This window comes from Pomacea canaliculata, linkage group LG3 (genome assembly GCF_003073045.1).
Source record: "Pomacea canaliculata isolate SZHN2017 linkage group LG3, ASM307304v1, whole genome shotgun sequence".
Lineage (NCBI taxonomy): Eukaryota > Metazoa > Mollusca > Gastropoda > Architaenioglossa > Ampullariidae > Pomacea > Pomacea canaliculata.
This window is the reverse complement of record NC_037592.1, coordinates 33,685,861-33,974,218: the sequence shown is the minus strand read 5'-3', so window position 1 is coordinate 33,974,218 and position 288,358 is coordinate 33,685,861. Positions and strand designations below refer to the sequence as shown.

At 39.1% G+C, this 288,358-nt stretch overlaps 16 protein-coding genes, 1 long non-coding RNA gene and 1 other non-coding gene across 40 annotated transcripts in view; 8 read left to right on the top strand and 10 right to left on the bottom strand.

Annotated features, from left to right (window-relative positions):
- Positions 1-3,773, bottom strand: part of LOC112559014 (pleiotropic regulator 1-like) — a 12,621-nt gene extending 8,848 nt beyond the window's left edge. The window contains exons 1-3 of the mRNA XM_025229830.1: positions 3,644-3,773; positions 3,284-3,390; positions 1,270-1,358 (exon numbers count right to left, since the gene is read on the bottom strand). Coding sequence (XP_025085615.1) covers positions 1,270-1,358; positions 3,284-3,390; positions 3,644-3,652 — 205 coding nt within the window. The 5' untranslated portion in view covers positions 3,653-3,773. The remainder of the gene's footprint in view (positions 1-1,269; positions 1,359-3,283; positions 3,391-3,643) is intronic.
- A 94-nt stretch (positions 3,774-3,867) lies between these two features.
- Positions 3,868-5,241, top strand: LOC112559015 (anaphase-promoting complex subunit 10-like). Its single transcript, XM_025229832.1, is given in 5 exon segments — positions 3,868-3,937; positions 4,243-4,286; positions 4,288-4,329; positions 4,331-4,407; positions 4,601-5,241. Coding segments are annotated over 5 exon segments (519 nt in total). The 3' UTR covers positions 4,887-5,241.
- On the bottom strand, positions 5,093-15,041 carry LOC112559012. Of its 3 annotated transcripts, none has more exons than XM_025229827.1 (7): positions 14,933-15,041; positions 13,920-13,986; positions 13,268-13,351; positions 11,099-11,121; positions 9,947-10,001; positions 9,377-9,499; positions 5,093-9,205 (listed from the first exon to the last, which is right to left on the bottom strand). In XM_025229827.1, exons 1-7 carry the CDS (start codon positions 15,026-15,028, stop codon positions 6,393-6,395), a joined length of 3,261 nt encoding a protein of 1,086 aa, XP_025085612.1. In that variant the 5' UTR covers positions 15,029-15,041; the 3' UTR covers positions 5,093-6,392. The 3 variants fall into 3 exon arrangements, with proteins under 3 accessions (XP_025085612.1, XP_025085613.1, XP_025085614.1); XM_025229828.1 differs by lacking the exon at positions 14,933-15,041 and adding an exon at positions 14,563-14,912; XM_025229829.1 differs by lacking the exons at positions 5,093-9,205; positions 9,377-9,499 and adding an exon at positions 9,511-9,818.
- Positions 15,042-15,066: 25 nt separating this feature from the next.
- LOC112559260 (methionine adenosyltransferase 2 subunit beta-like) lies at positions 15,067-22,028 on the top strand. The gene is given in 8 exon segments (XM_025230361.1): positions 15,067-15,118; positions 15,347-15,414; positions 16,054-16,258; positions 16,799-16,913; positions 18,362-18,514; positions 19,066-19,214; positions 19,216-19,260; positions 19,555-22,028. Coding segments are annotated over 6 exon segments (897 nt in total). The 5' UTR covers positions 15,067-15,118; positions 15,347-15,414; positions 16,054-16,075; the 3' UTR covers positions 19,807-22,028.
- On the bottom strand, positions 21,915-33,898 carry LOC112559641 (beta-alanine-activating enzyme-like). Its single transcript, XM_025230977.1, is given in 20 exon segments — positions 21,915-22,819; positions 23,178-23,312; positions 23,808-23,933; positions 24,709-24,872; positions 25,295-25,446; positions 25,573-25,583; positions 25,823-26,659; positions 27,335-27,438; positions 27,727-27,934; positions 28,268-28,327; positions 28,329-28,453; positions 28,648-28,757; positions 29,437-29,663; positions 29,869-30,061; positions 30,245-30,471; positions 31,852-31,969; positions 32,116-32,207; positions 32,929-32,975; positions 32,977-33,104; positions 33,813-33,898. Coding segments are annotated over 20 exon segments (3,924 nt in total). The 5' UTR covers positions 33,884-33,898; the 3' UTR covers positions 21,915-22,030.
- Positions 33,899-34,057: 159 nt separating this feature from the next.
- Trnad-guc lies at positions 34,058-34,129 on the top strand. Its single transcript has one exon. It is a non-coding gene; the product is annotated as a tRNA-Asp (tRNA).
- Positions 34,130-36,092: 1,963 nt separating this feature from the next.
- On the bottom strand, positions 36,093-58,467 carry LOC112559259 (low affinity vacuolar monovalent cation/H(+) antiporter-like). 3 transcript variants are annotated; one of them, XM_025230357.1, is made up of 21 exons: positions 57,844-58,467; positions 55,831-56,146; positions 52,053-52,161; positions 50,424-50,540; positions 49,638-49,699; positions 49,271-49,441; positions 48,856-48,969; positions 48,236-48,316; positions 47,390-47,492; positions 46,794-46,870; positions 46,584-46,645; positions 45,614-45,768; positions 45,231-45,262; positions 44,926-45,025; positions 44,315-44,448; positions 43,060-43,240; positions 42,109-42,242; positions 41,663-41,757; positions 41,191-41,269; positions 40,863-40,971; positions 36,093-40,412 (listed from the first exon to the last, which is right to left on the bottom strand). In XM_025230357.1, the coding sequence occupies exons 2-21, from the start codon at positions 56,053-56,055 to the stop codon at positions 40,276-40,278; spliced, it is 2,277 nt and encodes a 758-aa protein (XP_025086142.1). In that variant the 5' UTR covers positions 56,056-56,146; positions 57,844-58,467; the 3' UTR covers positions 36,093-40,275. The 3 variants fall into 3 exon arrangements, with proteins under 3 accessions (XP_025086142.1, XP_025086143.1, XP_025086144.1); XM_025230358.1 differs by lacking the exon at positions 57,844-58,467 and adding an exon at positions 57,362-57,399; XM_025230359.1 differs by lacking the exon at positions 57,844-58,467 and adding an exon at positions 56,304-56,449.
- LOC112559261 lies at positions 56,064-60,681 on the top strand. Of its 2 annotated transcripts, none has more exons than XR_003098305.1 (3): positions 56,064-56,240; positions 58,586-58,704; positions 59,032-60,681. It is a non-coding gene; the product is annotated as an uncharacterized LOC112559261 (long non-coding RNA). The 2 variants fall into 2 exon arrangements; XR_003098306.1 differs by lacking the exon at positions 56,064-56,240 and adding an exon at positions 57,810-57,920.
- Positions 60,682-91,173: 30,492 nt separating this feature from the next.
- On the bottom strand, positions 91,174-96,371 carry LOC112560469. Its single transcript, XM_025232351.1, has 4 exons — positions 96,189-96,371; positions 95,080-95,414; positions 94,442-94,714; positions 91,174-93,826 (listed from the first exon to the last, which is right to left on the bottom strand). The coding sequence occupies exons 1-4, from the start codon at positions 96,291-96,293 to the stop codon at positions 92,146-92,148; spliced, it is 2,394 nt and encodes a 797-aa protein (XP_025088136.1). The 5' UTR covers positions 96,294-96,371; the 3' UTR covers positions 91,174-92,145.
- A 3,703-nt stretch (positions 96,372-100,074) lies between these two features.
- Positions 100,075-111,552, bottom strand: LOC112559640 (SH3 domain-containing RING finger protein 3-like). Its single transcript, XM_025230975.1, has 14 exons — positions 109,116-111,552; positions 107,864-107,916; positions 107,336-107,450; positions 106,763-106,858; positions 106,115-106,210; positions 105,373-105,701; positions 105,272-105,338; positions 104,151-104,257; positions 103,519-103,686; positions 101,986-102,706; positions 101,707-101,750; positions 101,336-101,443; positions 100,587-100,724; positions 100,075-100,231 (listed from the first exon to the last, which is right to left on the bottom strand). The coding sequence occupies exons 1-14, from the start codon at positions 109,443-109,445 to the stop codon at positions 100,075-100,077; spliced, it is 2,529 nt and encodes an 842-aa protein (XP_025086760.1). The 5' UTR covers positions 109,446-111,552.
- Positions 111,553-113,436: 1,884 nt separating this feature from the next.
- Positions 113,437-133,579, top strand: LOC112559639 (FTS and Hook-interacting protein-like). The gene is given in 17 exon segments (XM_025230974.1): positions 113,437-113,879; positions 116,669-116,915; positions 117,335-117,523; positions 117,731-118,192; positions 118,933-119,091; positions 119,454-119,540; positions 120,770-120,817; positions 124,471-124,638; positions 124,818-124,897; positions 126,620-126,844; positions 127,216-127,356; positions 128,185-128,610; positions 128,612-128,978; positions 128,980-129,337; positions 131,088-131,266; positions 131,609-131,812; positions 132,143-133,579. Coding segments are annotated over 16 exon segments (3,501 nt in total). The 5' UTR covers positions 113,437-113,879; positions 116,669-116,786; the 3' UTR covers positions 132,422-133,579.
- A 4,303-nt stretch (positions 133,580-137,882) lies between these two features.
- LOC112560335 (40S ribosomal protein S3a) lies at positions 137,883-141,548 on the bottom strand. The gene is made up of 7 exons (XM_025232131.1): positions 141,416-141,548; positions 141,070-141,173; positions 140,395-140,582; positions 139,965-140,090; positions 139,537-139,619; positions 139,091-139,200; positions 137,883-138,069 (listed from the first exon to the last, which is right to left on the bottom strand). The coding sequence occupies exons 1-7, from the start codon at positions 141,475-141,477 to the stop codon at positions 137,945-137,947; spliced, it is 798 nt and encodes a 265-aa protein (XP_025087916.1). The 5' UTR covers positions 141,478-141,548; the 3' UTR covers positions 137,883-137,944.
- Positions 141,549-141,608: 60 nt separating this feature from the next.
- LOC112560338 (NADH dehydrogenase [ubiquinone] 1 subunit C2-like) lies at positions 141,609-146,443 on the top strand. Its single transcript, XM_025232138.1, has 3 exons — positions 141,609-141,887; positions 144,890-145,033; positions 146,269-146,443. Exons 1-3 carry the CDS (start codon positions 141,788-141,790, stop codon positions 146,316-146,318), a joined length of 294 nt encoding a protein of 97 aa, XP_025087923.1. The 5' UTR covers positions 141,609-141,787; the 3' UTR covers positions 146,319-146,443.
- Positions 146,444-146,655: 212 nt separating this feature from the next.
- Positions 146,656-164,385, bottom strand: LOC112560336 (folate receptor gamma-like). Of its 5 annotated transcripts, XM_025232136.1 has the most exons (6): positions 156,630-157,773; positions 153,459-153,677; positions 152,863-153,035; positions 151,870-152,055; positions 151,342-151,477; positions 146,656-149,637 (listed from the first exon to the last, which is right to left on the bottom strand). In XM_025232136.1, the coding sequence occupies exons 3-6, from the start codon at positions 153,010-153,012 to the stop codon at positions 149,354-149,356; spliced, it is 756 nt and encodes a 251-aa protein (XP_025087921.1). In that variant the 5' UTR covers positions 153,013-153,035; positions 153,459-153,677; positions 156,630-157,773; the 3' UTR covers positions 146,656-149,353. The 5 variants fall into 5 exon arrangements, with proteins under 5 accessions (XP_025087921.1, XP_025087917.1, XP_025087920.1 ...); XM_025232132.1 differs by lacking the exons at positions 153,459-153,677; positions 156,630-157,773 and adding an exon at positions 164,156-164,385; XM_025232135.1 differs by lacking the exons at positions 153,459-153,677; positions 156,630-157,773 and adding an exon at positions 158,964-159,189.
- Positions 164,386-166,732: 2,347 nt separating this feature from the next.
- LOC112559243 (protein furry homolog) lies at positions 166,733-218,407 on the top strand. Of its 10 annotated transcripts, none has more exons than XM_025230323.1 (65): positions 166,733-166,984; positions 167,229-167,410; positions 168,542-168,595; positions 168,785-168,927; positions 169,182-169,212; positions 169,483-169,533; positions 169,843-169,922; positions 170,058-170,141; positions 170,526-170,649; positions 171,006-171,143; positions 172,645-172,743; positions 173,116-173,273; positions 173,773-173,929; positions 175,540-175,623; positions 176,137-176,441; positions 176,580-176,720; positions 177,003-177,070; positions 177,280-177,437; positions 177,702-177,884; positions 177,999-178,088; positions 178,174-178,436; positions 178,741-178,911; positions 179,501-179,662; positions 180,779-180,928; positions 181,269-181,441; positions 182,427-182,523; positions 183,435-183,594; positions 183,961-183,972; positions 185,430-185,584; positions 186,977-187,260; positions 187,829-188,082; positions 188,448-188,582; positions 188,876-188,950; positions 189,884-190,083; positions 191,154-191,236; positions 191,528-191,708; positions 192,096-192,196; positions 192,415-192,594; positions 192,879-193,044; positions 193,308-193,518; positions 193,655-193,988; positions 196,499-196,582; positions 198,031-198,239; positions 198,755-198,865; positions 199,246-199,345; positions 199,677-199,774; positions 200,547-200,714; positions 200,865-201,014; positions 201,273-201,453; positions 201,945-202,141; positions 202,503-202,577; positions 204,777-204,794; positions 207,009-207,102; positions 207,919-208,010; positions 210,891-211,085; positions 211,198-211,316; positions 212,481-212,697; positions 212,914-213,004; positions 213,318-213,382; positions 213,686-213,784; positions 214,306-214,386; positions 214,702-214,812; positions 215,002-215,198; positions 215,998-216,095; positions 216,374-218,407. In XM_025230323.1, the coding sequence occupies exons 1-65, from the start codon at positions 166,948-166,950 to the stop codon at positions 216,607-216,609; spliced, it is 9,000 nt and encodes a 2,999-aa protein (XP_025086108.1). In that variant the 5' UTR covers positions 166,733-166,947; the 3' UTR covers positions 216,610-218,407. The 10 variants fall into 10 exon arrangements, with proteins under 10 accessions (XP_025086108.1, XP_025086107.1, XP_025086106.1 ...); XM_025230322.1 differs by having other exon boundaries at positions 179,498-179,662; positions 191,157-191,236; XM_025230321.1 differs by having other exon boundaries at positions 179,498-179,662.
- A 3,577-nt stretch (positions 218,408-221,984) lies between these two features.
- Positions 221,985-244,682, top strand: LOC112559417 (protein inturned-like). Of its 4 annotated transcripts, none has more exons than XM_025230665.1 (20): positions 221,985-222,373; positions 227,931-228,101; positions 230,232-231,025; positions 231,196-231,275; positions 231,991-232,206; positions 232,483-232,595; positions 233,426-233,515; positions 233,825-233,902; positions 234,727-234,922; positions 235,344-235,400; positions 235,682-235,744; positions 235,865-236,092; positions 236,744-236,901; positions 237,087-237,199; positions 237,558-237,629; positions 237,950-238,083; positions 238,413-238,522; positions 238,954-239,149; positions 239,373-239,524; positions 239,731-244,682. In XM_025230665.1, the coding sequence occupies exons 2-20, from the start codon at positions 228,013-228,015 to the stop codon at positions 239,837-239,839; spliced, it is 3,048 nt and encodes a 1,015-aa protein (XP_025086450.1). In that variant the 5' UTR covers positions 221,985-222,373; positions 227,931-228,012; the 3' UTR covers positions 239,840-244,682. The 4 variants fall into 4 exon arrangements, with proteins under 4 accessions (XP_025086450.1, XP_025086448.1, XP_025086449.1 ...); XM_025230663.1 differs by lacking the exon at positions 221,985-222,373 and adding an exon at positions 226,778-227,147; XM_025230664.1 differs by lacking the exon at positions 221,985-222,373 and having other exon boundaries at positions 227,837-228,101.
- Positions 244,166-264,179, bottom strand: LOC112559416. Its single transcript, XM_025230661.1, is given in 16 exon segments — positions 244,166-246,464; positions 246,770-246,849; positions 246,852-247,014; positions 247,670-247,819; positions 248,682-248,912; positions 249,392-249,911; positions 250,472-250,712; positions 251,469-251,667; positions 251,769-251,965; positions 251,968-252,028; positions 252,242-252,312; positions 252,315-252,378; positions 253,389-253,688; positions 254,299-254,502; positions 254,836-255,044; positions 263,553-264,179. Coding segments are annotated over 15 exon segments (3,132 nt in total). The 5' UTR covers positions 254,977-255,044; positions 263,553-264,179; the 3' UTR covers positions 244,166-245,954.
- Positions 264,180-284,435: 20,256 nt separating this feature from the next.
- Positions 284,436-288,358, bottom strand: part of LOC112560617 — a 39,844-nt gene continuing 35,921 nt past the window's right edge. Inside the window, exons 1-2 of one of the 2 annotated variants that reach the window (XM_025232557.1) lie at positions 285,820-286,301; positions 284,436-285,155 (exon numbers count right to left, since the gene is read on the bottom strand). In XM_025232557.1, coding sequence (XP_025088342.1) covers positions 284,651-285,155; positions 285,820-285,926 — 612 coding nt within the window. In that variant the 5' untranslated portion in view covers positions 285,927-286,301 and the 3' untranslated portion in view covers positions 284,436-284,650. Of the gene's footprint in view, positions 285,156-285,819; positions 286,302-288,358 lie in introns of those variants that run through there. The other variant, XM_025232555.1, reaches the window with a different exon arrangement.

Sequence of the window (288,358 nt, the reverse complement as noted above, 5' to 3'; positions counted from 1 at the left end):
AAAAGCAGAAGTAAACAGAAAAAAACATTCAATCATATTAATCCCACTAGATAGTTCGGATTTTGTTAGAGATCTACGATGATTGCAAAATTGTGCAAGCACAAAAATGAATATAAAGTTTTTCCACATAGGCCTAAGCAATTTTTTTAACTTCAATTTCAGCGAAAAAAATTAGACAGATCTAGATGCACTTTTTTAAGCATGTAAAATTCTGTATGTGTTCTTGATAACATTTAAGGTAAACATTATTATACTACAAAGTCCATATACTTGTCTGTAACATAATTACATGTATCACAAGCCACCAGTTTTTCAGAAAATAAACTAGTTCCCTGATACTATCTGTTCATCTCTTTCTCACAAACACGCGCCCTACTTTCATTTTTCCTTTAGCATATATATATTAAAACATTATAATCATCCAGAAAAAATTTAATATTATAATTTATAAACTATACTTCTTTTACAAACCTTTAGACATTGCCATATCAGATTTTACACTCACCTTTTGTATAACTTTCACATCACATGACCTTAGCATAGACTATGACAATCCAAAACTTTAATGTAAGCACCCATATTTTATTAAAAACTGAAACTACTCGTGTTATTGTCAGTCGTATTCATAGTTTAATTGCAACCTTAAGTTCATGATCATCATGAAAATGTCAACTGACTGATGTCACTTAACTCTGATCACTTTTAATATTGCCAAATCCCTTAGTACGAATATGGTATAGTCACACATTTAGTTTATTGTTTGCTACTCCCCGAGGAGCATAGGGCAACACACAGTCACACAATGACTACTTTATTTTGAACTACACTCTCATGCAGACTCATTAAACTCCCAATCCTTACTGTTTGTTATCTAAGTCCTCTTTGCATTTTCTATATTTATCTTTATTCGTTATCAATACTGGTATTTGTCCTTCCATCCATGTCTCATTTTTGTCTTAAGTGCTGAGGGGATGCATCTTCATGAACACGAACATGTTTATTATTATTATGTTCACATCTTTTAAAAAACCAGTTGCTCTTTCTCTCATTGCGCATGATTGCTAGATACAACATTCAGTATCATCTGCTCACTGCACAAACTGTCCGCTCACGGAATGCATATCATGAAAACAATAAATTTGTCTTAAGCAGGCTTCTTCCCCCATGAATACTTTCATTCATCATATTCACTCTGCATGCATGTATGCCTATGAGAAAGAGAGAGAGAGCTTCCATGCAAAAGAAGTGTGTTATTCTGCTGATACTTACCATGTCCATTTTGCTGTGCAGCTCCCTTAACCCGATCTTTGACTGGACCATACTCATCTGTCGTTTTCACCATGCGCTTCAGTTCTTCACTGAGACAAAATGATAACACTCTGCATTTAGAACTAGCAATGGGACACTCTAATCTGTTCAAATATAATAAAAGATTGACCATATATTCTCACACACAAATAGATTACTTGCGATTTGCATGAACATCTTTTCCAGGTGAATTCCCTCAGTTTGTGCTGTGTTCTTTTTGTTAAATACTAATACAGCTTTAGGTGAAAAAAATTGCTACCTGTTGCTCTCTTCTGTGATTCAAAACAAAATAAAAGACTAAAACATGTTTTGATGGACCAGCTAAGATGTTATTTTCTAATGTTTGCATCATATGATCTAGCTGTTCACATTATTATCCATTGATCTCCCATTTTTAACACAAAAATTAAATCTGAGCACGTTAGCTTTTTGCAATTTGTGTAGCTAATTGGTAAGAAGCTTAAGACGTTTTGTTTTATAGCAGACACTGAGGCCACAACAAATTTATGTTGATAACATTTATTAAAAGCTTTGCTATAATAAACAAATATTTATAAACCTAAAAGAATTTTTCATTTAAAAAGGATTTAAACAAGCAAAAGTAATTCTCTTGTTGTGTTTTTGTATGGCTGGTTATTAAAGTAAGAGTATATAGACCATTTTATTCACAAATTTGAATCCGCAGAACATGTTTTGCATTCGATCATATACTCTGGTGTAGAAATCAAGAGATACCAAACAAATATATTTTCTACTCTGCTTCAAGCTGTTTAGGCAATGTTGTTTCAGTTATCATAAAAACAGATCAAAGTTTGTCAGATTTATAAGTTATATGCTCATCCATTTTGTTTTAGTTTATTCCTTGTTGCTCCCTTAAGGAGCATGGGGCTGCAACAACACCTCGCCAATGGACCCAGTTTGGGCACCACCCCTCAGTTGGGCCCTTGTGGTTCTGACGTCCTTTGCCTCGCTCTCTATTGTTCTTTTCCAAGTCTGCTTTGGTCTCCCAACTCTCCTCTTTACCTGAGGGTTCCAGTCAAGTGCCTGCCTGGCAATGGTGTCAGCTGGTTTGTCAGGGTGTGTCCTATCCAGCCCATTCGCACATTTTGATGTCTTGGGCTAGGGCCATTCTGTGGTTTCTTTTCCACAGGCTGCTGTTGAGATTTTTCAGGCCATCTTATTCCAGAATATGGCGTAGGCATCAGTTGTAAAGTCTGGAGCTTGTTGTTGATGGCATTTGTCACTCTCCAGGTTTCAAACCATACAGTAGGACTCACTAGCAGAATATTCTAGGGATATCTTGACTGTGGCAAGACAGTCTAACCTAGTGGTTAGCTACATAATCATCTTACACCCATCCCTGTCTTACACCAGTCTTCACTAAAAAAGGTTCAGTAAGTTTACCATTGTGAATAACTTAGCTGGACGAGTCTTTGTACAACCCTTGAATGTTTATGAGCTTAGATGGAATGCCATAGTGAATCATCAGCCTCCAGATGACATCCCTGTCTAGCTCAAGCATTTTATTCTCATGAAATAATTGACAAAAATGCCAGAACATACCCTGTATTTTTACACAATATTGCTTATTTCAGTTATAGTCCTGCTTCTAATATGACACCCTGGACAATCAAGATGGGGAAAGAACTCTTTTTAGAGCTGCTTCTAGTTCAAAACAATGAAAGCTGAAGTTCCCTGTGATAAGCTCAAGCTTTTTATAAACCAAATATGCAGACTGTCACTGCTTGTTCCTCCTACACACATATTCATAGTTTTTTGTAATCCATCTGATTTACTGTCTTTGAATTGTTACATAAAGTGCTGTTCAGGTGCTTTTATCTGATATTTCTGAATTCATTATACAGACGCTCTTTAAAGAGGTGGAGTGGGCTATAAAACTCTCCCGGCCATACGACCTTACCCGTCTAAATAAATGCATAAATTTGTTTATAAGCCAGCTCAAACAAATAATTACCTCTTCTCGTCTCTCAGTGGAAGATTTCCTTGGTCACCCAAGAACATATCATGCGTCCGCTTTAATGACCGGAACACCAATGTGTGCACTGAAATGTTTCTGCGCTCCTGGAGCGAAAAAAGTGTGTTTGAGAGGATGAACAGCACTGCAACCCCTCACAAGCATTAATAATTTATTCAGTGTTTTCATAATTTATAGTAAATTTGTGTATCTTATGATCTGTCAGCTTACAAAACTGAACACTGACAATGGGCTTTATAAAAAATGTCCAGAGACTAACGAAAGGAATGCTATCAGTAAAAAAAATAAATGTGCTTTTGAAAATTTTCTCAAGATCATATGATAAAAAAAAATTCATACTTCTGTCATTTTTTTCTGTAAAGTTTCCACAAAACGTCTGCCTTGTGTCTAACAACACTTCGCTTAATAGTGGTAGCTTAGATCTATTTCCGTTTCCTTTGTGCGATACACAGATACAAGCCAAATAGGAATAATGATCAACTTCGAATATCACCAGCGGAAGAAATTCGAAAATAAATGGCTACAAAATTAACGGGAAACCAAGATATTGACATTTTCAAAAGATGAAAAAGAGGGAAAAGCTGAGAGAAGTAGGAAATCAAGCTGTTTGGTCGCTGTCTTCTTGCAAACCAGGTTTTTCATTCTAATTGATTTTAATGAATGCGATATCCGTCTCACAGTTGTCTGCTATTGTCAGTACTGACAATCTTGCGCTGCCAGCACTATAGTCACTGCATTGGACGTCATTTTTTGTAAAGTAGCTGCATAGTATAATCCCAATTTTGGGATTAATTATAATTGTTGGCCTCATTAGTTGAGTGGTTGGTCGCAGTAGACTCGTAGATTCTTTGACATTACTAGATATTTAGTATGTTTGGCTATTATGCAATCGATCGTGTGGTGTTTGTTATTTTGTTTTGGTTTTTTTTTTTTTTTAGGATTTGGAGTAGACCAGCTTCTAGATGAGTCCAATGATACATATTTGGCAGTCGGATGGTCCACAACCCATCTGGTAAAACATCCAGTTTCAATCGAAAAACAACCATCCATGATATATGCATCTATGCTGACTACAAATCTGATGAGAGTTATACTCCAAACAGGTTGGTGTGCTGATGGAGGGAACTTAAACTTTGTAAATTATCCATTTAATGTCGGTCATAGAATTCTTATTGTTTTAAAGTGGTCTTGCACTTTTTAGTAGATATTTCATCTGTCCAGTAGTTTTTCTATCATAGTTGCACTGCGCAGATTATTGCAGTAATTTATACTGTTAAATTTATATTTATATTGCAGAATATCAATAAGAGTTGGCAACCATGCCAATGACTTGTCAGAAGTTGAGCAAATTGAGCTGTCAGAGCCCTCAGGATGGGTATGTGTGCCACTGAGAGATGCCAGTGACAGACTCATCCGCACATTTATGCTGCAGTTGGCAGTTTTGTCCAATCACCAGAATGGACGCGACACTCACATTCGACGTATCAAGGTTCGATCCCCAGCTCAGTCCTCAGATGTTGGTTCTGCACGATTACCTGTCTTCACTAGCAAAGAGTTCCAACAATATGCATTTGTCAGATAAAAAATTGTATTTGAATACCTGTGTGTTTGAATGAGTCAGTGTTTGCATGTTGGTTAATGACAAAGTATAGATACAGAAGGCTATTTAACAGGAAAGCAACATCCAGGTGGCTCAAATTCTAGCCCCAGCTATGAGATTTGCATAAACACTTGTGAGATTGTCTTAATTATATTTGCAGGTTCTGTTTTCTCTGTCAGTAGAAACTCTTTTTTTCTTTTTAAGAATAATAACTTGTACGCTTCCATAAGATCTTGCCATCATACTGCTTTGTACTTGTGCTATTCATACACAGAGAAATAGGAAAAAACTGTAATATCTTTTATTTGTATTTAACAATTAAAAACTCAAAGCTCCATTTTGGCATGTGGTCTACTGAGTTTTCTTTCTTACATTACCTGTTAAATATGCACAGAGAATTAGTAAAAATACATGCCTAATTTGCATTAAATGCTTTATAACATTAACATACTGACAATTCACCCACACAATCCTAGTAAGCGAAGCAAGCTATGGTTCATTTCCAATATTAGTTCTTTACTTGTCTTTTATGAACAAGAACAGAATTTCTCCCTTTCTTTTTCATCATGTGTGTACACACACACACAAGCATGCGCACATAAATCTCTATCAAAATAGCCATTTTCACATTGTAAGTGGTGCGCATGCATGTTTTTACTTTTATGAGCTCCCTGGAGTGTAAGCTGTATTACAAAAATACAATGTTGTCTAACTCTATATCATAGTGAACCATATGCCACTCAAGCCAAGAAATTCCACCACTCTAGTTTGAGGGAATCAGTTTTTATCTGTTCTATCCCATGTTAATCACAGATCTGGAACTACATCACATGGCTGTTCTTTGTAAATCATTTATCAATAGCTTTCTCATGTTCCTTAAAGATAAGTTTATTTGAAAGTGAAGTGAAAGTTTGTCTGTTACGACTGATCACAAATATTCAAATAATTTTTAAAAGTCGTGTGTATAATCATGTTGAATCTTCTATTTGTGGTCAGTAGCTTTTAAACTTTTATATTTTGTCTCACAAGAAATTGCATTAATACACATACTTCATGAAAAACCCTTAGGCAATAATATAGACAATAAAAATCTCTCACCAAAAATGACAACCCAAAGCCGAATCATAAAGCGAAAGACAAAGACTCCTAAGTGCACTTTTGGTAGATTTTCCAATGCATTTGCATGCATAAATGTCAGTGAACGTTTTTTTTATGTAACTGATCATACAAAATCTTGCATTCCAAAGTAAAGATTATTCTGGTACTAAAGTGACTGTATCTGCTGTAACAGTATATGGGAGATACTAAGAAGCTTTGACATTTATATTTTTTGAAATATCCATTTTGTTGTTAAATACATGTTTTTAATGACAAAAGATGGAGTATACTGGACTTTAAAAATGTATCCTCTATAAAAAAAAAAAAAATGATACTTAATGTTAATCCCAAGCAATAAAACAATCGTGTCAGCTTTTTGCCAAATCTTTCCTAAGAGACAAGTATAACAGTGTCTTCTTCACTGCTTTCACTATCTGAATGGTGAACATTAGTCATAGTTACATGAAAATCTCCAGCTATTGTAGATAATGTATCATCCATACAAAAACTTTTTCCTGATTCCTTTGGTGAACTTTTTACAGGAGTGCTGGTGGTAAATGTTCTATTTGTTCTTTGTCTTTTGCATGATGAGACTTTTCCTCTTTCCATTAAGACATGAGCAGGAAGATATGGGTGAGACTCAGCAGCATCCAGCCTGCGCTTTCTTGATAAGGGACTGATACTGAAAGTCTCTGAAAGCAGCAGACGCTCAGACTGGGATGATTGTTTTGGACTGCTAGAAATGTGTACCATATTATGAAATAGTCTGGGAGAGTTGTTTGTTGTGGGCACTTGGAGAGGGACCTTTGGCAGATCATTAATATCTGAATTATTGGAGCTACAGGATATACTTTTTCCTCTGTACAAGGTTCTGATTTGGCTTGAGGGATCTGCACTACTATTGGACATCCATTCAGATTTTATGGATGGTAAAACGTTTTTGCCCTCCTTTATGTTTGAAGATGATTTACACACAGAAAATTCACCAGTTTCAGCAATTCCTGCACATGACAGAAACTCCTTCGAAGGGAAAGCACATTTCAATGTATGCTTGGAAGACGACTTCTTGCTGAAGGGCGCAGAATTTGTGATTAAACCTTGCGCTGTCCCCTGTCTATCTGAACACATATAATTTTCATACTTTTTAAGGTTTTTTTGCACAAAACCATGCTTTTTGCCTCTTGTTTGGTCCTTATGTTTTGAAAGTTTGGTATCTAAGATTTCATTGTACTTTTTTATCTTTTTTTCAATGCTTGCTAGTTTCAGATTTGTGAAAGCTTCATATACATCTATGCCTGAAACTTTGGCATGAAGCCCTTCTGCTGAACACGTTGAAGATGGTGAACCAGGAAAGTAGAGACCTGATGATGTTGATGTATTTGATGGCAACTGAGTGACTGCTCTACAGTCACGTCTTGGACTAGAAGGATTTGATAGTGTCATTCTATTGAGCATCTTCGTACAAGATACAGCTATATCTCTGCATGTATTAAAGTTGTGCATGTCTGATATTTTTCCTTTGTTATATGCTAGTAAATTATGTCCAGTTACCAAAGGTGAAAAACTAGATTCTTCTGCTGGTAAAGGACTGTGACAAGGTGTTGACTGAGGAGTCGAGCACAAACTTTCCATCTTTTTGGGGGTCTGAAATTGTTCCCACCTCTTTGAAAAAGACACTGGACTGTGAAGCCTAACATCGTTTGTCCTATCGCTGTTTGACTCTTTAACTTGGATCGTTCGTGTTTCATTCATATGCCTGAAACGGTCTGTTAGATGTCCTAGTTTTTCCTGGTGCAAATTACTTTTTATTATTGTACAGAGCTCTGGTCTAACACACAATACTTCCTTTTTAAGGGTACAGTCCAGGTTGTTTGCTTTCCTGTATTCTTTTGGTGCATGGGGCAGTTTTGCTGCCCTTTCCATTGAGGGTTCTGTGCAAAGCTTAACAAACATGTCCATGTTCGTTTCGCTAAAGAGCTGATGAACTTCCTCTGTAGTCAAGGATGGAAAAGGTGCTGGAACAAACCTTTTTCTTGCTTGTTCTAGAAGTTTTGGAGACTCTGTTTTAATCAATTTTAGAGGATTTGTGCTGGATTCAACTAAGCTAGTAACTGTTTGGGGCTTGGCCTTAGAAATTTCATAGCTACTTGGTAGCTGTGGATCAAATTCATGTTGTGAAGCTAAAGCACCTGAAGAAACTGCACATCTGACCTTGTTTGAAGTATGCAGCTTTTCCTCTATGATATCATGGGGTAACTTTGTTTCATTTTCAGAACATTTTGTAATCATTTTACTGGAAACCAATACCTGATCTTTATGACATAGATGCGAGTTAAACGTAGTGTTTGCTGGCCAACAACATTCCTCACTTTTTACAGAAATAGTTGACTTGATCACAGATGGACGACAGATGTTCAATACTTCCCTTGAGCATGCTAGGCTCTCACTGGATGTAAGCATGTCTCTACTACTTCTGTTTTCTGCAAGCATATCTTTTTGGTAATGTTCAGTCACACGTTGTCCACCTGTAGCTTCCCTTCTGTGTGCCTGGCGTAAATTTGTGTCGTGTAAGTACTTGACAAGAAAAGACAAAGATGGTTTTTGCAACATCGGCAGGCTACATTCTTCTTTCGTTTTTTTCACTGGAGCCTTCTCTGCCAAAAACTGAACAGGCACAGTTTTATTCTGAGATAATATGCAGGTATACCGTTGTTTCAATTCTGTTTGATCAGCTGCATGATGATTTGAGACAGAATAAGTGTCTTTTAAGTACTTGGCATTTAAAGACAAAGATGATTGTTGTTGAAATGATAAAATAGATTGCTTATCTTTCCTTTTGCTTGTTTTCTGCAACTGATTTGTTTCAGGGAACAATTGAATAGGCACAATTTTCCTTGTGGGTGCATTTGCTTTATGTTGGTGCCGTCTTGCTAAGAAGTTTCTGTCATCTGTGGGCACACAGTCAGAAGAGTAATGATCAGGACCTGCAATGCATGTGTCCAATGTTGTAGACGAGTGCTGAACAGAAGAACCAGAATTAATAAAGAAATTTTTGCTCTGAGAATCCACGTGGTGAGAAGAGATTCTTTTGTTCTTGTTGCTCTTGTGAGTTGTTTTCTGCCTTGCCTTTCTAGACTCCAGTGTCAGCCACTTGTTAGTATCTTCATCACTTTCGGTAACCAGCATGTCCCTTGAAGATTTATCTGCACAAAAACCAGACAAATGAGTCATAAGTCAAAAAAAAAAAAATATATCAAAAGCAAAACAAAATGACCTAATAAAGTTAAGCATATTACATGAATGGATGATTTAATATTTTTATGATGTATACAGATACATCTTGTGTCTTCATATATCAATCTGATATGTCTCACCACTATTGCTGCTATAACTTTCATAATCATCCCAATCATCACTGCTGCTGTCAGAACTGATGGTTTCTGCATCACTAGGTTCACTCTCAACTTGTGACATTTCTGCCCACCGAACACAGCTTTCTGTGCACATAACAATATAAAAGGTGTTTAAACCAATGCACAGCCTATTTTGCTAATAACAGTAGAACACACACAAATATGAATAAGAGGCACTATCAATACTATAAAATCTAGACAACCCAAAAGGACAGTGTAATATGGTCACCTCAATGAAAAGCATCTAACATGCCAAGACTGAAATCAAATGTGGACAGTTTTCGCTTTTTCAATACCAGTATTAATCTTGATTGACATCTGATGAACAAAATTTTGGAGTATTCATGAAGTTATGCATCATCGGTTAGGGAGCTGCCTGTCCAGAAAGATATGAAGTGATTTCCTATGTTGAAAAAAAAATGTAAACACATTTGTTAAAGCGAAAGAAAAATAGGCATAAAGATAGTTTTACAGTGCTACTTCCATCTGAAAACAAATTAAAATACTCTGAGGGGAAATAAATATTCTTACCAGATATAACTGATAAGTCAACCATATCTTGAGGCTCTGTTTTTATTGCTACATCCTGTAACAAAGAAAACAAAAACTGGGTCCAAAAAATTTAACCAATCACAATTGTTTCACACGTCCAAGACTTAATGGTAGCATACTTTTTAAAGAAGCAGATCCAAAAAAAATAAATAAATAAAAGCGAGAAGCAATATCACATGGTCACCATGCCTTTAAACTTTCCACTTTAGTTTTAGGACAGTTAATGGTGAAGTGGCTAAAGTGCCTCTCACCACAAGAAAGAATTGAACATCATGATATTGGATCTCAGATGGGACACAACTCTTTATGATGCAGCATGTGTTTATAGGGCTGATGATTGGTGGTTTTCTCCATACTGTAAAGGCATATTTCATGTCTACGTGCTTGTGCATTTTTGCATGTATTTGTATACACAAAGCACTTTAAGCCTGCCTTTAGTGGTGGGAGGTGTTGCAATATTAAAACAATGTAAACAATGTAGTTTCTTTGCTGGAATTGACAAAGTATCAATGATAGATTACAGTGCAGTCAGCTTCTATGCGCTACCACCAAATTTTATGGGAACATCATTTTATTGCTTGTTAGGGGATTAATTTTGAAGTTTAATCAAACTGAGCACACAGACGCAGCATGCTATTATATCCTTTCAGCATTTGTTGTCTTGAGCAGCTAAGACATAACACCATGTCTGCTGCCAGGCAGCCAAGACTACAGGCACATCCATAACACTGATGTATGTTAGTTTGACAAGTACATCCATATCACATATGCCTGCGAGTGCTACAGGCACATCCATATCAATCAAACATGTTAGTGTTACAAGAATGCTTAATTAGACAGCAGGTGGTCCTGCCCCTAGACTTAAATGAAATCATCTAATACAAGAGCTCTGGGCCTTAGCTGGTTCATCTTGTATCATCTAAAATCTAAATAAAACTAAAATTTTTTATTGACTTAAAGTCATTCTTGCACTATCACCAGTTTAGCCTGGGATATATTTCCTTGTACATTTTTTCTAAAATATAAGAAATCATCTTCGCAACTTTCTTTTAAATAAAAGTGATGTCTTGTCACAGGCAATAAAATAATCATGATTTTTGCTGCACTAAAGTTTGATTTAATGTATCTCACCTGTATGGATTCAGGAGAATAATCTGAAAATAGAAGTGTAGATGAAATGCTAAAATAATGCTACTTCAACAAATACTAAGTAGAATACATTTACTGGTTTCCAAAAGAGTTTCAGAAGATGAAGCATTAGATATTTGTGCAAGAAAATAATCTAAAATTACAAACTCATGTAAACTCAATTAAAAAATGAATAGTGTAAGCAAAGGTCACAAAAAGATATGCTAACAACACTTATTTTCTATGTGCATTATCAATGTTGTAAGCTCATAAACATTATCCAAGGGTTGTAAGAAGACTCGTCCTGCCAAGTTATCCACAATGGCAAACTCATTAAATCTTTCATAATGAAGACCGGTGTAAGACAGGGTTGCATATTATCACCAACAATCTTTCTGATGATCAGACTAGATTATGCACAAGACAACCCAAGACAACAACACTGGTATCCAGTGGACCTTTACCAAACAGCTAGAAGACCTGGACTTTTCAGATGACATTGGTCTATCTCATCGGCAGCAACATGCACAAACCAAACTGAGTAAGCTAGCAAAGGAAGCAGAGAAGACTGGCTTAAAGGTCAACAGAAAGAAGACCAAAGTGATGAGATTGAACAACAAGCAGGAACTCCAAATCCAACTTCAAGAAGAGAACATCCTGGAAACAGACCGCTTCACGTATCTGGGGAGCATTGCCATCAAGGACGGTGGAGCAGACAATGGCATCAAAAGTTGCATCAACAATGCCAAGCATACTTTCAACAGCCTATGTCCCATCTGGAACTCCCGAGCATTATCCTTCTGCAGTAAGACCCACATCTTCAACACCAATGTGAAAGCTGTCCTACTGTATGATTCTGAAACCTGAAGAGTGACAAATGCCATCAACAACAAGCTCCAGAACTTTACCAACTGAAGTGAAGACTGGTGTAAGACAGGGATGGGTGTAAGATTTTTTTTTTTTTTTTTTGTCGTTCGCCTCTTTCACACTTGGAGACCAGCTCTTGATATGTAATTGGTGGTCTTCTGTAGAGACTCCACTGGCCCGTACAGCTTGTTGTGCAGGGTCTCCGACTGTGGCCACGTCTCTTTCCTCAGGGTACGGAGATTCCTACAGTCCTGTAGGATGTGTTCTACAGTCTGGTCTGCCTCTCCACATGAGCATCTCGGGGACGGCACGAGGTGCAACTTCCTGTGTAGGTGGTGAAGCAGCCTGTTGTGCCCAGTCCTGAGGCGGAAGATAGCGACCTGGTCCGGTCTGGACACTGATGGTAACTGTCCAGTGGTTGCTGTGGCCTGTACAGAGACTTAATGATGGTTTTCATCTCTGACATGTTGACTGCATTGTCTTCTTGTTCGTCCTCTGCACCCAACTTAGCCATCCTGTCAGCTTCCTCATTCCCATCTATCCCGCAGTGTGATGGGATCCACTGCAGAGCCGTTCTGAGGCACTCGATGTTTAGCAGCGCGGCTTCCAGGTCTGGCAGTTTGTTATTGTTGACTGCCTGCAGCACCGACAGAGCATGTAGCTAGTTAGAACTAGGTTAGACTGTCTTGCCACAGTCAAGATATCCCTAGAATATTCTGCTAGTGAGTCCTACTGTATGGTTTTGAAACCTGGACAGTGACAAACACCATCAACAACAAGCTCCAGACCTTTACCAACTGATGCCTACGCCATATTCTGGGAATAAGATGGCCTGAAAAGATCTCCAACAGCAGTCTGTGGAAAAGAACCAACCAGAATGGCCCTAGCCAAGACATCAAAAAGCGCAAGTGGGGCTGGATAGGACACATCCTGCACAAACCAGATGACACCTTTGCCAGGCAGGCACTTGACTGGAACCCTCAGGTAAAGAGGAGAGTTGGGAGACCAAAGCAGACTTGGAAAAGAACAATAGAGAGCGAGGCAAAGGATGTCGGAACCACATGGGCCCAACCAAGGGGTGCTGCCCAAAATAGGTCTGCTGGCGAGGTGTTGTTGCGGCCCTATGCTCCTCAAGGAGTAACAAGGAATGATAAACTACTATAAATGTTGCATGAACGCATTGTAATGGCATCTTATAAACTTTAAAAAGCTTTATTTAAAAAGCCACAAGCATGATTTGTAATTTTTTCCCATTTTCTATAGAATGTATTTTAAAGCTTGCCAGATTTTCACAAAAGAAAATACCTGCACTTGAATGATCTTCCCTGTGTCTGGATTTTGAGGACTGAGTACATCCAACTCGTCTTGAATCTGAATTTCTGAGTTTTCCTGAAAGCCATTAAAAGATGGTTGCTACAAAATGGAATCTTCTTCGCCAAAGCAGTCAGCTATTATGTAGAAGTGCAATAAAAGTATAAACACTTAAAATTTGCATCTAGATCTTGACAGTGGAATACTAATGAAGGCAGAAAGCAACTAGCTTTGCTGTCAGCAATTTCAATATAAAAAGTGAGCACTGTGACAAAGTTCTGTCCCACACAGCATTCCAGATACTTGAAAATGCAGAAATATTAACCAAGTACAGTAATGTGCATCACAGATATCTGCTTTACAAGGCTAGCACACAAAACAAGGCTGTTTATACAAAAATTATGAAATATTGAAATTTTAAAAGAATAATGGCTTGTTCAATTCCATTTTATAATTTCAGTACACTAGTATGACCAGTCTAGTTTATTGTCATCATAAGCAGGCAACAGACAAAAGAATGGATGCCTTTTCATAATCACTAAACAATCAAAATTTTTTAAGGTTTCAATGAAACTCCATGGACAAGAAAAGTTGTTTTAGTAAAAGATTAAAGAAAGAAGTTTGTACACCCCATTATTATCTTTACCTCTGTCCTTGTAAATGTACAAACTGCACAATTCCAAAACATCATCATCGTGGAATTCCCTGTCATACTAAAATATAAAATGAATTACATTAGAATGATTCAGTTCCAAGACAATTAAAAAGGTTAAAGGTGAGAATGGTTAATGAAGAGATGTAGTAAAAATGTAGACTTGTTTACAAAAAATATTAAGCAAATAACAAAATTGAAAATGAAATGCTGCCTTAATTCACTGTTTTGCCATCATCCATCTATTCAGCACAATTACTGGGGTTTATAATTCGTAACTAAATGACAATCCACTCCATCACAATGTGCACTGAGAGATGGGTTGATAAGAAAAATAGAGTGGGTGGCAAAATCACACAATGAGATTGTATACAGAATATTATTTAGAGTATTTAGGAACCGGTGCAGAAATCGGGGAAAGCACTCATCCTGATTGAGGCAGTGTTGATTATTTGCTGGTGTATATCAGTTACTACATTCTGATTTTAATGTCAGTTGACAGTTTATTTCATATAAACAAACATAAAATCACAGATTTTACTAACATTAGTCTTACTGCATTGTGGAGTGCACTCGATGCCATAAGCTTTACCTGCAGGGCCTAATTTTAACCGATGCAAAAAATATATAACATCACCTGGTTCATCAAAGGAAGTCCATTAATGGCATACAACACAACGCTCGTCGTTTGATCTGCTCCATAACCCTGAACTCGTGGATCGTATCTGATACCTCTATTCAAGCACTTTTACATGGCATAGCGCGTGCTCTCGAGTAATATATTTATACATTTACACCTACAGACTATACTCACTATAGCAATGATTCATGCTTAAGTATCAGCTTTGTGTGCGAGTGAAATTTTTACAACCGATCTTTGATTGTTCAATGCGAAATGGTTGATACATAGCTGCAACCACTAATTCGTAGTCGATAGATATTAACTATGATCATACAACGACTTAACTCAGGCCTCGTGTAACTCAATAGACAGAACAATTCTATACCTTCTCAATGATTTTCTCAATATCAGTCTGAATCTGCTTTGCATTTGTAGCAAATCCTCGAGCCAAAGACATAACATCAAGCAAATCGCCCGCCATTTACAAGTTGTATGGATTGCTCTCCCCTCTTAAAGGGAAGCAACTGGACATTTTTTGTTTCTGGGACGCGAGCAGACGGTAAAACCTCCGGTAAGTGCGAAGTCGACTGAACTCATTAACAGCGTTTTTTTTCTCCTGTGCTTTAATACGACCATGAGCAGAATGCTGTGGCGTTACTATTGTAAATGAGTCCCAGGACTACTGCTTTTTGCGATTCTGAAGCAGTTTACTTGGAGTCAATAATATCAGAGTTGTCGGACTGTACGTACTAGTAGACGTGGACGTGGACTTTCAAATTCATGTTTGTTGACTGTCCAGGCAAAGACACTAAAGCCAGCGCGGGCCCCGGAGCAGACGATTTCTTCGGGGTCATTGTAATTGTAATCGTAAGTTATTTTCCAAGTATATAACAATATGCTTACAATTTGATTGACCAAGGCTGGGCCCCCTTTACAGCCGTGGACCCGGGCATAGCATTCCCCCCGTCCCCTCACCTCTCGGCAGGCATTGAAGGGACGGAGCCAGGACTTGAGACTTTAGCGCTCCTTCTGTAACAGTTTACTTATATAGATTTAAGAACTGTCTTGGAGACACTAAAAAAATTATGTCTTTTCTACAGCTTTGACAAAAAATAAAGGCTCAGATCGAAAATACCCCAAATACATGGAGAGTTTTAAATGAGAGGACATCAAAAGGTCAGGAGGCCTAGGCAATCTAGCCAGTTCCTACGACTACTACATATGCTTATATAGGGCCATAGTTAGTACTTTGCAATGTTTCACTTGGAAATAGTTAATGTAGTTGAGGAGGCTCTGTTGAAAACTTATTGAAGTTGTAAGACACATTTTCATGGTACATATTTATCATTAATGTTGTGAACTTAAAAAGAAAAGCTGGTACCAGACACTTATCAAAGGCTATCACCAATCAACACCTAATATATTGTATGAATGAGGATGTTCATTCAAATTTTTATGTGTGGCTGAGTTTTAAAGCTAAATGGTATTGCTTTGTTGACTGTGCAGTAATCCTACATGCTGGGCAAACATGTCTACAAAAGTTTTGATTACTGGAGCCTCGGGTCTTTTGGGACGTGCTGTCCTACATGAATTTGAAAGTGACAGAAAATGGAGCACTTTGGGCCTTGCATTTAGCCGTGCTTCAGGAAACCTCAGAAAAGTTGATATCACAGACCAGCAGGCAGTGAAGGATATCATGCAAGAATTCAAAGTATGTAAAACAAATGGTAGTCTATTGAATGTTAGCACTGCATTATAAACATATATTTTACAAACTCCAGACCGTTGTTTTGCAATGCTCTTCATAGGAGTATAGCATATTTTTCATGCACCTAATTACCAAAAGGCGTATTGTGATGACTCAGAGGACTGCAGTACCAATCAGGCTGGGATCGTACACATTGCAAAAGTGTTAACACACACTGTAGCAAAACTACAGCTTGACCAGATATAGCAGGCTAATTTTTTAGGTAGATAATTTTGTATGGCCCATGAATGATGTTATAAATATCAAAATGACCCTTGGAGGAAAAAAGGTTTCACACCCCAGTATCATACAATTGTAAGAAAGATGACACTTTAAAACTGTGTTTGTAGTCACACATGGATTATTGTGTCCATGCATGCATTTATTTTTTTCTTGCACAGCCAGCTATTGTGATCATAAGAGAGATAACACTTTCATTTCAAAGTATATGTCTTTACAGCCACACATGTAAGAATTTTTTTTTCTTGTTCATATGTTTGACAGCCTGATATTGTCATACACAGTGCAGCTGAGAGGCGTCCAGATGTGGTTGACAAACAAGAAGAAGCAACTTATCGGCTAAATGTGGAATCTACACGGTCCATTTGTCAAGTTGCAAGTCAGTATAGAGTGCTTTGCTAACTACCAAACATTTACCTTTTTTTCACATCTTTACAATGTTAGACTTAACGTCAGCCATTCTCCACAAGCAACTGTTTATTTGATAAATATTCTGTTTGGTCTACAGCTGTTTCCCATACACATAATATGGCATCTCGTATTCATGTTGAGTTCTTTCTATTGAGTTATTGGAAAAGTCATGATGCATTTTTGCAGGAGATGGCGCTAATTCCTTTTTGGAAGTGCTAGAGCCATTCACATCTTGATATTGCATGCTGTTTGACAGTTTGCAGTTCTAGCTTCATTCTAAAACAAAAACTGAGCACTTTGGTTAAGTTTTGGAGATTTTACAGCAAGTTGAAGATGCGAGACCATATTTTACTGTTTTACTTCCGTAAAGGGAAGAACACACATCAAACTTGTGAAAACTTGCATGAAGTTAACTGTCATGATGCTCTACTACAACATATCAACATATATCTACTATCAACATATCATGAAATTCCATGCTGGTGATTTTGATCTCAAGAACATTCCTCAGTCTTAGAGACTCATTGAGTTTGAGGACGTATAATAAAGGCATTGGTCAAGTCAAACCGTTGTTAGACGACACGAGAGATTGCAGACACATTGAACATTCATCATTCAAGTGTTTATGACCAAGTGGGATATGTAAGCCTATTTGGGTTTCTCGTGAACTGAAAGACATTTGAAAGGGCTTATAAACATCTGCAATATGCTCATTAAACACAAGGAAAACTTTTTTTTTTTTAAGTGACTGATAACTTGTGGTGAGGAGTGGATTGTTTACAGCAATGCGTGGCACAAACAGTCTTGGTCGCAATGTGATGATTCACCTCAAATGATATCAAAAGCAGACATTCCTCAGACAATGGTTATGCTCTCAGTGTGGTGGACTTTTAAAGTTGCCATGTTTTTTCCAAGCTCCTACCAGGGAACCAAGGAATTTTAATGTGTACTGTCGACAATTGGACAGTTTGAACGAATCCATCATCCAGAAATGTCCAGCATTTGTTAATAGTAAAGAGATCCAGTTCCATCACGATGTGAGACCACACACAAGTTTTATCACCTGTCAAAAGTTATTGAAGCTTGGATGTGTTGCCACACCTGGCCTTGCACTGTCAGACTTCGACTTGTTTCACCCTCTTCAAAACTCCTTGTATGGTATAATATTGAATTCAAATGAGGCTGTATATCAACCCTTTGTTCAGTTTTTTGCTGATAAAGACAGGTCCTTTATGAACAAGGAATTATGAAAGTCACTGAAGATGACAAAAAGTTGTTGAACAGAATGGGAAATATATTATTGATTGAACTTTGTTCTTTATATAAATAAATGCCCTGAGAAAAACACGAAAACAGATTGAAAACTTGTAAGACTGTTTATTCGACATTTTTTTGGTTTTGTTTTGTTTTATGCAGAATCTATTGGAGCCACCATTTTCTATATCAGTACAGACTATGTATTTGATGGCAAAAATCCCCCATATAGGGAAACAGATGCTCCAAATCCTCTCAACAGGTATGGAGTGAGCAAGCTTGAAGGAGAAAAGGTGACGCTAGCAGAGAGCAAAGGTGAGAATACATATGTTTATATGTTAAAACCTTCAAAAGTTACATGTCCCTTCATATTGGCAAGCATAAGCATCAGTTGATTTTTATTTTCTAAATTGATATTAACTAAGGTGACCAGAAGTTTCGGGGGCGAAAGCGGGACACGTGCCGATGATGATGTCATCACCGTCAAAGAATGCTGAAAAAAGTGATTTTTAAAGACAACCGGGACATTTGATGTACTTGCCAGAAAGTGGGACATTGGGCATCCAGCCCGATGAGCAGGCGGGACACGAGGTCAAAAGCGGGACTGTCCCGCCTAAAGCGGGACGTCTGGTCACCTTATATTAACGAATACAGTCTAATATCTTTTCTTCATGTTTGTAATATCTTTCAGGAATACCTATTTCAAAGAGAGTCTCGAAACCAACATATAAGCAAGCACCCCTAAGGTAGTTCATGTATGTAGATATTGATAGTATTTCTGAAATCATTATGTAAATTTTTATTCCATTTATTTCAGTTTATTTCAGCTACAAAGACTAAGACTTCTTTGCTTTCATTTCTACCAGATAATAGCATTTTACGAGTGCCGATTCTTTATGGCAACATCGAGCGCCTTGATGAAAGTGCTGTCACAGTTTTGTTTTCTAAAGTGAAGGACACCACAAACACTTGCATCATGTCTGACTATGAGCAGCGATATCCAACACATTGCAAGTGACATTGCTGTTGTACTTAAACAGCTGGCTGAGAAGAAGATTCAGGTGAGAAATATCTTAAATAGATCAGGACAGATTCTGTAAATACCATGGGTTATATCAGCATCTTAGGTTATCCTTATGCTATGGCAGTATTCTCATCGTAAATTGTTTTAGCCTCTCACCCACCCCCACACATTTATATAGTTGTGACCCTACACATAATTGCATTCCTAAAAATCATTTAACTTTTATGGTTACTTAAGTATTAATTTTCTGTGACAAAAATCATTGGAAACCAGAAAATAATCATCAGAGCAGTTTGTACAAGTGTGCAGAACAGAGGCTATGTTCTTTCAGGGACAAGATACTGCTGGGATTTTTCACTGGAGTGGAGATGAAAAGATGACAAAGTACAGCATGGCAATGGCAATGGCAGAGGCCTTCAGTCTGCCAACAAATCACATACAAGCTGACAGAAACCCATCTGGTGGTGCAACCCGTCCTTATGATGCTCATCTAGATTGTTCAAGAGCACAGAGTCTTGGAATTGGTCAAAGAACACCTTTCAAAAGCACCATTAGAGAAATACTAGAACCTTTTTACCCTTAGAGTTCTAACAAGGTACTTGAGTATTTAGAAAATATTTTGCATGCATGGATACCTTTGTACACAGAGAAATAATAATTATTATTATTAAAGCAGATTTATAGTAGAGCTATTTTCAACTGCAGAATTGACTCAATGTGTTTTCCAAAACCAAAAATACTTCAAAACTGATCGATGTAAAAATGGTGTTCAAACAAAGACCAAACTTATTAACAATCATACAGAGAGATCGCAACAAACAAAAAAGAGTTGTGGTGAGGTGGATCTACAGCTGTAAGCTGGACCATTGGATGAATGTGAGTGGACTTAGTCACAGTGCACACAACTCAAGACGCCCAGAGCATGCACAAAATGCGTGTCCACACGGCGACGAAGACAAGCAGACATATGAACCCATGTCCTGTGTGCACACAGATTGCTGGCAGACGTCGCCTCAACACCAAGGCCATGTACAACAATTCACAAGACATCAGAAAGTTTTAGTCCATGCTGCTGATCCATGGCGTGAAGAAACAGTTATGAAGAGGCTAGCTATTGATGGGACAACAGAAGGCTGCAGACTAGCAGATCACTGAACAGAAAGACAAAGGAGCACGCGTTAAATCATAGGGAAAAAACTCACAACAAGTCATCTGAGACAACAAATACAGAGAACTAGTCCTCTCCAGCCAATTTGGAATGCTGTAAGTAACCTGTAGTCATTATACACCAAATTATTCTTTTCATGTTAGCATCTGTGTTTCTCAATGTATCACTTTGTAACACTTGTTAACACTTAAATGGGGTTTAAGAAAGTTAAAGCAGACCTGTGTACTGCAAAGGATTTTTCATAGCAGCTACGGATTTAGACCCCTGATTAATGAACTTTGGTGGTGTAAAAATCTACAGGTTATCGGTTTTCCAAATTAATATTTGAGGAATGCTTTTTTACCTTGGGTTTTGTTTGTTTAAAGTTTCAATTATGCTTAAGAACATGGTAGATTGCTACACACTTGCATTCATAAGCATTTCACACTTTCCTTCTGATGAGATTTTTCTCCACTTCTTGTTCAAATGGGCCAAGGCACATGAGAAGGTGGAAGTATCTGCTGCGTTATAGTGAAAAGCAAGTTGGTAAAACAAATGAATCAAGTTGTTTAGTCAATTGAAGCAGATGAATGTTGTGGAATTTTTTTATTAATATGAATAATGCAGTTTCTAATCGAAAGAGTTATTTTATTTACATATGTATATCATGTCATTTGTGTCAGTGCATTGAAAACTACAGTGACAGTGCTTGATAAAAAAAATTGCAATTCGTATTGCTTGAAAGGCCAGACCCTATGGAAAATTGGCATTTAGAAATGCTACAGACAAGAAATTATTGGGGTGAGCAGGTCTGGTAAAAGTCTCATGGTCATTAGGTTAGAGGGTAAAAGATCTATAAATGATCAGAGGGATTTAGATCATGTTACATGACAACTTGTTTCAGAACATAACATTCTCACCATTTTACTCCATCCTCTTGCACACAAGTTTTTTCACAAGCACACTTTGTAAATTTGACAGAATATTTTGTCTTCCATTTTATATGATTACTAGTCCACAAAAGAGAATCTGTATTTCTCTTTCAGGATTTCTTTTCATTTTAGTTTTATTTGCTGGCAACAGCACTGTTTGGGGCATCGTGAGTTATTATTTATTCATGTGGGATATATTTTGCATGGATCTAAAGTGTTTTGATTGCTATTAATTAAACAACATTCAAGTGAACGTATGCAGCATAGCTGAGACCATATAGTTTTTGATTTTGCATAACAGTTTAGTCGCAGCTTGCATTTAGAGAAGGGCATTAAGGCACTTTGCCACTTTAACAAAAACTGGTTAAAAACAATGATACCCTCTAAAATAATGTTTCTAATTACCTGTCACAATCTATCATGAGGACAGCATCTGACAGAAAGAGTGCAAATGGCTTGATAGTATAAGTTCCTCCCCTCCCGCTCCCAAAATAACATCTCAGCACTTAAACAAGTCTTTTTTTTAGAACGTAAAATCTTACATATGATTTGATCTGAACTAGGTTACACTCCCAAAGTTCATCCTCGTACTACACACTCAAAAAAAGCTTGTTTTTGTCTTCTAGACATGTACAGTGAACTATTTTATTGACTGTAATAAATCAGAGTATTCATATTAAATGTGTACATGATAGTTCTCTTTAAATAAACAAACTGACATCCAAACTCTACTCTGTTAGATCTTGTTTGCTTGTTTCAAAGGTCAGTGTGTAGCAGTACACACAATTGTCCCTACAACCTACGACTAAATGGTTACCCACAACAACAGGTGAAGAAAACACTTCCCCAGGCAACTTGACATGGCCAAGCTTTGCACCAGTTCTGGTGTTAACAATGAACACAACACCATTTGTAGCTACACAGGCTGTCAGAGAAATACAACTTTTCAGCTCAGCCAATTTGCATTCACTGTGTAATTGTCCTGCTGAACTATGCAATGTACAGTTACATTCACAGGATAAAAATGCTGAGTTTGAATCCCCTACATTCTCATAGAATCCCGCATCTGTAATTGCAGTCTCACTGCAAATATTTTTACAGGTGCACCTCTGATCTTCAGATGATCTTTCACTAAGTATAGATTGGCCATGCCCTCCACCCTGGGTTCCCTCATGCTGTGACAAGTCAGTTTTCTCCACATCATTTTTCAGTGTACTTTTTCTCCTCCTAACATTAATCTTGCAGTCTCTTTCAAGTTGTTTGCTCGAAGGAATGTCTTGAGAGAATGCTTCAGATGCTTTCTGACCATTACCAATGCATGCTGCACATAGCTGAAAGACAAAGGGTGTAGCATACACTGTAGCTTCACAAATGTGTTGCCACAGGAACTGACCATCGTCAGTAATGCAGTAAAGATTTCTGTCATGTGACCCAAATAGTAGTTTAGTTTGTTCTCCTGGCTGGCTATACACTGTAGGGGATGAAAAGATTGGTGCTTTGGCAAGGAAAGTCCACATCTGCAAATGCATTTATAACATATTCAGCCACAGCTTAGTGCATGAAATATACAATTATGCAATATTTAAAAAATCCATGAACAGAAAAACTGAATCACTTTATAGCAATTTCTTGGATGATGATGTGAAAATAGTGTAAGATAAAGATAAAGACAGTCTAAGCATTTCATGTGTTTGCTAATTTCTTTCTCCTCTGCCATTTGCTTGCTTTCATGTTAACTTTCCTGGACCTCTGAAGTTGTAACAATGCTAAGTGAGTGTTAAAACAGTTTTGAAAATAATAAGATTGTATCTATAGTTCTATACATCAGGTCTTAAGATTGTAGTTCTGGTGCTATATGTCCTAGCTGCCACCTACCATTTTCCCAGACAAGGCGTCCAAACAATTCATGGCACCATCCACACATCCTATATAGATATAATTCTTATATACTGTGGGAGAGCTGAATAATGGTTTCTTCAAATCAATCTTCCAAATCTGCTCACCATCCACCTGCAAAATAAAGCAGACATGTTTTCATCTCCCCCGTTACTCCCCTGCAATGCTGTTCATCAAACAACTGATATAGTGGGGGTGAAGTCCTATGCTGTCAGCTGATTTGCTTATCCTCCTAGCTGAAAATAAAGATGACTTGCAGAAATGGCACACAACAAACTGAACCCTGCATTATTCACAAATACCATGGTTGCATTAACATTGACTACCAAGGACAAAATATGCAAAATTCATTTCTGGGGTTAAGATTAAATGGCAGGTACAGTTTCTTGTCACGTACAATTTACAACAGCTGACCTGGGCACCAGTTTAGAATGGATGTCAAGGGAGGCAAGTGGGTGGGGGTGTGTGTGATTCACATCTGCAATGTGTCACTGCTGAAACGACTAATCTTCGTTCCTCCTGCTCCAAACTTAAAATTACAATTTTGCCAAAGGTAGCTGTCGCAAATACATTCATGCAAAAATTACTGTAGTTGGGCTAATTGTTTACCAGTGCCATTGCAGTAACTTGGCCAGACAAAGTAGCTGCATACACAGTTCTCGGGTTCAAGGTTATGGTTGGTGATGCAAACACTCCTCCTCCTCCAGCATCCTTTTGCCACAAAACATTTCTATCCTGGGAAAAGTCAACAGAAAAGAATGTAGACAACTTGCATCACAAACTTTTTTGCTAACTCATTTTATCATTTTGCATTTTAAAAGATCTAGCACATTGCATAAAGTCTTTAAAATCACCAACAGCGCTCAAAACAAGGTACCAAGAACAGACAAAATATACATAAATAATCCTAATTAAAAATAGTCCCAGCTCTCCAACATGATCAAGAGTTGACAACATGAACATCTCCATGTATCATCGTGATTGTGTTTTTGACCTCCAGTGCATTTTGACATTTATAGACCTGTATCTAAGGAATGATAGAAATTTGGGGAAAGAGTAATCTATCCTCTGCACAGTCTTTAGAAATTTTGCACTGTACAGATCTTTGAGCTAATCCTCTGCAAAAGGTTCTGAACCTTCCCATCCATGGTTAAAGAACAGTGATCTTGTGGAATAAGATCACAAGATGAAACTATAACACTTTCACTATATAATACTTGGACTGTACAAGCCATTAACACAAATAGGTTTTGAGTTTTATTAATCAGACAGTAAATTTGACCAAATTTTCTTTCTAAAATACAAGTTTATAGAGGCAGTCCCAAAAATATTAATATCACATTCAAATATGGAGTACTTGGACAGATGCACATAGTTGCTGTCTCCATCCCATGCACCCATTCACATGTCCAGACGTGTACACTTCTCAGTATTAATGTGCTCTAAAGGAGTTGTCAATAAGGTTCAGGTGAATACAACTTGTTATTGATCAAAGATGCTTATTGCATACCTTAATGTTAAGAGCATAGATACAACCATCATGAGACCCACAGACTATAACACCAGATGCAGGATCAGTGGCTGGCATACACTTCACCACATCTTTTGTCTGCACTTTCCACCATTCCTTTCCCGTAAGTACATCGAAGACATAAATATTGTGGTCATAAGAACCTGTACAGGAGAGAAAAATCAGACCCGTTATGCTTATGTGCACTTTTAAAGGCAACAAATATCCAACAATAGGAACGGTACTCAATCATAGTGTAGTTCTTCTATAGTAGCCTTGGTTAACCCCAAATATTACTTTAAATCTTATATTAAAAAAGGATTAACTCTGAGCACTATTTTCAGCTTAAACTACATCTGGAGTATAAATCATGTTACCTTCAAGTAATGCTTGTGATTAACTGTTTTTTCATAACATTCTGAGCCCAAGTAATGCTTGGGTTAATACTGAAGAAGTTAACATATTTTTAAAATTAATGGGTAAAACTACCTTAGAGAGGGAAAGATATTATACAAATTGGTTCTCAGTGCAGGTATATACTTTACTCAACAAGAAGCACTGAAAAAGTCCTACAGTTTTGTCTTACCAACAATCACCCACTGTCCACAGGCTGATAAACAAGCTGTACCCTCAATGCGGTCTCCAGTCTCTGAGCACCATTTTTCAAGGCCCGTTGCCATATCAATGGCAAACAGTTTATGAGAGTGAGACCCAATGAAGACAGTTTGCTGGCCATTTCTATGTACACAGAAACATATGCATACATAAACATGCATGCATGTATAGAAACATGCATAGACCCAACAAGATTCAACCAAAGATGTGAAGTGAATGACACCTTCCATATCAATCCAGTCTTTTTACATTATGTAGGGCTACAGCCAATGCAAAATCTGTAAAGCACATGTGAATATGACATTGCTCTAAAAGCCTACTCTAGTATTTCACAGGAACTGAAGTTTTGATCACTAAAAAATAGTTTTAGTTTGCATCTTTAAAAAAAACTTACAATCAACTAGTCACTCATATGCACTTGAGTAGGTTCTCTAAGATCTCCATGTCTCACCTTTTGACACCTACCACAGGTGAAGCATCCACACACTTTCCTGTATCAATAAACCATTTTTGTGTCAGGGTGACATAAATCTCTGTCTTTTGTGAAATGCACTTCCCTTCCAGCTGGTACATGGATGATTATGCTTGCACTAACATCCTGGCCACCTTTCTCTGGTAAACAACAGTCTCTGCATTTCTGATAACTTATTACACAAGACCCTGTGTTAATCAACTGCAGTTGACTACCTCTACTCACAGCCGCAGCAAACCCGTCAGGATTAACATCATGTAAGTTTTCTAAATAGGGTTCTACTGTCTCTTTGGAATATCTGCTAGCAACTTTGTGAGAAATGGTGCTTTTGCTTTCAGCACAACACTTTTTGTACAGACTTGAAGGTTTCACTGAAGCTGAAAAGTTACCCATATCTGGCTCTGCACACTTTTGTCTGTGACAGCACTTGCAGGGTCTCTCATATAAACTTAAGGAACTCTCAATCTTACTTCCTTCTTGCTTTAACTTCTTAGCAGCATCAAACTCTGATACACTGGAGTGATTTATCTTTTTTTCATCGTGTCTGTCAGCTGCTGTTAATGAGCTTTCCGGAAAGCATTGCAATATTTTTTCACCATTGCTGCCTGATTTATGCCTCCTCTTTAGTCTCTTTAGTCTCCGCTTTTCTGGTGGTGTGCTGGTCAAAGTGGACATATGATTTTTGACACAAGAAACAAAGTTCATATATGTGCCCCTCAGAATGATATCAAGTAACTGAGGAATCTGACATCCAAGTTTGTTTTCAACATTGTTTGCCAGCTGCACAGCCTTTAAAGAATCACCACCACTTTGTAGGAAATTTTCTTCTGAAGTAACCACATCGTCTGGTTTTATCAAGCTTTCCTGTTCAATGAAAACAGCTATGTATCATGAATCAGCACTTATGAAAACAGATTATGTAATAATTTACATATTTCAGAAACATGTTTTCCAACAGACACTGATGTTGGAAGTGGGTAGGGTGGAACTGAAATTTGACACTAAGCCAGAAAGCTCGTGCTGTGTCTCACGATGAAGCCACAATGTACTGAGGATAAAGTCTAATATCCCAATTTTCTCTGTATCTGTGACAAGTACTTGTTCTGCCCATCGATGTTGGGAGATAAAATTTATTCTGATCTTTTTGGAAGCTGATAGTTGACTGTCAGCAAACATTGTTTCAGATAGTCGACAGTCAACAAACACCGTTTCAGACATAAAAAATGATAAAGATAGTCTGTCATCATTATAGTCCTAGGAGAATGAGGTGTTAAAGCCATCAATTATCTTAGGGCCAGCATTTGTGGAGGCAGTGCCCATATCCTCTCCCTTTCTGTTCTACTTTCCCCACTCCTCTAAAGAGACAGGTACCCATTTCACAGCTGGTCACACTGGAAAGTGTTACATGGGTATCAAAAGGCTATTGTGTGGACCTTCAGGTTTAGACACTGTTGACCTAACTACGAAGCTACTGCTCCTCGAAGTTAACAAGTTAACCATCAAACATGACCTGCATTAAAAAACAAAAACCCATCACACCTTCCACAAATACTGTAGCAAACTCTCCACATTGGAGCATCCAGCAATGTCCTGATGACCACCCAGCTTTTGTTTGGCAATGAGAGCAGCCACATCCAACTTACCTGAAAGTCACATAATGGCAAAGGGAATGGTAATTTTATGCAAAGGCAAGGATATCACATAAAACATAAAAGCTAAAAAAAAAATCATAAAATGTGAGAAAGCAGGCAGTCTACACATGCTTTCTTGAACTGAATTCAATTCATCATATTCAATTCAATATTTTTATTGCTTACTCAAGTGTATGTAGACAAATATCTCATACGAGTGTTAAAAGAAAAGAAAGGACTGGGATTGAACAGAAGTTTTACTACAAAAAAAATAAATAAATAAATAAATAAAAAGGTTACCATGAGCATTGACAGGCAAATTGCAAACCACTGTCACTGTGTCAGGATGGTAATGAGAAGGCAGAGTTAGTTTTAAATAACTTCTTACTTCCCTGCACATTTGTTCATCAATTTCAGCCTCTTTGTTACTATTTACAACAAAGAGATGCAGCTGGTTTTCTGAAAACACAGCACAACTGTGCTCTACTTCCTTCACCTTTCTTGAAACCTAGAAATTAGAAAGATATAGAAGGAAAAAGTTCATAACCTAGACGAAAAGATTCAAATATGAAAACAGTCTTTTACAAAAATTAACATTTCTTTAATCCTGAGATACTGGAAAAAGCTATTACATTACAATAAAATTTCAAGTAACTTTCAGGGATAGATGTACATATTTCAGAGTACAAGGTCAAAATGATTTAAGCCTTTGTGTTAAAAAAAAAAATACATATATCCCATATGAAGCTAGTTATTGAGCAAATAAATAATTTTCTTTAAAACAATATATTTTTTCTTCTATATTACTATACTGACAGCTTTCAAGAAGAGAGAAACAAACCTGTTCCAGGGTGTCAAGGTTTAAGCGCTTCCCATGTCGCTTGATCTGCCGGTCAGTTCGGACCAAGACAGAAAATCTGTCCACTATTATCGACTCGTCCGATATCTCCTGTTGACCTCCATACCATTCCACTGGTCAGTAGTTCTCCTAGCTCATTGTTTAGTAGGCACACTCTTTCAGAGCTTCCTAGAGTGTAGAATGAAATACATCAAAGAGATGTGTCAGAAGAGACTATGGCAAAGTATGTGCAAAGGATTATTAAGAATGGGATCCAGTAATGAAAAACAAAAATGAAAAAGCAGATGGGATTAAACTCTAATAAATGAGAATCAAGTAACATAGGAAGTTCTAAAGACAGAGTATATTCAAAAATATAATACCAATTAAAATAAGTCCCTTTCCACTCGAAATATCACCACCCATTTCATCTGTGACCTTGACACTTGTTCCTGTTAATGGGCTGCCAATAGGAACAGACTCTTTGAATGGCCTGCAACAACACCAAAACACATTAAGAAATGTAGCCTTTAAAAATTAATGAAGAAAAGATTTTATGCTGCTTCAGTCTGTCAGGTCATAAATCCACAATGCTTCAATGGTGTCCATACATATCCTAAGCTTTAAAAAAATTCCACCCTAGGGATATGTCTCAAAGGGTGAAAGTGCATATGAATGATGTTTACTAAAGGAATGTGCCACAAACAGCCCAGATAATGATGATACAGTATAAAAAATAGATGGCATTTTGAGAAGAGGATGACTTGAAAAGCAGAAGTCATTCACTAAAACAATAATTACTGCACAACAGGTAAAATAATGGCTGAAGATTAAGCAATGATTTGTCAACACTCTACCATAACCAGCATCATCATCCCCTTGACTGGCATTCTGAATGAAGCAAGCCCATGAGTACCAATCATCTGGGGGATACAACAGAATAAAAGGCATGCCAATGGGCCCAGTTCTGAGCATCTCAGCTGGCCTGTCTATCTTTGATGTTTGTTAACCAGTCTACAAGATCCAAATAAATCTGTACCAATTTCAGAAGCTCGAATATATTGTATTGGTACCAGCTGCTGCTCACACACACACACATGAGCACGCAAATAAACACATATTGTTTTTATGCATTATCTTCTACGCAAAGATAAGCTACTGTTTTGTCTTACCCTGTGGGACCTCTGACACAGTACAAAGATGCCCAGCAGGAAACTTCTGTGATACCATAAATGTTGTACACTGTTGTTGCATTTGTTGGGGCACACCATCTATCAAAAACTGTGCTACTTGGAAATTTCTCTCCTCCAAGAACAAGAATTCGAAGTGAGGTATCAGTGCCAAGTAGAGTTTTCTTTAAAGTTTCAGCATCAAACCTCTTTAAAACAGTAGGTGTGGTCTGTATCAAAAAAAAATAAATCTTGTTGAAAATATTTTTAATATAAAAAGGAAAAAGGAAAATACAAAAATATGACTTTTTTTTGTGTTAAGGGAAAGGGTTATATATTCATTCTCTCTCTCTCTCTTTTCTCTGCATGAATGCAATGTGTTTATATGCATCATTTCTTTTTAAACAGTTTTAAAAAAGTTTAGTTTATGCTGACCTGTAAAATTGTAACTCTATGTCGCATATGCAACATTATAAGGAGGTGGTCAGGTGACATTTTCACCTCATTAGGAACTATCAGCAAAGCAGCACCAGAAGAAAGGGTGACAAAAATGTCAACCAGGCTTGGATCAAAAGTCAAAGGTGAAGCAAGAAAGGTAATGTCTCCAACAGATGGCATGAATTCTTTTCTGAAATAAAAATCAGCTAGCATCAAAACATTTATAACTGATATGTTAAAGAATGTCTGAATATTAAACAGAAGTAGAATAAATTTATGTCTAATGCGCTATTTCCATAGTTAATGATTGAGCAACAAATTTGTATAAAAATCAGTGCGCATGCTTTCTAAAACCACAAGAGATCAAGCATACCTTAAATCATGTATATTTGGAACTATACATGAGTGTGGTACCCTGACAATCTTAGGACTCCCTGTTGTCCCTGAGGTAGTGATGCAGTATGCCAAACTTGGGAAATATTGCAAGTGAGTCCTGTGCAGGGATTCCCATTTCAAATGCACAAGATGCAACCCAAAAGACAAAAGACTAGAACTATGCAAAAGTCTGGCATTCAGGTGGAACAGTAATGGCTGCAATGTCTGAAACAAAATAATGCAAGAGCAAGAGAAAATGAATGGTTAAGAAATGGGCAGATTTCTAGAGGATATAAGGTGACCAGACCCAATTTAGGAGGGACAGTCCCACCTTTGACCATGTTGCGCTTTCATCTAAAAAGTCGTTCAATGTCCCACTTGTATTAAAAAATCTGATTACTGTACATTGATTTGCATCTGTACCTTGGTTTTGGGTCTTGCCTATTGCCGTTTGATTAATAATTTCAAATTTGTCTCCTAGTTTAATGCCTTTCAATGTGCACACTTTTATAAAAGTTTGTTTTTTAAAAAAAACATGAAAGAATAAAAAAGAAAAAATCCATAACAGGAGAAATGAAAAAGTTATATTCAGAATATTTATATAATAAAGAGACTAAGCATTTATCATAAGACTTCATTTGTTGAGCAGCATCCTACTTTCATGGAAACGAGATTGCTTTCCTTGGAGCAGAAATTACATTCCTGACATTTTCAAAAAAAGGTAATCAATCAGATCTAGAAAGAAATGAAATCACCCTGGAGTACATCCAACAAGCTTACCCACATGAGTTATGGGCACCTACATACACAGATGGATCAGTGGAAATGGCCACCAGAAATGGAGAAGAAGTCACAATCACACTCACTGCCCTTACATCAGCCCTCAGCAGCCTTGCAATAATCCACTGAACAAACAGTTTTACAGTGGATTCTCTCACAAAACAATATCCCTGGAAATAAGGCAGCTGACAGACTGACAAAGGAGGAAGGGAGGCTAGTCCAAGAGACCCCACAGGTTAGCTTTACTGAGGCTAAGACAATAATCAAAGTCAACCAGAAGGAAAGATGACTCCAAAGGTATCCCAACCACAGCAGTCAAGACTCCCTTTACAGGCTAGAATAAAAAGAAAAGTGACTACCATAAGACTGACAATAAGTCACTTCAGACACAGACATCATGTCTTGTTTACAAAGTTCTGCATTGCAGAGTCCCCAGAGTGCCCCTACAACATGACCCCAATATCCGTAGGCTACTTCCTGCAAGACTGTCCAACCCACCAGAAACAAGGAGAAGAGACAAGGCCTGCTGACACATCGATGAAAGAAAAGATCTTCAGATCCATGCAGTGTCTTCAGCACACAGCAGATTTTGTCAGGGCCTAGAGTCCTCTGACCATTCAAAAAAAATTTGTACTGAGGTTTTGTAGTAATAGAAAATTTAACTTACTAGTATCAGGAATCGGCCCTATGCTCCACTGGGGGGTGAAAAGAAATAAGAAGTATCAAGAATATGATTTAAAATTCTTTTTTGCAAGAAAGAAAAATCATTTAAAACTAATTAAAATTTATGATCAATAACTAAGAAATAAATTTGAAGACTCTTACTTCAAATGTAGTGAAATCAACAATGATGTGGTGTACAGAGAGATGATGAAGTGAATGCTCCACAAATCCTTGGCCATCAGTTCCAAAGGGATAGAAAGCAGATGACGTTTGCAAAATTCTACCAAAAAAAAAAAAAATCAGTATATTTCTAAATATTTGAATAAGCCACATGTTTTAGCACTATCTCTTCACAGCAAAGATTATCATGATTTAACTAGTTTTCAAACAGTGAAAAAGAAGCTATTAGCAGAAAATTTTGATTACCCAAGTAGAACAGAAGGCAAATTAAGGGCTGGTTGGATGCATACGCCAACCACTTCATTACTGACAGCATTATCTCTAAGACACTCACTTATCTGCAATGAATATTAAAAAAAATATATAAATAATTTTAGATTTCTGGCACAGAGGTACATCACTTATCTTTATGTAAAATATTTTAAAAAGTAAGAATTTAAATAATCATATACACATTTTCTGCATTACTTGTGTTTTTTGTTTTAATTTGTATTTTTTTAAATTTTGTTTTTGTCTACCCATGCACGAGAAGAGTACAAAGATAATTTTATGTAGAAATGGTTTTAACCATTAAAGCTTTCTCTTCAACAGTTTTAGAATGCACAACTTATTTAATCTCAGCGTTTCCCATCCATAAAATGTAAGGTATTTCAAGACCCCCAGTAGCTGGAGGTTTTATTTCTTAGTTGTCAGGAAGGAAAATTGTGAATGTCACAATATTATTGGGATCCTGATCCCTGATATCAAGAAGCTGCTTTTACTTATTTTATGTTTGTGAGACCATGTCATTGATATAAGATGACAAAAAATTATGAAATCGTAGTTTTCATAGGTCTTGATTATTGCAAAAGATTTTTCATGATGAGACCTCTTATCTAATTTCTTATATTTTCTGACACCCTATGCCAAATCATTACATTTTTCAGACACCCACCCCTACCCTTGGCAATTTTCTTTTGGTTTGGATTTCTCAGTTTGAGACTAACACCTGTTATACCTGGGAAACACTGTTATATTTTGTATCTTTCTTTAAAAATTAATGTCATGTTGATTACATACAATGTGTCCTCTCTCCCACATTTCCCTTATATGTGAGAGAAACATAGCATCTCTTGCTACCATCATCAAATATCACAGCAAGGGCATCTGGAGTGTGCTTTATTTGCTCCAAAACTGTTTCCTGAAGTGTCTTCATTCTTAACCCATTCCAGACTTTGTCTGCGTGCCACAGCCAACTTAAACAATTAAAGCATCACCATAAATGATTTGAAATAATTAACATAAAACTCTGATCAAAATCATTCACTATGCATATATTATCTTTCATATTTAAGCACTATTAACTGTTGTGTAACAGAGTACTACTACAAGAATTTATAACAATAAAACTGTTAATATTATACATGCTGAGCATAAATCATAATAAAGTGTACATCAAAGTTTGAAACGTGAAAAGACAAGAAAATTAACTTTCGCTAAGCAGTGAAATTAATTTGGAAATCTTCACTACGAAGTTAAAAAGATATTTTCGCTGAACAATTTGGATAAAGCAAAAGGATTTTATAAATTGTGCATTTAATATTATAAGGAATTCTATGACTAATATGCAGCAAATTATCTTACCAAAACAAAACTATAATTTTTTTAAAAAAAAAAACGAAAAGCTAAAAAGTGGACCTATATGTTACATAACCTGATGCTAAGACTGAGAGAAGACAATAAAAGTGGACCTATTTGCTACATAACCTGATGATAAGACTGAGAGAAGACAATAGTTGTTGAAAAGACAAAGACGGTATATAATCAAATAAACTTCAATTTATCCTTTGACGCTCCTTCGTCAACAACACTATTGTTATATGTTCTTTACAATTAATTTGCATATAATATAAATGATATTGCTTAAAACAATAGAAGCGTAACAAACACTGCGTTTTAAGTACCTTTTGTTGCATCTCGAAACAGCCGTCTGCTCGTCATTGCATGTGATGGAAGAGTGCTGTCCCTTGCGCATTCGGCTTCGTTCAGACTTCTGTCTTCGTTGTTACTATTCCGGTGATCTTATAAGAAAAATCTTCGATACACAAAGTGTAGTATAACTAGAGAAAACTTTATTTTCAATATTTTCATAAAAAGAGCGGAATTTAGAAATAGACAAATAAAATAAAATTGGCCTTAACCAACAGGGTCCTCGGTAGTATAGTGGTTAGTATCCCCGCCTGTCACGCGGGAGACCGGGGTTCAATTCCCCGCCGGGGAGATTTATTTTTCGCTCACTTGCGTGTGTTGTAGGACTATTCTTTTGACATACTCTGATATGCCCCTCCGTTTAATTTACTGTGGACGTTGTAAGGTATTTTAGTAACCACCTGCTGGTCGTTTTATTGTTAGCTCTCTGAAATAAAGTAACGTCAGCACAGCTTTTGTCACATGCTGAGTATGGCCTTTAGACAGCTTATATAAGGTGACCAGACGTCCCGCTTTAGGCGGGACAGTCCCGCTTTTGACCTCGTGTCCCGCCTGAATATCGGGCGGGACGCCCAATGTCCCGCTTTCTGGCTTTCTGGCAAGTCCATCAAATGTCCAGGTTGTCTTTAAAAATCACTTTATTCGGCGTTCTTGGACGGTGACGACACCATCATCGGCACGTGTCCCGCTTTCGCCCCCGAAACGTCTGGTCACCTTAGCTTATACGAATACTCGGTATGATGGGAACCAGGAAGAAAAAAGGTTTTATTCAAGGTCTTTTATATCTTTTTTTTTCCAAAACGATGGAATAATCATACGAATATCTAAAAAACAGATCAGATTAAGAATTGGAGACCTACCAGGCTACCACTATAACAAATGTAAGATTCGAGCAGCATGTACTGCAAATAGAATGAGAAAATTTTGACCATCTATCTTCCACAATTAAAGCAGTCTGGTCACGAACTATAATATCCATATCCAATACACGTCCATGGTCTGGTTTTATCTGAGGGTGATATCTTGGGGATAATATATTAGCAGTGCAAATAGAATGAGAAAAGTTTGACCATCATCCACAATCAGTACCGTTTTATCTGAGGGTGATATCTTAATTTGGGAATAATATTAGGCCGATATGATTTGATTGAATATTTGACAACTAATAAACAACCTGGTTTATTGGTTTGCCTTGATTTTGAAAAATCATTTGATAGCTAGTATTAGGAGCAGCTTTATGCTTAAGATGTTTTGCTTTTTGCAATGTTTTGATGATTTAGTTCCCATTTTTGTAAAACCACTATTCATACAAATATAAAATCTATCCTGTCAGTTAATGGCACATTGTCAGTATGGTTCTACGTACATTAGAAGAGGATGCAGGCAGGGGAATCCCATTTGCCAATTATTTATTCATTTTATGTGCACAAATTTTAGCTGTTATGATTAGGAGAAATACATATATAAAAGGCATAAAAATCCACAATACTGGAAGTAAAATAGTACAATACGCAGACAATACAGAATTAACTTTGGAGGATGAGAGTGCCTTTTGAAGAATCAATGAACACGTACATTCAATCTAATTATGGGAAAAAGTATCTGGTTTAGTTCTAAACACTGACAAATCAATTTTAAATTCTTGGCATTTCGTTCACTAATAGTTTTAAAGCATGCATAAAATTAAACCATGATAGTAATTTATATGAAATTAAAATATTGTATAAATTATGGTTGAAAAGACAGTTTACTCCATTAAATTAGGCAGAGAATTAAGTATATAGTATTCAAGTCATTAATAATTTTGTCAAAGCTAATACACTTGGGGTTAACCATATCGTTTGTCCATTCAGAAGTATATATTTTGATTTGTTTGGGATGGAAACAATTATAAAATTAAGAGAAAAGTACCCATAAAAATATTAGTGATGGGGTCATTGGCATATTTGATGTTAAAACTTATATAAATGCACTGAAACTATATCATGGCTCTGGAAAATAAAGAAAACCAATCATAGTTGGAAAAAGGATCTTATGTCCACATATAAAACATTAAAGAATTTAGATAATTTTGACTTGGCAGTAGGTTTTTTATATATATAAACAGATAATTTCTGAAGATATTTATTTAAAGCATGCTTGGAGAGGGTTGTGTATGATTTTGCAGTGCCTATCTTTTGCAATGAAACATTTGCTCGATGAAAGATAAAATTTCCTATCATCTCAAACTGTTAAAAATAAATAAAATATAAACATCAATTTAGTCTCATTTAATAGTTCTTCAAAGAAACATATATATTTACATAGAACATCACTGAACTATCTCCCCTTACTTATTACACAAATAATAATTCAATTTATACAAAAAGGAACAAGACTATTTTAACAGAATATATATGGTGTCTGACACACATACACCAAACTGTTGTTCATAATGGGATGAAAGATTAAATAGAAATGTTCACTGGCCCATTTTTTAAAAATGCTAATATAAATATCTTTAAGTTGAAATGGCTTCAAATCAGAGTGATGCATAGAATACTGGGGACAAAAATAATGATATCTAACATGAGACTTGAAAATGATGATGTGTGCAGCCTTTGAACATGCGAAAAAGAAAACATTCAACATATTCTTTCACAATGTAAATTTGTTCATACATATATTCATGCAGAGGTAAAATAAAAACCTCCCCATTTACGATTCATGTGAATACTGTAACACAGATATAAAATTTAATGCATACCTCAAAATACAAGAAAATCTAGTAGTAAAACAATGGCTGCACTACATGCAACTTGTCTCTTAGATGTAAATATTGACAAGATTTTTTTTTTTTTGTATTCCATCTATGTTGTTCGGTAATGCCCCTACTGCTGTATAATGCAACTGTCGTGTACTTTATGGGATACACATGCAATGTAAATGTGAATATTTGCACTGATGCATAATGTATTACAATAGATATCATTCATGGCTAAAAAATACGCCCTTACCATCCTTCAGGGTATCTTTGGAACCATGATAAAAAGTATGCACAATCTGAGTTGTTTAGTTGACTTCTTTTGTACACAGTGTGTATTTTAAGAACAGAAGGATATTCACACAACTTTGGGGAAAAAATATTTTAAGAGCTTTCCAGGGGAAGAAAAAACTTGCACTCCACTATGCCTTTAAAGTTGTCATTATATAAATATTATCTTTATAACTTTGAGCCTGCACATGCACACAATAATCCTATATTGAAAGGAATTGATTTTGCCTTTAATAAGCATGAGGAAATAAAAAATGGAAAAAAAGATTGAAATTTTATTTTAACATTTAATATGCAAATAAAAATCGTGATGATCAGATGAAGTAATATATCAAACTTACTGAGTAAATAGTTGTTTACAATTTGCATTTCAACGCTGCATAAATAAGCATTAGATGACTAAAGCCTCATGTCATCATTCACATACACAACTTGCTGATGTTAAAATACATCTGCTATAAAAATAGTTTTATATATAAAATAGAGACATGAAACATGTTTCAACAAAACTATCAAAAAACAACTTCTACAATGTTGCAACTAAATGATCAGTCACATTATCTTACTTTCTGTGACACAACCATACTCTACAAAATTTTGATCTGAAGTCTAAGACTTTATCACATATGCAAACTGTTATTAGTGAAACATAATGAAGGTACCTACTGATATAAGAATCACCCAAATACTAACTCCCCATGAAACATTATATGAAAATAGCATAAGACAAGTCATATATCACTAGCTTAGGAACTCAGCCTTTGCAGGATGTATTAGTTTTAACAATCTAAAAGAACATAAAAAAACTGGTAGGACAATATCCCTCACTTAAAAAGATGTTAGTTTTCCTTCCAGACTACATCTTATACCACAAGGTTGATAAAGAAGTTGCTGCATCCTCAATCTCGAAACAAATGATTCCAAATATTAGAGGTTGATAAACATGATGATTTGGTTTAGTGTATATTTTCCTTTACATTCATTTTTATGATACACATTTAACTTTTTCCATTTCAACCATACTAGTATAAATTAAAACCACCTACACTTGCCATTTGAGCAAAAAATCTGAATTTCTAAGAGTTAAAATGAACCTACATCATCAACAATATCAAGACCTTCACTGAAGCACATAAAGGATGTTTTCATGGATTCTAGAGGCATGTGGGTAAATAAACCTTGCAGTGATAAGCTTATAACAATTGACCATATATAGGAGAATTACAGCTGTGTATATTGTGTAATAATACCTAACCTTTTCTATTGGCAAAATACTCAAAAAGAGATATAACTATCTCAACAATCTTGATAACAGTTTCAGATAATATCAATTAACATTTGTAGACACACTGAAGATAAAATTTCTTTAAATCAACGTGCAGAACACACACACATGAACATACATGCGCACATGCACACATACACACACACACACAATGACAAAAAAAAATCCAGATCTAAAAATGATAAAAAAGTCATTTTAACAACCTTCAAAATCCTGGCACTGCATTGTTAAGCCAGTTTTAGCAGCAACTGATTTGTATCACAGTGAACTGTAGTATCACTATGGAATATCCTTCACATTTCTAGTGGGCAAAACATCAGCGGTTAATTTTATTACTATATATGTAAAAATAATAATAATTGTGGTGACTCTTTAACATCTGCACATCCACGACTGGCCAGACAACATGAAGCCAGCCTGTACATAGGAAATATCATGCCCTGAATACAAACACATACATCTGAGAAAAACAAAGCATATCAATCAACTATATCAATGGCCTGACCCACGTACATTATCTGTGTGATTTTCATTGCTAGAATAAAATCATACTAGACTGGCCCTTTGCTTAGTAAGATACTAGTACAATCAAGGTAGACAAATCAATTCCAAGAAATGAACTAAGCTAAATGAATGCAAAGTTTTATTTTTAAAAAAACTAGCTTTCACAGTCAGTGCTAAGAGAAAAAGTCATTTTTTTCCAGTGAGGGCTTTGTGAAAATGATGCCTGAACTCCTTCGCACATGATCCAGGGATATGCCACCTCATTTGTCAGTTTGCTAAACAAATAAAGATGACAGCAATCCACTGGTAACTTCTAGAGTAGAAAACAAAAATCCAACTCTAGAGTTAACACTAATTACAAAACTGGAGCTATCCCTTAAATGATTTTATCAAGTGAGCCCCATAATTTACTCAGTTAAAAATGGCATGAAAATCAAGAAGCTACAGTGCATAAACACATTATATGGCCATAAAATGTCTTCCTCATTCAATAAGCATGAAAAGATAAACCAAAGTATATACCACTGACTTTCCATAAAAGTGCAAAAACCTAGGTTAACAAAAACTTCTAAATGAAAAGGAGAAAAATAAATTAGACAGAGTTACATACTGATGAATAATGAGATCCAAGACTCAAATGCTTCTAGTAACACAGAAATTTTCACATAAGCACTTGTATGTTTTCAAGCTGATTAATGCCACATTTCACAAATAAACTCATGTAGATCACATAGCTTAAAAGATAAGAACTTTATCCAACATTTGTTAACAACACATACATGGTATGATTAAGCTCCAGACTGTCTAATTTATCATAAATATTAAAATAGTAAATGCTCAAGCAGATAATCAATATCTGCAACAGCACCAATAACACATATTAGGTACATTTTTTTTAAAAGGTAAAAATCTCCAAAGCAAACATACAACAAGATGTCTAAATTCATGCAGGACAGTTGGTGGGGAAATAGGCATTTTACACCGACCCAGCAACTAAGGATATATCACAGCAAGGCAGCCAGTCCTGTAAACAGATGCCACTTGCAGAGAAAGTATGGCATGCCCGAGATGAGAGCTGAACCCAGGACAGCTAATCCTTTATAGGTGACAGGCGCTAACCTTTGCACCATCGGATGCACAAATTCATGAAGGAACAAAGATTGTGCATACACTCATTCTCTCTCACTCCTTCCCTCACAAACATACACACAATTCATCTCTCACCTACTTTTCAACAGCACCGTATATGACAGCAATCGAAAGCCCTAAAGGCTAGACACCTGGGTTGTCCAATTTTCATAAGGTTTTTAAATAAGATGCATTATTTCAAACAAAAGCAAGTTAGGTATACATATATGTATGCATATCTGTTTAATAATGTTTTTACAATAATATATGCATAGTTGTCTAACCAGACAGCTAAATCTCACAGACACCATGAAATGGTAAACACCATCTTATACAATAATACATGTACTTATACAATTTTCTGACTAACTGTGTCTGAACAAAAGACATAACAATAAAAAAAAAAAACTCTCAAGATCATGTGTTAATAAAAGGTAGCATTTATAATATCAGCTTTTTTTTGTTCATGTAGGTCTGAAAAGTGGTATCAAATAAGAAAGGACTGCGATGAATTTATGGTTTCTGACCCATTGCTGTACGGTACTGCACAAACTGCATTGTCTGGTGGCAGAGTGAAGACATACATCACCATAAGCAGAACATAGATGAAAACCACAATTGTTCCTGCAACAGATACAATTTCAGCACAATTTCTGACAAGCAGTTTTGTTTATTTTTTTTTTGTTTTTTGTTTATGCAGTATGTGTAAAAGAAAAAATATATGTAACTAATAAATGGTGGTAAAATGAATAAATGTTACCTAATCCATGATGACTTATACCCATTTTGGACTTTGTATGAAGAGAAGAAATTTCAGATTCTGTTAATATGTGACATTATAATCTGACATTATATAAGCTATAAAAACACATCAGTCACTAGATGTAGCATCCACCTAATGCTCCTAAGTTTAATGGGAGATAGTTCACAAACCCAAAAGATTTACGCCAGCAGCAGCAACATATTTCCATTTTATGTCCATTCCCTCATTTTAAAAAACACACTTTCCATAAACATACTTCAACTGGTGTTTTCATGAAAAAAATATGTACCACTATAACTTTCCAAACTTACCCTGAAAGTAGTCACTCTTCCCATCCTGAAAAATGTAGTTGATGACGATGACAGAGAAGATCACTGCCCAAAAGTGAACTTCAGCAAAGATCAGATGGAATCCCATTGGCTAAAATGCATAAAGAGAAAAAGTAACACTCAGCTGCAGTTTTGTTTCAATATTTATTTATAATCATTAATTTGATCATTTAGAAACAGTTGAACAGCATAAAAAAATGGGACAAATATACTAATCAGCACAGATTGAGAAAAAGTATATAATGACATGAATCTGAAGTTAACAAACCCTTTAAGGATCCTTTGTTAGTTGCTCTGAAACAATACTCACATAAATCACGTCCACTAGAACCAACATAGGCACCTGCACTAGACACACCTGGATGGCTGTGGAACTTCCAATCTCAATTCTGAAAAATGTGATGCATATCTGCATTATCCTAATTTTCCAAATTACCATTTATAGATGAAAGGATCAATTAATGTGCATTATCAGATTACAGGCATCAGTATTTGAACAGAAAGAGTGAAGGCTTCTAGATGATTGAGGGAATATTAGATGTACCTAAACAACATGATGCCCCAACTCAGAAAATATTATCGAAGCAATCAGGTTTTTGATTTCTCTTCTGCCCTGATTTAAAGCCACTGACATGCAATTTGTGACTGCAGAATACACAGAACTTCACCTACTATTACAGGTATTCTACAAAACTTAAAGTAACTTGCAAGTTTGAGCAGCATGCTTTGGAAATATCAAACAAAAAAAAAAAAAAAAAAAAAGATTTGGAATGTCAACATACCCTAGATTTACATTGTTTTGAAGTGCAAACTGAATGCCATTGACCACTTCTGGCAGTTCAGCAACCAGGGACAGCATGGTTACTCCAATGAAATACTAAAAAAAGAGGAGGAGAAGGAGAAGCCATCAGCAACAGCACCATGAAATACTTCACATCATCAAAATAAGTATATTTCTTGGCCAGAGTTGCATATACTACGACATTTCATTTCTTCTAGCAGACTTGAAAATATCAGCTGCATATACTAGTTTCAACCAATGTAATTCACCAATATGATTTCCTCAAATATCACAAAATCACAATGTTGTTCATTTTTATAAAATAAATTAAAATAACTTCTGAAAACACTGGAGTAAGGTAGTGAGATTTTTAAAAAGAAATGAACAATCTAAAATTAATAATAAACTTCAAAAGATTTCAGCAGTCTTCAAAGAGATATTTCCCACCTCAGACATGCCAGACTCCTGTAGAAGAGGCTGGATGTTTTCAGAAATGATATCACCACATAATGCGATGGCAGCAGCACACAGCAGCAGGATGATCACGCTCTTTATGATCGACCAGTGAGCCGACCCATGCTCTGCACACAATACCCAGTGCTTCTCAGTACTCACCAAACCCTCTATTATGTCAAACACAATTCAAATTCAAGATCACCATGCTTTGCTACCACGTTGTTCATGGCCTTTCCCCAATCTATCTGTCTGAGCTTGTGCTGCAATACCAGCCTTGTGGTCAGCTTGGTTGGCCCATGCAAGACTTCTCTCTATTCCATATCAGACAGGAGACATTAAGCTATCATTCTCCTTCTCTGGCCCCAGTATTTGGAATAGCCTGTGTCTCTCTGCAAAGCACAGTCAGTACATGCCTTCCGATCTCTTTTGGAAACACCTACTATAACTTGCCCATCCTGTTGTCCTTTCTCCCCTACATTCCTTTTCCTGCATATTCTTGTATGGCTAAACAGTAAATGTTCATTTACATATGTTGTGTTTGCTTGTACTGGATTGTAAGATCTACATCACACAGCCTCTTTCCCCACTGCCCCTGGTCTCTTGTGAAGAGCATTGAGCTCGCCTCTGTTTGGGGAAATGTGCTAAACAAATCCTATTATTATTATTACTTTCGTCATGTAAAAGTTTGTGTACATATACAGTTTATTTAAAGCCACCTCCATTAAAAGATTCAGCTTAAGACTTTAAAATCAAAATAGTGAATGAATGTCATTCTGTAATCCTGAAAAAGAATAATCATATGAAAGGTATCTATTGGCGCTGACAGGTTTTTAGTAGTCATTCCTTGAAAGCTCTAAAAATGATATGCAGATCCATTAAAACATTAAGCCATTTCACATTAAAACATTTCAGCAAAAAATACTATATTATTAAAATTATTACCTGCTGCTTTGCCAATTTCCTCTTTCAGCTGTGTTTCAAATTCTTCATAAATTTCAGAGGAGTGAGTTCTCATTGTGAATATCAAACCAATAATGTAGGCAATAGGAAGGATGAAGGCACAGGAGTAGGCAAGTGGTGCAACTTTTGAGTCGTACATCACCCTGTTTCCTCCAATGCCAAACTGACAACAGAAACACCTTTGGCTATCCATAACAAAAGTAAAGACTGTGTAATAGTTTTAAAGTGATATGTCTCAAGACAAACATAAATCAACTTTAGATCCTTCCCAGAACCTCAACTGATCACAAATGATTTCATACGTAAGCAACAGTGAATAAATATCCTTGTGTAATTTTAAAAAAACTACAAGTGTAAGCAACAATACAAATCTTTATATCTTAAGCTCAAAATCTGTCCAAAAGAAAGTAATACTGAACTAGATATGAAGAAATGGGATTCGAATTCTGCCAAATTGTGATAATCCTGTAAATAAGGAGCTACTCTTCCTTCTTCTAACACATCCCCAGTAAACATTCTTAAAAATACATAATGCTCAGTAGGTAAGTCACAACGTCCAGAATAAACAAGTCTAGGCTGCAACTGGTTCTTTAATATGTAACCAACACGTCAGTCCCTGATGGCTACGTAGGGGTGGGCTAGTCATACAAGAAAACAGCAAAGATGGAATTTGCCGCATAACCGTAGATTTTATTCAGAGTCTCATTTGGCGGCCGTCCTACCTCTCTCCACTCTCACATCCAAACTCAAAAAGCATTCTTCAAGCCTAAAGCTACACTACTAATTCTATCTCCATCGAACGTTCCAGAACCATCCACCCCTTTTTCCTATGGTCTCGTCACGACCTTTCCCAGCCCCTGTGGCGCCAGTGATCATCCCTACCCTGCCCTATCTGGTCATGGTCTCCATAAGTGGCTCAGGCAACTTCATAACTTCTGGTGCAACAATAGGGCTAGTAGCAAGCAGCCACAGGTGAGCATTTTAGGGCTGGCTATTACGTACGCAGCAGGCGTGAGAAAGGGACAGTCCTGGGAGCTGTTTGACCCCTACCCTCTACAAAACAATAAAGAGATAACTCAGTACACTACTAAAGTGCTACAAATATTTTGTTTACTTTAAGGGTCACAAAAAAAAATCAAGATCAAAATAGGTCATTGAATTAAGAGCCAAACAAAGAGCAACCAACTAAGACAAGCCTGGTAGCATCCTCATCAAACACACAATAACAAACACTCACAACTGATTTAAAACAGCCTTTGCAGTGAAAACCAGTGACATTTGTGAAATTACTGGACACAGATGTCACCGATTGACAATCTTCACACTGCAAATCTCCATACAACAAGGAAAAGACTGTTGGTGCAAAAACTCCTGAAACAGAAACACAAATAGCAAATTTTACACAGCAAGCTTATCAATTAGTGACTTTCCCCATAAGAAATATTGCACAATAGTTAATTTTATCATACAACTATTTTTCAGTAACAAGCTAGCTACAGCTGTGAAAATTAAGGAAGCATTTAAGTATGACAAAACATTAATGGTCTCTATTGGCCCTTGCTCTGTAAATCTGCCAAACCATATTGATCACTTCTTCAATGACAAAAACTAATGAATTTGTGAAAGTTTTTAAGAAGGTAATCTGAGGTTTCAAATATAACGAACACAAATTGGTGCCCTCTGTTGGAATGAGATTAAAGTCCCATTCACAAGGAGAGTGATTCTTAGTACACTATATGCCATAAATTTAAAGCCCATTCCCCCCAAAATGGGCCATTTGAATAAAACTAAACCTGGTATGGAATACGGTGAATATCTATTTATGATCAACATATTCAAGATTCATACCAGCAATGGAAACAAATAAAAGTGCAGAACTGATGTTTGCAGATTTAGGGTTAAAATTTTGCATTCGATATTTGAGACCACCAACAACCATAGACATTCCCTGAAACAAAGAGGAAATACAGTAAAATCTGCAGGAAGAAGGTTATCACCTAACTACAGAATACTCAACATATTGAATAAAAATTCTACATTTAAACAAAATTTGTTGAAATATTTGAATGGAAAACATCTGGGGGAAAATGTAGTAACCATAATAAATGTTCCCACACTCTTTAAAAATAAATAAAAATCTTATTTCTACTCACTGGGATGAACAGTATGCTCACTAAGATGGCTCCTGTTAACACCAAAAGAAAAATTGTAATCACTTATAATGTACAGTAAAAATAAAATATGCACATCATCTTATAAATAAAGTGCAATGTGTGTGTGGCAGCAGCGGGTGATACCAACAATGCAAAGCCCCACTGTTTGTCTGATCCTTACTTAATTTTACATAAATACTCCTTTTACTTATGGAAGGGAAGGTTGCAGTTTATTTATTTTTTTTTTTTTGCTTTATTTTGCTCTGAAATGTTTGTTTTAACCAGTTATATTGCCAATGGCCTCACATGAACATAAGACTATTAGGCTAGTGCTTACTATACTGTGAAAGCTACTTGTGGAAAGTGCAAACATGCCAAGGTACCTGCGAGAGACGACTTGACAAGTTCCTGATAGCACTCCTGTCCTGTGTCCCTGCCCTTCTTTAACATAATGATGAACAAAATGACTTCAACCATGGAGCCAAAAGTTGCATTTAGAATGGCTCCAACAGCAAAGCTGCTTTGTGCAGATACACTGTAACAATAAACAAGCTTTCTTCTGTTGTATCACACAAACAAAACAGAACAACTTATAACCAAGTCATATCTTAAAGACCATTCATTTCACCTACATTATATAAACCACACAAATATTATTGAACTCTTAGAATAATGATCATTTATCAGACCAAAATTAACTTTAGCCTTTTAGATGCAGCATAACCAACATGAATAGTTTTTAAATGGCTCACATGTTCTTACATGTTGACAAATGTGCATATGCTAATAAGGCACTCAATTGCATCCAGTTTGGAAAGCAGGCCAAGCGCCTATCAGACTGAGCTCTGAGCACTTTTTTCCCCCATAAGAAATAGTGTAAATGCGTTTAATTGGTTCTGCCACCTACCAACTGCTAACTACCTTATATTACTCGTATTTTTTAGAACAGAATAAGATGGGTTTGTTTCTGGCTATAAGTTTTTTGTTTATCCCATGATAATAAGTTCTCCACCTTTTCCATTACTTGATATCTTTGTTTTCACTACTTTTACTACACCAGTGCTTTAATGGCCTCTTTATGTTTCAGTATTGTCAATATTGCTGACTTAAGCACACCATACTGAAAAGCTAATTCAGACACAAGTATGCCCTCTCATACTTTGCTCTAAGACTGTTTTTCTCTTTCCTTCACTTTTAGCAAGAGAAAGTTTCTCAAACAGATTTCAGTATGATGGTCAAATGCTAAGCAAATGGCTGAGAAATAAAACAGAATTCTCTTGAAAAGTTGATCAAGTACTGATATGTATGAACATGGAGCACTATGAGGGCCAAGGTACACTGTACTATTCACCTGTGATTGCCATGCCAACATAATAAGTCAGTGGGATGATCGCAAAGACTGCCAAGACGCATTTCTGGAATTAAAAAATTAAAACTATAAGTTTAATGCATCAAACACACTATCAAATTAATATTTTTAATGGATGGCCTTTTTTTTCCATACTCTCACTACGAGTGAAAGGTTAGATTTCTAAAAGTAACAAGGAGATATGTAACACTTACTGCTGTAGCATCAACAATAACATTCTCCTGATCAGCATAACCCAAAACGAGTGACAGGATCACAAACAGCAGCAGATCTAACACTGTCAAGGAATTTACAGTAACTTCCTCTTAAAGCAGACGAAATTACATATTACAGAAAACAACAAAGCATTTGAAACAACAAACAATGTAGAAAAACATGGCTTCATAAAAAGACATGATGTAAAGTTTACACATCAAATGCCTCAATCCTTCATGAAGTTTCTAATAAAGATGCAGAGTATTCAGTTATCCAATGTTTAAAAGCATAATTTAATAATCATGAAGCCTAGTGGGTAACCAAAATATCAGTTCAAGCAAATGCTAGGCCAAACAATTGAAAAAAAAAAAGGATTGTACCTCTCTCTCTGGCATTCCAGGTTCCATATACTTTAGCCATTACGCTTATTAAACTTTGTTTAATAAACCCAGCACCCCCCATTTTCCTTTATCAATTCTGATGTATGAACTGATAAAAACGCAAATAAAAATTTAGTTATTATAGGGTAATGCAAACTCATGCCCCACCACCATCACTATAAACCCACACTCAAAAGATCTTAGTAAAAGGATACTGAATAAAATAACATTGATGCCATCCACAGTAAGTTTGTAATAGTAGACATTGACAGCTTGATGCGTGAACATGATGATCTCACTGTGTCGCTTCTGCTGATTCTGATAAAAAGCAAGCAAACATAATACATGACATGCTGAAAAAAAACTTAATGATACTAAGATTTTTACGGTATCTAACACCTAGTGTAACATGGATCGTTCTCATCAATCCCTCTCCTGCAATGTTTGTTTTCCACTCTTCTTTGTCACTACAAAATTTAGAAAAAATATAAGTCTGTAAAATTCAAAAATAGTAATCATCTTTTTAGTCATGATTTTTTTTTAGTATTTGATTAAAAACCAAAAGCATATTTATTCTTAAGTTCAACAAATATTTTTACATTAACTCCTTCCTGTTAATATATTCTTCATAAACAAACCTATGGCAAAATCAAATGCTCTATCTCCCAAAGTATGCTTACCTTTTCACAAAGTACTATCCCTGCACTACCGTCTGTCATGCTAACCGTCATATAACGACTCTACTGTTTATAGTACCTACATCCTTCAATACTTTCATCCACTGCTTTGTGTTTTACTCTTGTACCCTATCTTTATATTGTGCAGGGTGTCTGTATGTATCTCACTGTCTACTGGCTGTTATCTTTCTTTTATCATTATTGGTCTGCGCAGAGAAGGCGATCTGTCATGATGTTACGTGTTAAAAGTTAACATTATTATTATTACCTATGTATTTCCGCTTACACCAAAAGTTTTCAGTGCTAAAATTTAAGAATCACTGATCAGTCCCGAACAGTTTCACATATAGTTCCTACTTCCACAAATACATATAAGCTTCTCACCAGAACAAGAACTCCATGGTGTTCCACCTTTACTTCTTGAGGCCTCATAAACATGATGCGCAGCATCATTTTGCTGTTGATCTGTACAAAATGGGCCCAGATTTAAAATGCAATAATTTGACTAAATTTTGTTACATATGCTGAAAACATAAATTTCTTTTTTTAAAAATAGACATTTTAAGACATAGAAGCTGCAGCTGTATTTATTACTTAAGTTTACGTTTTTTTTAGTTTAATTTAGAAACAAGAGTATACTACAGTTGTCCCTCAGTATCTGCATGACATTGATTTTAGCACACCAGAATACAACGATGGTCATCTCTTACTGTGTAATATTTGTGTATAACCTACACACATTCTCCTATGTACTTAAATCATCTGTAGATTACTTATAAAACCCAATACGATGTATATTCTATATAAATAGTTGTTATACTCTATTATTTTGTGAATAATGGTGAAAGTATAGTTTTTGGCATATGATAAATTCAAGTTGCAACCTTCTAGAAATTTTGTTCAATTTGTGGTTGGTTGAATCTGCAGGTATGGAACCCATGGATAGGAAAGGTGAACTATGTAGAGTATTCTCTGCATATGAAGTACAAAATCAGAATATTTACCTTGGCCACAGGTATGGTAACCACAAGAAGCCAACATATAAACCAGATAACTGCATGCAGCAGCCACAAGACTGGTACGCCAAACAGCAGCCACAAGTAGGTTTCAGGCAATTTCTGGCCAAAAAAAATTTGAGAGTTTTTAACTTTCAAGTTATCTATAAATTATTGCATATATGCAAAATTGTACTTATCCACATATACATATATAAGAAAAATAATTGTGTAAATGGGTGGGGGTGCATATGAGAGAAAGAAAGAGCTAGAGTCTGTGTGTGCATTTCAAGTAATTGTTATCAGCATAGTATGTTTTGATGGATCAACCAAGCACCTCTATCTGGTAATGCAGCAGAAAGAATATTCTTAATGTTACTCTAAAAAGCAACAGAACCTGTGGAATATAGCCATTTTTATGTACCCAGTAGGATTTACGCTGAAGAGAGCAAGTAGAAACCCTGATCTGTGGTGCATTTGGAGATAAGTTGTTTTCATTTCCCAACAAGTAATCTTTTTCGTGCAGATCACCATTCTCTTTAGCTTTTAAGCCATTGTAGCTTTGTGCCACAACATGTAGAGGAACATGGTGCACCTGAAATTAAATATTAGCATGTAAATAAATTAATCCAATATATATAAGACCTTTCTTAGTGCTTTGTATAAGCATTCACTTGTAAAATTGTAATTTTGTTCACTGTTAAGACAATAAACATTTTTAACTCTAGATATTATTGATTTCTTGTGTTTGCCATTCACAGCTATTGGTAATTTTTATGTTTATGTCTTACTTGGTGTATAAACTTTCCAAACGGCCACAGGAAATAATCAGCCAAACGGAAACAAAGAAAACCTGCAAATTTTATAAAATGATTTGTAGAAAGAAGATCAGATTTGACTTTATTTATTCCAAAGGCCAATTAGTAGCAGCTCTATTAGGAAGCAAGGGTTAAGAACTACACAGTACAACAACAATCAGCTACCTCATCACAATTCATACCTGCCACACCAGACTCCCATACAATCAAGATTCCGACTGGCATAAGACCCCAATTTAATTCACACATGGTAGCATTTAGAAGTCGCATAAGAAACAGAGGACAGCCTCAGTCCCTAATTGGTTGCACACACAGGCACACTCAGAATTGATGACCTTACAGGAGTTGATGTAACTTTCCTGAAAGGACATGCCTATCATCCAGAAGAATTACAGACACTTTTGCTTGCCTGTCTGCCTGTTACACAGTCTGAAGGTCACTCAGGGGCATCCCAACAGTTTTTGGTAACATATCCATTAAAATGTATACATAAAATTATATATAAAATAACTGAATAAATTTGGACAGTTCTAAAATAACACAACTTCATGTAATACTAATAAAAATATTGAAAAATGTTAGATTTAAAAGTTACTGAAAACATTTTAACAGACATTTCATTGTAATTCTTTTTTTAATTCAATCAATAATGAAATTTTCCTGTAATTCACAAAATTAAACCATTTTAAACCACAGTGTACACTTTGTTCACAGACACATATCGTGCATATGCTCCAAGATAATGGTTATTATAAATACCATATTCTTTGCCAAGGATCGTGATGAACATCAAGCATCCAATTAAGCAGTATGCCAAAGCCACCCACCAGCCAAACAACAGAGTGTAGACGATGTTGAAGAATCGTAGAGTTGTGACTGACGAAAGACAACAAAAAAAAGTTATCACAAGGAAGTATTTGAAGCTTATGTCAAACATGACTTGACAAAAGATAGACAAGTTAGTACACAAAGTTGATTCATTTTAGGGATTTTATTAAGTCCATGCTGGTCAAATTCTCTTATTCAAATGTTGATCTAATATTAGACCCTCCTTTTGACAATATACTATCTGGATTTACACTGGTGGTCTACTAGTAATTTATTACCAATTACTGTGTGGTAATTTTTAAATGATGTCACACCTTCCCCAAGCACAAAGTATGAAGCATATACATGCACTCAAAGCACATATGGAAGAGACTTCTCTAGGGACTGGGTGGGAACCTATACGCACTTGACAAAATCTACATCATCTATACTGAAAACATTGAATAGTCAACAGTTTTGGGTTATGTATTATAGACAGCATATGACTACTGCTCTCTGAAAGTTAACTTGCACAACATGGATTTAGTTTTTTTTCAGTCCTTGATAAACAATATCTTTGTGTGAAGAAATCCAAGCTTATCACAAAAATCAAGGACCTCATGTTAATTCACAATCAACATTCTTCATAATGACTTCTCAGCAAGGCTAGGTTCCATTTAACTGAAATTTTAAAACGACTTTATTAATTCTTCTCCAAGTTACAGAACTGACCATTTATTTTTTTAATTATAGAAAATTAAAGTCATTTAAAGGAAGACATGAAATAAATTTTGTTTATTAAGAACAATTTTTTTTTAAAAAATCTTTCTAAAGAATGTTTAACATTTACTGTATAAAGCTACAGTGTATACATACATATCATGTTGAACTTTTCTGACAATCACCTTCGCAGAACTATTATAATACTAAGGAAATATGTATTCAGTTTCTGACCTTAAAACATTACAAAAGTCTGTCATGGTATATATTAGTTACACTGCTGGTAAGCATTTATGTGCATAATATTATGATCTCTAATACAGACATACTTGACTAGATACAGATTGTTTTTATCATCTTTTGTTCTATTAAATGACCCTATTCCAAAACAGTTAAGTGTGACTCATTTTAACATAGTCAAAAACAAGACGTCTGCTACAATTTTTAAACACAAAGCACATAGAATTATGGTTTATTTTACATGCAGACAAACATAAGCTACATGCAAGCTTTTAACAACAGTGATGTCATGATACAATACTTTTGGATAGTCTTTGACCAATCATGCATTTAAGACTGTTTGCTTAACATATGCTTTAAATTGAAGGTGTGATAGATACTTCCAATGTGTTTTTATCTTGCATCTCTGCTGACCCCTTTCCTTTATCCCATGTGTACCTCAACCTAAAATTCTTGCAATATTATATACCTCTCATTTTCAACACTCCTACTCCCACACTTTCTTTCTCATCTACTCATTCCCTCATGCATATATTATTATTACTATTCATAGAATGTTCTACAAATATTAACATTTAGCTTTATTTTCAGAATAATTTTAGTGTTCTGTATCATACAAACCTTTTATTCTGCGGACTTTGCTGACATCTGCATACAGATCCTGTACAATTTCTGATCTTGTGGCAAGCGGTCTTGAGGTGACATGACTTTTCCATTTTTTCAAACCAAACTGTGAACATAGTTGAAAAGGTTTGAAAAGCAAATTAGAAAACTTTTATTGATTTACATTCCTTGAATGACTACTCCACTATCAAAGCAAAGTAAGTATATCATTATATTCAGCAAGCACAAAGAACTGATTATGATTTATGACAGTTACATCTGTAAGCAATATATTCCAATTGTAATTATAATTTTTAACAGCAAGTTAAGTTTAATAATTAATTAAGGGGCTAACTGCACAAAAAATGTGAGCGGAAATGAGAAGTTTTTTCTGAAGTTAATTTCAAATTAAATTTCTTTGTAAAAATGGTCTCCAAATGAAAGGATTTAAAATGAACAAATATTTTACCTTGATTAATAATGTCCTATATTCTAGACTGACTTTCAATACCATGTTATTAGGCAGACGTTCTGGGACTGACTGTCAGAATCAAGGAAAAAGCCAGAGAGACCCACCTAATACTACTGGCTGCCTAACGTAAATACAAACTTCTGAATGGTTGTTGCAAAGAACACAAGTGTACACCACATGTTTAATAATGAACAGTCTGGCCTTAGCTGTGCCCTCAGGTAAAAAGCAATTTTACCAGATTTTCCCACTTGCTTTTGGCAACAGACATAACATAGACTCTTATCAGTTGTGTTAACAAAGCATTGGTACAAAAAATGTTTACTTGTAAAAGCTAAAATCCACCAAGCACTTTTTTCCAACAACGCTTTGAGACAGAAAAAAGATTGGTCAGCATGTCTATTTCTATTTCTATTTTGACAGATGTTTGAAGATATCAACAAAATTTTGGATGAGAAAATAGTGTCTGACTTTTTAAAAAAAAACTTGCTCGTAGCTTACAGCAGTTACCACACAATAAAGAAAGCCATTTCTGAACATCACAGAGAGCAAAGTGTGAAAACTGGGTTGACAGTACACTGCACCCACCAAAATAAAAAGGTCAAAGGAAGGGAACAACCCAATAGGAAGAGCAAGCTTACTGTATCTTAAATTAAAAGGATTTCACAAGCAAGAAGAAAACTCCATATGCAGAAGCACAAAAACCTGAATGAAAGGAGACTTTGTCAATGTCTTCTAGGTTTTCATACATCTTTTTTACATTTTTTTTATACTTTCGATGAACCCTATCTTTAAAAATAGGGCATTCAAAAGGTTATCCAAGGCCTTCTTCTCTTGCTCTAGCTTCAGAATCACTGAAGTGGAAACAGAGAATCTAATTTAGGGCAAAGTACATTCACCGGCACAGAGAAGGAACACGCTGAAAGTATATTTTATATGTCACATGATTTTTACCCATGATTTACTATCCCATGCAAAGGTATGAACAAAACAAGTTTGACTTATCAAAACATTTTAGCCATCTTGGTCCATGCATGGACCCCTTCCCCAAAACACACACACAGATGCATGCACGCACACACACACATAGGTGTGCACATGCACACACATACACAACATATGCATGCATGAAAAAGTTGTTTGCTACATGAATACACGCTCATGTACTTGTTCACACACATGTGCACATATGCACAAACAATTCAGTTTCTCATTAAGCCAGTTTCCAATAAAAATTTGCTCTCTACCACCAGCTCAACCTATTCTGATCCAGTTTAACCCAGTTCACATCTAGCTCCACCACTGTAACCGAATTTCTGCAGACATGTGGGTGTGACTTAGTGCACTGGAGTTTCCAGACAATAGCCATTTCCGCTTCCCTCTATTTCAGTTGTCTGTTCCAGCCCAAATGCTATAGTTGTATGGCCTGCTCCTGGCTCACAGGTGTAACAATGAGATGGAGAAAAAAAAAAACTCTCCCTCTTTAGCAGACTTTCTCCCCTTCACCACCTGCTTCTCTTCCCAGTCTATGCTACCCTACAAGAAGGAAGTGTGCTGGTGTAAGTAAAAATTAAAAAAAAACTCTCAAGGACAAACTCATTAAATCCAACTGGAGTACATGTTTATACTATTTATCATGATAGTCAGATGTGAAGCTACTTGCTGGCCCAAGTGATTTTGTTATGCTCTTTCTGCCAGAATGGTGATACCAAAGATATTATACATTAATTTATTACATACAATCTAATGTCTTTCATAATACTAAAAGGGCTTACATCACTGATACAGCTCCACAGTTATTTTTCTTTTCTATAGTGAATCTCATTTTAAACAGCTAGCACTGGCATGAAAAAAATAAAAGCATTTGAGAAACAATTGTTGTATGTATAAGCAAATAACTAAAAAAGATAATGAGAGATCAGTTTTATGAATGCATGTTTGTACATGTAAAGGTGTGTGCTTGAAAAAAGACTATTGAATTTTGAAAAATGCTGAGAGGCAAACTTGTCACAAACTTTTCTTTTTTGCCAGGATGAATAGAAAACTGTCAACAACTTGAATAAAATACACCACATTATCACTTAGCAGAAATATGTTGGCAGTATTGCTTTATCTTACAAAATATCCACTATGTTTACCTATTCTGCAACATCAGCACAAGATTATTTCTAGATGACTTGGTTTCATTCATTACATCATACTAATTCCCCAAATCCAAGCTAATAACTCAGTTAAAATAGTCACCCTTCTTAATTTTATAAATATAAACAATTGTGAACAATAGGAAAGACAAGCCCTTGCTTTTTGGGAAGTGATTAACCCCTCAACTTAAGAAATGCTACTAACACAGGCTTGCTGTTATGAAAATCTTATTGTGCATGTTGGTCCATGTATGCCTTCCCCCAAACACACACAAGTGCACACATATACAAAACGTGCCTCAATGCACAAGTTGCATGCTTCATACATGCACACTCGATCATGTGCTTGCCCCCACACACAGATATACATCATGCACAAATAATTTAGAGCTGAAACATGGAGAACCACAAATTATACCATAGATCATTCAGTGGCATAGGAACCAGGGGGGCACGGGAAGCAGCTGCCCCCTCAAAAAAGATACTGAGGGGACAAGAATAAGAACGCCATTTACTGTCAGCATTGGAGTTTGACCCCCAGCCCCAAGCCAAATATCTTCCTTCGCCGCTGTCATTGTTCTCATGTCTCTGGAAAAAATGTCTCTTAAAAAACTTTTACTCAGTATCACCAATAACAGGCACCCTGTTGCACCAGAAAAAAATCAGCTCCCAGTTTTTTAAAAGATGAGACAAAGAAAAATGGTCATGCCTCCTGGACTTCTAGTATAACCACACTGTCTCTGACATGAAATCCCCATGGGAAATGACTTCATGGAAGGCTTACAGCAATGACAACAGGTGACAGTGGCACAAAACACACAATGCTCAACTACTCTTGTCTATAACCTATGTTCCAAGAAAAGCAATGGTCTTAACTATCTAACTTGCATTTTTACTCCAACCATTTTTTTAATGTCACAATATACAACTGTGACAACTTATTGACAGTTGTATATTCTATAAAACAGCAAATTTCGCGAATTTCATGGTCATCCTCTTAAGCTCAATTTTTATATTTTTGTAAAGTGTTTCTTTAATGATAAATATAGCTGTGTACCAAGAATCACAGGACTTGATCCCACCTTTTTATAGTTTATCTCTACTCATTTCTGATGAGCATAGATGTTAAAAAAATTATGAACACATCAAAGATGATAAAAACAAAACCTCTGAACTTTATGCATACCTTATAATTGTTTGAGATTCTGTGAGCTTCAATTTCATTTTCTGCGACAAAGATGAAACTTTTATCAAAGCTGGCGGACTCCCCTTGAAGGTTGTGTGTAGGTTTATGTGCACCAGTTCGAGAGCGTGGCTTGTCACCAGCAGATGGGTGAGACTCAGTCTGGTCCTCTATTGTCACCATCACATCCTCCACCACAGAAGCTTTACCAGGATTCTCAGCTGCCATGGTAACTGTGCAGTTGTGCCCCCTCTTGCATCAGTGTGAGAGCTACCAATAGAATGCAGGATTGCTCTTTCTCTCATCACATTCATGCAGCCTGCAAGACAAAGAGAAATGGTAGATCAATAACATCTAAAACATCCTTTAAATCCACTGATGACATTGGCCATAAAAATTATGGCAGGAACAAGGTTAGTCATCACACATAATTAAATGCTCTGCCTGACAGTTTATAATGTATAATGTATAAGCACCTGAGGCTGTTAAGAAGCACCTGATTGAAAAACCCCATGACAATGTGACAAAATTATGCATACTGGAGTTTTTCAAATTAAGGTCTGCTATGTTTGTCATTTACGTGCTGTTTCTTTCTCTTATACAAACATATTATTCTGTCCTCTTTACTGTATATACATGTGTCAGCCTGTTTCACTTCGCATGATTCTGCCTTTTTTTCAGGATTATTTTGATAGATTTTGATCTGACAGCAAATGATGGCAGCTCTAACCAACTTAGTTTTAAAAAATTATTTTTGTAGTTTTACATTTTAACCTTAGCTTTATCTAAACGTTAACCTCTTTATCTTTATGCTCCCATGCGAGCTTTCATTAGAATTATCTTGACAGTGTAGATGTTATATCACATGTATTTATTCATGAACAGTTACTGTTACTGAATGTAGCTGAACTAGTCTGACATCAGCAATTAGAAATAATGTACATTCTGACTCTGCATCTCCTCTTTATCTGCATGCTTGTGCATCACAAGTATAATTATCTCTGCTATGAAGATATGTGTTGATCCACACACATTTTGATTTTTTTTTCTTTTTGGTGGCACCTGGTTATTCATACAGAACATGATCTTGAATTTCAATCATAATGCACTAAACTGCACATAATCAGATAGGATAATTTACATTAATAGCAATTGTATATAGATGTATTTCATGCCACTTTTTTTTCTTCTATTTGGATGAATTTCTGTTTAAGTCTTTGTTAATGCATGAGGGCTTCTCATAAATGTTCAAAAGAGAACTATCAAATCTGTGCTCCCCAAACCAAAGAGACAGCCTCACGATTTCTCATCTCTTGGGAGTCCTGCCACTAATAAGCAGACTATACCATTCAACTTAAGTATGCTTCTCTATAAAATACTAACAGGCAAAATGTCCCTTACACTTTATATGCTATATTTTCAAATAAAATTTTATGAGGGTGCCTCAAACTCAAAGCTCCCATACAAGGAATCAACTTCTTCAAGTGGAGTCTGAAATATTCTGGCAGCGTTTTGAAGAACGTTACAGTCTTACCTTACCCCTCCAGCAAATGGAATCCATACAGTAACCTTCCACCCAACATAAACAACTATTACTAACAATGAACATGTACCACATGTAACTAATTCATTAGTCACACAAATCCCTGTCAAATTTAGACATCGCAATCCCGATTTATATATATATTCTAATTTTCCTTCTTGTTTTACTGTAATGCCTTTGTTTCGGAAAAATGTATTATTTCAATTTCTTTTCTTTAGATCGAGGATCGACTTGATATGTAACAGAAAAAAAAAGTTTTGCTTAGTTGCCTCTCTACCCCCCACCCCAACACACACACTCCTCCCCTCTCTTTCTTCATCCCCACATTTTTCTCACGCTCCTTTTTCACATATGTTGGTCTTTTAAGGAAGTAATTTTGATTGCACAAATGAGGTATACATGTACCACCGGCTGTAAAAGCGCTTCAACTAGTGTAACAGTCCAGGGATAGCTCGACAACATAACAGTCTTACCTGTGCCGTCATGCGAGCTCGCATTGTTCCACTCCTGATAGTTCTTGTGCAGGCGACGAAGGCAAGAAAAATCACGGGTAAAGTTATTACTTTACAAAGATAAAAATTTTCGACCTGTCAGTTTTATTTAGCAATGTTATTTTCTGTTAAACTTTGATGCTCAGTTTGTTGAGGCGGCTGCCTAAGCTCGGATAGCAGCAGGAGTGGGGTTTTTTAAAAAATGTTTTATCATGTGACATCACATGACCACGGTGGTGGGGGTCATGCCAAAAGATTACTTTGTCTTCTAGCTGGTACAATTTTTCTAGTTGATTAATCATCTTTTCTTAATGTGAAAAGGTATATTATATCCAAACCTTGAATTGTATGCTTATATTAGTAGTTTCGGCAGACTGGTGTAGAATGTTCGCCGAGGTGTTAGGACGTAAAGGAGGGAAACGTATAGTTTCATTAGCAGATGGGGACGAGTAAATTAGGGAGCTGAAGGTGGCTGCCACCTGTCATACTTCATGGCACGACGCATTTGCACCCTTTTAGTTCTTACTGCTAGCGAAGAGATTGGTGAATCTGCTAACACAGCTCCCATTGGTTTCATGTGCAGCCTGTGGATAGGTCGAAGGGAGAAAACTTTGAAACCTTGCTTCCCAAGCGTTCCAAGACGTATTGTGTCCCCTTCGTGGTTTGTTTTGTTGTTGTTTTTCATTAGATGAGCATTTTCTGGCTTATTTCTCTCTTTCAAAAGGTTGAACTTCAAAAGAAAGATTGGAGAAACTGTTTGCAACCCGCGGTTACACATACGGTCAGGATTAGGAATCCTTGTATACGTTTGCTACAAATAAAAAAAAAAGGGTTACCTGAAAGGTAATATTCTGCGTGCGTTTACTTAATGTTGTACTCTAAAAAGATTTTTTTTTTATCTCTATAGACAAGTTCATTCCAGTTAAAATAACAAGACCCATTCGGATGTCATATATAGCCCATTTCTATCTTATTCACTTGTAAAATTATGATTGTCCGCCTGTAATAGTAATCAATAGGATAAGTAGAAATATTTTCATGTTTTTTCTATTTTTGTACTGACACTTATCAATATAAATTGTATGACAGTGATAAGAGCCATTGATTTCATTCCCTGCATGTACATGTATACTTCGCTTACGCTAACAGGAAACTTTGATTTTCTTCCAGTGTTGGTGTAATTCCCGAGGTGAAGAGGGAAACAGTAACAGAATATTGAAGAAAGAAAGGTGATGAAAACAAGAAAAAAAAACCAATCCCGAATTTAATCATTTACAGTTTCAAGTTAGAACTTTTTCGTTGTTGTTGCTCTTTCTCCATCTCTTAAACAGTGTTGTTCTGTTGTCCAAAACAAAACAATTACCACACGAGAGCCAAAGTAACAGAGGCGCATATGCAAGCTTTGTACTCCAGCCTCGATGATGTGCATTTGCAGACTACTTTTTAATAATAAAAAATGGTGTGTGTGTGGATAGACGTGCCTGATGATTATAGCTGCCACGGAAGTCCAGATATCGGTCAGAAAATGGTCTGCTAGAAAGAATTCGCTAGATGGAAACATGCTGCTGGTATCAAGACAGAGGACGTAAGAAATAAAGTCTACATACACAAGTACTGGAAAATAAAATAATACTATAGACACTAGCGTGCACTATATATTACTAAGTCGCACTCAAAACTTCGGATAGTTAATACAAATGAAAACGAAATAATAACAAAAACTAGGGGAGCTAACTGCTAGCCGGAGTCCTCGCATTCTCGAGGGTTACGTTTCTCCCCACCTGCTTTTGTTCTGAGCCCAGGATTAGGTGGAGAAAGACGCCTCCTTCAGTCGGTACCGCCCACACCATAGAAGTCTTCACCTCCCACTTGGCCGAGATGAAAACAATTAGCGAAGACTGACCGCTTACAGTATAGTCAGCGCCGTGTGTCCTACCTGCTGTAGTTTCTACTGTTACCTGTGTCAATGATTTGGTTGCTGCTTGTATTTGGTTGCTTTGGGCTGATGTAATTTTATATCACACTTTTATGTGTAGATCATTATGTATAGATTTTGATGTCGAAGAAAATGTTCTTTGTCATTTGCAATTTTTCCCCGGAGAAAGTAGTGTTGTAGAAAACGTTGTCTAAACTATTATATGCAGGTTCACTACTATAGTCCACCTTAGATCAAGTACAGTACAGGTCAAAGCACTAAAAGTTGTTGTGGGAGTATACCTTTGTACACATCAAACCTGTCGGTACTGGCAGAAACAGGAGAGAAACCTATAGAATTGGTACTACACGATTTTCTAAATCCATTCTGTGTTTCCTTGCACTGCTGAGCTTTCGTCAGAGCACGGATCGACTTTAAAGAGGTATTTAATGTAGTTTGTGGTTGGACAACGCATAGAAAATACCAAGGATGCAGAAACAAACATAACAGCCCCTTACCCACACAACAATTTACATGCAAACACCACTGTAGACACTTCCACAACCACAGACTTTGACCTCACAAGGCTTTTTTGGGGTTTGGAAGTGAGAATGGAGAGAAGACAGGTCAGCCGCAGAGTGATCGAAGTTCTGAATAAAAATCTGCAGTTATGCGGCAAATTCCATCTTTGTTGTGTTCGTGTACGACTAGCCCACCCCTACGTAGCCCTTGGGCACTGACTTGTTGGTTACACCAGCTTTATTTGTTGTAATCCTCGTGATCCATTTTCTTCTCACTGACCAGAGACGTTAAATGTTATCTGCACCGACAAAAGCCGCTGATCGATACACTGGGTATCCCTCTCGGCCCCTCCCTCTCGTTAGGCCTGTGAAAAACAAGTAAGACCCTTCAACATCGCATTTCTGGAAAGTTAATTCGTGTCCAGCTTCTTTAGCTTAATTCGTTCTGCGTCGTTCCGCTGCTCAATTATAACCCAAGGCTCGTAAAGGTTTTATAAATAGAACTTCGATCTTTATGGGAATTGGATTAAAACAAGCAATTTAGTAATCTTTATTTGTTTGACATTGTACGCTAAAGGTCGTAGACATTCTGCTAGAGGCAAAAGGTCAAGGGGGAGAAGAGGGCGTACACATGGTGGTAAAGGGGGCGTACGTGTTTCCTCGGGTGACTGCAGCACAGTGACCCCTTGACCTCGGCCATTGATTACACGGCGACCTGATCTTCGCAAGTTTTAGGACAATTGAAAGTTATCAGTGCTGAACCTCTTGTCGATCGTTTTCACAAAAGTAACTGACGATTGCTATGAAGTCAGCCTTCATTCTATGGAAATCCTCTTCGACCTCTTGGACGAGTAGCTCGATCTCATAAAGAATCCCATCTATCCACCCCTCTAAAATAATACGAAAAGCTGTCCCATCGTTAATATCCGTGGGCTTCTTTGGGGAAAACACAAATTTCAATCAGCACCAAGTGTTGTCATAATGAAATCAATAAATCAAGTGGGTGGGGCGTGTAATTAGGTAGTCATTCAGACATGACCGCCTTTAATCGTCCTCAAACGGGAACAGGAGCGTGTTGCTGAGTTTTCCAATGCAGTCTACTAGTCTTCTCTCAGAACTGGAGACTGATACAGATTAGCAGATATAATTGACACCGGTTTTGCACAAGTCCACTCTTTTTCTTTTTATGACATGATGGTGCTAAAACTCTGCGGAGGTTGTGAAATGTGTAGTTGTAAACTTAAATGCAAGTTGTTGATTGATTAATTCGTATCATTCTGTCTTTACTGAGACATTATTATTAACAAAGTAGTTTGCTATTGAAGTCTTCTTATTTTTCAAAACTGTAAAGCTGAAAGTATCGACGTAAAACTATGTAGCCTGTCGCGTAACGCGATCGGGCGCCGCGGGACTCGCTCTCTCACAGACGCACTCACAATCGCACAGACAAACTATCCAGCGCCCGGCGCGAGCAACAAAGCCAATCACTCCTCAGTGAACATAAAACACATACACGAAAATACACTACAAGACTAAAGTTTATTGGCGGCCGCAGAATGCCACCACCAACCCAACAAAAAAAGAAAAAATGCGCATATGTAAAACAAAAACAACAACAAAGAAAAAGAACCCCACAGTGGGGAATCCCACCACTAGCGCACACAACTGAGCGTTTAGCCACACCCCTCTACTGATGGTGTCCGCGTGGTCCGACGCGACTCAAACTTCCCCCACAGCGCACCCACCATTCCCCTCCCGGCCACTGCCTGAGACACAATTACTTCTCACTACCACAGGTCGTCGTCTATTGTCAAGCACACAGTCCTCTCGGCTTGAATATCTGGGTTTCACCAACAGTCCGCTGATACCTCGGCGCAGGTCTGTTCGCACGCAGGTACGCGTAGTTGGCTGGCCGACGGCCAGCGGCGGCGTTAGGGGGTGGCAAATGGGGCGGCCGCCCCAGGCCCCGCTCTCGAAGGGGCCCCGCGCTTCAGCCCCGAGGTAAGGTGACCAGAGCTTTTGACTCGTGTCCGCCTGTCATAAAATGTCCGGGCTGGACGCCCAATGTCCGCTTTGTGGCAAGTCCCAAGGTCCCGCTTGTCTTTAAAAATACCGTACACTGATTCGCATCCGCGCCTTTGGTTTTGGCCGTGTCTTGCTGATCCCTATTTCTTTTTCGTCGCTCTGCGGGCTCCGGTGTTTGACCCGTGACGATAATGACCTGCCGGCCGATATCTTATTGCACGCGCCGCTAGTACATCGCCGGTGGTCGTCTGCTCGTCCCTCTTTAAGGTGTCAGCTTCTTTGGTTACGGTTGTTCCCCTACTTCCCAGTGGTAACCCACTCTCAGGTGACTACACCCCAAACCTAGTGATGTGTGGAATGGACAACAAATGAGTACATAATGGCTTTCACCTGCCGAATTCGTTGTGTACAGTGAAGCTGTTTGAAGTCGCTCACTTTCCTTTGAAGGCAGCCTCTAACAACTCCATCAGACATGTCAGCCTGTTATTATTTTTTTTTATCTTTTTACTTTGTCTATGTTGGAATGATGCGGACTGCTGATTTTAACTTGTTATACTTGATAAAATACATTTTTTAGCAAATTAAGCTAGGCTGTATTAAAAAAAAAAAAAAAAAAAAAAAAAAAGAAAACAAGTGCATTTTACATTTGGCAGATGATGCCGATCCAAAAGGCATCCACAGCCGTACCTGGTATAGAGTTGTAGACTAATGTAGTTTGCTTGTGATGGAGAGACGGGAAGAGAAAGTTTACGTGTCGTGAAGTAATACGAAACAAGTTCCTTTGACATCTCCTCACTTCGGGCTTAGAGGTTGTAGTGCCAAGGCGGGCCCCATCCTTTCCATTCACAGAGTGTCCATACACAGTAACATATCCACCTCTTTACTGTCCATTCCAACTTGCTTGCAAGTCCCCCAAGTGGCACATTAATCCAGCGACGTCAATGCACGAACATTCTTCTAAACGGTTCATGCGCCATAAATCATTGTGTCCAGCGGCCCTCTGACACCTGACCCGTACCCCAACGCCCCCGCCTACCTTAGGTCTGGAAATTGTATACTGCAGACTTCAACCTTAACATCAGCAGGTGTAATACTTGGGTGTTCCTTCTTCAAACCTTTCTGTAAGAGAAAGAAAAAGAAGGAAAACAATCCGATGACCAAGGCCAGCCCGGCCCGGGTACATTCAGATACCCTGCCATCTCATCAAGCCTACGTCAAACGTTTCCCTCACCTCTAAGCATTTCGTCCTCTCGCGTGTTTTCCGCTGCCGGCATTTTATTCACTTCCAGTAATCCTCATACGACATCGCCAGTGAAAAGACAGTTAAAGATGGAAACTTTGAAAGGACTTTAATAGTGAGGTGCAACTTGACAGCGAAAATTCAGGAAATCCTTGTGGAAAAATGTATGACACTATCTTGCAATGGCCCAAACTTTACAAGGAGATTCACGGTCTATGAAGTAAGGTTTCGGAGCAACAGCCTCGCAAAATGACGAAGGTGCCGGACCATTATTGGCATTATTTATACAGCGCCTCACCTGCACGTCCGCAAAGTTGGCTGAGCGGGAGATAAGGTAGGAATATTTTAATTTAAATTTTAAATACCAGTTTTCTATTTTAAATGGAATACTGTAGTGGCGTGGACAGATCTGCCGTTGAAAGCATCACTACTCGGCAAAGTCAGAGGAAAGTCCCCCCCCCACCCTGTTTATCGGCGTTCTTTGTCGGTGACGACACCGTCATCGGCACGCCTCCCGCTTTCGCCCCCGAAACGTCTGGTCACCTTACCCGAGGTCATCTTTCTGACTTACTGCTAGCTGTGTTATACAAGTTGTGACAAAAAAAATTTACGTTCCGAAAACACTTCTAAGTTCTAATTAAGCAAATTATTGAACCCATGTCTTCACGTTAAACCCGACAATAACAACAAGCAGTTTATTAAGTTATCGTCACCATATTATTTCGCCTTCAAGAACAAACCGCTACTGTCACACAACGGTGGGAAAGATTACGAACAATTTTAAAACACTAAATTCGTGTGTTATTTCGAGAACTTGATCCAGCCTATCTACTGTATATAAATCTGTGCTTCTGACATCATATCAATAGGGATGTTGATACACATACTCCATTACCCCGGCCCCGCGCGGATGGTCGGCCCCAGGCCCCGCGTGTTCCTAACGCCGCCTCTGCCGACGGCAGTCCGTTAGTCCTCTGTCCGTCTGTTTGCTGCTTGACCCCACTAGGTTTAGTGAGCGGGTGTTTGAGCCTGCATAAAGTGGTGTGCATGAACATCGTACTCCACGGCCATGCATATAAAATCATAAGCGTCCTTTGGACCAAAACCAACAACAGCGTCGTCCGCTATGACAGACGCGAAACTTTACTTACACAAAGAAAATACCCTAACAAAGTCTCAGATGCTAGCGCAACATAACTACCCAAATAAAGATCCCCCAAAATACAGATACAGCACAAAGTTTATACACAAATCTCTCAGCCTGTCTCTCACGCACTTTGCACACTTGCGCACCGGCCGGCTATAGCGACTAGCTAGAAAAGATGGCGACAGGAAGCTCCAACTACTCACCCACTCGGCTCATGACGCGCTCATTCTGCCGCACGCAGAAAACGCAGGAGAAGGTGGAACTGCTCCAGGACTCGTCCCCACCCCGGGGAGAAAAAAGGCACACAGCCCCGTCCTGAGCGCCACACAGAAGGCTCGAGATGCGGGAGGGACGCACCAACACAGGGAAGCACACAGCAAGCCCTGGGTACATCAACGTCTCCTCGCACCGACGCTCTTCTCTCAACTGCCGGTCTGAACCCAGGCTCTCAACACAAAAACTCAGGCCCGGCTCTGGGGAGAGGAAAACTTCCATCCTCCCCTCGCTAATAGGGTTTTCGCCCTCCTGTCCCGTCAGGCCCCGCAACAAAAGACCCCATCAGGTAAGCGCTTGACTTACGGTGTCTCCCGATGCGGATCCATTACCTGCCTCAGCAGAGCGAAAGGCGACCGCGCCTCCCCCTCGGGCAACCCCCTCTGGGTCCCCATACCTCAACTACCCACCCGCAGCAAGCAACACGCGACATAGCCAACCAAACATCAAGCCACTATATATAACCACTAAGCTATGTAGATATGTGAGCAGGATTTTCATCCCTTTTATTGTGCTCCAAGTCTCATAGGTATAATGCAGATGAGTTCACTATAAACAAATCAGACCTATGAAAAGCATATCAAAGTTATTGATTACACATTACACGAAACAGACAGCAGTTACGACAAAGATTTGAAAATGACCAGTAAAATTGTCATGGACCATACCGTGCCTCCTGTGTTTGGTGGCTAAGGGACTAAACGTTTATGTCGAGTGTATGTTGAATGTATGAAAATATTACACAGGAAAGTGTTAAAGGTGAGAGAAAGTGTTTAGTGAACACTGTTCACTGGTAGGTTTGGCCGAACAGAGTTGTGGAAAGTTACTCAGGCCCATTAAGATACACAGAGAGAGAGAAAGACGTCTGAGTCACGATCGAGTGTACATCTCCCGAGTGAGATTTGTGTGTAGTAGAGGGTATAGTGTCAATCGAAGTTTGATACGGTGCGGTACTGAACCGTTTATAGAGTAACCTCGCCTAGACGATGTATGACATCTTTTTATGTACATGTATTACTTCTGGAATTGTATTAGAACCTACGTAAGTTGGGAGTTCAAAACAAATGAGAGAAAGATGTGCGAATTGAAGAAAATAGTTTAGACATTGCACTATAGTGTAACTTCGAGTTTCAGGCTTTAAATGTATGGACTGAACATTTAGAACTCTACTGGAAAGAAGAATCGCCTCTCAGGACCATTCCGGGATCAACGGTTTTGGTTCAGCACCCAGCAGCACGTGGGCTAGGAGCTCCGTGACGTCACCGCGGATTACCACCCCTGTGACCCCGTGAACCGCCTGACCAACGTGTGTAAGGCCGTCGTGTGTGTATTTGTATTCTTAGATTGTAGTCGGCGGGACTTGTGAAGAGATTGCGAACTACCCTATGAGGGGTGATAAACTGAGTGTGTTTGTGTACTGGATTCTTGTTGACGGGACTGTGGATTGTGAACGACCCTTGGAGGACGAGAAACTGTTAGTAAAGCACTCAACGACTTCTAGTGTGATTATACTAAACTAGATAGCAGAATTGGAACTTTTTGTTGACGAACAGAACTGTCAGGTGCGTTTTCCATACATAGATGATAAGAATTGAGATTAAGAGTTGACACTGAGATTAAGAATGGAGATTAAGATTAAGAGTTGAGATTAGGAGTTATTTGACTAAGTGTGATTGATCGGGGAAGGCCCCGGAGATATAAACATTGGATGTAACATTGTAGCTATCTTTAGCTGTGTGTCGCCGAGAGAAAATAGTGTTGAGGCAAATTATTATTTATGCATATGTCTTTTGTAATCTGTGAAGTCCTGAGCCATTCGACAGCTTAATAACATGATTTAGACAGCCTCAGGCAATCATTTTGTGTGTGCGTGTTTTTTTTGAAAGAACGCGTTTTTGTCTGGTGCGAGTGTGTTGTAGTGCTGTAACAAGGTAGGAAGCGGTTCTCTTCCCCCAATCTTTCTACAACAGCAAAACACAAAATTTTGGTGGGTTCTGGATCGTTTTACTCCAACGCCAGTCGATGGTGCTGGCTATGGCGAAACTCTACACAACACACTGCGCTATCAGTGGAATGTGCTCCCACCTCTGCGCTGTCTCCTGACCACTCGCCTCTTCACCCGATCTTCACGCTCCACTCCCCCTAAACACACCCGCGCACCTTCATCCTGTTGCCAGTCGACCCCCTCCCGCTCTCCTTCGGTCACGGGGTCGTCACCCGGCCAGTCATTACCCCCATCGCCAGCCTGAACCTTCCCTGTGTGCGTGTATGTTCCATCCTACTTACGATGTCCCATACAACAATAGTGCCACCCGAACCGTGACAATAATTTAAATACTAAAATCATACCTGGCATTGATAAATGGCAACATAATTATTTTACCATTGATATGTTCACATCAAAAGGGGCGCTCTCTTAAATTTGTATGAATTTCAATATTTAAAAGATTTATTTTTCTCTGTATCTTAATTGTTATCTTATATACTTAAGAATGTATGCATAGTTAAGTTTGTTATTTTGTGATCTCTCACGAAAATGCAAGAAAGCTGAACTCTTTTTTTTTTTTTGGTAACAATTAAAACAGGTTTTTCTTTTTTTTACTTGTTATGTATCCATGCTTTTTCTGCTAATGGTAAATATCATTTACTAGGCAGCAACATCAGTACTGATTGTTAATAAAACTAGCAAGCACCTAGATTCAACTGAAACTATAATACCGAACTTCGGTGGCCTAGTCACATGGCGGGTGTCAATCAATATCATGGGATGCAATATGAATGGTGAGATGATGGCAGGGACCGCTCAGTCAGCTGACTGTACGCAGGGAGGCCTCGACTGACCACGTGACCAGAAGCCTATGCTGGGATTGGTTAGACTCTGAGTATGAGAACCAATGCGAGACTGACCAATCGGTGAGCTCCAAACTGTGCAGATAAAATTTGAGTGAGAAGGCGCAGACAAGCATTCAGCGTTCGAGGTTCAGCCATCGGCGAGAATGTGTCGTGAAAGCGGAGTTCAATGTTGACGACGTGTAGACTTCGTGCTTTTTGCCTGCCATAGTCGAGGGCTCCCAAGCGCAGTCAGGCGGTGAACAAACCGGTAAGTGATTACTATATTGTTTCCTTTGCTTTAGGAAAATCCAGTCAGTAAACCAGTTATTCGAACAATATAGCTACACAAGACGACAGTGGTGTGCACCACTGTAGTGTGTGCTTCAAGCTGACTATCCGATCAGCGACGTCTGTGCATATAATAATAATAAGCGAAAAATAGTCAAAATACAAATTCACCAGTTAATGATAAATTTTTTATTTAAAAGTTTGTTTCAAGAGAAAAATCCCATATTTGCCATTGTCATATACGCGTTCTGTACGCGTATTGCCGAGGCCATTTTAAAATAAAATGGTGGTTACACTTTTTTATGGTCGTGCTTAAAATAGTCTGTGCATATAATAATAACAAGCTAAAAATAGTCAAAATACAAATTCACAAGTTAATGAGAAGAAGTTTTCATTTAAAAGTTTGTTTCAAGAGAAAAATCCTATATTTGCCATTGTCAGATACGTGTTCTGTACGCGTATTGCCGAGGCACATTTTAAAATAAAATAAAATGGTGGTTACACTTATTCGTATGGTCGTGCTTAAAATAGTCAGCTGAACTTGCGTGTCTTTATTGTTCGAATAATGGATGGGTTTTTGTTATTTTGTAATTATTGACGTTAATAGCTACTTTTTTTTATCAGCAATAGATTTTTTTACGGAGGGGTTGGATAATACAAATAGTCGTCTGCTGTTTTGGAACGCGATAGAAAGTGCAATCGTGCTGTGGAAGGAAGCGAGCGAGTTTGCGTGGTGTTTATCTGGAAGAATTAATTTTGAATGAAAGATCATTTGTTCTTAAAATAGATATGGAATTTCTGATAAGTGCTGACTGTTTATGGGCACGTGTTTTGTGTGAAGGTGGTGATAGGTCGTGGCAAGTTTTGAATGTTTTGTGTCGTGGCCGTCGTGTGTGTGGTCACAGGGTTGCATAGATTCGTTGAACTGAAAGATCACATCTGAAGAACCGGAAACTGTTAAAAGATAATTTGCTTGAGTAGCCGAGCGGGAGTCTGCAAGTTTTCAGCAGAATAGCTACAAAAGTTGTGTAGGATCCCTGTTTCTTTTATTCTATATTATATTTATTTTCAGAGGATTTTATTTCGTTTCTTAAACCAGTTTGGTTAACGGGTAAAATAAAAATACCGCTGTGTTAAAAATAACGAATAAAACTTACTACTTACAGCGAATAAAGGCCACAGAGGCGAAATTGATGAACTTGAGCTAAATTGATGAAAATATGAAGTCATGAAAAATTAATTTATACATTTATTGCTGTCCTTCGTTTGTGTCGTGATCCTCGCGGAGCTGCTAATGTTGCGTGTCATTGTTGAATTTTGTTCGCCCCTATCCTTGCTATACATCAGCTGTGATTTTTTATTTCAGCTGCTGCTTCCTAAGCCCCATATTGTGGTCATCATGGGCTCACCTACAGATACAGAGGTTCGTGCAGCCTGCACGCAGTTCGGAGTGACCTTGCGCGAGCTGTGTGTCTGCTCAGCACTTAAGCAACAGACGAAGCGTACCTGTAGTACATAAAGGCAAGTCGGGGTTTGTTTACAACACCTCGAATGGTCTTTGAGCGGGATGGGTAAAGAGCTGTACCATTTACTGCTCAACATTTTGCAAATTACTGAGATGATCAGCTTCATCTTCCTGTTGGGGTTGGAGTGGAATTGTTCACTTATGTTCAGTACCAACAGGTAGCTAAAGTTTTTTTAAATCTGGCTTATTATAACCTTTCATAGCGAGACCTCCGACATGCCACAATGTATGCAGATCACTTACCCGATTAAAGCTAGTACTTATCTAGTCTGAGTTATAGGAGACATTTCACTTATTGAAATCTTGTATACATTTTTGTTGCAGGAGAGGAAATTCCTACGTTTTGTGTTGAGTTGGACATGAAATTGTAATGAGAGCACAATTGACCATCCATCGCATAGGCAGCACTCTTGTCTCTTAAAAAATTTTTAAGAGTTTTTAAAGGAGATCTCAAAGAGCATGAATGGACTTCAACGGTGACGGCAAATTGTCGGAGAAATTACTGAAATTAGAGTTAGGGTTCTTTCGAGTAATGGTCACTTATTAATTGTCCACCTGTGTCATCTGACTAGGCAGCTCAGGACATTAGTCCTCACTGCATTTGCCATCAGGTCAGTTATATTTATAATAACAGCGATTTCTGTATATTTACAAATGAATTTAATCAATCCTAATTAACTGAATTTAGTATTTTTGGCACCGAAGATAAATTTTTTTTTATAAAGTTCTGTACATGTTTAAGTAAAATTTCTTTGCGTTCTAATTAAAACAACCTGATAAAATAATCAGACTTACTTCCATATTTTCATACTCTGCTGCCAGAAGTACAGGTCTGGATTAAGTTTACAGAAAATTAATTCTTGATACTGGTCTCTCCCTGTAAGGTAAAACTGTATGTATGTGTTTAAAATTTTACGCGACAGTTTTCTATTCTTTCCTACCATATGTGGGTTTCAGGATTCGACTGTGGCAGTGTTCGTTCCCCCGAGGCATCATAGATGCTGCACAGATTTTGTAGCTTTCCATTCATGTCTTTTGGAGCAGGTTGCGGGCAAGTAAGCTGAACACATGGATCAAATTGAAAATGGCAGACAAAAGAGTGTGCAGCGATTGTTTTGAGCTATTGTTTTGAAAATGAAATTGTGTGTATGTAGTATATATATATAATCATGCAGGTGCTCCTTTAACTTGTCGCCAGGTTGCCCCATGTAAAGTGATTAACTCATGTGAGTGACGGCCCATCCGTCTCGGTGGGTGGTCTTCCCCTGCCAAGAGTAATACTCCCCTTACACGAGTGATTTGCCCCTGCCTCATGTCTGTACTTAATATAAAACAGACAAACAAAACAATTATTGAAGCATCAGTTTGTGGCGCAGTCTTAGATCCGTTGCAACAACATTGTTGTCGCGTTGCCGGGCGACCGTTCGCAAGCGCTCAAACAGCCGACACAACCACTCGCTCGGCCAGAGACTTCAGAGGCTATATGTAACAGGGTTAGATGCGGTTCTCTTCCCCAACCACTGTTGGGCAAGTTACTCGGGCAAGTCGGCTAGACTGCAGCTACTTTTTTTTCAAAATGTAGCCGGCTACACTACAGCTAAAATTTTCCAAAAAGTAGCCAGCTTCTTTTGGCTACTTGCGTGATGTTATAAAAAGTTAGCTGTAGCCAGCTGGCTGTAGCAACATACACAAATGTCAAACGTACACACAAATCACTATTACTTGCTAACACAAAAACTGGTTTTTATATACATTGACCTTTATTCTGATCCGAGACCAAAAAAAAAAATCCATATTAACAACAAAATGCAAAGGTATAAAACAACCTTTTGGCTTAAACAAATCTACATGCTTTCAGTCCTTCATGGAATTGAACTTGACCAGAACTTTGGCCTTGAAGTTGCTGTCACCCTAGTGCGCAGCTTTGTCATGATAAAGTCTTGCATTTGAAACTATACCCACTATACCCTTTCTGTTGCTTCATAAAATGTAGAATTTCTCTTTCTACTGCTCTGCCTTATCTTGATCCGGAAAACGAATCCCCTAGGGCACAAGACTGCGCAATGCTTGTGTCACAGCCCTTATGGTCCTATGCTGTTGGTTGGCTTACATTTAACAGCCTGTGGCATGAAACCACTTGTAGCACTGTAGGTAGTGCACCAACTTGGTGAGGATGTATGAGTTTTCAACAGCATCTGTGAGGCTGACAATGGGAAGGTGGGTATATCTAAACTTGCACAACAGTTCAACAGACAACAGTACAGACTGAATTATGCAACCTATGTAGTATATTCCTAATTGGTCAGTTTGCTTATGGAGGCCGAATTTGGCCTGGAATGTTCGCGTGTTCTACAGGATTCTTGAAAGTTGTCTATTATATGTCTAGCAAGTGTCTTGTACATGTTGCTGTAGTCATGCTGTGACAAAATACAGTAGCATGGTTACCCAGTGCCTTGTACATGTTTCTGTAGTCCCTGCTGTGACTATGTAGAAAAGTTGTCCTACGCTCCAATGCCATGCAAAATTTCCGGAGAGACATTTGTCCTTCTAGCTGTAGCATTCTGCACAGCTCCATCACTTTCATGCAAAATGCGGTCTCTGGCTTCTTTGGTGTTGCTGGCCATAACAACACTGGCTTAATCACTTCATTTCATACCAACATAAGCAAAATTATAGAAATTCAAAGCAAAAATCTTATATATATATACAGAAATAAAGAGAGCAATAACTAATAAATCTTGAACATTAATGACTGCAAGATTAAAACTTGTGGCTTCAAAATTCTGTCATAATTATTTATTTCTGATTTAAAGTACCAAAGCGAAGATCACTGCAAATCATAAGCATTAAATTTCTCACCTGACACAGATATTTCCAAGCCACTCCCACAAATAAATTTCAGAAAGGGGCATAGCAAGGATTGTGCTCTCATCGTAGGAGACCCACACTGGTGATGGCACCCACTTGGTTGGTTTCTGCATCTGCGACGGGTGGTTAATTATGCACCCGTTACAGTTTTTACAAATGTGTAAGGACTAGGATGGATTCTCGTTGTGAACCATTGGGTCAAAAGATGTCAATGTCATGCTATTGCTATACAAAAACAATTATCAGGGTTCTTCAGTGTAACTGTAAAGGTTTTGCTGTGGTTGAAGTGGGTCTATCTCGGCCTGCGGTTAGCTTTTATAGCTCTCTTACGACCCTGAAGGATATGGACACATAGAATACTTGACTACAGGATTAAGAGCAAACAATAACTTGATATGGTCCTATCGTTTTTAAACTGACAAATTTGATCAGTTAGGATAAAAAAAAAAACTTTTAAATTCTGCAGAGTATACTCACAAGAACTGAACCATTTCGGAGTATAATATAAATGAAATTCTTTGGTTTTGCCATGTTTAGCATATTTTGCTAAAGATGTTGACATCACCAACTTTGGCTTTGTGAACCTGTGCTCCTCAAGGGAGCGACAACACTGCAAGGCTTGTGCTCTCACAGACTTACATTCTGTCCGCTTCGTGAGAATGCGGTGCTGACTATGTGTCCAGTCGTACCTGAACAAAATTCGCAGTAGAGATTCCAGGTACCACTCGCTTGGCAATAAAAACACCTTCGTCACTCGACCGTTCTACGTGCCCCGTTCTCCCACAGTGCGAAATCGCCTTCAGGTGTCTCCCTTTCCAAACTGAACAACAGAAACAAAGACCATTGTACTTGCCGTAGGGTCTGAGCGATGAGGCTGTAACACTGAACTGTCAGGGTCAGGACTGAATGCCTTCTACACCAACAAACAAAACAAGAATATACAAAGGGGAGAAGAATTAACAGCGCAAATGACACGAACATAAAAACAACTGAATTTTCGAACTCAATATCTACACTTCATTCAGTAACGAAATATAGACTGCAAACATTAGGACAAGTGCACTAGGATCTGCATCATAAAGATGATGTCTGGCATTACACAAATACAACATTGTCCGCTCGAGTAATAGAGGTCCATACAATACCGGGTGCACCCATTGCCTTAAAATTACACGAGTGGTGCTTTGCGGGCTTTACGACTGCAAAAAGTTCGATAATACAATCGAAATCGATTGTTCTTGCGAGCCGAGACTCCACTGCCAGGACTCCTAAGCTGCTTAACCGATCTTGGCACATTGTTGACCGCAACATGTTCTTTACTCTGGCCAGAATGCTGAAAGAACGTTCTGCTTGAGCAACGGTAACTGCAAATGTGCAAAAGATTCTAAGAATCACTGTTATATTTGTGAACATAGTGTCGATCTCTATTTGTGTAATTTATTTAACAGTTCTATAAGGGTGTCAGTGATAAATCTCCGAGGTTAGCATTATGAATTGCTTTTAAGTGTTCAAGTTCTCCCCTGATACATCAACGCTATACTTCTTAGCAAGGATGCTAGCACTTTACACATTTCTTCATCACTCATTTTTGGGTACTTCCACATCACCCCAAACATCGTCTCCAGGTTCTTGGCAGCATCATAACGAGAGGTCATGTTTCAAAAGACACAGTCCAGAACACGGTAAAAAAACGTTGCGCTTGAAATGATTTTGGAGTGCAAATGACTTCTGTATCAACTGTCATGCCATCCCGTCCGTATAGAAGGAGGTGGCCACGTCACAGCTGTCAGTAACATTCTTGCTCTCAACCAAGATAGACATCCCACTTGTTTCGTAAGCAGGTTAAATCTTCAATGAGACCTTTTATGTTTTCAACCTCGGCATCAAGTGTGGCCTCTCTGGCTTGTAGCACAGTTCTTGTAAAATTTATTAGTGTAAGGACTTTCAACCAAATCGATGACATCAAAATGCATTCGAAAGAATTCAAGTAGGTGTGGATGCCATGCACATCAGCACGCGTCTCAGTAACATACCTGCCTGATCTCCACTGTTAATTCCGATTTGCTTGCAGGGATTTTCTGCGATATTTTGCTTTCCTAGGGTCGCACAATTTCTGGTGGCGGCACGCTCTGCTCTTGGTCTGGTTTCCGCTCCTCAACAGCTTTTCTTTGAGGAACGGAAACAATCCCTCTGGTCTTTTACGAAAGGAGGTAAGTTTTGCCGGAGATTGTACAGAAAGTCTGTCACTACTTCGTTAGTGGTTTGGTTGGTGGCAGTGGTGGTTAAAGACAAAGTCGCAAGGGTTTTTATACTCGCAAAAAAATGTGATCAGCACAGGAAATGTAATCCACCTGTGTGCTTGATCTTACAGCGCTCTGGTAACTGCCAATAATGCGGCCAGCCCTTCTTTTGGAGACGCCTGCAAGATCAGCACACGCTTTTTGAAATGCACCCTTTGCATATAACCGAAGGGCAAGACACACTTGCAATGTCGGTGTCACACTGTGCCCCCGATTTGCAAGTCCTCCTGTGTGTTATCGACGATGTCAGGATATCGGTTCGTCGAAATCTTAAACGTTTATATATATTATCTGTTGGCACACCAACAACAAAAATTAAGCTGACAATAACGAAAAGACAATATTTTAAGAAAAAATTAATTGCACTCGCCTGCTCATCAATGTAATGTACATTCTTCCTATTGACATAATCATGTTCGTTTTCGGGTAGACTTTGGATTGGAATGTGAGTTTCATCCACACAGCCAAAGACGCCAGGGAACTGCCTTATCTTTATCCGGAAAACGAATCCCCTAAGGCACAAGACTGCGCAATGCTTGTGTCACAGCCCTTATGGTCCTATGCTGTTGGTTGGCTTCCATTTAACAGTTCCCCGCAAACATCTTGAAAACAGCCTGTGGCGAGAAACCACTTGTAGCACTGTAGGTAGTGCGCCAACTCGGTGAGAATGTACGAGTTTTCAGCAGCATCTGTGAGGCTGACAATGGGAAGGTGGGTATATCTAAACTTGCAGCACAACAGTCAACATCGTCATACTTATCAATAGAATTAATCCTATCGCGAAAAACGTTCAAATGTTGGTCAGGGTCTTGCCGTAAGCACTGGTTCCAAACAGTTTAAACGTTTCGCTCAGAATGTTTTTGGACTGATCGACATCACCTTGGCGTCGCGCGCTGGTTACCATATCGCCAAAAGCCGTGAAACACGATTTGGGTTTGTATTCAACAACGAGACAAACTGCTCCGACCTGTCATAGGAGAAAGTCTGCCGATTAAGAACCCACGCCATTGGCCTCGGTCATCTGCCATTCTGCACAACTCCTGCAGTGAACGACCTGTCCACTTTTTCACGTTACCAAGTCATCTTTTGTCTACCTGCTCTCTTATTTCCCTCATCCAGGCCTTACATTGCAACTTTTGGAATTCTGCCATGCCTGATTATGTGACCAAACCATTTCAGTTTCCGACGTTTAACGACCTTGAGGAGGGGCTCCTGGGTTCCCACCAAGCTACCAACCAGGTTTCGTACAAATTCGTTTGTCTTCTCCTCTCTGTAGGAGATACGTAACATTTTGAGCGACTTGATTTATTGTTCATGGCTTCGATGCAATGTCCATGTCTCACTACCGTACAGGAATACCGACACAACCAGAGACTTATACAATATAAATATGGTTCTGAAGGAAATCCTACTGCTATCCCAAACTCTGTAATCTCATGAGAGTGATACGTGCTCGAATGTCATCAGTACTACGCACGTTCTTGGTGAGGAGAGACCCAAGATATTTGAAGGACTCTACCTCTTCCAAGCTCTGCCCGTCCAAACGGATGTCTGCCTTTTCCTCTCCGATGGTATTCACCATGACCTTGCTCTTCTTCGTGTTGATCTCCATTCCATAAGCCTTCGAGCATGCGTGAAGTTTGTCCGTTAGCTCTTGTAATTCTCCATTGCTGCCTGCCATGAGATCTATGTCGTCAGCGAAGCGGAGGTTGGCGATCGGTGTACCTCCGATCAAAACTGAGGTCTCCATTTCTGAGCAGTAGTAAATCCGTAGGGGGAAGCCAGAGATGAGCGACTTGCAGTTAGTTGGCTGCTCAACAAACGGCAGGGAAAATGATGCTTGTTTACCTTTACTCCAAACAAGTCAGTCGCGTCGTACAGTTTCGCCGTTTTTCAATTTAATTTGAAGCAGCGAAACTGGAAATGAGCGTCCCGAAGAATCATCCGGAAAACATGCTGGTAAATTTGCGGGACCTCGTCGAATAGCTTCTTCAATATGATAGGCAGAAGTCGTTTCTGTCTCTAGTAGTCCGACATCAAAGTCATTACAAGGACGAGTGGATGTCTCCGTTAGGAGAGTTTCCTCTTCTGGTCCCTCGTCTTTGTGCCCCTCTAACGCAGTAGGACAAGTCAATAAGTCATCTTCAATTACTGAACAAGCGAGCTCTGGTAGACAGTCACTGTTTCCAGCTTCCTGCTACAAAAATAAAAAAATAAGTATTAAAAAAAAGGGGGGAGGGGGTGGGCGGTAGCGGCAGAGGGCTAAATTTCGTCGAAGGGTTCATCAAAGATCAAAGTCAGCTCTTCTGGAGCCAACCTGTCGATAGTGTTGTCGTCATCTTCCGAAAAAACAAAAAGGCGACGACACACAAGGGGGTCTCTAGGAGCTGCCGCTACCGCCGTCGACATCGATGGCTTGGGCTCATCATCGGAGGTGTCGTCGTCGCTGTCAGACCACTGCGAAAACGCAAAAGTGACGACACCCACGGGTCCGAAGGAGTTGCCCACTTTGACGTTGAGAGTAGAGGTAAGCCGAAGATGAGCCAGAGGAGATCCACACCGGCGATGAGATGTTTTGCTCTACGGTTGGTGTTGTCGGCTCTTCTAACAGTTTTTCCTTTACCAAGGGAAGCAAATTCTCGACCAAATAATTGTGTTCCTGCGCTTTTAAAACGTCCTCTAAGTACAGCTCTACCGCTTCATCAAAGGCTATGGTGACGCATGGGTGCTGCAACTGTGATGGGTGATCAATTAGACACCCGTTGCAGTTTTTTTTTTCCTGTGCGCTACCAGTTCTTGCCTGAGGATGTCCATGAAGGTTTAAGCCATGTTGCGTGTACAAATGTCGCAATGTCAGTCTACCTAGGCCTGCGGCTAGTCTTTATAGCGCTCTTACGGGGTGAAGGGGTATGGACACGTGGTATAAGGATGAAGAAGGTGAAAGGGGTGGGAGTGGTGTAAATGCAACGTGTACAGACCCACGATCAGATTTTGCTAAAAACCGCCTGTCACGAGATGGTCTGCGACATTGTCTTGTGTCATTGTCTACTTTTGGTCAAGGGGTCATTTAGCCATCAATGGTCAAGGGCAAACGCGATAGTGCTCATTCTCAACAGTCACCTTTTGATACACCTGCCTGGCTAATGAAACACGATAGCGCTTATAGTCAACCATCACCTTGTGATGGATACACCTCATTGACGTGCAAGGATATGTTCTATATGTAAGTGATTTATACTTCTACATGTAAAGAGGAAGAACCGAAGAAGTAAATGCCTAAACAAGTCTTCATTGAGTGTTGTTAATAACCTCATTAAGAAAAAGTGTTTGCTGCTCCGAACAGCAGAGCACATCGGTTATCATTTTTATCAACTTACATAACAAACACGCAGCACCTATCGAAAGTTCCTTCATATATTATTCCTTTAGCAAAACAGCGCGCGCGCACACACACACACACAAAATAACAACACACGCATGCTGTTACACAAACACATATCTGAACTGAACTGTCGCCTTCAGACTCTTTAAAGCAGAAATTTTGAATTCATCCAACTTTTTACGAAGCATAAAAACTTGGTCGACTTCAACCCAATCAGTCACTAGCCGTTAAAATACGTGCTCAGTTTTAGAAGACAAAGCACCTAGTTAGCTAGTAACTGTTAATGCTTTTAATATTTAACGAGATTAGGTTTTCTGACAATGACATAAAAATAGAAATGTTTAGCATATTTTAGCTGAATCGTAATAGTTCATAGAACAAAGTTATACAGTACTAATATTATCATTTTACCTGCTGACTAAAAACTTTGAGCTTTTCTCACAAACTTCATTATTGTCAGTCAATTTGAGGCGCTAGTCACTCTCATTGACACTGATGTTCCTGCCTTGTCAAATGATATTTGCCAATAAACTGAAAATCTTAAAAGCATAAATTAAAAAATAGTGTACTTACAAAGTGCAACGTATCTCGGCTTTTCGAGTCTAGAAGACAGCGTGCGACAGACATGAGAGTGCGGTGTGAAATTAAGTGACTATCGCTATCTCTAAGGTCCAACCGTCCAAGCTTTCTTTGGTCCAATGACTCCGATCGAAAGGGATGGGAAAATTAAGTGTCCTGGTCAAACACATGGCGACTTTACCGCTGACTCGGTCGGTCTACACCTCCAATTGCTCCAAACCCCGACCATTTAATTCCCAGTCCATTCCGTCGAGTCCATCAGAAACTATCAAACCCTTCCCCCTTTCCCTTTTGTCGTGTTGTCAGCAACAATACATTACAGCCGATGGGTGGAAGTTGCTGTCATCACTGGCCTCTAAACTAAAACAGGGCCGACATAATTTGCCTCTACCTTGATTGTGGGGTTCAAGACATGGAGAAATTTAATGAAAACGTGGACTAACTAACACTCATAACACATCTGTAAACTTTCCTTTTCTTCCCTTCGTTACACGAAGCTCCTTTAAAAACACATTCAAATGTATGTGATAATTCGAAAAACAAATGTTGCAGCCACCGCAACCATATATGTCAGCTTCCTTGAAGACAACTGGCGCACAATAAGAAAGATTCCGAGGTGGCTTTGTGGGAAGGACGGTGGGTAGATAGTATCTCCTTTTTACCGGGAGCTTTGTCGGCAAGGAGCAAAAGAAGGTCGGAGGCCGATGTGTTATTACAGGGCGATGCTGGTACATCGCCGGAGGTCGTGCGATCGTCCCACACCTTTAGTTACAGTAATCCCCCCGGTAGTCCTCCCGGTGACATAACTCTCCTCCCTACCTCTCTCCGGGCCATCCGTGCGAACAGTCTCTACACTTAAATTACCTTTCTCATGCTAGCCTCCTCTTTACCATCCTCTCCAGCTCCAAACTTCCCGCGACACCACTGTGATCAATTTATAAGCCTAATATTTGCAGGACAGCAGTTTTTAAAATGTTTTGCAATAATGTGTTCTATTTTGCTGGCTGCGATAGTATTACAGGATAATATAGTCTCATTGTATCAAGGACTAATGTAGTTGTTTGTTTGGTGATGGAGATACGGTTAAAGAAAGTCTCAGTGTTGCTTAGTAACTACGAAAAAAAGCAGCCTTGATGTCTCTCGCTTACAGGCTGCAGGGGCGGGCCCCCACCATCTCGGTTCACAGAGTGGCCACACATCAGTAACATACCTGCCTGATCTCCATTGTTAATTCCGATTTGCTCCACCCCCACCCCCGTAGTGGCACCTGTAACCAGCAATCTCACGGCACGAACGTTCTTCGACTTCTGGGCGGTTCACACGTGATAAAATCTTCAGTGTCCAGCGACCGTCGCCTCTTGGCTTGTCCAGCGAGAATATGATACCCACTGACTACACTTCTCACGACAGGTAATCTAACGTACTTGTAGAAACATCGACTCGCTTGTGTTGGATGGGCCCTCATTGATTTTACCTTTACCTGTCATCAGTTTAAGGCCTTGAGCTATTTTGCCTGTCGCAATTCACTTTATGCCACCCTTCATAGACCGTGTCTATCAATCAAGGTGCCCTGTCGTGTCCCTCCCTCCCCCCTCCCGATCGGCGATCACTCGTCAGCCCGCAACCTTCTTGTGTGCGTGTATGTGCGTGCCATCCTCGATCCCACCTCCTCGGAGTGTACCGGTCTTTCCATCCGTTGTCCTACGCTCCAATGCCATGCAAAATTTCTTCTGCACAGCTCCATCACTTTCATGCAAAATGCGGTTACCCAGTGCCTTGTACATGTTTCTGTAGTCCCTGCTGTGACTATGTAGAAAAGTTGTCCTACGCTCCAATACCCTGCAAAATTTCTGGAGAGACATTTGTCCTTCTAGCTGTAGCATTCTGCACAGCTCCATCACTTTCATGCAAAATGCGGTCTCTGGCTTTTACCTTCCTCTAAAGCAGAAGAGCGCCACTGTCACAAGGAGTCCTTCGCAAACTCCAGCAGCGATCCATCCCTTTGGTGCTGCTGGCCATAAGCCATTTCTTACTGGTGTTACTGTTTTCATGATGTGATCTTTCATGATGTATAGAACGTAAAAGTGCTTTCAGAATTTGATACTGTTCTACCTTTACAAAAAAATATTATGCAACATATTCTCAAATATGCTGAAGGGCATCAGCAGCACACATCTTGGTTCATGCGTTTTTGTGTTTTAGCCCATCGGCCGGCTTCTCATTGATTTCATCATGCGCCTCTGTTCTTGCAGATATATCGCATGTATCTTATCGACCTCTTTTATTGTCACTCTCACCACATCGATCATGTTTTTCGGCAATTATGGCTTTTAATGCTGGCAAGCCATAGCTGAAGGGTTCCTTGAAAGGAACACCCTGTCACAGCCACCTCTGGACAGATCCTATGCTTTTTATATGGGAAAACAAGAAGACAGTGCAACATTTCCTAATGTACGGTACAATAGACTTGTATTAAGTGTTACATACCAGCTGATTCAATTCGAAGCACACCCTCAGGTATGCAGTTTTTTGTCCTTCATCTTGAGGAAGTTGCCCTCTGCAGGACATTGCATCCTTTTTGAATTTTTTTTTTTTTTTTCATCCTCTCTCAAGCGAGCCCACTCGCCTCTCATTCGTGCAAGAGAGACAGCTCTCGCTGGAAATAAACAATGCAACGTATATAGTATTGAACAATACATATTCTTACTAGAGCAATCATTACTACCATTATAACTATTTATTTTAGAACATGCATAGAAACAGTCATTCATGCACACAATAAATATTTCAGCAATTTATTCTGTAGCATAGCTCGAGCTACATATACGCACATCATATTTTCATGAACAAGCTTATGCTATTCTTTCGAGCAGTTGAAATGTCTATATCAACTGGACTAACTCTGAAGTAAACATTTGTCATAACTATGTCATTTGGACCCAGCTCCATTTCACTGCAAAATAAGAGGGCTCCTTTTACACACGAAAGAGCTTCATACCTGAGTAGTAAAAATGCATTTATAAAGGTCTCCAGTAAGGTATTAACTTACGTGTCCCTGTTTTGGTGAAATGGCTTAAGGCCGTTGTTCGCTTTTGTCCAATTATCTGAAAAGAAAAGTCACAAAGCAATGAGGTCAGCGATGCGCTACATCAAATTCCACCTTTATTCGTAATGCATGATCTCTTCCTATAGAAAAGTGCTTTCAGAATTTGATACTGTTCTACTTATACAAAAATATGCAACATATTCCCATTGTTGAAATATGATAACCAAACGCCTAACGAGGTACGGTTTGATGACGTTAATATCGTATTTTCCAGAATTGAACTTTGTCGCCGGTAGTTGACGAAAGTAGTCAAGTCGAGCCCTGAGAGTTTCGGTGGGGATATGTCGGTCGAGTCCTTTTGCCTGGACAATGGAACGTGGTGTACTGTGTGTTGTTGTGTGGTGTTTTGGGTTAGCGTGCTCAAAGTAAACCTCAAAGGTATCGACTGGAAATCCATGCACATCTAAACTTTCCATGACGGATACACACCTTCTTGATACTTTTCTTTATATAAGTAATAAAAACAGGGCATAGCATTGGAAAACTTGAGTTCCGCTTACAGGGTCGGGGTCCAGGGGCCGACGTACCCCTGGTGGGGTGTAGGGGCAAAACCCCTACTGGGGGGTCAGCTGAAAGATTTTCAGTTTTTGAAGCATTAATTTCACCCTTTTCCTGCAACGTTTTGCAAATATTTTCATTCACAATAACATTAACAAGACACACACACACATGTATACCAAACATAAATCCATTGGGACCAATGAAAACACACACACACAAATTATACTTATATAATTATTTACTGGCTGTCAATAAAACTAGCAGGAATTGTCACAATATCAGCTTGCGTTGGTTTTTTTTCTATGCACTGTCAAAACTAAAGAATGAAGACAGCTTTTGTTTGCTTCTTTGGTTTGTCTGCGACAACTGTCACAATGTTCAACTACTTGGTCAGCGTTTTGAATATCCTCCCCAGCACCCTTCTGGCTGCTGACAACATTCACTCCTTGGTTAGCATCTTCATTATCCTTGACACTTTACTAGGCTGTCAATAAAACTAGCAGGAATTGTCACAGTATCAGTTTGCATTGTTTTCTTTTCTATGCACAGTCAAATCTAAAGAATGAAGACAGCTTTGCTTGCTTCTTTGGTTTGTCTGCGACAACTGCCACATCAACTAATTGTCAGATATATCCTCCCCAGCATCCTCCTGGCTGTTGACAACATTATCCTTGACAGCATCTGCTTTTCTGGCCGTTGACAACCCTTCTTGGTCAGGATTGTCATTCTGGCTGTTTGTTTTCTGCTTCTTGCTAGATTTTCTTTCGAGCACTGCTTCATCCAGTATTTTCCTTTTTTCTTTTGCTTTAGACGGCAGTTTCTGATCAGGTTCCAAGCCCATTTCATGGCAAAGTTTGTTCTGGTTTTCCTGGTTTGTGGCTTTTCTTTCTTCATTGTCAATCCAAGCATTCCTCATGTTCTCAACTAGCTGCTTGCTCACAGGTTCTTTGATGGGGTCTGCCTTAGCAAAGTACTCCACTGCTGTTTTCTTGCTGTAGCCAGTCTTGACTTCACAGTCTGCATGGCCATGTATGTGTCAACATCCATGTTGGTCTTTTCCTTGGACAGGATCTTCCCATCTCGCTGAAGGTGGATTCCACAATTGGGCCATGGAAGCAACTGAGCAAGGCTTTTGCTGCTGCACACAGGAGAGGAAACCTGTCCTGCGAAACTCCACCCCACCACACATCCACAGGTGCATCTTCTGAGGCACTGCTTGGACTCACGTCGTAGGTGTACTTGTTCACCTCCCTGTGAAATCTATCCACTGTGTCCTGGTCATTCTGCACTAAGTTTGTCCTTGAAGGAATCTGGCCCAGCAGTTGTCTTGCCTGCGTTGTGTTCCTCATGATAGGATCTAGTACAGAGCAGATCTTCAGCACTTTGTTGTTTACAGGCATTTTCTCTTGAAGGTAAGTGCCACACTTCACAAACGCTTCTCTCATTTTGAGTCTGATAGACTTCTTCACTTCCTTGGGCTGCTTCTTCATCAGAGTGTTGGCTGCTGAGCTGATGGTGAACATAGACTCCATGTGGATGTTGTCTGGATCTGTCAGATCAATGCTGGTAACATCTGAGGCAGCGGACAAAGCCTCTGGTTTGACGAAACAAGCCAAAAAATCTTTCAGCAATTCCGTCTGCTTGTCATGCAACCTGTGCACAACAGGCTCTCTCTTCTGGAAGAAGACGATGTACTCTTTCAGAATGGAAAGAATGGAAACGTACAAGTTCAACAAGATGAGAGTCTGTTCGCCCAAGATGAAAATCTTGTTCACCAGCCTCAACTTCCGATCCTTGCCAGCTACGGTGAATGTAGCACAAGCTTTTTTCTTTGTACTCGCAAATGCCGCGCAGCGTAAGAACTGACTAAAGCCAACACGTGTGGCGCGCAAAGGAAGTAACACAAATGCAAGAATCGGAGACCGTTTGGAACCGGAGACCGTTTTGAGTACAAAATGTGCTACTGACGAGGCGAGCGCGATCGGCGTACGCTACTTCGAAATCGGCGTAAGTCAGAAGTCAAGTCGGCGTAAATGCGCCGAACGGCGTACAATGCTATGCCCTGAAAAAATAAGTAATAAAAAAGTGGCGGCAGCGGGATGGTTAAATCTCGCATCGAACAATACATATTCTTACTAGAGCAATCATTACTACCATTGTAACTATTTATTTTAGTAGAGCATGCACAAAAACAGTCATTCATGTGTAACCAACACGTCAGTGTCTGATGGCTACGTAGAGTCGTGCCAGAAGCAACGCAAAGATCGAATTTCCACACATTTCCATTTCTGTCTTCCAAATTCACAAAAGATCCCACACCACTGTCAGCCCTGCTACTTATTTTCCCTACCCCTTGAACATTCTAGACCTCCCCCGCAACTTTGTACATTATTACATTGCTGAACATTGTAGAATCTAGATGAAAATCTGGAACATCATATCCTCCCCCGCATCAAAGACATTCTACTTTGCTACACGTGCAGCTCGTAAATATTTGAGCCATTTATTTTGTAGTATAGCTCGAGCTACATACACACATCATATTTTATTAACAAGTGTATCCTGTTCTTTCGATCGGTTGAAATGTCTACATCAACTGGACGTCTAATTACAATTTTGTGTCGCGACGCAAAGATACGGTTAAATACCATTTAGGATAATTTAAAGACAAATCTACAAATTTCGATACTGCTATTTTAATATCACAATCGTCAACAACGCCTTGTTGATCAGTTTTAAGACAGTGGACATGCCCAGGTGGCTGACCATACGCACTGGACAGCAGTTGGCACAAGTGAGTGAAGGAAGTTAGCCCTTCAACTGCTTCGCTTACGCGCACAGAATTTCGCTTGGAATGTTTGCTTGAGCAGGTTCACGAGCATGCGTATAAGGTGCATGAACGGGGGTCTGCACGAGCTGCCGCTACCGTCGTCGACGTCGAAGGTTTGGGCTCGTCGTCAGAGGTTAAGGAAGAAAATCCGTTGTTACGCTTAACGATAGATTTAAATGTTATTCGGGGCGTTTTATATTCATCAACACTGCACTCCTCTTCAAAAACATCACAATCAGGATGTTTATTTTGTCGGCTGACTAGGGCTGATAACCAAACGCCTAACGAGGTACAGTTTGATGACGTTAATATCGTATTTTCCAGAATTGTACTTTATCGCCGGTAGTTGACGAAAGTAGTCAAGTCCGAGCCCTGAGGGTTTCGGTGGGGTTTTGTCGGTCGAGTCCTTTTGCCGCTGTTTGATAGCGTCTAAGAGAGTAAACACGTCGCTAAAGCGCTCTCTTAAATCAAGATTTAAAAAAAAACGGTTCGAAATTTTTCGAGGTGGTCGACCATGCGATCGATCAAGCCTTGCGAGTCTCCGTTGGTGAGGAAAATAACGGGCAATTCAAAGTCGGGCACGTTACTGAGAACCGACACAGACAATGGAACGTGGTGTACTGTGTGTTGTTTGGTGTTTTGGATCAGCGTGCTCAAAGTAAACCTCAAAATTTAAAGTAGCTCGATAGGGAAAGACAAACGACATATCGACTGGAAATCCATGCACTTCTAAACTTTCCATGACGGATACACACCTCCTTGATACTTTCTTTATATAAGCTATAAAAGATTATATTTGGACATTGACCTCTGGGTGCTGCCAGCATGACAAACAGCAAAATGCACAGAAATAGTCATGAAATTCGTAACAAGCAAAAAGTACAATTTCTATGTTAATTTCATATTCTAACAACAAAAAGTGAATTACCTTGCCTGAATTGTGTGCATTTTTATTTAATTTCTTTGGGCAATTATGGCTTTCAGTGCCGGCAAGCCATAGCTGAAGGGTTCCTTCAAAGGAACACCCTTTTTACAGCCAGCACTGGACGCGTATCTTTTTTTCATAAACGGTGAAGCAGCTTCGGAAGCGTGACGTCAGCGACCTTGCACACTTCCCTTCTATTCTAAGCCAACCTCCGCTTCACTCTTTGACAGCTATGAAACTTGTTCTGGGGGCTAATTCTACAACTTTTAAATACTGTGTTTCCAAATTTGTACTGGAAGTATGCGGTTCAATGGCGTCTTCTCGATTATCAACAAGAGGCTGGAACCATTCCTCCTGAATATTATCATGTCCAGTTGCTAGCTGGAAGAAATGTCTCCTTGCTTTGATATCCTTAACAGGAAATATATTACATGAAGAAACATTAAAAAATTTTATGACAGCATGCTGGTGCTTGCAAAAAATCTACAGACTGAACCATTTCCCTCTTAATATTTTCTGTACCTTATAAATAACGTCTGCTAACAAAATGCGGTCTCTGGCTTTTACCTTCCTCTAAAGCAGAAGAGCGCCACTGTCACAAGAAGGAGTCCTTCGCAAACTCCAGCAGCGATCCATCCCTTTGGTGCTGCTGGCCATAAGCCATTTCTTACTAGTGTTACTGCTTCTGGCTCACATTCACAGAACTGTACGTTCATGATGTGATCTCTGCTTACAGAAGTGCTTTCAGAATTTGATACTGTTCTACTTATACAAAAATATGCAACATATTCTCATTGTTGAAATATGCTGCCCACTCCTTTTCTTTCCACGCTACATGTTAAACTACAGCGCAAGGTAATTCAATAAAGTAAATATTCTTACCTTTCAGAATTGTAAATTTCTTTGAATCTATTTCATATATTGTCGGTTGGCACGTCAGCCGGGCCGATGTGTTGCCAGCTTGACCGGTTCGCGGTTGGTTTTCCCTACCCTGATTGCTTTAATCAAAAGTTTACTCCAACATTAATAAAATAGAAAATAAGAAGAAAATACGTTTTCTACACGAGGGTTTGTGCTCATCGTCTGAGGAGACCCACACTGGTGATGGCACCCTCTTCTCTTTGGTTGGTTTCAGCATCTGCGACGGGTGGTCAATTATGCACCCGTTACAGTTTTTACAAATGTGTAAGGACTAGGATGGATTCTCGCTGTGAACCACTGGGTCAAAAGATGTCAGTGTCATGCTATTGCTATACAAAAAAGTAATGTTAGGGTTCTTCAGTGTAACTGTAAAGGTTATGCTGTGGGCTCCTGAATATTCGTCCTCACACCTAATTGCACTAGCTGCTTGCAGGGTTCCCAGGTCCTTGCAAGGTCCTTTTAAGTCCTTTTATATTGAATTTTCGCCGAAAGGCCTTTTAAGTCCTTTTATTTGCCATGCGGTCCTTTCAAATTCTCACACAGGTCCTTACATTTTCTCTGTGACCCTTACAAGTCCTTATATCGATAAAATATTACCACAAATTTATTTCCAGAGTCGACTTTGGCGCAAATACCAACGATTTTTCGCCGCATGTTTGGTCTACACATCTGTACAACACTAGTTGCCCTTCCGTATTCGCAAAAACACTCTTTTTTCAAAAGTCTTTAGAAACTTACTCTTTCTTGAACTTTGATCTTCTAGTACTACTGTCATATCTCTATTTCTCTCTCTCTCTTCCCGTTAGAGTGGTGTGCGAGAGAGAGACAGTGAACTGACTTTGTATTACACAAAGAATGGCTTTCAGGTTTTGGAATTATTTTACTTAGATTTCTAGAAAACTTGAACATTAACGGTGTATGTTTATCAGCGCGCTAAAAGATACTTTTTAAGTTATCTAATCTAAATATGGCAGACAGGCATCAAATAACTCTGATTATTTATTACTAGAAATACATGTATTTGAGAACATAGAGAAGACCACAGATTCAATAAATAATACATCTTTCGACCACACAAGAGAAAAACTTAAGCATTGATGACTGTCACTTAGGTCCTTACGAATGCATGAAAGGTACTTTTAAGGTCCTTTTTTGGCACCATCCCTGATCCCTGGGAACCCTGTGCTTGATATATAACTTCTTCTCTCCCACAGTTTCTGGAAGAGCAGAGGCTGCAGCCTCCTTCGCCAGTTTTAAATGGAACCACAAAACACTTTTTTTCATTTCGCATCCCGTAGGTGCCGCAAAGACGCCGGTGAAAAAATGCTTGAAACACGACAATCAACGTCTTTTTAATTTAAAACTTTTCGCTCCACAAATAAACAGGGTAGACTACTCTTGACAGGGGGCAAATCACTTGTACAAGGGGGGGGGGGTGGGGGGCTACTCGTCGAGGCATGAGTGTTATATACTACTAACGCCAAATTTGACACTTCTAGCCATAAAAAATGTTTTTATTTTCCTTGGTCTTAAAAATCATATTGTTTTCCCTTTTTGCAATGTTAAATTTGTAAAAGACATTCTTTAAACAGCTGCCAATCTGCATTTTCTTCTAACTGTGATTTCCATTCTCAAGTGACGTATGTATTTATACCCAACTTAGTGTTGTGAATATGTTTTGGTAGAAGCTGTTTTTCAATTGTTAAATGATCAGCAAGGTCATCCTAGTATTTATGACTTTGTAGTTAGTGCACCTAAAAAACCAATATTGCAATTCTGTTGTACAAATAAGTATTGAATATTACATCTAGTGACCTCTTGTGATTGAAACGATGTCATTAGGAAAAAAACAAGCAAGAAAGATAGTCAAGTGTGAATGTATTAGTACGAATTAATACATGCATGTGTGTCCAGTAGTTTGTATATGTGCCTTCGAAAAGTTCTTAAAGCTTTCCAGATTTTCATTTTTTGTAATAAAGATAAGGTGAAGATGTTCACAAGTTGTGTCAATTTTGTTTTTACAAAATTGTTTTGCTGGCATTTTGTCTGTGTGTGAGGGACATGTGCTGTGTGATGATCTAATGTGAATAAAACTGTATTCTCCCAAAATAGACTGACCATAAAATTTGGATTCATTTAAAGCCTTAAGAATATAGATAATTATAAGCTTGAGCTGGCCCTGAGAAAAGTGAGAGCTCTCTCTTCAACAACCTGAAAAGGTCAGGGGAAAACCTTTACCTGCCCAGTCTGCGATAAAATGGTCAAGACGATGTGAGAGTGGTGTGTCACTGGTGTCCTCGAGTTTCTCAGCGGCACATTTACTGCAAGGACTGTCCGGCCTGCTCCAACATTGCCTGCCTGCCTACCAGCATGTCCTAAAGCCAGAATGTAATCCTTGTTGCGACAAAGCAGAGCTGTGTGAATATTATGAAATATGACCATGAGAGAGTGGTCACACCAAGGTTTTGGAGGGCAAATAGCTGTATGGTTTAAGTAGTTCTAGTCTGGTGAAAGGTTCTTCAGTAGGATCAAGGAGAGGGGCAGCTGTCGATTTGGGGGTCAAATTTTTTCACGTGACTTAACAAGACCACAAAGCTAAATTCATATCTCAAGTTAGGGCAGCTCATTAACAGCACACCACACAACTCCACACCCCATTCCTTTCTGCTCTTCTTCACCCCACTCAATTCAATAGGATCATTTCCATTGTCTCTGTTTAAACACCTAATTTTCCTTCTAGAACTTTTCTGCAATTTTCTTTGGATACCTCACAAATATTATAGTCTGCTGCTTAATGAACAGTCACATACTAACTCTGAATGCTTCATAGCATTGATGAGGTCTGAAGAGTAAACTTTTAGACTAACATGTAGCGGCAGTGTAGCAATAATAATTATTGCTTTTGAAAGAGCATACAGTGGTACCTCGACATACGAGTTTAATTCGTTCTTTAACCTTGCTCGTATGTCAAATTGCTCGTATCTCAAAGCAATTTTCCCCATTGAAATGCCATTAATCGTTCCAGCTCCCAAACACACTCAGTTGTTTTTGAAGTGTTTTTGAATAAGAAAAATGGTGTATTTACAGAAGAACAATTTATTTATGAATAAGAAATACTATTGTATAAAAACATATTAAATTTTCGTTTGTGGGAAGTGTGGGATCATGCTTCAGCAAATCACCGTAAATCGCTCGTGTCTTCTCTCACATGATGCTTTTGTGTTAAGGTTCCTCTTGAAGCTGCCTCTCTGTCACCCACACAGTCAATAGTTCTCACTTTTCATGAGAGAAGTCCGGAGCTTAGAAATTATTGTCAACTCCCTAGCTGGCGTTGTACCTTTATCAACTCCTGTTTAAGCTCAGAACATATCATTGAGTGCACACCCGTACATCCTCGCCAAGTCAATTAATCGCACACCTTGCTCATGTTTTCTACGATTTCGCCTTTAATCAATAGACATCATCTTCTTCTTCAGACCCATGTTACAAAATAAATGGGATAATGTTTTGTAAATGTACAAAAAGAAAAACGTGAACCAACATCAAAATGCTTCGAAAACGAGGGAAACAACACACAGACTGAGGTCTAGTCTGAGGTGGGGAAACTGTTAGACGCCTCACACGTTGGGTCGTGCGCAGCGTGTAGTGTGCGATTCTCGTATCTCAAATCTGCTTATCTCGAAGCAAAATATCGCTCGCTCGCGCTCGTATCTCAAAACACTCGTATGTCAGGGCACTCGTATGTCGAGGTACCACTGTATTTTAAATTTGTGTTCAATTTGAACCCCTCCCAGCCACTGTGAGATTAAGTTTTGGACACGCCTTTACGATGTGATATGTAATTTCCAATGCTAGTATTCAGAAAGGGGTATAGGAAAGTTCATGTTAAACTAAAGGGCTGATGTAATGTAGCGTGGAGATATTTTTAGCATAGCAATGCACCAACTGAAAGGCAAAAGCTACACTAAGCAACAACCTCACTCACTTCCTTTCTAAAAAGTGAAAAAAAAACCACTTTCAAATATATAATACTTTTCTCATATAGGGCTAGATGTGTAAAAAAAACAAAAAAAAACTTTTGCTTATTCTACCCTCATAAATATTTATCGTTTGTCAACAATAAGGCAACAACAGTTTCTGTTCCACCCTGGCTTTTATTCTGTCATTCTTAAAGCCATTTTGAAATATGTATAATCACAGTTCTAAAACATTTACTCAGAACCCTCTGAGGGCATGCAGAACAGTATTATACACAATAATGAAATATGTGATAAATGCACAGTATAAGTATATTCGAAGAACTAAAGTATACAGAGGGTAAATGAAGACAAAGTAATTAAATGCTAACTGTACACAATAACAACTTAATTCTTTTTCACCGAATTTGCTATGATGTTGGCAATTAGATTCTTAGTGCTGCCTGATATTTAAACTTGTAAGAGAGTGGAATATTCCAGTCGAATTCCGCATACAGTTGTACCAAAGCATAAAAAAGTGTCAGTAATACAAAGTAATTATCTATTCACACAGCTGAATCTATTTGAATGGTAGATATTCAAGTACTTATAAACATTTACAACAGACAAAACCATTCTAGAATTACAACAGTGTTACTATAAATTTCAAGCAGCAAAGATAAAATCTTTTGCCTCTGCCTCACACGTGTCCATGAACATGACTCCATCCTTCATTGTTTTATCATTTTAACGACAAGTTTATTAATAGAAAAAAAAATGGCTACAGGCATCCCTGGTGGACACCCTATATAAAATATATCCTATAAGAATATTTCTAAAGCAAGCTTTCACACCCAGACGTTGAATACATTGGATGAGTTTTATATTTATATTCTCGAAAGATGGACTTTATATTTATAAAATCCTATAATTTCTCAGTCTGTAAATGATTCATAAAGTTTGCAATTAAAGTTGAAGAGCTATGGAATTTTGAAACCAGCCTGATATTCTTATGTAGTATTTTTTTTAACCCAATCTTACAGTTACTGTAGGTAATTGTACTACACAGTTTGACACCCGTAACACAGACTATGCTTATATTGTGATTTCAACCCATTATCAAATAACATATTTGAAAAATAGACACTGACTAATCCTGTAAGTTGCTTTGCATTATTTTTCTCTTTTTTGTATTATCAGAAAATTCGGCATTTATTGGTTTCCTGCCACTCTGCAAGCACCGTTTGCCACCAACATATGTTGCTGCTCCTGTGTTTCTTCCAAAATTGGAAAGTGCTGTTGACAGTGCACTTGTGGTTCTTAACTTTTCAAATTGTTTATTAAAACTGTCAACAGCAGGCAAAAGTTCATTCTGATTATTTTCAATTTCTTTTAAAAGTTTGCCTATGTTGTTTTTAAATTGTTGTATTACATCATCAACCTGTCTGTTAGTGGTAAGGATTTCAAACTCGTCCTCGGAGTCATGTTCCAGTATTTCCTCAGTCCTGTTGTTGTCAGCCTCAAGTGGTAAGTCTATAGTTTCCAAATTTGTACTCAAAGTATACAGTTCGGTGGTGTCTTCTCGAGTATCAGCAAGAGGCTGGAACCATTCCTGCTGAGTACTATCGTGTCCAGTCGCTAGCTGAAAGAAATGTCTCTTTGCTTTGACATCCTTAACAGGAACAATATTCGATGGAGAAACATTAAAAAATTTGTTGACAGCATGCTGGTGCTTGCAGGGTGCTCCTGTCATGCCATCTGGGCAAGAACACATGCCTGTGTTCATGTCTAGTTGGTATGACTTACCATGTTCCTTCTCACTTTTAACTTCAAAAAGATCTCCTACAGCCTGAACCATTTCCCTCTTAATATTTTCTGATTCATATAAATAATGTCTGCTAAATGTATCATCTCTCCTACCATTGGCAAGGTCCAGTAGCCATTTTTCATAGTAGGCAGAAAGCCGTGTTAATAAAAAATCAAGCAGTTGCTGAATGTTAAAAGCACGTGTGCGGCAAAAGATTTTATCTTTCAAAACATGCATAGCTACTTCACAATAGTTATTTGTGTCATTTCCATGCACAGGAAGGTCTTTTCTACAAGTGACTGCCCATAGACTTTTTCGTTCAAACTGCTTTTCTAAATACAGTTTGAATTTGGGATTGTCTCTAACAACATCATCTCTACAGGCATTATCATAAATATTAATTATCTCATCATCACTCTGAGCATAAACCATTTTCTTGATGATGCTCAGTAAGTGAGGCCTGCTTTCTTTTTGTACGTTGTTCCGGGCATGCCAGAGGAAGCGCCAAGTGGCTTTAAGTATATGGAACGTACAAAGAAGAAGTGTTGCTTCAGGGAATGCAGCTTGCAGGCTCTGCCTTTCAGAACTACTGTCATCTGTGAGAAACACCTGAGGTCCTCTATTACCTCTTCCAAAAAAGGCATCAGATGGCAAAAGTTCTTTATATAGAGACAAAGCATCTGCAATTACTTCTGTTGCTTCAGAAGAAACAATAAGACACCCTAAAGGGAGTCCACCTGCAACACTGTGAGTGAGAAGCAGGAAAACTCTGAAGTCGTACCTGTCCATCCCTCTTGAGGCATCCATAAAAACGAGTTCACCGCTTGCACGATGAAGTGTGTGCACTCTCATCATGAGGGGAGTGCAGACAGCTATGGCTATCTTCCCTGATGCTGTTGCTTTTACCTTGCAGAACTCCCCATTTTGTTCTGCATTGAATGTCCTGCAGGCTGTCTCTAAGCTCTCAATCAACTGTTCTGAAGAGGTTGATGAGTTTTTCTCTTCAAATACCTTTCTGTGCAGCCTGAAATGTAGGGGAGGAAGGAATTAAATAGTAAAGAGTGTCTTACATTCTTTGTTTTCAATAAATGAAAGTTAATTATCCAAATGGCTCAGTCCTTACATCGACCAAATGCACGTGATATTTGCACATTAACAAAAGACATTACTACAGGAGCTAAAGAATAAAATGAAAACACATAAAATATTACAAAAACTGATATGTTTCATGACTGTTCTGTCCAAACTAAGAATTCTATCCTGAAATTACACACCTACCCCTTATATTAGAAGAAAAATAGCTTAATGTTCAATTCATAGACATTTTAGCCACTATTTACTTCTCATTTGTTCATCAGATCAATATTGCAGTTTCTGATAAAATTCTACAATATAATGAACCTAAAAGCCCTGACTGTAAGGTATAACATTATCAACTATACTGTGCTCTAACACTCAAGGCACATATTTATTTATGTGTACTTATTTTTAGTTGTAAAGTAAATGTATAAGAATACATAAGTAAAGAAACACTAAGGACTTATGGATTATGTAGAACAGGTGAAATTATGGTCAAGTCATGTGTAAAATGCTATGAACATCTAATTCTATTGACAAACCAGCTGCAGATGTTAAGTACCTGTGGCAAAAGGACAGATCAGGACAAAAAGCTCTATCAGCAGCCCGATAAATGTAATCCCCTCCATGTTCCATTTGGAGGTCCATCTTATGCATCTCAAGTGCTGAATATGGAGAGTGGCCCTTTGAAAAAAGTCCCTTGAATTTGGCGATTGTCTCATCATTTACATCCCTATGACGCAGGGAATCAGCACCATACAGATTATGATTGTGATTATGTTCAATCCGAAGGAATGTAGGGAAATCTTTCAAAAGTGGGTCTATGTTCTTTGCTCTGCAAAAAGGATGTAACATCTCACTGACTATTCACTGCCACGAAATGTTACATAACCATACATTCATCACAGCTTCAACAATGATAAAATGTCATCTTCCCCATATTTACCATGTAAGTGTTGAACAAAAGAAGTGTTCCATTTTTTTTATCCACATGGATGCACATACTAAAACAATACATACAAACATTTCTTAATTCAAGAGGAGTGCTTGGTACTATCAAAATTAATGACATTTAGACAGTAGTTACTTTGTTCTTGAATATATTAACAGACAAAATTTGTGTAAACTTAACATACTGCTTCGCCCATATTCATTATCTTTCTTTTAATCATCTGAATATTTACACTTCAAGAGTAGTACCTGCTGCATTTTCCAAGCTGTCTCCGTACAACAATTGTTAGCAGTGCTGGACAGTTTGAATTTTTGGAACCAAGACGGCTGTTGGCTGTAGCAGAAACCGGGTTGGTATTGTGCTGGCATCTGAAGTATTGTTTATAGATATTTTTGCCCCGCTCCTTTGCTGGCACACTAGACCTAGCACGCAATGTAACCTTGCTTCTTTCTTGAAATTTCTGAAGCCACAATTTTACAGCATCTGCATCAAATATTGCCAGCCGGACTTCACATGTGAATTTTCCCTCAGATTTTGGTTCAAATGACGTCACTTGATACCTGTAGCCATGTGGTAAAATCTCCTGGAAATGTAAAATAATGAGATAAGAATTTTGTCTGTAATTTTATGGCATTTGGCTATTCAAGTGTTATAAATAATTGTAACTGATTGTGATAGCTGTTTAAAAATACAAACTTACTCTAATACATATTCAGATGTGCATCACTTTTACAGCAGTGAATAAAAACACCACAGGAAGAATCCCAGTGGTTGTGACTGTGATCTCCACTGTTTTAGTCATGATATTTATACATCTTTTAGATATATAATTAATATTCATATTTTGTTGTACAATTCTAATGAAGATATAAAAAATCATTTTTTATTTTGGTAATGGTGAAACATTTCTGGAAAAACGGGAAATCTGGGTTTGTGTGTCAATGACCTTGAAATCAATTTCTTTATATATTTCTATACTTGTGTGTACACAGTTCTACATTTCCTTATATGTACATTCAGTTCTGACTTTAGAATACTTTTAACACACACATGCACACTGTTTGATTTGACTTACAGCAAATTGGCTTTTGTCAACTCATTGTCTTTACATATATAACATGACTACATCGAGGGCTAAATGGAAAAAAAGTATTTTCTTCCTTATTTTACCTCTCGAAAATAAAGAATTGTCATTGTCACTGTTTGCTTGTGTGAGCATGTGACTATAAATTCAGTGATCGGCAAGTGGTCGAAATGTGTCGTACTTGCGGCCGATTTTCGCGCGCTTTGCTTGCATTTGATCCATTTTTTTTTTTTTTTAATTTAAAAAAAAGTCAGTTGTATAAATCACACTTACTTGCACACACTTAAGTTGGTGCTCGTTGAAGGCGTCTTCATCCTTAACATCTATTGTTTCCCAGCCCTGATCGCATTCTCTTTGATCCATTCTTGTTGATGCCATTGTAAGAGATAAACTCGACTTGATAGTAGATGATGTAGAACACGTGTATTCCAAGTGAGAATTGATCCAGATTAGAAAAGGGCGATTTACGTATAACACGTATTTCCGGATGCGATTTTCTGTCTCAAAAGTTGTCCAACACTATGTATTTAGTAGTGGGTCTATATGAAATGGCTGACATAGAATTGTTCATCTTAGTGAAAGAATAAACAAAACAAATAGCAAAATACATTAAAAAAATTAGCTCCACTTAGATTTTAACTCAATAATCGATCATGTCAAATATGGTGGTGGGTGTAACCACTGCATTATATCGTTTGACTTGGCAATCAATAGGTTTTCGTGAAAGGCTTGACAGAAAATTAATCATATTAGCACGCACTAATATCCCTGGGCTGCTGGTGTAGCAAGACTCGACGTTGAAGAGACGTACATGTATGGCACAAGCGTAAAAACTATGGATCTTCTAGTCAATCTAGTGTTGCTGAATGGATTAGCAGACATTTTGCTATTTTGATTTTTTATCAAAACCAATAATAAAGCGTGAGTTGTGTGTTTGGCTTTTTCATGCTATTTTTATTTAAATTTGACGTGTAGTTACTCTTTAGCAGACGATAAAACACCCACTCGCGCAGGGATATCAAACAAAAATAGCACACTATCCACATCACTTGCAAGCTGTAATGATTTGAACCTAAAAGTTTCATTTGTTTCTCAACTGTTAAATTTAATTTTGTAGTTTTTTTTTTTGTTTTTTTTTCTTGTAAGGTTCAGTACATTCTCTTCGCATACCTCGCTTCAACGTCAGCGGGCAAGGGTACGCCAGTAAGGCATTTATTTGTGCTAAACTTTATCTGTTGGCAAACGATTATTTTTTTGCGTATTTAATCAATTAGCATAAAGTTTATAGGGTCACCTAGAGCGGGTTTCAGCAGATCGACATCGGTGGCGGACTCTGGTTGAGGCCTTATGTGCAACCTGATGCACGAAGAGGAATAGCTAGATAGATAAAGTTTATAATAATCATCTATTTGAGTGCTTTCACTCTCCTTTGCACTATGTATTTTTTATAGATATGTATTTATATGTTAGCACAAATAATTCTTTTCATAAAAGCTAGAGATGGCCTTCTGCTGCTCAGTTTCAATGCTCCCTCGTGACTTGGGTCTTGTGTTTTTTTTTTTTGAGAGGCCTCTTTGAGAGGCCCCACCAGTCGAGGTAGTGAAACGGCTGAGGCCAGTAGTAATTTTTTGTGTTGTATTTGGAGTAGTCCTGCCATTGCCTGGGTCTATATTAACTCAAAACCCAGAACCAGTTTAATGTTTGTTGCGTATATGAATTCTCTTCGATGTAATTTTTTTGGGGGGCGGCGTGGGTGAGGTTGTTTCACTCCTAGCCAGCAACTAAAGATATATCATTGCAAGGCAGCCAGCCACATGAAGAAAAAGAACAGCATGCCCAAGATGAGAGCAGAACCCTGTTCACCACCGCTCAAGGGAAGCCTGAGTGGCTTCCACATCCATCCATGTACTCTGGCACTCTGCCCAGCAACCAGCACCAGTCAAAGGACTAATAAGCAGAGCTTATTTCCCTTCCATATGCTCAACTTGTATCTGGTATCATGTCACAGAGAGGATAAAATTCTAGACCTGTTTTCAAATGCTGCAAATCATAGCATGACAATACCAACACACCAAAATGAAGCATAATGGCTTTCTTGTTTGAGATTTTATTATCACAACTCAAATGGTGTTTACTTTATTCTGATCTAATTGTTTTGTGTTTGTTGTTATCCCCCACTCCTAGAATAACAATGATCTATGGCCATACATCAATAAAGAATTTCTTTCTCACACATTAACTGTTACATAAGGTCTATAAAATTCTGGGGCTAGTTGCACAACGTTTCTAAATCTTAAAATGGTTCTAAATCAGCTTTAGTTCCGTTTAGAAATGACTTCTTAAAAAAAAAAAAAAAAACCGCTCCTTTGTCATTTAAATGCAATGCATGGACACTTTACAAATTTAAAAAACAGCTCAGTACTATTATGAAACTTGATAAAACAGTTTTGACAGTGATGTCTGTGATTATAAGTATCAGCTCCACAGAAGAACTTGAGGTGTTCATGAGCAAATATCGGATCCCACAATGAAATGAAGATGACTTTTTTTTTTTTTAAAAGATATTTCTAGAATTACTGAAGACATTGACCACTGACAAAAGTACAGCTTTAGTTTTCGGTTTAGAAAAAAAGTATGAGGCGCTTTAAATGTTCATTAACAGTCCAAGACTAAAAATTTCAATGGAAACTATAAAACATAATGAACAAAAGAATTTTGTTCTATGGTGTGATCAAGTCATCTCGTCCCTTGGTAATGGTCAAATTGATCTGTGATGATTTTTTCACATTTAATAGTGTTTGTATGCCATTGTGCACACTGTGCTTGCCACCATGCATGCAACTTTATTTGTTATAGCAGTTTAAATTGTGTTGAGCATTGCATTTAGAACCCTTTTAAAAAAAAAAGAAATGCCATAATGAAATAGATTTAAGGCCTAGGCATGTTTAAAATTAGAAATGCACTGTGCAACTGGCCCCTGATTTACAAATAAAATCTATTTGAAGCACAACATATCAGCCAAAGTTAGCTGGAAAAGTTAAAGCTGCCTAGCATCTACTGATCCACCACATATGCTCCAGACACACAAATCTTTCAAGGATCTGGAGAAAAAGACATCCAGTGTATATCATTAACACAATCAACACTTATTCAAAATAAAACCATTTCTCTTATCCCAATTTATATTCCTTGATGAATATCTTGCCTAAGAACCCTGATGCTGACAACCATTGTTTGCATATGTTCTCAGCAGGTGGGGGTGAGAAGGGTACGTATACCCATAAATAAAAATGCCATGACTGTCTCGGGTATTGAACACAAAAAACATATAAATGCAATGTTATAATGAATGTGAGCTAATGTACTGAGTATCACAGGGTTTGCAATTACTAATGAGCCAAAAAGATGTTCTTACACCACCAGATGTTCTAAGACATTCTAGTTTTACTAACCACTGTCCATGTTTTCTTAACCTTTCGTTTCCATCTTTCCTTTTTTTTCTACCAGTCTCCTTCTGTACTGGTGATCCTTCTAGTGAAAGAACTATGTCATGCTTATAAATATCCTACAGTCCACAAAGCAGACTGCTCATGATTCCCCGATAAACCCTTGTAACATATACCAAGCATAATATATTTAGTTATTAGCTCTCATACATTTTAAAAAAAACACACATAACAAAAAAAAGTTCTACCTGATGACATCAGAAACAGCAAGTATGTAAGACAGTTCTAGTCAATCCCCACTCCCATTTACATATTTAATACTGTACTCCACAAACTAGTTAAAAATAAAATCAGATATATCTAAAAGAGTCAAGCTATAGGCGTTTTTCTTTTTGTTAGTAAAAACAGTTATCTTTGTAGCAACTAATCATCCAACAATACTTACTGGAATAATGATTCATAATGACTTTGTTTTCCAAAAAAAAAACATAAAGGTGAAAAGCGTTTATACATTACTCCCTCAACTTCTCTGAATCAAATGTGTTTTAATTTAACTAAAAAGCAAGACAATTTATATGGAAGGAACACATTTCAGGAATTTACCTCGCTGCCTGTTAGAACCACCTGCTCTACGTTTAGATCGTTCAAAAAAGTAAAAAAATCAGTGAATTAATCCCCACTTCCTCCACACATATCGTCAATTTTTTCCATCCCTACAAACTTCCAGGAAATAGTCCCGTCTTGCAGGTGCGTTCCTGTGTACCTTTGTACCAGCCATCTTCACGACGTTTGTGCACATGGACAATGTCCCCCAACTCCAGCTCCAGCTCATGTTCTGTCTGTGGTGGGTATGGAACAATGCAACGATACCTACAAAGAGAAGAACAGCTTGTCAGAACTAACCAAAGATCGATCTTAATTTGCAATGAATGCTGATATTTCTGAACAGTTCTAAATGGAATCAGATTTGTGCTTTGAGGCATTCTTTTCTGATTACTTTCAAATGGTTAAATAATAATAAATATAATAATCTTATAATTTTCCATGATTATATTTAAATATATCCTAAACTCTGCTAAAGTATGATGCCTGAGAAAGACAGGTCAATGATTCTACAGAGACACTACACAAAACATCTGAAAATTGATGGTAAAGTTTTGTTTGAATGCAGCGCTCTTACCATGCAAAGTTTTTAGCATCTCTTTTAGTCCCTAACATCAAATACCTTTCACGTATATGAGGCTTGGACCTTGTCTTGGCTAACGGAGAAGTGGGGCAGGAATCTAAAGAGGCAGCTTTGCGATGTTGGCTAGCTTCCCTTGGAGAACCAGGACGTGTACCATCCGAAGGATAAGAACCTGATCTGATACAATATTATAATGGGAATAAACTGATTACATACAGGTTTATGTAGCTTTACTTTGGATTTTCGACCAGAGTTGATTAAAGTAAAATTTTGTAATACTGTTAAACAAGAGTTTATGGATTCTTTTGTGTACATTTAACAATTTTATACAAAAAAGTTCAATAAAGTAATTAAAATTATTTAACAACTGTTTCAATAACAGAATAGTGACTGTTAACAATATTATTTGCAGCTGCAGCTAAGGCATTCCTGACTTCCTTATGGGAAGACTTTGCAGGATAATTTGCCTATTTTGCTCTTTACTTCATTGTTTAATTGTTTAAAAAAGAAGTACTTTTTTTATTTGAGAATTAAGAATTCATTAAGAACATGATTAATCTATTTTACAATTTACAAAATCTAAAATAATTTTTAACTCTTTTCTTTCAAATTATCACCAAAATTGGACAGACTTCTTCAGCTATCAAGTGTTTGCATTATTATGGCGTCACATAAAGAAATCAATAAAAGTAAATATTTCTGATAAACTGGGCAGTTTGTTTTAAACGAACATCATCTCACATCCTCACCTCTTTTTCTTCCTTTCACAGTTTCTCTATTTCTCTCACCTTGCATGAGCAACAGGTTCGCTGACTAGCAGACTGACACTGCTTTCAGATGCAGAGGATTTAGCCTTTTTGCTTCTCCAGGCCCCATAATTTCCACGCAAGTCTTTTCTTTTGTTGTCTTTCCCCTTTGTTTTTTTTTCCTTCCTTCTGATTTGAAAAATACCAGTCTTATCCACAAGGATGAATGTTGCTATTTGCTAAAAAGTCACTCATTTTACCAAATGGACTGAAATGGAAATAATCAATGCCCAAAAACAGGTTAGCGTAAAAAGTAATAACATTATAGCAATGCATTTCTGTTATTGTTTGACTGCCAGAAGATCATCGATATACCAAAGTAGAGATTGGGGGATGACGACCTGGTGTTTTACACCAAGCCAGCACCTAAGGCCATACCATGGCAAAGCAGCCAGCCCTGTAAACAGATGCCACATGCAGAGAAAGAACAGCATGCCTGAGATGAGAGCTGAACCCAGGACAGCTAACCTTCACCACATTGGTAACAGGTGCTAACCGTTGTGTCGCATACCAAAGTGGTGCTGAAAAAATAACTGTAAGCTCTCTGAATCCTTTATGAAAATGCAACAGACTAATGTGCTAGTAGTTCACTAAATGCTGCATTTGCAATTTTAAGCTACAAAGTGCACTACATTCAAGAATGTGTTCAAACAAACCAGGTCAATGCTAACCTTATCTTTATCTTTGCTCATTGAAGTAACGGGTGTGATATCTGATGCACCCATTACAACATTTGGTGGTGTGATGTTAGTAGATGTTGACATGGAGTGGTGCATAGCCCAGTGTGCACCATGAGGAGATGAAGTTCTGTGTCGATGTGATTCCGAGGTACTTGCTGACATGTTGGTAAGTTTTGGACTAGATGAGGACACGGACTTGGAGGTGATGACTGCCCCTCCAGACACAATACTACTGTGGTGTGTGGATTCAAGTGATGACCCACTGGGTGCCGATATTGACCGCAGTACTGAAGCAGGAGAATGTGAACCAGGTGGATGATTACTTCGTCCCCCTGATACAGTGACAGGTACATGAGTGTTGGCAATGGATTTTGAGCTATGGGGTGAATGAGGAGAATGTCGACCCGTAACTGAAGGTGAGGGGGAAGATGCTGGTGACAGCCTAGCAACACGAGGTAGAAGGGGTGGTGCTGATGAAGATGAGGAAGTCTTGATGTGTGGTGGAATAGGTGGAGATGCATTACTGTTGACTGCTTCTGCTTCTGTAAAGTTGTGGTGGTGATGGTGGTGATGGTGGTGGTGGTGGCTGTGTTGCATTGAAGGCAGACTGGCTGGAACCTTGGCTCTGATGTTCAGAACATCTGGATTAACAGGTTTAAATGCACCGGATTGCCTGAAAAGACAGTTGTCATGCTGATAACACAATATTTTTTTTACTGCATGATTGCATCTTTATCAGATACTTCAACCCCCTTAATTACACTGCACTTACAAAGATAGAGAAGGAAGGGCAAAAACTCATGATGGACACTTTCAACAAGGACGTAAATCTTTTATCTCACAATCGTATTAATTTCTGCATTTCTGGCAAATTGCATTACAACTGATATTGTACAAACTTTATCAATCATCAGAAAACTCTGAAAGGTTGAATTTTATATGATTAACACTAGATTCTTGCTGAAACAGAGCCATTTATTTACATACAGCTAACTCTCATGACTCCTTACACATGACCTGACTATCCCTCTTTAATAATAATAATAAAAAATGCAAAATTTATGAAGTGCATACTCATGCTCCTAAGAAGCATGCTCTTAGCACTTAAGAACAAGAATAAAAATTGGACAGCATACGAGGGCAGGAAAACAAACATATAGCACATGGACTATAAAAAAGAATAAACAACGATACTAAACGCAGAATAAAATCAAATACAGAAAACTTAAGAGGAACCAAATAACAAGAACAAGATCTGAGAGTAACATGATATTGCAAAAGGAAGGGTGTGAAAAAGACTAACATTATAGGAAAGCTTGCTAGACAACAATTTGAAAAGGCTCTTTGGAAATTTATCTTTTTTAAAACTTTATGGTTCATTTATTCATTTAAACCTTATGGAAAACTCTGAATGTCAGCCAAATCCCCCAGAAGTTTAACTCAGAGTAACACACTGCCTTGATTTTAGTAAAAGTAAAAGCTTACCTCACCAAACTGACATAGTTGCCAGGAAAAACTCCTGCAATGCCTGTTCTTAAACACTGACCCTTGAACCAGCCATCTTGGCATTTCTCTGTAACTGTATAGTAGTCCCCTTTCTTGAGTTCAACTTCATCAGTCTTCTGGGGTCGATAATTATACATGGCTACATAACTGCAATTAAAAAGATCATGAAAAGAATGTATGCAACAATCACAGTACAAAGGTATCTGGATGTAGCTTCCTGCGAATGTGACCGAAGAGCTTGAAATGAAGTAAATAAATTGTACATGATTCTAGCTTTTGCCAGTGATAATAATGAAAGATGACTGTTTATAAGCAATCTTCAAAAACAGAACTCATTCTCCTTTGTAATCTGGCAAAAAAAGAAGAGGAAGAGTTCTGCTTTATCAAATTAGACAACTGTTCCTTTTATATAATGCTTCTTGTTAAAGCTATAGAGAGACACCACTAGTTTTCTATAAGGTTGTTTACTATATGTTCTCTGGGATCAATAAAGTTGCATCTTATCTTATAGCCCCTTTAATACTGGCCCATTCCTCAGGTGAAGAAGACATTAATTATAGTAGTTCTGATAGATTTAAGGGAAGGGAAGGGGCTTTTACCAATTTACTTACACTGCTGGTGAGAAATTGCTAGATGAATGAGAACTAGCACTTGACCCTCTACTTGGTGAAAATCCATCATTTCCCTTGGTTCTAGCTGGCTCAGTAAATAATTCAGTCTGCAAAATGAACACACACACATAGATTTGATTATATACTTTTATATTCCACTCAAAAAATGTTTGGTAAGGTGAAGAATTAAAAGGAAGATATGCGTTATATACATCAGTAACGAATTTTAAGCAAATTATATATAATCATCTGACAAAGACATAAATATTTTACGACTTATAAATGGATCTTTCCGACAAAGTAAAAATTACATCCAAGTTGATGATTTGAATTAAAGATTAAAGAGAGGTAAGAAACCCACCTCCCACTATATAGACTACAGAGACTATATATATATATAGAGACTACATTTATTTAGTATTTTAAATTAGAAATGCCAACTAAACAAAGATAAGCAAATGACTTGAAAGCAAAAAAATATAGGTTCTAGACCATTTTACAGCTTTTCTTCTCTTTAAAAGCACAATATTGCAACCAACAAAATATTTTAAAAGAAAAATTTACAGAATTTCATTAATTCATTAATGGCAAAGATTTAATTCTAGAAGTTAATGACAAAAATGACTGAAATTTGATTGAAAAGAAAGGACAAGAAATTTGTTTGCCAAAATATCACCAAATTATACCTTCCCTTAGTTTTTGAACACACTACATATCTTTCAGTGCATTCAAAAATACTGAGGGACTAAGAAATTGTCTGGGGAATTTATTTTTATACCAGCTACATAGATCTACTGAAGACTATACTGACCATGTCCACTTTGGAAAATATTTGAAATTTAAAATCAGCTGCCTAGACAAAAATGATATACTTCATCATAATTCCCAAAAGAATTTATTGCTTTTGGATAGAGGTATATTAAACAAATACCTAACTGTGGTTTTATGATTATAGATTATATTTATTTTGCCCAATAACTTTTCTTTACAGCTACCATATTATCAGTTTTCTGTAAGACCCAGTCTAACTCTCAGGGTTCATTGAGTTAGCTGCTAGTAATAAAATAGCTTAAGCCTTATAAATCAGTACTTGGCATTTCAGAAAAAAATGGAATACTTACATCATTAGCATGAAAAGATCGAGTAGCAGAGGAATGCCTATCTTCAGGTCCAGCCACTGTAGTAGAACTACAAAGTTCCTGGGTTGTTGAAATACCACTACTGGAACATACAGCTGTACTTGCCTGGCCCCCATTGCTGGCTCTCACTGCCTATTTCCAGTGAATGGCGCTGAGACTGCAGAGGAGGTGATGGAGAATCTGATTTGATGGTCAAAGAGTGACGCTTTTGTGGTGAAGTCTTGGATGGAAGCAAAGCTGCGGTGTTGGATGACGTCTGCAGCTGTGTGGTTCCAGCAGAAGGGGCTGAAGTAGTGGTGGTGGTGGTGGTAGTGATGGCTGCTGTAGTAATGCGATTGCTTGTCTGAGGTGGTGTTGACTGAGACAGCGATGGAGATTTGGTGCTGACCAGAGTCTTGGCAGCATGGTTTAGCTGCAAAGAAGAGAAACCAGATTTTTGCTATTAGTATCATTAAAAAGATGTTTTCTTTAAAAACGATTCTCAAAAAAGATAAAAAAAAGAGTCTCAACAAGTAGCAGATAAAGAATCTAGTTTTAATCAACCCATCATAGAGAATAGGGATCATTAAGCCGAAAACCGAGTTACTTTATAAAAATTAAAATGCTTGCTTTTCAAAATAACAAGTCTAACAAAAGAGGAAAGTCTAACATTTTAACATCACAAATTACAACACATAAGGAGGATAACATGTTGGAGATATTATTACTAGACTGGCAAATTTTATAAATTGCATAAGGATACTTAACACAAATAAGATCAATGTGGCCAAACTAAAACTCTAGCTTTAACATAAACACAATAAGGCACAATAAAGGATAGCTTACTTCTACAAAAGCTAGAGGCAAAATTCCAATCTTTTCTCCTTTTCTCCCTTCAATCCAGTTTGCATCTACTCGTCTTATCACAGTGATGACTTCATCCTGCAAATTTATCTTTTAGTTTGATTGATTTTTATTGATTAATTCTTATAAGATTTTTGACACATTAAATTCTGTATTTAATAGCACTTTTAAAAACTTGCTATCTTTAAAAATAATAATAAACATCAGGATAGAGGCAGTGCACAGTCAGTGGGATCAAGTGTAACAAACCTTTTAAAAAAAAAAATACAGTGTGACTTCACAAATTCTAATTGTATTTCTTCTTAGTTCAAGTAAAGAAGAGACTATTGATCAAACTCTGCCTGTGTCCCATTTCCCTCCTGGAGTTCCTATGTTAAATATATCATGATGTACATATGAAATTGGAATAAGTAACAAAAGCACTGGGCTAATTTGAAATCTTTTCATGTTGTCAAAAATACCATTACAGGGTATTAATTTTATGGAAAGGAAAGGACCACTGCTTCCTTTCATCTCTCACTAGTTCTTTAATGGATGAGAAAAAATCCTAAACACATTATGACGAGCACAAATCTTGTATTAATCCCAATGTATAGAAAACTGATTCTCTGATACCAGAAAGAAACATACCTTCTTAAAAGTGAGACAGTCCTTTTCATTTTCATCATCCAGTTGAAAGTCATAGAGGGCTCGGCATTGTGGAATCTGAGGCAGAGGCACAAGTACCTGTAACGAACACGGCGGAACCATAAGATGTCCAAAAGCTCTCACAAAGAGAAGTAAGCATATGAATTCCGCACAGGATAATAAAAGGAACAGATGTTAAAAGATGGATTTTTCTTCAGAAGACAGGAACAGTAATATTAAGCAAAATCTATGTATATCCACATATGCAAACACATAGGTGCACGTGGATGCATCATTAATTGTGCGCGCGCACACACTCTTTCTCTATCAATATACATTTCTTCTTCCTTATACTAACTAGCTTTGCTTTCTGCAGTGGCAATAACACTGTATTTTAAGTATATATATGTATGTGCACTTGAATATTTATCTATGCTATGAAAGAAATGATAAATAACTGGCTGGAAAAAAAAATAAAATAAAAAGAACTTAAGTTGCAACTAAGCCAAAATATATCTTGTCAATAAATGGCTGAATACACAACCATTTCCATCCACTCTTCCTCATTAATTGTACCTGTACATAGCTGGAAGGGAATACACCAATTTGTCCATTTAGCTCACCCTGGTACCAGTTATCATCTATTTGTCGACGAAGGCTTACTATATCCCCCTTTTTAAAGGGCAAGTCACTATAACAGGAAAACATAGAAAAGAAGAAAGATGAAACAGATTGAAGAATACATCTTATATAAAAACTTACACGCAATCTTTTAGTTATATCTGTGTAATAATATCGCCATACAGAAGCAGCACATAAATATTATCAATATAGAGCTTAAGATTTTTAATACTATGTCTGTTATTCCAGCTGAAATTTTCCTTACCCATAAAAATACAACTCAACAGCAATTTATAGCAGTGTTCAAGGCAGTGACAGCAAAGAAAAGAAAAATGGCATAAAATTTATATTTTGTACATATTAAGCTATTTTTGATATATTGAGCATATTCCTTTATATTCCTGGCTAGCTGATGGAAAGGAAGGAAGTTGGCAAAATGAAGAAAAAAAGACATAAGAACATAAACTCTGTGGCAGTACTTACTCCTTTTCACTAGCTTCATATGAGAATAAGGCTCTGGCACAAGGCTGTGGGCCCTAAATAAAGGGGCACAAATATATGATACTGTCATTGATAGTCACAATCTGCCTGCATCACTTTAGTGAGAATAAAAGATAGTACCATGATCACCAGCAAATTTGATATTTCCCTATTCATTTACTGCATATACTGATTTAGATAGCAAAAATACTATGTAGAAGGATTTTTACAGTATAACAGTAGTATAAAAACCAGATTAATATGACAGAACAACAAGCTCCAAAACATTACCATACGTGCTTTTATTAATTTGGAGATGACTATATTTGTTGCCACTTGCCAGACTGATTCAGGGAGTGTGGCAATGACAGTCAAGAATTGACTACTGAACAAATAGTATTGAAATAGTCAGGGTGAAGAGTTCTACAACAGCCTAAATGTTTATCTATGTATATATACATACAAATAAATTTATTTATTGAATAAATTTAATATGTCAAGGGCAGAGCATGTACAAGGAAGAGCCCAATCCTGTACTGCTGTCTTTACCTTTCTTCATAAATCAGATATCCATTCCTGCAGAGCAAATACTAGGGTAGGCAAAGGGCATTTGGCATTGTTAAGCATTTTGGCATTATGAGCTAATTCTTCCTAGGATGAGAAGAAATGTAGAATGAAATTTAATCATTCTATGTGATAAACTCTGGGCTGGGAGATATTTCTGACTAAATTTCAGGTCACTGGATTTGCTACAGGTTATATTAACAAGAGCATATTTTAAACATTTTTTTAAAATTTCACATATGACATTCAATAATCTTATTCTATCCCTGGGTAAAAGGCTTTGTTATTCTAGTTCTTGTTATTTGGCTCCTCTTTGTGTTTTCTGTATATGATTTTAGTCTTTGTTGGTACTGTTATTTACTCTTTTATATTTCATCTGTTATTTGTTTTCCTGTCCTTTGTATGCTGTCCATATTTCGTTCTCGTTCTTATGTGCTAAAAGCATGCTCCTTAGGAGTGTGTATGCACTTTATAAATTTTTGCATTTATTAGTATTATATACCTCTGTATCTATTTGTACAAAAAACTCTTCTTAATTTAAACTACTGAGCAGTTATAACTTTTAAACTGCTTCAGCACTCTTAACGATATCATTAGGAAAATAATTGTACAGAAGTACAGTAGAATCATGTAAATCTATTGATTGAAGAAATTTTATTCATATTTTTAACTTGGAAATAAAAGAGTTTACCTCCCAAACAGGTCTTGAAGACTGTTGCCTATTTTCTGTAGATGTATCGCGCTTCCTTTGGTATGAAGCTGGCTTTGAACTAAGCACGTGCCCATGAGTCTTCAATCCCTCTAGCAGACGAACAAGTAGAATATTTGGTGGAAGATCTTCTACACGAACAGTTACGAGAGTCCGACATTCTGGGCACCTTAGCTCTTGCTGTGTACTTACAATCTCCTCCAAACATCTTCGGCAAAATGTATGTTGGCATGGCAACACTTTACTCGTGTGATCCAGCCGTTCTAGACACACTGAACATTCAAGGATTTCGCTCAGCGCTTGTTCATCCATTCCTTTTTTTCTGCTGGTAGTACTGAAGGCCTTGAGTAATGGTGCTGACTAGCACCGTCTATAAGGTCTTGGCGCTTCTTCACACCCAACGTTTGTCGGGAAAGTGTTGGAGATTTGAAACACATATCAAAGTATATGAAACCGTGTGGATGTCATCCTCACGAAAGCCTCAGCAGATATCTTTATGGATGATGTATGCTCTTTCAAGCGGCTGAATGCGTCAAACCATCTTCTTCCCTAAATATCAACACTAATTAAACTGTTTCTACATCTTATCATAAAATATGGAATATTATTTTGCATTTGATTGTGAAAGAAATGAAGCATATATATTTTTTCAACAAGCAAGATTCTACATCTATAAAGATGCACCACTTATCTATAGAGCCGCCATATTGACCGGAAGTGCTTGCGGAGTAATAATTTGTAAACACGGTTGTTATGATTAGATACCGAGAAGTACCATGATGATGACATACCCAAGCTTTTTTTTCAACCAATGGCTTTATTCTTATGTAGATGTAGCAGACGTCGTAACTAAAGTCGAGATATGTAAACGCTTTCTACAAGTTCCAGTGGAGCTTTTCTTTACCCTTTGACCTTCGACAGTCCAAATCATTCGATGTTGTGAGATTGCGCTGTAGACTGTCCGGCATATTGAGAAAGTGAATAAATTACTCCTGCAGATTGAGGTTCTCACTCACTCATTCCAAGCATCGCGATTAAACGCACGTACTGCATTTTGATTCATAGACGCAGTGAACATCATTTAACGATTGTCTCACGGCAAGTTTAAAAAATCAATGGAGAAATCGTGCAGAGACTGATCCTCTCATTATAAGAGTACATGAGTAACAATTATATGTCAGTCACTGCGTGTTGGTGTGGCTATATCGTGTGCATTTTTGTTGCTCGTAAGAGGCTGCACTGATTTGTGTCACTTATGCGGTCACATATGAAGTGGTGAAAATGACTGGCAAAGGATTTTTTTGGCAATGGGGTTGGGGGAAACGTACTACAATATATCCTAGCACACAGCGGATACGATTGTGTTATATATATATCGATCAGTATCACCACGGACGGATATATGTTCGTGGTATCACCGAGCCGTATACATTCACTTAATTGTCGTTTGGTGGAAAATTTTCCCCAAATCTCTTACTCCACTTATGCAGATAGATTCCACTGCTGCCACCACGTACCACCACCACGTACCACCCACTTATAGTTTACACACGCGCGCGCGCAATACAGTCCAATTAATTGTCAGATCTCGTCATTTCTTTGCTACATATAAATCAAGGAAGGACATAATTTAAAGGACTGCTGTTGTAAGCTGATGGGATGAATATTGCAACGATGATCGAGGTGTAAAACGCTCAGGTGGAGACAGACGTTATATTAACGTCCTTCGATCGAAGCAACCATGCAGAAGGTCTAAAGATCGACCCTGCACCAGCTATGGGATGAGGTCGAGATCACAGTAGACAGTCTGAAGAGAGAAAGTCTTTGTCATTTACAGGCTACAGCATACCAACTGAGCTGTTTGAGCATGGTCGGCAAAAAACAACAATTTAAGGTATTCTTTGCCAAAGATTGATCCCCGAAATGGTCACAATGATTGTAGTCATATCCCGTCCAAAGAAATACCAAACATTATAAAAAAACAAACTACGAGGACCATAAGCCTAATCATACACACAAGAAGAAAAGTGATACATTACAGAATCGCCTCAACACCACCAGCTGCTATCAGAACAAGCTGTCTTCAAACCAGGCAGGAGGATAGCTGATCCAGATCTTCCACTCTCGTATCCTAAACAACACCAGCGAAACCTCTTCTACAACATCATCGAATCTGGCGTACGGGGTTGTGGCATATGTAATGTAAAAATTCAACATCGAAGATCAACATCGTTCAAGTCATCGAAGCGCTCTACAAGAGTTCAGTGAGCACAGTACTGCTGTATAATAGGCGGAGAACATTAGTACTACTTTATAACCACTCAACAACAGGCGGAAATCATGGACGTGTAGAGGTGGATTGCTGCCTGTCTGCCAAGACCAACGCTTAGCCTCTTGCGAAGTGATCCGCGAGCCGTAACAAAAAATGTGACTAAACCGGAAGCTTTGTAGTATCATGCCTCGTTTTAGTAGTTAACTGGAAAAAATCGTCTGCCTGCAGTCCCGTAATACAAGTTCGTGATCATATGAAATGTACGTGACATTAACCTTAGAACTGCAAAAATAGTATCAAGTTTTATGTTCACAGCTTACAAAAAGAACCAAAATCGCGAAAAGTGTGTGTGTGTTTGAGAAGTTTTATTTTTAACAAGCCACAACTTGCACACTTAAAGAAGAATAGGTAGAGGTATTCTACGAAAATACCATACACCGCCAACTGTTGGGCATCGAACATATCTTCCTCTACGCAAACAGGACTTGGAACCAGGAAGTGGACTGCGTGTGTGCTATGGAGATAAGGCCACATATGTAATAATTTAATAGTTTTCTCTCTGAAAAATATCACTTCGCCAACGATCGAACAAGTGCGGAACAAAATGAGACAAATAATAGCTGCTGACAAAAAAAAAAAAAAAAACAACAACAAAAAACTATACGGTTACAGAAAGGTTGGCTGCGTTTTACACCGTGCCAGAAACTAAGGCTATATCACGACGAGAGAAGGTAATGATATATTACAATTAAGGTTGTAAAGCAAAAACCCTCAGGGGATACAAAAATAGCATACTTAACAATAAAAGCCAACATAAGGGAAAACTATAATACAAACAGGCAGGCACTATGTAAAAAGGGTATTGTGGCCTAAACGGCCACCATTAAATCAACTAACAGGACATAAAAACCTTAAATCCGATGTTAAAGCCCTATAGCGTCTTAAAAAAAAAATAGCGGCCAATGAGATAAGACCTAAACAAGAAAAACAAAGAACCTGCTGTAAAAAATTTATGGCGGGAGACAATTAAAACATGTGCAAAAGTAACAATTCCCAATTTCCCTAGCACCAAGGACAAACTGGTGAGGATTCACCTCGTAAAAGGTGAGATTGGGTGGCAAAGGTTAGTCCCAACCTAGGTCTATTGAGTACTGCGCCTCTTAAAGTACAGAACGGAATGGAGACAGGCGTTCAGAAAGACATGGTAGGATGGCATGTAACTTATTCTGGCCAACAGATCGAGTGTCCCAATGACGTTGCCAAAGGGAGCATATATATATATAGCTACAGAAAAGACTGGAGTGGTACAATAATACAATACAATGGTATAATTATCTTGCAGGTCCTAAAAACTGGCAGACCATTTCAGATGTAGATACCGCCGCTTGGCGGTTTTTTTTTTTTAAAAAGAAAAATACACTCAACCAGTCGCTTAGGAAGATGCTCAGCTTTGAAGGTGGGGGCGGGGGTAACAAACTCCACACTGATAGTGAACGACGTTGACTTTAATTCTTGCCTCCTCCTTTTGAGAGGATGGCTGCCCTCTCCTACACCATTGACAACATAATTACATCTGCAGCACGTGGTGGCACAGCGGTAAAGCAAAATAGCATCGATCCTGACCATTTTAAATTGAAACGTTTCAGAAAAATGGTCTCCACCCCTCCCATCTCTATATATACATGCGCCGCTCATTGCCAGGATTAAACTTCAGTTGCCTATTCAGCAAAAAAAAAAAAAAAATAATTACATATCCTTATCAAAAGTACAGTGGTCTGTTCCATGAAGTTAGTTGCTTATTCGGTATAAAGTATGGCATCACATTTGTAAAAGTTTCAAGAGCCATTTTTTTTATAGAGATATGTAATACACTTACTAAAATGCAAAGAACTTATAGGTAGGTATTTTATTAATTATGTGATATACAGATGACAAGAAAATTAATCTCATTTAAGTAACATTTGTAACGAATGCCACGTGGCTTGCACGTACATGGGATAGACACCGCCCTCGGCAGCGCGAGGTGAACAGCGCTGCACCGGAGGCAGCGGGAGCTGCGGGTTGTCTGGACTCCCCGCTGCATCAACCCCTCTGATCTTTGCTATGCTGCCTCATGCCACTGTTTCTTCGTTGTTGTATTGGCTATCAAAATATTTAACCAACAATTTATTATAATAATAATAACGATAGCTCAACGATGTACAATTTAGGAATTATTAAAATAACCACTTTGTCCATGGTGTTTTCCGATCCATAGTTTCAAGGCACTGCTTGCCTCCTACCTTCACCCCGCAGCGTTCACTGGGCAGGTGACACACTTTGCTCACGGCTAGAAGCCTTAACAGTTGGTGCGTTGGAATTTTGTGTTTACCTGAAACATCCACAAAATCTTGTGCAGCGAAGGAGTAAGGCTGTTTTCGCTTGGATCTTGTCTGCAGTGAGGAAAACCTTTTGCTGCTGGTTAAGATTGATCGGTAAGTGAAAGATGCTTTCGTGTATTATTGAGGGATTCTTCTACCGACAGCACAAGACGAACAGTACACGGTGGCAATGAATTGTTACCGACAGTGGGTGTGTATGCGTCATGCAGTCCTTGGCTAGCTTGTGTACCTTTGTGCAGAGCTCATCAGACTAAAAGCTAATACAGCGCTTAAGCAAGTTTGTTGATAGAGTGGTGTACACTGTCAATACTTCGGTGTAGTGTTACTGTCTAATATATATTTAATGAAGCTTTATTAAGTAATGACAAATGAGACATGTTGCTAGGCATTGCGTGCCACTCTCATCTCACCTTGCCCTTTCATGATCTCACTTTCATCTCTCATGCATACACTTACAAAGTTACTCGATTAAAAGTTCTGGCTTACCTACTTAAATGTTGTGAACGGCGTAAAGGACAAGATATTGATTTGTAACTGAGTAATTAACGTGTTACATTATTATGGTAACATCGTTTTCATCATTGTGGTTCTAATTAAACTTAACTTTATATTCTTTTAACAAACTTGAAGTTGCTGTGAAATTTCTCACATTAAAAATATAGTGTCAGAATTACAGCTGGCACTTTCTGAACAAACATTTGAAAGTATATCTCCTTGAAGTCTAGTGGCATATGTAATTTAGTGAATCTTTACTTATCAAAGTTAAGGATTACTGACTAATCACAAATTAAAAGGGGAGCAGGTTTGTCTTTTCACGAAGCAACAGGTAGAGTATCTGCTGTTATTTTCTACATCCTGTTACATGTTATTTTCCAACGAAAAAATAAATTAAAATGCTGGTCATGCAGATGGGAAGTTCCATAGTGTAAATAAAACAATCTTGCATCCAAAATCAAATAGCAGAGAACAAATAAGTACAGAAGTAGTACTTTTTAAAGGTTTGCAACATTGTGTTCTGGTTTTTGACATTTTAATCTCTGGCAATTTTTCTTGCCATGAACACTTTTCAGTTAAGAGATAAAGTTGCTAGGAAGCAGGAGCTAGGATTTTGCAAAATTTTTTTCTTCATCTTCTCATCATTTTTATGATCATTATTATCTTCATCTCCATGAAACTCTTCATCTGCTTTTAGTTGTGAATGGGTCCTCATTGACCTGTGTTGCTTTTCAAGATTTTATTTTTGCATTTCTTTGCAAATTCATGTTTTTATTCCGTGACTGAGCAACAATAGAAGCTACTCTACTAATGAAATAAATTCAGATCAAACCTGTTATATAAATATATATATATATCATTGTGTTGAGTGTATAAGAATTATTCATGACTTCAAAAATTAGTCTTGTTTTTGAGAACATAAACTAAGTAAACATATGTACTACTAGTGCAAGTGTTAATAGCATATGTTGATTTCTTACATTATTACCAATACATTATTAAAAGATTACATTATTACTACTTTACCTATTGAGATAAAAGAAAAGATTTTAAGCATGAATTTATTTACCTGTAATGGAAATTTTAAAAGTTGAGATTTTAGAAAATGTCTTATTTCTTTCTCCATGAGTACTTGAAAAATCTGTCATAAGATTATTCTTATTATTAGGATTATTATAATATCAACAAGGATGAATTTACAGAGCATATTTCCCCATGTAGAGGTGATCTCAGAAGTTGCTTTTCTTCAAGTTAAAATTAATATTGACAGTTGAAAACTCTTGGTAACATCTGACTTAGTTTCTTATGAGCTGACTTTAGTCTACTTTGTTAGAAAAGATCAAGGATTGGCAGATTTCCAGCTGCACTACTTATGACTAGCCCACAGGAGCCAGGTGGTCTGTGGTGTTATTTAACTATTCTCCTTATTGACTGAATCATGGCAAGAGTTGTCTCATCAGCAAAGTGCTGTTCCCTAAAATAAATTTCATGCCAGAAGATATTTGCAGAAGCAAGATGGAGGAAGGGGTGACAGTAGTAATGAGACACGACACACAATTTAAAAATCACATTTCAATAACAGACTGAAGCGCATGTGCGTGTACACACACACCAAGCTGTGAAAATCAAGTGTTGTGTCAGCATGTTATGCATTAAACCTCATAGAGTTACAGGGACAGTCAATGAATGACAACCCAGACAACATGTGAAGCAAATTTTAATTTCTCAATATAACTAAAAAGGTAAAGGTTATCCCCCAACCTTTTCACGTCGTTTGGGGGGTGAGGTTTTAGAGACCGCACTTTTCTTGGGGCTAGCTGTGCATGAGGGCAGTGCCCATCTCTCCCTCACTGCCTTACCCTTCACCAACCCTCTATAGAGTCAGGTACCCACTCCTGCTAGCTGGGTCGACTGGGGGAAGTTTACTGCTCTAATCGGGCATTGAACTACCATGCTCTCAGCTCGGACGCCAACACTCTAACGACTCTTCTATCCAATTCCCCACTCAGTATGACTAAACACAGCAAAAAGTACCATTGAGAACTATTTCATTCTCAAATGTGAAGGTCCAATTCTGAAATGTATACAAGTGTTGCAAAGTACTTTGATTGGCATGTTAGCACTAGTAGCCACTGAAGTCATGCTTCTTAGACTAGTAAAAAAAGATGTGTGCATTGCCTGTTCCCATAGAGTTGTTTGTTAAAGAAGACAAGTTTTTGATAAAATGTTAGGACATAATACTTCTTTGATCATATAAAAATAAAAGAACGGCAGTTTTTTCCAGCTGTTTTTTAGTCAGCTTAATGTGTCTTTTTTAGCTGGAGAGTGAGTGGAGATGATGAGATGACAGCTTCTCAATTTCACTTTGTCCTTGTACTTTCTTGCAGAAAGAGCCAGGGCCCTTCATGTACATCTGAAGACTTTAGGCAGGGGAATGATTTTACCCCTATAAAGAACAAAGAAGGGGAAAATGATTAAGGGTGCATTAGTTTTTATCTTAGTAGGATGAGCTGGTTCAAAAGAACCTCCAGTGTCCGAGAAGATGCTCGGACAGCTGTGAATGGAAGCAGTTCCCTTTCCAGCAATAATGGGAACCTTGACCCCATGAGCACTGACCCTGACCTTTGCTTCGAGGTATATAGAAAACATTTCTTTTTCAGTTTATTTTTATAATTTATGTTTGTTTACAGAAAAAGTGTGTTTATTATTGGGTGGGTGAGGAAGAGACAAAACAGATTTGAAATGGCTAACAAGTAATAATACACAACTCATGAAGAAGCTAAAGTCAACTGGCAAATATGCCAGCGACTGTGAAGAAGAGTACATTTTTTTCATAAATGAAATGGACTTTGCATTAGCAGTTCTCACAGAATGTTATGACTGCAGACAAACCTTTTTATTTCGTTGCAGCAGCTCAGACTGACTTAAAGGTTTTTTCCTTACTTATAAATGTTCTCTAGAAATGTTGGCCATGGTTATCTTTTTCTCACTTCTTTGTAAACATTGTTCATTCGTTCCTGGTCCTGAAATTTATTTCAACGTTTGTTAAACAGGTGTTCAAAAACCACTGGCAGCAGGCATGCAGTGTCATTTCAGGCAACAGAAATAATGGTTCATCTCCTTCAAATGATGACCTTGAGATGGTAGTCCATAACTTTGAGCAGATGATTACTCTGTTGGTAGGAGAAGAGAGCATTGATGGAATGCCTGGCCCCATTGCTAACTTTCTGCTGGAAAAAGAGGTTTGCTTTCTCAGGAACATTAGTATTTTAGTGTGTGTTTAAAGGTTTTCAGCTTTGATATTCCACTATTAAGGCAAATGATTGCATGAAAAGACCTTTAATTGCTGTGGTAATTAGAAGGACACACATACCTTATTTACTTTAACACCCTTGATATTAATCAAAACAATGTGAACATGCTACATTGTCAGTTTATAAACATTGCAGGTGCTGGAGAATTTTTGTAACTGGTGCAGTAGTCAGCAAGACCATCAGGACAAGCTGCGGATGGAACAACTTCGCATGTACGAGCTCCTCATATCTCAAAGCAGACAGCTCTTGCTCATTCACCGCCCTGTTATTCGACCATTGCATCGTCTTCTTATGGCCTGCAAGGAGCCTCAGCTTCCAAGTTCTGGTTCTGAAGAGCTGGAGTTTCGCCTAGTTCTGGTTTTGCATCAGATCTGCACATGCATCTCACAGGAAACTGTGATACTTGAGAGCTTCTTTAGCACAGAAGCTGATCATGGCCCAGCTAAGTTTCTTATATTTTCTTTGCTGATCCCTTATATCCACCGTGAAGGACCCATCGGCCAGAGAGCCAGAGATGCTTTGCTGCTCCTTATGACCCTCTCAGCCAGACATCCCCACATTGGGTACTACATCGCTGATAATTCTGATTTTTGTCCTGTAAGTAGCACCAAAGTCTCTTATTCTGTCTCAGTTTTTCTTTTTATTGTTTATTTTTTGTTTCTTATGATCACTCATTTGCCCAAAAATGTATGTTTGATTTTGTGTATGTTCAGAATTTAATTTTCTACTTATACAGTTTCTAGAAACAAGCATTAGTTACCAATTCAAAAGACTCAGAGCAGATTATATCATTTTAAACTTGGTTTGATATGTTCAACACTTTTCTGAATGAAATTTAGATATTTGTGAGCAGTGACAAATACAAAAATCTCAAGCTCATTCAGCTTATGATTTGTTACTTTTTCTCAGTAAATTTGTCTATTTTGACATAGTCGAGATGCAAGCAGCATCAATCTTGATAAGTAAGAATGAAGACAGCTTGTACTTTTTTAGGGGCTGTATTTGGCAATTGTACATGAGCATTTGTAAAAACTTACACACACACACAATGTAATTCAAGTATGTTATCTTTTATATATCTTGGGGGGGAAAAATCAGGCCATTTAGTCTGCCAGTAGTTTACAATTACATGTTATCATGGATATTAGTTCATCATTTCAAGAGAAGTTATAATGATACCCTTTATTACTTCTGTGCCTTTTGTACAGTACTTTGTACAAAATAGTGAAGTTGAGAAATGCATTTTACACGCTGTTATTCCATAAGGATCTGTAGTGAATGTAGTCATAGCTTTGCATCTGAAGTACTGAATTTTTAGATCACTCTACTGCATGTAGGTGCTGGCTACAGGTTTAAGTGGTCTATATTCGTCACTACCAAGAAAGATAACACCTTCACGTGATGACTGGTGTGCTCTGACTGAAGAGGACTGCCAGCGGATTCCTGACCTTCAGATGTTTCTCAACTCCTTGGAGTTTTGCAATGCTGTTGTTCAGGTACTGTGTTTATTTCTCTCTTTCTTCTCCTTATGCACTTATTGTATACACCATTTCATCCCTTTATAATTCTAACATAACATAAAACTGCTGTGAATGAATAAAGACATATTTTTTTACAAGCATGTATAAGTTATTTTTTGTCGTCATATAATAAAGAATTTTTGTCTTTGTCATCTTCATTCTTTTGTGCTCCTGACAAATAGAACCTTTACTTTTTGCTCTCTGATTTTGTCTTCCTATGTTTCTCCCTTGTCATATGTACTATTTTGTTGCCATTCCAAAAGATTTATTGTTTTGCTTTTATTTCTCCATCTTAAATGCATTTGAACATTTTTTATGTGCTTGATTTGTTATTTCAGGTCGCCCATGAACAAGTACGTGATCAGCTTATTAAATTCATTTACACTGGATTTCTGTTACCAGTTCTTGGACCTGCTTTGCATCAGGTCAGTGGATTTGTGTAATTACCTTACCCTTATCATGGTTATGGGGCTTTTGTCAGTATTTTAAAAAAATCTGTTGTAGCCCTTTCAGGAACAGACAAAGCAGGCAACAAAAAATATGGTGAAGGTTTTTTCTTTGCTTTTAGATTAATGAAACTATAATTTTCTAAACAGTTAAATAAAATTATATTGAAAAACAATATACAATTTTTTCCAGCTATCTAAACACAGAAAATATAAGACAGATTATAGTGTATAGGCTTAGAAAACTGGCACTCAACTTTTCTATACTTTCTGAGTAAAATGCAATTTTTCCTACTCCCATCCAGTTTCTAGAGAATGTGCTTATCAATATATATGTGGGAGTCTGTGTGTGTGTGGGTGTATGTGTGCATGCTCATGTTTATGTATGTGCACATGTGGAGGGTGTTAAAGTGCTCGAAGGTTGACAGGGTGTCCTAATCATTTCATCTCTCGAGAGCACTGCCAATTCAAACAATGAGTGCACAGATTTTAGAAGGAATAAAAGGCATCATTACAATCAGTTACATGATTTAAAAAAAAATTTTTTGTCTCCTTTCATATTACTTTAATTCAGCTTTGACATCTTGCTTTCTTGCTATTTTAATTTGATAAACAGTATGTGATTGAAAAGGGTGTAAAATTTGTGTGTATTATTTGTAATAGAACATTTTAAATGGTAAAGTGTACCCAGCTAATGGTAATGCTTGTTTCGGTAAGAAAGAGTTGACTAGAAAACCCTGTCTCATGTCTGATCCAAAGCTGTGGCCCAAAGCAGTGTTCCTTATATATATATGTTTTTCGAGCTTTGAGTCTCCCTATGAAAAAGTATCCTGATAAATAATATTATTGCTTGAACAAATAAATATAATGTCATTTAATTATGCCTGATCACAGATTTTGAAATATATAAATTTAATTCGGATAATTATATGTGCAAAGTATCATTTTCAATGTCAAGATTTCATGCTATTTGCAAAAGTGACTACTCATGCTTTGCAGAACTTTTAAAAGAGTTTGTTGAGCACTATTTAGACATTTCAACATCCATATAACTTTTTAACCACTTCTTTTTCTGTCTTAGTCTTTTATTAACATTTGGTAGAGACAACTATATATAGCTATATTTGCTGAAAAAATTATAGCTTTTTCCTTTTCAACATACATTATCTGGTATTCTATTACCTCTTTTGTAATGTGAAACACTACAGGACATATGTGGCCTCCCTATAACTCTACTGGATACACCAGTGTTTATGGTTAGTAAGTCTTTGTGACTGATTTAGCTGCGTATACTTGTATTTTTTGGTAACCCATTTTGCTTTTATTTCAGTTAATTTCAGTTTTTAGCATAGCTGTTTTTTTTAAAGATTATTTTACATGTGTGTGATAGTTGTGGTTATTTGTTTTCCACAAGTCAGAGATGTGCAAAAGTCTTGCAAGTTTGGTTTTGATTTTGGTGCATGTATGTCATTATAATTATCAAATCTGATTTGTTTATTATTACTGAATATTGATACAATAAAACTGATAGCACTATTTTGAAAATGGATTTCAAATCAAACTGTTTTTCCTCAGTTGTAAAATGAAGCTTAAATTTCAAATTGGAGTTCTTTGACTTCATGAAATAGGGATATCACTAAATCTTTTGCTAGACTGGCATTTAGAGGGCCGCTGACATGCAAAATCTTCTTTAACTTGTCTTTTAAAGACAAATTATGACATTGATCATCACTTAAAGTATATTTTATGTGCTAAAATCAAGTTGAATTAATAATTTTCCATGCATAGAGGAGCCACCTTAATAGGATTAAAATCCTGCACGACTTACCAGATATCCTTCATGCTGCAACATCAACATAAAATGTACCTTGTGATCATACATGCGAAAGCTGCCTTTCATCACTTCTTGCACAGATGTTGTCTTTCCTTGTGACTTTCACTATTATATTCATCAGCTCAACAGAGAATATGTTAAGTGAAAAAGACAAAAAAATGCAGTATGCAGAAAGATAATTACAGATGATACTGTTGTTTTAACTTTATGCTTACATTATATTTGGAGGTTTTTACGCATATATAGTTCAAATATCAGCTGAACCATTTTCATGTATATTTATATATATATTTTTTGTTTTGCTTCCATTCTGTGAACACTACATACTAACATGCAATTATTTCAGACCAAGAGTTTAGACATTGCCAGTATTATGGTACTTTATAAGTCATGTCAGTGTCCCTTTAAACAATTTAAAACTTACATTTCACTGATGAGTCTTTAACATCATATGACGTTGCTTGATACAAAATGTGTTAATCCTTCAAACCAAGTAATTATCTTTTTGGCCTTGTGTGTTCACATTCAGTCTTGCGCACGTGCACATGCATACCTCTTTTCTTTGATTGTGTTTGTTTTTTAACTCACCGAACACTGGTGATTTACTGTTATTATTTTAACAGCTGTTGCCATTGACAACTATAGTTACACACAGGCTCAGTGTGCTAACAGATCTGTTCTCCAACAAAAATTTAATGGGATACTTGTTTGTGTGTTATTTCTGGACAAACATCAAATGCTAAGCATTGGGTTGCAAACAAAAGTGTAGATTGACATGGAAAGTCCAGTTCAAGTGTTTAGGGGAAGGGCAGCCATCATGCAGCTGTTAAACTGTCAGTTTACAGCAGACGATAGGGAGGGGTTCAAAGAGTAGGCCAGGAAAGGTTTTGCGGTCATCAAAAACCTGTTGTAAGTCATAGCCATAAGGAGTAGCTTGTTTGAGACTTTCTGACTTAAGCAGTGCAGATTATAGAGGAAAAATAATTCTAACATACTTCTGTTCATAATAAAGATAGTTATGCATTACTTATCAACCTTTTAGTCCACAATGGACTGCAGGCACAATGGGGTCAGTGACAGACCACATAGTTATACACTCTATGGTGTTTGCACATTAAAAAAATCACCTAGTGACTCATTGGCACACAGAATTTATTTTCAAATTGAGTGGAATGATAAAAATGTTATTTTGCTTAACTCATTATCTTAAGCATGTAATATAATTTTAATAAATATAAACAAGCTTATTCTACTTACTATCATTGAAGTAATTCTTTATGCAATGTCTTGTATATTTTTTAAACTCTAAGCTTTTTTTGTGGCTGTTAAGCGAATGGTTTACACAAGTATCTTTTTTTAAATGCTTCTTCTATTTCCTGATTTTCCTAATTTTTAATAGCACGTGTCTGTGCATGTGCATACAGGCATGTGCGCATAAAGATAAATGAATTTTTACAGACTTGTGCATGGATTAATCTTTAATGGATGCATTTAGTTTTTTAACTTCTTTTTTGGCATTTTACTGAAACATTTTTATTTTAAGCAGATCCCAGTCATCAATAGTTCACTTTGCTTAGAACGAAAGCCCTCCTGTCTAGTTGTCCAACGTGTTAGACACTGGCTTCCTTTGCTTGGGTTTTTTTTTTCTGATCAAGCTAAACGCTGCAGACGTGGGATTTAATACCATTTTATGATCTAGGATCATTGTATATATGCCTTCTGTTCTTTCTCTTACTTTATGCACAAATTCTGTGATGGCCTAGTTTACAGATGGATTAATTTTGACTGCCTGTCAAAGATTTTAAGGATTCTGTTTGGTTCTGATTTATGCGTCAAGAGCATTTGAATACTTTGCAGTCTGATCAGCTGATCCTAAAGATTTCCTTTAGCTGAGGCCACCACCAGTGGTGGTCTTAGGCATGTGCAAACAATGCACCTGCTCAGGGCCAGCAAATCCCAGGGACCGCCATGCCAATATATATTGAATATAAAGCAAAAATAAAACTAAAAAATAATGTCTGCATTTTGGAAAGTGATCAAGACCACATTTCCCATGACATTACAAAAGTAGGCTTTATGTAGGCTTTAGTCAATACCATGATAAAAAAAAGTAATTAAAAATTTGAAACACTTTTATGAGAAAAACTAATGAAAGCAATGTTCTGTTAATTGGTTGTGAATTTCTTTAGATTTATTTTTCATGTAGCCTTTATGCACAGAACAAAAGTAAGAGCTTACAAAAAGTTTTACTGTTTTCTGTTTTGTTGAGAAATCTATTTTTTAATGCCCTCTTAATATTGTTAGTTATGTCTTAGTTATACTAGAACAAACCTTGATACACTTAAAGAATTAATCAACATTTTTTTCACCCAATTTCTTTATAACTAGAGCAAGTATTTTGCAGAATAGTTTTAATTAATTGAAACAGGCTATTTTGAAACATATACAGGTTTGACAGAATATTATTTATGTGGGCTGTAAATCATTTCTTTCTTTTAAAGTTGGTTGGTTCTGTCTTGAATGTGTTGGGATTAGGAGTAAAAAAACAGGCCTTTGTACTTTGTCATTTCCCCACCATTTTCCATGATGGTCTATGGGTGATAATATCTTCCAGGCAAAGTGGACAAGTTCTAAAAGATATATAGGTGGAGCTCACATTGCCTTTAAATATGTCTCATGCTGCTGTAATGGTAGATTCTGCGCAAAACCATTCTGGGATCATTGTCATAGAACTAACACATTAGTGTTTTTTTAACTAATATGTGTTCTAACAGGTCTTTTATGTGCTGGCAGTGTAAAGTATAAAGTACAAAAGTAATAATTTTAAACTATATGCTTTTGATATGGATGATTTATCAAGAACTGTGTATGTAACAACACTGTTTTGATTACTTAATGTCAGTGCAAACCATTTTGATATGAAGTTAACATTTTGATATGAAGTTTTATCATAAACATGATGTTTCTCATAGTGTACTTAAGAGAAATAAAAACTTTTATGAATATGTTTACATTGTGCACGAACATGTTTATATGCAAGTTTGAGAATTTCCTGACTTTTTGCTTCTTTTATAGACTTCACGAGATGAAGTGATGACAGCTACTGCATATTTAGACCTGTTTCTACGTCGGATCTCAGAGCCACATCTGATCAAGGCATTCCTGCGATTTGTGTTGATGGAGCGCCATGATGAGATGCTGATTCTTGAATCCCTCATTTCTCGTATTGGCTCTAATAGCAAGGTCTGAGTTAGATTGATAAATTTTTTAGCATTTTTATGTTTGCAGCATCATCAGCTTAAACAGTGACATTTTAAACAGTGAAATACTGATAACAGTTAACATTTCTGTACTCTACCCATAATTTTAAGTGAATCATAAACTTGATAAAGTGACATTGTATGTTTTCATCTTTTTTTCAGCTGTCTTTGGTTTCCTTGTCACTTTTCAATACCCTGGTGGAGATGAATTGTGAGGAAGTTATGTTTCAACTTGTTTTCAGGTAAATAGCCAAAAGATATGTAGTATACCTAGTAATAAGTAAAAGACCAAAAAACTTGTGTTTTATTATAAATTAATAGTTATCTTAAGCAGTTAAACTTTCTGCTATATTCCTAGTAGACAAGAAACTTTATGACTATATAACACCTGGAATGGTAAACTATTTCCAGCTGGCAGTAAAATAATCACCAAAATCACCTATTAGCAAATTTCACAAGCAGTAAATTAGATCAATTGTTAAGAAGAACAGACTTGTTTTAGCTGGAGAAGCTCTACAGACCAGAATTTTACCATGTATAACATTATAGAGCACAATGCACTGAATAGCAGAAACAACTTTATATCAAATTTGTTGACTTCGAACAGCCTTTGGAGCATATTGAGGGCATATGGTATGCCTCAGCAGATAGTAGATTTCTACACAAACTTATAATGTGGAGCGCAGTGAATTGTTGATTAAATGTAAACACCAGAATAAGGCAGGGTTGCTTGCTGTTGCAATGCTCTTCAATATAACATTGACTGGCTGATGAAACAGACTGCCAGCAAAATCCCCAGAAGAGTGGCCCATCAACACTGCAAGACGTGCTTGATGGAGACAGTCTTGTATTGTTGTCCTACACTTACTATCATAAGCAAGAATACCATCCACGAATAAATACCAGTCAAGTGAGATAGACAGTCAGCAGGAAGAAAACGGAGATAATGATGTTAAATGCTGAATTTTGTGTCCCATTTATCTCTCTTGGCAGAGTTGTAAGAAGTGATGGAGGGTAGACAATATAGAAAACAGATTCAGGAATGCAAGAAATCCTTTCTACAATATGAACAAAATAAGGAAATCAGCACACTACAACAAACCAACACTGATGATATCAGAGCTGCCTTCTAACAACTTTGTGATTTGGTTCAGAATGTTAGAGATGATAAATTTATCATCTTTCCATTACCACTAGCCTGAGAAGAACACTTATAACATACTGTCCCTGATAGATAACCAAGAGAACTCTTACACACGTACAAAGAGACATAGTCATGGTTATAAAGGTTAAAAGGTGGAGATGAATTGATCATGTGCTCAGAGAAGGAGATAGCCTATTAATAAAAATCAACGCTTTTAAAAAACAAGGCAAAAGGAAGAGAAGACTAAAGATAACTTGGTGCCAAACAGTTGAAGCAGAAACGGAAGCTTTGAATAAGATGTGGGGCAGCTTAAGTAAAATGGCCAAAGATCAACAAAAATGGGAGACCGTGTTGCAACCCTATATGCCAAAGCATGAAAGGAATAAATTAAATTAACAGGGTAGATTGGGGGAGAGATCAAATAATGGGCTTTGTTTTTGTATATTAGATATCTCTTATTTATGAAGCAAATTTTTTTATGTACTTTCTCATAAACTTATTGTTATTAATCATAAGCGTGCATGCTCGACCATGCAGATACACTCATATCTGCGTAAGCAGGCACATGCATGCAACTGCACACAACATATGCATAGTTTGTTTAGTTTGAAATTATATTATGCATGCACACATTATATGGCTAATTTAAAGCACTGGGGAGATAATTATAGCAACACAAAGTAAACATAGAATTGTCAGCTGTTTACATTTACTTTGGTGCATGTTTGTCATCAAATAACTGAGTAAAGTGAAACTTTAGGAAACTTTCAGAGTCTAGATATCTCATCGTTTTTGACAGCTAAAAAATAATTTGTAACAGGTACCTAATTCCATGTACCCATGTGATGGTAAGCCAGCGCAGGTCTGTCCGTGATATAGACTTGTACGGCAAAAGTGCGGAAAAATTCCTCTCGCTTCGTCCAGTCTGCTGCATGACATATCCCACCACTACTTCCGCAGGTCCCACCCCCAGCCCCTCACCCATAGCTGCATTTTCACCACCACAGACGACTGTCACACCTGGTCGTGCCCCACTGCTCAGCAGGTATGGCATCGTGCATTATCACTCAAAGAAGAGCATGTAACCTATATCTAAAAAGATGCAATGAAATGCATGCAAGATGCTTAATTGTATACCATGTACAGAAATGTTGAGAACATATAGAAGAATGAGCATATAGATGAAAAGAAAGCCTGTTTTTGTAATATCTTTGTTTATGCTTGCTGTCTAAAAGCAACACTGATGATCCATTATGCATGGTTGATAATGGTAGAATGTTCCTTTTGCATGGTAACATAATAAAGTGCATTATGTGACATGATGCAAGGCAGCTACTAACAAGACAGTGCTATTACTAATTATAAGACATTCTGAATTGATCATTAGTCTATTCTGGTGTGTGTGTATATGTTTAGAACAAATTTTGGTAGGAGTGCTAGCATAAGTACTCCTGGAGAGCTGATTAGCCCTGCAAGTAGACAAGAACCACGCAGGCGCAGCAGTTTCTTCAAGAACAAAAAGGAGAAGAAAAAAATGGAATCTCTATCTGAGGAACAGTAAGTCCATGCACTAGCGCAAACCACAGAGCGAATGGGATCATTTAACATTTAATTTTTACTAGTGAATTATTTTTTATATTTCTGGCACTTTGGCGGCCCTATGCTCCTCAAAGGAGCAACAAGGAATAAACTACTATTATTTGCACTTATGTACATTTTTCATTTATTAACATTAACTTTTTTCTCACAACAATCCTACCTTCACTTTTTGCTATGTGTGTGTATATTATATGTATATGTATATGTACTTGTGCTATATAATACCAGGTTTTGTTACGGTCAATGCTTAACACTAGTATTCTCTTTCATATAATTTTTGACTGCTGTTTATTCACTGCATGCTTTTATTCATTTGTCTTTTACTGATTGTTAAGGACCTAACCCTTTAGTTTTAGTCATGTATATGTTATTCAAACTGTATTACCATAGAGTGGTATGATTTACCGGTTACTTAAACTGCTGCTTAAAAAGTAAAACCATTAGCGGTTATAAAATAGAGATTACATTAAAGGCTTCAACCCTCTTGCTTTTGTCACATCTGTTTTCTGTCAGTTTTATTTATATGGAACAAATCTTGAATTTTCTTCTGATCTTCTGGATGTTGACCAAATTTATAATGTAGTTCTCTTTCAGATGGTGAAGGTTATTTAAGATTTTTTTTAAAGTATACTTCTTAAGTTTTTGTTTAAGTATCATTGATTGCTTATGAGTGACCTAAGTTTCTGATATTTTGATATTGTCAGCTTATGTAATACTGTTTATTGTGTCAGCTGACAGTATTAAATTAGAAATATCAGAAGTAATATGCAGTCATTTTTTGTGCAGGCGATCTGCTGTCCATACTGCTTTGTCTGCTAGTAATGAATTGGCATCATCCCAGACAGAAGACTTGAATGTATTGATGGAGAGCAGTTATACAGACTACCTGCATGAGGCACAGATCACGCTAAAAAGATGTGCTCAAGCATGCCAGCATTGGTCTGCACCATATGATGGAGAGAATCCAGCACCAGGCAGTGTTTTTGGCCCCAATGTGTCTTCACGGGTTGCTAATGGTGACAGTACTTGGTCAGAACCCACTAAGAACCTTCAGAAGGAGAATGCAAATGCTGAAAAGAACAATAACATCATGCCTCCTTCTGGAAACAAAAGACAGAGTTCCCCACAGAAACTGTTCAGGTCCAGGTTATCTATCATCAGATTCTGTGGCTGTCTCTCAGAAAGAAGGTGTAAGCCAGCAAGTGGCAAATAAAAGTGGAGAGAAGACTGCCACAGACTGGCGTGCTGCTTCTAGTAGTACCGTTGTGAGAATAGACCCCTTGTGCAATAAGGCTCTTTCCTCATCCCCATTGTCCCCAACTCGGCAAAGTCTTTCAAAACTCTCCTTGTGCCTAGACAACCTGGACAGCTTTTTGACCTGCCTAAATGACCTTGATCTGCAGTCCCAAGAAGTGTGCAGCAAGACAGATTCTTTGGAAGAAGTGTTTTCCTCATTTGAACAAGCATTGTTTAGTGTAACTTATGGAGTGAAGTCAGACTTTAATGCAAAGGCTTCCACAGAAAGCAGGTCTTTGTCCTCAATGGGCTCAATTGGCCCAAAACTTGAAGAAAAAGTTGGCCACCTGGAAGACCGGTCGATGTTGGTGTCTGAAAGACAGAGGAGTTCATACAGAAGGTAATTCATCGACTCAAGCCATGCCTATCACCACCACTGATGGTGCTACATCCCAAAAGTTGCTGACAACGAGAAGTTCCCAAGCAGTTCCTCCTAGATCACTGGGCTTGTTGTTTGTGGAAGAACCTAGCAATGGAGGTAAATTGAACATGTTCCCTTCTGGTAGCTCTGATGACTTTTCACGACCCCTGCCAGTGAGTCCAACTAGTCCTGGCATGTCCTTGTCACCAACTTCAACCTCCTCCACAGGCCAGCATCTTCCATTGACCTCAGTCAGGTACTCTAGCAGTCCACCTAATATTGGTAAGCCCCATTCACTAGTGGACTTTCTCTGGCTTTGCGACAAAGATGCTTTTCTGCTGTGTACAAGGTGTTACTGCCTCGTGACACCTGCCAGCCTTTGAGTCTTCATCCTTGCAGCAGTTTACTCTTGTCTGCATGCTTCTTTTGCCTTTTTTTTTTCAGCTCTGATTTTCATAAAGTATCAAGTGCCTTTTAGTGATGCTGATGTGCATTTTTTAATTTGCTTTGTGTATCCTGTAATCATAGAATCATTCTAATTTTTTTTTTATTTCCTTTTTTAAAATTTAACCTAACCATACATATTAGATTTCTCAAGCGACCATAATTTTCTGGTAAATATAAATTATTGGTCAGCTCCTTTTTCCCATTTTGTTTACCTCCATATTTGAATGGAGATTTAAGTAGCTAAACATGTTGGAAATAGTTAACTTACAATTGAAATGTTCAGAATAATGCCCTCTTTCATATTTTATATTTGTTTCTTTTTGCATTTTTCATACAGATATGTATTTTGCTTAAAGAACTGAAGCTGCTAACCCGTTTTATCTTTATTTATACCTCTGTCTCACTGTTTATTGTTAGTGTTTTTATTTGCATCATTGTATAGGCCTGTTGAGTTCTTTCCCTTCGTCAGCTTAGCACTATTATGGTATCATTTTTTTTTCTCCATGCTTTAAATAAACAAAAATTGCTTAGTAAGTGTATATGCATGAAGCATTATTTTGTCATATATTTCTTCCATGAAACTAGTGGAGAAATATGGCAGAATCATTGACACTGCAAATCACCAGTTAACTTCCCTGTTCAAAGACTAACATAAGAGCATATTCATTTTTTGGGACTGAGTTTATTACAAAGTACTTTTTCCCTAATTGTAGCCCTGATATAGTCTTAGTTGCTGGCACAGCGTTAAGCACAAATTTCCCACGATGTACACAAATAGCTCTGTTTCACTCATGAAATACTAGTCTTTGAGGAAAATATTCTCACATGCAGTTTGGAAGAAAAAAAAAACTTTTTTTTTTCATGACCTCACTGAAGTATGCTTGTTTTTACAACCTCATAAACAAATGCACAAAGCTCTCTCACTGACTTCAGCCATCATCAGTGTCAGAAGAGAAAGTATAGGTCATTTTACTTGTACATTTCCGAAAACTGAAATTCAAATAGAATTTTAATTTCTATGTACTTAATGAAATTAATGTCAAGTTTGACTTGGGTTAGCCTAGCTGTTTTTGTTTTGTTTTTGTTTTCTTTTACATTCATATGAACATAAAAAATACTCATTTGGAAAAAAACAAGTTTTGTTCGTTAGTACCAACTTCAGTTTATGGTGTTATGATATAATGGAGAGCTATTGCATCATCATGCTAGTCATTTTCTGACCTTTTAAAATTCTTGATTCTTATCTGTTAACTGTTCAGTTAAATGTACATGTATATAGCTGGAAAACCTTCCTTAATTGCTGGATAGGCAAAAACTTGTGTAAAGAGTTTCAGATTTATAAATATTTTTAAATGACTTTTTTTCACGTATTCATATCTGCATATAAGCGCTGTTTATATATATTTATATATTTAAATGCGCACACCACACACACATGAATAGGATAAAGTTGATGAGAAAGAATAGGGAGCAGAAACTTTTAAAAAAGAGAGAGAGAGCATGTGTGTTGTAAAATCCTCTGACATTTTAGTAGATGTGCATATTTATTCATTTGTTTTTACTGTGGTGTTGTATCCTGTTTCAGGACCCTTCTTGTCTGCTGTTTTTGGGCGACTTGAAGGGATGGTGCAAAACTCCTTGTATGCAAATCTGCTGTTGACAGGGCTTGTCTCACGTTTGGCAGCTTATCCTCATCCTCTTCTTCGATCATTTCTGCTCAATGTTAATCTAGTTTTCCAGCCCACTGTCAAGTCATTAGTGCAGGTAGGAGAGATTGGTGCAGAGAGAGAGAATGTTAAATGTTAAAAAGGGAGGTATCATTACCATGTTTTAATACTTTCAAAAACCTTTTTCACAACCAACACTAAAAAAAGGAAAGAAACATATAAGTGAAAGAGTCAGGTGAAAATGGGGTGTAGGACCTCTTGTCTGTTCTTGTTTCAAGAGCATTTTTTTTTTTTTTTTAAGTTTAGTTGTTTCAGTGTATTCTAGTTCTTCTCACAGAAATAGATCTTTTAACAGTACTGAATGATTTTTGTTTTAGTGACATTTAACATTTAAGAGTTTTTTTTAATTTAAACAGAGTTCTTATTACCGTTTCATCAGGTTCTGTCTTCTGTGCGTCAAAAAGTTGACAGCTATGCTGTGACAACACGTAATTTTAGTGCCCTCCTGAACAAAGCTCGAGGTAACCTCAAGATGCGTGAGGACTACCTCATAAGCAGCATAAGTGGTGGTCACTCTGTATTGCCACCATCAAGTGATTATATGCATGGTCAACCTTCCAAGCCCCTGGTCTGCAACTATAAGTGATCTTCTTCCAGGTAGTATTGTTTTGTACAAAGTTGTAGAACCTCTTTTACTTACTGACAGCTATTAAAGTTTGTTCATTATCAAAGATAGTGAAGACCTGTGTCTTAGTTTAATGCACACATTTGTTTTTTGATACTTCAAGAAGTAGCAAGAGAGTGATACTTAAAAAGAATAAAGCTGCTGCTTTTAGGAAAAAAACTGGGCACATAATGTCATTAATTAATCATTCAGTTATTTTATTAACTAATATGAAAATAAATTAATTTTTTCATTAAGCTGTTGTATATTTTTACACAATCAATCTGAATGTTTTTGTCACACCCAGAGAAAAAGAAAGTGTCTCTGGCCGATCTCTTCCGACCAAAGCGCTCAAGACCACCTGTTCGCAAAAGCCCGCAACTGAAGCAAGTTGAGGTGGCAGGTGGCGTTGGTTACCACTTTATCAATGATTTCCAAAGAGACACTCAGGATAGCCATGAGGAGTTGTTGAAAACATGGAATGCTGTCTACTGTGCTCTCGTCTTAGAGGAATTTCTCAAAGAGTTATCTGCCCTTTCACTAGAGCATTCTCTGTTGACATTTGATGAGGTTCATATTGGAAGCTGACTGGAGATCATGCTGTAGTTAAAATTCTTTAATGTAGGGTCATGGTGAAACAGTTTGCATCTGTTTCAGTGCTTGCATAATCAGAGATGGTTTCTTTTTTCGTTACTTTGAAATGTGCCAGAATAGTCACTATGCAAAAGTTTTTTTTTTTGCATAATGAATGACTGCCAGCATGCACCTAACAAAACTTCTGATTATTCTAATATTTGTTCTCTGTACCCCCCACCCTCTCCCTCTCACACACGTTCTCACTCATGTCTCTCTAATTCTCTCATGTCACACTGTTTTGTGCTTGAACACATTATTTGTGCTTGCTAATCTTCATCTTTGGACACCACTCCTGAAACATTTTATTTTATTGCAAGCTTTGTCTAACTCAGGTAAAATTATGTTATTTCTTGCAAACTTCATCTTAAACTTAGCTTGTCAGTCACCATCTATCAGACAAGAAAAAAAAGAAATTCCAATGAATTTTCTATCAGATGTGAAGGATACCCAATGGTGCTACTGAATGTCTATTTTTGAAGTCACTCTTACATGTTTCAGTACTTTTAAACTTGTAGAATAAATGCATTTTTCAAATGATAGTCACTAAGGCCCTTGCACATATATTTTGTGTGTAATCCTTGTATACCTGATTTTAGTAAATTTAATATTGTTGATTATACTTCTCAAACTTATGTGAATTGAAGCTTATCTGTTATCATCCATTTTCAAACCATTTAATCCCTGTCCTTTGCAATGATTGTTTTAGGGTGGGGTTCTTGGCCTTGATGAATGATTGGTTTGCATCATAATATTATGCAGTGCAGCACTTTTTTTCAATATTTATATGTCAGTCTCATTGAAAATTGTCAAATATTATCTTAAAAATGAATAATGTGATATTTTTTATTCTTGATGGGCAGTGTGTCAAGCAAAAGTGCAACCTTCTTTTTACAAACTAGTGCTGAAAATTTTTTAAAAACCAAACTGGACTTCTAAAAATTGAAAGATTTTCTTATTTTTCTATTGCAGTCTTAGAGGATGTGCAAAGATTAGATGCAGTACTAAATTTTTCCATGTCCAGCTGGGTTTTAATTTTGCAGAAAAATGGATAACTGCATTTTAGCATAAATGATGTGATTTGATTGCTGTCCATTTTGAGGAAAAATGTGCCACCAGAGATCTTGTAAGGAACCACTAATGTTATTTTGTAAGCAAACACTGATAACCTGCATGGACTCAGTTCTTTATATTTTAAGGTTTTCGATCATGTTTATATTTTAAGGTTGCCATGATTTAAAACTCCTAGGTGGGAAGTTTATCATTTAGAAAAAGTGTTTACAAGCTCTTAATATGTCAACAGAATTTGTCACTAAATGAATCTATAGTTATTATAAACATTGTGATATATGGAGGATAATAATTTTTGAGTAGAAATGGTTTGAGATTTCTGTTGGTCCTATGAAACATGAACTGCATAAATTGAACAGTTCTGTAGCTTGATTTGTTTCATATAGCAGTTTGGGTGTATATTTTTTAATTATCATAGATGTCTTGTGGTTTCCCCACTGGGAATTGCCTTTTACATCTTGAGAAAATTGTGCGGGAAATGTTGTTACATCCTCTTGTTTCTTGACCCATTTTATGACTTGCATTATGCTAATCATGTTGATCTCGCAGGTGGCGGTGGAAAACATTGTAATTTTTGCAAAGTATTTGGCATAAGGAAGAGTATATAGCATCTATCTTGGAAAACATTTCAGAATTTGAATAGGCTATTTTCATAACCCATCATAACTTCTTACAAATTTTTACACACATTTGTATCATACTTTTTATCCCCTCTATTGTGAGAAACAAGGAGGCTGAGCAGGAAAGGGTTAACATTTACTGCAGTGAAAGTTGTTTGAAATTCAATGATCAATGCAATAAGTTAAATAAATGCTGCTTGTCTTCCTTGGGACAAATCATGATGTCATATGTTCCAAAGATGTTGGATGATTATGTATGTTGACTTATGTTTAGAAGCCTCAAGGTATTTGCAATTAACTTAATTTTTATGGTACTGGGGCCTAACAAAAATTTTTTTCCAGAAAGTGTACTCTCTCTTTTTTAAAACTACTTTTATAAAGTTGGTAAATTATTGAGCTTCATGTTATAATTTGTCACAAAATTGTAAGTGCAGTCTGTAATTTGCAAGGGTCTGAATAAATGAATCCTACCTTTGCCACAAGTCTTTCTCAAAGTAGTGATGTTTATTTTTACCAAAGTGTGGAAGGAGTGCTATGATCTTTATGCAAAATGAATATCATAGACTTTTTCAACTTCTCTTTATTAAAATGATTTCATCTATACTTTTTTGTTGTTATTTTATGTAATTATATAGCCCTAGAATTTTTTAACATGTTGAAATATTTATATTTTTTAGGGTTCAAGACTGATGACTACACTGTTTTGTAGGGAATAAACAAATGTAACCGATGATTTTGGTTACAAAATTCTTGTAAAGTAATATGTTGGTATTAATTATCTCCATCTGTATTATCAGCTTAATGCAGTATCTAAATCTTTGAAATCTTGGAGCCTTTAGTAGAGCCAAGAAAGGAATTATAATCTTCACTTGCATGGTTAATAAATGGAAATAGTAGTACTGCTGAATGAATTAGTAACAACTACACTGCACTCACACTGGGTGCAGTGACTGATAAAGTGAATGGTTGTGGCACATTCAGCATCAATGCTATGAGAGTGCCTTATCAGTTTTCATGTTTGATTTGATACCATACCATTTTAATTTCAAGGTGCAATTTACCTAGCACTCTACAGCATGCTTCTGCAGGTTAAGGTCTTTAGTCATGCAAAAATGCTTAAAACTGCTGGATTGTTCAGTGAAATATAGTGGGAGAATAACCAATCTCCAGTCTTAACTTACAAGTCTACAAGCAGCACTGTAATATCATCTTAATGTATGGCACATGATAGTGGTCTTTAGCAAAACTGTAGTGACTGGAAACAGCATTTGTGATGGTGCATTGTATTTAGTGCTATTAATATTTTTTTTTTTAAGAACGATTGGTTGAAATCTTTTGTTTTGAACAAGTGTTATTTCCAATTCTCAGTTGATACTTAAATGTTTCCGGATGATGCAGCTTAGGTTCAAATTATAACATCTTTTAAAGATGGCATTCATAATTCTTATATTTAGCAAGAAATGATATCTATGTCCTCAGCTACAAGAAGTTGTTTGCTAAGATTATACATATATAAAAGTGACAAAGCGTGTCGCGGGTTTGCTAAGAAGGCTGCACTGTGGGCAGAAGTTTTGCGGGCCGGATATGGCCCACGGGCCGTAGGTTGTGCATCCCTGATATATACAATGACGTGTTGGGATATTTTGACCCTTGACTGCAACAGCTTTTTCTTTAAACATACACATAATTGGTAATGAAGTGAATTTAGGATTTAAGAACTTTTTTGTATGCATACTATTGTTTATGGTGATAAATATATAACTGAACATTAAAATTTTTTCATTAGTGTGCTTTGAGAACTGTTAAGCCAAGTATGCTGCTAGCTTTAAGTAAAATCTTGATTTTATCACTGAAACATGTTTCTCAGCCTCTGTATTCTGTTGTTTCCCTTTAATACATTGTCATTTTGATGCAAAATGCAGTGCTAGATTGGTTTATACCAAAGTAAAAGTTATAAAGCTATGGAACTGACTATATCCTCTGTGAGTCTGCAACTACCTTTGGCACATTTGATTGGGTAATGAAAGAAACGTTTCTGCTTTAAGCTGTAAAATCTTTCGTCCACTAGGCATTACAACCAGTTCAGGTATAGTTGATATTTTATCGATCAGTATCCAGTTTTGTTCAGGACAATTGTCTAAGATGATACAATTATCAAAAACCACATGTTAAAGCAATATTTTTTCCATTTATGAAAACTAGCAAGAATTGGACGATTTTGCAGTAGTATAGCTTTGTTACTTGTTTAGATATGGTAACTGTGCTCATTGTAGACGAGTAGATTCTAGAGAATTATGCCATTCTAATTTGTATGCCACTCTTTGAGATTTAGCTGCTAGTTAGAAGTCTTGACTACTTAAAACATTCAGTACTTGTCACATATGCACCAAATACTGCAGTCACTTGGACATTATCTCATTCTGACCAAAAACACTATCTGCCTCTTGCTAGCCCTAAGTTTTAATTATAACAAGAAGTGTTACAGTACTCGATGCATAAGATATATGTAGTATACTAAAAGAATGTTAAGTCTGAAGAATAATATGGAATTAGTTTGGTCTGTCCCTTGCTATGACATAGTGGCTCTAATTAAGGTCCTTTTTTTTGTTTTCCACTTGTCAACATCCTAGGCCATCCCATCAGCCTTTGATCTCGATACCTCTGATCAATATAGAACTTATATTTTCACTGCCCCTCATTTTTAATTTGACAACATAAGAAATAAATGACTGATGTCAAGAACAGAAAACAATTCCCATGTTTTCATGAACAGCTCTGTAGATGTGGTAGAGTTGTAGACCTATTCAGTGTGAATGTTTGTTGGGCTTTGCTTGTGAAAACCTAATGAACACCGCAGTGACACAAGGCTCCAAACATCCAACACCATGCTTTCTCTCAACTACCAAAAGCGAGCCTACTACCCAGCAAAAAAAACAAAAAACCCCAAAACAAACTGTCTTCAGTTTTTAGCTCTTTGTAGTACTTATATGGTAAGTGCATTTTTCATGTTATGGCTGGTAGAATTAACCATGAAAAAGTTAGCTTACTCCATGAACTAATATTGCTTACAATGAAGCTACTAGAGGCTAATTTTGTACGAACTGTATTTTTTTTTTTTTTTACCGAATTTTACTTTTGCCTGCAAGGTGCCGAAAATTCTGATCCTTGGAACACAGATGCTCCTCCAATAAAGCATGAACTGTTTTGTGGTCTTTACATTCAGAACGTTTGCTTGTATAGATGTTGCAAGAAGTGTGTGATTATGCTAGAAAGTTTAAAGGTTTCTCCTGCTCATGTAAGGCCTGATTCTCAGATGCACACAGAAAAGGATAAAAAATATATCAGAAAGGTTTATATTGTCAAGACACCTATGTGGACGTTACGTCTACAGGCCAGACTTTTCTCCAGATGATCATATTCGTCGGTATGGATCTTAAAATATTAACTTGGGATTTGGAGCAGTATTATACTAAACTCAGTTTTGCTCTAGTTAAGAAAAGGAAAAAAAACCCTCCATATTTATCACAAGCAGTGTAGGCTTTCATGACCTCGAAATTCAAGCTTGTATTCACCCTGCCTGTTCTTGACAAATAGCAGTCTGCACGGACCTAAAGGGAGTAGCGGTTACATTCCTTGCGAGTGTGACAGCACAAGCATACAGAATGTAACAATGCGTACAACTATTTCAATAAACAAATTCCCACAGCACAAAACAATGCAGAAACTAAAGGCAATCGTCTTCTCTTTATTGTGCACCAAACAGCATGTTTTTTGACTGTCCGTAAGCCTACACACTGTCCACCACTGGTGGCTCATAACCTTCAGGCCTGTCAACCTTCTCGCCAGCTTCGGACACTGCAGCCTTTGTCCCTGTGGTGCCACCATCACCATGTAGCTCCATAAGTTTTCCAACTGAAAATAAAAGAACCTTTACATCATAAAATGTGTAATTTGGGTGGATAAAATTAAAAGCACATGAACACTTGTTAAGCAGAAACTATGGCTTGCACAACACTGTTATTAGTACAATCATCAATGACTACCTAATGTTAATGTAGGTCACTATAATGTGATTTTGCAGCTTCTGGGGATTCCTCAAAGATAAACACTTCTATGAAAAATTCAGACTACAGTAAAACCTTATTAGAAATGCTAAAATCCACTAAAATCAGCTCGCAACTTAAGAGGGATTGTAGCAGGGAGATCTACCAGTCTGCTTTCATTCCACGGAACTGACTTCAGACACCCATAAACTAACCACGTTGCACAGGCTCTACCGACCTTCTGTTTCGACATGACTATACATCGTAATATCTAAGACATCTTTCCAACACCGAAAGTCAAATCAACCAGGTCATTAGGCTAACTAATACCTGTTTCATATGAACCAAATGTCTTGAAATACACTTACAGCCTACACATTAAAGACTTGACAAACTTAAAAAAAACAAACAAAACTACCAAAATAAGTTTCAAAAGAAAATGGCGGTATTGTGCGATTTGTTATCTGAGTGTGAATCACAGGGGCCATTTTTGTTTTGTACAAGGTAGCTGAACTATTTTGAACAATGCTTGGCTTTGTTGCTACTTGACGTTATTAGGTACTCATGTCGGAGACTGATTTGAAGTCCGGCTGGAGCTATTTTTAGTGTTGGTAAGCATGACTGAAGACATTATCTGGCTTTAAATGACAGGTGACCCATAAAACAAAGTCTAGTTCAAAAAGTACTTTTTTTTAAAACAAAAATGACACAGCTAGTTAAATAAATAAAAAAAGGGAATTCTAATGATGCACAAACTAAGGCAACTTGCACAACCATACCGGATCAACCAGTCATTTTTGGTATCAGCTTTTCTCACACTACCTCTGACCCCAGCATATGCCAGACATGAAATTGCACAATATCATTAAAAATTCCAGATAAGTACTCACCGTCAAACTTCGGCTTCTTTAGCACCTTGACCTTTCTTACGTACACATCATGCAGTGGGTAGATACCCTGGCAAGCTTTCTCGATGTCCTTGCCAATGGAATCAGGAATACTGAAAGCATAAGCATTCAAGTAAATTGCTGCCATTTTCATTAAGTCCACAGTTGAAGTTCCAGCCACGTCGCAAAGAATGATTCACACCAGCAGAATAATGCAAAACAGATGCATAACACACCAGCGTTACCCATGGCATGTGAAGGAATATGTGGGTGGAGAGGGGAACTGAAGTGGTGAGAGGAAAGCATTTGGGTGGCGCCAGAAATGTGTGAGGAGGCATGTGCATGGTTTCTTTCTTGTTTCCTTTAGGTAGTATAAAAGTTTTTATGGAAAATTCCCATAAACACAAAAATATTGACACTTGAGGCAAATAACTGAAATGAAAACTTACAGTTTGTTGACAACTTCCTTCATGTCATTAGATGTAACTTCACGGGTTATGATCTCCAACATCTTCTTTCTAATAGCTTTCACCTGAGGATCAACAATGCAAGATGAACTCAGAAGCTAAGTCATCATGCAAACACCATTCTATCAAGGAGGTGGGAATTCCCAACCAAGCTGGCTTTTTTCTAGTAGCTTTCGATTCCTTCCAAATTCTTATTCGATGTTTTTATCGTAAAATATAACGTAGAAACATAACTCTTCACTACAGCTTAAAACAAAATTTATCTTTCTCATTTTTAAAGAACTGGTCGTTATCCGAAATGTTTGCCATCGGAGGCGTTTGCTAGCCAAGGTTCCACTGTATTCTCTCAATTTACATTTTAAGAATCTGTTTATGATTATAGTGCAACGAAAAGTACTTAAGACACATACCTGTGTGTGTTTGGCGTAACAAGTTTTCTTGACCTGGTTGTTTCTTTTCTTGGTGAACCCAATGCAAAACACGCGGAGCAGATACCCATCTGTTGTCCTAACATCAACGTGGGCTTCAATTAGAGTCTGAAACAATCACAACATTAGACAATGAACTATAAGCATATACAAGGTTATTTCTGAGCCTATGTAGCTTGAACAGCATGCCCCAAAGAACTCGATTTTTATGAACTCGCAAAGGTTTCATCCATTAAAGTTTATTATGATGCCTGTTAGCAGGACTGCTTGTTTAATCATGTACCCTCAATATCTGACTTGGTAAAAAGCAAATACGCTACACAACTACTGGTTAGACATGCAGCATTGGAGGCATCTCAATGTTTAAAGCATTAAGCGCTGAAATCTGGAAGACTAACCCAAGGACTCTTACCTGCCACTTTTTGACCATGGAGCACAACTTATCACGAGTAAGGTCCATGCCGTGGAAATTTGTCAGCACATTGCGGCCCTGAACTTCTTCGGCAACCAGCTTGAACTTGCGAAAGGTTACTTCATCATTTTGCAGGTCAGCAAGAGAAATCTCAAAGACTCGACCTTTCAGGCCTTCGGAAGCGATCTCTGTTGAGGATAACAACAAACTGCTAAAAACTGTCATCAAAACCAGAAGAGGGATATATTTAACATTCAAACACTACACTTGGTTAACAATTCACACTTAGTGCAACCGTAAGACGTCTACCATGCACGATAATAAAGAGTAAGGCAAGCATTTAACATGGGCTCCTCTCCCAAAAGCTCTTTCTACTTATAGGACTGAACTTATTTACGCAGATAACAATCGATTTGCCAATAAATCTCAACCAATCTATCCATCCTGACGCTAGTTATCAGCGTGAACGGTATTAACCATTTATAGTAGCTACAAGCACAACGTTTTATACGTACACATGGCACGTTCAACATGGCAACAAATTTGATCAGTTTTAAGAAGTTAATGTAAACATCTAGACAGACAAAACTAATCATGTCTTACGCGCTTTTTTCCTTAAATATCTACCCACGCAACAGCATCAGAAGAGTGGCATATAATAAACTTTAAACTTACTTGTTCCTTGGGTCCTTGTAACCAAAGTTTTTCCGATCTGGCGGACGGCAAACATAGACGGTGCTTTGACATCATACCAATCCTTTTTGCTGAAGGGATCCACTCTGCAAGCACAAGCAAAGTTATGTGCATTACTAAATGGTCAAAAATACTTGATGTTTTCAAAGTCTGAAATATTCTGATCATAAAACAATCAATTCTCTACAGAGAGAACTCCAAACAGACGAAGCTATAACGTTCCAAATCTTAAGTACTTACTCATTAAATTAAGGCATCCGACAACGTAATAGTTGACAAATAAAAATTTTACAGTATAAAAATGCAATCATAACATACAAATACTTACACCTTTTTTTTGGCACCCTTTTTGCCACCTTTTGTCAGTCTCTTATTCTTGCCAACAGCCATGTTGGATCCTTGTGAAGGAAAAAGGAAGCGGAAAAGTAGACAGTGCGGGAACTCTGGGAACGTTTAGTATGGGAGGTCATTCTTGGTCAGATGATTCAATAACATTTAATCACAAACATTTTTATGTACATGAAAATTAAAATAAATGTTCAGTTGTCGAGGAAAATTCTTAATATTTTTTATGGTCACTCACAGAATAAAACGATCCATCTATGTCCATAAGTATATTAAATATTTTAAGCTAAGGCTCGTACAAGGGACTGTACCACACATCTGAAAACTTAGGTCCCTGTAAGGTTGCAAGGACGATATGGCTCCAATTATTTCACTTAATGAATCCGGTGGAGTAGCAAGTGGTGTAATCCTTGGTGTTCTGTTGAACCTAGCAAGAAAACGGCCAGCGTATTCTGGTAGGATTTTATTTGCCATTTTAACTCCATCGCCAAACTAAATAAAAGAGTGCTACATTTGGTTGTCCTTGGATAAATATAAATAAGAACAATCACAGAACCTGCATGGAATAAAACTAGGTAGGACGATGTGGCGTTGGGACAAAATGATCAGTCTCCGAATACTGAACGAAAATGCATGCAGATGTTAGAAATGTTCACCACAATGCTGCTTTTACGAATTAAAAATGTTTTTCATTCCCGTTTTCATCTGATTGCCTGTAATTGTTTTCCTTCTCACTTTGCCGGTAGTTTTAGAAAATTCCATAATATCTTAGTTATTAGTTTAAAAAAAGAAAGCATTTTATCAGTTGTGTATCATTTCTGTCTTAGTTTTTCTGAAGGAAAACGTCCACAACATAGCTTATTAGAAAAAATAAGTGTCTGTGTGTGCGTTGGCACCCTAGAGCTCAATTGATTAATTGGTAAAATATTAACTGCCTAGTAAATGGGGTACACTTGCTGCCATAACGGCATTCAGTTAGGAAAAAAATCCGAAAAAATTTTATAGTAATTGGATAAGTATTTTTTTAAAGCATTCATTATTCTAATAATAACACAGGATCTTATCCAGATCCAGACTGCATGTGGTTTAAATAACCATGGATACTTTTTTAGCTAGACTATATTTAGAAATGATCAAAATAGATTTTTAACAGATTTGTCTGTTAGAAATCACCAAACCTGCAGAAAAACCAACATACTGACCAACCATGGCATTTAAGCTATATACTGCTATCATTTCAGCGGTACTAGGTTTTTCTGTTATGTTTTAATTTTGAGAGGTTTGCTTCAGATCACAATATGTAATGCCAGAAGACTTTTTTTTGGTCAGTTAAAGACTCACACCAAGTAATGATAATAGATGACTTTTAGTACAGAATATTTTATATTTGTAGATAATTTAATATTTAACACCTGGTTAATGATAAGTCTTTAGTTAGGTTCAAGTTTTTCTCTGTAATACACCAGTATTCACAAGTCCTGTGCAAGGTTTCCTTGTAGCATGCACAAAATGGTTTGTGACCGTGTCAGTTTTTGGTTTGAGATGCATAGATAACACATTTCTACTAGAGTTGAACATTCCTGTTTTATTATTGTGCACAGTGAGTTGACTGTTTCATTATGTATATTTTTACACACACACACAGATATATGTAGTTACATGTAAATGCATTGTGGGGAAGTAAATAATAAAGGGGTTAGATCAAAGGTATCCAAACTGAAAAGTACGCTCACTAGCCAGTTTGATACCCATGTGATGTAATTTACTTTCTCCTGACCCAACTGTGGAGTGGGAACCTGACTGCATAGAGGTTAGGTAACAGGTCCCAGTCCTTACAATCTTATAAGTTCCTACATATTGGATTCGCCGTAGGCCTATATATTTGCCATGCGGTCCTTACAAATTCTCACACAGGTCCTTACATTTCTCTGTGACCCTTACAAGTCTTATATCGATAAAATATTACCACAAATTTATTTTCGGAGTCGACTTTGCGCAATACGACAATTTTCGCCGCATGTTGGTCTACACATCTGTACAACACTAGTTGCCCTTCTGTATTCGCAAAAACACTCTTTTTTCAAAAGGTCTTTTAGAAACTTACTCTTTCTTGAACCTTGATCTTCTACTACTGCATAGCTTTATTTTCTCTCTCTCTTCCCTTGAGTGTGTGCGAGAGAGAGACATGAACTGACTTTGTATACACCAAGAAGCTTTCAGGTTTTGCAATTATTATTACTTAGATTTCTAGAAAACTTGGAACATTAACGGTGTATGTTATCAGCGTGCTAAGGAGACTTTTTAATTATCTAATCTAAATATGGCAGACAGGCATCAAATTAACTCTTATTGATTATTACTAGAAATAATATTTGAGAACATAGAGAAGACCACAGATTCATAAATAATACATCTTTCCGACATACAAGAGAAAAACTTAAGCATTGATGACTGTCACTTAGGTCCTTATAAGGTTCTTACTTGGCACCATCCCTGGGAACCCTGAAGTAAGTCTGAGGGAGAGGAGCATTTCTTTCACAGAATGATGGCTCAAACACATCAGTTACATATGGCCATAAGGTTACAGGGCTATCTTTACCTTTCATATTCATTTTGGGTTTCCTTGTCTTTTTCTAAAAGTGCACAAGTATGATTTTCAACTTCTGGTTCTCAATAAGTTCAGACTGGGACCTAAGTGAAAGAGGCAACTTGCAATAAAGATAGTAACAACAATATAATTTGTTAAGTTCATTTCCCTGTGTAGAGGTTAATGTGCTGTGCACTAAAGACAATTAATAAACTGACAATTTACATTAGAATAAATAAATACAGGCAGCATCATTACAGATGACAGAATAGCAAGCATGAACATAATATCTTTGCAAATTCTCACTTGTGTTTGGAAAGAATATGGGTGCCACCAAGTTTAGAAACCCACAGATGCTACCACAGCAAAGGTGCTTCTGACAAAGTTTGCTGCATCCATCTGACCCTTCCCCTTTCTTCCTCCTGCATCCCCACCTTCTGACTGTTTCATATTTTTATGTAAATGGAATATATCTACTACATTAGGAAGAGTGTGCAAAGCATAACTGCTTATTTTGAAGAAAAATATTGATAGTTGTGCTTTCACAATTCAAAGCAGTGAAAATTTTTAGGACAACCCAGTAATTCTTATTTTCTCCACCAATTGTTAAAATGAAAGTCTAGATAATTTTTGACATTTGCTAAAATCTCATACATCTGTAGCCTTTATGTTAAATGGGATCAAGATATGCAAGCATGAATAGGAAAAAGTGAAGACATGAAGATATTATATTTTACTAGAAGTAGCCTAGTATTATTAGTAATTATTGCGTTTACTCATGACTAAAGATATCCATTTTTTTATGATATTCCAGTTTTGTTTATGTTTCTCAGTGTCAATTTATTTTCAGTTTTTTTGTATTCCTTTCAGGGATCTACAAGCATGCATCTTTCGCAGTGATTGGTTACTTCACTGGCAAAAGCATTGACAAGATGCTTGAAGTAAAACAGAGACAGCGATTACAGATTCTTGAAGATTACATACGACTTCACCCAGAAGACTTCCAAGAGGAAGGTAAATTATTGCAAACTTGTGAGGTTTTCTTTTAATCGGTTTCTTCTTTGTAAGTTGCATTTGTGAAAATAAATTGATGTGGCTGCTTACCACAGTACGATATACTTTTTTATTCTGTATATAAAATTTGTAATTTGCCAGTAGTAATGTGACATAAATTTGTTTTCAAACTGAATCTCTCAGAAGTTGATGTGTTTGCTTTAAGGCTTGAATTTAAGAGGGAAGGGAAACATGACCCAATGCTCAGCCACCTTTGCTTTACAAAAATAACTCTTATCATCATACCATGATCAAATCTTTTTGGGAATTTAGTTGTGGCCAGGTGATCTTGAAACTTAGTTTTCAACTAGCAATAACCATGCCTGGAACAAACCTCATTATATTTACTCCAACTGCACAAAACTTTAAATTTGAGTAACTTTCAAAATTGTCATAGTTTGAAATGTTTCATTTTCCCTCACGATAACTTGAAAAGCTCAATGTAGTAATCCACAAGATCCAGTGGTGGTCATTACGCACATAAAGCCAGTCTGTTTACATACTGAGTCATTTTGATTTAAATCAGTCTTTAGCAGATGATGTCTGTATGTCTTTTGTCATCCCTTTACATTTAATAATAGCTTTTATAAATCTAAATATGTAGTATATATTCTTGTTCCTCCTTTTTACCTATCAGGGCTTGATCTGTTCAAATTGGATATGTTGACATTCTTGTTACATTCAGCATATAATACAGAATACTACACAGCAAATTTGTTGTTACTTGAGATTCATGTTTTACATCTGTCACTCAGCATTGTCAGCCATCAGTTACTGAAGATCTTACCCCAGAATTTTATGAGAAATAAAAACTTTAGTTATTATCCTTGTTTACTCTCTATTATGTAGGCTCCATGCTCAGTGGAAAACCTAAAAACTTCCGAAAAATAAATTTCAGAATCAGAGGCTATAAAATTTGGCTGCCAAAGTCTTGTAAATGTTAGGAAACATGCTGGAAGTTTTTGCAAATGATGTTTGTACTATCCTTCTCGTGTCTATGGGATACCAGTGTGTTTAATAAGTGTTGGAGGGGAAGGAGGTAGGAGAAGGGGAGTGTATGAAGCTTGGTGCATGTGTTGTTTATTTTAGAGAAAATGTCATTTGATCTTCGTAAAATGCAGTGAACCTGAGCTTGACAGTTCTGATTATAATATTACAGTTACTTATTGATTTAAGCTGTTCTATATTATTTGCAGCTCCCAAAACTTATGGAGATATCCTGTTGAAGTGGTATCCAGTACGATAAAAAACTGACGATAAAAGACTGCAGTTCTTCTGACTTCAATTTTGTGTTTGTTAAATCAACAGAGCATAAAGAGATGTGTTTTTAGTAAAAGGCATGAATAAATTATACTTTGTGAAATGTGAAAATAGTTCAAATCTGTGCGAAAGGTTACCATCAGTAAGCAAGCTAGTGTGCAGCTATAGTTTACATTTAAACATTTCCCATCTATACATGTTTATAGATTTTCAAGCATCTTTGAGCAAGCTGTTAAGCTACATATTTTGCTATTTTCATGCATTTAGGAGGAAATAAAATGATCACCATAAAAACATTCTCCCACAACACAAGTTGCAAAAAATAATGAAAATACTCTGATGTTTATTATGACTGTATAGTACAGTTCAGTTTTGTTTATTGCTCTTAATTTGTTAGCAGATGTCATGAGCTCTTATGTTGTGGGGCCTTTAGGGTGCTAACCTCTATCTACTTTCAACAGTCAAGTCAACAACAGGTGCCGGTGAAGGGACAACTGATTGATTTTAGGGTGGTCAGTTACTTTGTTTTGGGTTGGGTTACAAAAACTCGCTTATCTAATGCAAATGTATTAGAAAAGTATGCCGGTTCTATACCAAACTAAAAGAATATGAAGGAAAACATCTCCTGTCTTAAATCAAAGAATTTCTAATATTTTAAATGAGTATTAAATTTTTTTTACAGAATAGTTAAATTTTGTTCCTTTATTAACTTTTAAAAATTAACCTTCTCTACATAATAATGCTGCACAAAGGATGCATTTGAAAATCAAGATGACACGCAAAACATTCCAACAAAATACACTAAAAAAAAAAATCCAAATTTAATAACAATTATAGAAAAGCAACCACAATAGAAATGATGTGTTCTTTGTAAAAGTACTCTGAGACGTTCTAAATAATCGCTGTACCGATCATAAAGTTCGGCTTACGTTTCTTAGTCATGACAAGTGATTGCATGGTTTAGACAATTTCATTATCTCCATCTTCCTAGTTATCTCTTCCATTGGAAACAAGGAAGGACTTAAAACATTCAGCTTCATATTCAAAATAGATTTATCCAGTAAAGAAAGAAAACAGCTGCTCACAATCCATGTGTATAATGGCAAAAAGGAAGGAAGCCACACAATTTTTTTTGTCTCATCTTTCTCTAAGTTAACTTAAATATTTTAAAATACAATTATATAAACTTTTAAGTACCCTTAAAGCAATAAAATAATTTTAATGTAAAGTTTTAAAATAAACTAAGTGGTATTTTATAGTGGGCGAGGAAAGAATTTTGAAATTGAGGGAGCCATATAGTGTGAGTTAATGAACCATTCTTGTATACTAACAAAAGAAAAAGAATCTTTCCTCTTTCCAGCATCATCTTCAAAAAGATAATGAAAAAAAAAACTAAATTTTTACATCACACTTATGCTTGGAAGTTTAACCACAACCACATCAAACAATTCTTTGTCCAGATTAAATGTTACAGTAAATACCATGCAATTATACTTTGTTGTGAAAATCCATATTGTCCAATAAAATTACATGCACTCTAATAACCATTTTTTAAGTTTGAAATTAAGTTGAAGAGAAAAAAAATCACGTTTCAAAAATCTTCAATATTTACGTTTATTTAGCAATGATTGGGAAGTCTTGAGATATACAGGTCCTGCAATGCTACATGGCAAATTTGCTTACACTTTGTTGTATTGTTGCCTACCTATTAAGCATATATGATTGACCATTCTAAAGACAATCATATTCACCTGTGTCGCTGCACATCAAGGGAAAGTGAAAATAATGTGAATTTTCAAATGCATAGGATAACTCTGCAATGCCAAAATATAAATCTGTTGTTGATATGTTGAGAACAAACGAAAGCAGTAAAAATACTGACAAACCATGCACAAACTACAAACCTCGTGAACTTCTAAAACCAACATTTCCCTATTAACTCAATAAGACAAACCACTCAAGCACCTATGAAAATATGGATGTGCATATATACAGCATACAGTGCAAATTGTCTCCAATAAGCAATTTTTAAACTGGTGTTTCAGAGAATCTACAAGTTAATTTGAAGTTTAACCAAAGTGTGAGCAAAATGCACCCATCACTTTTATTGACTTTTTTGGGGAGTAGAGTCGATCATATGCATATTTACTGCTACAAGAAATAAAATCCCACTGACAGCAGTTTGCATTTTCACAGTTGATTCATATAAAGTGCAAAGATTATTAACATCTGGGATAGAGCCTGCTCCTCTTCAAAACCAAGAAATCAGAAAAGATCAACATTCAAAATCCTCCTTGAAACAAAAATTTAATCATGATATATAACATTAACGTTAAAGTTTTTTTACAATTTCAACATCATGAAGTGAAGGATCTCTGACATTGTGAGTCGAGTTCATTTGTGACAAAATTTACACAGAAAATGGAATGTGGCCATAATATACCAATGGCCTGAGCATTTATCTGTACATTAAACTTAAGCATGAATGAAAAAAAAAACCCATAAGATCTTACTGATCTGTTACAATAAGCATGTTTCTTATGCTGTGCACACAAGTCTGAACTTATCTTGCCAACCCTTCCTCTGACCAGTTTGTGGCAGAACAGATTTCCCTAAAAAATACCCCTAGTTCTGGATTATATAACCTCTTTATGTAGTCATTCTTGATTCTCGCCAAGCACTTGATGCTGGCAAGATAATACAACTATAGTTTGAAATTGATATTGTAAAAGTGAGTGTTCAAACAAATGCTGAAAATAATTATGTCAGATCTTCCACAAACACCAACCCTTTCATTTTAACCTGATTTTATTCACAAACGGTGTAATACTGCATCTTGAATCAAGTTAGATTACCTTGAGTGATGCTTTGAGTCAACCATTTTTATAAACAATTCCAAGCCCGAGAAACACTCGTAGTTAACTGTTTTTACATAAAATTCCCAGTCTGAGTAGTGCTTGGAGTTAATGCTACATTAAAAAAAAAACACTAAAAAGAAAACAGACTGATCCCTGTTAATTATCACCAATCTAGGAACCAACATAAAAACAATGCAAACAAAATTAGATTTCCCCCACTCCTGAAGTGGGCACTGTGACTTGTACCTAACAGTTGTTCTGCATACTTTCTTGCAACAGCATCATTTGGATTGGGCTCATCTGCTGAAAACCAAAGTCTGAAGCAATCATCTCCATCTGGAACCACTTTAAAGCTGTCGTTCCACACTCCTTGGCAGAACCGTTCTGCTGTTCCAAAAATATTTGTAAATTTTTGACACGTTCTTCCAGTTGGACAGGTGTTGATTCCTGCACATGAAATGGGTGGAAAGACAACCTACATCATTCAGTCATTTACAACCTTAAATGAAATTTTTTGCATAAAAAGCTATTCAGTTCAACAGAACCATAAATGGGCAGCTCTACCTACATTCATAAAGACTAAGCTTTATTAATCAACATTTAAAGTGCAGTGAAGCCTTCTTTCAGTGTAAGGCAGGGGTGTCAAACTCAATTACCCAGGGGGCCAAATGTCACATCCTACACAAGATGGCGGGCGGAAGGTTATTATTTAAGTCCGATAAATTTTTATTCAACAGTAGAAAACTAAACTTTTTGTTATTAAATTTGTGTAAACAAAATCATACATTTAAACAAAATTAAAGTAATAACAAAACCAAGGCTAAGCAGTTTTTCTTCTTAATTTACTTTGTCAGAAGTGGACGTTTGACATCTTTTCTTGGCAACAAGTTCGTTTATGTTTGGAGTAAGTTTCTGTGTGTGGAGATTCTCAGGATGGACTGCAAGTGTATATCAGTAAGACAACTCCTGCGTGATGTTTGTTGATCTTCATCACAGAGAAAAGTTGCTCACACAAATATGTACTGCCAAACATGCTCAAGATTCGAGCCTAGTCACCCTTTGATCTCGGACCGATTCAGGGAAGTTAACAGGTACTAAAAATCTTCGACCTGCGGCCCGTTTTCAGGACAGGGTGTCGAGTGTCAAAGGTCAGATTTATGGGCCCCGCCTTCACCCTCCCTTCTGGTCATCAACAGGAGCAGGGGTAATTTGATTGTTGGTGGTCTGTACAAACTTCACTAAACTCATCCCATATCTTGCTGTCCTCGACGGGAACTTTTCTGTTGTTTGCCTTTTACTTGTCGCCGGGCCATTAACAACGATTAACTAAACTTCTTTCGCGGGCCAGGTAAAATTTCATGGCGGGCCGGATGTGGCCCGCGGGCCGGGTGTTTGACACCCCTGGTGTAAGGAATCTATAAATCTAAATTATTTATAAGCATGTTACTCAGAGATGAGTGAGAAGAATACATTGTTTAGGTTTAATGTATTCTTCACGCTGATCTCCACCTGGCTTGATCTTACTGTATTCTTCCTAAGAGAAACTATCGCCACTTTGTGTGCTGTTGTGTTAACTCACCACTTCATCCTCATGTTTTGTTTCTTAATTGGATTGTTTATCCTGTGCAATGCACTGAGCTTGTCTTTATGAAAGCAAGGGTTAGCTGTCATGGGTTCAGCTCTCGTCTCAGGCCTGCTTCTTTGCATGTGGCATCTGTTTACAGGGCTGAACGCCTAGACCTGACATAATTTTTGTTGCTGGCTAAGCGTAAAACAATCCCTCCCTCCCCTTTATGAAAATGAAGCAGGCTAAACCAATGCACTCTTATTTCTGTAAAGCTCTCTGAGTTCTACTGTTGCTGAAAAAAACAGATGCATAAATGTGCTTATTATTTATTGTCAAAAAAAAAACCCCACCAGGCAGTGTGATGTAGCTGTATCTAACCAGTCTTCCCACTGAAGCACCTTAAAAATGTATTCATCCCAATTCTCTTGCATGTGCATGACCTTTATACCTTAAAATTTCAAGTTCACAGACTGCTTGAGGCAGCACAAAAATCTGATTTATTAGGAGAGACATAAAAAGAAAAAGTAGCAAAGGGAAACAGTTTTCTTCGTATGACCCCAAAAGAGATAATCACAGATGTTTACCTGTGCTCCAATTAAAGTTGTTTGCCCAGTTGTCCAAACATGTATAATCATTTTTACAGGCACTCCACCAGTTGTTGCATTCAGTCTGACACAAAGGCACACCAACAAATCGCTCACTGCGAATTTTACGGCGGTCCTTGGGAGGAAAGAGAGAAAACTCATCATTGCAAAATAACCACCCCAGAATGTTTTGACTAAATAATCTTATTTAATTAGATTCTGAATAAAAGGTTGATCTAGATGCTACAAACCTATATGCATACCTTAGAATATTAAATAATAATAAAGCAGTGAAAACAATACAACCCAAATCATCTACTTAAAATAGCCAAAAGTCAAATCCACCATAAAATAAAAGCTAATATACTTTATCAAATCTCAGGCACAGAAATCAATATCGCAGTTTAATCTGCAATGTTGTAAATCTACAAAAGAAGTGAATACCACAACAAACAAGATTAATTAAAGGACAAAACATATGACTGCATGTCTTGAGAAATAACAATGTTATTTGTTATAAATGCTTACAGGTACAATCCAAGGTCCCAGATTTGGTGAGCACTCATAGAAGCAGAGGTCTTTAACGAAGAACTCCCGGCATGATGGTGACAGCTCACCACAGTGATTCCAGTCAAAGTTAAGCCAGTTTCTATCAAGATGCATTCTTTCTGCTATTTCTTGAGTACAGCATGATCTCTTCTTCCATGGGGAGCACTTGAAGAAGAGATAAAAGAAAAATCCAGATGCCCACCAAGCTGAGAAATGATGTTATCTTAAGTGATTTAAAAGCACAGATTTAAATTTACCACGGCAAATTACCCGACTGAGCAATGTTGCTGCTGTACTTCAACATTTTGGTGGCACACTTCATGTACATGTTATTCCTATTATAATTGCCTGCCAGGGTGAATAAAGTTGATCATTTGTCTTTCATTTGTATGGCTGTTAAGGTACTGTTGTCTGTTCATGTCTATTTTCTAAAATGCTTTGGTTTTCCTCTATGTTTGCAATGTACATTATGTAATTGCACTTCTAAATGTAAAGCACTGCATTTTTTTAGGAACACTATAAAAAATGCTTTATTATTACTATTACTGTTTAGCCATTGCTTCTGTTACTCATTTGTTTAATCTTCAAAATTAAAGAAAACATAAATAAATATTATTTCCAACTACTTTATTTCTAACAAAAAATTGCTAGAGCGAAAGATAAAGAATGTGACTGCTTATTTTAACTCTGGTAGACCCCTTTAAAATGAAACATAAATGAAAAAGGATGTGGTTGATATCCTGCTACCTGCAGGGAGTGACTTCTGTTTAAACTTAAAATTTCATTGACCTCAGCACTGACAGATCAGCAGCATGCACACACACATTCTCATCCCCTTAACAGCCTCATAGAATCTTTTCAAAAATATGATGATGATGATGATGATGATGATGATGATGATGATGACGACGATGATAACAGTAGTGGTAGTGAATGAGACAATAGAAATACAGTATTTAAAAACAAACTTACAAATGACATCAAGGATGATTCTTCTCCTGGCTGAGATTTGTGATTTCGACCATCTATGCACATGTTTAACAGTTCAACAACAGTTCTGGCCTGGTCTACGCGGCTGGTGGTGTCTTGTGTTGTGCCCAACTCAAGCGTCAAGAACAACATCAAGCTTGGAAATGTATAATGAACTGCACCACAAACACAAAATATGCACAACATAATGATATCTATTTAACAAGAATTTAACACATTTAGCAATAATCCATTAATAGTGATAAAATCTACTGACCAGCATTCAAAGTCACCATGACCGCTGATCTAGACAGGCAGCAGTAAGAAAAGCAAATGCCACAGACAATGAGATATGAATGCTCTTAGCTTAAAATATATTTCTACTTTTGAGTGTTATGACAGACATGCTTCTAAGCTCTCAGTAAGCTTAACCTCTCTTCATAGAAAATAAGTGGTGTAAATCATCATAAACATGGAGATACTGATAAAGACAAGGCTCCCCCCTCTTCCCCCCCAAAAACCCTCAACTTACAGGTAGTTTTCTTCTAACAATACATAAATATATGCACAGTAATAATGTTGCCTTTTTTAAATCTTACATTTTTTGTTTTTGTGATGCTCATTTTTCTAAAAAAATGAAAAGATGAGAAGTGGAGAATTTCTTCTGCAGATGGTAAGGTAAAGGTCGTTCTCTGACTGGTTTTTAAGGTTGTTTGGGAAGCGAGGTGGGGAAGGCTTTCATTTGTGAAGGCAGCTCCTAGCTTCTCTCCCTGTCCTTGGACTGCCTTCCCCAACCCTTTGTAAAGTCAGGTACCCAGCTGTCATGGGTCAACTGAGGCCATGAGTCATGCAGAAACTGCACTAGCAATCTAATATTTTTTTAAAAACTGACATTTTCCTTTACCCATTTAACGCTATGGAAAATACTATAATAAAATTATGAATGGAACAGTTACAGAATAACAATCCCAAAACAAAAGCCATTTTTGGAGACAGGTCTAGATGAAAAAGTTAAAAATCTTCTGCAGTTTTAGAGTGGTGGCATTTGCTAGATGGAGATTTTAAAAAAGTGTCTACAACCAATTCTTGGTAACCACAATACAAAATGTACATTTATACCATGGTGGTTTCATTCTGACACAATCCCATAAAATCCTTCGCAAAGTTCTTTTTTTTAATCAAGGCAAAACAAAACATTCTATATCAAAGCTACTTTCCCCAGGAAGATGAATTTAACAGGTGATAGTTTAATAAATTCAACAGATTTTCTTATTCTTAAAAAAGTGCTAGGAAGCCCCAGTGAGGCAAAGTGTTTGATTAGATTAATACATGAAAACAGTTCAGCATCCAAATAATTGTAAAGGATATAATTGTCTGCATAATGCATTGTTTTATATATCTATATAATTCTGTACGTGCATGATGATGTGTCTTTGTCTGCATATGAACCATTTGATTTCATTATCTTTATTTTCTTTAATGACTTCTACAAACAATTGCATGGATGCATGGACATGGACATTCAACACATATCAAACAGAAACACGCCTTATAAAGTGCTGCCAGTAGCAGGCCATAGTTATTTAACTGAGAATAGCTACGGATCAAAAACATGGGGTCCTTGTAACTGCATTTGGCGCAGACCTAGAAGGTCAAATAATGTCCCATATGTCCCCATCTTCCTTATACCTATGGGTATGCGACTGTAAGTACTGAGCTGGATGCAGCTCTGGTTCATTATTAGAAATGTAATGTATAATTAGATACACACTGGAGCTACATCCAAGAAATTTAAGACCTCTTCATTAGAACAAACTGAGACATGAAGCAGCAAATAAGCAGGAAAATTTAGTTGGATAGAAATCCTTTCTGAGAGAACAAATATGAATACATTTAAGAGGTTAACCATTGTACCTTTCCAGGACGTTGCAAGTACCCTAGACCAAGTAAGGGTAATGCAGATATAATATTCTTTACTTGAACTGCAAGTCTGTGCAAGAGTTACGACTCCTGCTAAAAAGGGAGAGATGGGACATCAGCTCTTCAAAAGTATTCTTGAAAAGTACTACCACTAAATGCTTATGTCTGCTTTAGGCAAATGTTCACTTCAGAATATGCAACTTTACCTGCCCCACCTATTGGTGCCCAACCAACCATGGTCTTTCCTGCAGTCTTCTAAATACATGCATCAGATCTGAAAGGCGCATAAATCAGTCTTTGCATGGATATACATGTCTTTTTTTCATGCCCCAGTTCATGGAATTTCTAGTTCCAATGCACTTGTGTTAGGTCAGTCACACAGGTGACCTGTGACTAAAGAAACCTTCCCCCATCCCCAATCTCTCCCTCTCTGGCCTTAAATAATCTGTACTTATGGTCTCTGGTTGATTTGACTATTTGCCAGTTTGATCACTGCACCTGCTGATTTGACCTCTATCTTACTTGTTTAATTTCTGTACAACATATTGAGCCAACTTATAGTGTAACTGTGTTATAAGGTCTGCTAATCTACATATAGATATTGTTAGGCGATTATGTCAAAGAGCACTGAGCTTGCTGCCAGCAAGTGGAGGAGGTTGGTGTTTTATGCTGAGCTAGCAACTAAGGCTATATCAAAGCAAAGCAGCCAGCCCTGTAAACAGACATCAAAGTGAAACAGGCTATAGAAATGCTAGTAGTAGTAGTATTTTCCCGCTGCTAGTAGTTGATTCGACCAAATGTCATCCGATCAGTCATGAAAATAAATGAATTTTAATGATAGAATGCAAAAATATCTTAGTCTTATTTTCAGTGCTTAGCAGCAATTTACCAGAGAAGCTTTCAAGTGCTTCTATTTATAAATTATTTGCTGATGATACTAAGTTATAACAATATGATAAACTAAAGTTCTCTACTGAGTTACATTACTGGTGTGACTAGTGGAAGTTACAGTTTAACGTGCTAAAATGCCACGTTGTCAGAACAAATCAAAAATTAAATATGAGTAGCACTAATATAAGTGAAAGCTTGTATAAAAGAAGTGTAATACAGAGAAAGACCTGATGTCATATATTAAACTCAATTATTTGTTTACCCTAAAATTCAAGAGGGGTAAAAAAATCAGAAAAAAAAACTGAATCAGAAATATTAGGAAAAAGAACATACATTTCTAATGGCATTTGCAATTTTGTTCAAATCAAACGAATGCAAATGAATTTCATCCTCTTTATTACAAGACTATCATCAATGAGCAGTCCAGGGAGTTGTTTAGGAAACACACTTCTCACTAACATTGAATTTGCACAAAGCATTGCTTTAAAAATATTCTAGCTTTCACAACTTTGTTGTTTCTATTTGATTAATGAAAATCTTCTAGCATGCCCTTTACCACAAAAACATGTTTACTGGTTCAACTGCGCATTGCTGCTCTCTCTCAGGTTGTGTGCGTGCAAGCTTTAAAAAAAAAAAAAATGATATTCCCTTCCCCTCCTATCACCATCCCGAGTTCTCTAAAAAATGTTGCGCGCTGTATCCACAAGTTTGTCGGGTGTCCCCCGGTAAACGTGACATCTGTTTCTAGCAGCAATAAGTCATCGGTGGTAGTATCAACTGCGTATTCATTCGGATTATTTTTATGATTTATTCTGCGCTTTTCCTTTCAAGCTGTTCATTTCCTCTCTCATGCCATCATCAAACGAGTGTATTAAATAAATTACTATTATTAATATTATGATTGTCAAAACGATCTACTTCAATTTATCTTCCCACAATCTGCAAATCGTTATACTTACACATCTTTTTCTTTAAATGCTTGTGAGTGCGCCACTAGGGACATGTGCTTGCCTCTATAGTTTGGGAGTTGTCTGACCCTGCACACCGCTGATGGTTGCATCATGTGTGTATCAGTTCCCAACTTCTCTCTCCCACTCAGTGGACCTACTCCCTCCCCGTACCTCAGCTTTACACGTATGTCATGCTAGCTCAGCATACCTCCAGTCAGTGCTCATACAGCCAGTAGTTGAGCATCTGCATGCAGGTAGGTTTTTGTGTACTTTACATCGCCATTTACAAGAGTGACGACACAGCAGCAACACAAATCCTTTCAAGTTACGACCACATCTGAGTCTGAGATATATACATCCGTGATCCAACACTTCCAATCAATACAAACTGTACATATTTATTGCACGGTTTCACAAGACATGAACATGTACCCTTTATTGTGATGTTGCAGTATTTCTGTATTTCACAGTAATACATCAAAATAATTTTTAAATGCCGTGCGTATCGTTTGCTTTATTCTCAGTCGGCACTCGCTGTTATTTTTGCCAGCATACATGTGTCCTAAATAACTTAAAATAAGTACTATATAGAATATAGATTTGTAAACCAATTTGTGGCCAAAGAGAGACAGTATACGTACTGCTTCATTTTATGTATGGTGCATGAGATACAAAATCATGAATACTTACACTCTCACTTAATTACGTGCGACTTTAATTATGTTGTGCACATATTTTTGTTTTCGGTTCTGGAAGTTTCTGCGTATCACGCTATGTTTAACATTATTTATTTTACATAAATTATTAAAGATCTATTGGATTTTTTGAATGATTGTGTAAAAATTGGTGCAAGTCATATATTTACATCCCTTACTCCATTATCGAGATAAGCTTATAAACATCACGAAGTGCAAAAGATGTCGAGGTCCTGATCAACATCACAGACAGCGCCAGGCCTAAAAGTTGGCATATGGCCCCAGTTCTCTCATTATCTGTAGCCTTGACACCGTAAAAATATCTACGTGCAATATGATATGTATGTGTTGTTGACTTCACTATATATGTAATCTCCTTTTCGCACATGCAAACCTTTATATATACCTAATTCTCTGTGTAATGCAAATCTACAAATAAATCAGAAATGCGCTTTGAAAAAATATGTGTGTGTGTTTTGACGTTTGAGTATCCGCTGCTAGGCCATATTGGTAGTCAAGAGAATCAATTAAGTTTATTCAAGTTTGCTGTGATACAGACACGTACTGCAGTATAAACACAGGCAGACTTGGTGGACAAATATGAAAACACCCTGGGAATACGGATGCAATACAAGACAGTGATTATGTCGAGCCCAGCCGCGTGTGAAAAAGCCGTTCGCCAAACTGAAATTTGCAGTGACACCTTTTACAAATATACATGTACTGTTTAAAATTTGCTCTGCTTATATAATGTTCACGAAAATACCAGTCGACCGTTAAAAACTTATGCCATTGGGGAGTGACGAGCCAACGAACTCTATACTCTATACACTATAGTGACTGATCGAAAGAGTGCGAGCAAAAACATTTTCATACATAAAAGCTGTCTTATAGTAAAATCTACTTACTCACGTTACTTATATAAGTGTATGTTTTGCGGAAACCGTAATCTGGTAAACTGACTGTATACAGACATATATATATATGCACCTCTAGTGAAATGCGAACGAAATGCTGCATATGGGATCTGAAATACGAGGGACAATAAATAAAGTGTAGAATGCTGAGTATGGAAAGATAGTACATTTATACATTGATGTGTACTTGTATACATGTCTTGACAATCAACATTATACAAATTTAATTTATTCTCCATGTTACTTAAATTGATTTCTCATGTTCTTCGAACACACGTACAGTTGGTTGTATGCGTGTGACTGTCGTCATGCATCTTTGGTCACTGCACTTTAAACCATAAAATATATATAGCGGTCAGAATCAAATGCACTAAATAGTTAAGTTCCAAAACAAAAACAACTTCTACTCAAATGCTAATTATTATTATTATTATCAATATCATTATCCATATGCGTGTACGAATTTTATCAAAACGATAAAATTTCTGCTGGTATATTGTCAAACAAGCACCGACACTTGGTTGAAGTAAATGGAGATGGCCATTTCTCGCTTTCTCAAACTTCGGTGACAATAACTGATCATTAAAACGACAGTTTATAGCCTCAAAGTGCATCAAAGAGAAACTATAGACGACACGTAACAGTTTCATGAAATGAAAATGTCAGACATATGTAATTACAAGGATATTTATGCGTGTACAATGTCCTTTCTATATAATGTATTTTCCTACCTTGTTCGTAGTGCTTGTGACTTGGAAACAAAACCACAAACGCATGATGATTGCTCACTCTTTAGTCACAGAGAAATTTGGGAGAAAACATCTGTATTGTCCTTCTCCCATTTTTTTCTTGTCTCTTTCTCTCTAGTTAATCGGGAAAACCCGATTTTTTTTTTATTGGCACAAAGCGGCGCTCGTCAGTGAATGTTCGCTGTTGTAGTTCGCAAGACGGAAATCGAACTTGTTTGGGTGGGGACTAGGGGCGACGCTTTTATATCATGCTGGTGTACGCATTAAAAAAAAAAATTAAACAGTCGGAATCACTATAGATTTCTATGTATTTCTTCTAGATTCTCACTACATTTTATTAGTATCATTACACGATCGAGTTTATGATTTAAGTTTTGTGTATACCGAGCTTTTCAGTCTCATTTCATTATCGTTATCTATTCCTTTGCCCCGATTGGCTGTAGTGGTGCCTGACAATAATTATTACTGCTAACTCTTGCCATCGTTCTCAGTTCTTTTCTCTGGGATGCATTAAATGACACTAGGCTACATGGAGAATGTATTACAGAGTCTGACCGTTTCACCTACCTTGGCAGCATAGTCAGCAGCAAAGACGGAGGTACAGATGAAGATGTCAGAAGCCGAATAAACAAAGCCAGGCTTGCATTCCACTCCCTAAGACCTATCTGGCACTCCAGGCTTTGTCTCTATACACACCAAGATCCGCCTCTATAATACCAATGTAAAGTCAGTCCTTCTGTATGGGTCTGAGACATGGCGGGTGACAAATGCCATCACCAACAAGATACAGACATTTATCAATAAATGTCTGCGCCGCATTCTTAACATCCGATGGCCTGAGAAGATCTCCAATACCGCCCTGTGGGAGAGAACCAACCAAAACCCTGCCAGCCTATACAAGAAGCGAAAGTAGGGCTGGATTGGCCACACTCTACGAAAGCCAGCCGACAATATAACGCGACAAGCTCTGGGCTGGAACCCACAGGAGAGACGCAAGGTTGGGAGACCCAGACGACGTGGAGACGATCAGTCCACAGAGAGGCAGCGACAGCTGGCATGGCATGGTCCCAACTAAAGGGATGCCCTGGACCGGGTCCGATGGCGGCGTGTGGTTGCGGCCCTATGCTCCACTGGGAGCGAATAGGAACGAAGAAGAAGAAGAAGGCTAGTCTACTTTCAAATTTTACCTGTCCGTTTTCCATGTCTACCTTTTCTCCTATCTCCTCACCCCCATACTGTCCTCTGGGGATTGTATTTGCTAGCACTAATGATTGAATTTGTAGTTTGCCACATGTCACTTTAGTTGTTGTCTTTCCTTAGTGACTGGAGCGTCGTCGTTGCAGCCTTTTACAATAATCTTCAAGATTCTTTTTCTCCTGTTCTAAAGTATTGCTGTTTAACTGTTGTAGAAAATTCATAGGCTTTTTATTTGCAAATTTGATGTATGGTGCCTTTTTCTAGGATGGTGAATCACAACTGAAGGTCTGCATGTAACTTGAATATAGAAATACCTCTGTGTGTGTGTGTGCAGGAAATTTATTTTTGGTTGAATACAGGAAAGACCATTAACAAAATCACTACAAAGGGGAGAAATAATTTGTTCAGCCAGGTTTACTTGAAACAGGTTAAATAATGCAAACAACTGATAATTTCTTGTAGATAGTAACTTGACTACCATAATTTTATTGGACAAACACTTCCACGATAAGCTTTCGCGGCTTGATATATCAACCAATCCAGGTGTTTTAAGACTTTCATCTTGAGGAATTTCTGGAAGAGTTTCAACGAATTTTAAACTATCAAGGATATGCAGCTGAGCACTGCTTGCCCTCCATCTTGCGTACTGTTTGGCTGGCATTACAGACAGACTCGCTATATTCCCAACAATTGTTCTGCGTATTTTCTTGCAACAGCATCATTTGGGATTGGGCTCATCTGCTGGAAACCAAAGTCTGAAGCAATCGTCTCCATCTGGAACCACTTTAAAGCTGTCGTTCCACACTCCTTGGCAGAACCGTTCTGCTGTTCCAAAAATATCTGTAAATGTTTGACATGTTCTTCCAGTTGGACAGGTGTTGATTCCTGCACATGAAATGGGTGGAAATACAACCTACGTTATGTGTTTGGCCGGCAGTTCAACATTATAGCACTAATCTTCGCTCGTGCTTATGTCAACGTTTTATTTAAAAATTTAATAATTAGTACTGCATTTAGAAACATCATCAGCATAAACTCTAGTCAACTACATAGATTTGATTCTATGCCGATAAAGAGAGAAGACCAAGGTTGTTTGATAACAAGAAATAAGATGAAGTATACAAGCAAAAAACATTGAGAGCAAGAAAATGGCAAGATTCTACTATTGCTCCACCCTAAAATTTGTTTATACAGTTAAAGGGGGAAGTGAGAGTTTCTCTACTTTTTCCCCAAACGAAAGAAATCCAGTGATTCAGAGTTCACTGTTAAGTATGACACTAAATTAAATTCAGTTGTATTTGTGTGCTAGATGAAACGCTAGAAATATAACTAGTGGAAAAAAGAGCTAAACACACAGATGTTTACCTGTGCTCCAATTAAAGTTGTTTGTCCAGTTGTCCAAACATGTATAATCATTTTTACAGGCATTCCACCAGTTGTTGCATTCAGTCTGACACAAAGGCACACCAACAAATCGCTCATTGCGGATTTTACGGCGGTCCTTGGGTGGAAAGAGAGAAAAAGAAATTGATGATTGCAAAATAACCACCGCATATTGTTTTGACTAAACAATCTTACTTAATTACATTTTAAATGAAAGGTTTCCTAAGTGCTACAAACCTATATATGTATATATAAATTAGAATATTAAATAATAAAGCAGTGAAGATAATACGACCCAAATCATTTACTTAAAATTGCCAAAAGTCAAAACCAACATATACGATAAAATAAAAGCTAATGTGCTTTATCAAATCTCAGGCACAGTATTAAAATCATTACAGCAATAATCTGCAATGTTATAAATCTACATAAGAAGTAAATGCTGCCACAAACAAGTCCAATTAAAAAACAAAATATTACGACTGCATGTCTTCAGAGATAACAATAATGTTTGCTGTAAATGCTTACAGGTACAATCCAAGGTCCCACATTTGGTGAGCACTCATAGAAGCAGAGGTCTTTAATGAAGAACTCCCGGCATGATGGTGACAGCTCACCGCAGTGATTTCGGTCAAAGTTAAGCCAGTTTTCATCGTGATGTATTTCTTCTGCGGTCTCTTGAGTACAGCATGACCTCTTCTTCCATGGGGAGCACTTGAAGGAGAGATAAAAGAAAAACCCAAATCATATGGGTGATGCCCACCAAGCGGAAAATGAATGCGATCTTAAGTGATTTAAAAGCACAGATTTAAATTTACCATTAGCAAATTGCCCGATTAAACAATGTTGGTGCTGTTTTTCAACATAATGGCGCCACGCTTCATGTACATGCTATTAAATATACATGTATTCCCTTTTATAATTGCCTGCTGGGGTGAATAAAGTTGGACATTTGTCTATCATTTGAATGGCTTTTAAGGTACTGTAAAGTATGATGATAGTAGTGGTAATGAATGAGACAATAGAAATGCAGTATTTAAAAACAAACTTACAAATGACATCAAGGATGATTCTTCTCCTGGCTGAGATTTGTGATTTCGACCATCTATGCACTTGTTTAACAGTTCATCAACAGTTCTGGCCTGGTCTACGCGGCTGGTGGTGTCTTGTGTTGTGCCCAACTCAAGTGTCAAGATCAACATCAAGCTTGGAAATGTATAATAAACTGCACCACAAAATACAAAATATGCACAACACAATGATATCTATTTAAAGAGAATTTAACATATTTAGCAATAACCCATTAATAGTGATAAAATCTACTGACCAGCATTCAAAGTCACCATGACCGCTGATCTAGACAAGACAGTAAGAAAAGCAAATGCCACAGACAATGAGATATGAATGCTCTTAGCTTAAAATATATTTCTACTTTTGAGTGTTATGACAGACATGCTTCTAAGCTTTCAGCAGGCTTAACCTCTCTTCATAGAAAATAAGTGGTGTAAATCATCATAAACATGGAGATACTGATAAAGACAAGGCTCCCCCTCTCCCCCTAAAAAACCGCTCGACTTGTAGGTAGTTTTCTTCTAACAGTACATAAAATATATGCACAATAATAATGTTGCCTTTTTTTAGATCTTATACTTTTTTGTAATACCCATTTTAAAAATGAACTGATGAGCAATGGAGAATTTCTTTTGCAGATGGTAAGGTAAAGATCATTCTGCAAGACCTCACCAAGAGAGTAACAGACAGTTCAAATGCATATGGAATGGAGACCAGCATTGAAAAGAGAAAGTTATGATTACTGGCAACGGCGAAGTAGAAATATACATGAACAGGGTACAGCTGGAAGAAGTAAGCAGCTTCAAATTCTTGGGAGCCACCCTCTCTACGTACGGCAGCTTCACGCCCGATATCCGCATCAGTCTCACGACTGCAATAGCAGCAATGGATAGACTTGATACGATATGGCATAGCCTTAAGAGAAGGTTCACTACCAAGTATAAACTGTACAAATCGCTGGTAGAGCCGAACCTGCTCTACGAATGTGGCACGTGGACTCTGCTCTCAGAAACGAAAGGACAATCCAGGAAAAACAAATACCGAAGGAGGTTACTCCGGATCTCATACAATTAACATAAGACCAAAGACTTTTGTGAGAAACAAGATTGCCACACTCATACTACACCAGGAACTTCTATTTTCAACAGTTAAACGACGTAAACTGGTCTCCATTGGCCATGTGACCCGGCACGACACCCTGTCGAAGACTATATCCTTCAAGCGCCTTGGAGGGTGGCCGACTCCGCGGTGGCAAGAGGAAGAACTGGCTTACAGACGTCAAAGACTGGACTGGTCGACCTGTACTGGACCTGCTGACTATTACCCAAAATAGGCAAGAGTGGCGGCCTGTCACCTGCCGCGTCTACGTGTGATCCCCCAACGACAGGTGCCGGTCCAGGGACGACTGAACTCTCTCATTGCACCATCGGACGAGTTTATTACAAATACTATTATTAATATTATGATTGTCAAACGATCTACTTTAATTTATTTTCCTACAATCTGCACATCTTTATACTTACACATCTTTTGCGTTGAATGATCGTCAATGTGCGACTTGATTCACCTTACACGAGATACGAGTTTACGCGCTACAAGATCCAGTGCGTCGATACATGTGCTTGGCCTCTAGTTTGGGAGTTGTCTGACCCTGCACACCCTGATGGTTGCATCATATATGTATCAATCCCCAACTTCTCTCTGCCCCTCAATGGACCTCATCCCTCCCCGTACCTCAGCTTTACATGTATGTATGTATGTCATGCCAGCTCAGCATACCTACAGTCAGTGCTAATACAGCCAGTAGTTGAGCATCTGCATGCAGGTAGGTTTTTGTGCATTTTATGTCGCCATTTACAAGAGTGACGACACAGCAGCAACACAAATCCTTTCAAGTTACGACCACATCTGAGTCCGAGATATATACCGTGTTACAACACTTCCAATCAATACAAACTGTACATATTTATTGCACGGTTCCACAAGACATGAACATGTACCCTTTATGTGATGTCACAGTACTTCTGTATTTCACAGTAATGCATCAAAACTAATAATTAACTTACAAATGCCGTGTATAGTTTGCGTTATTCGCAGTCGGCAAATCATGATGAAGTGAAAATTAATGCAAGTCAATATTTACATCACTTCCTCCATTATCGAGATAAGCCTATAAACATCACTATATGCAAAAGCCAAAAGGTCCTGATCGACATCACAGACAGCAGGCCTCAAAGTTGTCATATGGTCCCAGTTGTCTCATTGTCTGTAGCCTTGACACCCTAAAAATATTCATGTGCAATATGATATGTATGTGTTGCTGGAAGTTTAGTCCTTGTTACTCATCGAGGAGCATAAGGCCGCAACAGCAGCTCGCCAGCGGACTATCGGTTTTGGGCCCAGGCGGTTCCGATGTCCTTTGCCTCGCTCTCTACTGTTCTTTTCCAAATCTGCTTTGGTCTCCCAGCTCTCCTCTTGTCCTGAGGGTTCCAGTCAAGTGCCTACTTGGCAATGGTGTCAGCTAGTTTGCTCAGGGTGTGTCATATCCAGCCACATCACTCTTATTCCATTGTTTCTGGTGCCGGTCCTCGATACCTCTCCGAACTCTCTCCCATATATATATATCCTTGTGACTGTTCCATTCAGCTTCTGATACCAGGCTTCCTCGAGTCCCACGAAGACAAAGACCATAAAGACAATAATGTATAGTCTTTTTCCTTCTCAAGCTCCATAAATTACCTGTTAGCTTTCGTCACGCTACTTCTTTGACCACCACTAAGTCCCTAAGACAGCGCTTCTCAACCTTTTACTAGTGACGCCCCCCTGACGAACAAAGGTACGTCCGCGCGCCCCCCTTAGCCAGCAATTTAAGCTAATTTCACTAATACCGGTATAAGAAACTTAAAAAAAAATGACCACCTTCACGCCCCCCCCCTTGTAAGCACGTCGCCCCCCCCCCCACCAGGGGGGCGCGCCCTACAGGTTGAGAACCGCTGCCCTAAGATGTAGCTTTTTAAAAATCAGTCTCAAAGACGACTGTGTATGGATGGCTGTATGCCGAGACCAACGCTCGGCCTCTTGTGAAGTTCTCCGCTGCTAGTCTCGGCGAGCAATCGACAGTTCGACTTCCGCTTCAAACAAATCTTGCTTCTCAATACATTTAAACTTTTTGTCTGAACGGCCTCTGACATAGCCATTGTCGTCGTTCACTAAACCGAAATCTGTTCTGTCAATAGCCTCGTTCTAGGAGTTAATTGAAAATCAGCTGCGAGACAAGCAGGGGATACAGACTGACGCTTAAACTTTGTTGGTGACATTTAAAACAGATCATTAAAGAGACAGTTTAGTTGTGCAACAAAGAGAAACTTTAGAAGACAGGTAACGGTTTCGTGAAATGGAAATGTCAGGCGTGTAATTACGAGGATACTTAAGTGTGAATAATGTCCCCCCCCCTATATAATATTCTCTTTTTCGTAGTGCTTGTGACTTTGAAACAAAACAACAGGCATGATATGGTTGCTCACTCTTTCGTCACAGAGAAATTTGTGAGAAACACATCTCAATTACATTTCTCCCATTTTCTTTTTCTTTTTCTCTCTCTCTAGCTAATGGAGAATACGGGCCGCTTTCACTATTGTCACAAAACGGCTTTTTAGTGAATGTCATCACGGATAGAGGTGGTAGCACTAATTCTAGCCCAACACTGCAGAGACTTCTTATAGTTGACAGGCCTGTTGAACTGTTGTAGTTTAGGTAAATCAAACTTACTAGAGGTGGGGACTTGGGGCGACGCAGGATTACGCCTCCCCCACTTTTTTTTTTACAGCCGGAATCACTATATATTTCTATATATTATATTTCTTCTAGTTTATCTCGGCAAGTCTTAAACAACCACGAAACACTTCTGTCTATATTTTTTACTTTCCTGGTGTTTTATATATTTGTTCGCTTTACTTTTTCTTCTTTTGTTTTTTTCTGCGCAATGAGCATTCTTCTGAATGGATACCTGCGCATTACAAATCGACATCATCATCAACCTTTTATTAGTATCACTATCGTCGCTAACGTGCTCTGCAATGGGACGTAACTGCGTTCGCGCATGCCAACATTTCACCGGAAGTTATCAAGTTGGCTGGTCTGAGAATGGTTTTGTAAATATCTTGAAAAGATAAGTACATGAGTTTGTTTTTCGAGGGCCTATTGACATGTAGGAATCCAATATATTTTGGAGAGGGATGAGAAATAGGAATGAATACCTAATTATTAAATAACGTTAAGCTGGTTTGCTGCGTTTTATCAAAATCAGGAGCAGACGATGGAAAACAGAGACCGAGCTCCATCCAACCGTAGAGGTAAGACAAAAGAAATCAACTTTAGCTTGTTATAACTTTTAAAAATTAAAATATTACACCTTATCAGTGATATGTGTTTTTGAAAGAATGGCAATATGATATTTAGAGTGATATATACTTTCGATATCAGTATTGATCGATGGTGTCTTGCAAGTACATGTAATTTATTATTTTTTGTGTAACATGCGAGATATATATTTCTCCCTGTGATAGATAAACATTCTTTTAAAATTTGTTACGGCAGATGGTAATCGTTCGCAAGATGAGATAGTGAGGTTTCCTTGGCGGAAAGACCCAGGCAATGAAACTGGTGTGGTTGGACCAGATACACAGAGCAAACCTGGCGAATATATCCTGCAGTGCCTTTTCCTCGAGTTTTGTCGGATCTGTGAGCGAAAGATCGAGCAAGTTTTGGCTGAACCATTGGTATGTTTATTTGGTGATATAACATAGATGGCTGGTTTAATTTTTGGAGATGTAGATTGTAGAATAATGAAAGGAAGTAACATGGCCTTATTCAGTTTACTAGGATTATTTTTGTGCTTGTTGAAAATGACATTTCTGATTGTCATTGTGTCTGTTATTACTGTAAAAAGCTTACAGCCAGTGAAAGTTCACATTTATAATTAATTTACGATCTGCAGTGTTTTTGTAATAAGGAAATGGGCCTATAAACTCAAAGACTATCAGAGTGTAAACTCTTTTTTCACATGACGAGGCACCTATTTCAAGACTATACTATTTTCTATATTTGACTGAATGACACCTCCATTTTCTGCAGTTTATTTTTGATACAACCCTAATATCATCATACACAAGTAGTGGTCAAGACTCTGATGTCACAGACATTCTTGGATCCACTTATGTTGCCAAGGCTAAAGCCAGTGAGAAACCTGAGATCATATGATAAATTAGGTACATCTGTGGACTTTCATGACATCAAAGTTTTGGTCGGTTTCATTGGAATCTGACATTTGTAAATGTTTTTCTCGGACAGAAGAGGGTTATTTGCAAAGATTTGAGTACCTTAGTCCTTGCTACTCCTTGAGGAGCATAGGGCCACAACAATACCTATCCAGCAGACCCTATTTTGGGCAGTCCACTTGAAAAAATTGGAGTATACAATTTTAAAAGAGTATACTGTATTAAATTTAGCCCAGTTATCATTGCACTCTGATGCAAATCACATTAGTTTTTAAAGGGGAGAAAGGGAGTATACCTACTTGAGTACAATTCTGAATAAGCTATTTCGTTTTCCTTTTTTAGGAATGGCACATAAATCTATAGTCTCAAATTTTTGTCAGTTGCCTAAAAGAAATGGCACACCTTACCATATCAAGCTTTCCTCGTCATAGGCCGTTAGTAGCATCATCAAGATTCTTTTTTCTCCTGATCATCTGTCTAACTGTTGTAGAAAATTCAGAGACATTTTATTTGCAAGTTAGATGTATGGTACTTTTTTCTAGGATGGTGAATCACATCTGAAGGTCTGCATGTAACTTGAATATAGAAATACATCTGTGTGTGTACATGAAATTTATTTTTGGTTGAATACAGGAAAGACCATTAACAAAATCACTACAAAGGGGAGAAGATGCACAGTTTGATCAGGTATGTTTACTTGAAACTTGAAACAGGTAAAATAAGGCAAACAATTGATAATTTCTTGTAGATGGTAATTTGACTACCATAATTTTATTGGACAAACACTTCCATGATAATGATCATGTTGCTTTCACAGCTTGATATACCAATCCAGGTGTTTTAAGACTCATCTTCAGGAATTTTCTGTTTCAACAGATTTTAAATTCTCTAGGATGTGCAGCTGAGCACTGCTTGCCCTCCATTTTGCGTACTTTGTTTGCCTGGCATGACAGACAGACTCGCTATGGCTATGAAGATAGTCCTTTGCTAGACTCTAGACAACGACATCGCAGCAAAGGGTGAGAAAATTATACATTTCAATAATACCATGTTTAGCTTTGAATGTTTGGATCTGGTGGTTGAATAGTGGATTGTATCATTTTGATTATCATGATTTAGTAATACCAGTTAAACAATACATGAGCAGAGTTGGTTAATCCATCGATGTCATGTTGTGACAGATATTTTAGAAAGTATTCCATTTCATAGAGATCAGTAATAGCATGTATTTTGGTCAGCTTATAAAGTTTAATAATTGTTTACCTTTAACTAGGAGCAAGGATGTGCTATGTGAGAGAAGAGATGTAAGTATTTGTTTTTGAATTTCAATAGATTTTAGATAAGAAATAAAATGTAACTTTATTATTATGCATTAATCAACTATTTCTTACACATTTGTCTTTGATTAATGTATTTGCAGCACACAATTTGAAAATAGTAATTAAACAGGAAAATATACAAAGTAGCTGGTTTTTTTTATATTATTAGATATGACAGCAGCATTTAACAGAAATGTATAAACATGTTCACATGAAGTGGTGTTAAAGAGATGATAATTGTTACATTTTTTTCAGTTGGCTGTAGAATTTGTGCACTGCCTGATTTTGGTAGAAGTTCTGTCCAAGGTATGCTGACTTAAAGATATAAAAAAGTTACAATATCTTTGAAACAAAATCACAAGCAAGAAAAGATGTGTTTGTGATGTATAATTATTTTAATACAGATATTCTAAGCAAGGTCTGCAGTTTATTTGAAGTAAAAGTATATTTTTATATTAGAAAAATATCAGTACATGTCCTGTTTGCCAGTTAGATATGCCAAAAGAAGGAAAACAATTTATTGCAATAATCATCAAAGGATCTTTAAATGAAGTGTTGTATTCATTTATAAATAAGCTTTTATAATTTTATTTTCATTGTTATTTTTATTTTCAGTTGTCCTATCATCCTGGCCATGATGACCTGGTGCAGCACATTATTGATCAGGCCTTCAGACACTTCAAATACAGAGATGGGTAGGTGGACAACAAGTTTTCTCAGATTACTCAATGTTGGTATTACCATTTACAAATATACTACCATACTGTCATTATAGATCCTTGAGATGATTTTGCTGTTGTTAATACATTGTTGCTTGCTTAAATTTGCAGGCTTCAGACCAACCCAAATGCAGCTAACATCAATGTGATTGCTGATCTCTATGCTGAAGTTATTGGTGTTCTTGCAGCTTCCAGGTACAAACAGTTACAGAAAAAAAACAATGCTGATGTTAATGTTAAAAATTCATTGATGGCCTTAACTGACTTCAGGTACATGCACAACTTTGGGGCCTTTTAAATCTGCAGCCTGTTTTTCAAAGTAGTGACTTTAGTAATGAGCATTGAAATATTTAAAGGAGCATACTCACAGTGACGAGGTGTGCCAATCATATTTAGCCTGCCAGAGAGTTAAAATATTTCAAGGATTTGACTATTGGTATTTTACACTGCCAGTAGTTAAGGCAATATTCTTGCAAGCTAGTTCAGCACTGTAGCCAGGTGTCAATCACCTCAGGACTCGTAAATAATTAATGTGATAGGTAACAGTAATGTGCAGGATTATATTCTCCTCTTGAACAGATTTTCTGCAGTGAGAAAGAAGTTCATGGGTGAACTGCGAGAACTGAAGCTAAGGGATCAGACACCATACACAGCACAGAGCATCATCAGTCTTCTCATGGGGCTCAAGTTCTTCCGGGTGAAGGTGTGTAGTGAGTGTCTGTAGGTGAACCTAGTCATTGAATAAATGTGACTCACATACAACGTTGATCCATGAGTAGCAATTTTTAAAATAAATTATTATACATAGCAATTCCTCATGAGTAATATAAACTTAGTAGCATAACCATCATGAGTAATAATACAGTGGGATATTGGAATATGGTATATTGACCAATAGTGATGAATCATTGTTCTCTAGAGACCTTAAAATATTTCATGATGAAGCAAGGGTAATGACTTTAAAAAAATAAATTAGATGCTGTGTAATGGAGAACTTTTAAGATGACTAGGAAAACAGTTGACCAGTTGCTTGATATACTTGTGGCTGGTGAATTTCAGATGCACCCGATAGAGGACTTTGAAGCATGCGTTCACTTCCTTTTGGAAATGGGCCACTACTTCCTAGAGGTGAAAGATCGTGATATCAAACATGCGCTGGCTGGGCTGTTTGTTGAGATCTTGCTGCCTGTTGCTGCTGTAAGTGTTTGTTTTATTCATGTCAGTATAATAATAATAATAAAAATAAAGTTAATTTATATAGCACTTTACGCCACCATCAATGGTAGGGTCAAAGTGATTTACAAAAAAAAGAAAAAAACCCCAACAACACACACACACAGACAATAATAATGACCTTTGATCTAAACAATAAGCTTATTGTGTGTCCACCTAGTGAGGCCACTCATGTTAAATAATGCCATCAGTACATATGCAGTCTGTATCCTTGACATTGCATGAAATCTTCAGTAAGTGAAGAAAGTTTTGCTTTAAAAAGTAGTTCAGAGTTAGTACGGTGTTTTTTATGGAAGCTTAACTGTAAATCTTTAGTGTAGTGGCTTAACTTTTGCAGACAGAAATATGGTTCCATAATGACAACTCTTGTTAGACCATCATGCTAACAGTCACAAACTAGTTTCAGAGAGATGCACAATGTTAGTCTATCAGATCTGTGTTTACTGTGCATGAAGCTTGCTGTGACAGCTCACCATTAAAACTTTAGCAATTGTAGAAAAGGAATCAGAGAGAATTTGTGTAGCTGTAAAAAAGTAAAATTCACTGAATAAATAACTCCTCATTCCTATTGGATATCTTTCATCACATCCAAGCAGCACAACTTTGGGCACACAAAAACTTGTGCAGTGTGCTATATTTGAGGATGCATGGCAGGATGTTTTGCATTGTGGGAAATATTTAAAGTAGTTCTTCTTTTTGGCATTGTAAAGACTAGTAATTTTATGTTATAGTTATCTTAGAGGATGTAGGGGTGAAAATTTAATAATGGGGGGAAAAGTCACATCTTCATGTTACCCAATATGTATTTTGATGGTAATTCTGAGGTATTGAACTAACTAAGCATTTCCACTGCAGAACGAAGATAGCATTGTAAAGTGAATTCTCTTGGCATGGTGCTTAGATTGCTTTGTACTAGGGTGTCCAGAATCTTCTTTACATTGACCATTACCACACAACACATAATACACCCAAGCACACAAACAGAGCATGCTGGCTATGAATAATGTAAAGCATTTCTTCTGTTGGTACAGTGGTTAAGTGCTTATCACCAGTACATTGAGGATTGAGGGTCTTTGGTTCCCATTACATTTCAGGAATGCTGGTGCTTTTCTTCATGTTGCACCTACTTACAGAGCTGATATAATCTTTGTTGGTTTCTTCGCATTAAACACTAATTCACCCACCGCTAACCCCTCAACCCATGGGTGGCCTGGTGGTGCAGTGGTTAGCGCCTGTCACCAGTGCAGTGAACGTTGGCTGTCCCATCGCAGGCATGCTGTTCTTTCTCTATTTACAGGGCTGACTGCCTTGCCGTGATATAGCCTTAGTTGCTGGCTCATCATAAAAGACCAATAACTCCTCCTTACCACTTAACCTGGCCATCTCTGGATCTCTCGTATATCTGTGTATGGTTGAAGGAGGAAATGAGAACGTTTTAAAAAGTATTTTTGTCATTGGTGGGCAGACTGTCAAGAATGAGGTAAATATTCCAGTACTGAAGAAACTGGTGGATGACCTGTACTCTGTGACAGTGGACATGACCACAAAGCGAAAGCACACGTTGGTAGGTGTTTCACCTCAACTGTTACTTTAACTTTTACTGCTGAGCCCAATAATTCATATCAATTTACAATGCATTAAATGTTTTTTTAATTTTTCGTTTGTGGCTGTATTTAATCATGCATTTTTTCTGTTTGCATTGAATTTTTAAAATATATTTCTTTTGGTCAGCAACTTTTAGTCAAGGAGTATAATATATACATATAGGGAGATAATTCATAAATATGCTTATAGCAGTGCTTCTGTTGCATCCTGAAGGATTATGTAATATCCAGTGCATTATCATGCAGTTTAGAAATCTGTAATTACAGCATTATTTGCAATGGTATAGAAGAGTATGCCATGGTTGACAAAACATGTTTTGTATTGTCTACAGCATTTATTTCCTCTTGTGACATGCTTGCTGTGCGTAAGTCAGAAACAGTTCTTCCTGAGCAACTGGCCATACTTCCTGACCATGTGTCTCTCTCAGCTCAAGAATAAAGACCCAAAGATGTCTCGCATAGCTCTAGAGTCTTTATACAGATTGTTATGGTGAGGCTTTTTCTGGTTTTGTAACAGTAGACTGATATAAGCAGATAGCACTACTCCACACGCATTGTCTTTCATTTGGTTTGCATGTGAGGTGACTATTTTCTACAGCTGACAACTGATTACTTCAATGGATCTACTGTAATGTAGTGACATAGTGTATCAATATATGCTGAAGACGGGTTTAATTCTTGCTGAAATTTTATTTTAATAAAAGTGACTTGTTATTTCTATTAATAGCATTACGTCTGAAGTTACTCTCTCTATATGTAAACCTGAGAAGATAATAAAAGAATTTCCTTAGTGTCTTTTGCTGCTTGGTAAACTTTGACACAACAATCAGCTTAATAATATCTTTGCTACACAAAAACAAAAGGTGTGGAAGGTATGAAAAGAGAAAGCCACCAGCTACTTAAAGTATTTCCAGAAAAGTGTGCCTTCAGGCCAGGTCTGAAAGCATCAAAGGTGGTGCTGAACTAAAAAAGTGAATCTTTGTGTGCAGGGTGTACATGGTGCGCATCAAATGTGAGAGCAATACAGCCACACAGAGTCGACTACAAAGCATTGTTAACAGTCTCTTTCCTAAGGGTTCCAAGATGGTGACACCTAAAGACACTCCTCTTAATATCTTTGTCAAGATCATTCAGTTTATTGCAAAGGCATGTTTACAGCTTGCTTGTTTGTGACTAAAACTGAGTAAAAAGTGGAATTAATTATGACTGTTGTAGCTGTTGAAAGATGCGTTAAAATTCTAAATGTAATGGTGTCGTATAAAACAACATGTGTGGGCATTGTTTAGTTTATTTCTTACTACTCCTCAATGCGCATAGGGCCGCAACAACACTTCTCCAGTGGACCCGGCTTTTGGGCAACCCCCCTCAGTTGGGCCCATATGGTTCTGGCATCCTTTGCCTCACTCTCTACTGTTCTTTTCCAAGTCTGATGGGCATTGTAGCACTAAAGTAACTCTGACAGTTTGATGGAAAGTTTTTTTGACTACATATGTGTGTGTTTAGGAATATATATCAATATAGATATTATTATATGCACAGTAAAATCTGTCAAGTTTGAACTCTGAATAGCACATCCAGACACTTTTGGCCTGCACAAATTGGCTTTCAACACAGAATGTCCTTCGATTGGCAGACACCTGCTAAAGGCAGAGATTTTAGGGACAAAACTCATCCCTTTTCTGGACTTAACTCTCTCCATTTAGCTCATATCTTGTTGGCCTGCAACATTTTCTTTTTCATCTCTGATATCTGTCAACTCCGACACTGACTCCTGTTGTTACCATTCTAGCTAGTCTCCCTTTTCTCTTGCCAGAATTTATGCACTTTCTTCTTAGCTGGCCTCCCTTTTGCCACACTCCACATCCTTTGGTGAATTAGGAACACTGCTGCATCTCTGGTGATTATAGTGCAAAAGACTGATCATGTTACCTTCCAGCTTTGCTTACATCAGTGAATCATTTTATAAAAGAGAGCAAAGTCTTGAGATTCTTCAGCTGAAAATTGGGAAACATTTAACATTTCAACTGCTTGTGAAAATTATTATTTAGATTGTGCAGTCATGATGAAGCATTGTATTATGTATTGTGGCCTTAGACTTAGATTTTTCCACACTAAGCCAAAGGCCATTCATATGAGATGGAAAAGGAGGTTGTTGCTGACTTGAAAAACTTGAAGAAAAGAAAGAGTTTTTTTTTTTTAAATGATGGTCTAAATGTTGGACTGGACCACAGAACTGGTTCTGTGAATCAAGATTCTTAATTTTTTTTTTTTTATGTGTTACTGTCATCCTTTGTCCTGGTTTAGCCCTGAGTGGCTCTTTATGCACCCTGAAGCATGTTGCAAGAAGTGTGTGGGAGCACATGAATGTTTTACAGTCTTATTTTCCTTCCAACTGTTTTCAAACCACTGTCAAAGACTTCTTCCAGAATTACCAGAAGTAATAACTAATAAAAACTTTCCTTTGACCCAAAATCTTTTTAACTAAGGGTCTGTTGTATTTTTGGTAAAGGAATGTTTATGCATCTTTTGAACTTTTATTGGATTTGTTGTAAAGTTGCTTTTACACTCTAACTTATGACTGTTTTATTTTGAGAAAGTCAATCTTCCTGGCTTCAAAAATGGGGAAATATCCAACAAGGGGATATCCTTATGTCACTGGTTTTGAATTGCATACATAAAAACATATTTTGCATCTATAACATATATATATATTAAAAGCTGTAATTTCATTTTTTTTTTTTTTTTTTTGATTTTAGGAACGACTGGATTTTGCAGTGCGAGATATCATCTTTGACTTGCTGTGTGTGGGCCGTAGCAACAAACTTTTTCTAACCCCTGAGGTACATTTTTGTGATGTAACGTAACTTGACATAACACTTGGAGATGCAAATGACATGAATTTATAAGTGCATCTCTCCTAAAGAACATTTATTTTAAGATTCAAGATAAGAACTTGGGTGTAAATAAAATGTTTCTATGCAGAAGGACGGAAGCTCATAAAGAAGAAAAGTGGAAACAATTGTTTGCTGATCTTTACGTTTTGAAAGCGGTCCGGTGGCGCAACGGTTAGCGCTGTTAGCGCCTGTCACCAATACAGTGAAGGTTGGCTGCCCTGAGTTCATTTCTCATCTCGGGCACGCTGTTCTTTCTCTGCACGTGGCATCTGTTTACAGGGCTGGCTGCTTGCCGTAATATAGCCTTAGTTGCTGACACGGCGTAAAACACCAATTCCCCCCCCCCTTTACGTTTTGAAAGAAAAAGCAGTACATTTTTTGGTAACAAACATTGTTTACAAATTATGGATATTAGTTGTTATAGAAATATTTTATTTTAGCTTATTTCATTAATTGCAGCGAATGAGCATCGGTCTGCGAGCATTTCTGGTGATTGCAGACAGCTTAGAGCAGAAAGATGGTGACCCCCCTATGCCTCAGTCCAATGCCGCCCTTCCATCAGGCAGCACTGTTCGGCATAAACGTACATTCTTAAATAAGATGCTGTCTGACTCAACAGCCAGAACCATTGGCCTTGCTCAGTACTACTCACATATTCTGAAGACTTTTGACTCCATATTGCGAGCTTTGGACTTGCAGGTGGGGCGACCTTTGCTGATGACCAAATCAGAAAATGCAAACAAAGAGCCAGATGAAATGATAACGTAAGTATGCAGTGGTTGTTACATTACGGCAAAAAGGAATATGTGATCTTTGGAATCAATAAAATAAAAAAGAGGGAAGCTTGTAAGATTTCTGCAGGAGTATTGTCTAGTGATAAAATTTCATGGTAATTCTGCCAGGGGAGATCGCAAGCCCAAAATTGACCTTTTCCGCACATGTATTGCGGCCATCCCACGCTTGAAACCTGATGGAATGACCAGCCCTGAACTGGTAGATCTGCTGACTAGACTCACTGTCCATGTGGATGAGGAACTGAAAGGGTGAGCACTTTATCTTCCTGCTCACCATCAAAATTGTTAAGGGTACTTCATAGTCACAGAAGGTGCTTTAAATTATTCAAGATTTCTCAAGAATGTTGCATCTGGGTGTAGCCTGTTCATGTCTTTTTGCTTGTGAAGTGTATGAAGATTGTGAAAATGATTGGTTAAGGTCTTGTTTCTTTTGCCACCAAGAAAACATCATTCTATAGTAGTTTGCAGATGTTGATAATCCATCCTTTTGGTGCATAAATTGTAATTTGAATTTTTTTTTTTAAAAAACAGGTTGGCTTTTCAGGCCTTGCAAAATTTAATGTCAGAATCTCAGGCTTGGAAGGAGCATGTAATTCATGGTAAGTTCTAGCATATATATTTAAAAACTGTTACTTAGAAAATTGCTACTGCCTAAATTATTTTGGTTATGTATGAACACATGTTTCTTGAGATTTTACCATTGGATTTAGCAGACATGAGTTTCAGATATTAATGCATGATTCTTCATTGAGTCCAGGGTTCTTTGAAGAGATTACATAATGCTAGCTGTACAACATATAACTTGCAGGGTTTGTCCAGTTCATCATGAAAGATATATCTGACAGTAAGACGCACCTTTTGGACATGACTCTGCGTCTGCTTATGCAGCTACTGGTCCAGTGGAAGACAAGTATTGGCACCTTGACTTCTGGTGCTGGGTCTAGTCATGCTAAGGAAAGTGGCAAGGTTAGCGATCTTATATACACTCACCCCACATATACATATACAAGCTCACACATACCTGTGTGTATGCAAACATACACTTGAACACACACACACAGGCAGTGCCCTCTTTTCTTCTTGCTCCTGCCTTAAATTTTATTTTTTAAAGAAGTTTTTTTAAAATTTTTCTAAGTCTATTTCAAACCTACCCACTTAAAATCTGTAATTTTTTTTGTAAACTCATGCATCTCAGGCAAGGACATAACCTAATTCCCAGTTTGTTGACAGGAACGAGGAGACCACAGCTGTCTGGGTTCAGGACCAGAGTCAGCTGCAAGTGTGGATGTGCTGCATGAGGTTGAAGGACTTTGCTTGGTCATGATGTGTAGCTGTCGCATCATGACACGTAAACTTGCTTTTCATCTTCTGCGTGAAGTTCGTAACATCCTCACTGCCTGCAGTGTCATCCAGGTACAAGGCTTCTGTCTTTCTTTTCACTGAAGTAATTATTGTTGCTGGATATTTTGCTAGTTTTCTCTTGTTTCTATGCAGCACTTACCATTTTTCACTTCTGCTCTGTTATAGGATTTCTCTTTGTCTTTGCTGGATGTCATTGACAAGGCATGTCCTGTTATTGTGGAGAAGCTTTTATCTCATCTACCTCCACAGGAAAAGGTGAGGATTCAGTTGTTTGATCCCTCATAGACATAGAGAAGTAATCTGAATTTTGGGTGATTTTAATTTATTTGTATGTTTGAAGGCCATTGTGCTGACGCAACCAAACATAGACCTGATGTGGGTGGCTGATCGAGCTGTGACATTGTGGCTACCAGCTGGTGGAGGCAGCCTTCAGGAAGGAAACCAGATCAACTACAGTTTCCATCGCGTCGATATGTGGATCCGTTTCATGGCAGCTGTTGTGTCCAAGGACTTTGCCCAGATCTCCTGCCAGCGTGCTATTGCTCATGCCTGGCCAATAGTGTACACAAGGCTCAATGCTCTCTTTCCATCCATCGATCCCAAGTGAGAGACAGTTGGGTTTGTCTTACTACCAGATGTTATATGTCATGTCAAAATGAGAGAAATTATGTAGTTTTTTGTAAGGTATAAACCACATGAAAAATGTAAATTATCTTTTTTTACAGCATGTCACAATTGTATCTTGTTAGGTAACCCTTTTACCTTTTCTGATATCTTTTTAGGTTATTTTTATCTGATTTGAATTTTTTTTTTTAAGATTTACATCATGAGTATGATGACATTTGTTTTGCCTACCCTGTCTCAAGTGACCTGAAACATGATTGCATGCATTTTGTCCTCCTGTCAGCACCCAGTTGAATGAGAACAGAGCATCATCCATCCTGCGGTCTGGAAGCAAAAAGGTGACCACAGAAAAAGATGTCCACATGCAGCTATGGCAGAACTACATAATCCTGGCTTGTAGCATTGCTCAGCAGAGTGCAGTCATTCCTCAGCGCTGCTCTTCACCTGAACTGGGGTGAGTGCATTGTGACGATGGTGGTGTGTTTGTGTGTGCCCATGTGTGTAGTTCCTATTTGTTCATGTGTGTCTGTGTGTGTGTTGTGCCTGTTTGGGTATGCATGTGCACTTGCATGTACACACATACATGTGCACATTTCCAGTGTGGTTGAGCACAGGTGTCAAAAGCGAAACAGAAAGAGGAGTTGGATAGATTTTTTTTTTTATCAGTGAGAAAGGTGATATAAGTGTTTTTGAGGCAACCCACTGATTCTGACTTGATTGATTTTCTGTTGTGTATATGTATATATACCATGTATATTATTATTTTTATTTTCTAATGGTTTTTCACACATTCTGCTTTGATGTGCAAGGAAAAATTCCACTGCACCATTTATATGTTTCAATGGGCAGTTAAGTAAAATTGCCATTAATGGTATGCATTTGACATATTAACAGTTGTCTTTTTTTTTCTATGTTAGCTTTGGTCATTTCCAGATGTTTAGTGGAAAGAAATTACTTCAAAATATAGTGAATCAGTAAAATAAACTTGTGATTAGGCAAGCTCAGTGATGTGATGATCACTCTTTGATCTTCTTTGTCAGCAGCTTGTCACCAGAGAGTAGTCCTTCAGACAAGACAGAGTCAAGATCAAGCTGCACAGCGACCAACCTATTTAGGCTATTGGTCCCCTTGATGAAGTGTGAGAACTCTGATATGCGTGATACTGTCGTCAATGGTTTGGGCTATTGCAATCCTGCTGTCTTCAAGTAAGTAGAGCTAAATTGTCATTATCTTAGATGTAACTGTAGATAGAAGACTAATAATAATCAAGAATTAAGGATTAATATAAAATAGACATACATTACTTTTCCAGATTAGGGGAAAAGAAAGATGATAAATAAAGCACAATCAAATGTTGATTAAAATGATAACTAATTTATAATTTGCAAACAGAACACAAAACCAACAGCTATATAATTTCAAGGAAAATAGTATTTCAAATTTATGCATTAATGCACAGATTGTTCTGGAATGCGGCCTTGATTCTCACAAAATTTCACTGAGGGGTGCATAGCTTAAGAGTCGGCGCAGCCATGTGCCTGCAAAAATACTGAAGCCAGCGTGCATTTGAACATGTAATGCAACACTTCAAAAATAATTTAACAAACTCTCCATCTAGAATTGACAATAATGATTGGGTAGTTTTCAAATTGACCAAATATCTACCTAATTAGCTCCGAATTTTGTACCAGGAAGTAAATTGGTTAGCGCACAAAGGGGATCACTTGCTATCAACCTTAATGACAATAGTGCAGAAAGAAGAAAAACAGAATGCTATGTAATATAACAAATAGCCTAATAAAGAACTTTCAAGTGATAAGATTCAGTCTCTGACGTGACGTGACAGATGGAGAGTATGTAAACTGATCAATAGCACCAGTTAGACTGACAAAGGTTTGCAAATTTAGGATGCTCTAATCAGATTTGATAAAGAAAGGTTTATCAATAAAATAGGAAAGAATATCTCTATGTGATTAATTTTTAGTTTTTTTTGTGATAAAATATTTTGAACTGTAATATGTTTGTAGATCAAATATGTTTAGTTTCTTGTGATAAAATATTTTGAACTGTATTAATTTGTAGATCAAATATATATATAAACCAGAAAATGAAGGGAAAATATGTTTATTTTGATCAGCCCCTTGTTTCATTTGAAGAGTCCCCTCCTTTTTTTTCCATCAAGAGGGCCCCAGGGTCCTTTTCTTGGAAATCATAGAATAACCTCTGGTGCAACATTCTTTGCTATGCAATACAGAGTGCTTAGTGAGAAAAATGAACTGCTACAGTCAAGTTGTTTGAGAGTTCTTGTGTGTATTTAACAGGGAGCTGGCAGAGGAACTGCTGCCATTCTTAAAGGAAGCTATTGACAAGAAGCAGGACAACCTACGAAGACGTCGCAAGCGGGACGTGCTGAGGGTGCAGCTTGCCCATATCTTTCAACTGCTTGCAGAAAACAGGGTGTTTGCACAGAGGTAGACAATATCTTCAGTTGTAATAAGCAAGCCCAGTCACTTCTAACCACAGCTTACGCAGCATCCCTAGAATTCATATTTATTAACTGTAGAAATGATGCCTTCTTATTGGGTTATAAGACCAATTGCAGTAATTTAGATGTTTGAAATTGGTTTAATAGAATTAACACCTTATCTGTTACATGTTACATGCCAGCAGTAGCTGTGAAGCCACAGGATTATTCTTTATGTTGAGCACATCTACTTTAAGTAATTAATTTTTTTTTCTTTTTTTGATGAAACTTTGGTTTGGCCCACAGTTATAAGATGTACAGGAATATAATGACAGATGTTTGTGCAGTGAGGCAGGAGCCATTGACACAGACAGTGGGCAGCTGAGCTCCATGTTTGTGGACTACATTGATGGGGCTCGTCAGTATCTGGAGGGGGAAAATGACAGAGATTTGCCAATACTTCAGGAAATACGCCTGCACTTCAGTTGCTTTGTACAGCATCTAATTGACAATACACCTAGTAAGCTGATGAATGTCAATCATTTGTCCCTTGACTTGTACCAGTTGTTGGGCCAGCACATGGATAGATTTGGCAGCTGACAAGGCTCACCACTCATGCCTTTTTTTGCACTTTTTTCTGATGTGTTTAACTGTTTACTTGCCTATGGCTTTTATTTATTCATCTGCTATTATAAATTTTCTTATCACTGTTAAATCTCTCTCTGGCTAGTGCCATCACAGTTTCTTCATTTCTTAAAGTCATCCCTGGGATAGACTTTCTACAATAGTCCAGTCATGAAATCAACACTGTACTGCAATTTCTGCTTTGTGATCATCTGGATATTCTCTTGGTGTTTTGATCTGTGTGTTTGATTATTGATCTGTTCTCCTTCAGTCCAATGACTGTAGATCTGTCTCATTAACATCTTGGTTTGCTGATTCAGTTCTGTATTACGTTCAGCATGGCTTTGTATGGCTGATAAGGCTTATCGTTCTGTAGTTCTGGCACTGTTTGCTATTTCCTTTTTTTTGGAAGGGGTATGACTAGTGACTGTGTCCACTCTTTGGGACATCATTTGTATTTTCAGACTCTTTTGCACAGAGTTTGTTGTTTCTTCCCCACTCTGCTTGAGCAGCTCAGCTGGATTAGGAAGTAGGAAACGAGAAGGACAAAAAGATAAAGTTGGTAGAGAGCATGTAGAGGGTGGGTATGAAGCAGGGCAATGTGTAAATAAGATCCCTGTGCATTATATGAAACACATGGATGTTTTTGGATTTATGATGCTTGATCAAGACTTTATTGTCGATTGATAAGGTACAAGCAAGTTGGTGTAAAAATCAACATCTTTCCTTTTTGCTCCTTGTACACATCATGCAGTAACAATTCACATTTAAAATGTTTATACTCATGGATCCTTGGAATTTCAGGAGTTTGTGTTGGTTTTTTTTTTTCACTCATAAACGCACTTACAAATTTATGAGGACATTCTGGTATTCCCTTGCAGTGGAGTATCGCAAGACATTGCTGTCTCGAGACCTGCGGTACAGCCTGTTCCACTTGTTTGCTAACTGGAGTGGCCACTTTGGAGCAATAGATAGGAGGTATTTCAAAATTTGCTACTTTTGTTAACTTACAACTGATCATCTCCAGAAAGCAGCAGGGAGGATGGTCATGACTCCATAAAAAAAAACTTTGATTTATTTTCCACTTGTAAAAGGCAGTGAACTGGTGTTGCTATTTGTCCGTATCAAGACTTAGCTAAAATCCACCAGAATCAGGTTGTAACTGAGAGGGGTCTTCAAATGGAAATTGACCAGTCGGCTTTCATTTCAGTAACTGAACCTTCAGACCCCTGTGAATTCGAACTTATTGACTTAAATGTTTAGCTCTTAAAAATCATAACATAGCGGTTTTCTTTGTTGTTTTTGCTTTTGCTTAGTCGTGCTTTATCATTCTACCATTGTTGTATATGATTGAAAATTTATTGGAGAAATTTCCAGATAAAAACAATCAGTCAATATATGTGTACCATGATGGACAAAGTGCTCTCATAAAAAAGTACTAAACTTATTTTTTGAACATGATTTCTGCAAAAAAGTCGCAATAAAGTGCTAACAGTCACAAAAAATTAAATTTTTATTAACCTGTTGGTAATATTTGATGTTAATAGCTACTTGTGTCATCTGTGATTGATTCATCTTTTGGGCCTAGGTCAAAGCGACTTTCAGTATTGAGGCAATGTAGTCTTACATAGGTGACCCAATGACCTAGCGGCCTCTTTCAAAATGCATTTACGTTACTTTATTTCTGCAGAAGGTTGTAATGTAGGACAAATGGTCAGCCAGAAGTAGTCTTCACTCTGCCAATCATTTTTTGTGTGTGTGTGTGTATAAGCAGTCTCAATGCATAAAGGGAGCTTGCCTTGCTTTGTGGTAATCTGCCAAATCTATATTTAATGATGCGTGTGTTGATATACACACATATATACACTATATTAACATTTTATCATTAGATTTAGTAAAGATGAAACGTGGAGTGAACAAGAACTGCCTGCAGTGCGAGCAATGTCAGCTGTACTTTGCTGTGGTCCAGTCTTTGATGTGAATGGATTCAATGACGATGGCTACATTTACCACTGGCTAGATACACTGTTGAGCTCTAATGATGAGAAGGTAAGAGGAGGCAAATCAGCGTCTCAAAACACAGATGCATGCAAAGGAGCACAATAAAAGTGGTTACTGTATATTATCTTGTTTTAATTGAATAATTCAGTTAAAATGACAAGTAAAATTTTGCATTGTTGAGAAACAAGTATAAGAAAACGTGATATTACCCATAATAATAAAATGCTTGATGCTTTATTTCTCTTTCATTTAGAAGACAAATGAGTTATGGGTGCTGATCGTCTCTTGATCAGATTGATATCTAATGTCTAATGGGCATTGTATTTAGCTTGTGGGGAATTTAAACAGTAATGGTTAAGTCACTTGCCAAAAGACTGACATGATGTCTTGTGTGGCTGTGTGGCTGGCTGGCAGATGAAACCCAAGGTGAGTGGCATGGGCAATGAGGCAGTGTTGACACCCTTGTGTTGTGTTCTGTTGGTCAGCTGTCACCTCACTCATGCCATATTTCTTAATCTTCATTTAGCATTTTTACTGACAGATATCTTTAAATGTTCAAAGCAGCTGATGAGTTTTTGAGACAAGTGAAAAGGAAGGGGGGGGAAGTGGGGGACGAAGTTATAGTGCATTGGGAAGGTGACGTGTTTAGTATTTTACTTGAACTTTAAGCAAAACAGCAGGTTTTTGGTTGTGGCTGGAATGCAGGGATTTAATTCTTTTAAAGCAACAGATGATACAAAACTACATGTTAAGACTATATGGTAAAAATCATTAAAAAATGAACATAAACAATCTCCCAGGATCCTGATTCACTAAAAATGAAATGTTAGATATTAAAGTTTGCAGCTACTTGTTTTCCTAAAAATCTGTTAGCTAGCACCAAGATTAGCCTCACATTTTTCCAATACCCAGTTTGTTTTAAATTCTTGGGTTATTTTTAAAATACCACCAGACGCTGTACACCTTTTTAATTTTTTTTTTCTAAATTAAGCAACAATCTGCCTGGTTTTGAGTTTTTGCTTGGTAACATTCAGTTTTGATTATGGCAACTTTGATTTATTTTATTGTATTAAAGTGCATCAGCATTAATTATGTATTTATTGGTAGTTGCCCTTAACACCTTTATTCATATAAAGCAGATTCAAATGTTTAAATCAAGGACAATTTTTCATAAGAAGTATTTGCCTGTCGAAAATTAATAAGGTCACAGACTGTGAAAAGAACTAACACGTTTCCTGTGATGCACATCATTGTCTGTGTACCTGCAGCTGCCTGCATAGATGGTCCACCTTATCAGTCAAAAAGCCAGTTTAGCATGTGAGGTGTTTATCCTGCATGGAGTGGTTTCTGGTTTGCTTCCTACCATATACATCCATAGTGGACCATTCCATTTATATGTTTCATCATTTGCTGCATTCACACTTTCAGTTTACTGTGCCAGCATTGCTATTTGAGAGTTTATTGAATGCTGATTTTTAATGTGAGTGAAAGATAAGCAAAATTCCTGAACAGAAGTTGGCACTTTAAAGCCTTAAATAAGAGGAAACATCATGTTAATCTAATGTATAATTTGAATTAGTAAGCTTTAATAAACTTTGAGAAAATTTGTTTAGGAATTTGAAAGAAAACTAATGCAGGCTGTAAACTGATAATCATACTTTTAATCAAAGTTTCTGTAAAAAGTTGCAGTATAAGTCACCTTCAGTTTATATACAGTATCCAATACTGTGCTGGATTTAGAGGATTGTAATATGCACTCATTAGAAATTATTGTCTGCAGGAGGTTTTTTTCCATCTATTATCGTAGTTCTGCCACCATTGGTGTATAGGAAGCAGCATTGTGCAGATTGCTTTTTGAATGTGGTTTTCTCCTTTACCATTAGATTTATGAGCTGGCCAAAGAGACGGTGTACTTACTACTAGACTTCAACCCAGATGCGCAGGGCTTGCTAGACTGGGTGATAGACCGATGTTACACTGGGCAAAAGGAGGTGGCTGATGGATGCTTCAAAGCTCTGGCTGCAGTCTTCCAAAACAAGTTTGTACTTTAAATCCTGCATTTCTTAAGCCATTGTACCTTTGGGGGTTTGTCAGTGAGAATATGTGTGTGTGCACACATTTGCATGAGTGCAAAGCAGGGGGAATATTTGTGTGTGTGAGGGTGAGTGCTGTTCTACATGTTTCGTGTGTTATAATCACAGAACCAGAACAATTTTTGTATCTGATTATATTGATTGACAAGAAAGCTTCTTTATAGCTGAAATAGAAGATGAAAATGATTTGAGAAATTTGTCAATGTTGATCATGTTTGTATAATTAACTGTTGCAGTTGCCAAATCTTCAGCTAAACAGAGTGAATTTTTTAAGCTGTAAAACAAATGTAGTCATATGATAGTAGCTGTATTTATGAATGTTCTTAACACATTCATGCAAAGCATATTCAAACATGTTCAGTTAGTAGGATTTACTATTGTGAGAATGAATGTTCAAACTGTCAGATGCATGTAGTCAAGTGATAACTGTAACATGCCAAAAATTTTCAAGGCAGGAAAATGAGGACAGTAATAGTTATTAAATGCCTTTGTAGATACGTTGGAAGATGATGATTGTATATGTATAGATTTATACGACAACATATGGACACAGGAGTTTCATTATTGTGCAGCGAAAACAATGGAATTCTCTTCCTTTCCATATCTGCCACCTACCCGATATTGAATCCTTTAATAATGCACTGAAAATGCACCTCTTCCATGAACATTACTCTTAACACCCTTTCCCACAAATTTTTCACACCCTTTCCAGCTCATCTTCCTTTTGCAATATCATGTTACTCTCAGCTCTTGTTTTTGTTATTTGATTCCTCTTTGCATTTTCTGTTTTATTTTATTCTTCGTTAGTACTATTGTTTATTCTTTTATAGTTCATATATTATTTGTTTGTTTTACTGTCCCTCGTATGTTGTCCATGTTTTGTTCTTGTTCTTAGGCGCTAAAAGCATGTTCCTTAGGAGTGTATGTGCTTTAAAAATTTTGCATTTATTATTATTTATTGATTTGAAGATTTGGAACAAATTTGACTAATGGGCAGAGAATCTGTTCAGCTAGTGTGGAGGTGGAAGCTACTGTGCGGTGCTTTAAAAGTAACATTAGGTTTAGGGTTAGGTTTAAGGTTAGGATTATTAGCATTAATGTTTAGGATTATTGTCTGGTCAGAGCAGACAACATGATGTCACTTGATGTCACACTCCCACCCCTGCTTTGCCATTTGTGCCTTGCACAATGTAGGTTAGATGGGCCTTCTGCTGCTGGCCCAGGTAAATCATATTTGTTGCCAAGATATCACTTGTTTACAGATCCTGCCTGATAATCTAGAATGACTTAAAATGTGGAAGAGAATAAAAAGTTTGAAGACGTCCATGTCTTGACAGAGAGTATCCATGTGACCATGTCGCCATGCTGAACCTTGCGGTGCTCAATGTGGGAAGTCCACGCATGTCTATTCATGAAACTGCACTCCAGCTCCTCCATCTTTTGGACGCCCGTTTCCTGCAAGAGGAAGTTGTGTTCACGGCGGCTGCTGATGATCTACCTCGTCCACCACAGCTACCACTGAATGATGTCCTGTTGGCAGTGTCATACTATCATTCTCAGATGTGTCTATCACAGCAGCTGGCTAGGCTTCATCCTGATCTGACCATGCCCATGTTTTCAGGTAGAATATGTGAGCATGGATGTGTGTTTGTCTCTGCATGTATCACAGTCTTTTGTGTGTGTGTGTGTGCTTGCATAAGAATGATAGATAAAAATCTAGATATATGTGGATATGTTTATATATTTATATATTAGTTTTGTGAGCATTCATACTCTTCTGCATATTTTAATTGCGCTCTACTTTCAACAGTCAGACGACATAAGATAATCTACTTTAGCCATGTGACTCGGCATGACACCTTGTCGAAGACTACCCTTCAAGGCACCTTGGAGGGTAGTTGATGCCGCAATGGCCAAAGAAAGAACTGGCTTACAAACGTCAAAGAATGCTCGTCCTGTACAAGGCCTACTCACAATTGACCAAAGTAGGCAAGAGTGGTAGGCCTGTCAGCTGCTGTGTCTATTCATGTGGGGTCCCAATGACAGGTGCTAGTAAAGGGATGACTGACTTTAATTGCACATTTTTGTAGCACCATTTTTTTGGTGGATGAGCAGGAACCCTCATTTGACTGCTGATTCAACACAAAACCACATTTGACTGATAAATGGTAACTGTATTTCTGCAACAGAAATCACCCATAGGTTCCAGACAGCCCGCCCTTCTGTTCGTCAGTCCCTTCTGAAGTATTTGCTGCCTTGGTTACACAATATGGAGCTGGTTGATCCCTCTCTCCCAGCTACCAATCCGCTGACCAACTTTTTAACCCGACTATCAGATAGTCAGCAAGCTGATCACTTTTTGCCTCCCCTGAAAGGAGAAGGATGGGGGTCGACCCAGGCTACTGAAATGGTTCTAAATAACCTTTTCTACATCACTGTCAAGGTGAGCTATTGTTCTCTGATGACTGTCACTTTTGTTCAGATTTGTTTTTTGTTTATCTTTGATTTGCATCTGCCTTTTATTTTCTTCATTCTCCTTTATTTATTTCTTTTGTTGATCTACTCGCATCTTTCTTTAAGAGTGTTGCTCTTTGTTTAGCAAGCAGTTTCTCTAATGGCCAAGCTAGGTACATTTTATAATACATCTGCCTTTTCTTTCACCTTTTTTACTGCACGTGTTGGTTTGTTGATCTGCTTGCATTCATGTCTATATTTCCTTCCTAAGTAAACTTTTCTCTCTAATGATCAAACTTTCTGATCCATTCTTTAGCTTCACTCTTTGTTCTACCAGTGTCTTATTTATTGTAGTTTGGGGATGAACACCCTCTGGAGATTGAGACACTGTGGGCTGCTCTTGTGATGTGCTGGCCCAGCAACCTCAAAGTCCTTATACGCTATCTCCTGGTGATCATCAACATGGCAGCTACAGACCTCTTGCCTTTTGTGAGAGTTTTTGGTATTTATGTTAAATGTATTGTGTATAAAGGATTTATATAGCACTTTTCCAGTGATTTGCTATTATTTATTGGCACATATGTATTTATAATAAAGTTTTCTACCCACTTGTTCATATAGTATACTCTGATACATTCAAATGCATTGCTTCTTGATACACAAAAGACACTTTCTACAAAGTTTATCTAGCATTTGATTTTTTTAAGCATCTTTATTAGAATTTATTGCTTACTTTGCATTTTAGACTGCAAAAGAGATTTAGGTTTTTTGTTCATACACAGGCCAAACGAGTTGTGACTTACCTTGGTCGTGCCAAACCAGAAAAACTGGTAGATGAAATTATGAATGAACTACAGGTAAGAAGAATATAAACTAAAGTATCTGTTAATCTGTGTTTTTAACTATATTGCATTCCCAGCTGTTTCACAGGTGACAAAAGTGTAAAATAATCTTACTTTGTCCATACCATTAATTCACCGTTTAGATTGTAAATGTACGCTGAAAATGCACCTCTTCTGTAAACATTACTCCTAACAATCTTTCCCATAATGCGGGTCCTTTTTCACACCCTTCCTTTTGCAATATCACGTTACTCTCAGTTCTTGTCATCTGGTTCTTGTTTGTGTTTTCTGTATTTAATTTTATTCTTTATTTAGTACAGTTGTTTATTCTTTTATAGCTCATATGTTATTTGTTTGTTTTCCTGTCCAGGTTTTGTTCTTGTTCTTAAGTGCTAAGAGCGTACTCCTTAGGAGTATTATTATTATTGTCAGATATAGTCCCACAATTCACTAAAATTGAACCCTTACTTTTAACCTACTGTAATAAAAACGGACTCATGGATTTAAGAAGTTTAAAGTCATATTGGTGAACAAACATTAAATTAGAATATTCTGTTAAAATAGTTGAACATCACATGTTTCGTTCTCAAGCATACAAAAAGAAATTAAGCTTATTTGTACTAGACCTTGCCATCAGTAAAATTACTAAATTTTGGGTACTGCATGATGCACTCTTTACTTAGTTCTTTTTATGTATTGTTTTTCTATTTCCTTTCTATAAAATATTTTATTCTTTTTTTCAACAAACTAGACAATATGAACTGCCTTTCTATTAATTGAAATGTTATTGGAGCGAGAGGTGTCTTTACTTGACTGTCACTACTATTATATATGTGACCAATATCCTTTGTTGACTCCAAATAAGGACAAGTCACTCTTGCTCACATCAAACCTTACCAGCCTCATATATATATATACTCTTATTTGTAACTATCTTTTACCACTCAGACTGTTGAAACACTCAATATGAACATTGAGCGTACACAGACACCACCATTCTATCGACTGTCACAACTGCGAAAGTCACCAGCAGCTAACAACACGACAGATGATGAGAAACTTGTGAACCATGAACCAGATGTACAACTCCAAAAAGGTGTGCTGCATACAAAGAGACACAGTGCTAACGAGGACATACAGAATGAAACGTGAGTGCCAGCTGTAATACTGGAAGCTCATTCTTTTCCATCATGTGCCAGTCCATGTGACATAAAAAAATATCATCAGTAGTCAACATTTCAAGTTGTTCATTCAGCTCTTCCTGGTACTAGGAAACTTTCATCTTTCTACTTGCAATGGTTCTTTGATTTTGCTGAATAACCAAAAGTCATACAAGGGAAACATCAGGTGATAGGGAGGAAGCTCATTTAGCTGGATGTCAGCCTATTTTAATTGGTCCTCATGGTCAGTTTGGAAAACTGCAACTCTTGTGTCAGTATTTTGAAATTGGTGTCCTTTTTTTCTTGAGATCATAGAAGCTTGTTGGTCATTTGTGGTTTTTTTTTCAATAGCTGCTTTTATGGAGGCCATGTTGTGGACATATGTTTCAGTTTTGGGTTGTCATCTTTGACACCAAACAAAATGGACAGCTTGAGAATGTTGATGCCACTTTTTCTTTTTTGTTTTCAATGGTTAAATAAAGAGCATGAATTCCAAATCCGACTGGAGGTTCTTTTACAGGCAGAAGGTGATTTTCTACAGCAGAAAAGAAAGAGAATCTTTGTTCAGATCTGTTTCTTTGTAAAGTCTGGAAATTCAAGTGCCGTTGCACTACTGTTTATCTTGTTCATTCAAACATAGCTTGCTGTGAGGCTAAGATTTTCATTATTTTATTTATCTATTTAGGAAAGATTGAGCTTTGAATGAAATTTGAGGCATACACCAAAGCAGAAAGATGCAGACTTTAGAACACCTCTTGTAGTTAATTGTTTTAGTTAAAATTTGAAGGCTTTATGGACAGTTGAAGTGGTATCTGTAGATCATGCAAACACATATGCTTAAATACTTGTGATTGAGAGTGAAGTATTTTGCGATGTTTAATGCGAAGTGTCAAATGCAGAGTAAATGAAGATAAAAGCTGTCTGTATTGTTCTGGCTAGACAGACCTGTAGACAGATTTGTAGGTAAGTGAGACTGTAATGACCCCTTCGCTGTTAAGCTCGATTTGTCATTGTGATATTGTGAAACATAGCATTATACTTGTTTTCCTGTCTGTCAGCAGAACATCTAGGACAAACTCCACAGGCTCTCTAAAAAGTATAACCAGTAGCAGCACAGGCTCAACTGCGGAACAGGCAATGGGTGGGTAGTTTTGGATGTAATGGGTGGATAGTCATAGATGTAATGTTATACCAGTTACTTCACACTTCTCGTTTAAAAAGTCATTGGATATAAGCCCTTGAGTCCAGCCAATATTAGTGTTATTTGTTTTGTTTCATTCAAGCAGTAATTTATCAAGTCTACAGGCATAAACAATTTCAAATTGTAGACTTGATACATGTCACAAATGTCTTGATCCAATACCATTAGTGGAGGTATTTTGTTGAGAGGAGCTGTTGTATCTCAGCCTTATAGCCAGTGTTCTCATTGTAGATGATGAAGTTGTTGCTCACACACAAACAAGGTTGGAACGAGGAGAGAGGTCAACAATTGAAGCGCGAAGAAGTGAGTCACCTGTTCCTCACCCTCTTCCCATGCCAGCCTATGGTGGTTACTTTGCTCCCCTTAATGAAATGCTGCCTGAAGATGTACCAGCTATGCAGGGGTTCCACAGGTGAGGATGCTAAAGAGAAAGGTTTGAAAGAGATGGAGAGCATCAGAGAGGGGGAGAAAAAAGACTGGAAGTTTTTTTTGAAAATAGGGACTGAGGGTGGCAGGTGAAAGAGGCTGTATCAATAAAGGGAGTTGTCAGCAATAGGCTTGTATGACTTTATCACAACATACAAATATTTTTCAGGGAGTGAGGTTGAAATTAAAATTGTCCAAAAGCAAAATAGATTACAAAATTTTTTCTATTTAAGGAAAAATTAATTTTCAACCCCATTTCTGCCTTAACAAATGTGCACTTTTTACTCATATGTTGTTGTAAATATTTCATTTTTGCAATGATTTTTTTGTTAAACATTATCGACAACTGTGTTTATTATATGTTGATCCACAGGAGTAACATTGCTGTAATGCTACTGTCAGACCTGGTTCTAGATGGTTTGGAAGTGGACTGGTCCCCACATCTGCCACTCATGCTGCACATTATCTTTTTGGGTAGGCAGCTTTGTATCCTGTTTACTATTGTGCTGAACATTAAGAATGACCAGTAATATTTAACCTGGGTCAGGGTTTCTTTCCTTGTGTTTATGACTGACTGCGCCATTTTCAGTTTTAGGAAGGAAGTTCTGTAGTGCCTCATAAACTTCCATGAGTGTAGGTACATATTAGGCTGTTGTAGGTTAGACTGAAGTTATAAATTTGTACATGATTAGGTCTGGACCACAGCCGGGGGCTGGTGTATGAGCACTGTAAGAAACTGCTGCAGAACCTTTTGCTGCTGGCCTCATCTAATGATCACCTGACCTGTGCTCGCTTGTTGCTGGGATACCGTTCAAATGCCGCTGACACCCTCAAGGTCATGTCTGAAGACAGAGATGCACCTTCTTCACTGGGTATGTGTTTTAAGAATGCATCATTTAAAACAAATTGACAATATTAAATGGTTTTGGTCTTTTCTTCGAGTAACCTATAGTGCTGTCTCAAATATTCTCAAATATTCAGCAGATGTGTATTGTTTGTACATGTTTAATGACAGCACATGTAGTGAACTAGTTGGTTTTCTGTTGAGCTTCCATTTTCCTGCATTTTGTTGTTCATATGCATCTAAGTGATTTAGTAATTTGATTATCATATGGAAATTTTAGATGATAAGAAAGAGTATCTTTGTTTCCTGCAGATATTCCTTCTGTGGAACCACAAACTCAGTATATTACAAAGTCCACATTTAGCATTGACAGCAGTGCAACCATCACAGCTGAAACATCAAATGAGCTCTCAGATGTTGATAGTTTTGGTTCTGTAGATGAGATCATTAAAGCTATTCTCAGCTTTATGGACACAAGGTGAATATTGTACAGAATCTTTGTCTTGTACGTTAAGAAGAACTCAGGGTTTTTTGTGCCTTTGCTAAAACAAGGCCAGAAAATAATTCCTCATCATGAGGTTGTTATAGAAATAAGCTTTTGCTTGCAGGGCTCTTTGAAAGTCAAAATTGCATGCAGATTAAAAAAAAATTAGCTCTTCACATTTAATGAAGGTAAATTTTTATCTTTAAGTAAAGGAGTATTATATGAATGTGCAGCAAAGTGTGTACTTTTTTTTCCAGAAAAGGAAAACCATTGTGGAGTTCTGAAGACATTACACCTAAAGTTCTCACAACACAAAGTTCCACACATTTACAAAGTTTTCTTAAGTGTGTCGTTCGCTGCTTTAAAGAATTATCCCCCATGGCACTTGTAGAACAGAGGTGGTCGCAGGTGGCACTGCAGCTGGCACTATCATGTTCTTCTCGCCATTATGCTGGGCGGTCTTTCCAGGTGAGTAGCCTTGTAAAGCTTTCAACTGTTCATCAATAAAAACATTTATAGCAGGAACAGTTATTTATTGTTCCTTCTCATTGGGAGGAATTGATAGGTCTTAACATAGAGATAAATGGTTTCTTTATTATCCTAGGTACTTCGAGCACTCCAGATCCGTCCCACCACCCAGATGTTGTCAGACATTTTGTCACGGCTGGTGGAAACAGTAGCTGAACAGGGTGAGGACATGCAGGGCTATGTTACAGAGATCATGCTGACTCTTGAGGCTTTTGTTGAGAACCTTGACCTGGAATTACGACCAATAGACTTTATGCGAGAACTGTTCATGTCCACACCCAACCTGGCCAAGGACCAGCTGGAGAACCGGCACAGTGCCATCATGGCACCAAAGCAGCCGTATCCCCACCATGCACGCAGTACCAGCTACTCTGTGTCTGTCTTTACTCAGCGAGCACACTATGGGGCTGGTGAGTTCACAGGTTTTTCCTTGTTATATTTGTTAGTGATTGTCTCCAGTTGTTTCTTTTGTCAGGATTCTTGCTTGCTGTTGTTTTCTTATGCTGCGTCATTTATTTTACTATTAGGTATGATGGTAAGTCTGTTTAACACCCTTATGCATTGCCATCAGAAACTTCTTTTATGTTGTTGAACAAAACAATCTTGAAATCTTAAATATCAAAACCTAGATTTCTGTAAGACTAATAAGGGAGGATGCTAATCCTTCTAAGTTACCTGAAAAAAAATACAAGATTTAAAAAGTTTTCAGATCCTGATAGGTAGACTTAAGACATTACTTGATATGCATGAGCTCTAATGATAGATCTGCAATGTATATTTAATATGTAAGTTGCATGGCAGAATTGGTTTCATACATTTGCATGTCTATGTGCATATGCCTCTGTGTGTGTGCGTGCGCACATATGTGCATGTGTGTGCATGTATGTATCTATGCAACATATTTGTACAATTCATTTTTTCAAATTATAGAATGACTTTATTGGCTTTGACTGCTGTTGTGGATCTCCTGTCATTTGTGAGGGTTGATTCATGGTATTTTTGGGTGAAGGTCAATTGTATTAATCCTTTCATTCCTGATTAAAGTTTTAATGAAAATAAATCATTTTTCTCTTAGATTTAATAAATGACTTAATCTGAAACAGATAAAACAAAATGTTATTTTGAAATTTTATAAAATAGTGTTTTTCTGGAAATTGCTTATTTTTGGCATGAGTGGAATTCAGCGTGTCAGCCACTGTAAACGTGTTGATAACACAACCATGTCTTGATTGAATGGCATATTTAGTGATTTTTATTGTTGTACATGGTAGGTGAGGAAGCAGTTTATATCCTTTGTGATACACAGGTGGGATTTGCACTTTATTCACTTTATGCAGGCATAGCTGTGGCATACTCGGCACCTCTGCTTTGGTTGGGAGTGCTCAGGGCAATGTCCAACATTGTCATAGCATACTCAGTTTCCTGGGAACACGATCACCAATTTCTTTCTTGGGTTGGTTTCATCCCTGTCTAATTGAGGAAATGATGAAGCTAGTGCTTCCGCTGCAGCAAAAAGAGGGACACCTATGATTCCAAATGATTAATGAAGGCAGCTTTCATTTTTGGATCAAGGACTCTGCGATGTTTACTGTGAATGTGATTAGGTCAAACTGTTCTCTTTCAGTTGATTATTCTGATCTGCATTACATCTGTACAACAGCCAGCCATTTACCACTGCTAGACTTAGTGCCCATAAGAACACATGCCTGTACCATTTCGGGCTTTTGTGATCATCCATGTAGAGCCACTTCAGCATATCATCATCATCATTAGAAGATTTAATGTATTCTAGGTCTGATAGCTGTTCTGGCACACAATCGGATTCATTTTCTGGATCAGAAATGTTAGCATCTAGCGAAAGAATTAGCCGAGAAGCCATTCGATCACTCCTTGTCCTGCGCATCACAATCCATCTTGTTTGTCTATGAATTTACCTTTGTTTCACTTGTACCTGTACTTTTGGTGATGTCAGTTATTTCTTTTACCTGCTTTTTGCTGTTAAGTAGATTGATGCTATCATTGAAGAGTTGGTTGTTGATTCTTGTGCCTCTTACTGAGATAGTGGACTGAATGTTGTTCAGTGTCTTTCCATGGTGCTTTCTAGGAACATATAGAAGAGGATGTCTTGATGGTCTTTGTAGTCCTTCATGCAGCCTCACTCCCACTTACCCTCACTTGACATAAACAATCACACCGACATGCACAAATCACACACCTCTCACCCTCAGCTCCATAATGTTGTTTAAACTGACAGTCACTTTACTAAATCTTATTCTTTTTTCTGTGGTTGTCTCCTCAGTCCTGTCCATCTTGCCATTTCCAAACTGATAATGTCTGAAGTAGCTGGATAATATGGTCTCATTCTCCTACTGGACTGGTGATGTAAAGAGAGTAAACATTCCATGTACCAATGTAGTGTTGGAGGCTGGTGGTGTAGAGAAAGTAAGAATTCCGTGTACAAGGTAGTGTTGGAGGTTGGTAGTCTGTGCCCAAGGAGCATACTTGATGCCATCCAGTACTCATTCAAGTGCTGGGTGCCTAGAAAACGTCCAGTAGCTAAGTCCCTGATAAGAGCCAGTGGCTGCTATATAACCATCCTATCTAAGGGATAGTCTTTTGGGAGGTCAAAGATTTCTGATTATCATTTCATATGCTGTAAACTTGGCTGTCTGATATGATAATTGATAAGCATTTAAGGCCATAAAACAGTTATCAACAATGTATATTTAGTCAAAATAAGAAGGTTTGACAAGTTTGAGACATTAGATGGTGACCTTGCTGCAACTTACCACTATGGCAGATATGGTTCATGTTGATAACTAAAATTATTAGCTGGGAGGCACATTCATTGTTGAAAAGATTATGACATATTACGTGCTAGTTATTTAATAATGTTCTTCTGTGCTGAAATCTCTTTCAGAGGGGAAGAAACGTCCAGCTGGTCAGAACGTTACAAAATCTGTTGTAACATTTATAGATGAAGAAAACACTGTTTTTGTGCAAGGTGAAACCTTGGTTATTAGCAGGATTTCTTCTTGTGTTCCTAGCTGCTTGACTAATGACTAGCACCAGAATTCTTGCTGCTACTGAAAAACTGAAACCAACTTTTAACAATAGGTTTAACTTTTACATGCAAACTGACCCTAGCCTGAATGCTCCATAAAGACAAGGGTGGAGTTTGCTTAAAGGCCGATGTCTACCGTCCGGACTGAAGTGAATGGTATCGCCTGTGCGAGGGAAGGTAGGAGTACACATGGTGCGGACTGCTAGCGGCCAGTCATCTCCAATTACTACCCTGACAAAAGGCGGGGTGGACATCACAGGCACCGCCGACTAGCCTGGCAATAAAATGTACAGCACCATGTACTCCTACCTTCCCTCGCACGGGCAAAACCATTTCCAAAAAACGCCCACCAGGACATCGGCCTTTAAGGACTAATTTCTACTTAATGCTGTTAATCGTTAGTTTCTCAGTAGAGTGTTTATATATGATGGTAAAATAAACATTCAAAAAAGCCGATACATTTTTATTAAACTAGGAATTTCTGTTTTGTGGTTGTAGTTACAAGTGGCAAATGCTTTGGCCCTGTATGTTGTACTTCATGTTTACAAATGATATATGCATTTGGTAACAGCACCTTTAACATAACTAATTTCTATTAATTTTATATTATAGTAAAGTGCTTATTGTGATGCTTATGGATCTAATGAATAGTTGATAATTGTACTGAACTAATGGTACTGCAAATTGAGATGCTTTATTTAAGAAAAAAAGTCTTGTGGGGTCAGTGAGCTTAATTCTGCCAAAATATGATAAGATAATACATTATAGACTCTGGAGTAGCTTCAGCAGGTTGTGAGCATAGATCACATTTGGCTCCTGGTGATGGCAGAATCTAGTGACTTGACTCTTTACAAGTCAGTTCACAAAACACAAGTATGAAGCAAATGAGTAAGAAATTCTGATCTGTAAAGAGTTAAAGGAGTTGGAGATTAGTCATGCACTATCACTCATGCAAATGCCTGTGCCTGTTTATAGTATGTACATCTTTCTGAAAGACACGTATATGGATCTTTCTAGCTTTGCATTTGCACTTTTTACTTTGCAGAATGCTTAGTGATTCTGTCATTTGCTTTTGTTGACAAACTGCTGCTTCAGTAAATGTAGATTTTACTGAAGTTTGTATTTTTACTTTCTTGTATTGGGTCAACATTAAAAACTATAAATTTTGTGCAAAATATTTAAAATGCACTTGAAAATGAGTTATAAAATATGTAAAGATATGAACTGACATCAGGTTTAAGAGTCTGTATGCAATAACAGATTAAGAACAGAAAGCACACATATGCATTTAAACACACATACACATATGCTTTTGTCAATAATAGTTATTATATAAGAGTAGTTGTTATGTGACTAGTTTAATCTACACGAGCTCTGTAATGTTATAGGTGACAATCGTAATCGCAGCAGCACAGATGTGGAAGGCCATCGTTCCAACTTGGGTCGCTCACGCAGTGCCCAGTCATTGAAAAACCTGGATCAGTCTGGCATGGAGGACAAGCTTACTCTTGTCACACAGATTTTTTGGATCACAGTCTCACTGCTGGAATCAGATTATGAATATGAATTCTCTCTAGCAGTCAGACTTCTAAGCAAGGTTAGAGATAAAGTTTATTGTGTATAAAATAAATATTGTGCCAGTGTTAGTGCTGGAGGTGAGTTTTTCAATAGGCAGTTAGGGAAGTAGTCAAGTTTAAGGGTGAAGGTATTATGAATTATGAGTTTCTATTCCCGAGTACACTGTAGTAGGTGATTGTAGCAGCACCACGGTTTGAAGTAAGGTTTTAAGATAAATGAAGCTACTACTAGATGGTGTTAATAGTTACAATAGTCCCTTTTCCATCAGCTGGTGAGATTCTAAGCAGCATTAATGCAGAATATTCTATATTGTTTAAAATATAAACAATATATTATGTATTTGTTTTAAAATATGAAGCATTACAGCTTGTAATTTTTTAAAATGAGATGAAAGGTTAAAAACATATATACTTTTAAGTAGTCAGAAAGTGAAATCCACTTTTAGCTAGCTTTTAGATGTAGATCAAAATGATCTATTTTTGATGATAGAGAATGAGGTACCTTTCATTATTTTTTCTTTTATTGTTTCTTCAGATTCTACAGCACTTGCAGCCTGAGCGGCCAGACTGTCGAGAGAAACTTGACAAAATTCTGCAGCAGATCAAGTGGCCAAACTTTCCTGGAGTTTTTGTCCTTCTTCTTAAAGTATGTATGAATATTTAAGTATATCTACACATTTTAAAAAATTTAATTTAAAAAGATTTATAAATCTAAAAATGCTACTTGACCTTTTGTACTCAAAATGCCAGAAGAACTCTAATGTGTCATTTAGAAGTGTATAGCTTAATACTGAACATTTTACTGATTTTACCAGTTGTGTAGTGCCTGGTGACCTTTTACACAGGTTGGCTAAAATGATAAAACATTTAAGTATTTAAGTGATGAATAAATGTGTTGGGGGTAATGGTCATGCATGTGGAGCTTGAGGGCCATGCTGATTTGTTTTAGCAGCTTCTGCCATAGATGTAGAATATTTATTTTAGTGGCTGGAGCCACAGATGTAGAATATGTTTGTGTTTTGCCAGGGATGCACATCCCAGGTTGCTGCAGAAGCTACCTGGGCTTTGCTGTCAAAGACCATCCTTTGTATCAACTCTCCTGTTATGGATCCATCAGGAGCATGTGGTATGTTCTGACTGTTTTGCTTGTTCACTTGCCAATGGGAACGGTTTCAGCGTTTCACCAGATAAAGAGTGTGTGCAAGTCAAAGCAGTATTGATATTACTGTGCTTGGATAGGTGTCTTTACTGTAGGCTTTTGTGAAATTCATGTTATCTGTGTAGGACAGAATAAATGTGCTTGAGTCTTTATTTTCACATCCTACTGGTGCATCATTTGATGGAATAGATATTTCTTGTGATAATATCCAAAAGTACCAAGAATTTTGTTGTTCATTTGTTGCATTTGCACTCTATTTAATTATGATTTTAAAATGAAAATTCTGTTTGCTTCTTAGGTTTTGCCCTTGTGACTACAGCACTATTGCCTTATCTTGTCCACAACTATGAAAACCCTTGTCAAACATGCCGTGATGCTGCTGATAACATCGCACAGGTAGCTGGGGATACATTGTATGTCTTTATGTCAGCACATACCTGCATCAGTGTCAACTCAGAAAAATTTCTATGATCTCATGGGTCTTTCATTTGTATGTGATCATCTGGCTAATGTCTTCTCAGTGGAACATACTGCTGTCAAATTATGCAAGAAGAAGACACATATAATCTGGTAGCACAGTAGATTAGTCAAACTTGTAAAAGCAATGTCAGAACTACTGATTAAGTACTCAGCAAGATACAAGACACTTTTATACAGTTGAGAAGAAAAAGAGGGTGAAGAATGAGGATATCAAGAGTGTGTGTGATGATAATTTCTTTACATAGATTTTGTGTGTGTTAGTGTGGAGCAAGATCATGATAACTGTGTATTGGGGGAGACTGCTATCAAGATTTTCCTAGTTGCTTTAAGCTAGCACAGAGGTTATGATGGATAACAACAAAAATGCACAAACTGATTCATATTAAACAACTTTTGTTTAGTTTATATCTCAAAGAATGTTTGTAAATGTTTGTTGTTTGCTTTATAAACCATTTTCATTTTTTGACATTTAAAATAAGATATTGCTCTGTTATAGTTCTTATGCACTGGGGGAGACTTATCCTTGAACAGTTAGATGTTTTTCTGGAATTTTTTTGTTTCTAGGGAGAATATCATGTCACAACAAGCACCAAATTATGTAATTATATACATCTTCCCAAACATATTTTATGTTGTGTATGGTTTTGGCTGCTTCAAGAATTAAGTCATTTTGTGTTTTGCTAATCAGATGTGCAGCCAACAGAGTGAGGACCTTACAAACCTGGCAACTGTAATGTCACTATATAGCCGTGGCACATTTGGCAAAGATAGCGTACAATGGACCAAATGTGTCATCAAATACCTGCTGGATGTCTATTCTTGCCTGGCTTTGACACTTATCTCCTTTCTTGTGGAGGTCAGGGACACTTTTTGGAATTTTTTTATTGGAAACTTTTATGTATTTGTGTGCTGGCTAAGACTTTACAAATATTTTTAATGCATATGTCTAAAGTGTTATTTTTATTGTTGTTGCACCTTGCATGTTAACTCTGTCGGTTTTGAGCAGGTGTTGGAGAAAGGTGCCCTGCTGTATCAGCCTGACATTCTTCAGATCCTCTATTGCATTGCTCACTATGTGGATATCCATGCTTTGCCCAGCTGCTCAAATCGTATCATCAATCAGGAACTTTTCCACACACTCAATAAACACCTTCAGGTCTGTATTTACTTCCCCAGTCAGGAACCTCTCCAAATGTTCAACACATACATACACCTGTTAAGGTCTATACTTGTACAGATCAAATATTTTAGCAAGATTTTACTTCACAAGTAGATCATAACTACAGTAATTTTAGGACTTTGATTTTCTGAATTGTGAAGGAGTTTCTTTGAATTGTGAAGGAGTATCTGATGGATTCATCATTCTAGTTTTTTCAGTTGTTGCAAGACCTAAGACACTTTGTTTTGTTTTAAGGGTGTGCACTGGAAAGAGGCACTCAAGATTTTGAAACTGGCCATTACACGGTCCTCCACTCTTGCTGCACCACCTCCATCCTCATCATCTTCCATGGGTACCTCTGAACTGAGCAGTATATTCTTGCACACCCCATTTGCAGAAAATGAAGGCATCAGCAGGATGCACAAAGAACTTCCAGGTGAGAAGAGTATTTTTTGATCCCCTTCAGCACTGGCTATTGTTTTCATAACATCTTGTTTCCACCATACTGTACATGATTGCCTGGGTAGAAGTTGTTGCGGTTGCTTCTCATGCTGCTAGATTTATTACTTCTATTACACAATCAGAGGCTTGGGTCAGATTGAAAGTCATGTTGCTGGATGTTCTGTCTTGGTGTTCTAATGGATTGATGCAAACTTTGCTTGGTCAACAATATTTGTTGAAATGAAAGTCTTTTTTGTATATCAAAACCTTTGAGTCTATACATGTCATTTGTGCAGGCAACCTTGAGACTTGAAAGCTGTTACAATGTAGACCCAAGCTGACAAAATGCTTTATGTATTGATTTCAATTTTTGTGTGAAAAAGTGTAAAGTATATATAAACACTTACCTGATAACTTTGTGGGCATTTTTTTCATGTAAACGTTCTAGGACTGAATTGCGTGATCTATTCATTCCACGTTTCACAGGCCGAACTTTGGACTTCACTTTGGAAGTATCTAGGATGCCCATCATTGGGCTGAAGTTCCTGAACTCTGACACAGCCAGGAGTTTGCTGGCTGAAGAGAAAATGCCTGCAGCCATCAGTGCTGGAGTGTCACTATCCCGCAAGCCATCTAATAATCAAGACATTGACTCTGTTTGGAGACGTCCTCAGGCCTCGCAGGTTAAACAGATCTTGTAAACAGAGATGCATGTGCAAATGTATGTGTGTGCGTCTGAGATTGTTTAGACTCACATTCTGGCAGGTGGTTAGGTTGATGTGTGTGTGTGTGCATGCATCCAAGTGTACACATCATATAGGCATAGACTTGTACCACACGCAAACATTTTCTCTTTAGTATTTGTATCATGGTAGTTAAAAGCATCCTTAATTCTTAATACTTACATTGATTATTTATTGTCAAAAATACATGTTTCCTCAACTTTTCAAGGAAGAAACGTAGAACTGTAAAGAGTTTACTAAGAACCAGAAAGTAATGTCTGTGCAGAAGTTACTGAAATGTGGTTATGATCATTTTTCTCAGTCAAGAACCAGAGAACGTTTGGTCAATCTTCTCACATGCTTTGGCCAGAGAGTGGGTCTCCCCAAGAGTCCTTCGGTGAGCTACACTCATTTTAGTTCTTATTTGAATGCATTATTATGGTTTTTTTTTCTACTTATCATGTCTTTCACTTTTGTGAGTTAACGCTCACTAGCTGTAGCTCACAAGTAACACATTTTAATATGTTTCCATTTGTTTTTATATCTCATACTGCTAAATTTACTGTACACGACAAGATTCAAATAACTTTTACAAGATATGTTTGAACCCTGTCAAGAAGTGCATGTGTATGTGTAAATGTGTGAGCAGCTGCATGTGTGTGTGCAAGGAGGAAAATATTTAAATTTCAGAGTATTTTCCAAATAGTAGTTTTTAACTGGCTCTTATGTGAGGTAGATTATTATTTGATGCAGTCAGTCAGAGGTCAATTAAAGTGTTATGTACCTTCTTCTTGTTTTCCCCTTTGACATAAGTGCTTAAAATACAGATAGCAACAGCAGGCCATATGTGATCTTACTCTAAAATGTTCTTTATCACAAAGGCAGTAGCAAAGTGGCAGATACTGAAAGAAGCTGGGTTGGGTGGCCTTGACAGTGTTGCAACATTGCTTTTTCCTAAATGTTTGTAAGAGCATGCCTGTGATGTATGGTAGTGCTTGGTAGTGGGACCTCAAGGTGGAATACAGTGCTGTCTCTTCACGTACTGTTTCAGCATATTGTCACAGCATATTATCAGGGCATACAGATCACCATATGGTGGAGAGGAATATCTAGACAATGAGCAAGAATGTTCTCTGCTGTTTTTCACACCTTCCTTCCCATAAAGGCACTAGTTCACAGCATACCAGCTTCTGTTCACACACATCAGACATAAAATGTTGAACCATTGCATCAGTAAATTCTGCCACTCACAACAGAGAAGGAAGTGTTCATGACATTTAAAATTCACTGTTTATGCATTCACACACTCTGGCCACTAGTGTAGTAAAGATTCATGTAACAGATATGTAATACAATGTCTACAACATAGATGTTATGAATATCTTAAAAATTCTACACAAGTTTTATCTCTTTTCATCAGAAAATTTTGAGGTATTTTAAAAATAAATTTATTGTATGATTCTATGTACATAAGTATGCAGAGGCTAGAGTGATACATTTGTTGTACATGCATGCATTTGTGCATAAATTGTTTCATATGATTATATAAGCATGCAGACATCTTCACAGGTTCATTTACATGCATTGTTAGTACATAGGGCATTGTGCATGCATGTTTGCACACTTGCATGCTCACACATACACATCAAACACATGCACATGTGCATACACACACACATGATTTTAAACTGAAATGTTTTCTGGCTATCGGGATAATAATAATGACCTAACAAGAGACAAAATTAGTATTCTATTGAATAAGATTTTAAAACACATTTTTTACATTGTCATTTACAAAAAAATATTCATAATATTAATTATAAAACAGTTCCATTTGATAAGAGATTTAAATAGAGTAAATTTGGATAAAAGTTGACCTTCACCTGACCATGTGTCCTTAGTTACATTTTTTGATAGTCGTATTTTTCATCAAGAACTTAATTCATATATAGCATGAACATAAATGTCTTAGCTGTTCTGCAGTTAGAGTTCTTAAGCTCTGCTTCAGATGTACAACCATTCCTAAACTGTATTTTGGTTATTTGGAGAAGAAATATGTTTAGGTATTTTGGATGCATAATAAGATTCAAGAGTTTTTCTTTAAAGTTGGGACTATGTGCAGTTTCTCTATAATTTAATCTTTCTGAGGTGAATTGATTGGCATGAGTAGGCTTTTATTTGGTGAGGCTTGAGCAATCTTTTCATTAAAGCCTAAAAAGCGGATTTTTTATGTGCTGTATTTTTTCCCATAGGTCTCAGGTATTTCCATACAAAAACAGCTCAGGAGTTAAACAAACCATATAACAGTATCACTGGTTCCATCAGACATGAGCATCAGTAGAACTAGCATTTGCACTTGGTGTTCTTGAAATGCAGTACATTTCCTTACCAGTTCACAGCATGTCATCAGTTTTTTTTTTTTTTAATCACAAACATTTTGAAAATGGAGCTGTATATAAATTTATGCTGCTGTTTGTTCTGCATGAGATGATTATTAAAAGTGTGTGTGTGTCTAGGCTAGTATGTGGGTGTGTGTTTGTAAGTATTTTCTGTCACATGCCACTTTCATAACTTGAGCTTTGGTTGCCTCTGCTAGGACACCACCATAAACAAGGTAAGCCAGTGTACACTTCCTCGCTGGCGCAGTGGACGAGGATTTCCAGGCACTATATCATCAAATGCTCTTATGCAAATTTGATTCACAGCTTCTGTCCATCTATAACTTGTGTTCAGCAGATAGACATTGTTCAGTTCATTCTTCAGTTCTTTGTATTTACTCTTTATTATTTGTTTTTTTCTGACACACATGCTGTCATGGATTTTATATATAATTGCTTTCAATGTCTGCTTCTGATAAATATTGCCTGTGTTTATCATTTGCATCTGTCAAGAGGGACAAGCATGACTGTCCTAGTGTGCTTTGTTAAATATATCAATCTGCTGGGATGGGTAATAGCTCACTTTTGTTTTTCCTGTATGTAAGAAAACAGTGAAGGCATGTGTTATTCTCTCCTGCTATGTATGTTCTTAAAAAAAAGGAACCTGACAATCAGACTTTGTGTGAAATTCTACAGGTCAGTAATAATTTGGTTTGAGCATTGCAATTAAATGGCAAAGTCCAGCTTTCATGGTCTCTCCAAAATTATCCCTTTCATTTGTACGGTGATGATCTGCTAATTCTTTTGATTTCTTTTCAATGTTCCTTTCTTTGATGCTTCATTTGGATCTTGTGTAAAATCTTAATTGTGTTTAAGAGTCTTTTGATAGATCCTAGCAGCCTTTTATGATTAGCTATTATTTAATACACAGTGAAGCATCTTTGCTTCTGTATCATGTAACGGTAAAACATAAATCATAACTTTTAAGTTTGCACACTCTATGATTTGCTATTACTACACAGTTTTTCATCTGCTCTTTACATTTTTTGATATTTAAAAATCTTCACTGTAGTTGTTATATACACAAAACAGCACATAGGAAAAGAAGGGAGTGGAAAGAGTGAGTCCTAAAGTACTCTTTATTTTTTTAAGACACCCGCAAGGTCTTATTTTTGTCTGCTAGACACAAGAAATACAAAAAAAGTTATGTAAACTTTTAAAAGATGATCACTGATAGAAGTTAAAGGCTAACCCAAGAACAAAATCATTTTCAAGTTAGTGAGTTTATCATAAACTACTTATTTGCAAAGTCTAAGCAAAACCACTTTTTGATCTTTAAACATGCAGTTCTCATGTGTTTGGAAAACGATCAAGATCTTCATTCTCATAAATGTACTGTAGGCCCAAGATCATATTAGTGTACACATTAAACATTTTTGTCTTGGCACATGTCAGACTAGATACAATTAGTCCAGTAATGACTGAATGAAGCACCAAAAAAGTCAGAACATGTCAGAGACCTGGAATGAGTAACTTCCAACCTGGCACAAACATTTTAAATTGAAAACTGAAGAAACTATTCTTTGACATGGTAATCTTTATAGAAAACTCATTATTTTGTTGTAAGAAGTCTAGTGAATGTTACTTAAACACCTGAATGGGAAATATTTGTTATAGTTTCTGTCCTGGTTGTTTTGATTGCCATCTGATGAGCATGAAAAATGTTCAGATAAAATATTATTCAAAAACTCCTTATTCTGTTTGCAGTAGTTAATGTATTTGTATCAGGCTTATTTTTGAACAAAATGGTTTTAACAGAGGAATGTGCATAGAGCTGAGGTTGATACTGACCATGCTTTACAGGCTTGACAGTCTCGCTAAACAGAGTCCAGAATTTACTAACAGTCCCTATAACGGAGTCATCTTTATACACGTATATGTCCTAACTAAAATATCAGTTATTTCCTCATGTTGATGGTTTTATAATGTGATGAAGATTGCTGGTCCCTAAAAGAAAGTTTGACATTCATACAACAGTGTAACATAATTACTGATAATAATACTTTGACAGCAATAGTGTTTTCCTTGTGTAGTTAATTTGCATGCCAAGTGTTGTTGGCACCCTGTAGAATATGCATATAGGTTATTATCTTATGGTGGCTGTGAAGTTTGATCTCTTCTGTGGTGTGCTTTGTGATTTTTCCTTGCCTTATGTGCATATGTAGTTTGAAGACTGTGGGGAAGGAGAGTATAAAGTTTTAAAGATGTATTTTAAAAAGGTCTTTAGGCTACCATAAGGTGTTTGACCAAAGTGAAAAAGTAAACTAAGGGGAAGAGCGTTAAATTAAAAAGTAATAGTTGTACCATAGGTAGTATTAATAAAGTTCTTTTTGGTTATTATAAACCCTAGGCAGGTGATTTAACAAGAAAGCTGGATGTTGCTGTTACAGGTGATCTTCAGCCAGTCTAGTGACACCTTGGATCACCAGCAGAGTGTTGGTGGCTCGAGTGGAGAGGAGGCTTCCATTCCAGATGCTTCCTCTAGTATGTGTCATGTGAGCTTGCTCCAATTTTGGGTTGATAGTGCTTAAGACACAGAGCAGAGACAGTCAATGCTTGTGCTTTAAAAACCTTTTCTTTCCAGATACATCACAAAGTCATTTGCTGTCTTCACTCTCATCGTTGCCCATCTTTCTGTTCTTTTGTGTTCTAATGGATGTATTATCATCTTGATCATGTTAACTCACTAAGGCCTTAAGAAGGTGTGTTCCTAGACACACATAAAATTATTTATAGCTAGTTGTAAATTTCAGATTTACTTATTTGTTTGGTTATCTTGAGAGGGGAAATTGAGTTAATAAGGAGGTCAGATCAAGATTTAAAAAATATCAAGACAGAAAGTTTGTTTTACCAACATAGTTTACCACCTCTCTTCAGTGTGTCTTACTGATGTGAGGTAGAACAAACACAGGCTATTTTTGATGATATAGCGCTAGAGATACGGCTTAGCTTTGTTTGAGTGGAATGGGGAGATACAGCTTAGCATTGTTTGAGTGGAGTGGGCTGAACTTGCATGAAAACTATGCTTTTTCCATAGAGCAATTGACAACTTTGTGTACATCTTAAAGCCACTATACTTGCACTAATTTTTTAAAAAGGCAGTTTGCATGTATGCATGCTGTGGTCACCCATGCCCAGATATTCAAGGATAAATTTGTTATATCACCCATGACCAGATAATTAAGGGTAGATTTGTTATATCAAGTGAGACTTCAGGTGCACAAAGAACACAAGGGGTGCCACAGGAGATGGAGTTGTTACATGAATGTCACCAGTTTTTCTTCTTTTCCAATGCAACAGATGACACCTTGATGAATGACAGCAGTGGCAATGAGCTGATTGTGACATTCAAGGGTTTTGACTTTCTTGACAACGAGCTTGAAGAATCTGAGGTATAGTATAGCCTGTTTTAGTGACTGTCTCCTATAGGGAAAAACCCCAAAGACACGATATCTTTAAAATCGTAGTTTTTCTTACAAAATATTTTTTTGCTTGTGATTATTTTTTTATTAACCTCTATGTTATTTGGGTTAATAGATCACAAGATGTGTTGTTGCTGTTACATAGAATGATTTTTCAGCTTTCTTATTGCACATTCTGTTCATTTTTCTTTAATTTGAAAAGTTTTGTTTCTCTTGATTTTATCACAGCCATCAACTTGGACTCTGGTAGGCCTGTTACAGCTTGGGAAGTGGTTGTCAGGGTGTAGCACACAGTGAAAGTGCAGTGTTGCACATTTCGTATTACATGTACTTAAATGTGAATAGGTCTGTTATGTGGTAGCCATGTTCCTAGATTCTTCCACTCTCCCAATTTGTAGACTGTCTGATCCCATTCTCCTGGATGCAGGAAGTCCTGCCACAGATGTTATTGTTTATTCAGACATAGTATTTTGTTTTTCAAAAAGATGTATTGTAGTCTTTAGTTTTAAAAATTAGCATTAAAGTATCAATAGGACCATATGCTAGTCTTCTAAAGGACGACACGAGTGCTTAGGAAAATATCGCTGAAAATAGAGCATAAAGTATCATGAAACCATATTCCAGTGGTAATCTATGATGAAGAGATATGAGAAATATTATATTAATTAAGAAGCAGAAGTGGGACTGGATCGGTTACACCCTTTGAAAGCTGGCCGCTGATTTAATGAGACAAGCTTTGGGTGGAACTACAGGGGTGTCGCAGACCTGGGAGACCCAGACAGACATAGAGGAGATCGATCCACAGTGAGGAGGAGGCAGCTGGCATGACATGGACCCAACTGGATCCGATGGCATGGTGTAGTTACGGCCCTATGTACCACTAGGGGTGAAAAGGAAGAAGTAATCGACAGTCAATAATAATACTATTGCCCATTACATTTCGATCTGGAGAAGATTTACTTACCAGTCCGTCAAGTGAATTTGGTTTTGACCTTATAATTTGTTAAACTTCAATTGAAGCTTCTAAATAAAGTTCAGGTCTGTAGTGATGTATTCTAAAATCAGTGTTTCATTTTCTGGACAAAAAATTGCTTCTTGGACACGACAGCCTGAGCAATGTTTATTCATTTCATGCAATGACACATATAGATTTGCTCAAGGATGTGTATAGGTGGATGCTGTCTGTCTGCCAAGACCAACACTTAGCCTCTTGCGAAGTGATCCAGTGTTAGTCTCGGCGAGCCGTAACAAAGAATGTGAATAAACCGGAAGCTATGTCGTCTAATGCCTCGTTTTAGTAGTTAATCCAAAATGTGAATAAACCAGAAGCTATGTCGTCTAATGCCTCGTATTAGCAGTTTTAGCAGTTAAATGGAAAAAATCATGTGCCAGCAGTCCCTTCGTGATTTGCCTAACTGAGCCACACTCACTGTTACAAATACCATTTGCATGCGACGGAAGAATAATTTTCTTCTGCTTCCCTTGTGGCAGGTGAGAATGCTGACGCCTGAGTGCTGATATCTTGAAAATTAAGCATAGTTATTTACTCATATTTTGGGAATTATTATTATAATCAACTTAACCTGATCATAAAGAAAAAATGTTGCACTCGTGTTGTCCTTTAACCATTGCCAGATTATATTTTTTAAATGAGCTTGCTTTTTTTTTCACAGTGTAAATCATTTTTTAAATTATTGTTCTGTAAACAAGGCCCCAGAAAAGAAGACAGAATACATGTGTTATGAATTTTCGCAGACAGAGGTGATGCATTTGTGGTTATGATAAGTTAAGAACAGTCTCTGGCAGGGTTTTCTGGTGTATGCTGGTTTTGGGCAGGGTTGCAAGAATGTGTCTACATGTAGTTCCATACATAATTGTGCATGTATTTTTCAGAGGATGAATAGAATCTATCTGCACATTTATGTTTGGAGAGTATACATGAACAGTCGAGCTTCTCAGCCCTGGTGCTTAGACGTTTTTTTGAGTTTTGCTTGTTCTCAGCAGCACTGGGAAAGGATACATTTTGCACATTTAAACGTCCGGAGTATTAGTGATATACCTGGATAATATGTGCCATCAGTCTCTCTTTTCCATTTGTTGATGTGCCAGGCTTACTGCCTTAAATGCGGAATTCTACCTTAGGGTGGGAAAGAATACTTTGACCAGAGTGAGGGAAGTGAGGAACAAACACAGTGCGATCATTCCTAGTGGTCAGTCTTCTCTAATTGCTTCCATCTGGCTGACTAGTACCCTCACGTCCCTACTCTGGGTCAGACGTTCTTTCCTGCCAGATGATGATAGTTTGGCCTTTACTGTTGATATGTGAACACATTTTTAAGTTGACCTGCTAACTTTGAGCTGTGTTTTAAGAATGCAGTCACTCATTTATATGTAAACCTTTGACAGCAGTTTTTCTAAATATGAACATTTAAAAAAAATTTTGTTTTTATGAAAGTACTTTTAAAGTAGTAAATATGTGCACACAATAGATAAATGGCTGGATGATTGTATGAATGATGTAACTAATTTTCAAAAAGTGTTACTTATCTAACACAACTTAACTCACTTAGAATGGGGCTTTAGAAAAGTGGTAATGTTCAAGTGAAAAATGTGCTTCTTCCAACTCCTTAACTGCTGAGAACTGAAAAAGATTTTATGTTAGAGGAAAATATAAAGTGAAACTAATTTGTTTCCAAAGGATCACTCAGGAGTTTAGTTACAATGAGACATTGCTATATGTGGATTAGATACTGCCTATGTGATATAGTAAATAAAAATGAGTATCATAAAAGTTCTGCTGTGTTGGTGTTCAAGTAATAGCCTCAATGTTAGCTCTTTGTTTATCAACAGAATGAAGACTTCTTCTCGCAGCTGGTAGACAGGCGGACCTCCTTGCCTCTGGATGAGTCACCACCTCCACCTGCCAAGCGACGCCACTTTGGGAGTGTACCAGACCTGAAGATGATTGGTTCCCCAACCCTTATGGAAAACCCTCTTACTCCAGCAGACAGTCTCAGCAACAAAGAAACTTCTTCAGATGATGAGGTTGTACATGCTTGCTTACTTAGATGTATATAACATAAATTAGTCATGATCGTTTAATACCAGCAAGCATTTGGCAAGGCCATTAGGGTTAACACATGATTTTTTTTTTAAGTCTCAGAGTTCAGCTGAAGACAGTCATGATGTGCCACATGACCTGGCAGCATCCAGTGCAATTGTGGTTCAGAATCCAGCTTTGGAGCGTCGCCGTTCCAGTCCTCTCACAGCCTCCACGTTAGTTTTTCAGGATTATATCTAGCAAGATTATTTCAGATACGTTATTAGAAAGACTAGACATGATGTTTGATTTCATCTGATAATCTCTTACCCCTTTTTTTTTGCAAGGGGTGGAAAGACATTTGGTAGTACTAGAGCATTTTTAATACTGTTGTTTGTGTCTGTTATTTTATGTATAAATTGTTAGGGTGTGCTTAAAATAATGAAATGGAACAGTTTCATGTGAATGTAGTTATTTATTGCAATGGAAACAGTCCCAAAAATATGCTGCATAGTACAAATCTGATTGCTTATATTTGTTGCTGTATGCAGTCATTTTGTTTTGTGGTGGCATGATATTTCTTTTATAAGTTATTAATGAATTTACTAATTTTTGTACAACAAAATTACAAAATATTACCACATAATAGTTTAGTCTTTTTGATGCAGCTGTATATCCTACCCTAATTTTGAAGAAATAGGTACAACCAAAAGCTTTCCTGTTAATCTGGAAAAAAGAAAAAATATGAAACTGAGCATGAAGTAGAGTGTAGGATTCATATGTATAGAAACATGGAAGTAGACTGTAGGATTTACATGTAAATAAAAAATACTGCATTGAAAGAAATTAAAAAGTATGAAATAAACATGAAATTTAAAAAGAAGAACCAAAACTCAAGATTCAAAGACCACTGTGAGATTCACTGTGTTTACTGTAAATTTAATGCTAAGGGGAAAAAAAATTGTGTAGCTGCTATTAAACAGTGAAAAACATTCTGTACAGCTAATATTTTACATAGCAGTAATTTTTTATGCATTTATGAGTTACTAAACTTTTTGTAGACATCTCTATTATTATAATCTGTATGTTCTGTCTGCTGGATTTTGCATTCTTTTTGTAAACTTGAACTTTTCACTTCTGAAGACTAAACAAAATGGGTATATTTATGGTATTAAAATGGTAAAATATCTTTATATTACACAATACTATACATATATTTTATGCATTTCTGACTTTCTAAAATGTTTCTTTTATCGGCTGGCTTTCATGTGTTGTCTTTGGCTTACACAAAACTCTCCCCAAAAATTCTTATTAAATTTCTTACACAAACCTGCACTATACTGAAACCTCCACAGAGACGCTATTGAAATTTTATGAATTTATATTTTTAATTCCAACAGACACAGTCTTTACTCCAATCCCAGTGAGCCAGAAAACTGTGAGCTGAACTCTAGTCTTAGTGGGCATGGCCTGGCTGGTCATTCCTGGGCCCTCACCTTGTGCTTGCAAGGTGATGAAGTGGAGGAGGTGTGGCGGGCCCATGTCGCCAAAGTCATGGCTGAAGCATCTGTCCAGCATGCCATCCACACCTGTCAGGTCTTCCCACGTCTGTACAGGGTATGATGTGGAGAGAGAAACATAAGTGCATTCTTGTGTGTTCTGTATGGTCAGAACAATGTGAATAAAAATTTTATGTTCATGACAGAATCTAAAGACACTTTTATTGATGACTTCAACGATTTCAACCACTTGTATAATTACAAGGATTTGTTTGCTGAATGTGAACTAGTGCTGTTTTTATAATAAGATTTTTGTGATCTTTTGGCTTTGAAGGAGATGCGCAAGAGACTGATGGGAATGACCAAAGAAGCCTACTACTACATCTCCAAGACTGAAAGTCTGAAGGCCATAGCATCACAGTTCCATATCCTTTTAATGCCTGAAGGCCTGTTAATTTGGTATCATTTCAACAGACACAAACCTTATTCTCTGTTTAGTGAGCCAGAACATTATGGAGCTGAGCTCTAGCATAAATGGGCAGGGCCTCGCTTATAGACTTCATTGGTCTTTGGTTTCATTTATTTGGATTTGTTTCTACATGTGTTTGTATCTGTAGTATTGTTTGCCTGTTTTTTTTAAATAAATATTGCAACAAGTCTCTGAGTGATTGTCAGACAAGTCTGTAGAACACCTCTTTCCCCTCCACTCCAGTTTTTTTAAACCTTAACCATCATTACTGCAGATGTTGGAGATGATTCACAAGCAGATGGAATGTCCCTTTATATACCTTGAAGCAGACACAGTAAGAGATTCTTTATTTAGTTTTTTGGTTTATGTGTAGTGCAAGCAGGTGTATATATAAATGTGTGTTTGTGTGTTTGTGTGCTTGTGGTAATAATGGCAGTTTTTAAGTGTGTGTATTTCATGTACAAAATATATTTTAAGCATTATTTGAGAACAGTGAAGCAGTTTTGAAAATAGTTGAGGACAGTCATGGGAATGAGCCCTCTTTCCCAACTTTCTTTTTTTTTTGTGATATCTCCATTAAAACGATACTAACAGATACTTAAAAAATTTTTGTACTTGAGTTTTTTAAACTTTGCAGTTGACAGGTGGACGTGTCTTGGAGAGACACAGATTCTGCGTGCTGGAGATACAGGAGTGTGTGGAGACCTACGTCCTGAGAAAAGATCTGGCTGAACAGGTAGTTACATGATTGTTGTTCTTTGCTTGATAGATGAGCTGTATGTTACTTTTTTTTTTCAAGTCCTCTTCTACAGTTCAAATGGTCTCTCTTAGAAAGTAGCTCATAGAGAGAACAATAACTGAATTCCAGATTGATGACTGTCGTTTCAGAAGCAGGTCCTGCAGATCATGATCATTTAATCCCATCTTGCCATTTCACTTATTTTTTCCTTTAAGTTTAGCTATTCCATTGAGGTAAATAATATCCATGATAATTAAATCGACAATAATAATATCCATGTTAATAATATCTAGATAATATCCATGAAGAAGTTGCCATCCTCTACAAGTTTAGTGAGTGTAGCATAGAGACAAAACACACTGGTTCTTTCTTTATACTATCTTCTGTTCTATCCACTTGGATGTACTTTGCACTTTTAGTCATAGAGCTTCCTATGAAACATCCAGTCTTTGACAGAATTATTTCAGGTCCTGTTGTTAACATACGCCAAATGTTTCATCACTTTGTATTATTAACAGGGTCTAGAAGTGCTCAAGTCTACCATTAAACAGCAGTCACTTGGGGATGGAGGCACTGTGCCATTGCTTGGAGAAGACCAGGTTTGTTGTACTGGTACTACTAGTTATTAGCATATTATGTGTGATCATTGGCTTTTGCCTTGTTCTAGTCTCTACGCTCTATTGATGTGGAGAGGTGGGTAGGTATATGCTGAATATGTGGGGTTGTTTTGGCCACATTTCTTCAAAATTTATAATCATTTTAGGCTTAAAAACAGAGCATGTTTTGTGCATATTTATAAATTTGTATGAATAGCTCATATATCATTTACATGATTGAAAATTATGTTTTAAAAATTTTAGTTACTCAGCATGTGGAATCTGTATCCATAACTATTTGGGCTTATCATTTGGCAGAAACTGGAGGTGTGTCGGAAATTGTACAAACTCATCTTCCAACTGATTTTGCTGTTTGAGTCTTACCTGAAGCTTCTGGAGGTTTTCCACACTGTTACCACTTTTCCACAGGTAATTTGTTATGTTGATTTATGCTGCTTCTCTCTTCACAGGTTATGTGTGCTTAGCTCCTCAAGCTTCTTTCTCATCAGTCATTATTTTTTAACACAAAGGGTTTCTTGTTTCTTTCTGATAAAATTCTGTGCAGAAACAATAAATCAGTGAATTCAGTCTTGGCCAAACCATGTTTCTGGGTTGTAGGTGACAGATATATCAGCACAGGTAACCGGTCTGCGCCAGGAGCTATGTGGGGCCATGGCAGAGTTGGAATCTGGCCAGGCCTCTCCCTATAATGTAGACAGCAAAGTGCTTAGTCGTGAAGATGCTGTGGCCAGCCTCACTGAGTACCTCACCTCTCATCAGCAACTGCAAGCCATCCACATTCTACGATCATTCAGGTCAGCAGAAAGCATACAGCGGTATTTTTCCTTTATGACTTGTGTTGTTGATCAGAAGTATCCTGTATTATACTCTTGTTTTTGCATATGAGCAAGGACAGCGTGTCTGCAAAGATTTAAAAGCTGCCAATTGAAAATAGCAGACCACGTGTTAAAAAGAGTAAAAGAATCACATAAAAGTTTATCATTCATATTCTATATCATCTATCCCATGTGTAAAACAATCAGTCAAATCAGGCTGAAGATGTTTTCTTGATCTTTGTGACTGATGTTGTTGCTTCTCTGTATTCTGTTAAATTTGGTCATTTCTGCTGTTGCCTTAGCACCTCCAGTCCTTCCCTCTTTAGTTGATCTTCCTTGTCTTGGAAGATTTTTGACAGGTAGTTTGAAAGGGGTGTAGTTTCCTTACATTCTGGTCATGATGCCTAGGTGTCAGTTATGCTGTGAGCCATGATTTTTTTGTGTGCTCATGTTTTGTTCTTGCGTGTTTGTGCTTGTGATGAATCTGCCATTAAATTCTTGTAGTTTATTGATGCTGTCACTAATCTCATCAGTGAAGTGTGAGTTGTTGATGAGTCTGCCTCTTGCTGAGATGGTGGATAGATGTTACGCAGGCCCATTGAGTAAATAAAGACATCATGTGGGCTCCTTTGCATCCATACACTTACATAACATAGGTCTACATTTATTTATATTGCTATCTAAGCAGAGGTTCACATCAAGGCTTATTCACTATTACTTTGGCCATGTGCATTGAAGAGCTGGAGCTAGCATTGTGTCAGTAAATTTTGTTTTCCAGATCTATGTGGCAGAATGACATTTTTGGCATGACATCAGAGGATGATGTAGTGACCCTACTTAATATCTACTGTAGCAGCATGGCTGAGAAAAAACAGGGTATGTATTGTAGCAGCATGCTAGAGAAAAAAAAACCCAACAGATTATTTACTCCAAAGGAAAAAAAAAGGGATAATAATGCTGCACAATCTCTGAGAAAGTACAGTGAAGATTTTGTAGCACCATCATTGAGGAAAAAAAGGTGTTTTAAAGAAACAGCAGAAGATCATAAACATTTTATTTCAAATTTCAAGATTAGAGAGAAAACATTTTGTTTATTATTGCCACTTTTGTTTTCCCTAAACTAAGTTTTATTTCATTTGAATTTTGGTTTCCAGGTTTGTTTGCACTGACAAGATTGGATGTAGACCTGGGTCATCTTTATGCTCAGCTGATGGACATTAATGTCCAGATTACAGGAAATGCAGCATCAGCATCAGTGTCTGGAACCAGCACTTGCAGCAGCGGTAGCAGCAGCCTTATTGGTGGTAGTGGAGGAGGTGCAACAGGAATGGTGGTCAGTTCTTCACGTGGGCAGCTTGTGATAAAAACTTCAGACTCGAGTGTGCTGTAGTCAGATGATTTGATGACTGTAGAGGCTTGTCTGTATATAACAGAAGGCCTGAAGAGGTGCTATCATTATGTAAGATTGAGACAATTGAAGACTGTCCAGAACAATAAAAATGTGCATGTAATTGTGTATATGTATGTGTGTATGAGGGAGAGATCTACTAACATTTTGTCAGCTCATAATAGTTTGTGTAATATGAGACATAGTTTTAATCTCAGCATTTATTTATGACTAATAATGGAATTTGTCCCTTAAATGTTGTTTGATGCAAATATAAAATATGTGATGACTGACAGATCACAGATTAGTGGACTTTATGGTTACATTGCTAACTTCAAATATGTTGCAGTCTCCGATTTCTAGTCATCCAGCATAAAAGATATCTTGAAAAAAAAGAATATGTCTTTGGCCAGGGATAGTCTGGTAGTGACTTTAGTTTCACAGGTCTTCCCCCTTTTTTTTTCAGTTACATATAAGGAATATATTCTGTTCAGAATATGTTCATTGTATCTGGGAACTGCTTTAAAAAAAAAAAATTGCCACCTCCATTGAGGTATTTGAGAAAAAGCATTTCAGATCCATATTCTTGGGATGCATGAATTTTAAAATTGAGGGAATCTGCTTTTAAAGGTGGGATCTCGCAGGTCACACTATTCCTTAATGCTGGCTTGTGCACCAGCCAGAGGTAGGTATGTGGTCTTACATGAGAAGAACAGCTCTTTTTTTCCTCCAATTAAAATTTATATGATCGTAGAAAGCCAATACAGTGGTAATTCTGCTGCAGAGACATATGCCTCAGTCACAAGACTCGCCTTTCATCCTATCATCCATCTTAGGGACCGTCACCCATCCGCCTGCACTTGAGTTTCCCAAAGACTGAGATGCAGGATAGTTTCAATGTGTAAGTATAGCATGAAGGACTGGCAATAAGAATAGGTTCTGCATGTCATGGCTTGAATTTTGGTGCCTGTAATAAAAAAAAAACTGTCAACAGAATGTATCTGCAATGGCAACAGAACATCATTCTATTTACATAATCTGTCGCTTGTCTGCTGCTGTGCAGACGAAAAAACAAATTGTTTTTGTGGAGATGTGTATAAGGGTGTAGAGCTTGTACAGTAACATCCACATGCTCATTTACATAATTATCCACTGTACCAGGGTTTGGATATTACAATGGGAGTGGGGCATACAAAGAAAAAGGCAACCAAACAGACTTAACCATGGCCTTTTCTACATGCATACAGCATTTGAAATATTGATTTGGTATGATGAATGCTTGCCATTTTTTAAAAACATAAAATGCTCTTGCCTTGCAAAATGCTCATGTGATAAATCTCATGTGTTTGTACAAACTGTTTGCACTATACTGTTTTGTGTTATTTCATAAATTGGAACTTCTGTGTTTATCATAACTTTTTGCTGCATTGTCATTTTAATAAAGATACAACCTGTTTGCTTTTCAAATTGAATAATAAATTCTCAACACATAAATCAGGTGGTAATTTTTTACAACTTTTTATTGATGTTTGCACATATTTTCTGTTGCATAAAAACAGAGTACCTAATGCTAATGTGTGCACAGAATTTGTTATTATTTTATTATGGGGGCCATACAAACCATTTTACCGCCAACTATCACTATTTCACACCCTTTGCTGAATGTCAAGATTGTCTACTCTTGATAATATGTTGCATAATTTTAGTGCATTATTACACTTGAACTGGAAGATTTATGCTTCATTTTATAGCAGATGAATTTCATTACTCGTTGACAAAATAAAAACATAGGTCAGCTCTATAGGAACTTACGGCAAATGACTGGGAAAGACTGGTAGAGTGATATACATTAGCCAAACAGCTAGAGGCCACATTTTACATAGCTCCACAATTCTGTCTCCACTATTGTGCCTCAAAGGTAGCCTGGGAGTGAGTAGACTTTTTTTTTGAATGTTTCGTGCATCAGCATTAGTTGTGGTGTGCATAAATAGTGTGCATGTGTGAGTGGGCGCACGCGTATGTGTGCGCACCATGTGTTGACAGTTTAAACTGCTACTTCAGGATGCAGCTTTAGAAGGTATGTTTGGCCTGGGCCGTTTTTTTTTTTGCAAGTTTTTGAGTGTTACAAGCTCATTGACATGCACAAATCGAGAGCTGTAATTCAGTAGCCCAAATACTCCTGAATGTTATCGTTTTCTTGTATTAGAAATCAACTTTGAAAGACATACTCTACAATCTACATAAAAGGTGGGAGGGCAGCGAAGAATCTTTTGTAAGAAACAGAACAGGACTTAAAGAAAAGAAAGATTATGGCGGCTGAAGAGACGGATATACAAATATCTCTAAGCTCTGAACAGATCTTAACTGTCGCATTCTTATAGAGAAGCATCTTCATCATCAACGAGACCTCTACCACAACTTCATTGACTTTAAAAAGGCATTTGGCAAAGTCTGGAACTGGGAGCTAAGGCATTGAACCACTATATAATAGTTCAGAGTACAGTACTGCTGGATATTAGCTTACACCCAGCATTCGTACATCAATGACGAAAACTATCACCAGTGCTGTTTAATATTTTCTTGGAGAACATCATGCTAGAAACTCTACTCGATCATCGCACTTTCATTTCCATTAGTGAAAGGACAATCTGCAACCTGAGCTTTGCAGACGACATCTATCTGTTAGCAGGCACTAACAAAGAACTGAAAAGAATTCATCAACAGACTGACAGACAGTTCAAAGGCATATGTAATGGAGACCAGCACTGAAAAGAGCAAAGTTATGACTAATGGCAGAGATATATATTATAATATATATATAAACAAGGTACAGCTGGAAGAGGTAAGCAGCTTCGAGTACTTGGGGGCCATCCTCTCCATGGACGGCAGCTCCACGTCAGATATCCGCATCAGAATCGCATTTCAACAGCGGCAATGGCTAGACTAGGTAGGATCTGGCATAGCCAAAAGATCAGGTTCACTATCTGTACAAATCCCTGGTAGTTCCGATCCTACTCTGCTCGTCGAAACGGGAAGGAGAACCCCGGCATTCGACATCAAGTACCTGAGGAGGCTGCTCCGGATCTCATAAAGAGAACATAAAACCAACGACTTTATACGAAACAAGATTGTCACACTCGTAGGAAACCAGGAACCTCTACTTTCAACAGTCAAGCGATGTAAGCTAGTCTTCTGTGGACATGTGACCCGGCACGACACCCTGTCTAAAACTATATATATACTTCAAGGTACCTTGGAGAGTATAGCGGACTCCGCTGTGGTCAGAGGAAGAACTGGCTCACCAACATCAAAGACTGAACTGGTCGTCCTGTACATCCCCCCCCCCCAACCCCAACCCCGGTGTCAGTGAAGGGGCGACTGACTAACATCTCTTGTAAGATCATCTTGGCTTCAGCAATCCAAGACAGTAAAGATTAAAAGACTAAAGAAAACCCGCATGAACAGATTCCTCCTCCCTACCAGCTGAGCCATGAAATTCATAAAGCCAGCTGATAATTCATTGTCAGCCGTATTATTGTTACTGAAAGAAAGGAAGAAAAACCTTGTCTCGTATATAACCGCCGTGGCTTGTATAGTGTACACGTGTGGTGTAAGGTGTGCACTGAGTCAAAAGTCTGGAATTTGAATCAGGCATAAATATTGTAAGAATCTGCTAAAATGTAAGCCATGAGCGCAGGGGACGTGATGGGAGACCGGAAACGATAGATCAACAAAAGCTGCTGGCAAAGAGTTACCGGCTTTTTTCATGTAAATAGCCCTCAGGTATGCCTTCCCTTTCGTCACGGCTTTTCAGAAGGTACAGCAAGCGGCCTTCTGTCAATCAGAAGCGGTACAAATAACTCGTCATGAAGACAGACTATGAAAAGAGGACAAAATACGCTTGAATGAAGGTTCAAACTTTTTCCTGCTCTTTTTTCGCTGGTGTTGCGATGTCGGGTTCACTGTATTCGTGCTGCTCACCTCGTTGGCCGATCAAATCTGTGACCTTTGCAGACCCTCACACCCAGTGTACAAAGGGAATAATTGAGTGAAATTGAGGTGGGGCGAGAGGGTGGAGGAAGAGGGTGCAGTCGAGCAGCTTGGAAGAACCGAATGATGACTGTCAGTGTGTGCACGTGCGTGCATGCACCCTTGAATGTGTAAACGTGCTTTCAGTCTCAATTTTTATCAATATTATGGTATTCCAATGTTTTACAGCACCATCGACTTCTAAAAGTAATAATCCTGTAATGATGGCAAAATAATAAAAAAATTATCTAGGTAGACTGTAGAGAGGTTTATTATCTTTATAATTTGCTTTAACTGTCATTGCTAAATCTGGCATTGAGGAAACCATGAATTGTTGAAAATATCATGCAGTTTCTTGTACCATGAAACACATGTAGGGATAAGAGAAAATTATTCTCTGGTCAGATCGTGGGAACCGACTGACCAAAATCACCACATTTGTCTTCAGTATAATAATACACATTTAGTATAATAAGCTGCATGATCTTGCACTTTCACCCAAGATAGAGAGAGCATAAGAAACTGGTATGGTGGTGGAAGAGGTAACATTTGGCCAAACTCCACGATTCCAAAATATAAAATAGTGAAAAGAAGTTGTGTTTAATTAAGCCGAAACACCTGGTGATGAGAAATCGACAGGTGAAAGCACAGAGACTTCAGTGCGCTATTCACGTAAAAGAAGAAGAAGAAGAAGAAGAAGAAGAAGAAGAAGAAGAAAAAAACCGAAACAAACCAGCCAAAAGGTCTATCTGAACAATGGTTTTGTGTTACATAATCCCTCGACCTTTCGGTCTTTGCTAAATTTATTTTGCTTCGAGTTGGGAGGTGGGCCCCAAAGAGCAGTGTTACTGCAGAGTTCACGCCAACAGGAATGGTCCATTAAGGTCCCTCCCACCCCTTTCTCTCTTTTTTAACAAACGTCCGAGGTTTATATATAGTAAATTAATTCTTTGAAACTCCGTCTGGTTAAAGTCAAAGAACAGTGGTGCATGGGTCTGTCACACTATGGTCGGTATATATAGCAGATACCACAAGTTAGAATCAAGCTGCAATAACACGACCTCCACAAGTATACCTGCTTTTATATCACATGATGATGTGCGCTAGCTACTTCTGTAGTTAGTATTTTTCCACAGAGAATAGTCTCATCCTGGCTCACCTGAAGAGCAGGTTGCACAAAGCCACCGCCAAACCCTCGCTTCACTGCTTTGCCTTCAACAAGCGACCGAAGGGCGACACAATGTAACGCCGCCTTGAAATCAAGTTCATCTCTGTATCGGCGGATGGCCGAGAAGACATTTTGAAAGAGGGTGTAGGTGGGTCCGTAGTGCCCACTTTGCACTGCCTAGTGTGCAGAAAGGGCCACCTTGTGTTCATTCACGTCTGCCATTCTGTCGTCTGCCGGGCGACACTATGTGCTCTTTGCTCTCACCGCCGTAACGAGAGCAGACGACAAACGTGCGCTGGCGAGTTGCTGGACGTGTGCTTCTGGGAAATCGTTTGCTGGAAACTTCGTGAGCTGAGGGAAACGCTTGTCTGGAAGTGTTTGTGGTTTAGCTACAAGAAACTGTCGAAATATTCAGTGGCGCGCTGATGAACATCACACTGAAACAGAAATGATAGACAACAGTTTCGACAGTTCGGTCGCTGTACAACGAGGCTGTGACGTCACTTTGGAGGAGGTAGCCGGCATCTGTGGTCTGTTGACGAGGGTTTCCTGAGACTACTTGCCATGAAGGTAGGTCACAATGCTCTCTGAGGACATAAATACTCATATTTTGCTACTGCACTACTGTTCTTCAGTGTGTAGGAGGATTTTGTACAGTGTCGGTGACCATTTTAGTGTTGAAGACTGTGCCAGGAGATGATACAAATATGTCCTGACAGTGTTTTTAGTATAACGTATGCGTAGAGCTTTCGTTTCGTGAGTTTCAGTCTCATCAACTGATGCAAAATACATCCGAAAACAGGTCTGGAATATATTTTCTTACTCCTTTTATCCCCTGCCATCCCGAGTAAAACACTGACAATAGTGTTAATGGGTCAAAGGAGACTGGTATTTTCATGTAAGAAGTCTCATCAAAGGTTTTTTGTTCAATGCATTTAATTTTGTTCAGTATCTAGGTCTTTGAGTCATTCTTCGTAAACGATTAATTTTCTTTTACTCGACAATTTTTTGATTTCAATGAAATGTCTACATTTTTTTTTAATGGGTTGCTAGCATTTTATGCAGGCATTGTTGTGGTTATGTTTACATACGAGTTCCGTAGAGAAAGAACGAATGCAACAAACACAAGGAATCCATTTTACTCGTTCGTTCGTGCAGTATCACTTCCCTTTTTAAACGGATCAGTCCTGTTTGGATTGCGATATCTAGCACACTACTTCGTCTGCGCTAGGGTCACCAAGCAGCAGATGAACATGTCCATTAAAGGCATACCCGAGTCAAGTATAAGCTCGAAGCTGCTTACAACTGATGGAATTGTTAAGAGTTCTTTACAAGTAAAAAAAAAAAAATAAAAAAAAAATAGAGCCTTATTACTTTGTTACAGAAGTGCACTGCGATTGTTTCTTTTATTTATTATGCTTGCGTGTGTGTGATGAGAGAGAGAGGAGTAAAATTGACTCAGATTCACTTCTGAGGTTATTGGAAGCCACATCCCAGGCACTTTTGCCCTCTTCCCAAACGCAGGTGAAAGAAACAGAACTGTTAACTCAGGTTATGGGAATCAGTATCTTGTAATGAACTCATCATTTGAAAATAATTTTAGACCAGGGGTATTCTTTAACACATAAAGCTTCGGCATGTATGCGGCCGTCAGGTCTAGAAGACGAGTATTTAAGGCGAACATTTTTTTAACTTATCATCTACAAGTGCCGGGAAGAATGTGGCCCCTTGCACTCGAAACCGCAACACCTTAGAGGCAGTGCAGGAAAATCTTGTATCACAGGATTAGTACCAACGTGTCATTGACCAAATCCCTAAACAAACCAAGACAAACAGCAGAGCTGTTTCCTTTGAGGCAACGCCGCATTCTTTGGCGGATACCTAGCCGGACAGGTGTGCTCTTAATGCCTGGTGGAGCGTTTTCTTCTGGAGTGATCCGCAGCAGATCAAAAGTTGGCCACATTGTCAAGCTGCAAATGATTGGCAAAAAAGGATGTTGTGGCACTCAACTAAGCTTCAATAAGCGTATCTTAACTCCAGTCTAATCCACGAAAACATTTCCGTTTGATATCAAACTGGCACGATGACGAGCTTGTTCATGTCTTGGGGAACCTGCAGACGTTAGTTTCGGGAAGTTGTAAGCAGTACTCACTGCTATATGCAGACACTGATTCTTAAAAAAATGACTAGACCTTGTTTATTCATTATTGTCTCATTGTTCATCTCAGTATGTTTTAATTTTCTTGATGTTGCATTGTGAGGGTTAGTGATCCCACGTGACAGTCAGCTGACAGCTATGAGGTACGGAATTATTTCGTGGCTTACAAGATTAGATCGATGTCCCCAGTCGATAAATACATTTTGTTGACTTAAGGCTGCAGGTGGCAGTGAAAAGTGGGATTGTGTGTGTGTGTGTTTTACGCGAAACGAGATTTTCTCAAGACAGTTTGGCAATGAGGACCTTCGTGGTGGATAGTTTTGTCGTGTTTGAGAGGACCACTTCAGGCCCTCGACACCTCCAGGCTAGTGACGCTGTCATTCTCTCTTTGCTCCTCGAGCCGTATCATAGACAATCAGCTCTGTCAGATCTTAGTTTTCGCTTTATCTGTTTGCAGTGGACCAGGCTGTGTTTGTCTTGACTGGGGGAAATCAGGAGGGAAATCTCACCAGCGTCAAACATTTGATGTGACATTTCCAAGAGTCAGATACTTGGGAACACGTGCTGCTTGTGCACATCGTGATCTCTGGTTGAGGACACTAGAGGTGTTCGTGTGTGAGAATTACTAAGATGCTTTCTGAGATACGAATTACTGAGAGGTTTTCTAACAGACGAATAACCATGATATTTTTCTTTTTTCTATCTAAGTTTTTGAGCGTATGGCGCGCGCGTGCACACACACACACCTTTTGCAATTAGAGGATCTAGAATTACATTTGACTCATAGGAATGTGAAGCTGGAAGACAACATTGTTTCTGGTTCAAAACTACATGCAGTTAGAAGACTTAGCTTCTGGTTCGTACCTGTCTGGTCCTAAAAAAGTCCTCTCCCCTGCTCTTCGTTGTCTTTTCGAAAGTCCCTGGACATAAAAGATAATCTTAAGACAGTGGTTCTTAACCTTGTTTGAGGTACCGAACCCACAAGTTTCATATGCACATTCACCGAACCCTTCTTTTAGTGTCATCACGAATTGCGGGTGTGTCTTGACCTCCGTGGCCGAGGCTCCGCCGAACCCCTGAGACCGACTCACCGAACCCCTAGGGTTCGATCGAACCCCGGCTAAGAACCACTGTCTTAAGACAATCACATCACTTTCTAACAAGTAGAGGTCGTCCTTTTTTGCCCACTTCCTACCGTTGTCTTCACGGCCTCTCTCCAGCACACCCGTCTGCTACCCGCCTTACCACCCAAGCCAGTCTCCTTTGTGTGCTTCGTTACACTCCTGTTCGGGCCACGGGTCAGACAGCAGACATTGCTTCTTCTCTGAACCCAAATACGGACAGAACTAAGTATTTTACCCGTCTCTCTTTTCTGCTATTTTTTAAATTAAGCCCTATTATTTTAACATCTGATTATGGTGGGTTTGTGTTATATAGTTAGCATACAGACATGTTTTTAAGCGTGTATTTCGCTTATTGTTTTGAAGTGGGTAGAACGAGGTGTCATTATTCTCCCTCTCCCACAAAAAAAAAAAAAAAAAAAAAGAGAGAGAAAAAAAAAAGAAGCAACTTACAGATAGCTTTTTATCTTCTTGTTCTGAGTGCATTAAGGAAGTTAACAATATTTCAATGCTCAAACCACTTCACTTTTCATAGCAGTGCTTTCACTGGAAGGCGTAAAGTACAAAGTTTCCAATCAAATGAAGCTGGTCTTCCAAGAAGTCAGTTATAACTAGGATTTCGGTTATAAAGGCTAGTCTGGGGTTGTTTTTTTTTTTTTTACTTGACCTCGTGCTGGTATTTTTGTAATTTTTTTTTTTTAGTTCCCATGACTGTTTCCCAGGTACAAGCACTCGCTCAAAGAATACCGAAAAAAGAGAAGAATCTGTCTTTTCTTTGAAATCAAGGTTGCAATTTTTTTAGAAGCAAAGCTTCTGAGGGTCAGAGATTACTTCCAGGCCTGATCGTGCTGGCTTTGCACGTTCCCTTCTCTAAGCTGACGTCAAATTCCGGGAAAGAGCTTGGCTTGCCAGTGTCTTTACTGTCATCTTGATTCCTAATCCAATCTTGGCTCCTGAAGCTTATGACATCAGCTCTGAAGCACGTACCTGAAATTTCAGGTGTGAGGCGCTTTGATTTCGTTCTGTGTGTGTGTGTGTGTGAGAGAGAAAGAGATATCGTGTCATGAAAGCAGAGCAAGTTTTCCAGTAACTAAAAAGAAGATACACCATTGCACGACGCATTCCAGGCTAAGACAGAGGCAAAACTTGAGAAAACTCGCGTGCATATCCGAAACCCACATGCATGTTGACGCGCAGATTTAGCTTTTGCCAGAGGCGTGCTTGCACTGCAGGGGCTGATTATGGCGGCCTGTTTGGCCGAGCATTACCGGCGAGGTGGTCAACATCCCAGACACACATCTTCTCCGCCCTGCAGTCTTGCCTCGCGCCGGCCCCGCACCCACTGGCCCCCCTCGTCCTCAGAGCCTCGTCTTGCATGTGGCGCGCGCTCGCAAGAACGACTTTGACAGAGCGTGACCGTCGTCGTCACGGTCAGCAAGTCGTATGGATGTACTCATTGACAATAATGAGCGTGATGCCAGAGAACTGTCATGTCAACTGCACCCATCATTAACCTTCTAAGGCTGTAAATGTGGTAGTGTGTGACAGCCCCACCGAGCATCTTTTCCTTCGTACCTGCATTATTTTGGTAGTGTCCGTTTGTCGATCTGGATTTTGGTATTTAAACAGTTGCATGCTTGTTTGGCTAACCATAGGAAAAAAAGTCAAATGCTGAAGAGAAATTGTCACAAAGGTTTGTCACATCATTAATCCTCCTCATCATCAATTTGTGGCCTGTGCAAGTTAACACCACCTCCCATTAAACAAAATTTGCAGCCACCCTCTTCGTCAATCAAGTCGAAGAATGCAATGAACGACACTCATGTGATGTTATTTGTTGACAAATTTTGTGCGTTGGCTCTGGGTTAAGGGCGCCGGGGCTGATGTTTTGCTACAAACATAACCACTTGGTAGTTGGTGTGGCGGACTGCGGCGGCTTGTGCCCCGTGTTGACTGGACGGCACTGCTGATAGAGGGCGCTTTGTGTCCACGTCTTGACAACCTGTCGTCTGCTCTTTGTTTCAAGGCTGCAGCTACACCCTCGACCCTCGACCACTATGTGAATGTGCGTTTCTTTCTTTTGTTCAACTCACCTTTTCTAACGCTTAAATTTGAAGTCCTCCAGTTTAAAAGAAAGTAGAGCAGCTTAATTTATATTATCATCAGCTTCGAAAAGTTTGTCTGATAGTTTCTGCCAAGTACCTATGTCAGTCATTTGATCATAAAGGTTAGTACAGTTCTAGTACAGTTCCTCGATATCGGTGATCATCGGAGACAGGTAGAGGTCAACAGTTGATGATAAATAGTTACTGTTTGCAAATAACATTATTTAAGCATTTGCTTGAGTCGAATTAATCATTAAAGCATCTTGCGTAGGATCTTCAGAGAAAGAGTTGTGCTGTTGTTTAACAATTAATCAATATAAATACTCGTTTACGGTTTGTTCTTTATCTTCCAAAGCTGAGCCAGGTAGCACAGTAAATTAGTCAACTTTAGCACTAGCCAAATTTATTTAGGGTGGGAACCTTAATTTGTTTAAAGCAACGATGTTAAAACCATTGATTTATTTATATGGCTACAGTTACGTGGATACCAAATCATGTTTGATGGTTTCTTTCTCTAAGTGTGAGGAACGACGGTGTGCCAGACACAAAAGTTTAAAAAAGATTAACCAGTTGCAATATGCATATCTTAAGTACTTATAAAGTTAACATTGCCAACAAAAGAACTACTCAGGTTGGCCTAAATAGATGATCATTAAGTCTGCGATTGCAGTGTCGAGGGTTCAAGAGACCCGTATCTCGTTGAGTGCGCCACGTGCGTGTCGACAAACGCTTTATCGTTGTAGCCGGCAGCAGCACGGACGGCGACAGTGCTGACACCAGGAGGCGCATGGAGGTGAGAGGCGCTGCTTCAGGAATGAGGGAAGCATGTTTGGTGTCACTACGCCGATCTCACGCTGTCGAAAGGCTAGTCGACACCGGGACTTCGACTGTCTGCGCACCATTCTATCTTGCAGGTCGGTCTGAACACGTGTGTGTATGTGTGTATGTGTGTGTGTGTGTGTGGGGTGGGGAGGGGAGTGAGTGAGTGACTGCTTATGTGATACAGCTATACATCAATTGTGGTCGTCTAATTTCTATCTCTTTCTATCTTCTATCGAGAAAGAGACACGATAAATCTTTATTTACGAGGGTAACAGAATAAGCAAAAGTTATTTATTTTTTACATCTAGCCCTCGATCTATGGGGAACAAAATGAAGAACTACATTAGAAAAGGCACTACAACACAATAATAGGGAAATTAAACTATTATGATCAAAGTACGTGGAGGGTTGATGTCTCTAATAAATGAGAATTTATTTTTTGACTAATAAATAAGTAATAGGTATACAGTATGTGTATATATCCTTTAATCGTTAGTAATTGATGTTGAGTGTGGGGCTCTGCAGGCAATCAAAGGATTTACTATAAATGTTTTAGAAGTCCTGCTTTGAATTGGTATAGATTGGATTCCGTTTGTTGGAAGTGTGAAGGAAGGCTGTTCCCAGAAGTAAGGTGGATCGAGAGAGAGGAGGGCGGAGGAAGAGAGAATGAGAGCGTGCGTGTGCGTCAGTGTATGAGTTCGCCTCTCCACTTTATTCTTTTAAGCCTTCAGTAGTTTGAGTAAAAAGTTTTTTTTTACAAGACAGAAAAAGTAGTGTGTTTGTCTACACTCCCTCTGCGTCCTGTTTTGTATTTGGTGTCGAGCTGCCGTTCCCTGGGACCGTTCTACTCGGCTTTCTCTGATACTGTCTCGTCGTTTGAAGGAAATTTCGAACTAACTACAATTACGGAAACTGATTTTGTGAAAAGTAGAATCAAACTGCTGATAAAGTACACACCTTAATAACAAGTTTCATCATAGGCAACTATTACACAAATAAAGCATTTTAGTCCACTACGAAATAATAATAATGCAGATTTTATGCAGTTATACAGTATAGCGCAATTCCAAGGGCACAATTAATTGCGCTTTGCACAAAACATCTCAATATAAAGACTTTAATTAATAAGAGGCTCATAGCACACATTCAAATGCATGGCAAAGAAATACATTATACGGAAACATGGAAAAATGGAGAAATACCAAGCAGAAAAAAGATATAATCATGCACACAAGCATGAAAAAACTACACTTTGTCAAAAGGAGAATAAAACGTTTTTCAAGGGAGTCTACATTTGTTTGTTGAGCAAGTCGGACACATCTCAGAAGACTCAGTGAACTCAAGACTATTATTACGGTGATCGGAATTTTTTGAACCACTCCGGAGACATGAGCCTGGTGGTGGTGGTGGGAACTACTGCAGTAGCGTAGTCCGAAAGAAATGACTGTACCCGGAAAACGGGGACAAAACTGGTGCCAACTGCTTCAGTTAGCGAGATTACTTCCCTTGCAAAACCTCTTCTGTGGTTTTGTTGCGTTTCTTAGGTTAGCTCCCGGATGTAAACAAGATGGCGATTGACAACACCTTCTATCACTATGAAACAAACTTTGATAAGTCATAGTAGGAGGATATGGCGCATTTTCCGTCACTGAAACCCTTCTATGATCCCGACAAAGAGCAAGAAGTTTATAGAAAAAGAGATGGAAATTTGAAAGTACGTAGTCAATCCCCTAGTCCACCAGATGTGATTGTACAAGGTACCGATCCAGGCTCGGAAAACGAAAGACCTCTGTAAGACCTCTGACTTCCATAAGTTTTGGTAGTCTTACGCATAAAATATCACGTATTAGATTAGACGTATAATTTTGTTGCAGACAAAATCCCGAGTTTAGAAAATTTAAATGCTAATAAAATCAAAAGTCTAATAAAATATTCTTTTGATTTTAAAGCAAAATGTGAGACTAATGATTGCATTCATTACATTTCATTTGATAATAAAGTACATTAAATATAAAATATTCAGTTACACACGAAAGAAGATTTTCACTAGAAATGTAAATATCTTGTTTAGAAATGTGTGCAAATGACTTGTGTATATCACTTCCACTTTTGTATACACATTACAGCATTTATTTTTGTCACAGTGTCAGGAACTGTTGATATATTAGGGAGATGGAGTCGTTAAATTGTTTCTATTTAATTTTTTTCTGTTATTTTTAAAGCAAATTAGAGCCAAGGTGGACTCGCCATGTACTACAAGACCAAGGAGACCTGTTCTACATTGATGCAGGTTCCAAGTCTGGAATTAAGGAATATTCTTCATCAGACTATCATGCCTCCAGGATTACATCAGCAGCACATTCTGGAGTTAATGGTCTGCTTTGCCAAGCTGGTGTGCAAAATAGCAATGGTGCTTTTCCTTTTACAGACTTATCACAAACCAAAGCAGTTGAAGAATATGAAGGAAAATTGGTGCAGACACAAGCTGAAACACATATTAAAAGTGAACAGTTACGGCAAAACAGAAAGGAAAGAACAAATGACAAAGAGATTATATATCATGGAAACTTCAGAAACACCATTCAGACAACAAAGGGTATATCAGAATGTAAAGTTGGAAAGGAAAATAACTCGAGAGCTTTGTTATGGGAGAATGGCACTCCCTTTGACGCCACAAATAATATGACAAACTGTAATGATGTTGACAAAACAAACTCTGAACAGCCTCAGAAACAGCAGCGGCAAAATGGGAGACAACTTAAGGACATTTCTCTGATACCAGATTTGTCAAAAAGAACATTTGATTTGGGAAATGGCAAAGAGAGAGCAAGTGGAGCTGAATTGTTTGAGCTGCTTTTTGGTATTGTTTTATGCCGTTACAATCAACGACCAACCAGTGAGACAGGAACATATACTGGTATGAATGGTCAGTGCCACAATCAAAAGGAAAGGAAAATAGTAGTTCAGAGCATAGTTCCTGGGTCAGCAGCTGACAGGTCGGAGAGGATTCATAGAGGTATAGTTTGTTCCATTTTCATTAATTTTTAGATCTGTATTTGAAAAGAAGGTAACTGTCATCTTTATTATGGAGTTTAAATTAGTTATAATGATGCTTATATCCCAATTGTTAATGTGATAAGACATTTGTATCTAAACATTACAATTTACATCATGTGTTTTGTTTAGGAGATATGCTTGTACATATAAATGGTCAAGAGGTCACGTGGTCAAATCTTCTTCATCTTGTCCAGACTGTTAAGAAAGAGGTAAAGGCATATTTAAAAAAAAAATGTGATCTTTTAATGAATGTGCAGTTACTTGAAATTCTGTTTTTTTTCTATGTTCACTTGTTAAGCTGGATTAAGTCAGATTGCGAAACCTTAAAATAAAATAAGAAAAAAAGAGAGGGTCTAAAGTAGACATTCCATATGCCTTGCACTAGACATGATCAGTTCTGAAGGAATGCTATCAGCATCATTTCCCTCGGAACTTTTACTTACTGAACTGTAAGTGGGTAATCATGCAGGATATTTATAATGTCTACCTTAGACCCTCTCCTTTTTATTCTTTAGTAATAACTTACAAAATTTATTATCTGCATTAATTTGTAAATATTTACTAAAAGATTTTGCAATCTTCTGTTTAAAAAGTTTCAATTGTAGCACTGTCTTGCTTAAAAAAACAACCTTTCAGAAATGAACACATAGTAAAAAATGGTCTGAGTTTTCCCTGTTACCCATTAACATATCAGAAGTCAGGTCAAACACAGATTTAGAGCAACTAATCTATTGTTGATTTTTTTTCATCTTTATCACCATTTTTTTTTAACATTTACAGTATTGTTTACAGCTATGTCTTTGGAGAAGTGTTGATTTTGCATAGGCATCTGTGACAGATTGTGCGTGTATGGGTGGGTGTATGCATGTGCTTGCTTGAATGATTGTGTGCATGGTTTTTTTTTTCCTCACTAAATTGCTTCAGGTAAAACTAACTTTTCAAGTACCAAAAATCATTGGTCCAACATCGTGCAGTTCCTCTAGCAACATTAATGGAGTGTCTCGTCAGCCTGCATACTACAACCTATGTGCTCGAGTCACAGGCTGTGACATTCATGCAATACAGCAGCAGCTTTTGCAACATCTTTGTGCTGCCATGTATTTGACATTACCTTCTTCAGATAATGAAACATCTGCCCAGGTCAGTGTGGCTGCAGGAATGCATATGCATATAGGTACTTAAAAAGAAGCTAAGATATATGGTAGAATTTCTTAGCAATAATTATGTAAAAATCATCTTTTTCTCAGATATTAATGCTGTAAATGATTTTTAAAAGCTAGCTTTATTTACCTCGTCTTGAGGGATGTAGCTGGAATCTTATTTCAGGCTCAGAGAAAGCAGTCTTGTGCAATTACTCTTCAATCTGTTGGATTGAAATCTGCCTTAGTGTCTTTATTGCGCTTTCTATTTTGGCAGGATGATATTGTTTATTGCTTTCCACCACAAGAAGAGACATTAACAGCAATTCGTGGGGTCTTCTTGACACTGAGTTCTTCCCTTCAAGATATTGTGTGTTCTGGTGCTAAGAGGTTAGTAACAATTCCAAGCTGAATTTTATTTTTAGGTGAATTTTCATTCTTCAGGTGAAAAGACTAGAGGAGCCAAATACTAAGTGATATAGTACACCAGCATTCTTTTTTACACAGCAACAAACTATAATTAACAAAATACTAAGAAATGATCTGTAACAATAATACTGTGCCACAAACATAAAAAATATACCTCAAATTTAAAGTAGTATGTAAAACTCTGTTATATATGATTTTGGTCTTAAAGATGAGGAAACCTGTTGCTGTGATACTTTACTAGTGTATTCTTCAAGTGATGTAGGCAAGTTCAGCTCCTGGGGTGGGGTGTTTGAGTTAACATTGTTAGAGGTTATGGGCTACTAGTATAACTAGTAGGAGTGGTCAGTGGTTTTAGTTTTTCTGTAAATTCGCATAAGAGAAGCAGTAGTACATTGACATTTTTTCGGTACCTGGAGAAGTGTGCAGTCAAGTTGATAGAGCACCAGTATCAGAGGCAAGAGGCAAGCACTAGCTATTCTGATAGTTTTGTGGTGCAACATACTAGCCCCACTTGATTCAGTTATTGAATAGGTTGAAGAAGGGTTGAAGAAGGCAGCAAGAGAGAAAAGATTGGTTCCACCTCACAGAAAAAGCTGGCCCTGAAAAAAAAGTGTAGGCTCTAACATCTCACTCCATAATGACTGAAAGGTTGTATCAACTAACTTCACTTTTTTTCATATCACCAGTACCATGGTGGTCTCTAGCATGGTGTATTAGCATTTGTGTGGGTGCATACTTGTGAATTTTGAAGGAATATTCATGGACGTGATCTCTGTGAATTTTCTTTTCAGTTCATGTCTTCAGATTGGTACTCAGCAAGTAAATGTGGTGTATCATCAACAAGGTCGTGATGTGTTTGTTCTTACAGCTGAAGCACAGAGGTGAAGATTTTAACGGTCTCAGCATTATTTAGCTAAAGTGGCCAAATGGAGTGTTGGCTGAGAATCGCTTTATGGGATGTTGGAGCAACTTGCTGTTTGCAAGTGATATATATGGTTTCTGCTACTGGTTTTTAAAAAAAAATTTTTGTTTGTTTTGTTTTTGTGTTTGCAAATTAAGACCGACAAATTGTTGAAGATGAAGAGCTTAATGGACTTTGATGAAATAATTTGCAATCTGCATTGGCTAAACTTTTCTCATATGAGTAAATATTGGTGTCTGCGTGGTAATAATTATTTCACTTTTTTCAGGGTTCCCCTGTCTTTATTACATTGTATCAAGAACAAAGTTAGGAGAATGCTGTGCACTGTGTTTGGCAATGTTGACAGGTAAGTGAAGGTTAAAGTGGAATAATGTGGCTTACCTATTTAGTAATTTACTCCATTTGGTTGCTCTTGATAGTTACTAAACGGCAGGTAATTAAAGTGTGACTATACTCATTTTTCAAAGTCAGTATATCTATGAAGAATCAAGTGGAGAGTTGAATGGCATAAATTATTTTACTCGAGGATTCACTCATCAACCATAATGTTGATCGAAATTTCAATATTCTGGTACCTGCCAAAAACTAGCACCAGAAGTGAAGATGACGAAAGCAGGGTATCAACAAAAGGGCCTTTTTCCCTGGGAAATTTAAACCTTATACAGTCTTGATAATTAAATTGGTCCCACAATCAAAAACTACACAAATTTTGTCCAGCTTTGTGCGGTTATCAAAAACACAGCTAGCAGACTATGCTTTGGGCTTTGGCTAGTGCTGATGATGTCATACCCTGCTTTTGTCATTAGATGGGAGGTTAGAGATGGATGGTTTTGGTTGCAGAGTTATGAAACTGCAGGATAGTAATTTCAGGCTCTATTAATGCTTTTAAAGTGTTATTTAGTAAATCTTATGTTGCATATCATTATTTTATCACATTTCCGATGTAGGACTGAAATAAACTTAACTTTTGTATTTTGAGTTTAGTCACACTTTAACGTTTCATGTTCCTCCTAATGTTTAAACATTTTAAACTCCCAGCTTCTCTTTCTGTAGATGGTTTAGAGTTAATTTAATCAATGGAAGGCTTACTATAGTGGAAAAAATCCTGTAAGAATTGTTGTAAGTTTTGGGCATTTTGGGATATTTTTTGGTTGCTGTACTTTGTTAAAGAGCATTCAGAAATGGAGACTGTGAGCAGCTGAACCAAGTGTTTGCACTCCTATTCCACCACCTGCTATGCCAGCAGGATGTAAAGACTGACAATGGTTGTGTTGCTGTTGGTACCATTCATGAGGGCCCTTATTCACACCTTGCATTGCACACATTGGTTGGAACCCCCATGCTTCTGCTGTCAGAAGAAAATCGAGTGAGAAGATGCTTATCTGTTCACATAAGTATCTTAAAGGTGCTTTGCCAATACATAAAATAATATAAAAAAGAATTTTTAAATTTTAATATTTTATTTTCATGAATATATTTTATATTATTCAGAGAATGTGTTTGTAGGTGTAAAGGTCACATGGAGTAATTATTGGTATGGACTGGTTGTTTTTTTCTTGTTGGTTCTCACATACATTCAGATATTAAGGCTTTATTGTATTCTTTTGCCAAAATGTTTTCATTGTTGAAACAAATTGTCTCAGAAGACTATAGTGACACCTTTTGCAGTATTTAGATGTGTCAGTCTTTAAGCTGTTGATTAACGGTACGTCCAGAAGCAGTTTTTATTTTTACTAGTTATTACTTGCAAGGTATACCAATCCTTGTTTGTATTTGAAATTTTGCAGCTCATTTGTGATGAAATACTCAGTGAATTTGAAGCTGTTGACTTTGATGATTTCCTTGTAAGTTTTGTGTGGATTCATTTGTTCGCATTTGTTTCTTTCTGTGTTCACTGCTTACACCCATTCTCGTGAAATAAAATTTTAAAAAAACCCACCCAAAATACAAAACATGTTCTCATTTAAAAGATTGTTTCAAGACATGAACTTTAATCACATGAAATTGTCTTTTATGGTTATTAAAGCACAAAATAAGAGTATTTTATTTCTTTGTGTATTTTTCCTTTTTTGTAAATATATATATAACCCTGCTAAATTGAAAATATGTGATTATCATCTTACAGGAAGATAATGAACTCTACTCAAGACGATCATACTTGGTGCTGGGCTGTTCTTTGTATTTTAAGGTAATTTTTTTCAAAGGAGTAATTTTATTATAAATACACTCAATCAATAGAGTTTGTTACTTCATAAAATAAAAAACTTTTCATTTTTTATAGATAAGATTTTGTTGCTGCTTTTTTCAGAACTACCTAGTGTGCAGCCATCTGCATGATTCAGACCTGCAGGATGTAGAGAGCTTCTTGCAATGTCATTACTTACTGACATTAGCAGCCCGCCAGCCTCTTGACGAGCTGGTGGTTTGGCAGGAGGTTCATCTTAGCCGCAAGCAGAGTGCATCAGTTGCTGCAGGCAGTAGTTCACTAGGATATCAGGAACACTCGGGTCGATGGTTCATGTTAATTGTGGGCATGGTGAGTTTGTTGCTTAAATAGAGAACATTATAGTACAGCAGAGAACTACTTTGTATTTTCAATCTAGATGTCATCTGTTTATTCTGTAATCACTCCAGGAGGGTTCTTGGAAAGTTTTGGTGATTGCACAATTTGGTCTTAAGAACTTTACATTTCCTCATGTCATTTGATGCTGTGCTTTTGTCTAAATGACTTTCTTTATGGACAAGCAGCACCTCCTCCATTTCTTTCACCCACTAATTTGGTTCCAGATCTCTTCCTTCCTCTGTCTAGTTTTTAAATATTAACAAGTTGATGCAATAGTAATAGAGACTAAAAGGAACAAAGTTTTTAATAAGTGCTCTTGAAAGCCTAAATAGAGTTATTTTGTAGATGGTTGTTTGTCTTCAACCTTGATCTCGTACATTTTTGAATACATTCTAGTAGATCAGACAAGACAAATGCACATGTATTGATGCCATCAGTGTATTAAAAATAAATCATGCATATGGAGCTTATATTTACAAGAACTGCAACTACCTAGGGCTTTTACATAACATTTTTCTTTTAGAAAACTGATACACTGTGTCATGTTTCTTAAATTGTTCACTGAATACTTTTTGCTGTGTAGGAGACTGGACTCTGTGTATCTATCCTTTTGTTTGATTTCAGAAACATTTCTTGCTTGCTACTCTACTAGAAGCAGGCAGCTGTTGTCAAGAGCCTCGGAGCAAATGTGGACCTCATCCTCTTTATGTCAACCAGGCAAGGGCGACGCTTATACAACTCGATACAGAAGAGGTGCATATGTCCACCTGTTGCCAAGACAGGTAGTCAGAGCTTCTCATGTTTGAAAATAGACTTTTAGCAATAGAAAAGTAGGCAGCTGTTGACATTGTGCCATTTTGTGTGCTTATTTATATTTATGCTTACAGAGACATTTGGCTTGTTCATGATCCAGTATTTAATAAACCTTCAAAATGCTGCATAAAACAGTTCACATCATGTCATTCAGATTAAACCAGGATCTGGAGTCTCCTCTTGTGACTGATGCTGGCAGATTTGTCACATGGGGCAGACAGGGTAGAGAAGACGGGACCTCTATGAGATCCTTAAGCAGCAAACCTCGTAAGTAGTCTGTTTTGTGGGAATTACTGGAAAACATACAGAAATACTGACATACTTGTCTTAATGTGATTTCCTTTTTTTTTTCCATTTTTGTTTCAATTTATTATTTGTGAATTTAGGGTATTAGCTTGATGCTAAGTCATCATCTTTCTGAAGTTTAAAGAGGGATGTTTAAAGTTTCACTTTGCTTGTTCTTTGTATTCTACACAAAATAATTGGGCAGGTTGAAGATTTCAGGGTCTGACAGTGCTGTTTTGCATAATTAATGAGCAATCTTTTAAACTAGCTTTCATTAGGCAGAGTTTGACATCTAAATCTACAATATTTTTTTTTATAGAAGGTATGTTTAAATTGACAGCTAGCCCAGCTAGAGCAGCCAGTGACAGTGTCTTCAAGTTCAAGTCCAGTCCAAGGACTGAGAATAAATCAAGTAAGTAGTGCTGCAGTCTAAAAGGAAATTGGTTTTAGATAAATGATTTCATTCCCCTACTCTGTCCCATTTATTTTCTTTATTTGACTGTCAAAAAAATGTTCATGTTTAGAGAAAATGGGCATCTCTGCAGAAGTTGTAGCAAAACATGTCTGATTTCACAGAGTACACTGGCTGTTAACCAGAAAAACATCAAGGACAAATTTGATCTTAAAACCCCAAATAACAAAATGATATACTCAGCATGGTACTTTTTTTTTTTTTAAGTTGTTGATTTGAAACAATTATCAGACATTCATGATCTTTATGGTACATTAAAGGTCTGGAGGCAGACACACAGTCTGATAAAAGCCCTGGTACACAAGATACTGGAGTGATACGGAGGCAAGGAAGCAAGTTGTCATATGGTTCCAATGATTCTGGTGGCAGTGGCAGTAGTGCCGGGGCCCCCAAGGTAATAGTTTGGCCATAATATGTGATATATATAAGTCAAGTTGTATTGTAACAATTTTTCTTGAGAAATCATGTTCTAATTATTTCAGTTTGCTGCTTTTGCGAAAGAAATTTTTGTCTGCCTTAGGGTTACATTTATAAAAATGAGATAGCTTATCATTTACTAATTTCTAAAAACACTATGTGTATGCAACATATATCTAAGTGATCGTTGACCACACATACATATATATGGAAAGGCAGTAGTTTCTTTGTGTATATTTCTAGCTGAGCATGCTTTTTGTGCTTTGAAGTTTTTGCTGCAATTATTAAGTAATACTAATTTCCCAGAGCAAATCCAGTCGCTTCAGTTCCTTGCTGGATATTGCATCCATTGGTCGTAGCATGTCTGCCCTGCATATTGACACCATTGGCAACCAGTCATCTTCAGGCCTAATGAAGTAAGTTTCAAATGTGGCAAACATATGCATAGCTTTGCACAGTGAAACTGTGTTTATAATTTTGCATTCCTCATATTTGGAATCCTAGATGATATTGAGATATGGTAATGATTAGATGATGGTTTAATATTTTTTTCATTGTTTATCATAAGGCTTTCTGGAGATTGACCTGTTAAACATCCTTTTTAATCTTGAAACTCAAATGGCAATTTCTTTCTAGATGATTTTTGAGGGATTTCTATTATTGGATTGATGATATGAGAATATTTAAACTCTGCCAATCTATGCCACCTTTGTTTTGGATTTGGCCAAATATACTGTGATTGAATTTACTGGCTTACTAAAGATAGATAAATAAAAAAATATTAAATAATTTGGTTTTTAGCTGTTCTTAGTCTTAACATTCTTCTGACAGAGACTTTATATTTCAGACTCACAAGGGGAAGAGACAACACTCTCTTTCATTTCATCTATCATAGAGAGTCAGAAGGCATCCTAGTCACCCCAGCCAACCTTGACCTGACCTCTGGTGATGGCAACATCCAAATGGAATTGTTGAGTAACTTCCATCGCTGTGTTCTGCAAATTCGTGCAGAATTTCAGAGCAGGAACAGACTCCAGCAAGAGGTCAGATAATGCTAAAGATTCTTTCATTTAAAGTGACTAAACATTTAAACAGAAGAGTTAGTACTGCGTGTTTACATTATGATCTTTTTTGCTTCACTCTGCTAACAGACTTAATGATTATTCTGTTTTTGTGGTTGAATGTGTCGTTCATAGATATTTTGGTGAGGTGATGTTTTAACAATGCGTATTTTTTTTAACTGATCAGTTTTACTTTCTATTACAGAAAGAGAAGCAGTCACTCTCTCCATTCAGACGGGAACATCTTTTAACAAAGAATGTGCATGAACATGGAGTCTTATTCCACTTTCAGAGTTATAGCAGCACTGCTAACAGTGACCGCAGGCAGTTGGTTACTCTATTTTACTGGGTGATTGGGTAAGTGGTTGCACTTTTAGGCACAATTCGTGTCAGGCATTTTAAACAGTATGTAAGAGTATAATGAAAGATAAAATAGTATCTTTATTTATTGTGGCTTCAATTAGCAGGAGTACAAAGAATGAGGAAGGAAAATGATATGAAGAGTGCATAGAACTTTCACCGATACAACTTAGCTGACTGTTTTGTTGTTTTTTTTTTTTCAGGCGCCAGTTCTTACATTCCCCCAACCGAGATGAACTGTATGTTTGTTTTCATGAATCAGCCAGCCAGAATCTTGTTGAAATGGCATTCTCCCTTGGCTTTGGCTGTTAAGGCATGTATTTGCATGTGTTACTTGTGTAATAAATGGTCCCTTCTTTGTGGTAATGTTTGGTTCTTGTTAAAAATCATTTCAGACCAGTAATCCAATTGTGCCTCAAACAAGCTTTTGGGTACAGGTGATTCTTAGAGTCAGGTTAATTTCATGCTTGCTTCATGGCATAAGTCGCACAGGTTAAGTGGGTTTGGGATGCTGATTTGCTACTTGTATGTGCTCTGTGGTTGTGCCTGTATGTGTGCATGCATGAAAGAGATTGTTTGTGCATGCACTATGCTTCAGTGGGTTCAGAGCATTTTGTGATCTTCCTACAGATACTTCATGTTAAAAACTGTTCTCATGCTAATGAGAGAATCATGTGTAGGAGTGTAATCCTGATCTACCCTGCCTTGTTTATTTTGCACCATTTCCTCTTGGCTTTGTTTCCAGAAAGTGCTTTTGCCAAAAAAATTCCAAAACTAAAACCTTATTTGGGGGGTTGTGGGGAGATAGAATCGGTAATATACTGATCAATAAAATGTCTTCTTTTTGCTAAATTCAGCAATTTTGAATCTATAACAAACCCGGCAACAAATTGGCATGGACAGTTAATTGAGTGGCTTATCTGTCAAACAAAAGCATCCTGCATTGACAGGTTGTGCATAGCTGACAAAGCAAGGTGGTCAAAATAACCAGCTTCATGTGCAAATAAGCATTATATCAGTGCAATACACTAGAAGCTTTTTTGTCTGGACAAGAAGTTTTCCTTTTGCTTTATTGTTTGAATGCCATCAACCCTTATGTGTAAAATTTGATAAATCAAAGTGTGTGTTACATCATGTAGCAATGAGAAAACAGCATGCAGTCTTATGAATAATCTTGCCGTTTTTGTGTGATAAAAACATATCAGATATTAATCTTTATCTTAAAGCTGTAAAATATAATTTTTAATTTTTTCAGTAATGTATTATTTAGGGAGGACTTGCATTTGTGTTTTTGAGTTGTTTTTAAATTAGTCATTGTCAGATAAGAAACCTAGAACTGAATGATAAAAATTGTAGAAATTGTAATTCCTATTTGTAATATAAGACATAACTTATTATTTAGCTATAGTGTCTTGTGCCATGCCACAAAAAAGAAAAAAAGAGAAAGATAAAAAAAAAAAGTTAGGAACAATCTATGTGGACAAATATGTCAAATGGGTTATCCTAACCCTAGTCATTTATCTTGTGATAATAGAAGTGTCAGGCCAGTAGAGTCAGGATGACATTTAAATTCATGCTGGCATGTAAATAGTTTTATTCCATTTATGTTTGTTTCTGTTTTAACTTCGTTTTATACGTGCATGTGACACATTCTTTTTTTGGTTTTTAGCCTAAGTAGCAGTCTATAGCACGCACACACAAATTTTTTACTTGCCCAGTGGGTTACAATTCATTTAAATCATTATGGTAGTTTTTTTTTAATAGACCGTATTGAAGAAACATAGATTTTTGCTGTTGATTTTAGAATACACAAAGATATATAGTCTTGCAACATAAATTTTAAAACTAATGACTACTGTTAACAAGCAGGATTGTTTGAGAAGAGCCTGTGCTATTGACATTTTATTGTACAGTGAAATAAAGCTGAAATTTGTCCTTTACAGGATTTAAAATTTGAGAACTGTTAGAAAGTTCACATAGAATTTTTGCTAAGCAGGTTTTAAATAATGAGTTGTTAACAATAGAAATAAAAGTGCTAACAAAGGTTATAATTATTGTTTAATATTTACATATCTCTATTTCACATAAAGGTGGAAAATTATTTATAATAAATCAACACTTGAATGAGTGTATTTTTACTGTTGAATTAAATGTTAAAATTGTCAAAGAATTTGTTTCAGTCATGTTAATGTTATCTAGGATGTCTGAAGCTCACAAGATATGTAGTTTTTTTTTTTTGCAACACAGTGTGTGCTAATTAATCTAATAAGATTTATATGAAACAGCTGGCCTTTCGATTAAATTTTGTTATTCACATAATGCTTGTTGATAGAGATTACAGTGCCTTCTAGAGTTGTTTTTCCCTGATTTGTTGCAGTGTTTGAAAGTTGTAAAATGCCCTTTGTTGATTATGCTTGTCAAACTTATGTTTGGATATGGCTTGAGTTGAAGAATTTGTTTTAAAAACAAGGCCTGTTTAAAAATCTGTGCATTCTTCAATCTGAGGGACTGAGAGAACTGTTCCAGGGGAAGAGATGCATTCTTTGGTTAACGACAACTAATTTTTAATGAAAGGTGCTGGAAGTAATTATATTAATATTATGGATTTTATTGGTTTTATTTACGTTTTTACTTTCTGTCTTGTGTTTCCATTTGATCATTACATTTTGCCCTCCAGACTGCACTTGGTGAAGGCTTCCTTTCCTTATGAGCATTATGTGAGTTTCTGTGATGGGAAGGTTGTGATTACTGCAAAGGTTTTTATGCACCTTTCGCTTTTTTTTTTTTTTAGTAATTATCTTACAGGGTTTTGTAGAATACTTGAAATCCATGTATTTTAATGATTTCATCCTCACATTCCAAGATATATTTTTCAGATATATTTTTGATGTCAAAGAAAACATCTTAAAGTAATGTTATATGCATAGATTTTTTTAAATATCATTTCTTGTTAAGCAAATAATCTTGGCCAGACTGCACAAAAGATATCAGGTACCTAGACCACTTCTTGCTTAAGAGTCTGGTCTCATGTTCACTAGTGTGTTCAAATTACTATAGGTTTGTGATAAGATATTTTTATGTTCACAAAATAGTTTTCTGTTATCTAGATTGTGTTCTTCTGGACATTGTTTTGATTTTTATTAGCCATAGTTACAGCTGAGATTGGGAAGGATCGGCATTTTGAGTGAAAGCATTCATTTACTTTGATGAAATATGTGCATCAACAATCAGACTTTTCACAATTCGTTAAAAGTACTGTGTAAGCTCGGAACAGTATTTTGAAGTAAAACTCTCCGAAAATGTTTTACCATGTGTATGCATACACCACCATTAGAATTGTTGTGATCACATTGCTTGGTTAAAACAGCAAACATCATGTGCAAAATATTCTCAAGGAATATGATAGAATTTTATTTCTTGGCCTGTATCTTTTTTAAAACTGATCATCCCCCTTTATTGTATTTTTCAGATTGTTAATTTACCTTACAATAACAATGATGAACTTTATTTGCTGCAGTGGGCAATTAAAACATGGAAGGTGCTCTAGTTTCAAGGAAAAAGTTTGAAATAAAAGTAATAATAAAGTTTCTTGCAAGGTGCAGCATTAAGAGATCAGTTATTATATATGCGTTTTCCAGTTTTGAAAGTGTTCCAGTACTTTTGATTTGTGTGTTTTTTTTTCTTGCGAAGCATAAAAAAGAAATTATTGAGACCATACTGAGAAAAGTTATTTAAAAAGTGGGCAAATTTTGCCAGGACTTGAAAAACTAATCGAATTTGGGCAGTTTGCCTTTAAGGTCGAGAAAACCACAGACTAAAGATATGGTAAAAATACTGTTTTTTCAGGCAGAACATTTTAACAGATTTCTGTAGCTATGCTCAAGATCTTTCTAAACCTAATGAAGTGGACAAAATTTTACAAATGTTTGAATGATTATTTATTTGAAGATTACTTTTATACAATGGGATTGCACTTGAAACTTAACAATATGTGTATAATACTGAGACTGAAATTTTGTCTATATGAACCCTGACATGGAAAAGGGGGGCTTTGGTCAGTGAATGAAATACCCTCTTTATTGTTTTGAAAATGACAACTCTGGGACATAATTTTTTTTACTGTTTATTTGAAACATAACACAGAATTTCAGTAGGAATTGTTTCAAATAAAAATCATCTTAAATCATGATTACTGTGTGTTAGGTCCCAGAGATATATCGCATTATTTCATTATGCACAGAACTAATGCTGTTGTGGTATTATTTGGACAACAGCACATTCTTGTGTTAAAGAGAGTGAATACAACCGTCCTAAGCATCCACACATGCCATGCAGCACAATCTCTCTGTGCAGTCTCGTCCTTAACCATTCACCATGGCTATAGCCACGGTTTTTGTCCAGTCAAATTAAGGTGATCGCTCAGGGACGACACGATCAACTATTTTGTGCGATGGTTCACGTTCAGTTTTATTTTCTTTCTAGTTTCTTTGTCGGCATTTTACTGCTTCCATTAAATTCAAAATTGTCAAAAGCAATCCGTCCCAGTGAAAACAAAGTCTGGTCACAGATGTAAAATCAAAAAGAAACTCATTATTTTAAGGGTATGTCAGCGAGACAGACTTTTGTACTTAACATAAGCGCTGAGGTTGCAGTGCTGACTTGACATCACTAGTACTTATGGATTGTATCTAGTATTGGTGTATAATGCCTTTTTACTTATGTAAAGTTATACTGTCAGCGTTAATATGTTTTCACCTTGTGAAACCTTAAATGCAACGAACTGTGTATGCCTTCAACCATCCATCCTTCTCGCCCTTCGCCATCACTTCTGGACTCATTATTCCAGTATTTTTGACATTCCTGCCTGAAATTGCCATGATGTGTGAACTTTTCATTCACCCATTACTTCTGCCTATTTATTAAAAATGTTTTTACACTTTTTATATTTATGTGTAACAGTTATCAGCTTCGTGTAATTATCCTTGTGCGACAACGGTTTATTGGACGTTTGAGGTTTGCCTGCTTGGACAGAGTAGCAGCAGACGGGCTGTGGCAACTTTAGTGTGACATATTTCATAAACGTTGTAACCTTTGTGTATTATGATATTACAACAATTTCCAGCGCCTGTATTGAGAGAATTAAAAATATAAATAATTGCATGTTTGTGTGCTGGCTTGAAGGCTGACTTCTGTGGGCTTCGTGTGATGTTTTTTTTTTTAGGGGTGGGGTAGTTGGTAAGTCTGGATTTGTTTACAAGGCATGTGGTTTCGTTGTAAGTGTGAAATCAGTACATTATTAAACTTAATCTGTAACGACGACGACAACGATGATGATGGTTTGGTGGTGGTGGTGGTGGTAATGGGAAATCGAGGCCGAACTACTAACTGGTGTATTTCTGAATGGAGAGCTGATGTGCAACGTTTGAAAGAAAAGGTACCGAGTGAAGAAACTAATAAATGCATCTTGCACCGTCTGTCTTGTTATGCCGCTTAATCATTTTAATCCGAATCAGGATATCCTTAAAATAGATAGAACTTTGTTAAGAAAATGAAAGAAATTAGAAATGCCGTGTGATTTCTTTATCGAGATGAGAACACTTGTTGCCATTTCGCACAGCAGGTGATAAATGTAAAAGTCCTACACTAACTTTCTACCTAATGTCAAAATCCGGCATGGAGTTTATATACAGTGAGGACAGGACACTGTGAGGTCAACGGGATACTCATGTACATTGAGTCAAACAGCTCAGCATTGAGTCTTATTCCGTTTCACAAATGTCCGCAAAAAGTTTTAAAAAGGTAATACAAAGTCTTATCTCCATAAAAACAGGTCTCGAAGATGCGAATCGTATTCAAAAAGATTGTCACACTGGCGGATTCTGATGAAGCAGTAATCACACACACACACCTTTCACCAGGTTTTGTAGTGCAAGTATAGTCAGTATAGTTTTCACTTTGAATGATTTTTGTTAGGGAGGGACAATAGTGAACATGAACAACGTCTATGATGTCATAGAAATACTCATCATTTAGAATCCTTGTTTGGTGGAAGTCGTGAATGCTCACCTCTTTCTCTCATTCCTCACTTCTTGTCTGGCTCGTGACATTCTTGAGACCACACTTCGAAGTCGCCGAAGCAAAGGTAATCATTCCTCACCCTTCATTCCTCCTCAAGCAAAGCAGGCAGGCCGCTGACAGTTGAATTTATTCCTACTGACCTTCACAACTGATATCAACCCTGGATGCCGTCTGCTCTTGCCACTCCTACTGCAGAGACCAAACTCCACGAGCTGTGAGCCCTCGTAAAACCTTCCTTCAGACGCAGCCTTAAAGAAAAAAAGAAAAAAGAAACCACCACGCGAAATATTCCTGCTTCCTCTACGCAGGCTGAAAAAAGGACGATCCAAAAAAGATTTTCCACCAGAGCTCAGACGATGTCCTTCAGCGCAACACCATCAGGGTCCTCTTCTTCGTCCATCTGCGTGGGGTCGAAGTAGGGTGGCATCATTGTGTCCGAAGGCAAACTGTCCGATGAGCCGTAAATGGACCAGCCGCCGGCTGTGTCGGCGATACCGAGGTCGATGAACAAGTCCACCATGTCATCGTCTTCCTTTGACTGGAGTGCGGCGTCTGTTTTGTCATCACATGGTTTACCGTCCAACCGACCTCCATCGCCGTTCACTTTCTTGAAGTCACTGTCCTCCGGCGACGGCTTTCTGACGTAGAGGTTGATACTCTCGTCTTTTCTCTCTGTTTTCTCCTTGACCCTGTCGTTGTTGTTCTCTTTGTCCTTTCCGTTTTCTTGAGTGCTGTTGTCTGCCCCGCCCTCTTTCTCGTCGTCGTCTTTCTCTGGCTCATTCGGGTCGTAGCGCTTCGCGATGAAATCGATGACGGGCCAGTACTGCTTGTAGTCACTGATGATTTCGTCAACCTGACCCTGTGGTAATGAAGCAAATCAGCAGTCAGTTTGATGGAGTAAGTGAACATAATGATACCAGGCTCTAATTAATACAATTAAAAAACATTCCAGCGCTTTATATTTCTACACATGAGTATTTCTACATCTGTCTTGCTGCAGACATCGAAGAGTAGCTCGATTCATTCATTTAAAAAAAAAAAAAAAATCCACTCCGCGTTCAAACAGCCGACAAAGGTCAACTATTTTCTATAGCGAGACTACCCCAAGCATCACATAGACACCATGCGTGCGACAGAAAGCAGAGAAGGAAAAGTGGCCTCAACCTTGAAGCTGATGGTCTTGAGGCTCAGCCTGGCGCCTTTGGAGCTGAGGACATTCTTGAGCAACATGGGGACAAACCCCCGGCCAGCGTGGCCAACGTGGTGTTGGTGGACGACATGGCGGTGAGGTTGCCGAAGGCCATCACCACTAACATGACGAACATCAGGAAGACGACGATGATCATGAACTTGCCCGTGGCAGCCAGCAGGTTAAGGTACACAGGGCCCGGCGCTCCGTACACTCGTATCTGAACAAGGAAGAACAAGATAGAAGTCTCTGTAAACATGCTTAATTAACCCTCTGCTGAGTCTGCTTAAAGATCTAGTAGGTGTTTATATATATATACACAGGGATGAGCTCTGAATACAATAAGAGTGGTAGAGGTAGTCTCGCGATCATTCGTTTGTTTAGGAGGGTTATAACATTCCATAACATTTGGTAGTTACCGTAACATTTGGAACTGTTAATGGGTACGTGTAGAATATCTATATGCACTTTAACAATTCAGAAAATTTCTGAAACAAATACAATGTACTAATGTCCTTTTTGATAGACATGGATGAACCATTTGATGAGGATGACATGAAGATTTATTGGGTATTACAAAAATAAATGGTCATACTTTAAGTGACAGCTTGAAAACTGTCACGTTAATCACCATCCACTGCACTGTAAAGAGATTATTACATGTGCAAATAATTAAAAAATGTTTTTTCTATGTGTTGAAGGGTCACCACGTGTCGATCAAATTTCGATCATTTCAATCGTTTTCCTGACACTTTCCAGAGTGAAGCAGGAGGTCAAAGGATAGAAGCAGACGATAAAAGAAGAAAAGTGGAATTTGCTTCGTAAAAATGTATTTGAGAACTTGTTTCCTTTTTTTATAGAGACTACATTCTTACCTGACAAAGTTTCTGGAAGAGACGCAGGGGAATTCTGGGAGTGTCGAAGGAATCGAGGAACAGGAGAAGCTGGCCAACCTTCCAGCGGATTTCCTTCTTTTTAAAGTTGAGTTTTGGTTGAAAAGAGTTTTCCTCGTCCACACACGACACCTTATGAAAAGGAATTTGAGAAAATCAAAGGTGACTCCCCCCAAAAAAAAACCTAAACAAAATAAGAAGACATAAAATAACTAAAAAAATGTTCAAAGCACAATTTCATTTGAAATATACTAAAAAATGGTAAAATATTTTTTCCTTAGGTCTCGGGATTTTCTTTAATACATATCAATATAAAAGTGTGAGGGCTCTGGAGTGATCCAAGTTTCAAGAGTGACCCTCAAATATTTTAAGTTATATGTATTAAAGAGAATCCCGAAAAAAATGTGTTACTCTTCTTAGTACATTTAAAATAAAAGTGTGTTTAAAATTTTTTGTTTTACTTATATTACTGTGAACCTTTTAGTCTTCTTAAATTGTGTCATCGATTTGTTTCATTTTAATTTATGACTTTATTCTATCTGGTAACAATGCAAGATTAAATCATTTCCAGCAGTCCACAAGCAGTAAACTATTTTTAAAAAACTGTGTATGAGATTACTATAGTTTACTAGTCCTAGATCAGAAATTACCTATCTCCCCCAATTCAGCCTATAAGCTGTCATACAAAATTAATTTGTTTAAAATAATTATTTTACTACTTGTGGACTGCTGAAAATTATTTAATATTGCATAGCTTTAGGAAGTTAGTAATTAGTGAAAATTTCAAACCTCTAGGATCAAGGGAAGTGGGTGAAACATTGATTGTAAAATTGCTGGACAAACATTGTGAGTTACACAAAAGTGTCTTAAAAAAATCCCAAACCATAACCAAACGAAACAGAAACATCAAAGTAAAACACAGCACAGGTACAAAGCGAAACAAAAGCTGCAGCTCTGCAAGTTTTAACCAGAAAGAGATGCTTGTAGTCCTTACCAGGAATGCAGCATTCTCCTGCATGTCGCTGGGCATCGAGGCGATTCTTCGCAGGTCGTCGGTGGTGCGCTCTATCATGTCGTCGATGATGGTTTTGTTGAAGGTGAGGTAGTTCTCGTAGACGTTGTTGTAGCAGTCGTGCATGTAGACAATGACCAGCAGCGCCATGGTAACGTACTTGAGCACAGAACCGGCGTTTACGATGATCCCCATCATTGTGAAGGCCAGTACCTGCACAAAGAAGAGGAGCCCGATGCACAGACTGAGACTTAAGACATACTTATCTAAGACGACCTGAGATTTAGGACTTAAGACAACAATAATTTTGAGACTTAATGATGGAGTTTTAAAATTTATCATCCAATACTTTAACTTTGTGAGAACGATCATTAAATTAATGTATTTTAAAAGTTGTGTACTATTTCGTTCATAATGTCATTTCAGTGAACTGTCTAGCTTAAAAATAGAATTCAATGTAGTCTGGTATTTTTTAATCTGAATATTTTCCCAATTGGAAATTCTTGTACCGCAGTTGTACAACACTCGTGTGCGGCTACTGAAAGTCTTTGGTTTATAGCATTAGATCACATTCAATGTCTTTCTCTGGATACCGTAGATCCTCCCACCCTTTCGACAGTGCGTTTGAAGCACTTTCCAGCCAGACAGCTGACTAAATAACTAGTAAATAAATATTCACCGAAAACACTAACCTCAATGATAAGTCCCGCGGACTCAGCGAAGATGAGTGCCAGGGAGTAGAGGATGCAGAGGCAGATGGCGGAACACGCGATCTGCACGAGGACGTCGCGGACCGTCACCAGCCCACGGAAGGACCAGTCGCCATGGCAGCAGGTCTCCTCTCTGTCGTCACTGCTGCCCTTGTGGACGGCGCGGTCCACCCTGGAGATGCGGCGCCGCAGTTTCTGCACCCGTTTGAAGCGCTGCTTCCGCTCCTGCTCTGGCAGAGAGTTCCTGCCGATCAGCTTGCGGGCGTGAAAGGGCAGACGGTGCGAGAGGTAGATGGTGGGCACGCAGTACACCGCCAGCAGGAACAGGCTCACGGGCAGCGCCGCCACGAAGTAGAAAGGGGCGATAAGGAAAGCGAGGATGCCGCAGCGGCGGTAGGGATACAGCAAGAAGCGGATGATGACACCGAGCACTCCTGTCTGAGACACGTTGCTCATGTCCTGCAGCGCCGCGCGTGTCACACTCTTCAGCTTCTCACGCACGCTGGAGATGACAAAAAAACACATTATGAAGACACAAAGAGCATCAGAAAAACACAGATACACCATGGTATGATGATGGCAAAAAGACAGGTATTCGGAGGACACAAAGTCTCACCAGGGAACGCTGGGGATGTCAGACATATTATGACATGAATGACACGAAGACACGTTAAGCACACTTGTGATGACAACAAGACACCAGGAAATTGCTCCATGGTGTAGTAACAGCAACAAAAAGAGACAGAAAGCTGATTGACACACACACACACAGATCACAGAGCGTCCCATAGAGCATCAACCGGGCTACCGGACTTCTCTATTTGCACGAAAGTCCAAGCTCAACAGACAGCAAACATCTTTACAGATATTCACAGCCAGATGCACGAAGCACAGGACAATTCAGTGCCTGGTGTAGTACAGGTGCTGGGTTTATACCAACATTTTCTAACATTTTTTTTCAGACAAGAGGCTACAAATAATGAACGCACGAGTTTTTAACAAAGACTTTGAGGAAGCGCCACCCACAACATAAGCGAACACATCAATGACATCATGTCTCACTTGTATGTGGCGAAGCCGACGAACAGTCCGACGACAAAGTAGAGACAGTAGGTGGCGAGGAAGATGCCGTGCACGGGGGAGAAGTATTGGATGACGTTGGTGCGGTAAAGGTTAAACTTCTCGGTCAGACCCAGGCGTGAGATGGCCGATCTCCTCTCTATCATCTCCTCGTGCTCGTAGTTGTAGTAGATCAAGAGGCGGATGTAGAAAGGAGACGGCAGCACCAGCAGCAACAGAATAGCTGCAAGAGGTCAGGGTCAAGGTTACTGCTGAAGGTCTACAATACTGTCATCTAACAACGCTAATATGTTTGAAATTACACATGACACGCAATGGCATTTAGCAGTCTGCAAAATTCCTTAATAAGTTGAACAAATTAAGACTCAAAAGGTCAAACTTTCACCTTTTGCTGGGAAAGAATAGTTCACCCGAGGGAGGTAAGGAGCTCAAGCCGTGTCGGCGACACTAGTGGTCATTCTTCGCTAATTACTTCGCCGGATCGAATTTACCCTTTCCTGTTGAAGAATGAAATTCGGCGCTTAGGGTACATGGTGTCATTACTTAGTGGCCACGTGGTCGGAATGAATTGTAGAGCCCAGTTCTTCTGTCACCATCTTTATAGATGTATCACATACTCATCTCCAGGCTGAGCTTCGGGCTTTTCTGTAGTCACAGATCCAGGAGAGCACTGAGTCGACGACCGTGTGCTCCTAGAACAGGGGCACTAGCTACCAGACTACGGTGCCGCTCCATCCCCAAACCACAGCGATGTTAATGTATTTCAGACAACATCAACAATGCTAATAACTTCGGTGATGTAAATAACTGAACGGAAACATCATAAATGCTGCTAACTTGGAGACTGTTACAGCAGTCTGTGTTACCAGCCACACCAAGCCATGACTCTGCAGGTGAGAAATATCTGTACCCACATGTACATGCCATGGAAACTTCTTTTAAACAAAGGCCTTCACAAACACCGCCGTGGACTACTTACCTTTGACAAAAGTCTGAACGAACATGTGCCAGGTGCACTTGCGACGGAAGTATGGCTCCATGGAGGCGTACACACTAGTCTCACAACAGTCACGAAAGGCACTGAGTTGTTTGATCTTGCAGCGGCCCAGGTTATCGTAGAAAGTGCGCAGCAGGCCTGTGGGAGGGTCGTTTTCAGGGAGGATCCTCTTCCCTTTCACCTGTACAGACACGCAAAGGTCATAACTTGACATGTACCCTCAGCATAACCTGACCTTTATTTTCAACATAGCTTGACCTTTATTTTTCAATATATCTTTACCTTTATTCTCAGCTCGCTCACTTTGACCGGAAGTATTTCATCGTAAGGGACGGAATCCAGGAACTCGCGGAAGCGCCGCCACTTGGACACTTCCTCTAGGGTCAGGCGGTGCTTGAATCGGACCTTGGCGTCGGTTCTCTCCGAGACAAAGATCTTCATCTTGAGGTCCTTCTTGAGCTTGACCACGTACTCGGAGCCAGATACAATTTGCTGTACATTGTCACCGGCACGAAGTTTGGGCAGAACAGGAATATCAGCACCTGCCCACAGTGGACAGAAAGCCCGTTTACTGTCTGACCTGTCTATTTGTTTAATTTTACAAACTGCTCCTGTACATTTCGAAAAAATGTTATATAGTGCCCCTTCATAATAATTCGTTGGTTCACGTACTTTTCTGGCGGACTACTAAGTGTACAAGGTGTTAACTGAATGAACAAACAAAACATGACATCGTGGCTTCTACAGCCCGTTACCTTGACTACAGTGATAGACCAGTACAGTATAGCGATCCACAAGTCATCATCATCAACGGAGCAGACGATGTCCCCTGTATCTGTCGCATGCAGCACTTGTGCTTTAGCTCCGCGTAGCCGTTGTCATCTTCTATCACCTGCCGAAACAGTCCAGGGATGCAAAGAGATGAAGCAAGGGCATGTAACAAGTCGCTAGTTGGTCTCTCGACCTGATGGGTGTGTTAAGGAGAAAACACGGTCACGTGTTACAGATGTACTCCACCAACTGGTAGCACACTTACCTTGTTACGGACATACTTACCTCGTTACAGTGTCACGGACACCGGCTCTCTCTCTTGAGCAGCACACACACACACACATGACGTCCATACGCGTTCTTTCACACACAAAACAACGATTGCCTGAGGCTGTCCACAAGATGTTAATAAGTTGCTGAATGGCTCAGGATTTCACAAACTTCAAGACACATATGAATAAACAATAATCCACCTCAACACAATATTCTATCGGCGTAACCCAGTTATCGGTGCATACAATGTTTACAATCCGGGGCCTTCCCCGATCAACCACACTTAAGTAACTCTTTATCTTAATTCTTAATCCTAACCTCAACTCTTAATCTCAATTCTTATCATGTAGTTAATGATCGCACCAGCAGTCATTTAGTACTTTACTCACAGCTCTGTTCGTCCACACACAGTTCCAGTTTATTATCTCATTTACATTTTCTTGGCGACGCGAAACCACTGCACACCCAGTCCACACACTGAGTGCTTCACCGAAGGCGAAAAGACTAGATCTAGACGAATCCTCGATCACATTGCCGTTACAAGGAGGAAAAAAAAGAAACCTTGGCTAGGCAAGGAATCACTTCTAGCATCTACGCTCACATTAACACTCACACAACGTCCTTCCACTCTCATGTCCGCCATTGCCGTCTGCTTCTCTCTAGTTTTCGCTAGAGTGATCTCCCTTCCCTCGCTGACGCTCCCACTCATCAATACATGTTATTTACCATTGTCATTTACAAACAGCGAAGGCTTAAACTAACTTTAAAACATAGAGGCACGGACTGATCCGTGACATACAGACATAACAATTACTCGCCGCATTACAGAGGTAGCCAGTTTGTTACATGCGTACTCACCTGGTTACAGACGTACTCCTCTCTAGCCGACTTCCGGTAGCTGCTCCTCGTAACGGCGTTTTCTCGCGAGAACAGCAGCTTCCGTAGTATCATCATCTTGTCCTCGGGGTCCAGGTTGCTGAAGCAGCCGTACGGGCGGTCCTGCAGGCCCACACTCATCTCCGTCACGCCGATGGTGAGGATGTTCATGGACAGCACGTCGTAGTGGAAACTCAGCATCAGCAGCGTGCGCCCGTGTCTGCTGCGCGTGCGGTACCACAGGTTGGGCTTGAAGTTGTTACCAATACTTTCTTTGAAGGGCTGGTCAAGAGAGACAAGAAAGCAAGTTTGGGCTGGTTGATTGGGTTTACTTTCCTTCTGTCTAAATATTTGTTTGTTGTTTATCCTCTTAACTGCGAAATTCATAGTTATAATGGATGTTTTGAATCTCAGGCTGAACATGTGTCTGCATCTTTCCTGTGTTACGTGTGTGTGTTGTGTGTGTGTGTGCGTGTGCAAACTGGACGATTAGGAACAGAGCGTTAAGCATCCTCGTCTAAGTTTCACACTTGCAGTGAAGTTTTTTCACGCCAATGACAAAATATCATCAGAATCAACAGTCAACCCTGTGAATTGACTGCAGCAGTTTTATATTTTAATAATTTATATACCTTAATGATTTTCTGTTACAATTAAGCAGTTTTTCTTGAAACAGTTTTTTCTTCTTGTAACTTCTTTTTTGAAGCTCGCTGGCTTCGAGAGAACTTCCAGGCATCCTTCGCCACGCCTCTTCACGAGCTGCGTGTCACATTGGAGAGGTGTAGTCGTTAAAGCATATGAACTTATCACCTGAGATTTGTTGCTGTCAAAGCGGAAAATAAACGTCTCACCTGAAAAATGTAGCGATCAAAGCAGAAGATGCACTTCTCACCTGCAAGGTGTAATTGTCAAAGCGGAAGAGGAACTTGAAGAGGTTGATATCCTGCTCGTCCTCCATCTGCTGCACGAAGTCGTGGATGTTGTCTCGGGCCCAGATGGTGCACTCCACCAGATCCCCGTTGGGACCAGTCATCATTATGGAGGCCTTCTCTGAGGAGCCGCGGGCACCAGGGTCGTCTACTGGGGGCTTCGGGGTCTTGTGAGCAGAAGCCAAGAGGACGGGAGTTATTACAAGAATGTCATGCATTATTAGTTTGGCAAGTAATGACATGAAGATAATTGTTATTAAAGAAAGAATTTTGTCGTGATACTCTGTGTGATATGACGTCCTTTTTCACGTGTGTGTGTGTGTGAGAGAGAGAGAGAGAGAGAGAGGGAGAGAGACAGAGACAGAGAGGTTCTGACTCTATGCTTGTATCGAAACTCAGACGAACCCTTGTGCAATAAGATGAAAAATCTTAACTAATAATGCCATGGCCCCCATGACAATGTCATGACGAGATTGTGCACATGGCTTTGTGCGGCTCACCTGTCCCTTTATCTCGTCGGTCAGGTTGAAAGATGAGTCCTCCAGGTGCACACCACTAGGTCCAGGCTCTTGACCTGAAGACAGAGCCAGCAGCCAGCACTGCAGCAGCCACACCAGCCAACATCGATCACGTGACCTCATCTCTACGTCGGGAGAGTGTGGGATGGTCGCAACTGTTATACTGATGATAGGCGATCGCAAAGTTTGGCCTAGTTGAAAAATAAACAAACGCATCAGTAAAGGAATAAATATATAGGCACAGAAACATACACGTGTATATATGCTCACACAATAATTGACGGAAATGCGTATGTACACATATAAGGACATATTGTTTCCGTAAGCTGTACTCTTATGTACTTGTTTACTTTACGCCTGTGTTTACTTTTATTTACTGTTGGTCATGTTTACTTTCTTTACTGTACCTCATATATTCTTGTTTACTGTACGTCGTACACTTTTGTTTACTGTATCTGTGTACTCTTGTTTACCGAACTAGTGTATTACGGTTTACTTACCCGGTTTACATTCTTAGTGTACCATGCTTACTCCTGTTTACCAGATTCATGTTCTGAACACCAAGTAATTTGGTTTTTCCACCCCCTGTAGCCTGTTTACTGTACCTCAGGTATTGTGTTTACTGGATAATATTCATAAAGGCGAAGCTCATCTATCAAACACCTCCATCGTGCATCAGCTGCTTTCGTGTCAGGGTACCTAATCTTACATGCACAGGGGTATGCGTGCTCTGTCTTTACACGGAGCGGTCCATCCCACCCGAAAGCCTTCACCCAGTCGATGCTTTTATCTACTGGCAAACAAATGCCAGGATTGTGTGGAAAGCAGCACAACACTAACCATACACAACTCGACACCAAACCACTCATGTGACGAGCAAACTGTGGTTGTGCCTCAAGCTGTGTATAAACTTGGCTTAAAATGTTGCCACACATTCATATTGTTTAAAAGAGAATCAAAAATCTGTCTCTTTATTCCTGCTCTGTTGGGAAATAGAAACTGAGATTTTATTTCTCCCGAGCTGAAGCTGGAGCTATAAATGACAGACAATATTTTATAGGTGTCCTTTGTTGAAGCGCATAAACTCTGCCTTAGCACCAATGTCGTCGCTTGGAGTTTGTTGTTGTTGTTGTTGTTGTTGTTGTTGCCCAAATCAAATCTTCTTTGAGATAGCTCTTTAACGGTTCTTTTTGAATGATGTGTTAAAGCCACCAAACACTCGGCGACCTGGAGTATGTTGTTGATTCTGAAGAAAGAAGCTTGGCGTTCATTCACCTGTCGAACGTGTGTTTGGCTTCTCGTGAAGTGCAAAACCACCTCGCCCCTCCATTCATCTCGGCGACATTCGGTGCGAGTTTGTGGTCGGTGGAGAGCTCAGTGGCACCACCTAACATTCTTTGTTCAAAGACACAAGGCTGTGTACAAAGTGGCTGTGGTTCGTAATAAAAGCCTTTCTGTCGTCACCCAGTCTTCATCGTTGTTGTTGTTATTATTATTACGAGCACAAACGTCCAAGCGGTTGTGCATCAGTCATGCTTCAAGTTTCCATTTCGTTTTAATAACAGCATTTCTTTTGTTTTTAAAACGGTGTAATAAACAAACACTGAGGAAAGAATGAGCAAACAACAGAGAGCGAGTTGTGTTCACTCGAAATCATGAAAATCGCGGTATTGTGACAAACGGTTGAGAGAAAAGTGAAAAACACATACACACTGTGTTCTTAGTGGCTATGGATTGCCTTCTCACCAGCAAACACCAATACAAACGAAAAATGTCAGAGATCCAGATCCCACTTTCACTAGTTCAGACCAAATAATATCCGAACAATCATCCAAATAATAATCTTTCGAATAATTTCCTAAGGACTGACTGAGATCCGGGAGAGGTGGTACCCCTCAGCCATTTCGTGATGGTTTTTAATTTTCCTAACACGACGACGGGGACATTGACTGGGGTACAAAAGGGAGAAAACGGGGACGGGGGTGTACTCCATAGCAGACGACTAAATACCACACTAGCCTAAACTCGATTTTTCACATTCGTGGGGAGTGTATTCAGGAGGACAATGGCAAAGTCAGGCGGTGAGAATCATGCAACGCAGGTGTTTAAACTCGATTTCTCACATTCATAAATTCTCAAAAAAGGAAAAAAAAGTCTGCGCGGTGCATCGTCTACCGCTAGGGTGTTAGCCATGGCTAAATCCTAACAGTCAGCTCCACTGTTAATATAATATTTTATAATCATTTTGACTGCTTCGAGGGAAATATCCACATATTAGGATGTTTTTAATTTTGTTTTTTTTTCCTTTATTCTCAGCTGCTCCATTGTAAAATCTCAAACACAAATAACAACAGCCAACGAGCTAAGAAGAGGTTTAGTGCTTCTTGTGGTACGTCACTAGTTACTGACCTTGAATGGCAGCCATGATTAAAGTCATGTCACAGGAGTTACGCACAACCTCGATATCTGAAAATCCAGTTTTCAAAAACCCGAAATGTTACATTGGTATGTCACTGACCTGCTTCGAATAATTTATAAACACTTTCTATTTTGTAGGTGACCCTGTTATTGCAGTCATCATGAACTGTGGAGGCTTCCCAGAATGCAATTTCGTCTTGTCCTTCTTGTCACTCCTCTAGTTTGTCTTTTATTGCGCATGCTCGCCATTTCCATTCAGCTCCAATTATAGTAACGGAGTTTTTCAACGAACACACCACCGACCGCACATAAACACACAAATGGCGAATCTTTTCCGAACATTTCAAAGAAGGCCACTTCAGACGGTAGAGTCTTTAGCATTCCTGGAGGGAATTTATTCTTTACTGTGATAGACCACTCACCGCTGATGATAGGCGTATGATAGATATTTCCTGGGACTTCTCAGGGTTAGTGAGGGAAACAACCTGGGAAAAAGGTTGCACCTCAAGAAAAGAATTCGTTTCAAAGACATTAAAAACGATCCTCCAGCTTATAGCTACTATTGAAGACTTTTATGATACAACCCTTGGCGGTATAATCGTGACGCTCGTGCACGAAATAATTGTGAGCACTAAAGACAGAAAATATTAAATATTAATTAATACTAATTTATTTACTGGATATTGATTTTGTTAGCCTTTCCCAACGTGTAACAACGCTGAAATCGCCAAAGTGTTCGTGGTCAAAGGTCAGTAACAGGTACTTCTGTAAACAGAGAATCAGTTGACAAGAACTACGGTTATTTTGTCTCGGTTGAGACCTTGGCTTACATGCCGGCAATGTGAAGGCAACGGATTTGCGTGTATCTCGCGCCATCCACCCGTAACGAGACTGGTATCAATAACGCTAGGAAGATCAGATAATCTCCCTTGTTGTTAACTTTAACACGCCGCTAATGTTGGGTCGTGGAACCAGGTATTAAACAGATACTGATTCAACGATAGATACTCAATACAATTTTAATTCTACGGTCCTATTCAGATCTTGATTGCAATAGAGTTTTCTGATCTCTGTAAGGTGAAGATCTCCGCGGGGATAGTGTCACTAGTTGTCTACCCCTGCCATGTGTGTTGAACCGTCTCTGTCTTGTGGTCTTCGAGAATATTTCTTTTTGTGGTCTTTGTGAATATGTCTTTAGAGGTCCAGACGTCCAGGGCCCGGAAACCAGACGAATAGTCCGAGGCGACTGACTATGATGATAGGTGTGAAGGTATTGTACCCTGATCAAGGTCCCTAAACTGGCGGGGAGTAGACGTTGGATTATGGACAATAGTGGGAAGGCTTCAACCGTGATTGACTGACGGCTCGACGAGCTCGTGCGGTCTGCTGATGGTGAAATTTTCTTTCGCATGCACCTAGACAGACCTAGCCCGTCAAGTGTGATGACAGAGCGAGCACCCTACCTATTATTGTGTAATTTAAATGAAATTCTCCATCTTCCATCTTGGACAAAAATTGACTCCCAGGGTCATCAGCACGTCAGGAGGAAAGCTGATCAGACATGGAGACAGACTGGAATTAAGTTACCAGTGTTTGTTTGCAGGAAGCATGCTTCACTGACTGTGCATGCCTCTGTTCACCTTGACAACACGACACTGAGATCACATGAGTGTGCGAATCCGTTAGTCCATTGTAACAGAGGGCTAGGATGTATGGGGGAAACATTTTGATGGGGCTGTGAAATAACTTCCAAGTTTCCCACGATTTTTTGTGACAACCGAGAGATTACTGAAAGCAAGGATTAGTTTTCAGATGGTTATAGAGAGAAGGAATAGGGATGAATAGGTATTGTGCTACCCAGGTTCACATTCAGGGGTGAGGTGAAGAAAGATCCTCGAAAGTTAATCTTGTCACCAGACCTTACATTCAGAAAGACTATTCATAGGACTGCAAGATCCACAGAGTAGTGAAAGGATTTTGTGCTCATAAAAACAGAATGTAAAGCCTCAAGTTGAAGAAATTTTCGAGAGTTTGCAAACAGAAAGCCTATCTAAACAAAGGGGACACCCCCAGGATTACCCTAAGACCTTTCCCAGCTATCTTCCCTCCGCCAACCTCCCCAACGATAAAAGATCACCGCTAATAAAAAAGCAAACAAAAGTTTGAATTTAAACCTCTAAGCCCTCTTGAAAATGATATTATCGTGTATTTTTTTTTAAATCTTTCCCCTCTACTTTATTGTCGTTTGCTCGGGATACACCGCTACCCTTAACTGGTGATTCACCTTGAAGCTCGGGTACATCTGTACTAGCGACTGAAATTCCTCCAACAACATTCCTTTTGTGCAAGCAGCGAGGGACACTAACCACAAAAGAAAAATGTGCATTGAGAGCGAAGAGGAGGGGGAATCATGAACATCGTGAGAAAGGTCGTCAGCACTCATGACCCCTTGGGGGGGGGGGGGAATCTGACGGTAGTAACCGTCATCCGCCTCAGTACTTGGAGTGAATACTGGAAGCTGTGTACATTAATTAAGACATTAGAAAACACGTTTGAGGAAGATACAGGTTTCAAAACTTCGCAATTAATTACACAGCAAGGCATATTCCCTTCAAGATCAGTTGTCCATTGTTAAAGATCAAAGTGGAATAAAAACTGACCTACCATACATAGACAACATGAAAAGAAGACTGAAGTGCAAATGTGTAGGAAAAATCTTCATTAAACGTTTTGGAAGTGATTATTTTTTTGTCGAGAACCTTAGCGACAACCTAAATATACTCTTAACATTTTAAGTCTGTTTTTGTGGATAACAAAGTTTTACACAAACAACAGAAGGTTGTTCAAGCAGCTACTCGTCTTCAGAGCAGGATATCTTTGTAATGAGGTTGACCTGAGTCCCGCCGTTGTAATGTGTACAAGTGTACACAGTAACTGAAAATCCAGAGCTTGGCTTTGACTTATTGAACTCACTGATTGCAATAAGCTTGGAGACTGGCAGCGAGTACAGAGCATGGGAGTGGAGATAGAGACCAACAGGTCTGGCAGTCAGTCAGTTAAAGATTGGAGTGACTCAGCAAAGGAAAGAGAACTTCTCCATAAAGCGAGGGCGGCACGATACTGTGCACACAACGTTAGAAAGCAGGTCAGGTCAACACTCGAGGTTAAAGGTGACTCAGCTCCCCTAGGACACAGATTTGTAAGATGGGAACTGGTTCATTCATAAACTGTTCCTAACCACGCAACAATCACAATGTGGGACGCAAGATAGTATGAAGAAAAAAGATGAAGAAGAGGAAAAGATTATTTATACCTACAGTAATTTTTAATAATTTCTATGCGAAACTGATAATGCCAAAGTCGAAAGACAGATGGTCTCAGAAAAACACGTATCACAAAAAAAGAAAAGAAATTAATCTAAGTGGTGACGGATTTTTTTTTTCGGGGAATGAGTGTTAGCGAAAGAAGCATTTTAGTGAAAGAGACTCAGAACACTGGGAAAGACGTTAGAACCAGTACAAGGACCTCATGCGATGGCTTCAGGCCTCCGCCTACGACTGCTTTATCACGACCCCTTGACATGTTCTACCTTTGAAAAATGTCCTCCGCACCCCGAACAACCGACTGAGCCACGTAGTTTCACAATGAGTGTACCCGGCCACTGTACCATGTACCCATTCAGCAGGTTTCCTCGTGTTCGGCTGAGATGCTGACAGTTTTGTACATCACTTCACAATATTTGTGGATAATCTGTTCGCTTGATTATAACTGCAACTTAGAAATAAGTTAACTATAAAAATAAAGACCGCTTAAATCTGATCTGACACGGGTTGTTGAAGATGTGTAGGTGCTGTTTCACGGGTATTGCTATCCTGACAAAGACCCCCGACGGGATCACAGTTGGATGCAACTACAGTATAAGAAATCTTCTCTCTATTCTATGCAGCAGCTCAGTGCAGGTTGTGTAAATGCCATTCTCAAATGGTGCACAGATCCGCAAACAGATCAGTTTATTGACGGAGGGCGTAACAGCGTCATCGTTGTATCTGATCTGGCGAGCGCATGCGCCAGCGGGGTCTCTGGTACTCAGCTGGAGGAATGTAACTCTCGTGTGGGGAATGACCCTGGTCAATGAACACCTCTGTAGGACTCATACTATGATTTTAAAAAGAAAAAAGAAAAAAAAACAACAACAGAAAAGTACAAAATGATGCTGAAACTCATGAAAATGTCATGGCAACACGACCAACAACCAGACATGGCCACCGCTACGCCATTTCACCAGACTCACATCGCGCTTTTTCTGTGAGCCCTCACATCCATTTTTTAAAACTCGTTTCTCATGTAGTGAGCGTTTGAAGACAGCGAATAAAATTGTTCAGGTCACTGGCTTTAAAAAGTTGCAATGAAGCAGAGATAGTGTCGAGAGGTGAAAAAAAAATGTGTGATTGGCTGTTACAGCACACGTGATTTGAAAAAAAAAAGCACGCAGGAAAAGACATGCTCCGCTCATGTTTCATTAATATCAGCTGAGAATGACATGAATGTCTCCATAGCTTGACACAAAAAAAAGACAGCAAGCTTGTCACACCAACTCATGAAGAGCTTGTGCAGACCGGGGTCTGTGAGAAGAAGAGAAAACACGAGACGTGGGGAGGAGTGTTGAGGTAGAAAGTGTGCGCTTAGGGGTGGTGATGATGGTGAGGTTTGATGAAGAGAGGAAGTAAAGATAAAGGATTGGTTGGTGGGTTTATCTGGTTTGTTTGGCAAGAAAATTCTGTCGCCCTGTGACAACCTCATATGTCAAAGTACATGACGAGCCCACCTTACCCTCTCCCCTCGATGGCCACAGGGCACCAAGATAAATAGGTGTCCTGAGACGAGATATGAATGCCATCACACTAAAATCTTAAAAAGTTTTATCCACTGAGCTATTGGATTACCCTGGACAAGGATAGTAGATGTGGAGAGAAACAGAGAGGCAGAAAGAAGAAAATTAGTGGACAAACAATCTCACGACCGCCTTGGATATGATCACACCACACATTTCTTAGAATCAACGCACTCTCTCCTTACTAATAAAAAACACCTACTTATTCAGAAAATCCCCGTATGGATGTATTCCAGTTTCACTCAATGGAGATGAAGCCAATGTCTGAAGGCGCATGTAAAAAATTAAAACGTTTCAGTTACAGGGTGGCTCGGCAGGAGCTCATTGGAGCCGAGCTCTGTGTCCCGAGGGTTTTATTCACGCTCCAGTTGGCGCCCGTTGCACCCTGGGTATCAATGGCGATGTCACCAAGGCTACCGGCGCCTTGCCTCCAGTTCTGCTTTTACTGCCATAGGTATGCAGCTCCCTAGTGCCGGGTACATATTGCGCAAGGTACAGAAACGGTGGCTTCTTGAAGCCTGAGTGATATGGATCTCTCTAAATTTAACTCAGGGATTGAGGGAGTGATTGATGCGCGAACAAAGACAGTATGGCGGGCAGCAGCAGTGACGGAGGAGGCAGACGAAGCAGCAGTTGTACCATAATCATGGATGTCAGCGATAGTAAGAATTGTAGTCTGGACAGGGAGGTCAGCAGGAGCAGCAATAATAATTATGGTGAACATGAACGCCAGTAATAATATTCGTTATCCCTGTAACGCCGTTAATAATAGTTGTTATCCCAGTAACGCCATTAATAATAGTTATTATCCCTGTAAAACCAGTAATGATAGTTGTTATCCCACTAATGTCAGTCAGCAAAGGGCAAAGGTCAAACAGCGGTGCGGCAGAGGTTGTGGTTGTGGGTGGGTGAGGTCGAGAAAGTCGATGAACACGTACCACCACGTGCCAGTGTGAGGGGAAGGAGGGAATGGGGACTTGCTGGGGAATTTGAAAGAGAAAAATTCTTCAGCCTATAAATGGGACCACCGCGCATAGTTCTGATCTTTTTGGGTCACACAATGTTGCTGCTGCACAGTTGTTTTTTTTTTTAATTTTCTGTACAGGCGAGTATATGTCGCGCGCGTTTTGTAGACTGAAGACCGTCTTCACATTAGATGTAATTATAGTAATAATAATCGTCCCATCCCATCCCCTCTACCCTCTCAACACATTATTTGGTCGGTTGATATCAAGTTCAATTTACTAAAAGTTGAAGCAGGGCTGAATCCTACAATCTAGGTCTGTAGGTCATATAATAGGTTAGGTTGAGAACTGTACCCATGAGCAAAGCAGCGACAAAATAATTGACAAGAAAGAGGAGATCGATGTGAATAAAAGTTTTTTCATACCTGACGACCGTACTCCAGCGAGGACCACCACGAAAATGCGAGGACCTGAGGCTGTCGCTTCCCAGGTACAGACCTTACCTTGGTGTACACGAGCACAACGCACACCTACCTGGCCCCCTCCATACCTGTGTGCGAACTTTTACTCAGGCTTCGCTCCATGAGGTTCACTTAAAAAAAGGCGTTTTATTTGGAGTTGAGCCCGCCCTGTGAGTACCCGACAGACTGCGCGGGTGGAGGGAAAATACTGGGTTGTCAATGGTTAACCCAGTCGTTGTCGGAAAGCAGTGGGCGAGAGAGTTGAATGTAGAAAAAAAAAAGGGAGGGGATCAGAAGGTGGATGAGAAGAGGGGCTACAGTCCTTCCTTTTTCTTAGGTGTCCCAGTGTGCTCGCTTGTCAACACATCCATTGTAGTAGTCTGAAGAGCTCTCTGTGACGATTATAGTGTCCACGGCTGCAAATGTGTACAACTTACAGCTCTATGTCTGTCTCTATGCCTGTCACAACTTTCTGTCCCACCATGGTGTTCAGGTACAGATATACTGACACACCGATGATATTAAGCAGGTTCACCAGCTTGAGTCAATACCTTAAGAGGGAAAAGCCGTAAATATGTCATGAATAATATTTTCATTTCTTTCCTGTCTCCAGCTAACATCGTATCCGCAGGGATTTCTCAATGGCGTTAGTAAACAATTTCTGTTGTAGAGTAAATGTAAACAGCTGATCGCTCTTGTGAGAATTTCCTAATACTTCAGTATTGTGATTCTTTGTCGTCGTGCGTGGATGTCGGAGCGTGAACTTGGACAATGATGACGTGGGAGTGGGGAGATGTGAATGGCGACTAGCCTGCCGGAAATCACGTGACGATTCCGTCCTCTCTACGCGCAAAGAAGTCCACAGTATAGTCGTGTTGGACTTCTTCCTTACTGTATCAGAGTCTGTTACCTTCGTCAATGGCGGTCTTCCCAGACCCTAACCATCTGATCCCCTGTCCCAGCCCCCGCCATTTCTACAATGTCCCAATGGTATCGTTCGTGCTCATGGGTGAGTTCTTTCCCCTTGGCGGACTGGTGTCACGTGCGGACATCTCGTTGTACCAACGGATGTTCCTTCTCTAAGAAGGATGGACTCCAGCTGTTCCCACCATGGAGATGGCCGATAGAGAGCGCGGTCGTTGTTGATTCGGGCCGTTATCTGTCCACAGTCACTTGTCTTGGCTTCTACACTTGGCCACACCCATCTTGCCAAGTGACACCTGCATTTAGGGGGAGTAAGCTCACATTTCGCATGACATCGCAAAGCAGACTCGTTGTTATAGCAACATCTTTATTGCAAGAACTCAAATCACTCAGACTGGCTGGGAGAGAGTGGGGTATAGGTCTTCAAGAAGTAAATGTGTTTCCCCCTTTTCCCATAACAAAATAAAAATATGTGTAGCAAATGAAAAATGAAAGTACTGCGTTCTGTCAACTGGTCAGCAACGCGAGATTAATTCACCTTTGACATCGTCTTGCTTTCTGAGTGCAGACACAATGATTTTATTCAGTGGAGATGCCATCAGGGTTATTTCAAAGTTAACTTTGCATCACTAGCTTTAAAACGTGGTAATATTTTAAAAGCTACCCACTATATATTCTACTTCTTTCATGAGACAACCAAGCTGTATTGGTATCGCAATTATGCATTGTATACGGTACGCGCGCATCCAAACGGGTGGATAAGAGCTGAGATAGGATAACGGTAAAAATACGTTACACGAGGAACGAGGAACGCCCCCGTAAAAATTCTAGTGGGGCCTGTACCTGGTGCGGGTACAATAGTTTCGTTGTTTATTGCTCTCGGCGTTACACCTTTATAGTAAATCGGAATTATGACTTCATGGCTTTTCTTCCTTCGGTAGTTTTACGAGCAGGAAGACATAAAATGGGGTCGATGGGTAGTGGAAAGTTAAAATAACTGCTGATGGCTGATGGCTGATGGCTAACCCTAACCCTAACCCTAACCCTAAACCCTAACCCTAACTCTTAACCCTAACCCTAACCCTGACTTTAATTAATATAACAACAGCACTTAAGCATCACTCATCAAGCAGATGAAGACATCCCCTTCAGAAGTGCACCTGGATAATTTGTGAGTCACGTGCTACTTACAACAACCGATTTCATCAACAAAAAAAAAATAAAAAAAAATCGCCGCAGTCATCGTCGTTGTCACATCGGAATTTGATCGCGAGGTTAGTGCACACCCTATGGCACTCACACTAACGGCAGAAATAAGGAAGAAAAGATATAAGGAGATACAGATAGACAGAACGGGACGGACAGACAAGAAGAGAGAAAAAGAAAGGACAGTGAGAAACCTTTCAGTCCGTGACATCATGCTATAAGCACCCACCACAGTCGTCTTCATCGCTTCTGTCGTCGCACTTGATTGCGCCATCGCACTCAAAGCCAGCAGGGATGCACTTTGACCCATCAGCACACTGGGACTGATTCTCTCTGCACGTGGTATCTGCAGGTGAATAGCATGATTTCATGCACACGGCGCACCAGCAAACGGTCCTACGTATTCCTAATTAATTTTCTTTTTAGTGTATTGATTTCTGTTTTTGTAAAATATAGCAAAGTTCTTAATGAAAAATAAATTATCATTTTTTAGCAGAAGATTCAAACTCATCATTGAGTTTGTTATTGTACTTCTGCGAGCAAGTATCGCTAAATATAATTCCCACACGAAACTTTGATAGGATTTTACTGAGTTTTTCTTTCGCTTCGGAAAGTCTCGGAAAATGGCAACAGAGAGAAACAGAGAAAGAAATATAGAGATGGACGAGAAAAGGAAAAAGAAGGGCATATACTTTATTACAGCTCAATATGGGATAAAAACACTAACCACAGTGCTGCTCATCGCTTCTGTCATCACAGTCATTATCTCCATCACATTCCCAGGAAGCGGGGATGCAGTTCGATCCATCGGCACACTGGAATTGGTCCTGTCTGCACGTGCCGCCTGCAGATAAAATGACTTCATGCACACAGCGCACCAAAGAACTATTAAGCTCTGCTTTCCTTTAAGATGACAGGGAAAGGTAAAATAAACGAGGGCCCAACACAACGGAGACAATGTTTAACTACAAGTAGGTTACATTAGAGACATTACATCGTGAGATACATGTCTGTAGCCTAGTGGTTCCAAACAAAGTCTTGGGATTGACATGCGGTGTGTTCAAAACTAGGGTATTTCATTTTTTTTTTTGGCTTTTTGTTTTGGTTCTTTGCTTTGGGATGTTTTCGTTCTCTAATATGATCCATTTTCTGTCAAGCCTTTCACTAAAACCTAGAAATCATGTAAACTAGCTGTGTATAGTCTTGTAGACAGACATCTAATCTTTACTGAAATACTGAAACATGACTCCGAGGAAGAGTTTAAAATCCCTACCACTAACAGACAGAATGATGATGTAATACAACAATTTAAAAAATACATAGACACACTTTAAAAAAGAAATTCAAAATAATAAGAATGAACTTTTGGCTGCTGTTGACAGTTTTAATAAACAATTAGAAAAGCAAAAAACCACAAGTGCCTGTCAATAGCACTTTTCAGTTATTCGAGGAGGTATTATTCCTGTTCCTTAATTGGTCATTAGCAATGATTGTAACAAGGATGACTGGTTTTCAGTTCTACTATATACAAACACACACACGAACAGAGAGAAGATGAAGGCAGGGTCGGGGATTCGGGCATGGCACCCCCTCCACCGCCGAATATTCAATTAAGCAAATTGAACCGTTACAGTCCGATAGTTTTTATCAGGTCATAGTCAGGCTTGGTGTGCTCTGTAGGTGGGAGGGCACTTGGAAAAAAACAAACCTGAGTGGATAAGTTTGCCATTGCTTTTGTGTAGAAGGAATGAATGTCACAAAGAATTTTTCTTTACGGATCTTTTGACATTGTCGCTTGACTTTCCGAAAGACTGCTACATGTTTGGGCTGCGTGTGTGCTCGGGCATGTCAGTCCGGGGGCTGGAGCATTACCAAGTGGGTAAATATTATCAGGCATTGTCTGGGTAACTTCGTCTCTCTAATCTGTGATTAAATGGAAGAGTTATCAACATCACTAATGAAAAGTAATAAAACATCAGCAGCTATCTGTTAAAATTATTTTATTTATCATGCCAGTTTATAAAAACAAAAAGCAAGACACTTTACTGAAACGTTCGAAAAGTAATTAACTTTGAAGACGTACTGTGAATATAGTTTTTTTTAATTCATTAGCTTTTATATGTTTATCACACGTGACACACGAAATCAAGGATTCGTACCAATCACATTACAAAACTCATCTGCACACCACATTCCTAATTTAAATTTCTTCTAAGAGTCAAATCTATTTAGGTAATCAGTTTAATGACACACATGTACAACACAATGTTAGAACTGTAAACACTAAAATTATTTGAAATAAGACAAAATCTAGTGAGAGTAAATACATTTTCCGTACATATTGGTGCATCTTAATGGCTAATGAAATTGAAGGCCGGGGTGGGGAGTCGGACTAGCTTCACCACTGGGCAAGAGCACCACCCAAGCTGGAAGGCCGGGGTGGGGGGTCGGACTAGCTTCACCACTGGGCACTGTTTATAGACGGTGGAGAGAGGGTCTACAGGTGAAGTCAGGAGGAAAAGCTCGCTGGGCTGACAGGGGCTTTCTCATGCTCCGGATGTAATAGTCATCTGTGGTATCCATATTGATGACAGTTGAAAACGCTACAAACCGCCAGCCACCAGTCTTCATGTCAGTGGCAGATGGTGCTCCCGGGAGCTGATTTTTTTGCTGTAAAGGTGAAGTGAAGGGAAAAACTTCGGGAGCCGTCGGAAGCGTGACGTCAGTGATCTTGACAGTCCGCTAAGAGAAACCCTCCGCTTCAAACTTTGGAAGCTATGAAACTTGTTCTTATTGATTGCCAAGAGAAATCATGTAATAAAGCTGTGTATAGTCTTATCGACAGACATCTAACCTTTACTGAAATACTGAAACATGACTCGGAAGACAAGTTTGACATCCCTACCACTAACAGACAGAATGAAGATGTAATACAACAATTTAAAAACAACATAGACACACTTTTCCAAGAAATTGAAAATAATAAGAACTAACTTTTGAATGCTGTGACAGTTTTAATACACAATAAGAAAAACGAAGAACCACAAGTGCACTGTCAATAGCATTTTTAATTTTGGAAAAAAAACGGTATAGTCTTTAAAGTTGTTAAAGGAGGTATTATTCCTGTTCAGCTATCATGCAGGGGACGATGGCAGGGAGGGCCAAGCACCAATGGCCCTGCAGCCCTGTCAACGGGGCGAGTATAAGAGTCAAATCTATTTAGGTAATCAGCTTAAAGAAACACAGTGTACAACACAATGTTAGAACTGTGTCAACTAAAATTGTTTGAAATAAGACAAAGTTTGGTGCGTATAAGTACGTTTTCCGTATACATTGATGCATCTTAATAGCTATTAAAATAAAAATAATTTAAGAAACATGCCGTGCACCCAGCCTCACTCGCATATACACATGGTCCGTTAGTGCTTACAAGAAGCTCGAGGGTGATAAAAGTGTGTATGTGTGTAGAAAACAATAGATGTTTTCTCTTTTGGCCTCTTATTAATCTCTATTTCTCTCTACGATATAAACAGAATGTGCAATCAAATGGACTGAGCCCGCTCCCTACAATGCTGGCACCCAGTGGCAGGCTGGGGGATTCAGCATGAGGCGGGCAGGACCCCTTGCCTGGCACCCAGTGGCAGGCTGGGGGATTCAGCATGAGGCGGGCAGGACCCTTGCCTGGCACCCAGTGGCAGGCTGGGGGATTCAGCATGAGGCGGGCAGGACCCCTTGCCTCAGTGGCAGGCTGGGGATTCAGCATGAGGCGGGCAGGACCCCTTGCTGGCACCAGTGCAGGCTGGGGGCATGGCACCCAGTGGCAGGCTGGGGGATTCAGCATGAGGCGGGCAGGACCCTTGCCTGGCACCCAGTGGCAGGCTGGGGGATTCAGCATGAGGCGGGCAGGACCCCTTGCCTGGCACCCAGTGGCAGGCTGGGGGATTCAGCATGAGGCGGGCAGGACCCCTTGCCTGGCACCCAGTGGCAGGCTGGGGGATTCAGCATGAGGCGGGCAGGACCCCTTGCCTGGCACCCAGTGGCAGGCTGGGGGATTCAGCATGAGGCGGGCAGGACCCTTGCCTGGCACCCAGTGGCAGGCTGGGGGATTCAGCATGAGGCGGGCAGGACCCCTTGCCTGGCACCCAGTGGCAGGCTGGGGGATTCAGCATGAGGCGGGCAGGACCCCTTGCCTGGCACCAGTGGCAGGCTGGGGGATTCAGCATGAGGCGGGCAGGACCCCTTGCCTGGCACCCAGTGGCAGGCTGGGGGATTCAGCATGAGGCGGGCAGGACCCCTTGCCTGGCACCCAGTGGCAGGCTGGGGGATTCAGCATGAGGCGGGCAGGACCCCTTGCCTGGCACCCAGTGGCAGGCTGGGGGATTCAGCATGAGGCGGGCAGGACCCTTGCCTGGCACCCAGTGGCAGGCTGGGGGATTCAGCATGAGGCGGGCAGGACCCCTTGCCTGGCACCCAGTGGCAGGCTGGGGATTCAGCATGAGGCGGCAGGACCCCTTGCCTGGCACCCAGTGGCAGGCTGGGGATTCAGCATGAGGCGGGCAGGACCCCTTGCCTGGCACCCAGTGGCAGGCTGGGGATTCAGCATGAGGCGGGCAGGACCCCTTGCCTGGCACCCAGTGGCAGGCTGGGGGATTCAGCATGAGGCGGGCAGGACCCCTTGCCTGGCACCCAGTGGCAGGCTGGGGATTCAGCATGAGGCGGGCAGGACCCCTTGCCTGGCACCCAGTGGCAGGCTGGGGGATTCAGCATGAGGCGGGCAGGACCCTTGCCTGGCACCCAGTGGCAGGCTGGGGGATTCAGCATGAGGCGGGCAGGACCCCTTGCCTGGCACCCAGTGGCAGGCTGGGGGATTCAGCATGAGGCGGGCAGGACCCTTGCCTGGCACCCAGTGGCAGGCTGGGGATTCAGCATGAGGCGGGCAGGACCCCTTGCCTGGCACCCAGTGGCAGGCTGGGGATTCAGCATGAGGCGGGCAGGACCCCTTGCCTGGCACCCAGTGGCAGGCTGGGGGATTCAGCATGAGGCGGGCAGGACCCTTGCCTGGCACCCAGTGGCAGGCTGGGGGATTCAGCATGAGGCGGGCAGGACCCCTTGCCTGGCACCCAGTGGCAGGCTGGGGATTCAGCATGAGGCGGGCAGGACCCCTTGCTGGCACCCAGTGGCAGGCTGGGGATTCAGCATGAGGCGGGCAGGACCCCTTGCCTGGCACCCAGTGGCAGGCTGGGGGATTCAGCATGAGGCGGGCAGGACCCTTGCTGGCACCCAGTGGCAGGCTGGGGGATTCAGCATGAGGCGGGCAGGACCCCTTGCCTGGCACCCAGTGGCAGGCTGGGGGATTCAGCATGAGGCGGGCAGGACCCCTTGCCTGGCACCCAGTGGCAGGCTGGGGGATTCAGCATGAGGCGGGCAGGACCCTTGCCTGGCACCCAGTGGCAGGCTGGGGGATTCAGCATGAGGCGGGCAGGACCCCTTGCCTGGCACCCAGTGGCAGGCTGGGGGATTCAGCATGAGGCGGGCAGGACCCCTTGCCTGGCACCCAGTGGCAGGCTGGGGGATTCAGCATGAGGCGGGCAGGACCCCTTGCCTGGCACCCAGTGGCAGGCTGGGGATTCAGCATGAGGCGGGCAGGACCCTTGCCTGGCACCCAGTGCAGGCTGGGGGATTCAGCATGAGGCGGGCAGGACCCCTTGCCTGGCACCCAGTGGCAGGCTGGGGGATTCAGCATGAGGCGGGCAGGACCCCTTGCTGGCACCCAGTGGCAGGCTGGGGGATTCAGCATGAGGCGGGCAGGACCCCTTGCCTGGCACCCAGTGGCAGGCTGGGGGATTCAGCATGAGGCGGGCAGGACCCCTTGCCTGGCACCCAGTGGCAGGCTGGGGGATTCAGCATGAGGCGGGCAGGACCCCTTGCCTGGCACCCAGTGGCAGGCTGGGGGATTCAGCATGAGGCGGGCAGGACCCCTTGCCTGGCACCCAGTGGCAGGCTGGGGGATTCAGCATGAGGCGGGCAGGACCCCTTGCCTGGCACCCAGTGGCAGGCTGGGGATTCAGCATGAGGCGGGCAGGACCCCTTGCCTGGCACCCAGTGGCAGGCTGGGGGATTCAGCATGAGGCGGGCAGGACCCCTTGCCTGGCACCAGTGGCAGGCTGGGGGATTCAGCATGAGGCGGGCAGGACCCCTTGCCTGGCACCCAGTGGCAGGCTGGGGGATTCAGCATGAGGCGGGCAGGACCCCTTGCCTGGCACCCAGTGGCAGGCTGGGGGATTCAGCATGAGGCGGGCAGGACCCCTTGCCTGGCACCCAGTGGCAGGCTGGGGGATTCAGCATGAGGCGGGCAGGACCCCTTGCCTGGCACCCAGTGGCAGGCTGGGGGATTCAGCATGAGGCGGGCAGGACCCCTTGCCTGGCACCCAGTGGCAGGCTGGGGGATTCAGCATGAGGCGGGCAGGACCCCTTGCCTGGCACCCAGTGGCAGGCTGGGGGATTCAGCATGAGGCGGGCAGGACCCCTTGCCTGGCACCCAGTGGCAGGCTGGGGGATTCAGCATGAGGCGGGCAGGACCCTTGCCTGGCACCCAGTGGCAGGCTGGGGGATTCAGCATGAGGCGGGCAGGACCCCTTGCCTGGCACCCAGTGGCAGGCTGGGGATTCAGCATGAGGCGGGCAGGACCCCTTGCTGGCACCCAGTGGCAGGCTGGGGGATTCAGCATGAGGCGGGCAGGACCCCTTGCCTGGCACCCAGTGGCAGGCTGGGGGATTCAGCATGAGGCGGGCAGGACCCCTTGCCTGGCACCCAGTGGCAGGCTGGGGGATTCAGCATGAGGCGGGCAGGACCCTTGCCTGGCACCCAGTGGCAGGCTGGGGGATTCAGCATGAGGCGGGCAGGACCCCTTGCCTGGCACCAGTGGCAGGCTGGGGATTCAGCATGAGGCGGGCAGGACCCCTTGCCTGGCACCCAGTGGCAGGCTGGGGATTCAGCATGAGGCGGGCAGGACCCCTTGCTGGCACCCAGTGGCAGGCTGGGGATTCAGCATGAGGCGGGCAGGACCTGCCTGGCACCAGTGGCAGGCTGGGGGATTCAGCATGAGGCGGGCAGGACCCCTTGCCTGCACCAGTGGCAGGCTGGGGATTCAGCATGAGGCGGGCAGGACCCCTTGCCTGGCACCCAGTGGCAGGCTGGGGGATCAGCATGAGGCGGGCAGGACCCCTTGCCTGGCACCAGTGGCAGGCGGGGGGATTCAGCATGGGCAGGACCCCTTGCCTGGCACCCAGTGGCAGGCTGGGGGATTCAGCATGAGGCGGGCAGGACCCCTTGCCTGGCACCCAGTGGCAGGCTGGGGATTCAGCATGAGGCGGGCAGGACCCCTTGCCTGGCACCCAGTGGCAGGCTGGGGGATTCAGCATGAGGCGGGCAGGACCCCTTGCCTGGCACCCAGTGGCAGGCTGGGGGATTCAGCATGAGGCGGGCAGGACCCCTTGCCTGGCACCCAGTGGCAGGCTGGGGGATTCAGCATGAGCGGGCAGGACCCTTGCTGGCACCCAGTGGCAGGCTGGGGGATTCAGCATGAGGCGGGCAGGACCTTGCCTGGCACCCAGTGGCAGGCTGGGGGATTTCAGCATGGAGGCGGGCAGGACCCCTTGCTGGCACCCAGTGGCAGGCTGGGGATTCAGCATGAGCGGGCAGGACCCTTGCCTGGCACCCAGTGGCAGGCTGGGGGATTCAGCATGAGGCGGGCAGGACCCCTTGCTGGCACCCAGTGGCAGGCTGGGGATTCAGCATGAGGCGGGCAGGACCCCTTGCTGGCACCCAGTGGCAGGCTGGGGGATTCAGCATGAGGCGGGCAGGACCCTTGCCTGGCACCAGTGGCAGGCTGGGGATCAGCATGAGGCGGGCAGGACCCCTTGCCTGGCACCCAGTGGCAGGCTGGGGGATTCAGCATGAGGCGGGCAGGACCCCTTGCCTGGCACCCAGTGGCAGGCTGGGGGATTCAGCATGAGGCGGGCAGGACCCCTTGCCTGGCACCCAGTGGCAGGCTGGGGATTCAGCATGAGGCGGGCAGGACCCCTTGCCTGGCACCCAGTGGCAGGCTGGGGGATTCAGCATGAGGCGGGCAGGACCCCTTGCCTGGCACCCAGTGGCAGGCTGGGGGATTCAGCATGAGGCGGGCAGGACCCCTTGCCTGGCACCCAGTGGCAGGCTGGGGGATTCAGCATGAGGCGGGCAGGACCCCTTGCCTGGCACCCAGTGGCAGGCTGGGGGATTCAGCATGAGGCGGGCAGGACCCCTTGCCTGGCACCCAGTGGCAGGCTGGGGGATTCAGCATGAGGCGGGCAGGACCCTTGCCTGGCACCCAGTGGCAGGCTGGGGGATTCAGCATGAGGCGGGCAGGACCCCTTGCCTGGCACCCAGTGGCAGGCTGGGGGATTCAGCATGAGGCGGGCAGGACCCCTTGCCTGGCACCCAGTGGCAGGCTGGGGGATTCAGCATGAGGCGGGCAGGACCCCTTGCCTGGCACCCAGTGGCAGGCTGGGGGATTCAGCATGAGGCGGGCAGGACCCCTTGCTGGCACCCAGTGGCAGGCTGGGGGATTCAGCATGAGGCGGGCAGGACCCCTTGCCTGGCACCCAGTGGCAGGCTGGGGGATTCAGCATGAGGCGGGCAGGACCCCTTGCCTGGCACCCAGTGGCAGGCTGGGGGATTCAGCATGAGGCGGGCAGGACCCCTTGCCTGGCACCCAGTGGCAGGCTGGGGGATTCAGCATGAGGCGGGCAGGACCCCTTGCCTGGCACCCAGTGGCAGGCTGGGGGATTCAGCATGAGGCGGGCAGGACCCCTTGCCTGGCACCCAGTGGCAGGCTGGGGGATTCAGCATGAGGCGGGCAGGACCCCTTGCCTGGCACCCAGTGGCAGGCTGGGGGATTCAGCATGAGGCGGGCAGGACCCCTTGCCTGGCACCCAGTGGCAGGCTGGGGGATTCAGCATGAGGCGGGCAGGACCCCTTGCTGGCACCCAGTGGCAGGCTGGGGGATTCAGCATGGAGGCGGGCAGGACCCCTTGCCTGGCACCCAGTGGCAGGCTGGGGGATTCAGCATGAGGCGGGCAGGACCCCTTGCCTGGCACCCAGTGGCAGGCTGGGGGATTCAGCATGAGGCGGGCAGGACCCCTTGCCTGGCACCCAGTGGCAGGCTGGGGATTTCAGCATGAGGCGGGCAGGACCCCTTGACTGGCACCCAGTGGCAGGCTGGGGGATTCAGCATGAGGCGGGCAGGACCCCTTGCCTGGCACCCAGTGGCAGGCTGGGGGATTCAGCATGAGGCGGGCAGGACCCCTTGCCTGGCACCAGTGGCAGGCTGGGGGATTCAGCATGAGGCGGGCAGGACCCCTTGCCTGGCACCCAGTGGCAGGCTGGGGGATTCAGCATGAGGCGGGCAGGACCCCTTGCCTGGCACCCAGTGGCAGGCTGGGGGATTCAGCATGAGGCGGGCAGGACCCCTTGCCTGGCACCCAGTGGCAGGCTGGGGGATTCAGCATGAGGCGGGCAGGACCCCTTGCCTGGCACCCAGTGGCAGGCTGGGGGGATTCAGCATGAGGCGGGCAGGACCCCTTGCCTGGCACCCAGTGGCAGGCTGGGGGATTCAGCATGAGGCGGGCAGGACCCCTTGCCTGGCACCCAGTGGCAGGCTGGGGGATTCAGCATGAGGCGGGCAGGACCCCTTGCCTGGCACCCAGTGGCAGGCTGGGGGATTCAGCATGAGGCGGGCAGGACCCCTTGCCTGGCACCCAGTGGCAGGCTGGGGGATTCAGCATGAGGCGGGCAGGACCCCTTGCCTGGCACCCAGTGGCAGGCTGGGGGATTCAGCATGAGGCGGGCAGGACCCCTTGCCTGGCACCCAGTGGCAGGCTGGGGGATTCAGCATGAGGCGGGCAGGACCCCTTGCCTGGCACCCAGTGGCAGGCTGGGGGATTCAGCATGAGGCGGGCAGGACCCTTGCCTGGCACCCAGTGGCAGGCTGGGGGATTCAGCATGAGGCGGGCAGGACCCCTTGCCTGGCACCCAGTGGCAGGCTGGGGGATTCAGCATGAGGCGGGCAGGACCCCTTGACTGGCACCCAGTGGCAGGCTGGGGGATTCAGCATGAGGCGGGCAGGACCCCTTGCCTGGCACCCAGTGGCAGGCTGGGGGATTCAGCATGAGGCGGGCAGGACCCCTTGCCTGGCACCCAGTGGCAGGCTGGGGATTCAGCATGAGGCGGGCAGGACCCCTTGCCTGGCACCCAGTGGCAGGCTGGGGGATTCAGCATGAGGCGGGCAGGACCCCTTGCCTGGCACCCAGTGGCAGGCTGGGGGATTCAGCATGAGGCGGGCAGGACCCCTTGCCTGGCACCCAGTGGCAGGCTGGGGGATTCAGCATGAGGCGGGCAGGACCCCTTGCCTGGCACCCAGTGGCAGGCTGGGGATTCAGCATGAGGCGGGCAGGACCCCTTGCCTGGCACCCAGTGGCAGGCTGGGGGATTCAGCATGAGGCGGGCAGGACCCCTTGCCTGGCACCCAGTGGCAGGCTGGGGGATTCAGCATGAGGCGGGCAGGACCCCTTGCCTGGCACCCAGTGGCAGGCTGGGGGATTCAGCATGAGGCGGGCAGGACCCCTTGCCTGGCACCCAGTGGCAGGCTGGGGGATTCAGCATGAGGCGGGCAGGACCCCTTGCCTGGCACCCAGTGGCAGGCTGGGGGATTCAGCATGAGGCGGGCAGGACCCCTTGCCTGGCACCCAGTGGCAGGCTGGGGGATTCAGCATGAGGCGGGCAGGACCCCTTGCCTGGCACCAGTGGCAGGCTGGGGGATTCAGCATGAGGCGGGCAGGACCCCTTGCCTGGCACCCAGTGGCAGGCTGGGGGATTCAGCATGAGGCGGGCAGGACCCCTTGCCTGGCACCCAGTGGCAGGCTGGGGGATTCAGCATGAGGCGGGCAGGACCCCTTGCCTGGCACCCAGTGGCAGGCTGGGGGATTCAGCATGAGGCGGGCAGGACCCCTTGCCTGGCACCCAGTGGCAGGCTGGGGGATTCAGCATGAGGCGGGCAGGACCCCTTGCCTGGCACCCAGTGGCAGGCTGGGGGATTCAGCATGAGGCGGGCAGGACCCCTTGCCTGGCACCAGTGGCAGGCTGGGGGATTCAGCATGAGGCGGGCAGGACCCTTGCCTGGCACCAGTGGCAGGCTGGGGGATTCAGCATGAGGCGGGCAGGACCCCTTGCCTGGCACCCAGTGGCAGGCTGGGGATTCAGCATGAGGCGGGCAGGACCCCTTGCCTGGCACCCAGTGGCAGGCTGGGGATTCAGCATGAGGCGGGCAGGACCCCTTGCCTGGCACCCAGTGGCAGGCTGGGGGATTCAGCATGAGGCGGGCAGGACCCCTTGCCTGGCACCCAGTGGCAGGCTGGGGGATTCAGCATGAGGCGGGCAGGACCCTTGCCTGGCACCCAGTGGCAGGCTGGGGGATTCAGCATGAGGCGGGCAGGACCCCTTGCCTGGCACCCAGTGGCAGGCTGGGGGATTCAGCATGAGGCGGGCAGGACCCCTTGCCTGGCACCCAGTGGCAGGCTGGGGGATTCAGCATGAGGCTCTTGGCTCTTGGCTCTTGGCTCTTGGCTCTTGGCTCTTGGCTCTTGGCTCTTGGCTCTTGGCTCTTGGCTCTTGGCTCTTGGCTCTTGGCTCTTGGCTCTTGGCTCTTGGCTCTTGGCTCTTGGCTCTTGGCTCTTGGCTCTTGGCTCTTGGCTCTTGGCTCTTGGCTCTTGGCTCTTGGCTTTGGCTCTTGGCTCTTGGCTCTTGGCTCTTGGCTCTTGGCTCTTGGCTCTGGCTCTTGGCTCTTGGCTCTTGGCTCTTGGCTCTTGGCTCTTGGCTCTTGGCTCTTGGCTCTTGGCTCTTGGCTCTTGGCTCTTGGCTCTTGGCTCTTGGCTCTTGGCTCTTGGCTCTTGGCTCTTGGCTCTTGGCTCTTGGCTCTTGGCTCTTGGCTCTTGGCTCTTGGCTCTTGGCTCTTGGCTCTTGGCTCTTGGCTCTTGGCTCTTGGCTCTTGGCTCTTGGCTCTTGGCTCTTGGCTCTTGGCTCTTGGCTCTTGGCTCTTGGCTCTTGGCTCTTGGCTCTTGGCTCTTGGCTCTTGGCTCTTGGCTCTTGCTCTTGGCTCTTGGCTCTGGCTCTTGGCTCTTGCTCTTGGCTCTTGGCTCTTGGCTCTTGGCTCTTGGCTCTTGGCTCTTGGCTCTTGGCTCTTGCTCTTGGCTCTTGGCTCTTGGCTCTTGGCTCTTGGCTCTTGGCTCTTGGCTCTTGGCTCTTGGCTCTTGGCTCTTGGCTCTTGGCTCTTGGCTCTTGGCTCTTGGCTCTTGGCTCTTGGCTCTTGGCTCTTGGCTCTTGGCTCTTGGCTCTTGGCTCTTGGCTCTTGGCTCTTGGCTCTTGGCTCTTGGCTCTTGGCTCTTGGCTCTTGGTCTTGGCTCTTGGCTCTTGGCTCTTGGCTCTTGGCTCTTGGCTCTTGGCTCTTGGCTCTTGGCTCTTGGCTCTTGGCTCTTGGCTCTTGGCTCTTGGCTCTTGGCTCTTGGCTCTTGGCTCTTGGCTCTTGGCTCTTGGCTCTTGGCTCTTGGCTCTTGGCTCTTGGCTCTTGGCTCTTGGCTCTTGCTCTTGGCTCTTGGCTCTTGGCTCTTGGCTCTTGGCTCTTGGCTCTTGGCTCTTGGCTCTTGGCTCTTGGCTCTTGGCTCTTGGCTCTTGGCTCTTGGCTCTTGGCTCTTGGCTCTTGGCTCTTGGCTCTTGGCTCTTGGCTCTTGGCTCTTGGCTCTTGGCTCTTGCTCTTGGCTCTTGGCTCTTGGCTCTTGGCTCTTGGCTCTTGGCTCTTGGCTCTTGGCTCTTGGCTCTTGGCTCTTGGCTCTTGGCTCTTGGCTCTTGGCTCTTGGCTCTTGGCTCTTGGCTCTTGGCTCTTGGCTCTTGGCTCTTGGCTCTTGGCTCTTGGCTCTTGGCTCTTGGCTCTTGGCTCTTGGCTCTTGGCTCTTGGCTCTTGGCTCTTGCTCTTGGCTTCTTGGCTCTTGGCTCTTGGCTCTTGCTCTTGGCTCTTGGCTCTTGGCTCTTGGCTCTTGGCTCTTGGCTCTTGGCTCTTGGCTCTTGGCTCTTGGCTCTTGGCTCTTGGCTCTTGCTCTTGGCTCTTGGCTCTTGGCTCTTCGCTCTTCGCTCTTCGCTCTCCTTCGCTCTTCGCTCTTCGCTCTTCGCTCTTCGCTCTTCGCTCTTCGCTCTTCGCTCTTCGCTCTTCTCTTCGCTCTTCGCTCTTGGCTCTTCGCTCTTCGCTCTTGGCTCTTGGCTCTTGGCTCTTGCTCTTGGCTCTTGGCTCGTCGCTCTTGGCTCTTGGCTCTTGGCTCTTGGCTCTTGGCTCTTGGCTCTTGGCTCTTGGCTCTTGCTCTTGGCTCTTGGCTCTTGGCTCTTGGCTTTGCTCTTGCTCTTGGCTCTTGGCTCTTGGCTCTTGCTCTTGGCTCTTGGCTCTTGGCTCTTGCTCTTCGCTCTTCGCTCTTGGCTCTTCGCTCTTCGCTCTTCGCTCTTCGCTCTTCGCTCTTCGCTCTTCGCTCTTCGCTCTTCGCTCTTCGCTCTTCGCTCTTCGCTCTTCGCTCTTCGCTCTTCGTCTTCGCTCTTCGCTCTTCGCTCTCGCTCTTCGCTCTTCGCTCTTCGCTCTTCGCTCTTCGCTCTTCGCTCTTCGCTCTTCGCTCTTCGCTCTTCGCTCTTCGCTCTTCGCTCTTCGCTCTTCGCTCTTCGCTCTTCGCTCTTCGCTCTTCGCTCTTCGCTCTTCGCTCTTCGCTCTTCGCTCTTCGCTCTTCGCTCTTCGCTCTTCGCTCTTCGCTCTTCGCTCTTGGCTCTTCGCTCTTCGCTCTTCGCTTCGCTCTTCGCTCTCTTCGCTCTTCGCTCTTCGCTCTTCGCTCTTCGCTCTCTCTTCGCTCTTCGCTCTTCTCTTCGCTCTTCGCTCTTCGCTCTTCGCTCTTCGCTCTTCGCTCTTCGCTCTTCTCTTCGCTCTTCGCTCTTCGCTCTTCGCTCTTCGCTCTTCGCTCTTCGCTCTTCGCTCTTCGCTCTTCGCTCTTCGCTCTTCGCTCTTCGCTCTTCGCTCTTCGCTCTTCGCTCTCGCTTCGCTCTTCGCTCTTCGCTCTTCGCTCTTCGCGCTCGCTTCGCTCTTCGCTCTCGCTTCGCTCTTCGCTCTTCGCTCTTCGCTCTTCGCTCTTCGCTCTTCGCTCTTCGCTCTTCGCTCTCGCTCTTCGCTCTTCGCTCTTCGCTCTTCGCTCTTCGCTCTTCGCTCTTCGCTCTTCGCTCTTCGCTCTTCGCTCTTCGCTCTTCGCTCTTCTCTTCGCTCTTCGCTCTTCGCTCTTCGCTCGCTTCGCTCTTCGCTCTTCGCTCTTCGCTCTTTCGCTCTTCGCTCTTCGCTCTTCGCTCTTCGCTCTTCGCTCTTCGCTCTTCGCTCTTCGCTCTTCGCTCTTCGCTCTTCGCTCTTCGCTCTTCGCTCTTCGCTCTTCGCTCTTCGCTCTTCGCTCTTCGCTCTTCGCTGTATGTATCAACAAAGATAATCAACAATCATCAACAAGAATCACTCATCTTCATCATCAACAACAATCACTCATCTTCATCATCAACAAGGATGGTCGATCATCATCATCATCATCATCATCAACAAACATCATCATCAACAAACATCATCATCAACAAACATCATCATCAACAAACATCATCATCAACAAACATCATCATCAACAAACATCATTAACAAACATTATCAACAAAGAAACATTAACCAACAAACATCAACAAACAAACTTCATCAATGTATATCATGAACACTCATCATCAACATGACCATCACCAACACCACATCAACACATGAGCAGCATAGCAATGTCATAGATAACTTTCAACTTCTCGTCATTCAGTTTACTTAGACAACTGTTATTTTAATAGTTCCCGACATTCTCACTTACGGTTCGGATTCTGTCCAGGGAGGTTCACACTAAGTAACACACATATCTACACTTCCTTGAATAATCTTTCTTGAAACTTCCTTCAATATTCTTCCTCGAAAACTCTCCTAAGCTGGGGGCCGCTGGGGTGACGAGGCCAACACCCCCTCTCCCCTTTCCACATTTCTATCATAACGACCGCCACACTACATTATGTATCTACTCAGAGCTTTACCTTCTAATCTTATCATTTCGCCTTCTGTCTTACATGAGATCACATCAAATACTAGTGGGGGATCCATGTTGCACACACAGATAGCAAATAACATCAATAAAGTAAAATAAATAAAATAAAATCAGCTAAAATTATCTCACGAATACAGTCGGGATAGAAATGTAATCACAACATCAAAACGCGCCTTCACAATGATTCGCAAAACGAAAGAAGGAATAAAATCCCTAAGTCATATACATTTGTAAACACTTCAAGGTGTAAGCCCTAGTTCAATCAAGGCTATTCGGTAAACAACTATACTTAATCATCTGTCAAAGAATTGGGTGTACACACATCTCACATCCAAATCTCAGTAAACACAAACAAGCCCACAATGGCAATTCCTCTCTAGAGATGCAATAAACACAAACAATCCTAACAAGCAAACAAAGAGCAATCAGAATCTTTAAATGTAATAATGTGAACACTACTAATCATCAAGATTTAAAGTTCAATATAGGTTTGAGGAACAACCAAAAATTTTTTTCTTAAAACAATAGAATATAGAACCTAATGGGGAGATAATCACACGCTCAGACACTACCAAGCTTCCTTCAATAAACACCACACTCAGGGGTAAGGTGAAGATAGCAGGGAAAGATAGACAGACTACAGTAGAGACAGAGGCTATGTCCTTACTACGGGTAGAACTTTACAGACCCGTAGACCCCTGGAGCTGGAGACGGGGAATAAAACGTGAAAATTAACCATAAACATCAACAGAAAAACCACGTGACTCCTCAAAGGACAATCCTTCCACACAACAACTGTTCACAAGACAGACAGGGTCACCCCTTGTCACGGACAATCACAGTCGTCACGCTGAAAAATAAGAATAAGTCGAAGATAACACTTACAATTCCGTCATCTGCCATCTGCCATCCCGATGTAGGATCCTCTCACGAACCTCATCGCTAGGAATGCACCCAATGGCGGTCCGGTGGCGTAACGGTTAACATTTGTCACCAATACACTGAAGCTTGACTGTCCTGGGTTCAGCTCTCGTCTCGGGCATGCTGTTCTTTCTCTGCAAAGTGACATCTGTTTACAGGGCTGGCTGCCTTGCCGTGGTATAGCCTTTGTTGCTGGCTCGGCGTTAAACACAAATTCCCCTCCTCCTCCTCCTCCACCCACTCACTGCCAGGCAGGTGCGCTGTCACACTAGCAACTACACTAACACACCACTGCACATATTTGCATGGAAACACAAATGCTGTTAGACACTTCCAGACTCTTTGGCCTGGACATTCGTGGAAACGTCGACAGGATGCTTGATTCCTCGACGACCGACAAGGGAAGCAACTCCAGGGCTACCCGAATCGGTTCGAGCTACTCAGCCTTGCCTCGGTTGTAGTCACCCCTGGGTAGGTCCGGTGTAGGAAGAAGGCTCTCAGGCCCTCCTGTAGTTAGGGATCCATTTCAGCAGGTCCTCCTTAACTGTTCCTCCACATGAGTTCCTGCAACTTAATTACTAATTAGACTATCATTCACTGCTACTATTAGTCTCCCTGAGTTAAACTCATCACGTGATTTCTTACTGAACGTTAAGATTTTTCTCTTGAAACAATTTAACAATACTTTTACTGTGAAATCAGAATTTAGAATTCAGAACAATATAAACACATATTTGTTTACCTTTAGTCGACAAGGCACTAAAAGCACAGACTCCCCTGTCTGTATTCACACCTGTACAGGTAGGACCAACCGTCTCGGCCGCTGCGTTGGGAATGTCACACACTGTTCACTGAGCGGAACACCTGGAGGTGAACTGTCGTTACTAGTGTCACGTGTCATCAGTTATCTTATGCTCCTGCACGGGGTTTACGAATTAGACTCTTTTTTCTCTTTTATTCTCACGCAGTACACACTCGCACACACACACACACACACTCGCACACACTCGCGAACTACGCTTACAAGCGAAATAAGACATTTCCCTGACACACAACATCATCCTTATCTTGCAATCATCTTGTAACTAGCACTTGTTTTGCTTAGTACAGTGAAGGCTGGCTGCCCCGAGTTCAGTTCTCTTCTCGGGCATGCTGTTCTTTCTCTGCACGTGGCATCTGTTTACAGGGCTGGCTGCCTTGCCGTGATATAGTCTCAATTGCTGACACGGCGTAAAACACCAGTTCACCCCCCCCCCCCCTTACAAGTAAATCACACTGGAAACGGAAGCATGCACAAGTTGACTTTTTTCTGTTCATTTATTCTCCTGTCTTTCCTTTTACATTCTGCCCTTTTCTGTTGAAAGATGAAGTTACGTTTACACCAGATACAACCATGTCTTTAATTATAATAATTTATATGTTTGATATCGAGTCGGTTATTAGCAGTGATAGTGTGTGGGATAACCGTTACTGACAACCCTGATACTTAGTTGTAATACACACACACACACACGCACACAAACAAAAAAGAATAAATAGACAGAAACGGGAGACAGACGCACGAGTTCAATAGACATTAAAAGATTTTCGTTTCCCTGAAATCTTTATGAGGATCCCACTGCATAATAATTTTCTTTCAATGGAAAACAAAAGCGAAATACGCCTCGGAGACGTTGCTCGCGATCTTCACTAATGTCACCAACTTGTAGTTTGACTCGGTTGTTTTGGGCCCTCATTTATTTTACTTTTATCTGTCATCAGTTAAAAATGAGGAAAGCATTGGAAAAAGCATTGTCTCATGTAACATCACCAAAAAAACCGCAATCCTATCAGCGAGATAAAGTGAAAGACGAACACGTAAGCGATGTATATCAGACTCTTCCATCGGTTACAAAATAGTTACGGAACAACTAAGTGCGTGTGTTCTTTGGGTCGACAACTCTCATCTTCAAAATACAAACCTTTCACAAAACACAGCAACTGTTGAAAGCAAACTAAAGAGAACAATAGCTGACAGGTCTCTTGTCTGTTGTGTTCAGAGTAACCTCTACTTGCATTAATAGTGTTGTCTAATAATATTTTAATTTTTTTCATGATGCGGAGATGGTTTTGTGTAGCGGTTTCTCTTCCTCCACTTCGTAGTTCAGACTGCTAGGAGTGGAAATTCCATCTGTTTCTTAACGTATATTGAGTTTGCGATGACATTTTGAAGACATCGGTTGCATACGTGCAGGAAAGGGCGCCATTATGAAATTTAATAAAATGTTAGTGTTAACTAAATGCTTATTAAATAGATTTATACTCTTCAATATTCAATATTTGTTATTGTTTTTTTTAGGTTCCTAGTGTTGATTGTGTTGATTCAGTCCTTTTTTTTATCTCCTGTAATTTGTTTTTCACGAAGTCAACAAGTATTTTTGCTCACCCGGTGTTGACCAACACGTATTGCGGACTTGGCACCGAAAACACGCAGTTCACCTCTGAAACTAGCTTTGTGTGGTGATTGTGCGATTTTTGTCAGAACTTTGTCTTACAGTCAGTGAAATGCTGTGACGAACACAGATAAAATACATTTTACTAAAGAAATCTCCCCTGATTTTTGCTTGGATTACACGGGATTACATTTTACGTTATTGAAGTAATGTCGGTTTAGAAAGAAAAAAAAATTAATTATTTTTTTTTTCTAGTTTCTTTGACCATATCGGTGAATTTATTATCTTGATTTACACGTCAAGACGGGAAGAAGGTTCGTTTCTCTGTGTTTCTAGGGTCAAAGGCGTGGTAGCGTGGCTAGCGGACCACGACGCCGACCTCTTTGACCGCGAAGTCGGGTTTGGTCATGATGGTGCACGTCGCATCTTCGTCCCACACGCCGTGGTGGATGCGATCCCAGTCACGACTCGTCATCACCCGCAGGTTCAGTCTGTACTTTCGGGCTTCCAGACAAGTGTTCCTGAATTGCACCGACTCCATCACGAACTTGTCGAGGCCAATGGCGGTCAGCTTCCAGCGGGAGCCGATCTTGTCAGAGTCAAAGGTGACGACGGGGCCAACCATGGGTTCGTAGCGTGCACCCAACGTCGTTTCATTTTCGCCAGAAGGCAGGAATAGCCTGACCAGCAAACTGGTCTCCACATTGCCGTCCTTTCTGCTCATAAACGTGGCGCTCTCATCGGCGATGAAGATGAAGGGTGTGAAGGTGCTGGCGTCAGGGAGCTTGATGGAGGAGAATGCAGGCGCCAAGGGATCGTCGCAATCTGCGGACACAGACGGAACCATACACGGACCAGTTCTCCTGCAAATAAAGAAAGTTTTGAGGGAGATGGCGAACTGACCCCTTGAATAGGTTACACTGAACACACAATGGCACTTAATCTAAGCCTAATTCTTGTTTCGTTTATATAAAAGTCCTGTCCTTTTATCTTTCCATCATTGGAGGTGTTAAAAACTTTACTTTTGGATACACTGATTTGCAAATCTTATTTATATGATTATAAAGCTTATCTTATTCTAAATGTTACATAATTTCTTGTGATTGCAGTAATCGGATGAACTTTATGTCCTTAAGTTTTACTAATTGTCGTTTAACACTGAAAGAACCATGTGCTGTGATGCTACCCCCGTGTACTCGAGTGTGTCTGCATGGCTGCAGTCATGCAATCTCCTTTATTTTCGTGATGTGCGAGTGCGAACGTCGTTTACTGTCAGCAAGGAGTTTTCCCACTCCCACCAAATCCCAAAGCCGAGCATCTTCCTACGTCACTGTTGTGTGATGCTAACACCTTTCTGTACGAAGTTCGCTAGTGTCACGTGAAATACGACTGCTTACCTGACAGGTCAACTTACCAAGCACTAGACGACTCGGTGGCCGATTGCTAAGAACAACTTTCCCACCTTCATACACCTGCCGATTTTTCAGGTGTCTTAAGATCACTTTGGATGGTTTCTCGGGTACATACTTCTTTTGCTGCTTTGGGGGCTTTTCTTCTGGTGGCTTTTCTTCTGGTGGCTTTGCTTCTGGTGTCGTCATCTGTGATGCTGAAGGCGGCTCTTGCTTGGGTGGCATGGCTGGAAATGTTGTACTATTAACTGATGAAAGGTGGGGTGGGGCTGGGGAGTAAAAATGGAAGGAGAGTGAGAAAAGAAGGGAGAAAGAGGAAAAGAGAGAGTACAAATCACAGATATTTCCCTGGAGTAATTGCAAGCACTATAACCCGAATGTCAGTTGATCTTCTTCCACGCATGTCTTTATCAAGTTCTTTATCATGTTCTGACTTCAGCAGCAGCAGCAGGAGCCGATAGATGTAATCAGCAGCTAGGATCTTGCCTGCGAATGGAACACATCCTGTGTCAGTGACTGAAATGATCACAATGACGATGATGACAGATGCTTGCTTCTCTTTGTCTTCTCCTGTGCCGGAAAGTTCGACGAAATAAAAGACAGAAGCCTCCAAACCTAAAGAAACAAGATCTGCACTGCCCGAGACCGGTTTAAGACCGCGATGCCATTGTTGCGCACACTAGTCTACACTTTCGCTGACGTCACCCCTGTCATGACGTAGTTCACTGCTTTTAGCTTCTGGAGACCTGTGCACAGTGCGCGCTCTGTAGACTTCATTTCTCGTGTGCGGCAAGTAGAATATTAGTGACATGGTTCATGTCTAGAATTCAACATTCACTATTTTTTTTTTCCTTGAAAAAATCACAAAAATTTTCCTTTGTAATTTTCACAGGTTTTGAAGCTGAGGGAAGAAACTGTGAAGACTTCTTTTTAGTGTGTGGCTTTATTAATAAAATACCCGATGTATATAAATATTGTAAAGGAAATAGATCAAAGTATGAAGGTGGCATGCGTCTGTCGGATATGTGATTTTGTTTTACTGGAACAAGTTTTTTCCTTTAACGTCAAGGACAAAAGGGGTGAAGGGGGAATCAATAAGTAACCAATGCTTCACCACGCCGAAAGTGAAAACATTTATTAATGTTTCTCATTAAACAAATACTATAATAATGTTTCAAATTTACGAGTCAACAGGGCGAAACAATTAATTCTATTTCTTTTTTTTATGAAAAAATTGTTTCAAGGTTCTACACCTTTTCTTGTCTCTGCAAGATTTATTCTACCATAATTATACATTTATTTTACCTATGAACGTTGAATAATGGAGAAGGCGGGTCCGGTGCTGTATACAGTCCTGGGTTTTATTTCTTTAGAATAAATTATTGAAGAGATGGAGATTTGAGGAAAAATCCGTTTCTATGCGTCGTTTTCATCCTTCAGGAAGAAAGGTCTGCAGTCAACAAAATAAGGGGGAGTAACTGTTTGATGCAAAAGTAGAATCTTTGACGTGTTATCTTTTTCTGAATGTTGATAACGCATTTTTCGGTAATATAAGGTGCTTGGTAACAAAAATAGAATTATCAAAGTAAACCTATTCCTGAATTGGAAGTTTCTATGCACTCCGAGTATCAATTTCCTTTTCTTTCTCTTTTCTCTTTCTCTAACTCAATACCACTTTTTCTCTGGTTCTCTTTTATAACAGTATTCTGTATTCTTATTATTAGTTTTTTATTCACTGTAAACAATATACAAAATGCATGCTGCATTAAATGCATTCTAAAACATCTTTCACTCTTGATACACATTCACTCGATATAAAGGGGAAAAATAAGGTAGATGGAGAGGTAGGAAATATCAGAAGTGTGGAAAGAGAGAGGGAAGAAGAGATAGAACTGGTGATGACATCCCATCTTCTTCTTCTTGTGCTTATATAATATTTCAGCATATGGCTTCCTAAATGTCTCACTATAAGTCTTAATTATTACTTATTATGCTATGATTCCTGCAAACTATTACCCCCGCGGGGCCGAGGCAATGTGCGGGGCCTCCGCACGATCACACGGTTTTAGTTGGGATCTAAAGCACATATCAATCAAAGCGGGGGCCCCTTCAAAGCGCGGGGCCCTAGGCAGAGTGTGTATATGTGAGATACAATTACAGATTAAAGACATGCACATTTTTTTCAACTGTAATTTTTATAGATTGTCATATGAAATAAAGCGGTTTCAAACGGCATAAAGTTTGAAAAGAAACCTATAAAAACACGACTTTCTCATGTGAAGAAGGAATATCTCTTCCCTCTCCCCTTGGCGATCCACTTCCCCAGTTTTAACATCTTGGCGGACTTACAGGCAAATAAACGTAAATTTCGAAGGGTGTGACCTTAATTTTACAGAAATAACCAAAATAAAAAACAACATTTTATAGCATAATGTAATTATGTCTATAATGAATAAAATAACGAAATAAAAGGCAAGTCTACATTAACGCGCATTTCAGTGTTCACAGGCGGACCGTGACGTAAGCATCGTCTGCTGACTGGTCAGGCGTGACAGAGATGCTGTTACTCTCAACGCCCCCTTCCAGCGGCTGATGACGTGTTGTTTTGACCAACTCATCGTCAGCAACGTAAGCAGTGTTCGAGTGCTCGGAAGACA

Excerpts from the sequence above, each read along its gene's own strand:
- LOC112559012 (XM_025229827.1), bottom strand. The coding sequence starts at position 15,028 with ATGGCGGGCGATTTGCTTGATGTTATGTCTTTGGCTCGAGGATTTGCT. Across the intron at positions 10,002-11,098 it reads ATTCTCCTGAATCCATACAG|GATGTAGCAATAAAAACAGA; the intron begins GTGAGATACATT and ends TCTTTGTTACAG. Across the intron at positions 9,206-9,376 it reads AAGTTATAGCAGCAATAGTG|ATAAATCTTCAAGGGACATG; the intron begins GTGAGACATATC and ends GTTTTTGTGCAG.
- LOC112559259 (XM_025230357.1), bottom strand. The coding sequence starts at position 56,055 with ATGGCAGCTGAGAATCCTGGTAAAGCTTCTGTGGTGGAGGATGTGATG. Across the intron at positions 45,769-46,583 it reads TATGTTGGCATGGCAATCAC|CAGTGTATCTGCACAAAGCA; the intron begins AGGTGAATAGTA and ends TGTTTATTGTTA. Across the intron at positions 45,026-45,230 it reads TGAGCATACTGTTCATCCCA|GGAATGTCTATGGTTGTTGG; the intron begins GTGAGTAGAAAT and ends TCTTTGTTTCAG.
- LOC112560469 (XM_025232351.1), bottom strand. The coding sequence starts at position 96,293 with ATGGCATCAACAAGAATGGATCAAAGAGAATGCGATCAGGGCTGGGAA. Across the intron at positions 94,715-95,079 it reads CAGCTTGGAAAATGCAGCAG|AGCAAAGAACATAGACCCAC; the intron begins GTACTACTCTTG and ends TCCTTTTTGCAG. Across the intron at positions 93,827-94,441 it reads GATCTGTCCTTTTGCCACAG|GCTGCACAGAAAGGTATTTG; the intron begins GTACTTAACATC and ends CCTACATTTCAG.
- LOC112559640 (XM_025230975.1), bottom strand. The coding sequence starts at position 109,445 with ATGGATGAACAAGCGCTGAGCGAAATCCTTGAATGTTCAGTGTGTCTA. Across the intron at positions 101,751-101,985 it reads GTTTGAACACATTCTTGAAT|GGCTGGCTGCTTTGCCATGG; the intron begins GTAGTGCACTTT and ends ATCTGTTTACAG. Across the intron at positions 100,232-100,586 it reads AAGCCTCATATACGTGAAAG|GTATCGTTGCATTGTTCCAT; the intron begins GTATTTGATGTT and ends TTCTCTTTGTAG.
- LOC112560335 (XM_025232131.1), bottom strand. The coding sequence starts at position 141,477 with ATGGCTGTTGGCAAGAATAAGAGACTGACAAAAGGTGGCAAAAAGGGT. Across the intron at positions 140,583-141,069 it reads TACAAGGACCCAAGGAACAA|AGATCGCTTCCGAAGGCCTG; the intron begins GTAAGTTTAAAG and ends TATCCTCAACAG. Across the intron at positions 139,620-139,964 it reads GTTACGCCAAACACACACAG|GTGAAAGCTATTAGAAAGAA; the intron begins GTATGTGTCTTA and ends GTTGATCCTCAG.
- LOC112560338 (XM_025232138.1), top strand. The coding sequence starts at position 141,788 with ATGGCTCCAATTATTTCACTTAATGAATCCGGTGGAGTAGCAAGTGGT. Across the intron at positions 141,888-144,889 it reads AAAACGGCCAGCGTATTCTG|GGATCTACAAGCATGCATCT; the intron begins GTAGGATTTTAT and ends TATTCCTTTCAG. Across the intron at positions 145,034-146,268 it reads AGAAGACTTCCAAGAGGAAG|CTCCCAAAACTTATGGAGAT; the intron begins GTAAATTATTGC and ends TATTATTTGCAG.
- LOC112560336 (XM_025232132.1), bottom strand. Across the intron at positions 152,056-152,862 it reads AATCATCCTTGATGTCATTT|TGCTCCCCATGGAAGAAGAG; the intron begins GTAAGTTTGTTT and ends CTCTTCTTCAAG. Across the intron at positions 151,478-151,869 it reads TGGGACCTTGGATTGTACCT|GACCGCCGTAAAATTCGCAG; the intron begins GTAAGCATTTAT and ends TTTCCTCCCAAG.
- LOC112559243 (XM_025230321.1), top strand. The coding sequence starts at position 166,948 with ATGGAAAACAGAGACCGAGCTCCATCCAACCGTAGAG. Across the intron at positions 176,442-176,579 it reads GAGCCAGATGAAATGATAAC|GGGAGATCGCAAGCCCAAAA; the intron begins GTAAGTATGCAG and ends TAATTCTGCCAG. Across the intron at positions 214,813-215,001 it reads CTGTTACCACTTTTCCACAG|GTGACAGATATATCAGCACA; the intron begins GTAATTTGTTAT and ends TCTGGGTTGTAG.
- LOC112559417 (XM_025230662.1), top strand. The coding sequence starts at position 229,640 with ATGGCGCATTTTCCGTCACTGAAACCCTTCTATGATCCCGACAAAGAG. Across the intron at positions 233,903-234,726 it reads GTGTTTGGCAATGTTGACAG|AGCATTCAGAAATGGAGACT; the intron begins GTAAGTGAAGGT and ends ACTTTGTTAAAG. Across the intron at positions 239,525-239,730 it reads CTATTTTACTGGGTGATTGG|GCGCCAGTTCTTACATTCCC; the intron begins GTAAGTGGTTGC and ends TTTTTTTTTCAG.